Source organism: Cucumis melo, chromosome 2, assembly GCF_025177605.1.
Source record: "Cucumis melo cultivar AY chromosome 2, USDA_Cmelo_AY_1.0, whole genome shotgun sequence".
Lineage (NCBI taxonomy): Eukaryota > Viridiplantae > Streptophyta > Magnoliopsida > Cucurbitales > Cucurbitaceae > Cucumis > Cucumis melo.
The window spans coordinates 1,154,290-1,432,745 of record NC_066858.1 but is presented as its reverse complement, the minus strand read 5'-3'; the positions used below and the strand labels follow the sequence as shown (position 1 = coordinate 1,432,745).

The 278,456-nt window shown below is 32.7% G+C and overlaps 33 protein-coding genes, 2 long non-coding RNA genes and 6 other non-coding genes across 83 annotated transcripts; 18 read left to right on the top strand and 23 right to left on the bottom strand.

Annotated features, from left to right (window-relative positions):
• Window positions 1-1,587: 1,587 nt before the first annotated feature.
• On the bottom strand, window positions 1,588-4,458 carry LOC103492252 (probable transcription factor At3g04930). The gene has a single exon (XM_051081312.1). It carries the CDS (start codon window positions 3,029-3,031, stop codon window positions 1,820-1,822), a length of 1,212 nt encoding a protein of 403 aa, XP_050937269.1. The 5' UTR covers window positions 3,032-4,458; the 3' UTR covers window positions 1,588-1,819.
• A 1,326-nt stretch (window positions 4,459-5,784) lies between these two features.
• LOC103492253 (U1 spliceosomal RNA) lies at window positions 5,785-5,948 on the bottom strand. Its single transcript, XR_538231.3, has one exon. It is a non-coding gene; the product is annotated as a U1 spliceosomal RNA (small nuclear RNA).
• Window positions 5,949-7,441: 1,493 nt separating this feature from the next.
• Window positions 7,442-15,632, bottom strand: LOC103492251 (cysteine synthase-like). Of its 5 annotated transcripts, none has more exons than XM_051081308.1 (11): window positions 15,487-15,632; window positions 14,219-14,369; window positions 14,008-14,117; window positions 13,382-13,439; window positions 12,155-12,418; window positions 11,744-11,881; window positions 11,595-11,646; window positions 9,272-9,351; window positions 8,779-8,838; window positions 8,477-8,557; window positions 7,442-7,930 (listed from the first exon to the last, which is right to left on the bottom strand). In XM_051081308.1, exons 2-11 carry the CDS (start codon window positions 14,255-14,257, stop codon window positions 7,841-7,843), a joined length of 972 nt encoding a protein of 323 aa, XP_050937265.1. In that variant the 5' UTR covers window positions 14,258-14,369; window positions 15,487-15,632; the 3' UTR covers window positions 7,442-7,840. The 5 variants fall into 5 exon arrangements, with proteins under 5 accessions (XP_050937265.1, XP_050937266.1, XP_008450770.2 ...); XM_051081309.1 differs by having other exon boundaries at window positions 14,219-14,357; window positions 15,487-15,591; XM_008452548.3 differs by lacking the exon at window positions 15,487-15,632 and having other exon boundaries at window positions 14,219-14,476.
• On the bottom strand, window positions 15,266-20,933 carry LOC103492249 (cysteine synthase-like). Of its 9 annotated transcripts, none has more exons than XM_051081301.1 (11): window positions 20,364-20,554; window positions 20,156-20,265; window positions 19,360-19,417; window positions 18,435-18,698; window positions 18,049-18,186; window positions 17,848-17,899; window positions 17,425-17,504; window positions 16,676-16,735; window positions 16,383-16,463; window positions 15,753-15,850; window positions 15,266-15,589 (listed from the first exon to the last, which is right to left on the bottom strand). In XM_051081301.1, exons 1-10 carry the CDS (start codon window positions 20,487-20,489, stop codon window positions 15,761-15,763), a joined length of 1,059 nt encoding a protein of 352 aa, XP_050937258.1. In that variant the 5' UTR covers window positions 20,490-20,554; the 3' UTR covers window positions 15,266-15,589; window positions 15,753-15,760. The 9 variants fall into 9 exon arrangements, 7 of the variants coding, with proteins under 7 accessions (XP_050937258.1, XP_050937259.1, XP_050937260.1 ...); XM_051081302.1 differs by adding an exon at window positions 20,830-20,927 and having other exon boundaries at window positions 15,311-15,850; window positions 20,364-20,432; XM_051081303.1 differs by adding an exon at window positions 20,915-20,927 and having other exon boundaries at window positions 15,311-15,850; window positions 20,364-20,432.
• Window positions 20,934-26,108: 5,175 nt separating this feature from the next.
• On the bottom strand, window positions 26,109-30,894 carry LOC103492248 (cysteine synthase-like). Of its 4 annotated transcripts, none has more exons than XM_008452544.3 (11): window positions 30,711-30,894; window positions 29,714-29,769; window positions 29,464-29,573; window positions 29,169-29,226; window positions 28,719-28,982; window positions 28,501-28,638; window positions 27,977-28,028; window positions 27,622-27,701; window positions 26,833-26,892; window positions 26,643-26,723; window positions 26,109-26,313 (listed from the first exon to the last, which is right to left on the bottom strand). In XM_008452544.3, the coding sequence occupies exons 2-11, from the start codon at window positions 29,753-29,755 to the stop codon at window positions 26,224-26,226; spliced, it is 975 nt and encodes a 324-aa protein (XP_008450766.2). In that variant the 5' UTR covers window positions 29,756-29,769; window positions 30,711-30,894; the 3' UTR covers window positions 26,109-26,223. The 4 variants fall into 4 exon arrangements, with proteins under 4 accessions (XP_008450766.2, XP_050937264.1, XP_050937263.1 ...); XM_051081307.1 differs by having other exon boundaries at window positions 30,664-30,720; XM_051081306.1 differs by lacking the exon at window positions 30,711-30,894 and adding an exon at window positions 30,548-30,640.
• Window positions 30,895-31,663: 769 nt separating this feature from the next.
• On the top strand, window positions 31,664-38,604 carry LOC103492247 (cysteine synthase-like). 6 transcript variants are annotated; one of them, XM_008452541.3, is made up of 12 exons: window positions 31,665-31,897; window positions 32,020-32,065; window positions 33,014-33,072; window positions 33,200-33,309; window positions 33,412-33,469; window positions 33,987-34,250; window positions 34,355-34,492; window positions 35,012-35,063; window positions 37,122-37,201; window positions 37,929-37,988; window positions 38,085-38,165; window positions 38,267-38,604. In XM_008452541.3, the coding sequence occupies exons 3-12, from the start codon at window positions 33,034-33,036 to the stop codon at window positions 38,354-38,356; spliced, it is 972 nt and encodes a 323-aa protein (XP_008450763.1). In that variant the 5' UTR covers window positions 31,665-31,897; window positions 32,020-32,065; window positions 33,014-33,033; the 3' UTR covers window positions 38,357-38,604. The 6 variants fall into 6 exon arrangements, with proteins under 6 accessions (XP_050937256.1, XP_008450763.1, XP_008450762.1 ...); XM_008452540.3 differs by having other exon boundaries at window positions 32,020-32,116; XM_008452539.3 differs by having other exon boundaries at window positions 31,666-31,897; window positions 33,005-33,072.
• A 1,428-nt stretch (window positions 38,605-40,032) lies between these two features.
• Window positions 40,033-41,802, top strand: LOC103492246 (late embryogenesis abundant protein 47). Its single transcript, XM_008452536.3, has 3 exons — window positions 40,033-40,432; window positions 41,035-41,334; window positions 41,478-41,802. Exons 1-3 carry the CDS (start codon window positions 40,115-40,117, stop codon window positions 41,646-41,648), a joined length of 789 nt encoding a protein of 262 aa, XP_008450758.2. The 5' UTR covers window positions 40,033-40,114; the 3' UTR covers window positions 41,649-41,802.
• Window positions 41,803-43,183: 1,381 nt separating this feature from the next.
• Window positions 43,184-80,606, bottom strand: LOC103492245 (uncharacterized). Of its 4 annotated transcripts, none has more exons than XM_051081296.1 (44): window positions 80,331-80,605; window positions 79,671-79,856; window positions 75,393-75,482; window positions 74,933-75,006; window positions 74,140-74,295; window positions 73,528-73,648; window positions 72,125-72,180; window positions 70,406-70,460; window positions 70,248-70,304; window positions 70,037-70,138; window positions 68,523-68,603; window positions 68,369-68,421; window positions 64,812-64,881; window positions 61,755-61,818; window positions 59,863-60,011; window positions 59,626-59,753; window positions 59,489-59,546; window positions 58,243-58,340; window positions 57,270-57,354; window positions 57,051-57,116; window positions 56,927-56,986; window positions 55,440-55,526; window positions 55,068-55,254; window positions 54,134-54,177; window positions 53,928-54,059; window positions 53,700-53,831; window positions 53,562-53,614; window positions 53,430-53,478; window positions 51,867-51,925; window positions 51,203-51,354; window positions 50,948-51,117; window positions 50,697-50,825; window positions 50,530-50,615; window positions 50,293-50,408; window positions 50,039-50,151; window positions 49,779-49,902; window positions 49,145-49,266; window positions 47,345-47,528; window positions 47,039-47,264; window positions 45,572-45,893; window positions 44,870-45,009; window positions 44,385-44,509; window positions 44,064-44,265; window positions 43,184-43,490 (listed from the first exon to the last, which is right to left on the bottom strand). In XM_051081296.1, the coding sequence occupies exons 1-44, from the start codon at window positions 80,433-80,435 to the stop codon at window positions 43,403-43,405; spliced, it is 4,956 nt and encodes a 1,651-aa protein (XP_050937253.1). In that variant the 5' UTR covers window positions 80,436-80,605; the 3' UTR covers window positions 43,184-43,402. The 4 variants fall into 4 exon arrangements, with proteins under 4 accessions (XP_050937253.1, XP_008450757.2, XP_050937254.1 ...); XM_008452535.3 differs by having other exon boundaries at window positions 53,928-54,056; window positions 80,331-80,604; XM_051081297.1 differs by lacking the exons at window positions 79,671-79,856; window positions 80,331-80,605 and adding an exon at window positions 78,035-78,111.
• Window positions 80,607-83,162: 2,556 nt separating this feature from the next.
• Window positions 83,163-93,962, top strand: LOC103492243 (serine/threonine-protein kinase EDR1). The gene is made up of 14 exons (XM_008452534.3): window positions 83,163-83,894; window positions 85,575-85,988; window positions 86,398-86,501; window positions 88,232-88,500; window positions 88,581-89,375; window positions 89,550-89,590; window positions 90,157-90,225; window positions 90,747-90,847; window positions 91,017-91,095; window positions 91,178-91,276; window positions 92,609-92,677; window positions 92,779-92,828; window positions 93,235-93,411; window positions 93,517-93,962. The coding sequence occupies exons 1-14, from the start codon at window positions 83,460-83,462 to the stop codon at window positions 93,650-93,652; spliced, it is 2,838 nt and encodes a 945-aa protein (XP_008450756.2). The 5' UTR covers window positions 83,163-83,459; the 3' UTR covers window positions 93,653-93,962.
• Window positions 93,963-94,562: 600 nt separating this feature from the next.
• LOC103492242 (cytochrome P450 CYP72A219-like) lies at window positions 94,563-99,380 on the bottom strand. 2 transcript variants are annotated; one of them, XM_008452532.3, is made up of 5 exons: window positions 98,804-99,380; window positions 97,691-97,908; window positions 96,614-96,858; window positions 95,734-96,121; window positions 94,563-95,198 (listed from the first exon to the last, which is right to left on the bottom strand). In XM_008452532.3, exons 1-5 carry the CDS (start codon window positions 99,075-99,077, stop codon window positions 94,770-94,772), a joined length of 1,554 nt encoding a protein of 517 aa, XP_008450754.2. In that variant the 5' UTR covers window positions 99,078-99,380; the 3' UTR covers window positions 94,563-94,769. The 2 variants fall into 2 exon arrangements, with proteins under 2 accessions (XP_008450754.2, XP_050937252.1); XM_051081295.1 differs by lacking the exon at window positions 97,691-97,908 and having other exon boundaries at window positions 98,804-99,202.
• A 2,454-nt stretch (window positions 99,381-101,834) lies between these two features.
• LOC127148182 (uncharacterized) lies at window positions 101,835-106,356 on the top strand. Its single transcript, XR_007818942.1, has 2 exons — window positions 101,835-102,229; window positions 103,993-106,356. It is a non-coding gene; the product is annotated as an uncharacterized LOC127148182 (long non-coding RNA).
• On the top strand, window positions 102,031-102,194 carry LOC127148352 (U1 spliceosomal RNA). The gene has a single exon (XR_007819227.1). It is a non-coding gene; the product is annotated as a U1 spliceosomal RNA (small nuclear RNA).
• LOC103492239 (U1 spliceosomal RNA) lies at window positions 104,119-104,282 on the top strand. Its single transcript, XR_538228.3, has one exon. It is a non-coding gene; the product is annotated as a U1 spliceosomal RNA (small nuclear RNA).
• On the top strand, window positions 106,193-106,356 carry LOC127148332 (U1 spliceosomal RNA). The gene has a single exon (XR_007819208.1). It is a non-coding gene; the product is annotated as a U1 spliceosomal RNA (small nuclear RNA).
• A 919-nt stretch (window positions 106,357-107,275) lies between these two features.
• On the bottom strand, window positions 107,276-108,266 carry LOC103492240 (uncharacterized). Its single transcript, XM_008452530.3, has one exon. It carries the CDS (start codon window positions 107,946-107,948, stop codon window positions 107,427-107,429), a length of 522 nt encoding a protein of 173 aa, XP_008450752.2. The 5' UTR covers window positions 107,949-108,266; the 3' UTR covers window positions 107,276-107,426.
• Window positions 108,044-108,209, bottom strand: LOC127148324 (U1 spliceosomal RNA). The gene has a single exon (XR_007819203.1). It is a non-coding gene; the product is annotated as a U1 spliceosomal RNA (small nuclear RNA).
• Window positions 108,267-110,721: 2,455 nt separating the features above from the next.
• Window positions 110,722-113,869, bottom strand: LOC103492241 (asparagine--tRNA ligase, cytoplasmic 1-like). The gene is made up of 6 exons (XM_008452531.3): window positions 113,167-113,869; window positions 112,403-112,993; window positions 111,547-111,803; window positions 111,328-111,457; window positions 111,175-111,233; window positions 110,722-111,078 (listed from the first exon to the last, which is right to left on the bottom strand). The coding sequence occupies exons 1-6, from the start codon at window positions 113,662-113,664 to the stop codon at window positions 110,895-110,897; spliced, it is 1,719 nt and encodes a 572-aa protein (XP_008450753.2). The 5' UTR covers window positions 113,665-113,869; the 3' UTR covers window positions 110,722-110,894.
• A 768-nt stretch (window positions 113,870-114,637) lies between these two features.
• LOC127148322 (U1 spliceosomal RNA) lies at window positions 114,638-114,800 on the bottom strand. The gene has a single exon (XR_007819201.1). It is a non-coding gene; the product is annotated as a U1 spliceosomal RNA (small nuclear RNA).
• A 993-nt stretch (window positions 114,801-115,793) lies between these two features.
• On the bottom strand, window positions 115,794-116,871 carry LOC103492238 (putative defensin-like protein 184). Its single transcript, XM_017045476.2, has 2 exons — window positions 116,742-116,871; window positions 115,794-116,020 (listed from the first exon to the last, which is right to left on the bottom strand). Exons 1-2 carry the CDS (start codon window positions 116,830-116,832, stop codon window positions 115,869-115,871), a joined length of 243 nt encoding a protein of 80 aa, XP_016900965.1. The 5' UTR covers window positions 116,833-116,871; the 3' UTR covers window positions 115,794-115,868.
• A 1,037-nt stretch (window positions 116,872-117,908) lies between these two features.
• Window positions 117,909-122,592, bottom strand: LOC103492237 (uncharacterized). Its single transcript, XM_008452529.3, has 5 exons — window positions 122,216-122,592; window positions 121,945-122,093; window positions 119,263-119,424; window positions 118,837-118,952; window positions 117,909-118,224 (listed from the first exon to the last, which is right to left on the bottom strand). Exons 1-5 carry the CDS (start codon window positions 122,463-122,465, stop codon window positions 118,197-118,199), a joined length of 705 nt encoding a protein of 234 aa, XP_008450751.1. The 5' UTR covers window positions 122,466-122,592; the 3' UTR covers window positions 117,909-118,196.
• Window positions 122,593-127,403: 4,811 nt separating this feature from the next.
• On the top strand, window positions 127,404-131,620 carry LOC103492236 (kinesin-like protein KIN-14U). Its single transcript, XM_008452528.3, has 10 exons — window positions 127,404-128,325; window positions 128,411-128,494; window positions 128,580-128,741; window positions 128,830-128,936; window positions 129,020-129,195; window positions 129,281-129,445; window positions 129,537-129,755; window positions 129,873-129,910; window positions 130,166-130,293; window positions 130,620-131,620. Exons 1-10 carry the CDS (start codon window positions 128,151-128,153, stop codon window positions 131,253-131,255), a joined length of 1,890 nt encoding a protein of 629 aa, XP_008450750.1. The 5' UTR covers window positions 127,404-128,150; the 3' UTR covers window positions 131,256-131,620.
• Window positions 131,621-133,508: 1,888 nt separating this feature from the next.
• Window positions 133,509-148,260, top strand: LOC103492235 (RNA cytidine acetyltransferase 1-like). Of its 2 annotated transcripts, none has more exons than XM_008452527.3 (27): window positions 133,509-133,624; window positions 134,177-134,289; window positions 134,374-134,465; window positions 137,351-137,522; window positions 137,616-137,738; window positions 137,872-138,045; window positions 139,270-139,374; window positions 139,457-139,590; window positions 139,703-139,796; window positions 140,839-140,937; window positions 141,633-141,769; window positions 141,890-141,987; window positions 143,586-143,709; window positions 143,794-143,881; window positions 143,970-144,069; window positions 144,148-144,200; window positions 144,535-144,711; window positions 144,890-144,927; window positions 145,853-145,943; window positions 146,120-146,299; window positions 146,389-146,497; window positions 146,584-146,653; window positions 146,729-146,867; window positions 147,066-147,194; window positions 147,311-147,436; window positions 147,520-147,585; window positions 147,854-148,260. In XM_008452527.3, exons 2-27 carry the CDS (start codon window positions 134,185-134,187, stop codon window positions 148,052-148,054), a joined length of 3,024 nt encoding a protein of 1,007 aa, XP_008450749.1. In that variant the 5' UTR covers window positions 133,509-133,624; window positions 134,177-134,184; the 3' UTR covers window positions 148,055-148,260. The 2 variants fall into 2 exon arrangements, with proteins under 2 accessions (XP_008450749.1, XP_016900953.1); XM_017045464.2 differs by having other exon boundaries at window positions 133,514-133,629.
• Window positions 148,261-150,210: 1,950 nt separating this feature from the next.
• On the bottom strand, window positions 150,211-157,853 carry LOC103492234 (transcription factor UNE12-like). Of its 2 annotated transcripts, none has more exons than XM_008452525.3 (7): window positions 157,348-157,853; window positions 156,203-156,304; window positions 153,491-153,610; window positions 152,351-152,416; window positions 152,140-152,205; window positions 151,682-151,759; window positions 150,211-150,683 (listed from the first exon to the last, which is right to left on the bottom strand). In XM_008452525.3, the coding sequence occupies exons 1-7, from the start codon at window positions 157,642-157,644 to the stop codon at window positions 150,456-150,458; spliced, it is 957 nt and encodes a 318-aa protein (XP_008450747.1). In that variant the 5' UTR covers window positions 157,645-157,853; the 3' UTR covers window positions 150,211-150,455. The 2 variants fall into 2 exon arrangements, with proteins under 2 accessions (XP_008450747.1, XP_008450748.1); XM_008452526.3 differs by having other exon boundaries at window positions 153,491-153,595.
• Window positions 157,854-162,453: 4,600 nt separating this feature from the next.
• On the bottom strand, window positions 162,454-165,878 carry LOC103492233 (sec-independent protein translocase protein TATA, chloroplastic). The gene is made up of 2 exons (XM_008452522.3): window positions 165,178-165,878; window positions 162,454-162,700 (listed from the first exon to the last, which is right to left on the bottom strand). The coding sequence occupies exons 1-2, from the start codon at window positions 165,517-165,519 to the stop codon at window positions 162,566-162,568; spliced, it is 477 nt and encodes a 158-aa protein (XP_008450744.2). The 5' UTR covers window positions 165,520-165,878; the 3' UTR covers window positions 162,454-162,565.
• Window positions 165,879-166,992: 1,114 nt separating this feature from the next.
• LOC103492230 (pentatricopeptide repeat-containing protein At3g18970) lies at window positions 166,993-170,959 on the top strand. 3 transcript variants are annotated; one of them, XR_007818937.1, is made up of 3 exons: window positions 166,993-168,477; window positions 169,501-169,919; window positions 170,568-170,959. XR_007818937.1 is itself a non-coding variant. In XM_008452519.3 (2 exons), the coding sequence occupies exon 1, from the start codon at window positions 166,993-166,995 to the stop codon at window positions 168,475-168,477; it is 1,485 nt and encodes a 494-aa protein (XP_008450741.1). In that variant the 3' UTR covers window positions 169,501-170,959. The 3 variants fall into 3 exon arrangements, 1 of the variants encoding a protein (XP_008450741.1); XR_007818936.1 differs by having other exon boundaries at window positions 170,562-170,959; XM_008452519.3 differs by having other exon boundaries at window positions 169,501-170,959.
• On the bottom strand, window positions 168,909-173,956 carry LOC103492232 (light-inducible protein CPRF2-like). 2 transcript variants are annotated; one of them, XM_008452521.3, is made up of 7 exons: window positions 173,519-173,928; window positions 171,682-171,784; window positions 170,543-170,702; window positions 170,119-170,194; window positions 169,899-170,024; window positions 169,445-169,787; window positions 168,909-169,088 (listed from the first exon to the last, which is right to left on the bottom strand). In XM_008452521.3, the coding sequence occupies exons 1-6, from the start codon at window positions 173,882-173,884 to the stop codon at window positions 169,467-169,469; spliced, it is 1,152 nt and encodes a 383-aa protein (XP_008450743.2). In that variant the 5' UTR covers window positions 173,885-173,928; the 3' UTR covers window positions 168,909-169,088; window positions 169,445-169,466. The 2 variants fall into 2 exon arrangements, with proteins under 2 accessions (XP_008450743.2, XP_008450742.2); XM_008452520.3 differs by lacking the exon at window positions 168,909-169,088 and having other exon boundaries at window positions 169,330-169,787; window positions 173,519-173,956.
• Window positions 173,957-180,992: 7,036 nt separating this feature from the next.
• On the top strand, window positions 180,993-183,053 carry LOC103492229 (pentatricopeptide repeat-containing protein DOT4, chloroplastic-like). Its single transcript, XM_008452518.3, has one exon. The coding sequence runs from the start codon at window positions 180,993-180,995 to the stop codon at window positions 183,051-183,053; it is 2,061 nt and encodes a 686-aa protein (XP_008450740.2).
• Window positions 183,054-184,251: 1,198 nt separating this feature from the next.
• Window positions 184,252-193,474, top strand: LOC103492228 (probable serine/threonine-protein kinase At1g54610). Its single transcript, XM_008452517.3, has 8 exons — window positions 184,252-184,699; window positions 184,882-185,327; window positions 185,477-185,761; window positions 185,858-186,175; window positions 187,190-187,417; window positions 191,221-191,321; window positions 192,608-192,716; window positions 192,836-193,474. The coding sequence occupies exons 2-8, from the start codon at window positions 184,950-184,952 to the stop codon at window positions 193,109-193,111; spliced, it is 1,695 nt and encodes a 564-aa protein (XP_008450739.2). The 5' UTR covers window positions 184,252-184,699; window positions 184,882-184,949; the 3' UTR covers window positions 193,112-193,474.
• A 10,064-nt stretch (window positions 193,475-203,538) lies between these two features.
• On the top strand, window positions 203,539-209,450 carry LOC103492225 (sodium/hydrogen exchanger 2). Its single transcript, XM_008452513.3, has 15 exons — window positions 203,539-204,137; window positions 204,431-204,756; window positions 204,894-205,012; window positions 205,466-205,563; window positions 205,881-205,940; window positions 206,033-206,079; window positions 206,168-206,362; window positions 206,469-206,515; window positions 207,157-207,223; window positions 207,316-207,416; window positions 207,497-207,598; window positions 207,803-207,941; window positions 208,018-208,080; window positions 208,398-208,481; window positions 208,746-209,450. Exons 2-15 carry the CDS (start codon window positions 204,583-204,585, stop codon window positions 209,061-209,063), a joined length of 1,614 nt encoding a protein of 537 aa, XP_008450735.2. The 5' UTR covers window positions 203,539-204,137; window positions 204,431-204,582; the 3' UTR covers window positions 209,064-209,450.
• Window positions 209,451-211,737: 2,287 nt separating this feature from the next.
• Window positions 211,738-214,859, bottom strand: LOC103492226 (superoxide dismutase [Cu-Zn]). 8 transcript variants are annotated; one of them, XM_008452514.3, is made up of 8 exons: window positions 214,708-214,859; window positions 213,918-214,005; window positions 213,737-213,838; window positions 213,512-213,607; window positions 213,233-213,264; window positions 213,072-213,147; window positions 212,077-212,130; window positions 211,738-211,959 (listed from the first exon to the last, which is right to left on the bottom strand). In XM_008452514.3, exons 2-8 carry the CDS (start codon window positions 213,991-213,993, stop codon window positions 211,937-211,939), a joined length of 459 nt encoding a protein of 152 aa, XP_008450736.1. In that variant the 5' UTR covers window positions 213,994-214,005; window positions 214,708-214,859; the 3' UTR covers window positions 211,738-211,936. The 8 variants fall into 8 exon arrangements, with proteins under 8 accessions (XP_008450736.1, XP_008450737.1, XP_050937248.1 ...); XM_008452515.3 differs by having other exon boundaries at window positions 213,918-213,998; window positions 214,708-214,830; XM_051081291.1 differs by having other exon boundaries at window positions 213,918-214,013; window positions 214,718-214,830.
• Window positions 214,860-216,084: 1,225 nt separating this feature from the next.
• On the top strand, window positions 216,085-217,983 carry LOC103492227 (40S ribosomal protein S25-2-like). 2 transcript variants are annotated; one of them, XM_017045442.2, is made up of 4 exons: window positions 216,085-216,232; window positions 216,321-216,395; window positions 216,770-216,904; window positions 217,715-217,983. In XM_017045442.2, exons 1-4 carry the CDS (start codon window positions 216,230-216,232, stop codon window positions 217,826-217,828), a joined length of 327 nt encoding a protein of 108 aa, XP_016900931.1. In that variant the 5' UTR covers window positions 216,085-216,229; the 3' UTR covers window positions 217,829-217,983. The 2 variants fall into 2 exon arrangements, with proteins under 2 accessions (XP_016900931.1, XP_050937245.1); XM_051081288.1 differs by having other exon boundaries at window positions 216,111-216,232; window positions 216,773-216,904.
• An 843-nt stretch (window positions 217,984-218,826) lies between these two features.
• On the top strand, window positions 218,827-223,439 carry LOC103492224 (protein CANDIDATE G-PROTEIN COUPLED RECEPTOR 2). Its single transcript, XM_008452512.2, has 6 exons — window positions 218,827-219,288; window positions 220,852-221,043; window positions 221,816-221,978; window positions 222,063-222,165; window positions 222,877-222,958; window positions 223,069-223,439. The coding sequence occupies exons 1-6, from the start codon at window positions 218,986-218,988 to the stop codon at window positions 223,144-223,146; spliced, it is 921 nt and encodes a 306-aa protein (XP_008450734.1). The 5' UTR covers window positions 218,827-218,985; the 3' UTR covers window positions 223,147-223,439.
• An 830-nt stretch (window positions 223,440-224,269) lies between these two features.
• On the bottom strand, window positions 224,270-233,826 carry LOC103492223 (vesicle-associated protein 1-3-like). Its single transcript, XM_008452510.3, has 6 exons — window positions 233,715-233,826; window positions 232,015-232,085; window positions 231,703-231,784; window positions 231,442-231,566; window positions 225,018-225,200; window positions 224,270-224,571 (listed from the first exon to the last, which is right to left on the bottom strand). The coding sequence occupies exons 1-6, from the start codon at window positions 233,761-233,763 to the stop codon at window positions 224,473-224,475; spliced, it is 609 nt and encodes a 202-aa protein (XP_008450732.2). The 5' UTR covers window positions 233,764-233,826; the 3' UTR covers window positions 224,270-224,472.
• On the bottom strand, window positions 226,028-230,984 carry LOC103504286 (uncharacterized). Of its 2 annotated transcripts, XR_007818934.1 has the most exons (10): window positions 230,781-230,984; window positions 230,551-230,628; window positions 230,329-230,453; window positions 230,169-230,231; window positions 229,949-230,038; window positions 228,796-228,989; window positions 228,204-228,373; window positions 227,051-227,699; window positions 226,631-226,808; window positions 226,028-226,208 (listed from the first exon to the last, which is right to left on the bottom strand). It is a non-coding gene; the product is annotated as an uncharacterized LOC103504286 (long non-coding RNA). The 2 variants fall into 2 exon arrangements; XR_007818933.1 differs by lacking the exons at window positions 227,051-227,699; window positions 230,551-230,628.
• A 12,457-nt stretch (window positions 233,827-246,283) lies between the features above and the next one.
• On the bottom strand, window positions 246,284-251,175 carry LOC103492221 (vesicle-associated protein 1-3-like). Its single transcript, XM_008452507.3, has 9 exons — window positions 250,845-251,175; window positions 250,469-250,570; window positions 249,603-249,673; window positions 249,368-249,449; window positions 248,505-248,620; window positions 248,265-248,426; window positions 247,814-247,978; window positions 247,606-247,683; window positions 246,284-246,677 (listed from the first exon to the last, which is right to left on the bottom strand). Exons 2-9 carry the CDS (start codon window positions 250,515-250,517, stop codon window positions 246,570-246,572), a joined length of 831 nt encoding a protein of 276 aa, XP_008450729.2. The 5' UTR covers window positions 250,518-250,570; window positions 250,845-251,175; the 3' UTR covers window positions 246,284-246,569.
• Window positions 251,176-252,620: 1,445 nt separating this feature from the next.
• On the top strand, window positions 252,621-256,219 carry LOC103492220 (uncharacterized). 2 transcript variants are annotated; one of them, XM_008452506.3, is made up of 4 exons: window positions 252,621-252,978; window positions 255,212-255,329; window positions 255,435-255,651; window positions 255,747-256,219. In XM_008452506.3, the coding sequence occupies exons 1-4, from the start codon at window positions 252,827-252,829 to the stop codon at window positions 255,773-255,775; spliced, it is 516 nt and encodes a 171-aa protein (XP_008450728.1). In that variant the 5' UTR covers window positions 252,621-252,826; the 3' UTR covers window positions 255,776-256,219. The 2 variants fall into 2 exon arrangements, with proteins under 2 accessions (XP_008450728.1, XP_008450727.1); XM_008452505.3 differs by having other exon boundaries at window positions 252,652-252,978; window positions 255,200-255,329.
• A 1,012-nt stretch (window positions 256,220-257,231) lies between these two features.
• On the bottom strand, window positions 257,232-260,361 carry LOC103492219 (uncharacterized). 2 transcript variants are annotated; one of them, XM_008452502.3, is made up of 7 exons: window positions 260,154-260,361; window positions 259,484-259,548; window positions 259,031-259,144; window positions 258,659-258,937; window positions 258,463-258,576; window positions 257,497-257,569; window positions 257,232-257,394 (listed from the first exon to the last, which is right to left on the bottom strand). In XM_008452502.3, the coding sequence occupies exons 2-7, from the start codon at window positions 259,544-259,546 to the stop codon at window positions 257,357-257,359; spliced, it is 681 nt and encodes a 226-aa protein (XP_008450724.1). In that variant the 5' UTR covers window positions 259,547-259,548; window positions 260,154-260,361; the 3' UTR covers window positions 257,232-257,356. The 2 variants fall into 2 exon arrangements, with proteins under 2 accessions (XP_008450724.1, XP_008450726.1); XM_008452504.3 differs by lacking the exon at window positions 260,154-260,361 and having other exon boundaries at window positions 258,659-258,933; window positions 259,484-259,519.
• A 1,462-nt stretch (window positions 260,362-261,823) lies between these two features.
• LOC103492216 (uncharacterized) lies at window positions 261,824-267,655 on the top strand. Its single transcript, XM_008452496.3, has 3 exons — window positions 261,824-262,068; window positions 264,134-264,276; window positions 264,405-267,655. The coding sequence occupies exon 3, from the start codon at window positions 264,523-264,525 to the stop codon at window positions 267,058-267,060; it is 2,538 nt and encodes an 845-aa protein (XP_008450718.2). The 5' UTR covers window positions 261,824-262,068; window positions 264,134-264,276; window positions 264,405-264,522; the 3' UTR covers window positions 267,061-267,655.
• A 1,163-nt stretch (window positions 267,656-268,818) lies between these two features.
• On the bottom strand, window positions 268,819-271,650 carry LOC103492217 (uncharacterized). 2 transcript variants are annotated; one of them, XM_008452500.2, is made up of 8 exons: window positions 271,512-271,650; window positions 271,233-271,433; window positions 270,803-271,021; window positions 270,190-270,276; window positions 269,950-270,096; window positions 269,835-269,861; window positions 269,396-269,491; window positions 268,819-269,110 (listed from the first exon to the last, which is right to left on the bottom strand). In XM_008452500.2, the coding sequence occupies exons 1-8, from the start codon at window positions 271,599-271,601 to the stop codon at window positions 268,910-268,912; spliced, it is 1,068 nt and encodes a 355-aa protein (XP_008450722.2). In that variant the 5' UTR covers window positions 271,602-271,650; the 3' UTR covers window positions 268,819-268,909. The 2 variants fall into 2 exon arrangements, with proteins under 2 accessions (XP_008450722.2, XP_008450721.2); XM_008452499.2 differs by having other exon boundaries at window positions 271,233-271,601.
• Window positions 271,651-271,677: 27 nt separating this feature from the next.
• LOC103492218 (uncharacterized) lies at window positions 271,678-275,403 on the top strand. 2 transcript variants are annotated; one of them, XM_008452501.3, is made up of 8 exons: window positions 271,678-271,896; window positions 272,007-272,135; window positions 272,233-272,322; window positions 272,418-272,558; window positions 273,583-273,639; window positions 273,735-273,761; window positions 274,779-274,874; window positions 275,021-275,403. In XM_008452501.3, the coding sequence occupies exons 1-8, from the start codon at window positions 271,678-271,680 to the stop codon at window positions 275,219-275,221; spliced, it is 960 nt and encodes a 319-aa protein (XP_008450723.2). In that variant the 3' UTR covers window positions 275,222-275,403. The 2 variants fall into 2 exon arrangements, with proteins under 2 accessions (XP_008450723.2, XP_050937244.1); XM_051081287.1 differs by lacking the exon at window positions 273,583-273,639.
• An 883-nt stretch (window positions 275,404-276,286) lies between these two features.
• LOC103492215 (F-box protein At3g07870-like) lies at window positions 276,287-277,767 on the bottom strand. The gene has a single exon (XM_008452495.3). The coding sequence runs from the start codon at window positions 277,533-277,535 to the stop codon at window positions 276,384-276,386; it is 1,152 nt and encodes a 383-aa protein (XP_008450717.1). The 5' UTR covers window positions 277,536-277,767; the 3' UTR covers window positions 276,287-276,383.
• Between the last annotated feature and the right edge of the window lie 689 nt (window positions 277,768-278,456).

The following is a 278,456-nucleotide window of genomic DNA, read 5'->3' as shown; positions in this document are numbered from 1 at the left end:
AACAATCCATATGTCCTACCAATTCCCACCCTAAACTCAATAGCAAATAAAACACCTATGGCTATTTCAAACTTCAATTACTTCCTCTATCTATGATCGTACTAAAAAAACAAAGAACAAAAATTTTTTAGTCTCAAGATTTTCGGTGTAAATTGTAATTTCCAAAACATTACAATTTGAGTTTTGTTTCAATTGTAAAAATCACTCATAAATTTGGGTGGAAGTTAGTAATTATATCCTTAATTTTTTGAATTGAGCCATCTACTAAGTGTTAAATCGGATTAAATTGGACCTTTAGACCTACGTAATGGTAAGAATGGTAACATTTTTATAAGCTTGAAGGTTCGATTCTTATAAATTTCGACTCTCAATACCCTAATTTTAACAACCGAGAGATTGAGAATGTAAACGCAAGTGCATGTACCACCATACTTCAAAGATGGTTTTTGCAATTTACCCTTAATAACAATGTCATGTTCTGAATGTCTATTAATTTACAAGAATTATAGTTTTAATTTAATGGAAAAACAAAGTTTTTTATTCTTTTTTATATGTGAATGTTCAAACTACATCGACTAATCTCACACAACAACCTCTATCCCTACAATATTTGGACTATGAACAGAACAAGAAGAGGGAGTCTGGCAATCTGAATATTATAAGCATGAACTAAGAACAGAACAAGAAGATGGAGTCTGGCAATCTGAATATTATAATGATTCGTTCAAATATGTTAAGGTCATGATGATAATGGCTGCATATGAACTATCAACAAATGGTATAATTAACATGTCAGCACAGCAATCCTCAAAATTCTAGAAATCCAAATTTTATCATTCAACAAAGCCCAAATAAAAATGAAAAATATGCTAAAACTATTATTATTCATTCCTTGAAAATCTTGGCAGCATCTTCTTATATTGTCATTCAGATATAGTTTTAAGCATCTTATAAAGATTAATAAAAAAAGAGAGAATATTTGCTTTAACTTCTGACTTTCTAGAAGTCTCTTTCACACTGTGGTTTCTCAAAAAATATGTAATCAGATAACTTTTAAGAATCAAAACTAATATAAAACTATTCACAAACTTCAAAAACAAAACAAACAAAGCTGAACTGCTTAATAACCCCATAGGAAACTTAATTTTTATCAATTGAAAACCAGAAATCTTTCACCCACACATTTGTAATAACTGATATCAGATATGAGGGAGAAAAAAACAGTTCATATTGTATTGAAAGACTTGAAATTCGAGTTCTTTCATTATGTTTTGTCCTCAGTCACTCACGTACAATATGAACTGCTGAAGCTAACCATGTTTTGCTAAGTTTTTATGGTTGGGTCACCATAAGGGAGGTGTTCCTAAACTTGAGGCGCTATCATAGATAGAAATTTAAACATCACCCAAAAGGAAAAATGGGTATGAAAGGGAGGATTTTCCTTTGTTTTCAGGATCATAAACCATTATCAGAGATCATAAGAACACATAATAGAACATATACTATCAGAACCTGCAGTTACATTCATCAATGGAAGCAAATTGATGAACCAAACTATGTTGAAGAATGAAGATAAAAAGATGATGATGGTGGCAATGATTTAATGGATTTCATGAGTCAAAAAACTATGTTATATCAACACATTGTAAATGAGTGGTTTTATTATAAATTCATTTTTACAATTATTCTACCAAATTAACCAAAGGATGCCACTAAGTACACTATCAACCGCAGATCAAACATTTATCAAGAACTAAAAAGGAGAAAGAGAAAAGAGAAAGCCAAAGCACTTACAAATAATACCCAATTCTTCAAAGTTTCAAACTTTCCTCAAATCTTCTAATGCCGTCTTAATTTGTTCCTGAACCAACTCCAACCTCTTTGAATAAACCTCCAGTTCCAAAATCTGCTGCTTCCTCCACCTCTCATCCGCCATTTCTAATCCACCACTGAAATTCATGGAAGCTCCACTGAAGTTCAATGGAATTGGATGCAAAGCTAATCCACTAAACCCTCTGCCTCCACAGAGCCCACCTCCCATGGAAGTGTTCAACAATTCCTTAAACAATGGCGACAAGCAGCTCTTCACCGTCTCCTCGATCAAGCCAGCTACCGCTACGTTATTGACATTTTCGTTGTTGTTGGCGTTGTTGTTGGCGTTGCTGTTGTTGTGGTGGTGGTGGTAGATACTATTCTTCTCTTTATTCAAATTCTCATGGGAAGAACGAGGCGCTTCCATTCTAATTCCCGATCCAGGCCTTGAACGCTTCCGGGATTTCGGAGTAGGCGTCGGTTTCTTCTCTGCACAATTCGCCATCATTTCTTCGTTTCTATGATCCATGTAGCTAGCATAAGGAGTGGGAGCAGGCTCATCGTCATCCAAAGCGTTGTCGTCAACACCAATTCGGCCAGTATTACTCCAGATCTTGCGAGAGATCTCAAACGTAGCTTGATCGTGAGGGCTTTTAAAATTAAAGTCCTTACCAGAGCTAATCTTACCAATAACGTTACGATATTTCTTCTTCAACCTCCGAAGCTTCTCCACAAGCTGATTCTTGTTAAAATCCAACTGTAATTTAGACTTGATCTGGTCATAAAACAACGCGGTATCATTCTGATGATGATGAGTCGTACCACGCTGCATCGTATAATCTAAAAACCCTTGCAACAGCTCGATCTCATCCTCATCGGTCCAAAGACGTTGAAACAACTTCCTGGACTCATCCAAAGGCTTCTTCTCTCCCTGTAAGGTCAAAGGCTCCGCGGTAGCAGTTTCGAGACGCTGGCGAATCAGATCGGCTGAGGAGATTGAAACGATCGAAGGAGGAGGAACAACGGAGACAGCCGGGGGAGTGGCGATGGTGACGGTAGCGGAGACGGAAGGGACAGGAAGGGCGCCCGCGGAGGAAGTCGAAGGAGAAGGTTCGTCGTTCAATTCTTCCTCTTCCTCGTCGTCGTCGTCGTCGTCGAGAGATTCCTCGTCGTCTTCGAGGTCTTCGTCGGGGAAAACGGCGTCGTTGCGAGGATCCATGGAGGAGAGAGAAAAAGGGAGAAGAGAAAAAGAAAGAGAGAGAGAGAGAGAGAGATGGTGGGTTTGTTTTTGTTTGGTATTTGGGTTCACGAGGTTTTGGTTTGGTGTTATTTTTGTTGCGATGGCGTGTGAGAGAGAGGGTGGGTTCGATGGACTTCAAGGCCCCCTAACTTTCTAACCCCCACGCGCTTATCTTGTGATTCCTATTCATTTTACCGTAACCTTACAACAATCTTCATCGGTTTGTTGTGCATTTCGGACGTCATTTATCAATTCATGACGCTTATGTTATTTTAGGGTAATCCTAAGAGATCAATGTAAATAAATAATAAAAATAACTGAATCCTATCCGATTCTTTCTGGTGTTGTTTATTTGTGTTCTGACATATGAAGGTCCACGTCTAGTTTTGTAATGAAATATAATGCAATCTGAGAGTTATTGTTATCGTTAATGTTATGATAAGTACAAACATTATTATTGCTGTTTACATCTTTTCTATACCATCGTTATCGTCATCCGCTTGACCCTTAAATGAAGAGGTAGAGGTAGAAGTACCATTAATAGTAAATTTGAAAAAATTCATAATTTTAAGTAAATTCGATGAAAAGACGTCTAAACAATTACATTTGGGATTAAAACTTATTACAATTAATCTATCAATTCACCAATTTTCATTTTCATTCAGGTTTGGCCAATGTGATCCAAATTGTGTTTGGTACATTGTGATTATTTTTTCCTTGAAATATTTTAATTGTTGTTTTTACGTGTGAGATAAAAGTGAAATGCATAAAAATGAGTGATGTCCGAAATGCATCTAAATACCAATCTTGTTTGTTTATGTCAAAGTAACGGTAAATTTGTAATCTAGTAAAGACACTTAAGAAAAACACAAGAAGAATCAAGATACTAGTGTGGCATTTACACTATGTTTCCAATGTTTTTGTTGCTATGAGAGTTTTAGGGTGAAGACGAACACTTACTTTAACCTATTGTGACGTTTTCATATAAGAGTTATGAAGTTATATTAAATTGCTTCTGGAGGTGAATGAGTTAGGAATGAATTTAGTATGTTTTGTTAGGTATTGACTGAGGAGAAGGTTAGTTTGGACTTTTGATTAGAACTCTTTTCTTTTGTAGTAGGGCCTATGATGCATTTAGCATGTGTTTATTGGTGGAGGAAACTTGTGAAAGGTTGTAACCAAAGTGAATACATTTATAATATGAATTAAGTTACTTCTCCTACTACTCATGGTCGTACAATCGTTTACCCTCTCTTTATAAGTGCCCATTAAGTGACCTTAGAGCTACAAACCATTAAGTTCAAGTTCCAAAGTGAGTTGGCAAAGTAAAAATGAAGTTAAAGGCCAAATGTCCAAGTTCATATGTCTTACCGATTCTCACCCTTACTCGCCTGTTGTAAACGGTTAGCAAGATTGGGACATTTCAACAAAAAAAAAAAAAGAGTCGATGTATTTCTCTAATTTTTAAAAGACAAATAACAACATTAAATATTAAGTTGGGAATAAATTGATAATTTTGAAACTGAAATAATTAGACATCCCGAACGTGTGTGAAAAAACAAAAAGATATCACTGTTTTTACTCACTAAGTCAGCTTTTACTCAATAAGTCATAAACAATTTATAAGAAGGTTAATGTAAGAGAGATGGGAGATAGTGAACACAGAGAGTTACTATCCCACAAACCTTTTCCTAATTTTAATGGTTGATTGGGTATTAGGATAGAAGAAATGCACCAAGATAGATATTGGACGGCACCCATACAACCATTACTCGTATCATTTGGATGTCAATATATAATGCCATGTTTATTCCAGGACATAGATTTAAGGGTAAATTGCAAAAATCACCCAAATATCTTTAAACTTTCTAAACTAAAAATTAAATCCCAAATTTAAAAATTAGACTATCAAACTTATTTAAGTTTTTGCACTTTGGAAAATATGGATCCCTATTATATGATCAAAGCCCACACAACCTCATCCAGAAGAATATAAAAGCTTGCACAGCTACTTGATATATCAAATCTTTCACGTTTTCTACTTCACCTACTATATAGGTTCGAAGAAATCCCTCTCAGTTAAGTATCATATCAGAAATAATGACAATATGACAGCAACTTGACACGACTAGATTATGCATATAGACCCTCTGTAGCCTCAAAAGCTAAAAGAAAAATATTATGCTGACGAATTTCGATAAGAGGATTTAGATACAGCCCTCTATGACAGCAACTTGACGCTTTATCAAAGGGGAGAAAAGTAACAGATATCACACCCGAAGATACAGCCAAAACTCTCCATTAAGGAGCCACAAATTTAGTCCCTTAAACTTATGAATCAGCCTCAGAGCCCCAAATTAAGAGCTTCCTTTAACACATTAATGGAACTACATCAAACGAAAAACAATAAAAATCAAAAGAAAGTTCAATTCCAACTTATCAAACATCCCTGTATTTCGTAGTACTGTTTCTTTATCATGTTTCCTCCAAAGTGAATTGACTTAATGTGACGCTACTAGTTCAAAGTGATCTCACTAATACTTAAAACATACATATCTTCATTTCATCGCGCATTGTATTAACCCCATCTCACACATTTCATCAAGCAATGCCAACCAAGTAAACACCAAAGAGACAGATTAAATAGATAGATTCAACTTTAAGAAAGATAAATAGGATTTGAGATAGAGAAATACCTAGGAAGAGAAGTGTTGAAAAACTGGTCGAATTGGGAAGGGGCCGCGCGAACGCAGGCCCCCACTACCACAAATTATGACGTAGGCTCTGCCACTTTGGGCAGACCTTAGGCGGGCACCCCTCCGGTATGTGCAATGGAGGTCACCAACCTAGGCCATGGATCTTCCTGATCGCCCATTGACCCCGTCCAGGTAAGTATGTTTAACCGAGCTGCTGGCATCGCTTTTATATCTCACCCCCGCACCTGCCTTCCCAGGTTTCCCGATATGGGACAAATGTCAATTGTGCTAAAAGTAGGGTATTAAATTAGATGTTAATTTTTGTGAAATCTTTAATTATTTTAGCTCATTCAAAAAATATATAATATTATTATTTTATTTTATTTTTTCAATAATACTTTATTATATTTTGTAAATATTTTTGATTTATTTTGTTATATTTAAAAATATTCTTATTTCAGAACCGAAACGTTGACTATTTGTTACGTTTTTTATTATTTTACATTCATCATTTTTTTATTATTTGCTATAATGTTCACTATTTCTTTATTAAAAGTAAAATAATTTACATTTCAAATATACATTATTATAACCAAAACCAAAACTATCTGTATCTCAAATACAAACTATTATAAACTCAATCCTAACAATCTAGGACTATAATAATTAACTCTTTATCCTAAATGTCCTTTAGAATTAATAATGATGATATAAAAATTACTTATAAAAAATTAAATATTAAATAAATTTTGAGTGAGGTGTGTTTTAGGGTAATTTTGACTCTGAAAAGAAATGATTTTTAGAGAATATAAAATCACTTTAAAGATGTACATATTTTCAATCATTCAAACTAAATTTGATAATATGAAGTTGTGAACGAGTTATACGTTTTTTGGGATTGCTTTTAAAAAAAGTTTGAATTTTAGGACAAAATGAGTACGAAAATTTAAAAAAATACCCTTACATGAAGATTTTCTTTAATTTTTTTTTTCTCTCCAAAAAACATAAAGAAACTTTCTTTTCCTACATTTTCCCACCTTTTTTCTTATCTTTCTCTTCTCTTTCATCTTCCTCTAACTTCTTTTCTCTCTAAGGTCTCTTTCCATTTTTTAGAATTATGTTCTTTCGGTGAAATGTTTAAACCTTAATATATAACTTAAAATCAATTTTATAATTGTTTTAAACAATTTCACCTGATCTTCTAAATATAAAATTAAACAACTCTAGACCACTTAGAACAATTATAAAATTGATTTTGAATTATACATTTACATGTACCCAATTTGTCATAAAACTTTTTTAAAAAGCAATCTAAAATACATACAACCCATTCAAATTTGATCTATATTGTTAGTAATTCTCCAACTTCAACGAATGAATATGATCGTACTTAACTATTATATATAACTCTCAAAACGATATTTATCATTTTTTAGAGAATCAACTATATAACCACGATAATAAATCAATATATTAACGCCAAAATATATATTTTGAAAATTCTTCAATGATATGATCACTCACTCTTGTGACTGTTTCGTACCCATCTCAAATCCATTTAAAATGAATAAAGTTTTTGTTGATTTCACCCGCAAATTTGACTTCCTCTCGTAGGCTTTTTCTCCATTCCAAAATTACCTATACATAAATGTCTCGATAGTTCAAATATTTATAACAATACTTTAATAGTTACTTCCTTGAAAAGCTACAGATTAAACACATTGTTGATTGACAAACGAATTAATTACACACTCAAATAAAACGTTTATACTGATCACTCAAATAACTAAGAGTGAGCATGATAGACTGAAAAATCGAGCTGACCGACCAAAACCGACAAAAAAGGTGGTCCATCGGAGATAAGGACAAATTATGTCGGTATTGGTTTGGAAAAAACCCAAACTAACAACATTTTTTTAAACTTTCAAAGGTTTAAATCGACATAAACTAACCGATCGACTCCTTCGGTCTATTGGTTTGAACATTTACTAAACCGATCACAGTCGATTTGGTTGAAAAACTGACTCAGACCAACCTATGCTCACTCTTACAAATGAAATTTTCAGCCAAATAAAATTTTGAACTCATGATTTCATAGAGAAGTCATGTTTTTCGCTTCATCCCTGATGGAATCAAAAAGTGCAGTAGATAGATATCGTTCGCCACAACTTGGAAAGATGACCTACAAATGGACGACCAAATCAAAAGATAGTTCAAATATGTTTTTCTCATGTAAAGAAAACTTGTTTCCTTCATTTTCAATCCCAAATCAAAATTGAGTAAATTTACAAAATCAAACATACAACAAATAATAAAGAATAATTCGAAATCAATATAAAACTGTTTTTTTTAATCCTAGATTTATCTTATTTACAAATGAAAGTAAAGATATCGCTTACCATCATGGTTTAAAATATTGGTGTCCATAGAAAGACCAAAATTTAAATTCTACGAAAATTTCAATGGAAACATTAAAAAGAAATGTTGATTTCGATAGATATTTTTTAAGAGAAAAAACTATAAAATATAATTTAAAAAAAAAATCATTTAGTAAATAGAAACATTTTATTATTTTCAAATGAGCAAAACATGTCTACGTATTTTCATTAGTGATATTATTTTGATGAGAATATCGATTGATCCTTCGTGTTGATATCGAATCCGCGGAAATGTGAAAATATATATATAAAAATTTGATATCTCAATGAAAATTTAATACTATGCTTACTACGATAAGTTTTCCTTTACTCTCTGGCCTCTTGGCAACCTTAATTGCTGCAGCAGCGGCAGCACCCGATGAAAACCCCACCTACGTCGGAAGGATAAAAGAGGCATCAAATGTCAAACAATGAAAACAGATATATAGTAATTAATCTATTGTCGTACTTTATCACAGTCTATCATAAATAAATTGTAATTTTGTTATATTTGACGGTTTTCATTTTAGAAACCATTTCCTTAAAAATAAATATTTATTATCACAAAAATACATAAAATTAATAAGGTTTATCATAGATTGAGTAAACATACAAGGAGGCCTTCTTTTAAGGCAAGAAGCTTTGCAGTTTCAATTGCTTCCTCACTTGAAACCTGAAAACATCCAAACCCATTTCTATCTCAAACAAATTAAATAAGGATTTAGTGATGATATATTAGAAGAGGTTGTAGGAAAACAAAACCGGCCGTTTAAAATGTTCGAGATGTTTGTACTATCTTTTAAGTAATTATATGGTATCATGGTTTGACAACCATTTGAATTTTGATATTAGAAAGCATACCCTTTGACCTCTAACTAGTCCGCTTAAATTGTGAAAACAAGCATAGTTCAATTCGCATACAAGTATGTTAATGTAATAATCACGAGGTATGTAGTTCGAGTACATGACCTATCTCCAACTATACTATAAATAAATAAATAATCCGCTTTAGCTCTAGAAAACTCTATCTCATTTCAAATCTTTAATTGGTTAAGAGATTATAAACTTTGACCGTAAATACTACTACAATATATCATTAGATTAACCTGAATAATTTCATCGTAGACATTGACATCAAGAACTCGAGGAATGAAGCCACCCCCAATTCCTTGAATGAGATGTTTTCCTGTAGTCATAAAAAAATGGAGTTATTTTCAAATATAATAAAATGAACTAAAATTTTTACAAATTGAAGTGTAGATAGATGTGATATTTTATTATATTTATAAATATTTTAAAAAAATTTGTCCATAATTTCATACCTAACCAAATAAATGAACAAACACATATTTTTATAAAACAAAAATAGTCAAACAATATAAATATTAATTAGGATTTAATTTAATAAATGACTTCTCGTTTGATACAGTTATGATAAGCTCTGTAGCCACCTAATTTTGTCTTAGTTTGACTATTTTTAAATTTTTTTTTATTAAACCAACTTTTGTAAAAAAATATTTAACTATTTTTAAAATTTTGTGGATGGTTTCATTACAGTAACTATATATATATAAATCTCTAGCCTTCATAGCCACCACTTCCTTCACCCTCTTAGGAAAAACAAAAAGATTTATAATATTCATTTTGTTTTTCTTCTAGCAACTCCCTAAATCTCCACATTTATCACCAAAACACTCTACAACGTCCATAGTTCAACACACAAAAAAACTGTAACTCAGTTGGAGGTGTATGGTAAGGTTTTAGTCCAAATGATCACACTTCAAACAACACGTGAGTTTGGTATGTTGAGATTTCAACATACCAAACTTTTCTTTCTTTTCTTTTTTTTTTTTTGCTTCTTCATTTTATTATTTTGTATATTTCTCTTCGGGCTTCTTTTCTTTTCTTTTTATACCTATGGTTCTATTTATTTTTCTTTAAGCTTCCATAAAAAAATGCAAAAAAAAAAAAAAAAAAAAAAACCAAATGATCAATGTTCTCGTTCTTATTTCTCTACTTTTCTTTCTCTTATAATTATTTCTTTATTATCTTGTTAGCTTTTCTTTTATATGTATATTTTTTTATTTTTATATATTGCTTCTCATCTTGTTGTTTATTTTTTTATTATTTCTTTTCCTTTGTTAATTTGTTCTTAAAATTTTATTATTTACATATTTATCTTTATTTTTTTACAATTAGCATTTTTATTTATTTAACTTTTTTTTTCATAGCATTGATCATTGTTTCTTTATTATTTTCTCATCTTTTATATGTCATTTTAAGTTGTACTTTTTTCCCTTCTCTTGTGATGATCAATTTGATATGGTATTGCTAATAGTTGTTTAAATTTGTTAATATTTTAAATTAGTTTGTTAAGAAAAGATCGAAGTTAGTAAATTTGGGACTTCGATTTTTTAGAATTATTGAGACGAAGAAATTAATTTTTTGGAGTCCAAGTCGATCTCCAATATGTTTTTATTAAAATCTCAATATGTTATTTTATATTTGTTTGATTTGTTATAATATTACTCTTATTTTTTCTTATCTAATTTTATTATTATGTCTCGTTTTTATTTTCATTTAAAATTTATAATTCTTTCTAATTAAAAATTTCAATGTTTTAAAATCCAACTAATTTAAAATTTTCTAAATTTTAAAACTGTTCACAAAAACTCTTTCTTAAAATCATTTAGAAATTTTTTCTTTAAAGTTATAATTTTTTATATTTTTTTAAACATTCAAAATTTAATATATGATTTCATAAGGTTCCTAATGAATCTTTTCTAACTACTTATATTTCATAGTATTTTTTAGGTGACGGATAACATATTTGGAAGTTCAAGATTTAATCAATTTTAACTAATGTTTTTTAAAAAAACATCTCTTATTGAATGACAGTTTCTACCACGGATTTTGAGAAATTGTAAAAATCTCACGTTCTTAAGATGGGAAAATTTTATTGAATATAGTCTAATTGATAGAATGTTTTCTACTTATTTTATGAGATCATTGCATCAAATATTAAATCAATGAGGACTAAAATAAAATAAGACATTGTTTTTAAATGAAATTAAAGAATATTTTCAAATTCAAGATTTGAAATTTAATCACCTTTTTCTAAATGGGTGTTGTGGGGTTTGTAACCTTCTTCATACATCAATAAATCCTGAACTCAATTTTAGTTTTCATGGACCATTTTTTATGATTTTATTTAAAAGTTATTTACTTTATTTTGGTGTCTAAATCACACCATAAAAGAAAATTGACGTCGACTCATTTTCTATTTTATTTTAAAACTAATTCTTTTAAGGATGTCGACTGCTCCGCGTCGTATCAGGCTCTTGGCGACGATAGGAATGCTATTAGAAAATAATGATAGTATTAAGGGGAATATTAGCAATTAAAAGAAGTTTTAAAATGGGAATTCACCAGGTTGTCCTCCACTTAGCACTGCACTCTCTACTGGCTCCACTCCATAAACCTACAAATTTACATATAGGATTATTGTCCAATTTGATAACCATTTTTTCATCTTTGAATTCAGTTTTCAAAGAAAATAAAAACCCTAACAAGAAGACCTTAATATCAGGGTTCTTTTCCTTGAGAAAACTCCCTGCACCAGTTATGGTTCCTCCACTTCCAATCCCCATGACCAAACCATCAACCTTTCCTCCACAATCTTTCCATATCTCTGGCCCAGTAGTTTCGTAATGAATCTGAACAACAAAAGAAGAACGAGCTCAAGTTGTTTTTTTTACTATAACAAATTTAAGTATATAAGAATACTCTCTCCATCACTCGTAGACTTGAAAATTTGAAAGAAAACCCAACAAATTTAGTGTTTGTAACCAGAAGTGAAATGACATTATAGAGGTTTCTAGCTTTCATACCATGTTAAGGCAGTGATTGATCCAAGTGCGCTTAAGGAAATATAATACAAAGAGCTAAATATCTTTTCATGAGATCACAAACCAAAACAAAAAACAAACCTTTGGGTTGGTAGGATTTTCACATTGGTTAAAAAAATAGCAATTGGGAGTGACTTTCATTATCTCCTCAACTTTCTTTTGAAGCACTCCAAGCTCTGTTGTTGGAGGGGTGATATGGAGCTCAGCTCCTAAAGCTAAAAGCAAAATTCTTCTTTCAACACTATATGAAGATGGCATTACTGCTATAAATTTATAGCCCTTCACTGCTGCTATGCTTGCCATTGCAATCCCTAGGTTACCGCTCGTAATCTCGATCAACACGGTCTTTTTCCATAACAAAAAGTATATATGTATAGTAAGACTAAATATATTGTTATGGAATTGAAAAATAAAGAAATAAAAAACGTGAACAATATTGAGAATTGATCAATAGATTTATATGTAGTTCACTAACAGTGTTAGGTATATTTCCCATGCAATGTCTATCCATTTAATATTGTTATACACCATGTAACAATACAGCATGTGTTGTGATGAAATTAAATATATGACTTCAAGTCCATATATTTTAGTTATCAAATTAAAGTGACTATAGTTCAATTAGCATATAACGTATGTTATTGACTCCTTCAAATCACCTCTCATGCATTCTCTATAATACTCTTAACAACTTAGTTTATAAGGGTTAAATTGTAAAAAATTCCTTGAACTAATAAGGTTAGTTTCAAATTCAATGATACGACCAAATTTTGAAAGTTTCATTTCTTCTTTTGAAGTTTTAAGTATTTTTTTCCCTTTGAAAACAAATATTATGTGTGTCCGTTTGTGTGTTGCTCAAGTGATCAAATCTAAAGACATAAAGTAAGTAAATCTGGAGTTTAGGTTGGCGAAAGAACAAAAAGTTGGAGGTATGGGTTGAAAAGAGGGAGAACGGTGTAGTTCACAAATGAAATGTACTGTATTTTCTTTTTTAAAGAAATAATACTTAGGTGTATCACATAACTACACTCAGGTTCGTACATCTTAAAAAAATTCAATCTTAAAAAAAATTTCAATTATAGTTTGTCACTGACAAATTCTTCTTCTTACATTTTTTTTATAAATATTTTAGCTATTTTTCTTTTGTATGTAGTGACAAATGATCTCATGAGATCGATGCATAGAAATAGGTGCAGATATATATCGAGTATTGCTCTTTAATTTTTTTTCCCTGTATGATATGTTTATAAACTTTTTCTCTTCTCTAATGATATAGAAAGAAATGGAAGCATTTGTTTGTTAATATACCTTTCCTGGTGTAATCATCCCCTTGTCCTCTGCATCTTGAATCAAACCGTATGCTGTCCTACACAGGCCAAAACTTATAATACACTTAATTCATATCTAAAAAACCCCCTCATATATATACTTTAATGCAAAATCACATTATTAATTAATATTAGGTTCTATTTGCTAACGTTTTTCTTAATTCTTTGGAGATTTTTGTACAATTAATCCAAATCTTTGTTATACTGAAACAACAAAAACTAACATTTTGCTTTGCTTATAGTTACGTCACAAAACACTTAGATCATACACTACTTTCTCCCTCATATATCACTTTCTCCCTCATTAAGGCAAATCTTCATGCTCTCGACAAATAGTTCAAAGTTGCCTAGAAAGCACGAGTGCGAGGGTTTTGTTAGAAACGGTAATAAACAATCGGATGATGGTCTAAATTAGCATCAAATATATTTTTAAATCATCAATTTGCCCAAAAGCTAAAACGAAAGTAAATTTGAGAAAGAAACACATGAGCGAGGGACAAAAGAAAGTAGAGATTCCAATCATGTGATGATATAAGCAAAAGATTAGTTTATTTAAGCTTTTTTACTTCTCGAAAACGAATGTCATTAAAAAAAAAAGACACTAACCTGTCTTTGACACTAGAGCATGGCTGCATTGTCTCTAATTTAGCAGCAATATGACCAAAACAACCCTCAACCACTCTATTTAGATACACCATTGGAGTATTACCAATTAACTACAAAAACATATTATTATATATCCAATCAGCCAGCAAAGATTCAGGGACACAATAATAAAATATTGAAAATATATATAATTAATAACAACTCAACTAACCTCAGTTATATCTTTCTTGATTCCACTCTTCTCTGCCATTCTCAACTTTGTTCTTTTTCCAACATTATTAATCTGAAAATCAATAATTTATATCCCATCCTCCCATCTGTCTTCTCAAACTCTCCGATATGGGACAACTCTGTCAATTGTACTAAAAGTAGGATATCAAATTAGATATTATTCTTTGTGAACGAACAAACACATGTACATGAACTAAAATATTTACGACAAATAGCAAAATTTTAAATTCTATCAATAACAAATACAGATAACCTATCAATACGACTGATATAAACATTATCAATGTCTATGTGTATGTATATGTATATGTGCATGTATGCATGTATTATTTTATTTTATTCAAGTTAGGGTTTAGAAATTATGAAGTTAAAATCACTAGTATATGTTTTTAATCATTCAAGACTAAATTAGATGATGTGAAATTGAAATTTAAAAGTGTAAATTAGTTAAACAATTAAACTAACATAACTAAGTTAAAAAGAAAAGTTTTTGAAATCACTCCCAAATAATAATTCTCAATCTTAAGTTGGACTATTTATAATAATTATGTATAAGTTTACAAATTTTATTAGAAAATATTGTAGTTTTAAAAAAAAATTGTTGAAGGAATGAACAACTTCGATCTTCAAATTTTATATTTTGAAGCAAGTTTTGTTTTTTTTTAAAAACGTAAAGTTAAAGTCTAACCAAAGAGATTGTAACTTCAACAAAGGAAATGATCATACTTAAGTACTATATATATATATAACTCTCAAAATGATATTTATCATATTTTTGGGTAAATCAACTATATATAATCACAAGAATAAATCAATATATTAACACCAAAATATATATTTTGAAAATTCTTCAATGATATGATCACTCTTTGAGCCTGTTTCGAACCTATTTCGAATCCATTCAAAATGAACCAAATTTTTGTTGATTTCACACCATCAAATTTCACTTCCTCGTTTAGGCTTTTTCTCCATTCCAAAATTTCCAATAACATGAACATCTCCATAGTTCAAATATTTATAACAATACTTTAAATAAAAAGTTACTTTCTTGAAAAGCTAAGAGTCAAACACATTGTTGAATAAAAAAACAAGTTATTTACGCACTCAAATAAAAAAGTTTATATTGATCACCCAAATGACTAGGGAGGTGAGCATGATACACCGAATAATTAAGTTGACCGACCAAAATTGATCAAATCAAAGGTGGTCCATCAGAGATAAGGAGAGGTTTCGAAAGTTTAAACCAACCGATCGACTTTGATCCTTTGTGGTCAAAATTGACTTGAACATTTACTGAACAGATCATAGTCAATTGGTCAAAAAACTGACTCCGACCAACCATTGCTCACTCCTACAAACGACGAATGACAATATCGACGATTCATTTGTAAGTAATCATAGCACAATGTTGTACTCATTTTATACTTCTCAATATATATATATATGTATAAGTTATATTCGTTATAGTTTCTTAAAATCTCAAAAGTTATTTTCAGCCAAATAAGAATTCGAACTCATGAGTTCATAGATAAGTCATGTTTTCCGCTTCATGCCTGATGGAATCAAAAAGTGTAGTAGATAGATATCGCTCGCCACAACTTGGGAAGATGACCTACAAATGAACGATCAAATCAAAAAGATAGTTCAAATATGTTTTACATTTCATAGCATTGAGTTATAAACACAATTATTTTAGATTTCAAGTTCTTCAAAGATGTTGTGTAAAGAAAACTTGTTACCTTCATTTTCAATCCCAAATCAAAATCGAGTAAATTTGTTTTTTTTTATCTTCTTGATTCTTATTTAAAAACAAAAATAAAGATATCATTTACTACCATGGTTTAAGGTATTGATGTGGATAGAAATACCACAGTCTATAAATTCTATGAAAATTCGATGGAAACATCCAAAGAATATTGATTTCAATGGATATTTTTGAAAAACTATAAAATAAAAAATTAAGATAAATAAATTTAAATTAGTAAAGAAACATTTCATCATTTTGAAAAAAAGGAAAACATGTCTACGTATTTTTATTAGTGATATTATTTTGATGAGAATATCGATTCATCCTTCATGTTGATGTCAAATTCGCGGAAATGTAAAAATATCGATATGTCAATGAAAATTTATACTCTACTTACCACAATAAGTTTTCCTTTACTCTCTGGCCTCTTAGCGACCTTAATTGCTGCAGCAGCAGTAGCACCCGATGAAATCCCCACCTACAAAGAGATAAAAGGGGTAGCAAATTTCAAATAATAATAATGGACACATATAATAATCTATTGTCGTAGTTTTTCGTGGTCTATCATATAGACTGTAATTTTATTATATTTGATGGTTTTTTTTTTATTAAAAACCGTTTCCTTGAAAATAAATATTTATCACAAAAATACATAAAATAAGGTCTCTCATAGATTGAGAGTAAACATACAAGGAGGCCTTCTTTTAGGGCAAGAAGCTTTGCAGTTTCAATTGCTTCCTCACTTGAGACCTGAAAACATCCAAACCCATTTCTATCTCAAACAAATTAAATAAGGATTTAGTGATGATATATTAGAAGAGGTCGTAGAAAAACAAAACCAACCGTTTAAGACGTTCAAGACGTTCGAGACGTTTGAACTATCTTTTAGGTAATTATATGGTATCATTGTTTGGCAACCATTTGAATTTTAGTTATTGTCTATTGAGAACTAAGCCTAATGAGAGTAACTCTCCCACCTTTAAATTTTTTGTTTTGTTATTAGTTTTTTTACGTATTATTTTCAAGTACCCAAGTTAAGTTCTATAGGTTTTTAAAATGTAGTTTTTTTTTTGAGGAATGTGGCTAAGCTAAAAAACCATAATTTTCAAAAACCAAAAACTAAGGTCGTATTTTGCTTCGCAAACCCATGCATGCATTATAAGACACACAATATATTAGAAAGCATACCCTTTGACATCTAACTAATCCACTTAAATTGTAAAAACAAGCGTAATTTAATTGACATACAAATGTGTTAATATAATAATCACGAGGTATGTGTTTTGAGACACTTATTTCCAACTATACTATAAATACATAATTAAATAACCCGCTTTAGCTCTAGAAAGCTTTATCTCACACATGCCAAATTCTTCAATCGGTTAAGAGATTATAAACTTTGACCATAAATACTACTACATTATATCATAGAGATTAACCTGAATAATTTCATCATAGACATTGACATCAAGAACTCGAGGGATGAAGCCAGTTCCAATTCCTTGAATGAGATGTTTTCCTGTAATCGTAAAAAAATGGAACTATTTTCAAATATAACAAAATAAACGAAAACATTTACAAATCGCAATCCATCGTAGATAAACGATGATATTTTGTTATATTTATAAATATTTTAAAAAGATTTGTCATTTAAAATAAGTAATGTTATACCCTAACCAAATAAATGAACAAACACACCTTTTTATCAAATAAAATAGTCAAACAATATAAATATTAATTAGGATTTAATTTAATAAATGACTTTTTATTTAATATTATTATGATAGGAATGCTATTAAAAAGCAATTATAGTATTAAAGGGCATATTAGCAATTAAAAGAAGTTTTAAAATGGGAACTCACCAGGTTGTCCTCCACTTAGCACTGCACTCTCTACTGGCTCCACTCCATAAACCTACAAATTTACATATAGGATTATTTGGTGTTGTTCTCTTTGTATATATCATATTATCGAATGATCCGCTTTTAAGTTCAATTTGATAACCATTTCGTCATTTAATTCAAGTGATTCCAAAGAAAAGAAAGAAAACCTAACAAGAAGACCTTAATATTAGGGTTCTGTTCCTTGAGAAAACTCCCTGCACCAGTTATGGTTCCTCCGGTTCCAATCCCCATGACCAAACCATCAACTTTTCCTCCACAATCTTTCCATATCTCTGGCCCAGTAGTTTCGTAATGAATCTAATTAAACAACAAAAGAAAAACGATATTAAACTACTTGAAATTAAACAAAATGTTGACTCAAAAGCTTAATTATATCAATAACGATGACTTGAAAATTCGAAAGAATACCCAACAAATTAGTATATTCATCAAAAGGAAATGACATTAATAGAGGTTTCTAGCTTTAATATCATGTTAAGGAAATATAATTATACAAAGAGCTAAATATGTTTTCATGAGATCACAAACCAAAACAAATAACAAACCTTTGGGTTGGAAGGATTTTCACATTGGTTAAGAAAATAGCAATTGGGATTGACTTTCATTATCTCCTCAACTTTCTTTCGAAGCACTCCAAGCTCTTTTGTTGGAGGGGTGATATGGAGCTCAGCTCCTAAAGCTAAAAGCAAAATTCTTCTTTCAACACTATATGAAGCGGGCATTACTGCTATAAATTTATAGCCCTTTACTGCTGCTATGCTTGCCAATGCAATCCCCAGGTTACCGCTCGTAATCTCGATCAACACAGTCTTTTTTCATAACAAGAAGTACATACGTATAAGTAAGACATATTTGTTATGGAATCACAAAATAAAGAAAACAAAAAACGTGAACAAGAAAGAGAATCGACCCATTGATTTATACGTGGTTCACTAACAATACGTTAAATTACGTTAAGGATATATTAAAGAGAAAATAGTATATTGCGAATCAAGAGGTGCCCCATGTCTATCCATCTAATATTGTTATACACTATGCAACAATTCCATTTAATATTGTTATACACTATGCAACAATATAGCATGTGTTGTGATTCACTTCAAGTATAGTGAAATTAGCATATAACATATGTTATTTGACTATTTCAAACCACTTCTCAGTCTGTATTATACTCTTTAACAATTTAGTTTAAAATTGTAGAAAAATTTCCTTGAACTAACAAGGTTAGTTTTTCAAAGTCAAGTATAGATGTATCATCACATGACAAATTCTTCTTAAGTTTTTCTTAAAATATTTTTACTATTCTTTGTATGTAGTGACGAATGACCATGATATCGATGCACAGAAATAGGTGCAGAGATATACATCCAAGTATTGCTCTTTAATTTTTTTTTTCTATATGATATGTTTATAAACTTTTTCTTCTCTAATGATATAGAAAGAAATGGAAGCATTTGTTTGTTAATATACCTTTCCTGGTGTAATCAGCCCCTTGTCCTCTGCATCTTGAATCAAACCGTACGCTGTCCTACACCCAAAACTTAATTATAATACACTTCATATGATCTAATAAAACCCCTCATATATATACTTTAATGTAAAATCACACTATTAATTAATATTAGGTTCTATTTGATAACGTTTTTCTTAATTCTTTGGAGATTTTTGCACAATTAATCCAATCTTCGTTATACTGAAACAACAAAAACTAACATTTTGCTTATAGTTACGTCACAAAGCACTTCGATCATGCTTACTACTTTCTCCCTCCCCTCTCTCACTCTCATATATCTATGCACTACTATTTCTCTTTCTCCACTTCAAACACTGGAAGAATTAAAGCAAATCTTCATGTTTTGCTCTCCTTAATTCAAATCCTCGTGTTCTCGAAAAATACTTGAAAGTTGCCTAGAAAGCACGAGTGCGAGGGTTTTGTTAGAATGAGTGATAAGCAATCGGCCAATGACCTAATGCATGAGCGTGAGCAGTTGTTTTGAAGCAGAGAGATATTTAAATCATCAATTTACATACCCAAAAGCTAAAGCTACTAAGTGAAGGCAAATTTAAATATCTAACAGTTGATGAGCAGATGAAAGGTGACCATAAACCCGTGTGAGAGAGGTAGGGGGGGAATCAAGAAGACGTGTAAGGGAGAGAGAGAAAAAAAAAACACAAGTATGAGAGACAAAAGAAAGTAGAGATCGCAGTCATGGCGACGGAAGCAAAAGATCAGTTATCCAGTTTACTAAAAAAAGGACTCTCTAACCTGTCTTTAACACTAGAACATGGCTGCATCGTCTCCAATTTAGCAGCAATATGACCAAAACAACCATCAACCACTTTATTTAGATACACCATTGGAGTATTACCTATCAACTGCAATAATAATAATAATAACATTCCCAAAATGTCCAATTAGTCAGCAAAAATTCAAGAACACAACAATCAAATATTGAAAAAAAAAAAAAGTTAACCTCAGTTATATCTTTCTTGATTCCACTCTTCTCTTCCATTCTGAACTTTGTTCTTTCCAATATTATTATCTGAAAACCAAAAATAAAAGGGGTATAAAAATAAATAAGAAATATATGGAGGACCATTAATCAATACAATTAAAAACTTTTTTTTTCTTCTTCTTCATTTTGAAATAATTATATCTCTAATTAAAGCCAAAGGTGAATCTATCAATTAACAATTAATAATCTAGAGATGTCAAAACCTAAACTTTTCCTCTGATCTATAAATTAACAGAAGCAATAATGGTTGTTTAATTACAACTAATTAAGAAAGCTATTAAAACAAAGTTAGCAAGCAAATCCATCCAAAGATTTAATTTAAAATAGAAGCATAATCTAAAGTAAACATTGGAAATTAGTAGATGAGATAGCAAAGAATGTAAATATCAAATAGGTAAACTAAATAAATAATAAAATAAACAACCCAAAATTCCAAAATTGGTTGATGCAGCAAAAAACAATAAGAAAAAAAAAAATTAAATGAGGCACTGAATAGGAAATCAAAATACTCCAGATCGAGAAATCCCTTAAACAAAAAATAACCCAACCTTGAAAAAGATAAGATGAGATTTAAGATTCCCTAATCCACAATACAGCCAAAGCTTTTTATGGCTGATCAGTTGGGTGGATAATTGTAATGGGTTATACCTTTATTAGTCACACAGTTGCAAATATTGTAATAAAACTCGAGGTATTAGCAGATGCAACACAATGTAAAAAATAGTATACGCGACAAAATTTAGGTTATTCGTGAGAGTGAAGTTTATCTACTAGTGATATTTATCACTCGTAAAAGTTTGTCCGGATTGCAGATATTATTTCGTGTGTAGTTATTAAATATCTAAGAGTTGAGTATCTGAATTTTAAATGTCTAAGATGATTAATATTTGAAATTTAGAAGTATGTGTTTACTTTATCGATCAAAATTAAATAATCTATAGTATATATAAAAGTGTTAATAGGAAGAAATCTTTTCTTTTCATTTTGTCCTTTTTCATAGTTTGCTTTTTTATTTACTATGTTGGTTTTATTGTAATTTGATTTTTCTAATTATTATGGGTTTTCAATGAATAAAACTACCATTTATCAATTAACGGTTACATCCCTCGTTATCTCTCAATTAATTAAATTCATTAATTTCTTTTTAATGCTTTAAAACTCTCTTCATACAAAATTAAGCTCGGTTTTAAAGTTATATAAATTTCTCTTCTTTCCTTCTATCACTTACACATTCTCCCTGGTGACTCATGTTTAGACTCCCAACCATTATCTCTCTCACGAGCAATAAAATAAATTCATATATAAGAGAATTTTAGTTGTTTCTGAGTATTATATTTTGGATTGAAGAGACTTCTTTATCCATTATTTTTTATTTTATTTATGTCATTTCATCCTTTATTCTTCTGTTTTCTTTATTTTCTTTTCTTTTCTTTCTTTAATTTATTTTTAATGAAGAAAAGAGTATGGTTTGTTATATTATGGTTAATCACTAATTTCTCCTTTTTTTTTTTTTTTTTTTATATATTGTATTTATATAGCTATGTATTTGTAAACTTGGAACTTTTATATTCTCTAGCTAAGATATAGTTGTCTAATATGGTCACCTCCTCATCATTGGTAGATTTGGATTTAATAATCTGTTATGCATATATATAAGCTAAAGATATCTTTTATAATTAGTTTTAGATTGTTGCGCTATAAATTTATTAATTTTGTATTGATTCAGTAACAAATTTAGTACCTACAATTTAGATATGGTTTATAAAATGTTAGTTTGAAAATATTTTAAAATTGATCTTGTGATTTTATCAGACAAAGATTGTCGATGGTTACAAAGGAAATAACACAAATTTTCCAAACAAAAAAATAAGGAGATGTTTCATTCAATCTACTTCATACAAAAAAAATTAAAATAACATGAAAATGTTTAATTTCTAAGTTATGTATAATTTAAAATTTTAAAATAGATATTTTGGTTTGTAATTAAATTTTCTTTTATTTTATATAAATTTATTATATAATTACAAATATTTTACTTCAACGATTAATAATATTTGATATTGATAAAAGTATTTGTTGAATATTTTTAACGAATATAAATTTATTATCATATTGATAAAAGTGTTTGTTGAAATTTATTAAGCTTAAATAATATATCTATATTTAATACTTAATTAGAAATTAATAGTAATAAATAACTGATATTAATTTATCAATTAATTACGTTTTATTATCCCCTGTGCATAAAAATATCACAATCTTGCAGATATTAAAAACCCACATCACATATTATTTTAAAATTCCATTAATATAATAACGCTATTGGTTTTAAAAAATGAAATTCTGTCGAACAAATAACTAAATAAGAACGTTAAGGATGTCTTTTAAAAACTATAACAAAGTCGTAAAATATTTATATTATATAGAACAATTTTGAAAACGGTAAAAAGCCACAGACCTACAATGAAAAATATAAAAAATGATTCAATCAACAACTAATAATATATTTGATTTGATTTTTCTGGTACGTACACGATCGTTTAGATTTTGCTATTATTTGGTATACAATTGTTTGATTTGACTACATGATGGTTTAGATTTAGGTAGCCAAATAAAAACATTTTTTTAAGATTCTTTGATACAATATCGTAGATAGCCAAATCTAAATGATTTTTTTTTTCAAGATTGTTTGCTATACGATCGTTTAGATTTTGTTATATGAGTGTTTAAATTTGGTTACACGATCATTTAATTTTGATAAATGATTTTTTTTAAGAATTCTTTGATATGTTTAGATTTGGCTTTTTGGTACACGATCGATTAGGTTTGGAGTCAAATCTCAACAACGTTTTTTTTTTTCAGGATTTTTTATATTTGGTACATGATCTTAAACCAAATAACAGTTTGAGTAAAAAAAAAATTGTAGAAGAAGGGAAGAAAGACGATGGAAAGAAAAAAACCGAGGAAGAGATCAAGAAATAAATACGATGAAAAGAAAGGACAAACCTAGAATATTTTAAAAAAGGGTCTTCATGAGTTTTTTTCATTTTGTTACATGAACCGTAAATATTTTGACGGTTTGTTATATTTATGAAAATTTACTCTACCTAAAATCTCATTGAAAATCCTATGGAACAAATGAGGCTTAAGAGTCTATTACTATTATATTTTGTTATATTTCGTAATTCTTTAAAAAATGTTACTAAATCATATTTTGGTCCATAAACTTTGTGTTTTATTATATTTTTAGTTCATGAACTTTCCAAAACGTCTGTTTTAGTCCCTGAGTTTTTAAATAGAGCATGTTTTGGTCCTTGCCATCCATTAAGAGTCCGTTAACTCTAACAAAATGATGAGATTTCTTCACTATTTTATTTTTCAAAGGTAGATGATAAGTTGATGTTTAATTGGAGAACTTTAAAAGTTTATTTTGTCTTCAAAATTTTGATCATCACTATTTTGACGCATTGTCATTCTATACCACTTTTTCAACTTATATGCTAGATGCAATTTATCTACATATAAATTTGTTAATGTGCCTCAAGTTTGGCATATTTTGTGGTTCATTGGCGTGTTTTTTTTTTCTTTTCCTCCCAATTCTTTCTTCTTCCTTTTTTTTTTTTCTTTTTGGGTTTTGTGATTCATTATATGAATATTTATATATGCAATTCCATAGAGTTTATTTTAAACAGGTATTGTACATATTTTATTTTTCTAGCTTATTTTACCTTGTGATGGATGTTAACACCAATCTATCATTTCTATTTCATTTTTTATTCTATTCAATGTCATTCTTCTGATTTGCTGGAAAAAAAAAAAAGATGGAGAGATTTAAGTTTTTTTGGAGGAAAAAACAAAATTAATTTTTAATTTTGGTTTTATTTGTTTTGAGGTGTGATGTTGGCATAAAAGATTTAGAAAATAATTAAACTAATAAAATTTATGAATTGTATAACAATTTATTTAATATGTTGAATCTAGAACCTAATAATCCAAATGTAGAAGACACATCATTGTTCCGTTAAAGAATTTATAAAATTCTAGTGGTAGAGACCAAAGTAAACTTCTTTTAAAAGTTTAGACACGTTTATGACCAAAATAAGATCTTAACCTAAATTTAATTATTAAAATTAAAATCATTACTCATTGCAGCTCTCTCTTTTTCTTTAATTATTAAATTTAAAGGCATTACTAGTCATTGTAAGTGTATAACAAATTTTTTTTAAAGAATTAACTTTTCAAATTTGATCAAAATTTGATCATATCTGTAATTCTTTTACATTGATATATTTATTAATATTTTGAATCTAATTGTTATGCTAACAATTACCCTTCATCTACTTATGATGTGCCCTAATAGATTATTTTGAACAATTGTAACGAGTAACAATTTTAGGGATAACTACGGATATGTGTATGGTCTATCATTGACAGACCATGAAAGTTTATTAGTCATAGTCCAATTGTATGACAATATTTTTAAAAAATTGTAAATATAGCAAAATCGATCGATGACAGATTTTTATCATTGATAGATGCTATGATTTATCATTGACAGACAATCGTTGACATGACCTATCATTTATAGACTATTAGAGTCAATCAACAACTATCCCAGTTAAACTTTACTATATTTATAATTTTTTAAAATATTATTTTATATGTTAATAATTTTAATTGATGGTTATATTTGCAAAATAAGACAATCCCAAAGCATAGACACTAAACCTTCTTCTTCCTCCTCTTTTTTTTTTTTAATTATTTATTGTTATATGCCAATTTTAGAGAAGAAATCAAATGTTTAAATTAATTATTTATTGTAAACAGACACCTACAAAACTACAAAAAATTTCGAGTTCAAATCTTCGATCCCAAAACTTTTATATTAAACGAATTAATTATTTATCTTTTCTAAAAACAAGTATTTATTTATTTACCCAGGTTTCTTTCTTACTTAACTTTTGATTTATTTATTTCAAAACACTTTGTCGATTTATGAAAGATAAGTGACAAATCAAAAAATTTTGTCGATGACACTATGCAATTCGCACAAAGTTGAGAGAGTTTGAGTCCCCTCTAGACCTCCACTAAAATCGTTGATACATGTGATTGTTCTTGTCGTTTAAAGGCATGTTTGAAAACGATTTCAAAAATTTTTAAATCAACTTTATCATTTTAAAGATCATTATAAACACTTTAAATGATTCAAAATGGATTTTGTTGAAACAATTTTTTTAAAAAATAATAAAATCAAATATTAAATTGCGAAGTAAAATCGATCCTAACAATTTTAAAATTACTCCCCAAACATACACGAAGATTGGTGAGTAGATATTGCATAATAACACTGCAATAATGGTCTTATTTTGGCCTCGTTAGAGAATCCCATGCAATGCTACATAAATCCCAATGGAAAATCGATAAATGGCTGGTTGAAGACGATGAAAGGAAGTTTAGACTAAAGTTAAGAATGGAAGAAAAATGATAAATCCTACGTTTGGGAAGATCGCCTACAAGCTCGAGTTATCGGTTGAAGTGTCGATTCATCCTGTTTTTCATGTCTCCAATCTGAAGCAGGTGTTGAGCAACACCATACCAGCCATTAAACCTCGACCACAATCATGTAAGACAGAAGTTTCTAATCATGAACTTTCCATATCCCTTCTAGTTTTCGCAGTCAAACAAAAATTAAAAAGTAAGACATTTGTCTAAACAATTTACCTTTTTAATCGTTCTTATCATTCTTTTCCTTCAACAACATATTTGAATTTCAAGATTGAATTGATTTAAGAACGTGTGAAATTTCGAATGAATCAACTTATACATAAGTCATATTTTCTGCTTCATGCCTGATTGAATCAAAAAGTTTCGTTGACAGATATCGCTCGCCGGAGCTTGGGAAGACGACCTAAAGATGAATCATGAAATCCACAAGAAAAAAAAGGGTCAGCCTCAACTATACAAGCTAAAGTCATTGTCACATAATAAACTTTACCACAAAATTTTGATAGGATTTTCATGGTAGGGACCAAATTGTTAAATGATAGTACTTAATTCCATAGAAATAGAAGAGTATCTTCTTAATCTAATCTATCTTTATGTGGTACTTATTCTCATTCAATTTGCTTGTTTGGATTGACTTTCTAAGTGTTTATAAACACATTTCTTTACACTTATAAACACTTAGAAAGTTAAACGTTTGATCTTATTTGTAAAGGAAGGTAACGTATGACTTACAACAATAAGTTTTCCTTCGCTCTCTTGTCTCTTTGCAACCTTTATTGCAGCTGCTGCTGCTGCACCTGAAGAAATCCCCACCTTCAAAAGGCAAAAAAGAGTTATAAACTTTAAGCCAAAAAATAAAAATGTCTATATTTTTCACAAAAATACATAAAATGAAGTCCTCATATAGATTTAAGTAACATACGAGGAGCCCTTCCTTTAGTGCAAGAAGCTTTGCAGTTTCAATTGCTTCCTCACTTGAGACCTGAAAACATCCGAATCCATTTCTATCTCAAGTAAATAAGGATTTTTTTACTGCCTACTGTGATGCTATATTAGAAGAGCACATAGAAAAACAACACCGCTTAACAGGTTCGAGACGTTTGAACTACTCTCTTACAAGAATACTTAAAATTGTAAAGCGAATCACGAGTTTAGGAAGGACAAAACATTTTTAAGTGTCACGTTATTTGATATTAGTTGTGAAAGGGTTGGAAGCTGAGGATAAGGTAGTGGATAAGACATTTATCATCCATATAAAAGTCTACGGTTAAATCTCATATCTTGAATCAAAAAAGAAGTTAGTGAAGAGATTTGAATGTTAACTTATAATTGTTAAGTTAGTGGGAATATGACCATTTGGCACCAATAAATAGTATCAAAGTGGAAGTTACTTACAAAAATTACAATCAATGTGTAAGATCGAACTTACGTTGAGAGTCAACTCAAGGGTTAAACGCATATGAGGAGGAAGATGTAGAGAGTATATATAGATTCTACTTCAAACAATTGTTTTATAAGTTTGATAGAAAACCTCATCTCTTTAAACGTTTCAATTGGTTAAGACATCACCTTGAGTGGAGAAAACGAAGCTTCATCTTCTATGACAATATTTGAATGAAAATATATATGACAACGTAACAAGTTATTTTAAAAAAGTACTATATCATATCATTATTACGAACTTCTTTGGACAAGCATGTTCAAGGCTCACCTGAATAATTTCATCATAAACTTTGAGATCAAGAACAGCAGGGATGAAGCCAGCCCCAATTCCTTGAATGAGATGCTTGCCTAAAGTTATAAAAATGACAGTATACAAACTTTTGTTACAAATCTCATTTGGTACCTTTAATAAAAGTGGCAAATGTGCATACATGGCAACATTACATAATAGCAAATCTTGCGCAACCTAAAACTATTTTGCAAGTATGACACGATTCAAATTTTTATCGATACCTATCACTGTCTATAAAAACAGTAAAAATGTGAATCTACAAAACATCTATGCAATAATTCCAAAAAGATTTGGAACGCCCAAAGAAAAGAAGTTTGAAATGGGAACTGACCAGGTTGTTCTCCACTTAGCACAGCGCTCTCGGCTGGTTCCACTGCATAAACCTACCAATTTACAAAAGATCACGATTATCCATCAATTGCCCATTTGGTAATGACCCCTTCAGCGTTGTTTGATTCCGTTTACATTTTGAAAATTGTGTTTGTTTTCTCACAATTCATTGCAATGTTTTTCATCTTTCCTCAAGAAACATCAAATGACTTCCCTCTGGGATTCATTTGATAATTATTCGGGTTGCGAAAATCATGTTAGTTTTCTCACTATTCTTCACAATCATTTTCATCCATCCCAAAGAAATATCAGCCAAACTTGAGACACAATAACAAGTTCATTAAAAACCAACTTTTTAGATTTCAAAACTGGCTTGGAGTTTAAATAAGTAAATTAAGAACAAAAGAAAGAAACTCTTAGATAAAAGTAGTGTATATAAAACTTAAGTTTCAATAATTCAAAGGCTATCAAATCAGGCTCTAGTGTCTAGTTTTCGTTTCCGAGGAAAAAAATTAACAACGTAACCTTAATGTCTGGGTTCTGTTCCTTGAGAAAATTCCCTGCACCAGTAATTGTCCCTCCAGTTCCAATCCCTACGACCAAAGCATCGACTTTTCCTCCTGAGTCTTTCCATATCTCTGGCCCAGTGGTTTCATAATGAATCTAAAGAACAAAAATGGATGCAAAATGAATCAAAACAGATTTATATATCTTTTTGAGATCTCAAACCAAACAAAACAAACCTTTGGATTTGATGGATTTTCAAATTGCTTCAGAAAATAGCTATTGGGTGTGACTTCCATTATCTCGTCAACCTTCTTTAGCAGCCCTTCAAGCCCTGCTGCAGGGTCTGTGATGTGCAGCTCAGCTCCGAAAGCTAGAAGCAGCATTCGTCTTTCGAGACTATATGAAGCTGGCATAACTACAATAAGTTTATAGCCCTTCACTGCTGCAATGCTTGCCAGTGCAATGCCCGTGTTACCGCTTGTAACCTCGATTAAGACAGTCTTTTTCCCAAAAGAAATATGTATATATGAGACGGATCAGGCAGATGATAAAGTATATGACTTCAAGTTTAGAAATTTGGTTTACAAGGCATTATAATTACATCAAGCACAAAAATTTATTGCCAATTCAAGTGGTAGCCTAATTTCTTCAAATGATGACGACAGAAATGAAGCATTTCTCACTACCTTCCCTGGTGTAATCAGGCCCTTATCCTCTGCATCTTCAATCATACTCAGCCCGATCCTACATCGAAAATTTGTATACTTCATATCTCAGAAACCCCTCATATTCTAATGCAAAATTTCATAGATATTTGGTTCCATTCGATAACGTTTTGGTTTCCTAAAAAATTAAGCTTATAATTTCTAGTAATGCTTGTGTTTTCTTGCTTTAATCTCTCTTGAAAGCAGCAATGAAATGGAGACCACAAACGTTACAGTATGAGAATTTAATTTTTATTAAACAAAAAAGGGTTCTGACCTGTCTTTGACGCTAGAACAGGGCTCCATTGTCTCTAATTTAGCAGCGATACGAGCAAAACAACCATCAGCCACTTTACTTAGATATACCATTGGAGTATTACCTACTAACTGCAAGAATCCCAACCATACTCAGAAGAACAAAAGATAAAGAGGAACTGTCCAAGTGAGCAAAATACAAGAAGTCAAGAACAAGAATGTAAATTGAAGTTTGAAACTAAGTTAACCAACTCATAGAAAGAGAAAATTACTTCAGTGACATCTTTCTTGATTCCACCCTTGATCTCTTCCATGCTTTCAGTTTGTTCTTCAAATTTGATGCAAATCAACAAGTAAATAGGGTTACAAAAATACAAAGAAGAAAACTATGGGGGACCATTCAAACATCAGCCATCAATACAAGGATACTTTTTTCTTCATATACAAATAATACCTCAAAGAGCAAGGTCCAGCAATTAATAATCCAAATGTCAAGAACTAAAATTTCCCCATAATCTTTAAATTATAGCAATTTGCAAGTACAAAGGTATTAAATTTAGATTGACAGAAAAAGCAGTTCAAAGTTTCAATTATGTCCATAAACATTAAAACGTGTTTCTATTTTGCATTCGCTTTTAATACTTTCATTTGTTTCCACACAACATACGAGAGTGGAGAATATTTGAATATTTGACCTCTTAGTCCTCTTGGTCGAAAAGATATGTCATTACTCGTTGACGCTGTATCCCTTTTTATTACCATGACATAGCCCATTAGATGGATTTTAGCTCAATTCTCATGCAGTATAAGAACAAGATAAGACCAATAAATACACTAATGGACACACCATGTAGATATAAAAAAATATCATTAACAAGAAAAACCAAACAGAAGCATAATTTTATGTCCAAAGATGGAAGTAAAATTTCTTTTAAGTTGAAATGACAAAATAGATGAAACCCACAAAATGCAGAGACAAAAGTAACAATCCATCCAAGAAATTATTGGCAAACACAACAAAAATTTGTCTAGAATCAAGTAGAGGAAGGGACACTTGAGATGAGATAACAACGAGCTTCAACATCAAATAGGTAAGTAGCTATTACCACCGATTTCAGTTAGAAATGAACATAGAAAATGGAAGAAAAAGAAAACAATCCAACTTCAACTTTTAGATATATATATATATATTTTTTAAAAAAAAAAAACAAAAAAAACATACAAAAAGAGGGAAAAAAGAACTCTGAAGAAGATCAGAAAGAAACAAACCTTGATATCAACAAAACCCCACGAGAGTTTAGCTCAAAAACCCTTCAGAAAAGGTGTTATGTGGACAGTGGAGCTTGAAATGATGATAATATCTTTTGCCTTTTAATTTTTTTTTTGAGGGTGAAGTGATTCATATTCTTGCAATGTGTGGAAAATTGACAGGCAGCCCCCTTGGTTTTGGCTTTATTCATTTTCTCTTGGGCAATACTAATACTGCGATAAAATTCTGCTTTTTTATTTGGAGGATTTCTTGAGAAATGCCAAGTGTCACAATGTGAACTGATTTCGTTATCCACAAGCATTACCGAAATTGTTGATTTTTTTGAAGTTCATATCTTGTCATTAGAGCTTGTGTGATCCCACGTGGTGATCTTTGTATTATATATACTTTTAGGAATGATTGCAAATCTAATAAATATATAACTTTAGGATCTAATTGATTATGTAAGAATAGCTGTCTATCAGTCAACCCTGTTTTGGACAGATTTTGTTATATCTACCTTACACATAATTATTGATTTTGAAAGCTAACCTATTGCTATTAGTAAATTTAATATATTTAAACTTCTATGAAAAATGATTGTTATTATTATTTAATCAATTTCAATAAATTTTTTTTGGCTGTGGTATTAAATTTAAATTTAAGATAAAAATACATAGATTAAAACTAAAAATTTAAAGAACATTTTTCAAATATAAGTAAATGAATTAAAATATTTATGAATGTAGTACCACGTAGAAATATATTAAAAGACTGTATACACTTAGAAGAAATGTTTGAAGAGTTAGGAATGTAATTAGAATTAAAATTAAATAATGCAAAGGTGAATTTTAAACTTTGGATTATGATAACATAATATTTAAATTTGTTATATTGTGTGTTTTGATATGACGTGAAATCTTTATTATTTAAACACATCTTTTTAGCTTTGGCGTGTTTCTTGTCCCTTTTTTAGCCTTTTTTCGGTAAACACAAACGGACCCAAATGAATTTAGCTATGAAGATTCTCAATAATCATTTTGTGGTTTGAATATGATAAGTTTAGTGAACAAGCTCGCCACATAAATCCCTTGCCCTTATACCCAAATGATTTTTTCTCTCTTGATTAGTACAATGGCGCAAGAAATGACGCCGCAACCATTGAAATCCAACAATTATTCTCCTGCTATGACTTCAACTTCCATTGGTGAGCTTCTACCTAACCCAATTCGTTGACTAAGCTCCTACCCCATTTTCCTATGTTGTATTATTATTATATACACATTTCCACAAGCTTTACCTTTTTTTTTTTTTTTTTCTCTCTTGCAGTGGTTTTATTGATTGAGATCAATTTCATTGACTGATAACTCTGGAGGTAGTTGAGTTAGCTTTGGCCGTTACTCTTCTTTCTTTTGTTCCATTTTGGGTATGCTGCTTTGTTTTTGTTTTTTTTTGGTTAAAATTTTGATGTTGTTGGATTTCTGTTGATATGAGTTTATGAAGTTTTGTTTTTCCATGGTTTGGACTATTTGTCTTCAGGGTTTTTGATTTCTCTGTTTCTTTGTATGATTTTGTCTGGATCATCAATGATGATGATTTCAGATGGTGGTTTCAAATTTTTTTTTTTTAGCTATTTGGTGGTCGAGAATGTATTGTGTTGACTTCATCAACTCGAAAAATGTTTGCTCCCCTTTTGTTGCTGCCCATATCGTTTATATGCCACTTTGTTCTTTATTATTTCACGGGAACTTTCTATGTTTTTGTTAATTTTCCCATTTGGAGCTTCCTAGTTTGTTATCCAACTTTTTGTTAATTTTCCCATTGCTCAAGGCTTTCCCCACATATCCTTGGAAATTCTTCACCTTACGTCAAAGCCTACCTCCAAATTGTTGGAAGGCTTTGCCTCACTTAAAGTCAACTCCAGTTTCCGAGTTCCTACCATCTTGGAGGTTCTTTGGAGTTTTGTTATCCTCACAATTATATGTATTTTTGCTTTATGAGTGTCGAAGGCATCTCGTTGGTGGATGACCGCTATGGTTGAGTTTGGAGTCTTGTTATCTTCACCTAATGTTTGAGTTCTAGGAGGATGACCGCTACCACTTGAACTCATTTCTTCCAAGTTCCTTGCCATTTACATTGTTCCTTTTTCATCACCAGGCCAACCAAATTTATTTATTTAGTTTTTGGTTAAATTAACCATATAAGAAAATTGTAGGTAGTGGATCTTACTTCTATGTGATTTTGTGTGAGTTTTTACTGTGCTTTTTGTTTTGTTCTGATTTTCTACCTAGCTTTTCACTTGTTTCGCATGTAGTTTATGCAGAAAGGAACTTAATCATACTCATGGAGGACAAGTGTGCAATCAAGGCTGATGCCACTGAAGTAATATCTACTTCCTTGGCTGCTTATGCTTTAGACTTCCTCTTCGGCTCTTCTTTTTTCTTGATTCACTCCCTTTAGACTACCTTTCTTCTTTCCCTTCTCATGATGGATGGTTATTGGCCTGCAGCTAATAGGCAATACCCCTATGGTCTATCTCAACAAAATTGTAGACAATTGCTATGCAAAGATTGCTGCCAAACTAGAGTCAATGGAGCCTTGTTCGAGTGTGAAAGACCGGTAAATAGATTATCCATTATTAAAGTGAATTCATTAAAGAAAAATTAGTAATAATTAAAGTGAAATCATATTCTGTTTTCTTTTTATATCTCTGGATTGCAGGATTGGTCTCAGTATGATAGAAGACGCAGAGGAGAAGGGTTTGATAACACCAGGGAAGGTAATTAATAGTGTACCGCGTGCAAATGTAGATCATTCAATTTTTAATCTTTCAATCTGCAAGTAATGGAGACTTAAGAACTTGAAACTACACAGTAGGCATCAAAATGCAAGACATGTTGTATATATAGAAACAAAGTCATGGGTGTAAGGTAGGATGTATTCTTTTATGGATCGCTTTGGTCTGGGGCTACTTAAGGCAATTTGAGACCTTAGGCAAAATTTACATGAAATCTTTTTCATTGTTCTGAAGTATAAACTGTGTATATCAAACACCATTATCTTCAGCTGGTTACAGTTTTGGTTGGAGATTAGCAAAGTTTCTTGACTTAGCCAGGTCTGCGTTTGAAAGCTGTACTTGCATCCTGTGTCAATGGCATTACAAATTTGAGTGAAAATTGCAAATCAGTTGGATTAGATATGTTGATCAATACTAGGAATCTACAAGATTTCCCGTTCTGTTTTCAAAAGCTTGAGATTATGGAAACTGAATCTTTGTTTGTGTGTGGGGTCAAAAGAGTATTCTCATTGAGGTCACAGCAGGAAACACCGGCATTGGACTGGCATGGGTTGCAGCAATCAAGGGCTATAAACTAATTCTCATAATGCCAGCTTTCTTCAGCGTGGAAAGAAGAATTCTAGCACTTGCTTTTGGAGCTGAGTTACGTATCCCCGACCCGGAAATGAGTGGTGAGGAAATTCTAAAGATGGCTGACGAACTTGAAAAATCCACACCCAATGGATATTTTCTGAGGCAATTTGACAACCCTGCCAATACAAAGGTAATTTGATATATCCTTCCATCAGATTTCATGGTTGCTCCTGTATCAGTCTTTGATCAGTTGAAAATATAATAGTTTAGTTATTTTTTTCCTAATTTCATTAGATTCACTATGAAACAACTGGGGTGGAGATATGGAAAGATTCAGATGGTAAAGTTGACGCTCTGGTAGCTGGGATTGGGACTGGGGGAACAATAACTGGTGCAGGGAAGTTCCTTAAGGAGCAGAACCCAAAAATCAAGGTTGCTCTTTATAGTTTGTGATTACAGTGAGTTTGGGATGCCTTTTAAGATAGTAGAAATTTTAAGTGGAAAACGTTCTTTCATAAATACTTTCAAGAATGAGTTTCAGATAATTTTTGTAGTACAGAAAGGACTTTAAGTTCCTCTTTTACTCCATCAAAAGCACTTTTCTAAATTCAATAATGTTTGGTTAAATAATTAGAAGTGATTTTGAAAATTTTATACATTTTACCTCATCAATGAAATGTTTTGTGTTTTCAAGAATATATATAATAACATTTAAAGTGCTTGAGAAGCACTAAGTGATTTGTTTTTAAGTGCACATAGAAAAGGTGCTTCTATTAACCAAATATTTCTTTTCAAAACGGTGCAAACTGACTATAGTGTTCTTAGAATTTTCAAAATCACTCTTGGTTAAGTAACCATGAAAATTTTGAAGGTTCATTTAATTAACAAAAAAAAAAAATCTATTTACTCCTCCTAAACTTATCGTAAAAGTCAAAGGTGTTACAAATGTAGGTATATGGAGTAGAACCAGTTGAAAGTGCAGTGTTAAGTGGAGGAAAACACGGTGAGTTCGTTGCTACAGGCTCTCCATGTCCTTTTTCTTCACTTCTTTAAATTTTGGGTTAATTAGTTTACAAATTCTATGGATAGATCAATGAATTTCTGCAAAGATGATTTCGGTATATAAAACACTTCCACATAGACTATAAACTTGGTTGTATTTGTAAGTGGCCTTTTTTTCTTTTTTTGTAGAAAATCATTCAATCAAATTACAAGAACCATCTCCAACTGTATACGAGAGAATTTAAGCTATAATTTCTAGGTGGATAATTTGTACATCAATATAAAGCCAACAATCTTACAAAAGTAAGATCAAACGAAGCTTTAAAAGAAGTCTGTCTTGAAATATTTTCCCTTTTTTTCCGTTCCATAGAACCTAGATGAAGGCTCTGTTAAAGTGGAGCCACAAAATCTTCTTTGCCTTCTTGAAAGAATGGCCATGAGGATTAACAGCCAAGCAGCAACATTGTTGTAGAGAACTACTTGGCCAACCAAAAGGGGTAGCAAATTGTAAGCATTGTAAGGGTGCAGTGGATGAAAATGTGACTCAGATTTTTGTAGGGTTCCCCGCTTAAGAACTCACCTTCGAAAACACATGAATAGAACCATAAACACAAACAGAGCAAGAACGTCGTTGTTGATATTCTATCAATCGTTGTAAATTAACCAAAGGACGATGATTGCCAAAAACAAAAAAGGACGAAATGAGAGAGTTAGGAACCTCTCCTATGAAGACACTCGACTAAAACAACCCACCAAAAACCATCAGATCCTTTCTCCTCCCTACATGCTAAATCTTAAATCACCGATTGACCCAAAAGCTTAAACCAAGGGTGAAGGCAAATTTAATTATATATCATCTAACACTTCTCCTCGTGAGCTCAAAATATGAATAAGGTCCAACAAGTGGGATTGAGTATTAATTGGAGAGAAAACAACAATGTAGGAGTTTGAATACAAAATCTCCTGAAACAACCTGCTCTAGTACCATCTTAAATCATCGATTGACCAAGAAGTTTAAACCGATGAGTGAAACAAATTTAATTATATATCATCTAACACTAAAAGTAAATTTATCTTTTTCTGATTTCAGACATGACTTATACATAACTAAAAAAAATATTTAACCTATTATTTCGAAAAATAATAAATTCAATTCAATTCAATTATAGATTGAATCCTTATACATTGATGGATCCTGAAGTCTTGGTATGACAACTTCATCCTTTAGTTATAGGGAACTAAACCTTTTTATATCTTTCAAGATGTCAAATATCATTAATTCACTTAACTTTGCACATTTCTAGTGATTTTATTTTGTTTCCAGGTTAAAGAAATGTGTCCCCTACATGTATGTGCCCTACATTTTTAGAATAGACGTGTTGTGTATCGTGTCATGTCTCGTGTTCATGCTTCTTATAAAACATTACTTCAGAACAAAGGGCATAAATAAAAACTAATTCCGAAATAATACAACTTTCTAGAAAGATTAACAAGCATAAAGGATAGTGAAAGAGACACCATCTTTGAACCAAAAGTGTTTTGGATATATATATGTTGCAAGAAACTTCTTATTAACTGTTGGATTTCTTGTACATTTTTCCTTATTGATCGATGGTCTTCCGTCCAAATCGGATCTTGTACAGTTTTTTTCCTAGATGCAAGTTGGTATTTGAGCATAAAGTCCTAATATCAATGTGAAGTTGTTTCTTGTTCAAAATAAACTAGTTTTTGGGTTGGGGGTAGTGATTAAACATGTTATGTTACTATATGAGAACTCATGTTCAAACTCTTGTTGTGCTATTATTATTGTTGTTGCTGAATATTATTTTATTATGAATTCATTGTCTAGTGTCTGCTCGCTGGTTCTCATGTGAATATCGACAGTGTCGATGATGGTAATGAAAATGTTAGGCTCACCCTCAAAGGTTTTGAGTATAGTGTCAATTGAAACAAATGCATTCCATCTTAAGATGTTTTGAGGAAAACTGTTTTGCTGTTTCTATATTTCATTGGCCTCATCGAGTGCTGACCATTGACATGCTCTTCCATTGCATTGAAGGCCGCCATCTCATACAAGGGATTGGTGCTGGTATCATCCCTTCAATTCTGGACGTTGAGTTACTCGACGAGGTTATTCAAGTAAGTCATAGAACTGACTAGCAGTGGCTAGAACTAATCTTGATGAGCAGTTAAATTTTATTCTTAGCAGCCACTCATTTTCATCATTTTGAGTTACATACTGTAGTATACCCCATTCTGATTTGTTTAACCATAGGTTACAATCTGAACATCTTCATAAAACTTGTATTTTAATCCCAAAACAAAACACACACACACATATATATTTATTTATTTATAAAACTTGTAAAGCCCCAAATTATACTAGAAAATGATCATTATAGCACATCGAAGGAAGTACATATGATCTTGTTAGGACATTTCATGAAGTTCTTGGCATTTTCCTGAATTGTATAAATACTCTCTTTACTGATTCTATGGGTTAGAGTTCTTCTCATCGAGAAAAAGTTGGAACCGTTGTCGTCTAAGTTAAACTCAGACTCATGGCAACAATTTTTTTCCTGAAAATGGCATATGCATATTTATGTTTTTTGGTTTTAAAAATTTTATATGTTCCATTTAATTCATTCAACTTTCTTACGTTTACTTCATTTTAACTTTTAAATACTCTTAGCAACATTCATTTTAGCTTTTGCCATTAATTATTAAAACATTTGAATACATTTTAAAATTTATCGCCTGGCCTACTTACTAATAAGTTTGAATACATTACCTGTAACTTTTCTCACTGGGCACTTGAATTTTTCCTACAACTTCTAACCTTAATTTACTTTTTGTGTTGTGTAAGATATCAAGCGAGGAAGCGATTGAAACTGCAAGGCTACTTGCTCTAAAAGAAGGCCTTCTGGTATCCTAACATTTCTTTTCGGATCATCCGAACTATTTTGACTACTTGTAGAAAAATCAAATGCTTTGCCAAAAGTGACTTCAGCTACCTATGTAGGTGGGAATTTCATCCGGTGCTGCAGCAGCAGCTGCGATCAAGGTCGCAAAACGACCCGAGAATGAAGGAAAACTCATTGCTGTAAGTCTATGTTATCATCCCATATTAAGAATGGTTCTCAGTTCAAGGTCCAATCTTCATAGAAATTTCTTCACTTTGACTTATCAAATGGGCACTTCCAGGTGGTCTTTCCGAGCTTCGGTGAGCGGTATCTATCGACTTCACTCTTCGACTCAGCCAGGCAAGAGGCATTAAACATGGCGTACAGTTGAAGAGACAAATAAATCAGGAAACTGATTATTAATTTCCTCTCTAGATTTGAGAGTAGAATAAGTTGAGAATCTAAGCTTCCTGTTTAGAGACGAGCCCACTTGTGGAAAATGTGGAAAATGTAAATGACAAATATGCAATCAAAACATGTTATGTACATTTAATACAGCAGGTTCTTGCAGGATTCTGGAAGAACAAAATGTTATTCGAGGATATTAAGAGGTCTAAGTCCAAAGGCCTACTTTTTCAACTTGTGTTCTTTACTTGGGAAAAGTCTTGAAGAGTTCTATTTTTAGTTGGAATTCATTCTGAATCGGTTCCTGGTGACTTAGGACTTTGAAAACTTCCTGAATTTTCTTTTTCTGACTTTTTAAAAAAGAAAAAAAAAATGGTTCTACGGATATCAATTGATTCTACCTCATGAACATCCTTTGTTAGAGCTAACGTGAAACTTTGATCTCCCATTACCAATACTCATGCATCTGCATAATGAACCTTAACCTACAATTTGACACCAGATAACATTGAAAATCCAAACCTTTTGATATCACTTTACTTTTTTGTGTGCATATAACAATATGAATAATATCATCGAGAACATTTGAGAACACCTAACCTACATGTGAGAACTTGAGCTCAACGACTTTATGTTATCTTTTTAAGATAATATTTGTACTCACTCTATATTTCTTGAATGAATACCTCTTTAGGATGGGAACAAATTAGATTTCTTATGGAAATGGCACCCCATCCACAAAATCCAACGAACCATATTTTGTGGAAAGAAATTGAACTTGAACAAATTTACGAAAGAGAGAAAGTTTTATGAAATGATATGCTTGTGAAAAGTTGTTCTAAAGTGCAATTTGAAAAATAGATACATTTATGGGTCTATTCATGACCATCCGAACAGACGTGACTCTTCTTCAAGTTGGTTATTTTTTAAAAGATGTATTTATACATGAAACAATACAACTCTACCGGAATAGTCAACTGCTATTTTTCTCCAACACATACACCGATACATTCCACATGTGGAAGTGTAATATGATTTTATGTTTTTAAATTAGTATCTGAATAATTGAGTGTTAAAAATTTGGAAAGATAAAATAACTCTTCATCCCAAACAGCATATTTACTAACTTGAGGCTATAAAACAATTTACAATTCTACACCTCAAGACATTCTAACTTTCCATACTTTAATTTAAAAGTCCATTCAATGCCTTAAATAGCCCTTAGGTTTTGAGATTGGATACATAAATTAGTCTTTAAATCTCATAATGATACAACTTTTTAAAATTTGAGTTTGGTGTTAATTTAGTGCAGTAGTTTCAAGATTTACACTAAAATTATATCTCATTTTCAAACATGGGCATTAATTGATGTGTAAATTTAGTATATTAATTTAAACAGAGTAGATCATTCATTCATGAGTACTACTAAAATATATTTTCAAAAGTTTGCACAAAAACTAATAACAAACACATGCATGCATGGTTGGTTTGGGACAGGCTCCACCAATTTTAGCCACAAAAGCACTTTCAAAATAGTAACCACTCACTACTCTGCCACGTATCATTTCTCTATTCCACGTGTCAACCACTGGATGTCCCTCATATATCCACGTATGTATAAAAGCCACACCCCATCAAAAGCCTTTCTATTTCCTACAAACAAATAACTATCCACAGCAAGAAAAAAACTTAAGTACATTATTATTATTATTATTATTATTACTATTTTGGGAACATCATCGACATGAGCCAACAGCAGCCCCGGAGACCCGCCTGCTGTGATCAGCCGGAGGAGCCGATCAAGTACGGTGACGTTTTCCCTCATGTTGAGGGCGACCTTGCTCACAAACCGGTGACGCCGGAGGATGCTGCGGCTCTTCAGGCCGCCGAGACTGCCCTACTCGGGAAGACGCTGCATGGCGGTGCCGCTGCCGCGATACAATCTGCTGCTGCAAAAAATGAGAGGGCTGGCCTTGTTGATCGCGGCAACGACGTTGGTGATATCGTTGCTGACGACGTAAGCATGAACGCGAAGAGGGTTACAAATTTAGTTGGTGCACAGGTATTGTTGTTATTGTTGTTGGAAATTACATAAATGACATATAATGAACATGCATGCGTTTGTTTGGTTGATGTGATTAAATATTATTCAACTATAGTTATATGTATGTGTGTGTATGTATAATATATGTATCTCCAACTTTGTTGGATGTTCGAATTTTCACTTTCATGAGATAAAAGTAATCAATAATAATAGATTATTTCCCATATCTCCAACTTTTTTGGATGTTTGAAAATGTCATCTTGCTAAATATTTCCCATATGTTATAATCAGCTTTTTAATGTTCTTAAACAATAACATTGTTTTGGATTCGACTTATCGATCACTGTGGAAAATTTTGTTTTTCTAGCCCTCTAAGGATAAGAAGATTGAAGGCATTTAAAAGATATAAAAACAAAGAGGATAGTCAAAATTTCTTAGCCTTCTAATATATAGTATAGATTATTTTCGGGTACAATCGATGAGGATATTTGATTTGAACCTCTTAACTTAGAAGAGCTGCGCTCTAATTTTCATTGAGCTATATTCTCATCTAGCTTAAAAGTATTATAATATTATGATTTATGTGAAAATTTGGGTCTTTTCGAATGAATGAATGGAAGGTTGTGACGGAATTACATAGCGAGAGGGTTCCTATCGGACCATTGTCGACATTGAATCCTCACAAAGAGGGAGGAGGAGGAATAACGATCGGCGAAGCATTGGAAGCAACCGCCTTAGCAGTGGGGGAGAAGCCAGTGGAATGGAGTGATGCCGCTGCAATCCAAGCGGCAGAGGTGAGGGCAACTGGGCGAATGAATATAGCTCCGGGAGGGATTGCTGCCACTGCGCAGTCGGCCGCAACTATGAATGCTCGAATAACACAAGATGAGGACAAGACCAAACTGGCCGACGTTCTGAAGGTACATACAATTCCAATTTTACTTCTTTGTGTTATTTACTTTGTTTGAACTTAGGATTTAGAGTAAGGTTAATTTGGAGGATTCAAGTATATAGTTTGAATCGATCACTACAATGTTTTGATTTGTTTATTGGCATGCATTAGGATGCTCGATCAAGGTTGTCGGCGGATAGACCGGCAACCCGACGAGACGCAGAGGGGGTGGCCGGAGCTGAGATGCGAAATGACCCTTCTCTCACTACACATCCCACCGGCGTTGCCGCGTCCATTGCCGCCGCCGCGAGGCTCAACCAGAGCAACCATAGTAATAAGTAGAGTCAATTCCTTTTGTTTTTATGTGTGGATATGAATCTGTTTTTGATCCTTTCTTTTCCCTTCCAAGACAGTGAGTTGGATGTCTGTCCTCTTAGTTAATCACTATTTTATTTTATTTACTATTTTATTAATGTTTGGATGTTTGTTTAATTTTGATTCTATGTTCTAAATTTATGTTGAAATATTCTTCTCCAATTCAATTTTGGGTAAGGGAGGAAAGGTTATTAATTTGTCTTCTAATCTTCAAATGTAATTTCCTTTTTGCTTCTCTTGGGTTTCGTTGCAGAAATGAATACATTAGAATAGGGTAGGGGTAGGATAATTCAAGTGAGAATTGTAAATTTTAAAATTGTGCAAAATGTGTCGATATTTACAAAATTGCAAATTTCAAAGTTGAGAAATGTCTCCAATGTTCGTTAAGTCTTTAAAAACATGTAAGAAAATAAAACGTGTACGTTTCTTCGAGGTGTATTATACTTGTAATTTTATATATATATATATAACATTATACTTGTTTAAATAATGTTGATACTTGAGATATTACTTCTAGCTTTTCTCTCGACACTATTATTATATTACAATGTATTACAGTTGTATTACTAATGTTGTAGTATACTAGTTATGTTTCTAATATTAGCACACCAGTAATCTACGAACTCATGATATATATATAATATATGTATAACTCAATCATATACCCAAGCGAGTATTGTGGGAATAATAAGTCCGAACTTCTATACTAGTTGTCAATTTTAAGTTAGGATCAACGAAGAAAATAAAATGAAATCAATCAATTTGAGTAAGGTCAATAAAGAAAGAAAAACGAAATCTGAAAGAGAAGATTTCGAAATTAATTTCTAAACTGAGAAGAACATTAGAAGTAATAGAGATATCAACTAAAATAAACAGATAACATTTGATAAAGTTAAAACTAAAAGAAAAATTGATATTATTTCAAAAGTTTTAAAATAACAGTAAAGAGTTTAAATTGGTCCAATACTAAATCATCTGAAAGCTCTTTAAAGAAAAACAGTGAAATGTAATACAGAAATTTCCACGATTTTGTTTACTACTCCTTATCGATGATTCCAACTAAAGAGCTTGGAATAACTTTGTTAACAAAAACTTTTGGCATGTTAAAAACGGAATTTAAAGCTTTTTTTTCTTTAAAGGAAAGTGATTATGAGAATGATATTATGTTGAGAGATAACATAATGATACTTGGTATAACTTGAAGGATGTTAAAGAGTAAGGAGATGCTAAAAGATTATTGAATCTGCAATACATTGTCCAATCGAACCCTATCATCAGTTGAACAAAACTTCCCAACAAGTATAGACAACAAGAAGAAAACCGTCCACTGCTTATTTCAGAGTCTTATATATATATATATATATATATATATATATATATATATATATATCTTTCGGAAGTAATAAGTTGTGCACATATATGATGGGTGTCAGATTTGTGATAATAACAGTAACGAAAGAAAAATGTTTATACGAAGTGAAGAACCAAATCTACTTGGGAGGTACGAGAAAAATAAAATAAATATTACACTTTTAAGCCTAAAAACAAAAAGTTACATAAATAACATCAATAAAAACTAAAGTAATGAAAAAGAGAAATATATGCTTGAACAAGGTGTGTATAATTGGAATCACAATAGCATTTTACATAAACACTCATCATAGCAAAAGCTACTCTAAGAATAGTATGAAGAACAAGAACAAAAATAATTCATTGACAACTCAATTGGCTAAGCTAACCTTATCCAGAGTCAATTCCGTGGTGATGAGTTTAAGAAGTACTTGGACCAATTCCCTCACCCTTGCTTCTCTGTACACCAATCAATAAATAAAATTTTAAGAATAAAAAATAAGTTATTAACATCATCCATGCATATTCACTGTAGCATTTCCCATTTCATGGAGAAAAAAACAAACAGACATCTACTTCACATTGAATCCAAAGTAGCTTGACATTGAAATGCAAATAAAAGCTTAAATTTCAATATTTCATAAAAATCTGTACTTCCGATAATCAATTTAAACAAATTTTCTTCTGCTTCCTATGATCCTCTTTCATTAACTACAACACTATCCACCACTAATTTTATATACATATATCCCAACTGGAACGTGTACTGTCAAAGGGTTGCTTGCTCTTTTCTTATGGCAGGGCATAAGATAGTTAAAGACTCCGTTCTTGTCATTTCTAATATCGAGCATCTACTGGACACGCATTGTAATATAGTTAACCAAGTCCAAAACCATGATATCAGGTTTCAAGTTTAAACTTATTGAAACTGCCAAACGACTTCTCTCCTTGACTATGGACTCTTAATCTTAAACAATATTAAAACTGGATGGTGATTATTGCTTCTTTCAATACATGTCTATTTTCGTTTACCTTGAGATGACAAGCTCACAGAAGGAAGGAAATAAAATGAGTAGGTGAGGACGCCGATCATGATTCTCCTTGTTCGAGACAATATTTAAATGCGAAGGCAAAGGAAGAACTGAGGCAGTATCACAGTGGATTTTGAGACGGGCTAGTTCTTGAAGGACATAAATAATTTCATCGAGCCTTGCTGCAGGCAATGGACGTTCACCTGTTTGTAAGAGTAAAATTCAGGAGAAATAGTGAAGAGTAGCTCAATACTCACCAAGAGAATAAAAAGATATTCATTTTAATTTATTCCCGATGACAGAGGTAAACAAAATTACACACCTAGGTAATTCTCATCGATCAGGAACCTGTTCAAGATGGATTGGCACCTTGTCACGAGTAACAAGATTGAGATTTTGCTCACTTCACATCTTGTCGAACTCCATTTATCATCTTCATTGTCGAAGCTGATAAAGATGAAAAATATTAGTTTGTAACTGAGGAAACATGAGATTAGAGGACTAGAATGCATTATCCTCCTCCTGAAACATATGAATGCATCTTTATGCTTCTGCAATGATTTATCAATAAAGAAAATGGTTGCTGAATGGTTGCAGATCACATTTAGAAATATACTGAACTTGCTTTTGAAACCATGTCCTTTTCTAATCAGACATCAATCATGCAGATCCCAGCATGTTGTTTTGCCCATGGCAGTTTCACAGACAAGATAATTAGATCATAAGACTATCCACACAAAAAGACCATCTTCATATAAAAGTTAAAAAACCAAAATCTGACATAAGCCGATGATTTTTATAGAATACCTGCTCAAAGAAAACAACTTCTGCAAACAGGTCAAGGAAAATCTGCTACAGTGAATGGGCATCAGCTCTACCGTCTCAACAGGCAATGAGCAAGTTCTTGATGCACATCGGTCCAATGTGGAAACTAATCTTTGGATAACCTATGAATTATGATGTTGGAAGGTATTAGAAAATTAGAAAATTATAAAGAAATGAGCAACTGCCATGGTTGCTTTACGAGATGATATTGTACATAAATTCAGTGACTAACAAATGACGTGAAAGTTCTCATATCTGATGAGAAACTCTTTATTAACTTTGAACGATGCATAGTTAAACTCCTACCAAAAAAAACTAAATGAATAAATAAAATCTAGTAGAGAAAAAGATGGTCTATCAACCAATGAATCAAAATGAAATGTTAAGAAAAATGTGCAGGAACCAATGTGCTGATGAAAAAAAACCTAAAACTAGAAATGATAGATGTCGGCTACGAGGTTGATTGCGTTAATGTTAACAAGGAAATCATCATGGGCGAGCATTCAAAATAATGTGTGTGCAGGCATTGCAGTAAAATTCATGTTAATTAGCAAAAGAAACAGCTCCGAATTATTTTATTGCCTTTTCTGTTGGAGTTGGGCAAAATATCCAATGTCAATGCGCATAAAAAGTAAACTGATAAGATTGCACTATTCTAGAACCAAGGCAGTTCGAGAAAATTACATCATGAGGTGCATCAAGTGGTGATTTAAGAATCTTGTCACCCAGAATGTTCAAGAGAGTCATCTCAAGACTTTCATTAGCTTCCATTGACCCAGGTGGAAGTGAACTGGATATAGCTCGTCCACAATATCCCACAAGGAAAATTTCATAAACATCTGCAACTTCCTTCCATATTCGAGTTCTTGCTGGTTTGCTAGTACATGTCTCTGGTAGAACATTCGTAGTTAAGTTTTGCACGTCATCAGAAAGTATTTGATTAAAACCTTCGACAGCCAATCTCCAAAGTGCACCATCGGGGTGCTCTCTTCTTGTTGTCATACACCTAAAAGAAAAAGTTTTCTGTTGCTCATCATTGTAAAGACATGTATCACGAACTAACATAAAAAGGGAAAATACCTTTTCACTCCCAAGGTTTTGGGTCAAATATTATTGTAAAGAAATATATAATTTTAGATCAACGAATAGACATTAATTAATTTAAACTAATTATGATGTGAAATTGTAAAATTAATTTTAATGGTAGTGAAAAATAGTAAATTTTAATTAATTATAAATCTTTTAATTCCTTTTTAAGTGAATCAATTTAGACCCTCTGTTTGAATTCCATTTTGAAGTCATTCATAAATGGCTTTTATGAGTGTATAAGACTTTTTAAATGCAAGAATTAACCCAACATTAGAGTTTTTTCTTTTGAAGTCTGTCAGACCGCCTTGTGGCCATCCCAGCAGGTTAGAGACTGTCAAGAACAATCCTCTACAGCTGCAGGACCAAGACCCATCAGCAGTTAATCAGCAGTAGTTCATCCACCAGACTTTGGTTCTTGTCTCCTTAGAACTCAAAGGACAGTTGTACAACACGAAAGTCTGGATAGATCTTGTTCAAGTAAGGTTGTCCTAATATTAGAGAAATGGTTAGAATCAAATGGATGGTAGAGGTTTCTCATTCATGTGAGTAACGTTCCATCTTCTTGTTTTCTTCTATTTGCTTTACTTATTTAGGAAGAATTATGTGATAATATTTATTGTTACTGAAAATGTTTTGGAAGAAGAATAGTTATAGCATGAGGATTTTGAGCTGGTTTTAAATGAAATCTAATAGTAAGTAATTACAAACCACTATCAGAGGGTCTGAATTGATTTAGTTATAAAAGGTTAGCTTTATATTGATACAATTATTGGTTTAAGGTTTTAATTGATACAACCTTCAAAGTTTAGAGGTATAAATTGATTTTTTTCATAAAGTATGTTTTTTCGAATATTTTGGAGTTGGACAGAGCATTACATGATTAATACAAGTTTGGTGACAGGCCATCGATTTCAGTCCCATGTCCATGTTTCTTCATTCTCTACATGGGTTACTTAACACATTCACAGAATGGACTCAACTATCTTCCAGCAGACTCTCTTACCTACATTCTACCAGGTCACATTTTCAAGAAGTTGAGTGAAAGAATGTAAAAATCTGTACCTTCCAAGACTCTGGATAATTTCGGGGCATATAATACATTTTTCAACCATTGGTGCATGAAGAAAAAGCTCAACCAAAGCAGGAACAAGCTTTTCTGCAAACAGAACATTTTGAATGCCAACTGGTGCAACTGCTGATCCTGGAGTCACAGACTGAGAAGCTTCATGGTTTGAGGTCGCAGAAGCAGCTCTAGAATGCCTTTCGTTCCTTAGCCTCCCCTGATTTGCTGAAATAAATACAAGTACACACAACTTATAAGAGGTCATGGAAAAACCTAGGTATTGCACCACACAAATTTAAATATACCTTGAACAAGATAACTAGTGCTTGTTTGATCAGCATCATTTTCATGTATTGATGGAGATTCTGATCTTGGAAGATATTGCAAGAATTCACGCAGTAGAATCAGCCACATGGAAGAGATAGCATTAGTTGGACGTAAAAGTGGTAATATCTCCAGGATTGTTCGTAGCTCAGGGGGGACATGTCCCTAGAGAAAAAGACATCAGCATTTTTAAGGAAATCAACAAATTGCTATCATATTCTTTACATCCTGTAGAAACTTTTCACGAGTACAACAGAAAATTAGCCCAGATGGTTACAACTACGAGGGTCACTTTCATGTAAAGGGAGAGTACAAAATTTGCATTATAATCAACAACATGCAATTTATAACACTAATCTGGAACTATTTACTTAAATTTTCGCCCCTTTAAGGCTTGGGAATTCATTATTTGGATGCTTAAACAGTGAATGTGATAAGTAGTCATCATAATCATCTAATTTTGCTTCTTTAACTGGTTCATTCCATTCCTCTAAACCAAGGTTTCTTCCTAAATGGTAACAAGGAAGTGAAAACTTGAATCAAACAATACGTCACAGTTTCACTTTTGATACTAAATCAAACTCCACCCCATCTAATTGGGCTGAATATAAAATCCCAAAATGTAGAAGTGCCAGTTAGCATTTTTGTTTTCTTTTTTTCTTTTTCTATTTTAAAGTATCCATACCATAAGTGTCCAGATCGGATTGTGTGCAAATTCTAATTGAACAGCCTATTTGACCATACAACATTCAAACTTCAAGGAAACTGATCTGATATTAAATGCTAGGTAAGTGGCTAACACAAGCTTACTTACGTTGTATGATCAAGTGAGTTGTCTCATGAGATTATTCAAGGACCTAACTTGGTTGAACAATGTGCTAGGCCCCAATCCTATTTAAGTATAATAGGAGAAGTAAGAAAAAACATGAAACCAATGAGGAAGAAACACGTGGGAATGGGGAGCATAACCATGAAACCAACCAGGAGAATACACGTGGTAGAAGGGAGGAAAGCAAGGAGATCGGGGACCAACAGGAGGGGCCCACAGTTAGTAGTGGGTAATTAAAAGGGGCAGAGAAGAACAGATGAGGTACGGATATTTTGGGGGTAAAAAGGAGAGAGGCTGCAGGCTCCTTTGAGGAGGAGAGAGCAGAGTCCAGGTTCTTTTGTTCTTGTTTTACGTTTTAGTGTTTGGCTGTGTTCTTGAGAATTTCCAGTTTGTTGTGTGTTTTGAAATTCCAGTTATATTGTATTTTGTTCATTGTGGTTAAGGCTTCAGTGAGAAGTTATCTATTATTATACTGAAGTGTTCGGTAGTTTTGGGCTGTACTTATTTGCCGAAAGTAATAGAACAGTAAGGTACTTGTTGGTATCCTAACACAATGATAATGTTATAAGTGCCTGTTGAAAGAGATTTTGTTTTGGAGCTAAAGTTCAGTATCGGCACTTTGGTTGGACAATGATAATGTAATTTCCTTCCTTTTATTTCTAGAATGATTAACTTTAATATTCCCATTCGTCCATATGCTAATCTCTAGCTCCAAAACATAGAATCTCATCTGACATAATCTTAATCCTCATGTCTCAAACTGAATCATGATGTTTCCAAGCAATATCACTAAATTCTTCACTTCAGCAATCAAGTTCAGGATAATATACACTTACCCAATCCCCAAAATTGAGAGTGATAAAACATATGAACGAATTGTAAAAACAAAAAATAACTTAAACAAAGTGTTCTTTAAATCAAACAAGAAAGAAATAGGGTAAAATAAACTTACAAATTCAGTTTCGAAGTTCTCGTTAGTGATTATTGCTTGCTTAATGGCCAAATCAACAACTGAGAGCAATTGTGTGTACATCTGGTTGTCAAACATCATTTGTGCTTGCACATATAGTTCTCCTGCAAGCAGTTTAACAAAGATTGACATGTTAACGATAAATAGACAAAACTATATAATCTCCCTGTTCTTATTCTGAATCTTACAAGTGACATGATAGTGTCAGCTTCCATATCTGATTAACAATTTGCTAGACCACCAATAATCCATCAATATAGTAGGAGAGGTAAGAAAGTAATTGTGGAAGGTAGTTAGTACAGAGGAGTGAGGAGTATGAAAGGAGATTTGTAATTCGGGAGTGGGGACCATGAGGTGGCAGAGGAAATATTGAAGGGGAAGTCGAGGATATCAGTAGGTAGGGAGTTTGTTATTTTCCATTTTTTTGCTTGGTAGAATTTTATCATAGAGAGAAAGGAGTATATTGCTTTAAGGAAAGTTTTCTATTCAATAATACCGATATTGTAAGGAAGTTCCTTACTCAAGTTTAGGGATTATTTCAAACACTTTAAGTCAATAGAAGATATGCATATATGTAAAATATAGTTTTAGATATACATCACAAGTAAATCATTACCAAGACCATGCAGTATTTCCTGCTTCACTTTGCTAGCAGCATTACCACTGTAGTGTGGTGACTTTTGAAGAATAAGCTCATACACATTAAGTACTGAAACAAGGTAAGTCATTGGCAAGTTTCCCTGTTCCACAAGTTAAAAATTAAAGATGATTCAGGCCACATGTTATCATTTATTTGGAGAGTATGAATTTTGTTATCAGTATATTCCAACGGAAACATGCATATGAAAGAAAATTTCTCCGATCGATGGTGATTACCTTGGGAGAATGAGAAACAACTGTTGTCTGTAGACAATTTATTGCTGCAAGTGCTACCTCTTTACTGCCATTTAGAATACTATTCTTCACAAAAAGAATCAAAGATTCCCATCCTGCAGTATGAGAAGCAGGAAACATTGTTATAAACAACCAGCGAAAAGTAACTAAAGATGTATTAAACAATATGACAGATGCACAAACAAGCAAATAAGAAAAATTATGCAGTCAAGCAAAAGCATTCACCATTGACCTACCAGACCAAAAGTTTGTTAAGCTTCTAAGGAATGGGAAAAAAGACCGCAAAATACGTGCTATTCCAGAAAGCACCAGAACCAGCGTTTCGTCCCACTGTTTTTGAGCAGTATTACGACTGCAAACACATGTAGTGTGAGAAACTAACATACAATAGTTTCATCTTATTTAGAATCAGTCAAGTAACGAAATAGAACACAAGTGACTATATTTTGGCAAGGATCAAGATTAGTACGGACGAGTGATGTATAAGCATATGAACCGCCTTTCCACCATGAGTTCCCAGTTCTTTCCCTTGCCATTCATCTTTGGATGAGGTTGCAGCCTTCAAAACAAGGAGTTCAAAGGCCATCAGCAGAAAAATAAGCAAACGGTAAGAGTAGTTATCTTATCACATCAAAGTTACCATGTGGGAAGCATGATCTAAGATGGGAAAAACGTAATCCCAAAGACATGTCCCCCAAACGTTTTCTGAAAGCTTTTGACCGTGACTTCCAAGACTCTGGAAGAGTGTCCTGATAGCTGAATTTCGAACCTGGAGGCATATAAATGTGCTGATATTGAACTTAAAATTCATAGGAATAATAGTTAATTCTACATATCATCGAGATTGACAAAATGAAGACCGTGGGGGCATATATTCCCATATTATTTTACCTCAGGTCTATCATCAGCTCCAAGCTTGTGAAGCAATGAGAAAACAGAAAACAGCAACTTGTTGCTGTCAACCATCTTTGTGAACGGAGAGGTATCAGCATGACTGGACACCTCAACCATCTGTTCTTCAAACCTTTCAACATTAACTTCTTTTGGGGCAAAAGCCACCTCTGTTTTTCAGATCATTTTAGTAACAGAAAAGGTTAGCACTTCAAACAGCTAATGACAGAAGCTAGAAACCGTTTATGTATTTACCAGGGAAGCTATTTGCATCCTTCTCGCCCACATGATCATGTAGAAGCCTCTTCACAATAAAATCAGTTATAGTCCACAAAAGTCCTATCGCTGTTAAGCTTATATTTAACTCTGTTTTTTGAGCACTGTATGCTCCCGTCACATCAACACATCTGCAATATCCAAATTGATACCCAAGTAAGATTGTCTGAGACTACAACGAAATGTATAATCATGATGCTAGTAGCTGAAGTTTTGGCTTTTGTTTTTATGCATATCAAGATCAACTAGAGGAGATAGCTCCTGCGTAAAATTGGTCCTTATGGACAAACACCAGCAATTATTCCAATTAAGCCAGTGGATTTCAGATTTGCTTTACTTCAAAAGGAACAAGGATGCTAAATATTCTTAAATCTACACTCGGGATGAATAGGAAGGAAAAGGCTAATAAAGCATCTTGATGCTAGAAATAATTACTGTATAACAAGGCAGAGAATCATCATAAAACCGAGCACAAATACATGTCAAAATTTAGAACTTTAAAGCACCATTCTTTGAAGAAAGTCATAATTGTGAAAACTATAATTGATGAGCACATGTGAAGAGTGTTGCACACATAATATAATCCTTAGAGAAGAGAACAGAGTGAAATAAGGAAACTGTTTAATGGTAGAATCCCTCTTACACGTGGAGGCATTCTTGTGGTATGCTGGAAAGTCCATCGTTCAAGATCACACGTAGACTCTAAAAGAAAACACAAAAATTCTATTATTTTATGAATCACACAAAACTACTATTATCCACATGAAAAAAACCTCAAACAAGCAACTTGCCAGAAATAAAAATAAGAAATTGGAAGATAACTACAGTCTGTAATAGCAGATGGGCATGGACTACACCTTCCAATGCACCAGATGGACACAGACATGGATTTGGTATAGAAACAATAATAGCAGATAATGCAAATGATAGTAATGCATCAAATGCAAATATAATTGCCTAAAGTGAAACTAAAGAATACAGGAAAAACAAATCATCATCAAATTCTCAACAACGAAATTTTTGTTTCAGCAATCTAATCAAGGTTCAGAGTTTTTTTGGTTTCATACCTCACTTACCAGGTGCTCTTGGACAGTCTGGTTATTGGTCTACTAGATCTTGGATTTTTTATATGGTTTTCATTTATGTGAGGCCATTTATCTGCCCTAAGCCTATATGTTCTTACTAGTTTGTACAAATATGATGAGGAGGCTAAGGAGGTGTCGACCTAGTTGAGATGACTAGATGCGTCTAATGATCCCTAAGTTTTTTTGCTGATTGTATAATTCTCTTGTACTTTGAGCTTTTGTTTCATTATTATCATTAATAAAAGAGACTTGTTCCCTTTTCAAAGAAAAAAAAGGAATGAGTAACCTTTTGAGTGAGCACTTTTACAGTCTTTAAGGATTTCCTTGGCAGTCATCTCTTTCGTTCAAGCATATTTCCTTCCCCTTTTAAGTTTTCATTAAAAAGAAAAGAAGGAAAAAAAAAGAAAAGAGAAGAAAAAGATACAAAACTTTTCATTGATAAAATAAAAAGATAATAGTGCTCAAAGAAGAAATTCAAACAAAGAATTATAATTTATTTCCTAGGCAATTTTAATGTTGGCTCAACTCTTGGAGAAAGTATGATACCTTGAGCTCAGGTCAAGTTCTCCTTCAGTAAATTTTAGGCCACGTTTCTAATTGTTAGATATTATATTAAATTTACTTTCACCTACTAGCTTAAAACTTTTGGGGCAATTGGTGATTTAAAATGGTATTAGAACTTGAACCACCTAGTCCGATACCATCTTCTTCTCCAATCTTGTATCACTATTACGAAAAAAATAAACCGTAACATTTTTGTGGATTCTTGAGCGTTGTACTAAGAATCAAATCCAGATAAATATCCAATGACATGGAAGAAATTGTGGATGAGTTGCATGAAACAACAACGTTCTCCAAAATCAACTTGAACTTAAGGTATCTAAATACTTGTATCGTACACATGCAAGATATTGACAACTGAACAGAAAAGGCATTTCGATCCATTTTTATTGATAAGTAATTTCATTTATGTGAATAAAATTACAAAAGAAAAGGCAAAGTATTAAAATTATACAAAAGATTTCTATCATGAACTGGATAGTAGAATTTGGAAGCGACAGATTGATCTGTAAAATATTGAGGATCTGTTCTCAATAGTTATCATTGAATCATTTCCTAACCTGAAAACCAAGAGCAACAAGGTCTTTCTCAGAAGCATCTGCAACAGACCTTTAAAAACAAGCAGTTAGAGAAGGTCAGCCAAATATGAGAGCACGAAGCTTAGGCAATTAAAATAATCGGCGGTAACTAACCTTAACAGCTCGAGAATATTTGGCCAGCTGTAGCGTAACTTTTCTCCATGTCTCTGAGATTTTCAAATAAAATATTATGATCTAGGAAGACATTAATACACAAGAGAGATTTTATAAAACTTTAGTGGCATAAGTTACCTCTAAAACATGCAGAAGGATCTTTAAAGATCCTGAGCAAACATCAATGCTTTGAGAAGAAGAATATAAATACTGCAGAGGAGATATAACAGAACACTCCAGTGACCGCAGCTTTTCAACCCTGTCTTCAATCTAAAACAGACGCCCAAATGGACCAAAATCAAAATCAGTTTTCTCTCTCGCTTTCAATATGATACAGACAAGAACCAGGATGAGAATTATGACCACCTTCAAAGAGGTATGTTGATTAGGCAAGGTGAAATCAAGAAACGGCTCTGAACCTAAAACTGAGCAGATTGATTGGTCCAAAGCATCAAGTGCTATATTGCGTACATGCTGATTGGAGTTATTGGCAAGCTGCTAACCATTCTAGAAAAGTGTTAAAAATGGAACTAATGCAAAAATGGGAATCAAAGAAAGCGTAATGTTGTTACCTCAACAAAATGGTCAACAATTTGATCCCATAGTGGTTCAACCCCTATTGTAAAACAAACAGAAGATTCATTATGTTAAAAGCTCTACTTACTATTTAAATTTTCCACAAGATAATTATTTAAAATTTTAGACAATTTTAAATTACAAATTATTTGTTTGCCAAAATAATCATTCCCAATTGGCATAATGCTTGGTACTATCAACCTCGAAGAAGAAGGTTTAATTATTAATACCCTCATCCCACAATCTGATGAAAAAAACTAAAATAAAAAATAAAATTTATTCACCATAAATTGTTACAAAAATAAATTTGAATCAATTAAAAGTTTGTTCTAGTTTAAATACAAAAAAATATATAAAGATGATATAAAAGAGAAAGTGACGCAAAAAGAACAATATATAGATTACATAATAGTGGAATTTTTTTATTACACCATAGAGATAATTGAGAAGTAATTTTATGTAAATTAATAAATAGTCAGTTCTAACTTCTACTGAAAACTCTAAAACATTAGAATGAGTTATCAACATAGAATATAGAAATACATATAATAACTCTCACATAACAAGTGAAGCCATAACCAATTAACCAGATACAAAAATAAATAATTTACTACAACTTCAATGATCACGTAAACATACAGCATGCATTCATGTAAATTGGAGGAAACTGTTGTAATCATTGGTAAACTGTATAACTGAAATTTAAAGAAAGAACGGAACCAATATTTTTAAGGATGTGGTATGAAAATTCACAATGGCATTAATAAAGCCACAGCTCCTATTTCAAACGTATGTTTTAACCTGAGTTTAGTATGCAAACTAACGTATTTGAGGCAGTCGACAAATTTTTACTAAATGAACATGAGATTGATCGTGGACAAACATCTTAAAAAACAATTAATCAACAGAAAACCCAATGATCTGACGTACTGTGAAGATTATTGACAAGGATACATATCATCCTTTCCACAGAAAAATTGATGCTGCCAATTTTCTGGCTTGAAGCTAATCCAAAACCACTTGAACCACTGGTCAGATATTGGTGAGAAAGCTGACATAATGCTGAAAGAAGGGAATTCACCGCAGATATGTGCATCAGTGCTGAGCTCTCAAATAGCTTCAAATAAAAGGACAGATGTCAATTAGGAGAAGCATACAATAAAACCCGCATTAAGTGAGCTGGTTTGGAAACAATTCTCTCAAAGTTACTTTCTTTTCAAGAAATGCTTTGATTTCATTGTTTCTTCTTGTTCCACGAAACTCATGAAAAGCAGCATTACTTTATTTTTACTAAGAACTTACCTGAGAATTTAAAGAAGAAAGAATGTGAAAGTCACTGTATTGGCCAGATGATTCCCTTGTAAGCTTTGGGACAGTAGTTGATACCTCCTATAAACATAAAAGGAAATAAATAGGCTAAAAGTAGTAAACGGATCAATACAGACTGCTGAACTAGTATTTCCACTGCATGAATGAACAGCAGGTCGAGAAAGACAGTCAGTATATGAAGACGGGGCCACCTAGTTTCATTCAAAAACATGTTTAGTAATTGGTTTTAAAGAGCAGTACACTTCGACATTCTCTTTACTTCCTACACATTAGCAATGACATTTCAATAAAATTCGTATGGGTCTTTCACTTGAATTATTGGTTTAATATGTGCCTTCGCATGTGTTTTGGTACAAATGATTAGTTAATCAAATTAGTTATCATAACTGTCTAATGATGATGATGGGAGAGGTGTACTGTTAGAATTGCCTAATGAAACTTTGAGGCAGCTAAACCAAAATTATCAACCCAAGGAAGACACTTATTGTGAAAGAGCCTCTCCAGAACCAAAACTCAGATGGAAGAGATTTTAACTAAATTAGCTCGCATTTCTAATCAATTTTATTTCCTCAGACAAGTATAATGCCTTAATTAGTTGGCATTGAAGCAACCATTATCCCCAACTAGATAGGATGACTAGATTTTCAGGAGTGATACATTAAGTATTCAATAGTTAAAAATCTCTCCATAGAATAAAGAGCGTGTTAATGTTGAAAGAATTTTTGGCCATTGAGGGAGACACAAAGCAAAAAGGTGGCCTTCTAACACAAAGAAATTATTTCATATCTTTTTTTCTTTAAGAAACAAAGGTAATATATTCATCAGAAGAGCCAAAAGAACAGCCTAAGAGCAGGGGTAGAGGGAACTCCCTCCCACAAACTAAACAAGAAGAGCTCTCCAATTATTAACAATCATAAGAAGGCCATAATTACAAAAGCCATACTTACAAAGCAATCACTTCATATCCATACATAGTAAGGGAGAAACCTTACACAAAGCCATCCTTTCCAAGCTAAGGGTGGAAAGGAGTTGACACATTTTTTAGAATTCTACTCTTAGACCTTATGCTAGATATGATTTTGCTCAATTAAAGTCCTCTCCATACAAAAAAAAATTGCAAAAATTTCAATTCAGATATTTATTGCAGCTGGATGGCTTCTATTGAGCCTTTATAATCTTAGTAGTTTGTGTTTTTCAGTCTACAGCTATGTTTTTAACATTTTATGTTTTTCATTTTCTTTGTGTTTTGACTTTTTCCTTCATCCTTCTTTTGGGATCTTATATCTTTGAGTCCTAGTCTTTTTTCATTCTCTTAATGGACAGTGTTGTTTTTTGTTAAAAAAAATTGTTGTGTAACCTATAAATTGATCCTGTTCCAATAAAATCATCAAGCCTCAACTCATTTCATGGGGAAAAAACTAGATACTCGGTCTCAATCATACATTTAAAATGAAAAATACCTGAGTCATGGCATGTGGCGAATGTATTGCTCGATCTAGAGCCGCAAGAGTATCCAAGACCTAAAATTAACACTTATTATCACAATATTTATCTAATTACAAGAAGTGAAAAGAGTTGACGTACCAACACCCAAGATGGGCCCAACACATTGTGCAATCGGTGAGCAATATTGAAGAGAGTCCTCAAGGCCTGAATTGCAAAACTATGAGAATCAACTAAATTATCACTATCTGATTGCACTAAGAGATTCAGTATGGGAGGCATGATTTAATTACAACTGAAATTTTTTTTTGAAAAAAGGTATTCTATGAGAACAAATGAATGTGGAAAGTCGACATAAACCTGCACATTCTTGGGTGTAAGGACAACAGTATCCCTTTGATCAATGAACGGCTCCACTCGTTTTGAATTAGGAGACTGTAGGATGCTGCAAAAAAAATGGTTTTAGCAAGTAACACTTTCAAATGAGAATAGTTCGGTCATTGAAATCAAAGGTCAAGGATTCTTGAGGGTGTGCATGTGCATCAGTCCATCTGTACGTACTCATATGCAGGAAGATATATATAGTAAAGAGCCACCTTAGTTTTGAAGTACAAAATAATTGTAAAATAATGCTCAATCAGGTCAAACTGAAAAACCTCGTGTACAATTATGCAAAAATACCTGTATTTAATAGCCACTATGGCTACATTAAGTGCTTACATATTCTTTTGGGAAAGCAAAGATGATACATAATGTACATGCTCATCATATTGGTACGGTTTAATTGCAGCAATTTAATAAATTTAAGGGTATGCTCAAGTTGAAAAATAGAGCCACAAGTCCAATAACTAGCCACTATAGTTCAGTGGTAATTTTTCATTTTCCCTTCTTTAATTATTATTGTTATTATGCATTCAACAAATCTAATCAATATATCAATTTCTTAAGATTATAATCATGCATCCCTCTCTGTTATAATACCAACCTTAAATTCGACCTTGATCTCAACCCTAACCTTGATTTCATTCTTCCTTTTTTTTATATAAGAACAGAGGAGCACATTAGAAAATACAACCAATGGGCCGTGGTTAGAGAAAACCCCCATGCAGCAGGCTAACAAAAGGGACATATCAAATATAACCTATTAGAACAAATTAATAGGGAAACATCCTCCTTTAAACTTCAATCATGATCTCAACCATGTTACTGTTGTTATTAGGAACAGAGGTGCTTTCAGTTTCAAAATATCAAATATATGCCAGTCATCATGTGGAGTACGGGAAAACTGAAAGAAAATTAAAATTGTAACATTGGTTTATATAGAACTAAATACCTCTTTTTTTCCACTTCACTCGGAAAATTAATTGTAAACTTGCAAAGGGAGGCAAGAAATGAATTTAATGGTTCAACAGCATGGAGAACTCCGCATGCCTGTGATCCACATGACATAAGTAGAGTGCATAAAACATATTCTTCATTAAAAGTTTCTCATTGGTTAGGGAGCTGAATTTTTTTTTTACAAAACAACTTACAATGAAAAAAAAATTAAGAATACAAGGGCATCCAAAAAGACAAATCCTCAAAAGGATGTAGAACTTTAGATATGCTATTTTGTATGTATTTTGTAACATTGGACCTGATGAGGATGCTAAGGGGGTGTCAACCTAGTTTAGATGCCTAAGTGTACCTCCTAATCTGCTAAATTTGTACGTTGTTTCTTGAGATTGTCTCTTTTCATTAATCCAATCAAAAGTGTGTTTCCTTTTCCAAAAAAAAAAAAAAGCCCTACTAAAATAAGGGGTTCCAATTGAGCAAAATAGAACATACATAATAATTAGAAAAGCTCTTCGACTTCGAAGCAAAAATAGAAACATGAAATCTAAAGAGGAACCAACCATCCGAAGGGTCCCTTTCAAAACCTCTAAGCATTCAACTATTCTGTTCATTAGGGAGCTGAATTACTCTCTATAAGCAATGCTTTACTTTCTGATTATGTATTCTTTGTCTAGCTTCAACGGTTATTGGGCATTACAGATTTATTTCTAGGTTTATTGTGCCTGCTCTCCTTAAGGTGCTTGGTTTTTCATTGTTTTATTTCATTTAATGTATCTTTGGGCATTCCTTACTTTTTGGTTTGGTTGCTAGTTCTTTTCACTCCTTACGGAAGTTTCTTCTTCGAACTTTTTCTTTGATTTCATCTTTGATGAAAAGTTACTACTTGTTAAAGAAACATCATCACTGAGAGTTATCGCATAAAACCATAAAAACAAAGAACAAATATCATTTTCTAGGCATCCTATTGAGTTCAGCTGCACTCAATTTTAGGTACGTTCCACCTTTCTGTGTATCACAGTATCAGGAAGAAAAGTTGACTAAATGGAGGTATGGTAGCTAAGTAATTTTTTATTACGTGAGTCTCCACTCAATTTTACAAAATCATTGATCATTTAAGGTTCTTCATAAAATGAATGTCAATAATAGTTTTTGACAGTTGACACTTTAAAAGAAAACTAACCAATGGTTTTCTCACAACAAAATCCTCAAGGAAAACACCATCACGATAAGATAACAGGAATCACCTGAGTGAAAGCTTGATATCCTTTCAATATCTCCAAGATAATAGCCTCTCCCTGTGATCTTTCATCAGAAGCTTAATTCAAGTTCCGCACCAGTTATGAACATGCTATACAGAAGGAGAGAAAAAGAATTAACGTACCTAGTAAGAATAAGGGACAATGCATCAAGTATTGTCAGCCACAAAGAATCAACCATAGAAATGCAGACACTTGCTATTCTTCCATTACACTTTCCTGGTGGTTCATAATCAAACCTTGGGGATTCAAGCTGTATATCAAAAGAACACAACATACAATTAGCCCATCTCATATAGCATCTCAACAAAATACACGGTTGTGTGAAGTATATCAGAACGGTAAAATGAAAACCAAGATACCTCCCCAAGGTCAACTGCTTCATCGGTTAAAGTAGCCACAGTAAAAACAACACCTAATAGGCCCTCGACAGCCAATGTTATTGCATGCGCTTCACTAGCAACTAAAACAGTGGCATTTGAAGCATCACCATCAAGACTCCACTCAACTCCTGTAGGAAATGTGTCTTTATTCCTTGAGTTTAAGTATAGAAAGAAACAAAATTTTAAAAAATAATAAATAAAATAAATAAAAACCAGTTGTTTTGACAACAACTTCATTCTCGGTGACTGACCCATTTTAATTTAACCTTGTAACAGACAAGGTCAGTATTGTCTATAATATTAAACTGGTAGAGTTTCGACAGACATTTTCTTTAATAAGACAACATTTTTCTGATACATGAAAAGGAAGAAAAGATTTAAGGATACACCCTGTCTAAGGGGGAGGAAAAGAAAAAAGATAAACGCCAAAAACCAAAACCTAAATCCAAAGGTATAAGTCAGCCAACCAATCAACCACCAGGGAAAAATACAAGGACTAAAGCAAGCTTCCTACGAGCAATCAAACTTAAGAAAGAAAATAAAATACAGAATTGAAGGAACCACAAAAGAACAACAAGCCAAAATAAAACAGACAGAGCAAAATAAAAATCCCACAGCTGACTAGAACACCAAAGCCCAAAAAAGCAAACCGGCGAAGAACAAGAAAACAAGACAAGCCACAGCCAAAAGGCCTTAAAACAAGAGAGCATCCTCCAACAGAAATTCATCAAAAACCAAGGAAATTAATTCTTTTACATGAAGAATCAGCTTAAAGATCTTCCAACGACAACCAAATTAGAATCTGCAATAATATCTGTGTCATTGAGAAAGTAACATTAAAAGCACTGCCACGTAACAAGCTTCTATATTATTAATAAACTCAAAGTACAAGAGAGTTATATATTGAGAATAATAGAGAAGCCTAGAAATGGGGGAGAGAGAGGATCAGTAGGTGCATCCGGATATCTCAACTAGGTTGACACCCCACAGCACCCTTATCATATCCAAAATACAAGAACAATACTAAGGTCATGAAAAGACCAAAGTAAACACCCAAGCGAGAAATGACTTGATTAACTATTCTATTCTAAGTCTCACTTCAATCGAATAGAAGCCAAATCGTTTCCTGTGATTCAAAAGAAAAGAAGGAAGCAGACCAAGGATAATAGAAATCATACATAAAAGATAGACCTGAAGGCCCTACAAATGCTACAGGATGTTTGTTGGAACTCGAACTCAGAATGAAGCCTCTGTAGTTTAGATTCTATGCTTTAACTGAGTTTTCAATACTTGCCCCGTGTTTGTAAAAGTAAAGTAACTAAATATCCTGACCTTCCAATTTAATCTCTAAACAGATTCCACAGATAATATGTAAAGGCCATTCAGCATTCTTGTTCTGATTGAAAACGCTAAATAGCAGGCACGGATGGCAAATTAAGGTATAGCAGTAGACTACAATTTGAGCCATTCTGATCTATTATGACCAAGCAAATCCATATATATAAAAGAATTTTAAATCCTTCACAAAATACTAGCTAGAGTAAGAAAGTGTAATCTCTTTTTTATACATCTGTGAACCTTGAGTGTCTGGGCCAACATACGTGCATCTCGACTAATCTAACAGGACAACTGGCCTAACCTTACAACATTTGGATGTCAAGAAAACTCGTAAAAAGTTAATTTCTAAGTAGATGTCCATCATGGATTGAACTCATGACCTCTTAGTTAGTTATAGAGACTATGTCTCCTTTTTTTACCTCTAGGTCATGTATCCTTCTTTTACCACTAAGTGTAATCTCCAAATCATTGAGTTCCTATAGAAAGAGGATAGTTTAATTTAATAAGACAAGTTAAATAAAGAGCATAGTTACCTTTGGCCTTGCTACTAAACATCCCTGCGACAGCTGCCAGGTTTTCTTCACTCGTCTCATGGACCTACAATATTTATATCTTTAGATTAGTATTTAGTTTGACACTTTTGTCTTTTTATCAACGTGTAATATTGTTTGTGCTGCAGTGGGAAGCGATATTATTACTATCAAGTACAACAAGTTTGCAGATGAAGTAATCATTAGCCATGATAGTTTGTCGAACTTAGTTTGCTTGACCAATTTCTTTAAGGTCTTTTTTTTAAAAAAAAAGGGAAACACACTTTTCATTGAAATAAGAAAAGAGACGTCTCAAAGTACAAAGTACAAGATAAATCAACAGGTGCACGTGGGCATCTCAACTAGGTTGACACCTCCTTAGCTCCTTCACCATGTCCAAAATATAGTGTCAAGTATAGAAAATATATGGAACTTCAATGCCCGGATATCTAGAGCTATTACAAGTGCATAAACAAGTACAAAGTCTTAAACAAAGGTCTAAGTAAAATAAAGGCCCTGATTGTAGTACATCGTGACTGCAAAACAAGGCTGAGAAACCCAGACTGGAAGATGCATCTTAAAAAAGTTAAGAAGATGAAAGCCTTTTTCATAGTGAGAAATATTTCTTTGGTGTGAATCTGATGTAATGTTTAGGGGTTGTGACTTCTTTTTCTTGTTATGTTAGTTTATTTGAGCTTTTTAATAAGAATCCAAACTCGCAAGTCCTTTTGTATCTCAGAGCACTGATTTCTTTCCATTCCCTTAATGAAAAGTTCCAAATCTTTTTCTTAAAAAATAAAAATTAAGACTGGTTTGAGTGTTGTTGGAGCTCCATCTTTAGATGCTAGATCTACCCCATATTGAAATTTAAAAAAGGATAAACTAATGACTTAAAAAAACGATCCTGCACTGCCTTCAATTTGCAGATGAAACACTGCTGTTTTGTAAGTATGATGAAGGAATGCTACTGAAATTAAAGGATGCTATTGCTTTATTTGAATAGTGCTCAGGTCAGCAAGTAAATTGGGAAAAATTAGCACTTCATGGTGTCAATGAAGGTGACCAGAACTTGCAGTCTATGACAGAAAAGTTAAGTTGTAAAGCAGCCTTTTTTTTCCGTTTATTTACCTAGGCTTACTGTTGGGGGATTACCCAAGGCAAGTGTCTTTCTGGCAACCAATGATCGACAAAATTCACAAGAAGCTTGGTTTAACCTATCCAGAAGAGGGAGAACTACTCTTTGCAATGTTGTGCTTGCTAATCTTCCCACTTACTACATGTCAGTTTTCACAGTGCCTGACAAAGCAGTATCTTCCATTGATAGAATCATAAGGAATTTTGATGTAACAAGGTAATCGATTTTATCTAATTAGCCAATTAACCCTTAGCCTTCTTAAATTTCCTTTGGGAAGGACACATGGGGAGTAAGCTCAACCATTTGGTGCAATGGGACAAAGTACCCGCTCTTAGAAAGATGGAGGTCTTGGAGTGGGCGGCCTTAAGAAAAGGAATCTGGCCCTCCTTGCAAAATGGGGTTGGAGTTTTTCAAAGGAAGAGGGTTAGTTATGGAGACAAATTGTTAGAAGCATTCACAGGCAAGAGACTTTTGATTGGCACAAGAAGGAAAAGTCGGGAAATAGTTTGAGAGGTCCTTGGATTTCCATTTCTAGAAGCAGGAGGAAATTGGGTTCATTGGCCACATTCAAGCTTGGAAATGGGTCAGGGTGAATTTGGCCTTTTTTGATGTTTGATCTTTAATGCTAGTCTCTTTTTGTGGATATGATGAGGGCGCTATGCGGGTGTCAATCTAGTTGAGATGTCCGAGTGCGCCTACTGATCCTCAATCTCTTCATTTGTGTGCTCTTTGTATATCGCTCATGTACATTGAGCATTAGTCTCGTTTTATTAATAAAATTTGAAACTCGTCTCCTTTTAAAAAAAAAAAAACAACGATCTTCCTTTAGTTTGCATAAAGGATTAAAATGATTAAAGACACCAACAAGAGGCATGAAAAACAATTGCAACCAAAATTTTTTTTTGAAACGGAAACAAGCATCTTTATTAATCATAATGAGACTAAAGCTCAAAGTACAAGAGTATTATACTAAGAGCAAAAAAAACCAAAGGGAAAATACAAGCTAAAACTTAAACAAAGGCTATACTCGAGTAACATAAACATGATGGAATTCTAAAAACGAACCCGAGCAGAAAATAACAAGCTAATCAAAGCCACTCAAAGACGATACATCAGTAGAAAGCTAAATACAAAGAAAAACTTAAACTCTCTCAAAATTACCAAAAGTTGATCAGACTTCCTCTCTTTTCCACTGAAAATTCATTCATTTCTTTTGATCCAAGATTCCCATAGAATCATGAAGTACCCATTAACAAAAATCTCTTATTTTCCCCCTTCCAACTATGGGTACACAAAATCTTTTTATGTTATGCAGAAACATCCAAATATATGTATTGGTGCTATAGGGGTATCAACCTAGTTGAGATGTCCGAGTGCGTCTTTTGATCTCCCCAGCTTCCCTCTTTTAGGCTTCTTTATTACTCTCATTGTATGATTCTCTTGTACTCTGAATTTAACTCTTAATAAAGAAGTTCTTCTCCGTTTCAAAAAAAACATCCAAATATATGTACCACAGATTAGTGACAGCCAGACAAAAGAGAAAGAAGTGAGGAAGTTCTTCAAAAAAAAATGTCCGGGGACTCAATCTCCCAAAGGATTTGAAGAAACTAAAAAGAGAACCAATAGGACTAAAAGCTAAAACCTTAGGAACAGGAAAAGCTAACAAAAGAAAAACAGATGCAAGAAAGAAAATGTTCAAAGCAAAAAATACAAGGACGCCAAATGGTGGAGCCAGTGTCCTCTTGTTCATTCCTTTTCTCCTCACAACCAATCTCAATTTTTTATTTCATCCCTGTACTTTTACCTTTTCCCCTTTTACTAATTTATCACAGATACAAAGCTACAAGTGCAATCATACCAGCACTAATGCACAGACACAAAGCTACCTCAGAAGGTGATAATGGTCAGGCAATTTTAATAAATACCTGTACATTGGACACAACTCTAGCAAGGGATTTAACGATGCCTTCAACAACATTTGTGTTTTTTGGATGCCTGCAAGACCAATGAAAGTCAGAAAATTTGCTCTAAAAATAAAAAGTGCCAAGTATGTAACAACCAAATCATCGCAATTCCTTTCACATTTAAAAAATTAGAAAATGTTGCCTAAAGGGCCTTGGTAATATATTGACGAAGTAAAAGTCCACGTTTATAACAATATCAGTCACAATGTCAGTAGGGGCAACAAAACTCAAATTATAACGGATTCATGGTTGGACAATTTGATTTTTAAGAATGAACTTCCGTCCTTATTTCCTTTTTCGCTTAAAAAGGATTCTTCCATTGCGAAACTATGGAAAACAAAGTTCTTTCACCACAGTCAAGAGTCACAGACAATTTAAAGAGGTCTACGTGGACCATTATCCCCTAGTTGCTTTATTTTATGCAAGAGAACCTTCATGGTTCTATACTCATATTTTCTTTTCTTTTAGGTTGGAGTGCGTCCTTAGCCTTTTCTTTTTTTTTTTTCTTTTTTTTTGAAAAGGAAAAGAGATTTGTCATTGCTTTTTTTTTAAATCGAAAGTGGAAACAATTCTCTTCATTACTAAAATTATAAGAGACTGATACTTAAAGTACAATAGAGTTATACAAAAAACATATAGCGAAAAGGCCTAAGATCCTCTGATCCTCTCTCTCCCTCATTTCTAGGCTTCTCTATTATTCTCATCATGGGTTTGAATCCTATTCAGAGGTCCACTAGAGATCAGAAATTGTTGAAGAAAGAACAAGATGTTTCTTTTGTCCCTTCCAGGCGATCGGAAAATAAAGAAATAGTTAATATATTCAAGATAATTACGTATTTACAAAATACCGTCTCAATTCATCCTATTTCATCAGATCCGGGATGTGATATGGTTCCGAAGGATGAACTGGATATGGACAGTTCCAATAAGATTTCATTCTTGAACAAAAATCCATTTATTTATTTATTTCATCTATTCCATGACCGGAACAGGAGGGGATACACGTTACACCACGATTTTGAATCAGAAGAGAGATTTCAAGAAATGGCAGATCTATTCACTCTATCAATAACCGAGCCGGATCTGGTGTATCATAAGGGATTTGCCTTTTCTATTGATTCCTACGGATTGGATCAAAAACAATTCTTGAAATAACTCTTTCATACTTTGAGTTCATTAATAATATAGAAGCTTGTCTCCTTTCAAAAAAAAAAGGGAGTACGAGTACCCTTTACGGAACTCAAACTATGCGAAATTATGTCTAAGGTACAATTACAAAAAAAAATTCGAGATTGAGACCCAAAAAGAACATAAAAACGAACAAGGGACCAAACATCTGAGGGATCCCTATCCACTCACCAAAACACTACTATTTTGCTCACTCCAACAAACCCACAAAATCGAGCACACCCCCACACACCATAGACAATGGCCTTTTTATTCAAAAGGCAGATTGAGTAGGAACTCCTCGATCATATGTCTAACGCCTCTATGACAAAATACATTATCCCAAAAGTCTAGATAAAAGAAGCCCAAACATGGTGTGCATAATCACAACACCAGAAAATATGGTTCAGAGCTTCCTCTGCCTCCCGACACAAAAAACAATAAAAAGGCCCATCCAATGATGGCAACTTCCTCACAAGCCTATCCAGCGTGTTCACACGACCGTGAAGAACCTTTCAAGTAAAGAATCTAACCTTCCTACGTATCTTAACCCTCTAAAGAATCAAGAAGACAAACACCCCCACGAGAGAAGGATCAACCAAACAATGAACGAAAGACTTACGCAAGAACCCATTCAAAGGATTAGGACTCCAAATCAGACATCCTTTCTCCGTCTTCTAGAAGAGTGACTCTCAAGAAGCGAAAAATGAGTAGCCACTCCAACGCTTCCCTGCTAGAAAGAGGACAACAGAAACTGAAAAGAGAGAACAAGAGCTCCCAAACAACACAAGCAAATCAGCGACAAAATGATTCTTTAAGGAAGATAAATGATACGAACGAGGAAGCAAAGCACAAAAAGGTCTCTCCCCACCCAAGGTCTTCCCAAAATACGTCTCTCCCCTCCCCCACTAGCCACCACTAACCACACATCGGACCAAATGAACAAAAGAAGACAACTCTTTCGAAATGTCTTTCCATAATTTCAAATAAGTGTCTTCAACCCCAAAAGACAACCACTCAAAAGCATGGGGGTTGTGCATACTAGCAATGATCCTACACCACAGAGTATTAGGCAAAAGGAAAAAACAACACAACCCCTTGACTAACCTCTTTATTACACACCCTTCTTCGACAAATTCATTTTTTTTAGTTAGAGACAAACCTCTTTATTTATTATTAATAAATTAGACTTAAGCTCAAAGTACAAGAGTATTGTATTAACAACAAGAGAATAGAGAAGAATTTAATCAACAACTACAACAAAGACTTAAGCTCAAAGCCTCTTTTTGTTTTTATGTTTTGTATGGACAGATTATTATTATTAATTTTGGCCTTGTATTGTATTGGTGGCTTTTTTGTTTCTTCTTGTATTGAAAATAGGAGCCTAGTATAAAGGTTTCTATTTTCGCTTCATAGATACGATAAACGCGCTAAGGGGGTGTCAACCTAGTTGCGATGTCTGGGTGCGCCTACTAATCTCCCATTGCTCTTTGTATAAACCGCATATACATTGAACTTTTGTTTCTCTATTTTTCAATATTAATAATAGTGAGACTTGTTTTCTTTTCAAAAAAAGAAGATGAAGGGTTGAGATGACTTTGCTGAGAATCTGCGGCTAACATGGGAAGTAAAATATCTTCTTTAGAAAAATACCAGCCGAAGTAATCTGAGAGTTAAACTTCTTGTTCAAAGGATTGGTGGAGAGTGGATCGTCAAAAGGAGGGCTACTGACTAGTTGAAGTGACTTTCTAGCCGTAAAAGAGGGCACAGCCGAAATTTTCTCTTTCTTCGTTAAAAGATCCTCTTCATTTGCAAAGAGAATTGGATCTAACATTTTCCTTTTGCTAGCCCTTCAAGAGGAGTTACGATATATCAATTGCCTTACAAGAGGATTGTCTCTCTCCCAAAGTTCAACAATGGAAACTCTCACCAAAATCATCCATACCCTCCAAGGACCATAGCTCCCTTTAGTTATAGCCAACTGCCAAGACACCATGTGTATAAATCTCTTATAGTTTGAGTTCTTATTAATAAGGAAGTTTTTGTCTCCGTTCCAGAAAAAAAAATTAACTATAATGTCTCTTACTAATCTGACGCATATATCCATAACTAGTGGATATAACGATGTTTTACAATATTTTCCATGAGAACCATATAAAACTTTATAGTTATATTACTATGTAGCATTTTCAAGTTTTAATTTTAAAAAAAAAAATTGAAACGAAGCCTTTCATTAAATAATGGAAAGAGTTTAATGATCAAAATACAAAGACTTTAAATTTCATGAACATGTATTTACTATATTGTACTTAAGTACAATATATAAAATAAGCCAGAGTTAGTAAGCTTACATATCAAAGTTCTGGAAAAGAACCTGCAAAGTTCTAGCCTCCATGCAAAAACCCTATTAAGATTGACAAGTTTGAATTATTAGGAACTTCAACCCGATATATAAGACAGAATTCAAACTACAAATTCACATATGATCTACTTAATCATAGTTACCCTCAAATTTTCAAGAACAAGAATCCTATGCCACAATGGCAAATCAAGAAAAGTAACCTTCAATAGCATACTGAGGAAAACCTGCATACGGTAAAAAGGAAAACTATAGTTATACAGTAGATTCAGATTCTGTCCAAGTATAAGTTCAATGTAGAATAATGGAGAAGCAGTATGTTGCTTATCTACAACAGAAGTGACAAAAATATTCTTTTCAAAAAAGGAAGTGACAAAAATATAGGCACCAAAAAAAAATAGTTAGATACGAAAATTATAGTTGGCATACGGTTGGCAAGACTTGTAGTAGTTTGTGAAGCCCTTGGATCAGAATAACTAAAACCTGGTTAGTGACATTCAAGCTTGGCCTAGTATTATAATTGCATTTTGGTATTATCTTTGGGTTGGCCTGGTTCCTTTTAAGTCTTTGTTGTTACCTGGTCGTTTGGGCTTGCTCTCCTTCCATCAGGGATGATGTCGGACCACTAGGACCGGCTATCCTCTTCAGGTCTATTGTTGTCTGTCGTTTATCAAAAGATGAAGAGATCATTGATTTTCAAATTTTGATTGACAAGGGTTTGAGAGAACCTTGATCCACATTTGTGGTCAATAGAAGTTTCAAGGGTTCTCTCAGCCAAATCACTTGCAAACCATTTGTCCCCTTCTTCCCCTTTAGATAAATTGTTTTTTCAAGGCTTTATGGAAGACAGAGCCCAAGGCGCATCAGTACCTTTGTTTGCATTATGATCTTTGGCCACTTAAATTGTTCTTCGGTGACATAGCAAAGGAAGCTTCCACCACATTGTTTGTCTCCTTCCATTTGCCCTTTTTGTGAGGCAGAAGGAGATTTCTTTGATTATTTTTATGCTGCAAGCTACTGCCTGCAAGTGGCAGTTGTTCTTCTACTTCAAAGTTGCATTTCTGTTTGGTAATAACTTCCGAGACAATGATTGGCAGATTCTTATTTGACCAGCCTTAAAAGTGGGCCCCCGGTTGGCTTTGGGCTAATGCGGTCGAGGTGTTGCATGTGGAACGCTAGTTTGAAAGAAATCAAAGGGTTTTTCAAGATAAATAACTTGGTTGGAACGGCTCAAAGTAGCTCAATTCAATGTGTCTTCTCTGCACTCTTTCTAAATCTTTTGAAAACTTCTCCACTCAAAATATATGTTTGAATTAGAATGCTTTTACTTTTCCAGCTTAACGTAGTTTTTACAATTGTACTATTCTCTTTAATATGTTCAGTTAGTGCAACTCGTAATCCTTAGGCTCCTTTTGTTTCACTATCTTTATTAAACGTTGAACATTAGTCTCATTTCATTATGTCAATGAAAAAGTTGGTTTCCAACTAAAAAGAAATAAGTAGTTAATCGGAAAATCAGACACATATGAAGCATTCAAGTCTTGTTATTGAAATCGATGAACTAATTAAGGATGTTAAACAATACCAAGACCACAATTCATAAAGTTCATGATCCAAATTTTTATGTCACAATTAAAAAGTTTATTCCCATAGAACAGACCTCACATTCAGTGATGAGGGATGTACTATATAGTCTGATAATATGAGCAACTGACCGCAAGACTAGGCGTCGAAAGTAAGGCTCCCCTGCCTCCCCTTCAAGCTAACATGACATGAAAGTGAGACAAAAGGAAGCCAATTGTTACCAAGATCTCAACAAGAATGGCTACCAAAATTAAAGCTTTATTTAACAAATTTTCCAAATTAATCACCTCAGCATTTGTACGAAGTGATGTCATGAGAAGAGAACATATCTGATGGCGCAAAACCTGTATGGTTTTTAAGTAATCCTTTCAGATTTAGATCTTTCATTAGAAAATCACAGATAAATGCAAAAGGGAAGTTTTCTAAGATAAGCTATAGTAATCACCTGTTCATATGGAACTAATATCCTAAAAACAGCAACATAATTTGACAAAATGAACCTACAAGCAACAAATAAAAATTAAGAAAAAGAACATGAAGAAATGAAGTTCATTAAATTAATGAAAAGTGGCAGTGCGACTCCATGTACGAGTATATTGCCAGACTCCTTACACAAAGACCTATAAAAATGCAACAGAATAAAAGAAAAGAATTAAACTTTGATTTTTTTCTTTTTGAAACGGAGATAAACTTCTTTATTAATAATTGAACTCAGAGTACAAGAGAATTATCTAAACAAAAAGAATTAAACTTTGATTTTCATGAGGCAAGGAACAAATCTTTTCTTAAAGTGGAGGAAACAACTCTTGCTAAATAACGTATTCCTGAACCCTCCAAGATCCATTTCCTAAAAATCATCATTAAACCCAACTTGAGCAACTGATGATGCAGCCAGTAGACGATTTTTTTCCCTTTTTTTGGAAATAATCCCACACTTTTCAATAAGAAAACAAAAGAGACTAACGCTCCAAAATACAAAGAAAAGAAAACTACTTACAAAAGTACAGAAGAAACTATAATGGTAACCAGAGAATATTTCAGAAACTATAGTGGTAACAAGAAAAAGTTGAGCATTAGTCATTTCGTTATTTTAATTCAAAAAAAAACCATTTCAATGAAAAGTTATGTTTCTGTTTCATAAAAAACAAGAAAAGAAACAATAAATCTCTCCCAACTCCACTAAACCAGTGAAGCTTCTGAAAGAGACCACCGTGATGAGGTCACTAAATAAGCTATATAAAACCACAAAATGTGAACGAGAAGAACCCTGAAAAGTATACATTGATTTTGTTCCATCTGTAACTCGAAAAGGATGCTTTTGACTGGATTAGTTCACAATAAACTAGTGGCGGATCAAGAAATTTTGTTGCCGGGAGGTTTTACAATTCAATAAAAATAATCTAGAAAACATATGTAAGAAGTGGGGCTTGAAACTAGGTCTACAGATAACAGTTTTACCACTGCGCTAGCTATTGTTCTTGGTATTATTTCAGTTTTATATATATATTATGTAAGGAACATAAAGTTGAGGGGAACTCGGGCCCCCAAGCCTATAGTAAATCCGTCAGTGCAATAAATATATATATGAACTCAACAAAGGATCGCATATAAGTGAATTAAAATCAAATATATCATCATTTTTCAATAATCTTCTAAATAAAGTTGATGAAGTATTGTTCAATAAAATTGTTATTGAATAAAAAGCTTTGCTTATGAAGAACTTATAATCCAATAAACAAGGCTTCTTGACTATAGTATGAGCACTTGAACTTTATGTAGAGACATAAACATGGATCAAGTTTGAGTAATAGCCTAAATCGTCTATGGTATAGAAATAAGGTTGGATCCCTTATTTTGGGATATTATGGATACAACCCACTTTGTAGTTAATACAAGTGGAGTGATCACAAAATGCTTATGTAGAGACATGTAAGTGGGGGCCTTGAGGGAGAATTTTGACCTTCAAAGGCAAGTGTTCAAAATCTTAATTTTTTTCCCAATTTTTCCCAACATGCTTAATCGTCAAAATTCATGAAATCTAGAGTGTTTTAGTTCGATTATCTTCTGCTAGCATGTTTATTTAACTTTCATGATATTGTGGAAACGTATCTTAATTTTGACACGGTGGTTAAAGTATATAAAACCTTCTAAGAAGAGAGCTTACTCTAGTATATCAAGAGCAAAGGTTCGTTGGGAAGAAATCGAGCGTAACCAAGTGGCCTGTAGAAGAAGATCAGAGTCATTTACCAAGATAATGGAGGGAAAAAAACAAAACAAAACATAACCAAAAAAATAAAACTACTTAATCAAAATCTCCCATTGCAGACAATAGAAAAAATATAAAATACTAGAAAGAAAATTTTAGGGATGCAGACTATCAGAAGTAGTTTTAGCATGACACAAAAATCCCAAAGGTGTGCAAGAACTATTTTGGGGTGTTTGATCCACCAACTTTTTCTTTTGAAATTAAATAACTCAACTTCAATAGTGTTTACTTTTCAAGTTTCTACATTTATCGAGGAACTCTATTTGCCCCTCTTTCTATGTTTAGTACATTTATCAAGAAACTTTAGTAAACAACTTTATGCCACAAACAAAAATTTCTAACTTATTGCATTGTCATAACACAAATGTCTAACTTATTCCATTGTCCTGACACAAATTTCTAACTCCAAACTTCATAACTAAACTCAGAGCCCTAAAAGACCCCTTAATTCACAATTTAATAGCTAAACTCGTTTAGGGGGTTTGGGCCCCAATAGCTAATCACTCCCTTGTGGGTTTCTTTCAGCTGTATCTGATTTATTTTGCTTATTTCGCTTCACTATACTCCAAACATTAGCCTTTTTTCATTTCTTCGATGGAACTTTTTGTTTCTGTCACAAAAAAAATCTCCCTCATGTTGTTCGTGTCCATTAAGACATTAGTCTATTTTCATTACATCAATAAAAAAGATTGTAACTTTTATTTTAGATTTAAAAATATATAAAATAATCTTTTTTTTTTTTAACGAAGACAAGCCTCTTAAACTGTTATTAATAAAAGAGCCTTAAGCTCAAAGTACAAGAGTATTACTAAGAGCAAGAGAAAAGAGAAAATTCAGTCTACAGCTACAACAAAAGCTAAAAAACAAATTCCAAATAGAAGAGATCAAGCTAAACAAAACCATATCCAAAGAAATCTGAATACAAAGCATAATGCAAAATCCTCTCATAAAGAACTAATTTGAAACTAAAAACTTGCAAGAAGATGCAACCGGCTTCCTTGAAACTGCCTAGCCAAATTAATCCAAAATCCAGAGGAAGCTCGAAAAAGTCTTCCACTATTCAGCATCAGCGTGAAGGATCTACTTGTAATAATAATAATAAGGGTGTTGTTTTTTAAAATGAACCAAAATATTTACATATATAACAAAATATCTGGTATACTACTATCATCTATCACTAGTACACAGTGACTTTATGTTATATTTGTAAATATTTTTCAACAGTTTTGTCATTTAAAACAATCATCCTAATAATATATCGGAGGGAGAGAAAAAACTAATAGCTTAAAGTAAGTACATACAGATCCACCTGCGGCAAGAGCTGTCAGATCTTCAAGCAATTTTAGGCCAAGCCTCCCAGCTCTAGTCAAGTTCTCTCGCTTCAACAATTGCCCTCCAGAAAGAGACCCATTTTTCAGTGTCCTGTTCATGCCCGGATTAATGGAATAAAGTAGTTCAAGTCATAACACTATGCTTATGGTACGTAATAACAGTTTTCTGCTTTTTTTAATGGAAAACAAATCTAGTAATTAACGGAGAATACAGAAGAAATAGGGCATAATACAGAACATAAAAAAGATGGTTGTTTTATCTGGCTGTGGTTTTTGTAAGCCCTATTTCATTTACTTTTCTTGAAAGCACGATATTTCATCCAAAATAAATAAATTGGACAATCAGATATCCTCCCCACAGGACCAAATATGAGACTAAAGGAAGACAAAAAGGTTATGTTTGCTTTCAATAAAAATGTTAAATAAACATGGGTTGCAGAAAAAGCGGACTTTGATAAGCACACACTAAATAGTATTCAAATAGCACAACAAAATATTAACTATCCACAGAAAGATGTGAACTGAGAGTAAGAGTAAAGTAATCATTATTAATGTCAATCAAATGATAAGTCGCAAGCATACTCTGAGCTATTGATGTTACGGTCAACATCAGAAATAACCATACTGGTTCGAGAGTTTTGACTTCCAGTACCAAACTTTCCAGCCGGAAGTGACTCGCCCAAAATTACATGATCAAATATCAGAGCTACAGCTTGCCTAAAGGTAGCCGCTGCAGTACTGCATAGCACACTCAAATGAAATAGGTTTTTTTAGATAAAGTGGAAGATAAGCAAGTAGCTGGTGAACAATAATGGAGAAGAAATCAATTTATACCCCAAACCAATAATTGTGTCGATTTAAACCTTAAACTCCGATAGTTGAATCAATTTAGAACTCTCCATTAGTGATTTTAGCTGTTGTAACTATTTTCACTTAATTCCACTTAAAATCACCTAAATAAAATTGTTCTTCTCCCAAAATTCTAGCAAAGTGGTAAGAAAATTATCATGTAATTCTACCTAAATAAGTAGAGAAAAGTAGAGAAAGGCAAGGAGAAGAAATTTCATTCATATTAATGCAAAATTGTTACTATCTTATTCTAACACTTCTCTCTAATATTATGTCCTTCCATGCATTTAAAGAACTCCTATACAAGTGTGAAGTTTTTGCAGTAATGGTCTTAAAATGACATCAAAACAGAGGGTCCAAATTGACTCGCTATAACAATTAAGGATTTAATTGATACAATTATTAGTTAAAAATCGTAAGCAATACAACCTCAAATTTTAGAGGTATAAACTGATTATTCTTCAAAATAATAAAACTAGAAAAGGATTTGACAAGTCTAAAATCAATAGAGTAAATGGGGACATACTTCCGCACACTGTCAGACGATCTGCTGTTTTCTAAAAGCCGAATACAGATACCAAGAGCTTGAGCCATATTTTCCTGCAATTATAAAATTGAAAACTTATGGATAACAATATAAAGTGTTGGGTTTCAATTTATCCTGCAAATAGAGAAATCCAACGGATTCCATTTTCAGGAAAATAGGGGTATATCAAATTCCCTGATAACCTATGGATTGATGAATGATAAAAGATCACAAAGTTTTCCAGAATTCCAACAAAGTCACGATATAAAGGAAGAACAAGCATATGAAACACACACATTGATCCTCCCCAAGTTCAGCTTCTTGCCATAAAATAATATCTCATCAACAAAAAGTGAACAAGAGAAGTGTTGTTCAACCTGTCTGTTTTCATGTATGAATGATGTACTATTTCTTGCAAGATGGCATCTTATGGAGACAAAGTTTTCTAAGTGCTCATTACCTCACTTTCAGGATGTAAACGAGATTGAAAAATTATTAGTATAGTTTGAAGTGTCTTTAACTGAACAGTCTCATCCGATACTTCAGCATGCTGCAGTATAAAAAAAAGTTATATCAGAACAATGTGAAAATCCACTTACGTGTTTGACCCGAATGTCAAAGGCAGTAATCAGGATCAAACTCATATTACTCAAAGCTATTCCTTTTCTCCATAAGAAACATACTATGATTTCATATTTTCATTGATGAGATGAAATGGTTCTTTTTTATGTTCATTCATGCATTTAAAGAAGTCTTAACAAGTGCGAAGATTATCCAACTTTTGAGAAAAACAACTTTCTTTTTTTTATATAGAAATAACAACTTTCATCGAGAAAAAAATGAAAGAAAACAAGGACGTACAAAAAAAAACCACAAAAACGCTCCGACTAAAGAAAGGGGACCAGCTGAGTAAAATGTTAACAATGGAATAATTACAAGAGGGTCTTTGAAATCGAAGCCCAACGGGAAACATGAAATCTAAACAAAGATCAAACCTCACTATGATCCCTTTCCCTACCACTAAACACCTGTTCGTTTCACTCCCCCAATGATGGAGGAGGAACTCCTTGATCGTCAAACAAACGCCCCGATGGCTTGCATGGCTAACACCTAACTCACGTAGAAAAAAAGCTCCACATAGCCCGCACATACTAACAATCCCAAAAAAGAAGATCAAGGTTTCCTTCCACCTTACAACAAAGCATACAGGAAAAAGGCCCAACAAGTGAAGTCCTCCTCCTAACAAGCCTATTAACAGTGTTAACTAAACCAAGAAAAACTTGCTAGATGAAGAACTGGACTTTCTTAGGAACCTTGGTCCTCCAAACCACATTAAAAACGGACTCCCATAAGGGAAGGGATCCAACAACAGACTGAAAAAGACTTACACTTACACCCCTGACTCGGATTGAGACTCTAAACACAAATGTCCCTCCTCCCCTCCCTAAAATTGCACCCTTGACCAAAGAAAGAAGAGAGTCAACCTTCGTCATTTCCCTATTAGTCAAATTACGGCGGAACCTGAAAGAGAAGGACGTACACTTACACCCCTGACTCGAATTGGGACTCTAAACACAAATGTCCCTCCTCCCCTCCCTAAAATTGCACCCTTGACCAAAGAAAGAAGAGAGTCAACCTTCGTCATTTCCCTATTAGTCAAATTACGGCGGAACCTGAAAGAGAAGGACGTAGAATTATCGGACCTAACCAAAAGATCTGATATCATACAATTTTTGGAAGAGGATAAATGATAAAGATGCAAAAAAGAAGAACAAAGGGAAGACTTCCTCAACCACTAATCCTTCCAAAAATACGTATCCTTACTCTCCCCAACAAAGCAACGAGTAAACTGGAAAAAAAGAATTAGAAGCTCAAAAGAGATATCTTTCCAAGGATTACAATGTGTGCTTTTAACCCCTTTGTCGTCCATTCAAAAGGATGGGTTCCATGCTTGTTCACAATAATCCTATGCCATAAAGAATCAAACACAAAAGAAACGCGCCAAAGCCACTTGGCCAACAAGGCTTTGTTGCGGAATGTTAGATTACCAATCTCTAAACCCCCTAACTCACAAAGTGCACCCCACTTCCCGGTTGACCAAATGGGGTCCATGACCTTCCTCCACCCCTTCCCACAGAAAATCTATCATGTATTTTATCCAAGCTCTTGCACACCAAGCTAAGGGCCCTAAAGAGAGAGAAAAAGTACATCGAGATCCCACTTAGCAGCGACCTAATCAGGGTTAATCTGTCAGCTTTTGAAAAGAACCCTTTCTTCCACACTGTCAATCTCTTACAAATTTTCTCACAGACAAGATCCCAAAAGGTCAAAGCTCTCGAATTTCCACCTGAGGGAAGCCCGACATACGATAAAGGGAAAGAGCCAACCTCGCAATCAAACACCTCAACCCACCTCTGCAACTTAACATGATCAATGTTAATTCCAAAAATAGTATATCTACTCCTATTGATTTTTAACCCAAACAAATCTTCAAAGAAAACCACCATATGGTTGAGAATGAGGAAGGAATCCTTTTTTTCATAACAAAATAACATTGTATCATTCGTGAATTGAAGATGTGATAGGGCGACTTCATTCCTTCCAACCCTAAAAGGATCGATAATATTTCCTTCCACCCCTTTATAAATGATCCGACTTAAACATCCACCACCGGTAAGAACAAGGAAGGAGACAGAGGATCCCTTTGTCTAAACCTCTTATGGCTTGAATCGACCCTCTGGCCATTGATGAGGATAGAATACTTCACATTCCTCATGCAACCAAAACTTTTTTCATCAAAATTCTATCCAAAAAAACCTCAATCCACATGGTCATACACCTTTTCTTTTTTTCTTTTTTTTTTTCAAATGGAGACATGTCTCTTTATTTATTGTTAATAAATGAGACTTGACTCAAAGTACAAGAGTATTACACTAAGAGCAAGAGAAATAAAGAAGGATTCAGTCAACGACTACAACATAAGCTAAAATTAGGCAACAAACGAGATGGAAACCTAGAATACGAATTCCAACATAAAATAATCAAGCTAAACAAAACAACAATCTTAGAAAGCTAAATACAAAGCAAGCTTAAGCAACACACCTTCTTTTTTCCTCGATCTATACTCCTCAATGGCTTCATTAGCTAATAAGAGCTTGATCCAAAATCAACCTTCCCGCCACAAAGGCTCCCTAAGCCTGACATAACTTTCCTTAATCGATTAGCAAGAACCTTAGCCAAAATCTTATAAACACTAGTAATAAGACTAATAGGCCAAAATTCCTTAACCCTATTAGCATTATCCTTTTTAGAAATCAAGCAAACGAAGGTTTTCCACCAATGAACTATTTAAAATACCCCTTTCATAAAATTCCTCAAACACTCCCTCCAAATCTCCTTTGACAAGATTCCAATTGTCCGAAAAGAAAGCCATAGAAAAGCCATAAGTGCTTGGAGATTTATTCCTATTGCAACTGAAAACAACCTTTTTAAACATTAAAGGAGGATAGCCCTCCCATCTTCCTTGAACTGGTACAATCCACCAAGCAAAAATATTAGCTTGGTATGAAGGATGATCCAGCCACGTATTCTCCAACCGGAAAGGATATAGACCCTAGTTCGGAGGACCCGAAGATAAAAAGATAGGTATGCTTTGAAGCAATTCGAGACCCTCTTGACTATCAGGGGATTCCAAACCTCTCAATCCAGGCCTCCGATAAGAGAAACTTGTCGATCCTCATTCCTGCCCTAAAGTTAGCCAAGTAAACTTACCCCCACCTAAAGGAGGATCAAATAAACTACTAATCGTCAATGAAGTTATTAAATATTCTCATGGATCTAGTCATTATCCCCCGAAATCCTTCTCGTCAGGGGAACAGACAACATTGAAGTCTCCCGCCAAACACCATCTTGGGCCACAATAATCAAAAAAATCCCCCAGCTCCTCCCAAAAGAACCTCCTTCCTCCATTCTCTTAGTATCCTCCTCTATCCCTACTGATAGTTCACTATAACACCACCATCATTGTCATCTAAAGGCTAAAAAATGTTATGTTGACGTACAACAAAAAGGTCTCGTTGACGTAGGTATTTTTCTCGTAAGCCTATCCAAAGTGTTCGCGAGACAAGTAAGACTTGCTAGGTAAAGAACTTGACTTTTTTAGGGATCTTAATCCTCCAAAGCACAATAACAACTAACTCACTAACAGGAGACAGATCCAACAACAGCTTTAAAAGAACTTACAAGAAAAACCCTCGTTGGGATCAAGATTCCAAACATGAACATCGACATCCTTCTTCCAAGCCTAAAATTGAACTCATCAAGTGAAGATCGGATTTCTGGCTAATTTTGTTTCAATTGGGTGAGAACTGGAACCCACTAGTGCAAAGAGAGTCTCTCCAACCAAACAGCATCCCACTTCCCACAACTAGAACTTGCTAGAGCAAAAAAGACAACTTTTTGGGTGGCAGAAGGGTAGTAAAAAACTTATGTTTCAATTGACATTAGTTAACTATAGATTTAGATTTTATTATCAAACACCATAAGCTAACTGTAATTAGCTTAACATAACAAAAATAGTTGATCGACTCAAATTAAAGTTTCAGTAATGAAAATCACAATAACCAGTATATAGTCCTTAGAGTAACAAAAGTAATCGATGAAAATAATTCCCTTAAGCTTATAATTTTCCTAACAATATAAAAAAAGCAGCAAACCATGACTACTATTAAAAACTTACATCTTTCAGCGTAAGAAGTATTTCTTTCAAGGCATTAGGACTAACTGCATCATGTGATATGAGCTTTTGTAGAGATGAAAGCCCGATTACACTCAACTTAATAGTTTTGGCTTCGCAGGCCAGCAGAAAAATTCGCAATATGTCTTCATTTTCTGCTATGTCACTTGGACATGACATTGTTCGAAGCTGCAAACCCAAAAATGAAGATAATTATCAAAATGCCTGTCATTCCTAGTACTCTGTGCGATTAAATTCATAACAACCTAAAGCATTGATAATAAATTATGTCGTATAGCATCCATGCTTCCTCGAATGATGCTAACAAGTTGCAACAATAACCATCCATCCAGGAAATTCAACACTCTTTACTTGTTTACTTGTAGATAGATTGAAGAACATGTCCATTTCTCATAAAAATAGCCCCGCACCCACGCCCACACACACAGAACAAAATGTTATCGGAACAAGAAATTCAACACTCTTTACTTATTTCGATTACTTTATTTACTACGCATACTCAAACCAGAAATTAAACTCCAACGGCTTCCAATCAGCTATTAAAATTGAATAATCAAAATATACAAATACAACTATTCCGAAGCCAATTAATAAAAACGCACATAGTCCACACTTGGTATAAGATGAAGCATGAAGTTGGACCTTTAAAATAGCGTGTTCAGCTCCATCTTTAACGGCCGGATGACGGCGGCGAGCTTCAACAGACAGCGCACGAAGATCGGATTCCAGTACAGCCATGAAAGCCATGTCAAAAGCTATGGAATTTGAATTTGTCAATGAAAAAATGCAGGCTGTAGCATTTTAAAGAAAATGGTGGGAGATCAGAGGTTGTTTGAGATCAGATGAAATAATTCGCGCGCGAGAGATGGAGAGGATGTTAGATCTCTGTCAAGAAATGGAAGGAGTGAACCGTGGAAGACGAAGAAACACTGTTGGGGAGAGAGAACTTTTGCATTTGGGCTTCGTGCGTGTCGATGCAAGGGGCGGGCCCAAAGCCCATACGTGTGACTTTCTTTTTTGGAAAACTGTACCTAAAAAGTTATAGATATAACGATTATATTCAAAATAACTAAGTATATAGTTATATTTAAAAAAAATAATAAATATAATAATAAATATAGTAAAATCTAGGATAAGAGTTTATCACGACCATATAGCAAATATTGGTCTAATAAACTATAAGAGTCTATCAACGATAGAAATTTATCATTGATAGACTTTACTATATTTGTAATTTTTTAAAAATACCGTTACATACTTCATAATTATTCTAAAAATTATTACTCATTATAACTACCTTAAAAATTACCGTGAGTGAGAAATGTAATAAATAATTTAGAAAAGTATCTTCTTTTTCATAATTTCTATTTGGAAATTAATGTACGTAGAAAAAAATTGGTATTCTATATGTGACCATGATTGATATTGATAGAAATATGTCTATCAATGATAAAAGTATATTGATGTCTATTGTTAATAATTTATAAACTTTTGTTATATTTCGTAAATATTTTAGTTAATTTTTCTATAGGTAAAAATACTTTTTTTTTCGTTCTTTAAATTTTAAAATGCAGTGGTTTTAATATTCAACTTTTTCACTCGGTTTCAAATCAGTTCTAAATTCCCAAAATATCATACTTTAATAATTCAACTGTGGGTTTTGTTAGTTCCAAGATTTCTATTTTAACCTTATTTTTGCATCATTTTTAAAAAAGGGTTGGTTTTCAATTTTAATTTCCCTATATTTACCATTATCAAAATATCCTTGTTTCTAAATTAATTATGGTTTTGGAACAACTACAACGGTATGAATATTAAACATAAAATGCAGCGACAAAATTATAGAACAACTACATGTTCACAAGAACAGCAATTAGAAAACAACAGCTTCAAACATAACCTACGATACACGAGCTTGTAAAAAAAAGGGTTGGGTTGTCGATTTAAGACATTTTTTTGCAATTGTTCATGATGCATCCATAATAAAACAACCTAATATCTCGTATGTCTTAATCATATATGCATTGGAAGTCCATCGAAATATTCACATCCTTCTAATTATACTCGCAAACATAACAAAAGATGGTCAGGAAAAAAAACATGAAGATAGAGATCATATAAGTATGTTTTTCATCTCTCTCGTATGAACAACGAAGATAGACTTCATGCTAATGGAATCCAAACTTGTCTTTGGACTCTTGATTCGTACTCTTTCAAATGTGCAACAATTTTGTCTATATACGTGTTAAACTTGCTAAGCATGCATCCATATGTATAAATTACATGTACATAAATAAAATCTAAGCATATTTCATGTAATTCATAACTACTAAACTTTGGTCAATTTCACTCAACCAAAACGACAAGAAGGAGAGAATGGTACATATGAATATCATAATTTCGTGTCAAGGGTCCATAGCTTAGTGGTACAATATTTGACTGCATAATATCATAATTTTGTGTGACATATGCATGTATAATCCCCACTTAAGTTATAAACTACAGTCACACTAAACATGCTCATAATCAATAGATCACACGAAAAGTCATACTTAAACAATATACATCTCACATACATTCCATCTAGCAAGCCAAGAAGACATTATCGACCAACTTGAGCTCTACACATACAGGGCGTTTGATTCAAGGAGTGAAGAATGAATAGTTAACATGCGCGGAGTTATGAACTCTACTAATTGTTTGATTTAAAAAGTTTGTGAGTCCTACGTCTAAAAACACAACAATTTTTATACCTCATCAACTCTTTACACTGTGGTCCAATGGTTCATAGCTCAACACGTTACCCTAAGCATATTATGATAGTAGTGTCACTTGTGCTACTAACAAACCATAATCTAATTAATCCATCATGTCTTTTATTTTCCAATATATGATCAACAATTAATCCAAGATAAAACATTAATCTTTGTCGAGAACAAGTGAAAAGACCAAAAAACTCGTAATTTCTTATAAGATACACGAACTACATTTTTCATTATCAATTGATTTTGAGATATAATATTGTACAATCAAAATCCATAAAATTCAAACATATCTACCGCCTTAAATTATCACATGTCGATAAAAAAACTTAAAGCAACAAATAAAAAACGAATTTAATTATATATCATCCACAGTCGAAGTACAAGTTTAAAAGAAAGTAAACACAATTTAAATTAAAAAAAAACTATATTTTATGATGTTTTCTCTTGGAAAAAGAGGATTGAATGGTTTTGCTTAAAAAGGCAGATTATATCGAATTTAGTGCTGAGTTGGCGGGTTGTGATTGGGCAGTAACGGTCAGTGAGGGGAACAGTCAGCGTAGATCCGTTGATTAGTCGAATGTAAGAAATTGTTACTATTTACCGAATTCGGCCACTTCATCTGTAGACACACACACCAACACGTATACAGAAACTCACTACCCCCACATTGACGGATATAAAGACGAATGTGTGCAAAAAGACACAACGTAGGTGCGTAATTTTTTCTTCACGCGTTAATTCATTTTCCCTCCCAAGTTCCAACCATTCTCTCTTGACCGTCGTAACCAAGAAAAGCAACAGCAGATAGAGAGAGAGAGAGAGAGAGAGAACAATCGAGCAGGAAACAAGACAGAGTTTAGAATCGAGTTTTGAGGATCAAGGAGGAAGAATCGGTGGTTTTAGAGAGAGGAGTTTGAAGCTGGTGGAGCTGTAGAGTGATTGAAAGTGGCTGAGGAAGTGAAGGGAAGTGAAGGAAAGTGCAAGAAAGAGAGATTGAAGAAGAGGGATGAAACACATTTTCAAGAAGTTTCATATAGGAAGCAATCACGAGCCGAATCGGTCCAACGAGAATCCGTCGCCTGTAGCAGCAGCGTCGTCTTCACCATGTGTTTCTGATAATCGTCCTGCAACTGCTCTGGGTCAGACTTCCGGTAACTCTCCCCCCAGTCCTTCATCGTCGCCGTCGCTGGCAACAACTTCTCCAGGGGGTGGAAGTGTAACCCAGGTTTCGGTGCCCAATCGGTCTGATTACTTTTCTTCAGAGGAGGAGTTTCAGGTTCAGCTTGCCCTAGCTATTAGCGCATCGAATTCGGACTTCCGGGATGATCCGGAGAAGGATCAAATTCGAGCTGCGACACTTTTGAGCTTGGGAAATCATCGGATTGATTCTACTTCCAGGGACCAGGGAGATGCTGCCGAGGTGCTCTCGAGACAATATTGGGTGAGATTTTTGCTTTCTGCCTTTCTGGGGAGTTCGTTTTTACCAAATTTTGAGTATTAGCATATTAAACAAAACCAATGAGATCAAGATTCAAGGTCTGTGCTGCTATAAGATAATAGTTACATCTCTGATCTCATTGCATTACGCAACCAACACCTATGTCCAAGTGCGCGAAAGTTGTCATTTATAGTCGTACTTGGGCACTGTGTTAATTATTAATTTTACATTATAAGCATGCCGACTGGACGAGAATTCAGGATATCTTTTCTTGCTTCCCCTACATTTGCATCGTGTCTGGGATAGTTCATTTGTCAGAAATAGATTTACTACGACTAGCATTTCCAGTGGTTTAGACTAACTACGTCAATAACTGAAATTGAAAAACTATCATGAACACAAGACCATCAGGCACCTGCATAATCTCAGAGTTGATCGGTTCATGGGAAAAAAATCACGACCCCCTTTGTAAATAAATATCTAAGAGAAGTTCAAAAGAAACATATTTGAAACAAGAAGTGTAGAATTAATTGCCAGTTACTTATGTTTAAGAAAACTAGTTGCTTGTTATGTTTGCAACACTTTCCAGTCAACCCAGAAGGCAATTGCTGCATCAATATATTGTAAAGTAACATTGGTTCACTGGTAGTAAGTGTGGTCCTCGTCCCTTTGAGTGGTTGGGAGTGGGGTTGAAGATAAGTACTTGAATCCATGGAAGGATATCTCTGTTAAGTCCCCCCTTTTCTCCCATTCCGTATGCTGTGTTTTGGAGATGGTAAAGAAACTTATTTTTGGGAAGATTAGTGGAACTATGCTCCTATACTCTACGTTTCCTCGTTTATATCTTTTGTCCATTCTCAATGATTGTTTGAACTCTGATTCTTTGGTTTATGTTGTTTTGATCCCTTAGAGGTTTCTTCTTGCAAATCTTTCTTTTGTCACCTTTCTGATCTTTCTCACATTGGCGTGTATGTCTTTGATATCTTGGAGAGGATTAATTCCAAAGAAATTCAAGTTCTTTACCTGGGAAGTTTTATTGGGTCGTGTTAACTCAATGGATTGACTCTTGAGGATGTTGCCTTTTTTAGTGGGTCATTTTTGTTGTATTCTTTGTCAGAATGAAGAAGAAGACCTGGATCACCTACTTTGGGCTATCAATTTGCAAGATTCGTGTGGAACTGTTTCTTTTCGTAGTTTGGGGTTGTGCATGCTCACTAGAGGGGTATCAACAAAATGATCGAGGAGTTTCTTAATCTGCTTGCTAACTAGAAATGTTGGTTCTTGTGGCTTGATGGGTGCATGCTTTGTTATGAGATATTTGGGGAGAAATAATATAGGTTTTAGGGTGTGGAGAGGGACTCTTGTGATATTTGGGTCTTGGTGGATTTTCAGGTTTCTATTTGGGCTTTGATTTCAATGACCTTTTGTTTGTATTTGGTAAGAAACATTTTGCATGGTCGGAGCCTTTTTCTTAAGAGTTTTTTGAGGGCTGTTACTTCTGTTCTTTCCTTCTTTTCCCAATGAAAGCAATTGTTTCAATAAAAGACATTGGTGGATCTGGAATTGCCACTGCCTTGTTAGACATTTTCTTTTTCTCGTTGCATTGATATTCTTTATACTTGCTACACTACATTGTAGGAATATTAGATCTTTAACTAATATTATTTTTTGTTGCATTTTAAGGAATACAATCTGCTTGACTATGAAGAAAAAGTGGCCAATGGGTTTTATGATGTCCTTTCTACGGATTCAGCAGTCCAAGGAAAAATTCCATCGCTATCTGATATTGAAGCAAGCTTTGGTAGTTCTGGCTTTGAAGTTGTGATGGTCAATATGACTGTTGATCCTGCACTAGAAGAGCTAGTGCAAATTGCTCAATGTATTGCAGATTGCCCTGGGACTGAGGTCAGGGTTTTGGTTCAGAGGCTTGCCGAGCTTGTTATGGGACATATGGGGGGACCTGTAAAGGACCCCCATTTTATGCTAGCCAGGTGGATGGAAAGAAGCACAGAGTTAAGGACTTCTCTTCACACCAGTGTATTGCCTATCGGTTCCATTAATATTGGCCTCTCAAGACATCGTGCATTGCTTTTCAAGGTTGGTAGTTGCAAATGTCTCTTAAATATCTGTAATATCATGCAACCTCATTTTTATTGAAGATTAAGATGTAGCACTATGCGTGGTCAGGACTCATGATGGCTTATATTAGAGCTTTCCCATGTGAAATAGCTTGTTCAGGGTAATAAAGCATGTGGTTACACTGCCAATATGAATAACTTGATAAAGTTCAGTTTTCTTTTTAACATTACACCCTTTAAATAGAGGCCCTAGAACCCCAATAAGGTTTCAGGAAAATAAAAACTATAAAATTGTCTGGATTTGACAAATTCCAGCAACACTGTTTTTAGTGATACGTTGTTGTATTACTTTATCTAAACCTTTATTATTATTAAACAAAAGCTTAACTGACTTTATAAGAACATATCACCTTCTTCTCTGGATATAGGTGTTAGCTGACAGTATCAAGATGCCTTGTAGGCTTGTTAAAGGTAGTCACTATACTGGTGTTGAAGAAGATGCTGTCAACATTATAAAATTGGAGGATGAAAGGTATATCCTTGTTTTCTTTTGTAAACCTTTAGATGCTTGGGGTCTTCCCTTATTTCATTTATACAATTAAATGTTTCTTATCTTAAAAAGGGTATATCCTTGTTCTGTTTCATTTATTCATTGACTAATGGTGAAATTGAATTTAAATAACTGGGTAAAAGAATCATACATAAGAGATTCTATTTTGTTTGGGTAAGATAGTTAGGTGTACACCGTTATTGAAGCTTTCTTAGATAATCTGTTCCACTTGACACTTTCACAGTTTGTTTTGTTTATGTTAGTGCATATAATTAAATTTGTCTTCAACCACCGGCTTAAACTTTGGGGTGAATTGACGTTTTAATATGGTATCAGAGGAGGTGGTCTAGGAAGGTTCTATGTTTATGCCCCTGCATTGTTGTTTCCTTCCCAATTAAAAAATTGATTTCCACTTGTTGGGCATTCAAATACTTCAAGCCCACAAGTGAGGGGAGTGTTAGTGCATATAATTAAATTTGTCTTTAACCACTAGCTTAAGTTTTTGGGTGAATTGGTGGTTTAGTAGTTTTTATTTTACTTTATTCAAATTAATGTGTCACAAGTAAACATACCTAGTCTGAAGCATCTCCTGTGTTTCCTAAAAGATCTTCCTGTTTCATTATTTACAAAGCTACTTTATTATGGGTTAATGCCATCAACGCGTTGCTTGCTGGACTATGGTTTGAAAGGAACTTAAGGGTGTCCCATGATAAATTCCTTTGGTGATCAGATCTGAAATTGCAAGGATCAATACCTCTAAAGAAAGGATTTAGATCAGTTTCCAAGGATCAATCGCAAGTCTTCCAGGGCACAGGATTGTATTTTTAATCAAGTTTGAATTCTTGGTGTTTTCCTTTCCATTCATTTTTTTAAGCAATTTGTGATCAATATTTTAGATGTTATGGGGCTCCTTTGTTACAATTTTTTTTTTCATTTTGCATTGTATTTATTTCTTCTTGTTTTGCTTGGGATTTAGAGGGTTCTGTCCTGCTCATTGTAATTTCTTTATGTTCTCTCTTGTCTCGGATTATGTGGTATTTGTTCTTTTACTCCTTTTTGCTCTTGGTATACCTCTCTTGTACTTTGAGGATTAGTCTCTTTTATTTATATTAATAAAGATGCTTGTTTCCATTTCAAAGAAAAGACTTCATTGATATAATGAAATGAGACTAGTGTTCAATGTACAAAAGAGGATGCAAAATAAACCTTTACTTAGTGGTCATATCGATTTTATAGTTGGTCTTTCCAAGCTTTTTGGAATATTTTCATCTAACGTAGTTGGGGGGCATTTGTCTCTTCGGTTCAAGGTAAGTTCTCTCTGTTATCTCTTCTCTCGTTTCCCCTTAGAGAGAGATTAGTGGTTATCAATGAAAAGTTTTTTGTGGGCTTCGTTTTTTATGCCCTTGTATTCTTTTATTTCTTCCCCAATGGAATTATTAAGAAATTTTATTTTGTACATGGAACCAAACTTTTCATTGAAAGGAAATTTGCCAAGAAATTTTATTATAATCAATTGGGAAGCTTCTTTAACTCTGTTGTAGTTATTGGGGTTTCTTTCCCCTTTGGAATTTCGGTGGTTCAATTAAACAACACCTTGTTTCTTATTCATGGGAACTAAAAATGAAAATGATCTAATACCAGGCTAAAAGGCCCATTGTTATCCACACTTCAACCAGAATCAATTTATATGAATGTTTAGTTCCTGCTTTCAGGGAGTTTTTGGTTGATCTAATGGGAGCTCCTGGAACACTTCTACCAGCAGACACTGTTAATGCAAAGGACACTACTAACTTTAAGCCTTACAACCCTAAAGTAAGCAGAATTCCTTCTCTTCATCACTCCAATGATGTTGGAATTTCTTCTGCGAGGCCAACATTGGGACATGAGGAAGGCAGCAGTCAGAACTTTGGAGCAGAGGCCATCTCACTGATTGATGGGAAACTGAGCTATGGAAGGACAGAGTCTGTGCCATCAAGCTCAGGTGTGTAGGATGTAATTTAAATTATTTCTGCAGTACCTGCTAGAATAACTCCAGATTAATAGAAAATCTTTCCTTGTTAGGTACTGGGACTTCTCGACACAAAGGGGCCCATTTTGGTGACGGTAATGTTCGACTGAATGTCAATGTAGTTCCATTTGGTCAAAGTTCCGAGGATTCCAAAAATCTTTTTGCCGATCTTAATCCTTTCCAAATAAGAGGAACTGGAAAAAGTTTCATGCCTAACAAGTTCTCAGATAATAAAAGTGAGGAGCTCCAGAAACCTACTATTGGGCATCCTCCTGTACCATTATGGAAAAATCGGGTTGCTTTTAATGCAGTTCCCAATAAAAATGAGTATGATTATATGGAGGGCCGTTTTCCAAGAATTAGCCGTGCACCTAATGATCACAATATGGCATTATCTTCTTCCAACTCGACTGTCTCTGAAAATGTTAAACCTGGAGGTTCAGGAACATCTAATGATTTGATTGCATCGGTTAGAAGTGCTGAAGTTGGAAGTTCTTCATCAAATATGAACACACAGCTGGCATCTTCAATGATTGAGCCTAATATTTTGCCCTTGATTGACGAACAGAACAGAAAGTCCAATGGAGAACGTTCTGGAAATACAGACATGGAGGACGAAAAGGTAGATGCTGTTGATGGACGAGACAATTTAATCAGATTTGATAACCGTAGAAAGTTCACATACGATAGATCTGTTGGAACCAATTTGATATTGAAGGATCCGGGAAGTCCTAGCCCGTTGGTCAATCCAAGTTCAAATAGGTTTGAGCAAGTTTATGACGATGTGGACGTAGGTCAATGTGAAATCCAATGGGAGGACCTCGTTATTGGTGAAAGGATCGGACTAGGTACGCTATAGCTGATATGAAACAAAATATTTATTACTTCAGTGGTTGCTCCATGGTCAAACTTATTTCCAAATTGCTCTCTCGTGTAATGTTTAAACCTTTGAAATAGTTTACCATTACTTCCCTGGAAATCTTCAGTTTTGCTTATTTTAATTTCACGTTTTCTATATATAGGTTCATATGGAGAAGTCTACCATGCTGATTGGAATGACACCGTGAGTTATATTAATTCTATTTCTATGTTATTGCATTTTGTAGCCAGTCTTCCAATATAAAACTTAGCACATTTATTTTTTCATTTCTTTAGGTTCAATAACTTGTCTGATCCAAGTTGATTCTGGTAACTCCATAGTGTCGGGTTATGATAAATGCCTGACTTATTATGTTGAAATTATCAACTACCATTAAATCTAAATGCTTGACATTGTTAAAGTTTGAACATAGAACCTCTAGCTTTGATCAGTTGTTACCGTGTTCCAGTTATTTAGAAATTTAATTTCAAGCTGTTAACTATATGAACAACAGGGTTTTCGACGTTTTTAACCTCTCTGTTCTCTCTGTGTCTTGCTTGCTTGGTCAGCAAAAAAAAAAATTGTTTGTCTTCCCGCTCTCCATCACACCTCAATATCTAACAAATCTTAATAATTAAATTCTTCCTTACTTTCTCTTTGGTCCTTGACTCCTTAAAAAATTGCACATTTGTATTTAAATAATATCACACTTTATTACGTTTCTAGCCCTAACATCCTGATGGTACTGATGGTAATTGACGGATTTGCAGGAGGTTGCTGTGAAGAAGTTCTTAGACCAGGATTTTTCTGGTGCTGCTTTAGCTGAGTTCAAAAGAGAAGTAAGTGGAGCAGTTACTTCCAAACAAACAATAATTTGTTTTTAGATGAAAATATTAAACTTATCTTTACTCCTCAACTTAAACTTTTGGTTAAATTGGTGATTTAACATGGTATTAGAGCAAGTATTCCAAGGAGATTCTGTGTTCAAACCTATGTTATGTTATTTCCTCCTCAATTAATATTGATTTCCACTCGTTGGATCTTCTTCATTTTTCAAGCCCACAAATGAGGGAGATAGTTAGGTGATATAATATTAAATTTATCTTGACTCATCAGCTTAAGTTTTTAGGTCAATCGGTGATTTAACAAGACAAAAGGGTTAAAATATGAAATTTTTCATGAAGTTTGGTGTTGCTTCATATGGTCAATTTGTTTTCTTGTAACTTGAGAAATGCAACTTAATGAACGATAGTTATTATGAAAAAGTAGTTAGCCGGATATTATACTTGCATCTTGTTTGAGTTTATATCTTCAATCAACTATCTTTGACAGTAGACTCCATTATCTCTTGTGATGTAAGGTATTGATAATGCGGCAGCTGCGTCATCCGAACATTGTTCTTTTTATGGGTGCTGTCACTCGTCCTCCCAACCTTTCCATTGTTACTGAGTTTCTTCCGAGGTATGAGTTCAATTTTGCTCAAGTTTCTCAATAGGTAAATTATCACTCCTCCCTCGCCCGTAAGAGGGAACATTATAATGAATTAAAATGGAAGAAGAAGAAGTTTAGACTATACATTCTTTTGTCTGTTTTTCCTTACTGAAGTTTTCTTGATGCAATCGAACTCCAGAGGAAGCTTGTACCGGATCATTCACCGTCCAAATTGTCAAATTGATGAAAAGCGCAGAATAAAAATGGCCCTGGATGTGGTATATGACTAATTTTGAATATCTTATTCAACTAATGCATTCGATAAAAATATCATCTTCTGAATTCATTACACAATTGCAGGCAAGGGGCATGAATTGCTTGCATACAAGTAATCCAACAATTGTTCACCGAGATCTGAAGTCACCAAATCTTTTGGTTGATAAGAACTGGAATGTGAAGGTATGACAAGTCTCCTACTGCTGAAGCTTTTTGTCTATGATTATATTAATTACTACTTTTGTGACTTATTCACCAAGTTCCGAAGTCACCTGAAAATTGTCCTCTAAAATGAATAAACGAATGTCATTAAGGTCATGGAATGTGCTGAAGACTACAGGGAGATTAAAAAAGAAAAAAGAAAATAAGGGTACAGTCAAGGGGCACCCAACTTTTGGTTAATCAAGAAAAAGTACCAACAAAAAATGTTTAGAAAGGTGAAGTTAAAGAGAGGCGATAAAGTGATCCGGCCAAAACTACTTCCCAGAATCCATCAGTTACAAAATTATTTGTTTATTTATTTTGAATAGATATTCTAAAAGTAACTAAAAGATCAAACAGTTTATTTATTTTGAATAGGTATTCTAAAAATAACTAAAATATCAAACAGCCAAAGTAAATGATATTTGTTTTGAAGTGGTAGATTCGAAACGATAACCTCTGTTACTGTTAACTCTTAATCATTGAGACATGGTGAGATATCCATGAACGAGAAAAATGGAACCAGACCTTCCCAAATCTTGAAAGGTTCTCTTTTCCATCTCTTGCGGCCTTCTTCTTAGAAAGTTGTCGATTTCAGTGCTGTTTCTATGTCCCTTCCCTTTCACTTCCCTTGACCTATTAAAAATTCAGTTAATGTTGAAATTAACTGATCTGTGCCAGTCTTAAATGGTCTTCTTGGCTTTGTTGCTTTACATGTTGAAATTAACTGATCTCTGCCAGTCCACAATGCTGGCTTTCGGCTTAGTTAATCACCATCACATTGAAATATACTTTGAAAATATCTCAGCCAGTTAGCCTGTCTCTAATAATGTTTTTTTCTGAAGCTGCGGAATCCTGGGGGTGCGTCTGTTTCTACTTATGCTTTCTTTGGTTTGGTATTCTTGTTTTTGTATGGCTCGTCTACTCCCTCGTTCTTTCATTCTTAATACAGTTTTGTTTTTTTTTCCCTTCTAAAAAGAAAAAATAAATCTTCTTTACTCCATCCACACTCAGAAGAAGAAAAAATAAAATAAAATAAAATAAAAAGAAAATTTTCTGAAGATGAAGGCACATCGAGTACCAAACTTAAATTATGCCATGGGGCAAGAACGTGCGAATTTGCAGAGGAAGCTTGAGTTTGTCTTCTTCAGGTAGAAGAAAAAGCAAAACAAGCCATAGCCAGGTCACTTAACCAAGAATGTAGGCTGTTCAATCTATGGATGATATAGCCTTTAGATACTTATTACTTAAAAATAGAAGGAATGTTATAAATTGTAACAGCGTTTTCTCTGGTGTGATTTCTTCACTGTGTAGGTGTCAGATTTTGGGTTGTCACGCCTAAAGCACAATACATTTTTATCATCCAAATCAACTGGAGGAACGGTGAGAAGCTAAGAATGTTGATTTTTACTTAAATGTTTTCTTCAGATTTTACTGTAAACTGCAGTACATAACTGGTCTCCCGTTTGCTTTCTGTGTGTTAGCCTGAGTGGATGGCACCAGAAGTTCTTCGGAATGAGCCTTCAAATGAGAAGTAAGTTGGAGTTATGATAGTATTTCTTAAGTTTCATTTTCAGTACACGCTTGAGCATGGGATTTATGGTATATTATGCTCGATCCTTCTTTATTTCATTATAATATGGGATTTTAATTCTTAATTGAAACACTTTTGCTATTTTTCTTTTGGGGTTTCCTTAAAAGATAGTTGAAAACCTCTTTGTTCAATGAGGTTTCGGTGGGAAAACATGATTTTGATCATAATAGTTAATTTAAAATAATAATAATAAAAAAAACAATTTGTCAAGTTAAGAACCATCTATAAAATTCAATGGGAGAGGAAAAACATGCTCCCAAACCAAAATCCCGTGAAAAATGGCTAAAATGCAGAGATGAGTTGAAATTATCTCAGGACATGAACATATTGTTCTTCAAATGCACAGGTGCGATGTTTATAGCTTTGGAATCATTCTATGGGAACTTGCTACATTGAGACTGCCTTGGAGTGGGATGAATCCTATGCAAGTTGTTGGTGCTGTAGGTTTCCGTAATCTACGACTCGAAATACCCAAGGAAGTGGATCCCACGGTTGCTAGAATAATCAGGGAATGCTGGCAAACGTAAGTTGTGTTTTTCATCACACTTTTCTATACATCCAAGTTATAATACTCATGCTCCTTTTGTTCTTACTGTCAACTGCTTTTCCATGCTATTATTATTGTCAGTGATCCAAACCTGCGCCCCTCATTCTCACAATTAGCCAACATTCTGAAGCCACTGCAGCGGCTCGTCCTGCCACCACATTCGGACCAGCCAAGTTCGTCAGTACTGCAAGAGATCTCTGTAAATTCTACACCTTAGATTGATATGGCTCATTTTTCTCAAGTGTGAATAAGGAAACTTCTTTTTGCTTTTTCCCTTGAGTGGGGCTGTATTGTATATTTTTGAAATGTAAAAACAAAGTATTTAAAGAAAAGAAAAAGAAGAAAAAAAGGTCGTAGAGGTACATAACATGGATAAAAATGTAACGCTGTTGCTACAAAAAGACGGTAGCTCCATATTTTGTTTTTGTACAGTCGCCTGCTATTGGTTTGTGCTCAAGAAATGAGGCTTTGTTCTCTTTCACCCTTCAATAATGAACATGAATCGAATGGAACTTTTTGTTTTGCAATTTGACCTCTTTGATTGCAACAATTTTCATTAGAAAAATCACGCTTTTGCTGATGCAAGCCTTTTGCATCGACAAAAATGGGGTTTCCCCAGCCCTAGGCTCAAGATTTGGTGCTTTATGACTGTGGCATAACATCATTTTTGTTTGTCTTAAATGCTTCTAAGAGTAAACTTTGTCTTTACAAACCTGTTCAAATCATTTCAACATGTCTTGTCTTCACTCATATGCTTCCAAAAATTTCTAGAAAGTTGTCCAACATAGATTGCTCCAAGCTAGGTAGAAATTTTGGAGTTAGTGTAAATGAAATGCACATCTTCTTAATATAACCGCAAATTTCTGTCTAAAAATACTTAAAAATGAATAGTGACTTTCAATTCTTTTAAATTTTTCTTAACCATATTTTTATGTTATTATGATCATTTTTATTTAGACGTGACATTGATTCATTCATGTACCTTTCTTGAACTTTGAGTTACATCGAAAGAAATATCATTCTCCGTAAAAGGATGTGTTAGAAGAAATATTATTGAAGTGAGTACAATATAGAAAATTCAAGCTACTAGGAAATGTTACAAAAGCATAAAAATGAGGCACAAAATATGTCAATAACAAACAATGTATTCATTTATAATATTGGCAGAGATGATTGTTGGTTTGGTAACAAATGTTGAGATTACACAAGCATGTAAAACTAATTCTTGATGATGATTTATTTGACAGAGAAGCATTAAGTCTACTATAACTTGTCCTTCCGACCCAAGGGGAGAAGTAACACAAGTTTGGATCTTTGATTATTCTTCTGACTAACTAAAGCTTATGTAGGATGATATGAGCTCCATGCTGAGGTTGAATAGTTAAAATGGATATAGGAGCATGAGTATAGGATGGAGAAAGCTCAAATGAGAAGTGTTGTAAAATGATGGACAATGCAATTTTGGCTTCAATCATAGCAAAATTTTGTCCAACACATATTCGAGGACCCCAACCGAAGGGGAAGAATGCGGTTTGGTTTTTGGTTGCTTTTGAAACTCCCTCAGCAAATCTTTCTGGATTAAATTCATCTGCATCTTCACCCCAAAGCTCTTTATCTCGATGGATAAGAATAATAGGGAAACTCAACGTCACTCCACTTGGAAATTTCAAATTTCCAAGCCTTGTTTCTTTTTTAACAAGATTACGACTAACAACACTTCCTGGTGGGTACAATCTCAAAACCTCGTTCAAAATCATAGTTACCTGACATTGTAAAAAGAAAACAAGTTATTAAGATGATATTAGGCAAGATTTGAAAATATAATGTTTAGGTATAAGGTTTAGATCACCAAGATTTAGAGTTCGAATGACTCTAGCATTCCCTTACAACCTGACAACACCATGCTTATTTATCTCGAAGAGATTTTAAAAGCAAACATAACCTCGTCCCCAGATCAATATATAGGTTCTTTCAACATATTTTCTAAGAAAATACTCAAGAAGGTCACCCAAACATAGAATTGGTGTAGTTAAGATCACCCAACTTTTGAGTTTTTATAATTGAGTCCTCGAAAAGAAAGAGCTCTATTTCTTTTCCTCCTCGCAAGAATCAAAACTATGTAAACACTTAGTTACAATTTATGTACACCCTTCAAATATTTTTTTATATGAGAGGAGACTCAAATCTCTAATCGTACTTATGTTCTCTTGATATCCATGATAGAAAATTTAAAGAAAACAAAACGAAATGATCAAAAACAGAAAATAAATATAAGAAGAGAATAGTCTGTCAACTCACAATTTTTAGTCGATTTAAACCATCAAAATCTGGTTTGTTGTTGCCAAAGACTTGTAGGACTTCAGCTCTTGCTCTATCTTGCCATTTTGTATATGAACCCAACAAAACCATGGTCCAAACTAATAGCACTGCAGTGGTTTCTTGGCCAGCAAAATAAAAAATCTTACATTCTTCAATCAAATCATTTATGCTCATTCCAATGTTCACATTTCCATGTTCTTTTATTTCATTGGAATTTGATTCTAAGAGAATGCCCAATAGATCATCACTATGCATCGTTTCACCTTCCTTCATTGTTCTTTGCCTTTTATCAATAATATTCATGAGTATAGTTTTTATTTCTTTAGTTATCTTTTTCATTCTATTGTTGGACTTTGTTGGTAGAAACCTGCAAGAGGATAATCATGAGATGAAATAGTTCTTATATTTAAGCAATAAGTGAATTATATATACACCGTCGAAACTATTTATTAATATATAGAAAATTTCAAATTCTATTAATGTTAAATACAAATAGATAGTAGTAGACTTTTATTAATGTTTATTAGTGATAAATCTGAATGAAGTATTATAGTTTTAACTATAAGATTAAAAGTTCTAATCTTTATTTCTAGATATAAATAACAACAATACACAAAGCAGTAATCAAGTAAATGTTTATAAGAAAAGTAAATCAGGAATCATCATCAAGAAAAAGTATAAACCATCAATGAAATCTGTCTAAATGTTACCACGTCCCAACAGCCTTTAAGACATTTTTAAAATTATCATAGAAAGTCATACATGTAATGTTAATCTTAAAGTTGGAAGTTCGATTCTCTCATCTCGCATATTATAAAAAGATTGACACATTTAAAAATAAATAACAATGCAAATTTACCTCCATCCGGGTAAGTAAACGGTATTACTAGCTTGAAGGACCAAACGAATCAATTCTTTGAAATGATTAAAAATAATTTTTCCTTCTTCGTAAGTACTTCCAAATGCTGTTCGAGAAATGACATCGGCCGTCAAGCTTTGTAAATAAGGCACCACATCCAATTCACAAGATCCATCTTTTGATGTCATTTTTTCCCATTTGCTAATCATCTCATTGCAACTCTCAAACATTGTTGGCACCATGTCCTACATGATGACTTAATTAAGAGCATATATATATATATATATATGATGATGATGATGATCATTATTTAATTTCAAATACATGACTTCATTTAATAATCAATTACATACATGAATAATTAGGTATACAGTGATGAATGTTTAGATATTTGGTAAACAGTCTCGTGTGAGGGCTTGCTACGTTTTTCAACAAGTGGTACCAAAGCTAAGATCAGATCAATGTCATCAAATATAGTAGAAAGAGTTTTAATTAATGGAGTATACAAATGAAAGTGAAGGTTTTAACAAATGTTGAGTCGAGAGAAAATTGGTGAAAATATGTATACACACTATTTTTAACTACAAATTTCTTTGTTTTGTTATATGTCTTTTAAAACTATTTTCAAAATCCAAAATCAAGTTTTAGAAAACTAAAAATCGTAGCTAACTAGTTTTTTTTTTTTTTTTAAAAAAAGTTTATTTTTGTTTTGAAGTTTAAAATAAGAATTCATATATACTATTGTTTTAAAAGGTAACAATCATATAGTTATAAACCTAGAAGAAACAAACATGAATTCAAAAGGACATAAAACTAAAATCAATATCATTGTCAAAATAAACCCAACTCAACTACTATGAACCCTGACATCAGATGTTCGATCCCCCACTTCATATATTGTAAAAAAAAACTTGAAATAAATTCTTATCAAATGATCACAAAATAAAGATAAGTACTTAACTGATTGCACTATCAATTTTCACACATATAGTAAAGGAGAAAAAAAAAAGGCAAAGGATAACATTATTCATCTTGAATTTGAAAGAGATGAGGGAAAAAAAAAAATATTAAATATACCTTCAACTTCTCAAAATGAAAGGCATGGTTGATTATTTTTCTATGTTTAACCCATTTTTCTCCTTCATGATTAATAAGTCCATCAAAAAGCAACCTAACAAGAGGGTTAGTGGTTGGCTTTTGAAAGTCATTGTACAGAGAAAGAGCAGCTTTCAATTGCTCAGGGTCCATGATCAACACTCTTGGATTTGGTCCAAGCCACATGAATGAATTCTTCCCTACATTGTTTATATATCCAAGTATAGTACACTTTATCAATTGCTACAAAATATAGTCAAACAAGGTTGCATTGAAACATATTCTTGTTTGAAAAGGTAACTGAAGAAAAGCTAAATTACAAAAGAAATAATGGAGAGCCTAACACAAGTGGGTATTAGAGCGTTGGGTGGCCCTAACCTAACTTATTATCTATGTTTGGTTGTGTGTTTTTGAGTGTTGGAACAAAAGAAATGGAGAGTCTTTAGAAGATATTAATCACGGTGTGAGAAATTATTCGATAATCTTTTGTTTATTTTGAGGGGATGTGATTGAAGTTCTACATTTGACTAGATATACGAGATGATTATGGATTTATAAGGCAAGTGGGTACTGTCAATATCCTTTATTTTTTTTCTTTAATACAACATACGAGATAGAGAATTGAACCTCTAGATCTGACTTTTTGAAACAAAAGTCATATTAATACCACTGAGTCAAGCTTATTTTGACATCGAATAATAAAGAATTGGAGCTTTGTTGAGTTCTTTTCTTTTTAGTTAAATTAGTTAACGTAAAAGACCTAGCAGAAGATAAAAACTTGAAGGCTATGGTCAAGAAGTTATAATTATCGTTTTTTAAAACTCGATTAGAATGAGATGTACATAAATTGATATAGAAGTTTATTGACGATTAAAAAAAACCCTAAACTATACAAACTATTTCTAAGAATAGTGCACGGTAATTTTATAAGTACACTCCTAAACTTTCAATAATAATAATTCAATCGCTTTAAAATTAGACTTTCCAAGTTTATAATAATTATAAAAATCGAATCATCAAACGTACGTACTCAAAACAATTAAAAAAAACGACATGGAGAGATGAAGATAAAAATGAAAAGAAATCGAAAATTACCATATTTTTTAATGGTATGATGCATGGATGGGATGACACGTGGAACAATATCATGCGAGAAGTTCATGGGTTTGGATTTAGCTTCTTCTTCCATGGCGACTACGTCGTTCAAGTCGCCGGAGTAAAGACGGTAAGGATTTCCAGCGAATCCTTGTTCTCTCAAGCACTTCTCGAGTTTCTTTGGCGTTAACCAAATCCAGTTCAAAAATCTCCATCCACATCTCAATAAGCACACCATAAACACAAACCAAATCATCGAATTTCTCAAGTCCATCTTTAGACAGAAAAAGAGAAGTATTGAGAGAGAGAGAGAGAGAGAGAGAGAGAGAGAGAGACAGATATAGAGTTTTGGAGGCAGCTGTACTTTATAACAAAGAGAGAAGAAGGAATATGGACAAAACTGAGAACAAACAAACTTAAATGATATCAATTTTAGAAATCAGTCTAATAGTAAAACTATCTCCGACGCTGCAAGTTCAAACTCCATTCTTTACATTATTTTCACTCATCTATAAAGCCCACGTAAATAAATTTTTGGGTTGGATCTTCCATTGATTAGAATTGATTGTGTTACCTAAACTTAACATGGTGCGTGATTTTGTTTTGATCGTATATATGTATAGATAGATTATTTCATACAACTTTACTTTTAATTGAATGATTGTTTTCGTATTTATGTTTATAAATTGTGTAAAATGTTATAACATAAACATATGATCTTTTTGGACCTACTCTGATATCATTTAAATTGCCAATTAACCTAAAAATTTATGTTTTTGAGTTGATGATGACTTAAGACGTGATTTGTTTGAGAACAAACTTAGGTACTCACATTTCATAAGGGTAAAAAGTATGTTTTTTTTTTCTTCTAAAAGATGTTCCATTGATACAAGTTTCTTGGTTTCTTTTTGTTATTTTGGTCACTTTCTTGAACTCTTTTTTTCTATTTGTTAGAATGTCTTGAATTTCGTTTCGTGGTACTACAAATAATTAAGCAAAAGGTCAACAAACTTTAATTTTAAAAATTAGGGTGTGTTTCATTTTGGGTCCTCTTTTTTTTTTTCGTCTTTCGTACAACTATCCCCTTGATCATTAATATTAACCAATTAAACTATATTTCGGTCAAGTTTGATTTTGATTTCATTTTTTATGGTTGGTGTTTTGAAATTAAGTTTATTCCTTCTGATCATTCTATTACTATTGTTCACATCATTTTTAAATATAAATATTAAATTGGCTTAATTTTTAAAAATATCGATCGTAAAACTTAAACACCAAAGCATAAAATTTAAAAATACCACGATTGTTAATATTGATTTAGTTTTCAAAAACTAAAAATTTAAAAAACAAAGGGACGTTATTAAATATATATAACATAAAAAACTAAAATATTCCTGGATAACTTTCCTATTCCACGTACAAATATTTCTATGGAAAAGAAAAGTTATATGTATGATAATTTTAATCGTTTCGTGCCTCAATTTTCTTGTCAACAAATGAGGCTAACAAACATTTATTCAATTTGCTTCAAATCGATTAAAACATGAAATCATTAACATCCAAACTTTTCTTTCCTTTATTACTTTTAAAACTATTCTATTTATTGTTAAACTACAAAAGGGGAAAAGAAACAAAGTTTGAGTGAACTATTTTGCTTGACAATTCAAGTAGACATTATCAATTATAGATTTTATTTCTTGTGTTTGGTAATTAATCATTGTTCTATTTATTGCACCAATGGTGAGAAAAGCAAGAAAATTGGGAGAAGTAGAGGTTGCGTGAATTATTTTGCTTGGCCATTGAATTAGACATTATCTACTTTCTTTGTGGTTGCAATTATTGAGAAAGTGATGGAAGAAAAGAAAACAAAAGTGGAAAATATTTCGGTCTAGTCTAAGTTGTAGTATGAGTTGCATCCATCTCTTGTGCGATTCCTTTTAGATTCGATGAAAAATTGTCATGCAGAAACTTAATACTTTTTTGTGTGTAGAGAAATAGAGAGGAACAATGATATAGACTTTATAAGTACAACTAAAAAATATTAATGTCTTATTAAGATCATAAGTTTAGGTATGAATCTGATGGAAGTGATGTGAGAAAAATTACTTTTCACTAGAAACTTTTTATTTCATGTTTGATCTTCTAATGTCTTGTTTCATTTAGTGCATTTTGGACTAAGTTGGTTCATAGTTGGGCCCTCGAGGCTATTCTCTGTGGTATTATCAAAGTTAATATGAAGTTTAATGGACGAGAATTTATATCTAAATGTAAATTTCAGCGATAAAAAAGGAGAAGAGAAATAGATTTAATCGTACTCGGTAACTCAGAACATTATAATCTATGATCAAAACTTCGAAAGCTTCACTTATCATACAACTATGACTATTTAGTTCAAACTCATATTTCTTCTTTTCAACTTTCCATTTTAGTCATTTGGTATATCGGTTTTACTAAGTTGATTGCTTGATGCTCCAATACTTTTATCATCCAACCTAAAATCTCAATAAATTATCATGACTACAAAGTTTTGAAAGCTCACTAACTCAATTCAATTCTCAATTGACTGCAAATATTCGAATTTGACACATGTGAAGATACTCACTAACTCAATTCTATAACCACAGTACCACATGACACATGTTAGGTACTACGTACAACAATAAACGTCAAAATCGATCTATAAATAACTATGATAATTGAACTCCAAAATATCGAAATATGTAATACATGTAAAAACTCATTTCATTTATCTCACACAAACAAATCAAGTTCAACAATCTCAACAATTTCAAAAATTAGAGACCAAATAAGAAAAAATGTTCATATAATTGAAACGAAAGGATTTATTATCCATAAATTATGGAAAATTATATTAAACTTTTTTTTAAACGACAATTTTTTCAATGACAATAATTGTCGAATCTATCATTTAAAGATTAATTTTGTTATAATTATAAATAAATTAACTTATTTTATTTTGCGATATTTAAAAACAAACTATCATATTATATCATCCACGTCGAAGTTATATTAAGCAAAAGTATCAAAGTAAGAAAATAACCCAAAACCTTACAAATCTGATATGGATTGAAAAACTAATATACTATAAGAGAGAGAAAAAAAAATCAAATGCATAAACCTCATGAGAAAGACCCACATCGGCTAAGTAAGCAGCAGGGGAACCTCAGATTGTACTATAAATAAACGACAACGGCTAACCTTGAAACATACTTACCTGGACGGGGTCTATGGGCGATCAAGAATATCCATGGCCTAGGTTGGTGACCTCCATTGCACGTACCGGAGGGGTGCCCGCCTAAGGTCTGCCCAAAGTGGCAGAGCCTACGTCATAATTTGTGGTAGCGGGGGCCTGCGTTCGCGCGGCCCCTTCCCAAAGCACCAAGTTTTAACTCTTTCTCATTCCAGGTACTAATAATTCTCCACACCGATTTATTTATCTAATTTTGCTTCTCGAGTGTAGTTTTGATTGCATAATATGTTTACTTGGTTTGTAAAACTTGAGCAATGCCTGTTTTGGTTGATGAATGTTTGAGCTACAATTTAAATACTAAATTCAAATTCAAATTGGTATGGATGGGGGGTGGTTCTTCGAAGATGGCTCACTGGGGTGGGTGCACTTTCATGTTTGTGGAGGGTAAATGGTTGGACTTAGCATTGTCTCTGTTTGTTTGATGATTGGCGGTTCAAGTAATTATGTTTATCTTTTTGTTAGTTTGTTTAGACTTTATAGGTCGTGAGATATGGAAATGAAGATATATATGTTCAAGTATGTGCTTTATAAGTTTGAAGTCTCTGAATCATGACGAAGGTCGTTAAGAGGAGGAAAAAATTGTTGCAATGGAGACAACGAGAGTTACGAAAAACAACAAGGAAGGGAAGAAACACATTTTGAAAAAAAAAAGCTTTAATCAACCAAGAAATCAACAAAATGAAGCGGAAATTGTTCTGCTACTATATCATTTGTTGAATAAAGGAGCTATGTATTCCAATAAGGAAAAAACTCCATCTTGATTTACAATGTAAGCCAACAGAAAATGACAAGATATTAGTGATAACAGAAAAAGCTAACATATAAGACTCTTATTACACACATGTTTGATGTGCTTTCTCTGTTTGAACTTGAGATGCCTTCTACCTCTCACCTCGTGTCTCTAGTCTCTGAACTTCATATTTTCCTTTTATAACAATGGCTTCTTAAGATTTGAAATTGTTTTGTCAATCTGAAACACATCGATGGAACTCAAGAACTGAGGCAGGGTTCTTTTTTTATGCTTGTCTTAGTTTTTTGTTCATTATCTGTTCCAGACTTGAACCTTCCTATTGTAGGTTTTGTTTGTTAGTTCTAAATTCTCGTCACATGTCTATAGTTCATCTATTTTTATGGATTTGACATATTCGATACTTTATGGAATCAACATTCTATATATTTAGTTGAAATCGACATTTTATATTTTTGTAAAATTGGAACCTTAAATTTCTGTCATTTTGGACTTGCTGTAATCCAACAAAATAAGAAAAATTTAGAATTGGTAGGTTAAATGAAGAATGAAGAGGTTTTTTTTGTATGGATGAGCAATTTTTGGAGGCGATCTGAATCTTAAAAAATAAATGGAAGTCAATATTTTGTTGACAGATGCCTCTTCCATCCTGAATATTGAAATAATTGGAGCCTGATGTTCATTTTAATCTTTGCTTTTGTAACGATAAATGATAATTACAAGCTAGGGCCCTTCTAACTATCTCGCAATAGGTTAGACATGTCCCTAACTATCTAACTAATTCACAATAGGTGAGACAGACACATCCCTAATGTGACGATACATTTCAAGCGGTGGTAGAATGAGTTTAAAAAATCTGTTTGGTTTGGGAAGATGGTCTTATTTCCCCCTTTTCTTATAATTGTACGGAGTTGTAAGAGATAAAAACGCCACTTATAATCAAAATGATTATAAGATTATACTTAAACTTTTCGCTCTTAAAATTAATCTAATATCATTTCATCTATGAAATTATTTGTTTTATTGTTTTTCAAGAACTTTTCTTTATTTGTTTTATTATATCTTTCATATATATATATATAAATGAATGATATAAATATATATGTAAAAAAATATCATTGCATAATGATTAACACTAAAATCCAAAAATCAATTTTAAATTTTTTTTAGCTCACGAGCATAAAATAACGGGTGATGACCAACGATGAGGCGATGATTGAGATTCCCACATCGGGGAAGCTATTGGTAGGGACCTCAGAGTGTACTATAAATACAAACGATGGCTATCATTTAAACATACTTACCTGGACGGGGTCAATGGGCGATCAAGAAGATCCATGGCCTAGGTTGGTGACCTCCATTGCACACACCGGAGGGGTGCCCGCCTAAGGTCTGCCCAAAGTGGCAGAGCCTACGTCATAATTTGTGGCAGCGGGGGCCTGCGTTCGCGCGGCCCCTTCCCAATTCTCCAGTTCCAACCTTTCTACCTTCCAGGTATTTCTTTCAATTGGAAAGTTGAGTTGTGTCGTCAATCTTCGTATGAATGAATCTATAATATGATGTAGCGTGTCTATGTTTATGAATGAATTTGAGCTATACATATTATGGATCACTGGGCCTCATGAAGTTGCTTTGGGATTAGAATTGAGAAGTAGATGGAAACATTAGTTATTGATGAATGGAAAATGTTAAGTAATTGTGGGCTGTTTGATTTCGGGGTCTTTATGGGTTGACATTTGATGGGTTGAAATGGAAGTTTAACATTTCCAAATTGCTGAATTTCTTAGAAATCAACTGAACCTGAAATTAGTAAGTCATATTCTGGATGTTTTGGTTTTGATGCAATTTTATTCATGTATTCTGAAGCTCGAAGTCCAAGTGAAATTACCATCAGATTCTTCTTTGTGGTTGTCAAATTTCATTCGGGATTGATTCTTAATTAAAGATGGAATCTATTTTCTTCAAAACCATATATAGCAGGTGAAGTGGAAAATACGAAGGACTTGATGTGGGGATTTTTAAAATTTTTTGATGTGAATGAAAATGTCTACTTTTACGAAAACGCCAATAGAAGTATCAAACGAGAACATAAATGGAAGTATCAACAAAATGTTCCAGCATTTAAAAAGTAAATCAGAATATGAACATTTAAAAAGCAAATCAGACTTTTTTTTCGTTAAGTTAGGGAACTTTAAAATATGAAGTTCACATCAAATTTACACCAAATTTGTTGCCAGGGTTCGTTTTTTATGTCCATAAACTTATAGGGTTCGTTTTTTATGTCCATAAACTTACTTTGCGACTCCTACAGTATCGTTGTTTTGTCCATTGAGTTTCAATGCTCTCAAGGGAAACCAAATCTATGCCTGTTTCCGAGTACTTGTATTCTAACATCAGGACCCTCTTCCTAGCACCAAGAAGCCACAACGATCTGATTAATAGTTTTTGCTTTCTCCTCTTCTTGGAAGATCTTCTTCTTTACATCCAATTTTAGGGCATCAATGCAATAATCTTTTACAAAGGTTCTATGACAGACTACAGAGTTTTTTTTTTTTTTCATTTCAATTACTACCAAAACGACTCCAAAGTTCTGTTACCAGCGTCCCCTTTTCACATCGCTGCGGAGACCCTCAGACAACTAACTGAGTGAAATCCAAAGAGGGATGAGCAAGAGAGAAAGAGAGAATGAAACTTAATGGGAATGGGACCAAGTTGTGAGAATGAAAAAGTACTAAAAAGTAGTGTATTGATGCAACCCTGTAACAATTCCAATGTTCGATTAGAAAAGATTAAATCTATCATAAGACGTTGTAAGTAACAAGAATGGGTTTAATATTTAATACCAAGGCAACTGACCTTTAAAGTGAAATACTTTTGATTAACATATTCTTTTGATAAACATTCTGACATATTTTCTTTATTCATGGATTTTTTTAATTTGCTATCTACTATTAGTGAAGATTTGAAAAATCGATAACAATGATTTGTGGAAGTGAGGTAACAAGTACGGGTTGAATGCGTAGAATTGAATAGTGTAAATGTGTAGAATTCAATAATGATCTATGATCAAGTTGGTATGGCTGGGTTGTCTAGCACTGAGTTATAGAACTTGTGGGCAAAACAATTTTCTCACACATCCAACCCAACCTATATCCTCAATAATTTTTTAACGCATATGTTTTTGTTTGTAATTTGAATAGAAATTCTAATCTTGAATGAAAATCAGAGAAGAGTAAGGAAACAAAACCAATAGTCTTTTAAAGATAGCAACGAAAGCCGAAAGGTTAGGGAGCAAGTCCCACATCGGAGAAACAAGAAAAAGGAACCTCACAAAGCGTTATAAATACAAGACAATGGCTTCCATTCCAACATACTTACCTGGACGGGGTCAATGGGCGATCAGAAAGGTCCATGGCCTAGGTTGGTGACCTCCATTGCACATACCGGAGGGGTGCCCGCCTAAGGTCTGCCCAAAGTGGCAGAGCCTACGTCATAATTTGTGGTAGTGGGGGCCTGCGTTCGCGCGGCCCCTTCCCGATTCTCCATTGTCAACTCTTCGATTTTCCGGATGTGTATAGCACTCTAAATTTTTTTCCTGTAGAAATATCAATGCCAACTAAAGATGGGGTTTACCTCTGAAGAACGGATGCTATTTAAGGCTGGAAAAATTCAGCAAAAATGAATAGGGTGCGGCAAACCCAAAGTCTCCGGTTTACATTTGCTTTGTCTCTGACTTTCTTGTTCTCTGCAAGGAAGGTGAAGTTGTAATTATGTTTGTCCTCAGCTGAACATGGGTTAGGGTGTAGAGTAGTTCTATATTTTCTAAAAGGTGACGTTTCATGTTGGGTTTCAAATAGTTCTTTATTTTCATAACCTTCTCAGAACAGCTAATTTTTTCTAAATGGTTTGACAAATTGAGCTTCAGAGAATCGAAATATCTTTTGAACAAAGAACTCAAATAACTCGCTTTGTGGAATGAGGATAGATTGATAGTTTCTATGTTCTGTTTTTCTTTTTCAACTCATATTTTGATAAGACCAAGCTTTTCTCTTGTTTTTAGGTTTTGGAAATTCAAGTGCTTGCTTAAGATATGGATAAGAGGCAAAAACCAAAAAAAAGGAAGTAAATGAAATCTTTTCCTATCTGAGGCTGATTTGTATTGTACGTACTTTTAGTTGATGTGATTCTATTCATGACTGTTTACATTCACGTCAGTCCTGAGACTCCGAGATTGATTAGAGATTTGAAAGGAACTCTCAATTAGCTTGCGAGCTTTACTTATATGATTAATAACTTCATTTTTGTGACAAAAAATTTTATGTCCAAACAAAAATATGGAAGTACTCTCGTTCAACCGTAAAGTCAAGTACAAAACTTCCCAAAAATGTTTGAATTCAATTTCACTTACGTAACAAAGACCGAGAGTGTACTCTCCTCCCTTTTGATCTGAAGGTTTACTGTAAAGTCAACTGATATTCGAACTTCAAATCAAATACAGTATTCTTCACAATTGCAAAGAGGTCATAAAGAGTGTATAACACAACGAAACAAAGTTGAAAAAGGGATCATAATTCGGAAAACCACTGGATCTTCCTCCTCATCATTTACAAATCAGATGACAAAAAGCTATAAACAAATAAATCCTTAAGTTCACCCTTAATATAACAATACTTCCTCAAAAGCCCCTCTTTCTGGAACCCAACTTTCTCAACAACTCTTTGAGACGCCCTATTCTCAATAAACACAAACGCCTGCAATCTCACCACCTCGGGGAACTTCTCAAACACTTGAGGAACAGCTATTTTCAACGCCTCCGTCACAATTCCTCGACCCCAATACTCCCTTGCCACAGCATATCCAACATCCGCCTTACACCGATCCTCGCCCGACCACGGATAAACCGAAACAAACCCAACCGACCGCCCATCGACACAAATCGACCTACGCCATGGATGCGGAATACAAACATCCCTAATGAAATCATGCGCCTGTTCCTTGGACGTAAAAACATTCCATCTTGTAGACTTCATGACTCGATCATCCCCTGCCCAAACCATGAAATCGTCAACATCAGAGAGCTGGAAAGGGCGTAATGTAATCCGAGAGACTTCCATGGACTTGGCCATTAGGGTGTTCGATGAAATTAGAGAGAACAGTGGGCGACCTTTACGATTAAAAAACGTGTAGGAGAGCGAAATGGTTTATAGAGATATAAAATTGGGAAGGGGCTGCGCGTTGACGCAAGCCCCAACTACCACAAATTATGACGTAGGCTCTGCCTGCAAAGGGCAGACCTTAGACGCGCACCCTTCCAAAGTGCAAGGGAAGTCACGATGTCTAGGCCATGGCTATTCCTGATCGGCCATCGACCCCGTCCAGGTATGTACCTTTCACACTACGACTTCATCTTTATTTTATACTAACCTTACTCCTTCATGGTTTTGGATTCTCCGATGTGGGACTTAAATAAATGGCTTACTCATCCATTTCACGCCGACCCTTATCTCTTTTTCTTCTTTTTTATGTCTCGTTGGGAACTTAATTTATTTTTATTAGGAAAATTGACCAAACTAAAAATTTGCAAAATGTTTATATTTTCTATTTTTTTATTTTTTTTAGTAGTTTTGTTTCCATGAAGTATATATAATTTGTCGATTTTTTTCTATTTAAAAATATTTTATTTATCATTTAATATTTATTTTAAGTGGACGTCGAGTTCTCAAATATATTTCTAGTCTTGGAATTCTAAGATTCGGTTAAAAAAGTTATTGAATAAATATATTTTTAGTATTGTTTTAGATATTTTTATCTTATATTATATTTGAATAAGAAAAATAAACCTCGAGAGAAATTATATTTTTGAAAATTATTTTTTGGATTATATAATCTAGATATCGTAAGTTTTGAAAACAATGATTTTGTTTTTGTTTCGTTGTATCTAAATTGTGAACTTGCAAAATTATCCGAAGGGAAAAAAATATTTAGAAAATACAATCATGTTGTGTAAAGCTTTGATCCAAGCTTCTAAATGTTTCAAAATTCATATTTAATAAGAAAACATTTAGTTTATTTTTAAATTATATTCTATTTTTTTTGTTGATTTTATTTATAAATTTTTAATTTCAGAAGATGTTACTTCAAAGAAGTAATAATAAATAAGATATTTGAACAAACTTGATAAACTCAAATATTCATGAGGGTAGTGGTGACAAATAGAAAGTTTAAGGGAGTAGTTGAACAAATAAATTTTATTTAGGTGTCGTTTTAACAAAAACTATTAGTCGGGTAGTTTATGCATAACCTTTTTTTAAGAAAAGAATTCCATTATTGGGGTTTAACATAAAATGCTTTTGAAAGTTACTAAAAAAGATAAATAAGTTACATGATTTTATTACCAAATATATTTGTTTGCTAATCCATCGCCAAAAAAAAAAAATAGTCTATTAATTAAGTTCAAAATATTGCTTAGCTTCATTGTTACTATCAGAAAGCCAAGTTCTTTGTTCAAATTAAGGATGTATATAAGTCGGGTTGGGTTGGGGGAAAATTATGGACAAATATAAAGTATCTAGGTTGGAAAAAAATAAATCGTGCAAAGGTTAATCCAACCTAACTCAACCCAACAATCTGGATTGGGTTGGCAGGTTGATTGTTTTCAATCATTACATAATTTATTTAGATAAATTTACATATTGTTTTTTAATTTATTATTCAACGTACAAGGTGATATACATATACATTAATATATATATGAGTTGGCCAAGTCAACCCCTTTACTTGCACAATCCAATAACTAGGTTGAACTTTTTTTTCTCCAATTTTATAATCCAACCCAACACAAAAATTAAACCAACTCAACCCAACACAAAAGTTAAACCAACCCAACCTTTATGGTTTGGATTGAATAGTTCGAAAATCTGAATTAGTCGGTTATCGTTTTTTTAAATATCCCTAGTTCAAATCTCTCCTTTTTTTATCGTACCCTAACAAAATTTAGCTCAGTAACATAATTTTATATTAAATTACAATTAATATTTATATGTTTCCATAAATAATAAATAAATATAGTAAAGACATATTAATAGGATAATCGTATTTTACCAATTTTGTTTCTTGCCAATTCAATGTGCTTTTAATGCAAATTAAGTGTGGCCATTAAATGCAAATTTTCAGCTACGCACTGATCAAAATAAATACAAACCAAAATTATATTTTTCCTTAAAAACAAAAACCCTAATTTCCTAAAAAGTAGTTTTCCTTTTTCCTTTTCTCGTCAAAGTTAAAAAACAAAGCAAAGAAAAAAATATAATGGGTTTGACTAGTTGGATTTAAATATGGAAAAAAATCACAACAAAAATTATGGAAAGTTGTTCCCTTTGAGGATAATTTATTAAATGGGTTCATATAATTTACTAACATTACAATTTTTCAAAAAAAAAAAAAGAAAAAAGAAAATTAACCAACTGAAGAAGAGGTCATAATATATTCCATTCAATAGTTTTCTGTAACATAAGAATAATGCAAAATTTTAATCTACGTTGCTAAAATACTATATATTATTCTCAATCTCTAAACGTTTAAACTATATATATACTCCAAAGAGAAGAAACGTCTAAACTAGAAATGAAACATTTATAGAAACAAAGACAAAATTTGAAGCATTAAAGCATAAATTATAGGCATTTAGTATAATCTTAGCTAAATTGAAATAAACCCACAATCCCAAAATTAATCACTAAATTCTATTGTAGTATTTAATGTTTTCTAATTTTAAGGAATTTGAAATTTAAAAAAAAAAAAAAAGGTACAAGCATAAGCATTTACAGTGTTCTCTTCACAAAGTAAAACCTGTTGGTACCAAAACATCTAAGAAATGAAACCAATTGAAGTCATTTCAGATGCAAAAAGTATTATGCTATATATAAAATAAACCCACCAATCCAAAATTTCTGAGAATAAATTAAAACCCAACAATTTGAAAGATAATTATAATACAAACAATCAAATCTTCTCATTCGAAGGTCTCTAGTTTCATCAGGTAGAAAGGGAACTTAAGATCTTGTGTTGTGTAATTATAGGTCTGCTCGTCCTGGATATCTGGGGAAGGGAATAACATCTCTGATGTTGTCAATGCCAGTGGCGAATAGGAGCATCCGCTCGAAGCCGAGACCAAAACCACAGTGCTTGACTGTCCCGTATCGTCTCAGATCAAGATACCATTCATACGGTTCAAGTGGTAGACCCATCTCCTTGATCCTGCAGGAAGTGAGAGTTTAAATTTCGTAGTTCAAAACAGAAATGAAGAGAACCAACCAACCAGAAAACAACTATGTATTGTTCTTCTTGTTCTACCTGTCACGAATAACCTCGTACCGCTCCTCCCTTTGGCTTCCACCAATCAATTCTCCAACCTTCAGCAGAGGAGAATTTTCAATTTTTACGAGCAGATCAAAATGTTGAAACAAATCAAAGAAATTAAGGAAATAGTGAAACCAAATAAACTACCTTAGGTACAAGAACATCCATTGCAGCTACCGTTTTCAAGTCGTCATTGAGTCTCATATAAAATGCTTTGATTCCTTTTGGATAGTTATAGACAATGACAGGCTTTCTAAATACAACCTCAGTCAAGTATCTGAGAAAGCAAGCAGCAAAAAGTAAGGAGATTAATCATCATTGTTCAAGTGGAATGTAAATGAAAAGAATAATAGGTAGTTCACAAACCTTTCATGCTCTGAAGCTAAATCAATTCCCCATTCCACTTTGTTCTCAAATTCCTTGCCCTTCTTTACGGCTTCCTCAAGTAGTTCAACTGCTTCTGTATAGGAGACTCGAACGAAAGGGGTTGAAGAGACCATTTTGAGACGATCGATACAAGTTCGGTCATACTTTTCAGCCATAAATTTCATGTCATCTAGGCAGTTGTCAAGTAACCATTGACACATAAATCTCACATAGGCTTCCGCACAATTCATATCGTCCTTCAACAATTGAAGAAACAGATCTCAGTTACAGTTAATTAAATTAAAATTCTAGAAGAAGAGAATACAATCAACCAAAGAGAATAAAACCCTATTTGCAGAGTTCTATTTTTTTTTCTCATTCCTCCCAGAATTTCCAAACCAAGCTCTCTTAATCATGGTTGATTGCCACTTTTCTTTGTAGTAAAGATGAAACAGAAAACATAAACCTAGCCTTCTAGCAGTTTCTTTTCAATTAAAGTTCATATGAAACACATATCAAGTAGAACCCAAACGAAAAAATAACAAGACCTTTTATTGTTTTTCGTTTTCACAACCGTGAGTAAGTGGCCTCTATGGCTTGAAATCATTTTTTTAATTCATTTTTTCTTTACAAATGATCACCAGGCGAACCAAAATCAATTCCGTATAGAAGTTAATTTGAAAACTAAAATACAAGATGAACTCGTCCTAGAACATAAAGCCCACACTACAAGATAAATGTCAGAGGTATTGTATCTTATGATGACGGCGGCGATTAATCTTCTAAGCAATTCCAACCGAGTATGCAGAATAAAAAATACAACTTATAATAAAATTTCAGCAAAGTAACAACAAACCTGCAAATCTGCAAATGCAATTTCAGGCTCAACCATCCAGAACTCTGCAAGATGTCTTGAAGTGTGAGAGTTTTCAGCACGGAAGGTTGGTCCAAAGGTGTATACACTACTTAGGGCACAGGCATAAGTTTCAACTTGCAGCTGACCCGAAACAGTCAAGAACGCTTGCCGAGCGAAAAAATCCTTAGTATAATCAACTTTCCCATCTTTCTCTGGAATGCCTGGTTTAAGCTTTGCTCTCTCTTCCAATCTAGCAACATTCTCCTTTGCTTTCTTCAGTTCCAAAACAGAAGCACCAATTTCCTCCTTGCTGGCTTTAGCAGCCTTCAGACTGGCAACAGCTTCTCCTTTCTCCTTGACAATATTCCTTGCTTCATCTACTTCTGCCTCCGATGGAGGTGGGTTTTTAATCAACTCCTTTTCTAACCTTTCAGCCTCACTCAATAGAGTGGTAACTTGAAACATTTCACCAGCACCTTCACAATCGCTTGTGGTAACAATTGGTGTGTGAATATAAAGAAATCCATGGTTGTTAAAAAATGTATGAGTGGCATACGCAAGTGCATTTCGAATTCTAGCAACTGCAGATATCTGTAATCATATAAGAAACATAAACTCGTGAACAAAAATTGTGCCTTTCCTGTTCAAATGCTAAGGTACAGAACAATATAAGAAATGAAATCGAAAAATATGAAAATACCCAATGGAGAGATTTGATTCAATTGCTAAATTCATTTTCGAGAGACGATAATGATTTCTTTTACCGTGTTAGTTCTTGGGCGGAGATGAACAACATCTCTGAGAAACTCGAGAGTGAGTTTCGTCTTCGGCAAAGGATACCGAGCGGGATCAACAGGACCGACATGAACGACACCATCAGCTCGAAGTTCAACTTTCTGGTGCTTACCCGGTGGAGGAAGCTTGAAGACGCCGTCAACAACAACGCAGGTTCCAGTGGGAACAATCTGGCCAAGATCCGCCACAGACGCTTCGATGATCACTTGAAGATTCTGTGGGCAAGAGCCGTCGTTCAACTCGAGAAAAGCAAAAGCGTCCTTATCAGCCTTTCTTCCAGTTTTGACCCAACCGCCGACGCGTACTTTCTGGCCGGCGAGGCCTGCGCCGCCGTCGGGCCGGGAGACAATTGTACGGATCGGAACGCGGTCGGAGAATTCAGCTTTGAGAGATTCGTAAGCGGAAGCATCGTTGTTCAAGGTGACGGCGGCGAGTTGGTCGGTGGGTGGCGCGGAATGCTCTGCCATTGGTCCGTTCCCGGTGAATGTCTCAACTACAGCAATTGAATTCTAAACCCTAATCCACGCTTGTATTTAAACTCTACGTACGGTTCACACCGGTTCGGTTTCTCAATTTGGTCCGTTTCGTTTTCTGTCCAAAGTTTTTATTTCCCTCTCTACAAGAAAAAACAATGGAAAAAAATGGTCCGTTATTTACAATTGTTGTACTTTTAATTTTAAGTATGATTTAATTTTAAGTATGATGAGAGAGATCGTGGATGTATTTGTAGTTTGTGTTTCTTATGAAATTTAGTGAACAAAATGTAAGCGTTTGAGGTGAGTAGTGAATATTAAATTTAACTAGATGAGTTATTATAGTCTACTCTACATTTTAGTCTAAAATAAATGTTATTTTGTGTAATATTATATTTAGCTTTTGGAATAGTAAAAACACGATAGAACTCTCTCACAAACACAAAAGACAATACGAACAATTTTCTCTTTTTACTTTATTTTTTGTGTGTGTTTTTTCTCGTCTCGTTTGTTCCTAAAACTTAAGTTCCCTCCTAATTTTGCTTTCTTGTTCCTAAAACTTAAGTTCCCTAATGTTCCTTTTTGGTGTATTTTCTCATTTTCTTGCATGCAAAAGGATTTGCAGAATTTGCATTCTTGTTCCTAAGACTTGCATCAACTTAAAGACTAATATATTTCATCAATAAATTTTATCTTAGTTTCAAACATGAGAATAAGTTTCAAAACAAATCCTAAATTTAATTAATTAATCAATAATTGAAAACTTAACTTCTTAATTTTTTTTTCAAAATTGGATCTCTAAATTTAATGTTAATTGTACAAATTTCCCTAACTTCCGCAGAAAGTTGCATTTTCAAGCTATGTCGAACTTTATGACGTTATTGACCCTTGAACAAAATTAGTGCAAGATTAAATTTTGATGGTCGTGCATTAACGTTTAATTAAATATTGGTTAGTTGAGGATTAGGCAGGGGCTGCGCGCACGCAAGCCCCCGCTGCCACAAATGATGATGTAGGCTCTGCCCATTTCGGACAGACCTTAAGCGCGCACCCTTCCCATGTGCAATGGAAGTCACGCGCCTAAGCCATGGCTATTTTTGATCGGCCACTGGCTCCATCCAGGTAAGTAATTTGCTTCATTTCGCCTCACCCCATTCTTATACTCACCCCATCCCTCCTATCTTGCAAGGTCTTCCGATGTGGGACTATAATCCCATATTATACCTCATTTAACCCATTGTTTTCTCCAAATGTGGATCATCGTGTATGTGTTTATTTGTGATTGGTTTTTTTAAACATTATCAATGTTTTGATTAGATGTTTTAACCTCTAACGTTATTATCGTATAATTATGTTTAATTGAGATGTAATCTGTTCGATAATGTATTTTAGTTTTCATATGTATTGTTTTTTAACAAATCACAAAATAAGTTAAATGAAAATGTTCTTAATTTTGAAATGTGGACCAATAACGATTAATGACTAAACACTCATAACTGCATTATGAACATGACTCTCGTGTTAGCATTATTCTACCTGATGTTACTAATGTTACTAATGTTACTTTCCTCTTACATAGGTCTACGCGTGAAGTTGTTTGACACAGAGGCAATATTTGTAAAGAAAAAAACATATAACCAACATTCAATTATCAACAAAAGAGATAAGTTATGCCAGCGGACAATGTGTACTTATGAAAAATGTAGTATTCTACTCTTGACACGACTAATAGTTATTGTCTATCCTCAACAAACATTATCCTAAATAATTGAAAAGTACTCGATGTATCCATGTGTTTATGCATTCCACCAAACTGTCCAACAATAATTTGACGCATGACAAATTCTTCTTATTTATTTTTTATAATATTTGATTTTTTTTTTTGTAAGTGATAAATCTGGAATGCATAGAGACAGGTGCTACTCGAAATTTACCTAAGTATTGTTCTAACTAACTTAACTTCTTAAAATGAAAAAAATAAAATTTAAAGACATCCTAAAAAGTAAATGAAGCTCAAAAATCAAAATCTAAATTTGTATGCACTAAAGTTGTTTATAATATAAAGTTTAGCAAATTAAAGGAACGAAGAAGGATTCCATCTAAGTCCTTGAGAAAAACAAATATAAGAACATAAATAGTAGTGTTTATTAAGTGGACTCCTCTTTAGGCCAAGAAAGTAAATACAAAAGATCAAATGTTTAACATTTATAGGCACAAAAGCATTGTTTAGGAACCGAAGGTGCAGTGTACAAATCACAAAGTCCCTTTCCATTGTGTTGATTCTTACAATCTTCCCAACACCTAATGTCCCCTTTGCAACTCCACACTCTATGACAATTCCTTGCTTGTGCTATATCATTACTCATACAACACACAAAAGAAAATCGGTTACATAAGTTTAAACAAAATGTTCCCGTTATCATACTTGCTTCATACCTTGAGAAAATGACAAAGAAATTATGAGAATTTTCTAAAACGATCTACTTGATATCTATATTCTGAATATCATTGTTTTTCTGATGTTTCAAAAGATCATAAGATATGATAATGGGATGTTGTAGAAAAAAACGTCTTGAACGTAGGTTTGTTTGTTTTTAAATATTATTATTCATAATAATTGTACTTTTGAAATGTTTAAGAACGATCATTGGAGTAATTTTATAAGAATTTTGAACTTAAGCTAAGACCTAGAACAATATTTATTCCAGCCCCGATTTTCATTACACGATCTTTGTCTAACATTCTAACTTTATAGTTCTACTCTAAAGAGCATTTATGAAACGTCAAAAATTATATATGACAACTTTTGAAGAACCAAGGAGCTAATAACAAAAACGACAATTGAATTTTTATTAGTTAGTGATGATTTTTCTTTATTCCATATTTTACCCATATAAAGTAAACATGAAGCATTCTTTTTTCTCTCTAATCAAATCAAGTGAGCAGTAATAAATTATAAAATTCTAAAAATAAGGTTTTAGAGTAAAAAGCTTCCAACCAAAATATATTAAAATAAAAACATTAAGACACTATGGAAATGATTTCAACAAAAGCAGGACGAAGTATATTACCATAGAAGAAGAAGAAGCTCATTAGCAAGCAAATGAAAAGAAGAAGTGTTGCCTTTTTTTGGAGCTCAACTCTAAGCAATTTTGAGGCCATTTTGGAAATGAAGAAAATATCTTTTGTGTGTGCCAAAGACAACAAACAATCTATTTATATATTTTTTTGGATCTTTTATTGCAAATGAAGAAAATTTTCATTAATTATTTGACGAGAGTATGTACTATATATTTGCTTAGAAAAAGTGGAGTGGTTCAACTTTCACTTAGTTCCTAAACCTAATCCCAATTTGCACCTTTAAAACAATCAAACATACCATAGTTTTTTTAGAATAATAATTAGGTGTAGTTTTCGTTTTTTCCACCACATTGTAGGATTTAATTGAGTACTTAGTGGACTATGTGGATATAGGCGTAATCACCGTTACACCCAAGTATTTTTTCTACATCAAGATTATTTTTCTTATTTTTTTAACCTTAAAGAAGAATCATTCTAAAAGACCTTATATATTTACTAGTCAACTACGTAGATATTTTTTTTATTCTTTGAAAAAAGTAAGCTTGCCTTTTTCCATTTTTCCACAACTATGGGACATTCTTTTCAAGAAAAAATGTTTCTTCATATTAAAAATGAATTATCTTAAGACTTGACTCATACATATAGATTGTTAAATGCATTAATGGTTTTCTAGTTTAAAAAATGTTTGGTGGAAAGACAATAATTAAGGCTCTCTCTAGTGAAGAGAGTGTAGATGTACAGAACTTGTTTAGATTCAATAATTAAAGAATTTTGTTAATGTGGGTTAATTAAGTGAAGATTAAACTATTAAAAAGTTGTTTGCCCTTATCCAAATCATAATTATTGGTGATTTGGTGTACTGTTACGTCTTGACAAATTGTAAGTGGTTGAAGCTTTATGTAATTGCTTTAGCTATTTGCTATTCCACTTCCCATTTCTATAAAATACATCCAATGCCATATACATAAAGACCCTGTTCTTCATAATCACACCAAACACATCAAAGATCACCATTTTAGAAAAGAAAACATAACCAACAAGTAACTACGATTTCAGTTGGTTCCCAGACTCTTGCCTCTTCTCACTTCAACAGTTCAAAAAGCAAGCACACCGATTGGTTCCTAGCCTAGCTCACTCGTAAAAATGTACCCAAGTAATTTCGTGTATTGTCTTCTCTTGTATTATTTCCAATGAATCTTTTCTGTTATTCATATTCCTTCTCTTTTACAGTACAAATGCACACTAGTTTGAAAATCTCATAACCTTGAAGAAGTTATGGAAGATCCCTTTATAATAAAGGGCGTGGATTTGATGCATTGAAAGAAGAAGACTCAACATATCATAATCCAGAAAACCAAATAAGATAAAATAGAATGACGAATAGAAAAAATTTCTCATACATTGTCAATCATTCATACAAAAAAAGGCACATGCAAGTTCTCTTCTTATACAGTTTGATCCTTCCCGCAGCACCTTCAAAACAACAAAAAGAATTGAACTAATCAAACATCTTTCAAGCGTAACGAGCTCTAGAGAATAAGACAACATGAAAGGGATAAGTTTCAATAAATCAAATTTTCAGTTAAACGAATGAGATGCTGGATGATGACGAAAAAGAGAACCTTTTCGACGTTTTGAAAATATTGTCTATCCGGCAAAGTCTTGGTGCAAATGTACACCTTCCTATAGTTCTCATAATCTTTCATATCTTTTGACCAATTAACTTTCGTAACTCTTTTGGTCTGAGCATATATTCTCTCTTTTGTAAATGTCATACATCAATAGAATTTGTTTCTTAAAAAAATAATAAATAAATGCCTAACGAAAAAGAATTAACATTCCTGAGATTAGTTAAGCATCAAACAACGAAACTTGCTTGTACTCTATCTAAAGCATAGCAACTCTTGGGGAATATTTCATAATTTACAAAGTTTTCTATTCGCTAACAGATTCTTCTTTCTGATTTGGTCTGTTTTTACCTACGAATAGAGGACTAATAGCAAGTTCAACAAAGAAATATTTTAGGTACTACTGCAATTCAGTGAATAATAAATGGAAAACTGGTACGTGTTCTAAATTAAATACCGTTTATATCTCTTCTTTGATCCGCAAGGACAGAGAGCATTCCGGCTTATCTGGCCACTCTTGGCCAAATTTGACCTAGCTAGATCCAATGGATTTGAACCCACCAGTTTCTGGACCTAATAAACACATGGTTTGTAGAAAATATGATTAGTTGAGCATTGTCACATTTGTGTAAGAAAGAAACAGATATTATATTTTATAAAACTATAAGAGTATACAAGAAGCAGAAGACAGGAGAAAAGAAGCTCCAAGCCCTTCTTCCCAGTCCTCACGATGGTAGAAAAGCAATAGGAACCGAGTCTTAGCCAGTAGTAAAGAAAAAAAATTGAATGAATCCATAAAATAATTAAAAAAATTTGGCTTCATAAAGTAATTGCGATAATGAACTTCATTCTTAACAACAGGGGACTACATTTAAATTTCTACCTCGGCAATGCTTGTTGGCAAAGGTTTTCCTTCTTCCTTTAGCTTCTCGATCTTCTTTTGTGCTTCTTTAGCCCACAAAAACTTTGACAACGCATTCTCAACATCAGCGATTGTGCAGTTACAATTTTTTGCTGCTTCTTGCTTTTGGCTGGTTTGGATGTTCTAAAGATCAGGAAGCCTAAGATCACAATCAGAGAACTTATCCAGAAATGTAAATTAATATTAATATGGGAACTGTTGGAAAGAAACAACGGTTAGAGAGTGCAGAATGCAGAACACATTTCTTTCTTTCTTTCTTTTTCATTTTCTTTAGAAGATAAAAGAACACTAAAAGGAACCGCTAGTTTTTTCTTAAACTCATATAGGAATGCTAGTAGGAAGGTAGGATAGAATTTGAGATGTTAGTAGGTATTACATTCAGTGTATGTTGGCGATTAGTTAAGGTGAATGAAAAGGGAGGGATGCAATATTTTGGTGAGTGAAACACAACTTCAGAGAGATCTCAAAAAGGGGAGGGTCCAAGTACCTCGAATTTTAGCCAAGTAATTACAAAAGAAATGTCGGAAAGAAGATACATTTTTCTTAGAAGATACAAATTCTAAAAGGAGTGAGATGGATCCAAGCAAAGAGAAAAACACATTTTTCCTCAAAGGAATGTAACCCTAGTCATCTCAAACAAAACAAAATAACCAAAGAGAAAAAAATGTTTTCAAAATTGCATCACATAGACCCTCAAACCCCTAACGAACCTCTATACGATTTTCTTTATATATATATATATATAATAAAAACTTGAATCCTATTGAAAGAAGGGGCCCACTATGCAAAAAAGAACATATAGAATAATTCAAAAGGTCCTCGAAAATCAAAACTTAAAGGGAAACAGGAAATCTAACAACGGACCAAACATCACCCGGGTCCCTTTCCAACCCTATAAACACTCTATCATTTCCCTCTCTCAAAGATCCCACAAAATAGCGCTCGCACACCCCAACAAGCCAAAGAAAACAGTTACTCTCTCATAAGGGCAAATGGAGGAGGAACTCCTAGATCATTTCATGATGAGCTAGCAAGAAATGAAACGGCTGAACAAAGTCACTAGACTCACTACAAATGCTCTTGTGAACTCACAACTCCAAAGGATACGATCCAAGTCATCATCTGCCTTCCAATAGAAATATTGGAAAGAGCACCAACATAAGATGAAATCTTCCTCGCGAGCCAATCAAGGTGTTAACTCTTCCGTGTAAAACTTGCAATGTAAAAAACTTAACCTTTGTAGGAATCTTAATCCTTTATAGACCTTTAAAACTGACTCGTCTAAGGGAGACGAATCAAGAAGGCAATGAAAGAAAGAGTTACACGAGAATCCCTTTGAAGGATTGAGACTCCACAACCTAACATCCTTTCTCCCTTATCTAAAGACAACCTCTTCAAGCAAGGTCAAACAACAGGTCACATCCCTCGCTTCCCTATCAAACAAAGAGCAATAAAAACCAAACAAAAAGGACAGGGAGCTCCTCGACCAAACTAAAAAATTGGACACCTAAAGAATTTTATAGGAGACGAGTGAAAGAGATGTGAAAACAATGCTCAGAAGGGTCTATCCCCTGCCCCCAGCTTTTCCCAAAAGTAAATATCCTTACCCTTTTAGACCACATGACAAACCAAATGAGAGAAAGAAGAGAGCTCCTTAGGAATATCCTTCCCTAAGTTTCAATATGTGCCTTTAACTCCATGTAGCAGCCATTCAAAAGAACGAGGCCCAGACTTGGTAGCCCTGATCCTATCCCAATTTCCCAGAGAGAAGAATTACTCATGGGAGAACCACCGCAACCATTTAGCTAACAAAGCTTTGTAATGGAACCTTAAATTCCCAATCTCTAGACCCCTCAAGGCAATCGACCTCTCAATGACCCCCACCTAGCCAAGTGCAATCCTTTTCTTTCTTCCTCCCCTTCCCACAAGTTACACCTACACATCAACTTTCTTATATATAGAAACATGAAACTTCACCAAAAAGTCTATGAAATTACAAAAGTCTTCGAAAATGAAGCAAAAAAGGAAACATGAAACTTCACCAAAGACCAGAGATCACTCAAGTCCTTTTCAACATCATCAGAAGCTTCTTATGGAACACTTGGATGGTGAGAAACCATCAAAGTTTTGGACTGGAAAGAAACTACGTTTACCTAATTATCCATATCTTTTTTTCCAGTGGCTTCTTGGTCTGTTTAACAATATGCTATGCAGTTTATTCTTTAACAGATACATGTTGCTAAACGGAGGTCTTTCTAGTAAACCACATTAGGCTGAGCGAAAGCTTTCATTCCCCTTTCCTACGTTCCATTTGGGTTTCATGGCAAAAAAAAAAAAAAAAAAAAAAGAGCAGAAAGTCGGTAAATCTTTTTTTTTTTTTTTTTTTTTTTTTGAGGTATCGGGAGCTTGAGAAAAGAAAAGTAGTATGTGCTAGAAAATTCAGAAAAGAGACCCCATTCAGATGTTTTTAATCCGCAAAATGAAAAAAAGAGGCAGGTGAAATTGATAAGCAGTAAAATAAGCAATCCAAAATTTTTCCTAAACTAAAGAAAATACTCCAAACATGGACTGCACGGTTACGTTACGATCAGACAGAATGACTTCCCCACAAAAACTCGAACAAAGTGAAGAAAAATAACCAACCTCTCCAGTGGCATCAAAACCTCCCAAATAGCGAATAATTGCTTCCTGCTTCTCAAAAGCATCTGCAAAAGTTGCTTCACTACTTCTTCCCACTATATATTGCTTGAATGCTCCCACTCTCCGGGCATTTTTCAACTCATCAGCAAACCCTAAGAAAAATAAATAGTTCTTAAAAAAATTGTTAAAAAAATGGCCAATCTGTCGCCATGTTTACGAATAAAATCGTGCAACTGAAGAAATGGAACGGCAAGCGATGGGAAATGAGGCGTACTGAGGAGAGTAAAGGACTCGGAGCTGATGTCAGTTCCTTCCGTAGTAGTTTTCTTCCCAGTGATGACTCCCTTGATCTTGTCCATCCACGAACCATGAAGCTGAGTCGTGGAGAATATGGATCGGGATTGTAACAGAGTCAAATAACAGTTATGAGGATTGTGATCGGAAGAAGAGACGGGGAAAAACAAATTTGGGTTCCAAGTGGTTTTCTTGGACAATTTGATGAGAGCTCGAGAGGATGAACGCATGGTGGGAAAACAAAGGAGTTTTGAATATCGGCTTCTTCTCCTGGTTGATGTCTTAGGGTTTTAGTCTGTCCGGAGGTTTATGACGGCGAATATTCGGGCTGGGCCGGCGACCAATACACTTTTTCCTTTTGAGTGTTTTAATATTTACTCATTTAATTTAAAAATATATAAAAAAATAAAATAAAAATAAAATAAAATAAAAAAGAGAGAGAAATTCTCTCATTTGATAAAATATTTTAGTCATATAATAAAATTTTAGATTTTATCAATGATAAATATTGATTGAGACCGATAGGTAGTAATAGAAGTCTATCATTTTGTTTAGTAAATACTTTAATTTATTTTACGATATTTAAAAATGTCTCATTCAAAAGTTAATGATAATAACATAATTAACAAAAAAAAAATTATATACATTTAATAGTTTCTGTTATGTATACTATATAAAGATAATAAAGTTGAGAGGGGCTATATGAACCAATACTAAATTCGTCGGTAGTGTAATTACATATATTGATATAGTTTAATATCATATAACATTGGAGTTTTACGTAGTTCTTGTAAGATGGATATGTGTTTCATGTCTTCCGGTATTCAAATCTAATAATACAATTTGGTAAAATTTTGATCAATTTTATTATTAAGTTTTTGGGGTTTGAGAAAATTATCAAAATCAGAACATTCAGAAAAGTATTTACACTTCACATCAAATAGAGTATAATAAGTTTTATATTTTAGTTATATAGAGTATAAATATTTTGTCAATAGATACAAACAAACTCATATGTATATTTTTATTTTTCCTCGTTAGTTTTGTGAAAATCAAATGAGTCAAAAGAAGGGTGCTTTAATCGTGCAGCTTTGAACTTAATATTTCCCATGTCGTTTGAGCTATACACAACATTTCAATTGGAATTTTGTATCATGAAGGGAACAAATCAGTGAATATCTGTTGCACTGATGGTTGACATGAAAAAATTCAATAAGAGGGTTCGATTTTCCTCAAAGAAAAAAAGATATTTGCACTTCAACTAATTGATTGCTTATGTAGGTTTCTTGACATTTACTCGTATCTTTTCGATTTATTTTTAGATTCAAATTTTATATATCACGATAACTAGAACAATACCATATGTAATTTCTTTAACCATTTTTCGACTTGATTTTTTTTCGTGCATATATGTTATGTTTCTTTAATATCACATTATACTTAATAGTCGATCACTCAACATTTTAAAAAACGTAAAGTATAACGTTACTTGACATCAGCATTGAAAAACCTAAATTTAGAATCTATAAAAACTTCTCAATTCCAACAATGAAAAATTTCAACGAATCTAGAAATTTTAAAGTCAAATCAATCGAAAACATTAAAATAAAAAAAATTATAATTTTGTAAGGAAAAAATAAAGTCGTATTTAATTATCAACTACCCATAATAACAAATTTTCAATCACCAACGACAACAAAAAACATTCCGCCTATGCAATCACAATAACATGCTCTACAACATTATATCAACGTAAAAACGAAAAAAGAATTGATCCAACCCGACCCGATAACTTTTCCTACCTACGTAGGGATGCAAAAGCATAATATTCAACAAATAATGGTATTTTTTTCAAAGAGTTAGTGTTGGAAGGTTGTGTGTGTGTTGGGTGCAGCTTTGATAGGGAAGTGGAACCCACGTTTTGGAAATTCTCTCTCTCTCTTTTTGTATTATGAAATTCAGCATCTTTGCATGTGATGTGAATCCTTTTGTCAGTTTTTTACCCTCATAATTACCCCACCCTTCACCGTCAACGTAAAGTCTCCACCGTAAAATTGTTAGAATATTTTTTTTTATTTCAATATTATTTTACTTCTCTCTTATGTATAAAATACTCATTTTTATTTTTATATTTCGAATTTTGTTTATTTGATTTTTAAATTTCATGAACTCTCTCGACAAAAAATTATCTAGTACTATAATAACCACGTCTCTCTAAATATTATTTAAAAATTTCAAATTAGCTATAGTAAATATTATTTCAAAACTTTAAATGTGATACCAACATTTATCGTTCTTTTATTATTTACTATAGTATTCACTGTTTTATTATCAAACTAAAATATGCTACATACTGAATATATATTATTATAATCCAAACTAAAATAATTTACATAAAAAACAAAAATTATTATAATCAAACTATAATAATTCACTCAGTGCTCAAACGCTCATTTAAAGTATTGTTTTGATATTTATCTAAGGACAAATTGGATGTGGTAGTACTTTTATAGTAAATAATTAACTGTATAACAATACTTTCGAAAAATTGCAAATCAGTGAAATCTATTGATAGTGATAAACTTTTTCGACGATAAATATCTGTTAGCGATTGATTATGTTGTCTATATTATTGATGGGTTATACCACGAGAGTTGAATCTAAATTTCACTGTATTTACAAAAAAAAAAAAAACAAAAATGTTTTATCTTTAATTACTTTAGACGTGATTACTATATTTGCAAGTTTTTTTCTTTCAATAATGTTCGTTTCCATCTTTGTACTCTCATTTTTAGTTAATTTTAAATAAATACAAATAAACGTATCAAAATGGTTATTTTCAAATATATATAGTTGAAGACGAATATAATAACCAAATGAACTAAACCTAAAAGTATAGAATCATAAATTGTATGCTTTCCGTATGCACTCGAGTTGGAATCGTCCTACCTAATTATATAGTGCCACGTGTCCTCCTAAACACGTGGAAAGCCTACCTTTAGGGTTGTATGGTAAGGAAGCTATGAGCAGTGTAGAGAATCAACAAAGTAATTTATTTTGCTTGGAGTCAAAGTCCAGCAAAGATTAGATGTGATGACCAATCAATCTCTTCTTCCAAACCAACTCATTAACTACAATTCTCTTTTACTTTATACATTTAAAATTGTTTTAGATCTCATGAACTAAACAAGTTTTGAATAATATTTTTGTTCATTGAATTTCTAATATTTTTAAAATCATTTTGGATTTCAATGTAGTTTGTTTAAGTACACGCCTAGAAATAGGTGAAATAATCCCATCCAATTTGAATTGTAAATGGAAATCCACTTTTTGATGTATTGATAAAATAAAAATAGTAATTATTCTTCAAAATATCGTGTTTATTTATTTATTTTGAGTTCAATCATGAATCGAAAGGGAGGAATTGAGAGCTCTAATATCTTAATTAAATGTTACATCTTGACAAGTTCAATTATACTCAAACTTGTCAAAAATTAGTACTTAAAATGTCGTCAATATTCTATTCATCATACTCGCATCACCCTAAGTTCAGGAGCTCAAAATGAGCTTGAAACTATTCCGTTCTCTTTCTAAGAGCTTCTCTTAGACCTTACGTGACATTTTACGGCTTATCTAACCTTCGTGAAGTTGTTTAATGACTCAAGCTTATTGAGATAATTTGCTCGTTGGTTCAAAATTACTAATAGCATATATATTATTGATATCATTAATGGTACTAACGTTTTCCCTCCATATATTAATAATCAAAATATTAATGAAACTTTTAAAGATTATAGATATTTTTAAACAAAGTATACATAGTTTCTAATAACAATTAAGGATAAGTGTATTCTTTAATTTCTATTTTTGAAGTTTAAAAGTATTATCGAAATTTTGAGATATTTTCATTAGAAGGGAGAAAATTGAAAGGGTATTTTTCTTTTTCAAATATAATAAAATTACACAATATTTACACAAATAATAAAATATCACTCAAGTTAAAAAAAATGATTTACAAATATTTTGTATTTTTTTTTTTTTGGAAAATTTCTCCAAAAGAATTTGTGAGATGAGAAATTAAAAAAATTGGTAATAAATTATCAAGCAAATCCTATTCAAAAATTGCTTTAAGCAATAAAAAACATTGATTCAATATTATAATTATTTCACTTTTATGTAGTAGATTTACATGAAAGATGTTTGTCTCATGAATTGTGATAATGATTAAGCTTTCCTTCAATAAGAACTCTCTATTCATGATTAAGCTTTCCCATTTTCAGATATATTTATTTCAAATTTTGGTCAAATTAAAAAATAAAATAAAATAAAATAAATGAATATCTAAATTAAGTTTGTTTCTATAAATTTTGGATCCTTTTATATTGTATACACACTCATATTTAAACATTTATTTTTATAAAAAGTAATTAAAATACTTTGAATTTATTTTTACTAAAAATCATCTATTAAAGTGCCAAAAATACACCTATACTTAATTATGAAAAGGATCTTTCCTTTGAGATGTTATTTAATATAGTTAGTTATTGTTACATCATACCATGCTTGATATAATATATACATTTCAAATAATTTTAATATTATGATATAATATTTGAAACATTTTTAGTTATGTATATCTAATATTATGAAAATGAACACCCTAATTTACCGTATTGAATAATTGAATACTCGAATATACCAACGTGTTAATACGAACATAACTCTATTAACATAGACATTTACTATCGATCTCAAAATTTGAAGTCCTCAATTGTAAAGAAAAAAAAATCGACTTACTTATATCTTAATAGTTAAAATATTTTCCTTCCTTTTTTTTTTTTTAATATTATTTTCTTCTATTAACATTAATTTTTTTTATGGAAAAAACTCTTGAAGGGGAAGGAACAAAAAAGCATTATAACCGAAAAGGACATTATTTTACTTTATTTCACTTTTTGCCCATCAACTCTCTCTTCTTAAACACCAAAAAAACAAGAGTAAGTAAAATATTAATTATAATTATTACAAATTATTGATAATAATAATAAAAAACAAAACTTTACAGTTCAATACTTGAATGGATAGATCTTGACCAACTGAAAAGATTCTTTCAGACTCCAACAAAACAATTTTTTTTTGGTGGGGAGAAATTTAAGGAATAAAAATTATATTTTTTCTTGGTGGTCATTCTTGTCCCCCCAGATGTTAAGAAGTTTTCACACAACCTCTCAATCAAAGTTCTTGTGGAGTGTTCAATTATTGAAGCTTTTCAAAATTTCTCTCACCACCCACCTACTTTTTTTTTCTTCTAACTCCCTATATTTCTTAGTTTTTTTATAGTTATTTTGAAATTTTTGTTCTTGTTGATTCCATTCTTCTTCTTCTTCTTCTCTTTGATGGGTTTATTCTAGGGCTTTTCTTTTCTTCTCCCTTTTTCTCATTCTATTTGTACTTCTGTCCCAAACCCTTTTTAATCTTAGTTCTTCTAACCTTTTTTGATCTTGGGTTTTGTGAAGAACTGCCCCATTTCCTTGGATTTGAATCTATTTTCCCTTTTGCCCATTTTCACTTCACTTGCCTTTCCCTCTTTCCCTGTTTTTGGAGATTTTGTTGTGATGATTAATGTTTGTCTTTCTAGAGAATGAACTGTTCTCATTGTCATTTTCTTTTTTATTTGAAGAATCATTCTTGGTTTTAGTTCATTTCTGTTGATTTTTTCATTTCTCTGTTCTGTTTGGAAGGAAAGTTGGGTTGTCCTTTGTTTCTTGAATACTGCATTTCTCCATTAGAGGATCAGCTGTTCTTTTTGTTTTTGTTTTTTTTTTGCTGTTCTTCCCTTTTTTCTTTTCTTTCTTTCTTTAGTAATGTTCATTTGTGAAGAAAAAGAATAGATCTTATTGTGTTCTGCTACTGTCATGGAGTCAATGAAATCACTATCTCCTGTGGAATCAAACTTGGATTTCTCTAATGGAATCCGTTCAACTTCGATGTTGTCGGATTCACCCCCGCTCACAGCTGTTTATACAGATGTGGATATTGTACCTGAGCATAAAAATGCTGAGCTCCATCAATCAATGCTGAATCTAGAAGGTAAGTTTTTCTGTAAGAGAGTTATTGTAATTAATGTTTTGGTTATTCATTGTATAAATGGCTGGACTGATTTAATTATCTCCAGGTGAAATTGAACAATTGAGATTGAAGCTGAGGGCATCGGACGAGAAACGGAGAGAAGCTTTGAATAAGATTTTAGATATTAAAGGTAGTTAAGAAATTAATGTTGAACTCTAGAATGTAGTTGCTTGTTAGATCATGAACTTGAACATGGTAATTCAACTCTATTTCAGGCAGCATTCGTGTGTTTTGTCGAGTTCGCCCGTTCCTACTGACAGATCGGAGAAGAATTTGTGATCCCATTTTGGTGGAGCAAGATAAGGTCAGGGTTCGGTCGTCAGGAACTAAAAAGGAATTTGAATTTGATAAGATTTTCTCCAAAGAAACATCCCAAGGTTAGCTCTAATCTACCATTGATGTGTGTTTTGATTGAGTTTTGAATTGTAGTTAAAGTTAGATCTTTATTCTTGAAACACTGGGCAGAGGAAATCTACTCTGAGGTGGAACCAATAATCCAATCTGCTCTCGACGGTCGAAACGTATGTATAATAGCTTATGGTCAAACGGGTACCGGCAAGACATATACCATGGTCAGTAATGAAAGATTGCTATAATGTTGAGGAAATTCTATTGCTCTAGTGTTGGCAATTGATAAAACGTGACAATCGAACAGGATGGGAAAATGGAGCAGCCAGGTATAGTCCCCCGTGCTCTCGAGATGCTCTTTCATCAAACCTCCGTCGGTGCTTCATCTACTGTGACGTTTTCCATGAGTATGTTGGAGGTTTACATGGGTAGTCTTAGAGATCTTCTGGCCCCAAAAGCAGCCTCAAGAATGTATGAAAAATGGTAAATCCCAAGATTGATCCATATTGCATTCAACTGGTGACCCGATTATTGATTTGCTTACTATGATTGGCTAACTCTACTACAGCAATCTCAACATTCAAACAGATCAAAAAGGATTCGTTGAGATCGAGGGCCTAACAGAAGTCCCGATTCCTGACTTCGAGAAAGCCAGATGGTGGTATAATAAGGGAAGGCGGGTTCGATCTACTTCATGGACTAATGTGAATGAAACATCTAGCCGATCGCACTGGTGTGTTTCTCATCGAATCAGTACTCCCTAACTTGTTCCTGGATTATTTTGGCTTGATAGTTACATTATCTTCTTAGCTTCATATATCTAGCTTAACGAAGGTCACCATTTATCGCTGCGTGGATGCTTCGAAAGCTAAAACCGAAGTAAGCAAACTATGGATGGTGGATCTTGGGGGAAGTGAGAGATTGTTGAAAACTGGTGCGTGTGGTCTAACTCTCGACGAGGGAAGAGCGATAAATCTTTCACTTTCAGCTTTGGGTGATGTTATTGCAGCTCTAAGGAGAAAGAGAGGTCATGTACCTTACAGGCAAGTCTTGTGTTAGTGACATGAGTTTATCGTATTGTGTTCGGCAAATGTATGTGTCCCTTCAACCAATGAAACTTGTTTTTCTTCTGAGTTCTGTTTTTGTTACTTTGGTTGCAGAAATAGCAAGCTAACTCAAATACTCAAAGATTCCTTAGGTATCTTCTTTATGACATTGTTCCTTACATATTACTTCAGCTTGTGAAACTGTTGAAGGGAATAAAGGGAAAAGTTGAATCTTTTTATGATCTAATTATGAATCCATGATCTCAAACTAATTTAAAGTATCAAAAGAATCAAGATCATCCATTTTATTTTTAAATGAGTATACAAACACATTCTCCTTCTATGTGATTTTTGCCCAACCCTTTTTATATATATCCTCTCAAGTGACTTTTGAACGAATCGTATAGGTGATGGTTCAAAGGTGTTAATGCTTGTGCATTTAAGTCCATGTGAAGAAGATGTTGCAGAGACGATCTGCTCATTGAGTTTTGCGAAGAGAGCACGAGCAATCGAGACAAATCGAGAACTCCAGGAGGTATATTTTTAAATTTCTTAGACCCACTACTTTCACCCGTGAGCTTCTTTCTTTTGCTAAATAACCTTTTAAAAATTATTTTCAAAATAAAAACCAAAATCTGAAAACTATAAAAAGTAGTTTCTACCACCTGTTTGTGTATTTGGAATTTGGCTAAGAATGCAAACCTATTCTTAAGAGATGTGAAAACCATGAAATTGTGAAGAAACAATCACAGTTATAAAAATAGAAGATTTATATATATATCAAACGAGAGGCCTTAGTAATTTAAATGTGATTCTGCTTGGTATTATTGGAAAGTGAGTCCTTTCACCTTTTTCAATTAGGACTTGAAGAAGCAAAGAGAGAAAAGGATTGCAGAGTTGGATGAAAGCATGAAGGAAGCTCAAGAGGAATGCCAAAAAGTCAAGAACCAAATACAAAAGGCTGAGTTTCTATTATGCGAAAACAAGAAACTATTGTCTAGCGATCATCATCCACATGTCAATACTCCGGAAGCGAACCATATAGTGCCCGTGGAAGATCGGAAAGAAGTCACTAGCACTCCAAGAAAATCTAAAGTTCCAAGTAAAACTATCGTTTCCAATTCATTGCCTCGTTTCATGACTTCTACAATGGCGAGTCGCCAACGACAAAGTGCCGCAGAAAACAAAATAGTGACGGGGAGGGTGAAAAGTTTGAGATTTGGAGCAAGAAGCTCTGTCCAATTCTCGAGTTCCCAATCCATAAGCTACTCAGATTTTCGTATAAGAGCAAGCCTACAATTATCTAATAAGAAATCGCGGTACGTAGAACCCGACACCCTCTCAACTGAACCTCCTCAAGTCAATGGCTCAGAACCAAAAAAGGATCCATTGCCATTGTCACTGCCATTGCCACAAAGCAAATTGGTAACTTCATCTGATTCAAACTTGAGAGTTATGCTTTCTCGTCACCGAAGAAGGATGTCTGATCTAATCTAACCGTCAAAAGATTGGAAAGAAATTTGTTGGTATATGATTCTTATCAAGTTTTCCCCCCCTTTTTTTGGTTTGTGGTGATTTGGAGTGGTGGTTTCATTGGTGACTTGCTGTGTGAAAATAGAGTTAGCAAAAGAGAAAGAACATAAAAGGAAATAGATTTTAGGGAGGAGGTTTCTTAATTTGACTAATTGGGCCATTGGCTGTGTTTGGCTTTGGGGATCTGTTGATATTTTTACATGATCCTTGTGTATCTGGCCATTTGTTTAGGTTTGTTTTGGTTTGGTTAACTTTTTGTTAACATGATATTTGTAACCCATACAAGGATGATAACTTTCAAATACTTTTACTTGTATGCTTTGTTGGTATGATCAGTTTCCATAAGATTAGTATATTTCTTACCAATGTGTTTGGGCATACCTTATGGACTCTGAATAATCTTTTTACTATAAAATTTGGTTGTTTAGCTGAAGTTCGGTGAAAAAATTGAATCGAATGGTTTGGTTCGATTTTTCGTTTTCATAGGACACTCGAGACCTAAAAACATATTTATTATTATTGATAAAGTATATTCAGAACTGAAAGTTTATACATTTTCATTTCATTATAAAAACATCAAAGTTTATATGGTTGTAATATCATTGTTTGCAACTTCCAGGATTGGATATTGTGTTGGTTTATCATCCGGGAGGAACAAACCCAAAAGAAAATTGGTTATTTGGGAGTGTCCTGTGAAGGCTCACTTAATTGGTTCAAATTGAATGAAAAACTCAATTTTATCCAATTATTTGTTGGAAGATCACTGGTGAGATTTATTTGTTTATTTTCAAGTTTAATACTTAAATTAGTTAAAATGAATCACGTAAATCTAGGTATCGATTTTTTAATAATTTTCATTACAAGGAGATTTTGTGGATGGTCCAGTTACTTGTGGTATGATATGGAGACTTAACGAATATGATACATAAAATGTTGTTATTTATCAAAGTAATTAATTTTATTATGTTTACAAATCTCTTTTTTTAATTATGAATTATTCATGGTCTATTTAAATGCATTTTTTCTTTTTTGAAAAAAAATATATATACAGCCTGATTTGTTCACTCCTTGGTATACTTCAAAGATGATTTGGAGATTTTTTTTTCACTTCAGAGTGTGTGATTTGTGACTCCTCGATAGTTTATTTCCAATAATTAGGGTTTATTTTGGAATAACGTAATTTTAATTTTAGTTCATCTTAGTCGATGAAGTTTCAAAAAAGGGTCAAAATATACTAAACAAATATTTTTTTTATGAAGATAAAAAAATGGTTGAACTTTTTTAAACTACGAAAACTTTTAAAAGTATGGAAAACAAAATTAAATTAACCTAAATCCAACCTTTTGAAACTATAAAGATCATAATTTAGAAATGAAAATCATAATTTTAAAATTAGAAAGTGATATAATAAAGTATGTGTACGCACTCGTATTGTAAAGTTACATTTGATAAGTATTTGGGCTCTCTACACAAACACCTCCCACCTCTAAATTTCTTGGGCTTACATTTGAAAACTTATTCTTGAAATTTATAATTTGACTAAGAAATTTACAAATTTGATGGAAAATATGCTTAATTTTTAAAAACAAAAAACGAGACGAATCCATCAATTTTTTTGTCTTAGAAAACTTTAATTGTTATCTTATACTCCACCTTCCTACCACAAATTCTCATTTCGTCAATCAAATTTTTTTTTTAATTCTTAACCAACTATCAAAATATTAAAATAAAAAATGATATATATATCTATCTATACATTGCTCCTTAGCTTTCAAAAGGAAAAATTGTAAAAAATGACAAATTTGACAAAATATTTACAAAATATAGCAAAATTTTAAATTCGGTCAATAATAGACATCGATAGATAGTAATAGAAATATATCAATGTTTATTACTGATAGAATCTGAAATTTACGATAATGTTGTAAACATTTTAATTTATTTTACTATATTTAAATATAAATTATTAATTTCAAAAACATATTTTTTATTCTTGTATTTGAAAATCATAGTAACCAAGTATAAACTTCAAAAACACAAAATCAATAATAATGAAATCTTCATCAAAAGGGGCCTACTTGTTTTCATTTCATTGCATATCATATCATATAATATAATACAATACAATATAATACAATACAATATAATATAATACAATATAATATAATATAATATAATATAATATAATATATTTAAAATTTATTTCGTTAATGTTATATTTTGGGGGACAGTTGCACCCTAGCCCACACCGATTGGCCATCCTTTCCGGCGACTTAGTGTGTTTTTTTTTCCCTCTGTCCCACTTGACTTTGAGCATTGTTTTCCACATTCCGGTAAGGTTTGACCTTGACCTTCTCTTTTTCGGCTTTAGTTTAACTTTACTCACTCTCTAATGGCTTCGAATCCCCATGTTTAGACTCCTTAGAACTCGAACCAGCTGTGTTTACGACTAGAACATACCTCTGTAGTGCCTCCCTTTGTATGCAAGTTACGATTTAGAGACCGGGAATGTGTAACTTATTATTTGATTGGCACGTTGTAGCTAATTGAATCTTGTATGTCGTTGTCAGGGATGATAGCTTTTGGCCTTGGGATAATTATTTTAATGTCCACTTGTCCTCTATACAATATTTAATAATGTCCATAAAATGTTTGGTTTTGTTTTTATATTTCCGTTTTAATTTGTCCTTGTTTCTGATGGGGGAGACCACATTGGAAAGTTCAATCGTTTTCAACTACTTCTTGCCAATTGGACTTCACGAAAGGCTATCTCTCACTGTCAATTGATTTTGAGATAGAATTGATGTTATCTAAAACCAAACTGGAACTAAATAAATATGGTTTAAAGCTTTTGATTGTGATTTTGACTGTATCTTCCTTGTTAGGTTTAAACATGAGAAAGAAGGTTGATGATCGAATTCGCTCCATGATTCAAAATGGAGTGAAGATGAAATATCGTTCTTTTTTTGTTATAATTGGTGATAAGGGTCGTGATCAGGTTATTATCCTTATGTCTTTATTAGTGAAGTTATAGTCATAATTCTTAATATTTATATATTTTTAATTAAGGACTCTTTTTCAGGTGGTTAATCTACATTATTTGTTGAGTAAGGAACTAATGAAATCTAGCCCAACTGTCCTGTGGTGTTACAAGAACAAACTAGAGATTAGCAGGTTTTTTGAATTTTTATTTTGATGCCAATGGACAATTTTTGCACATAAATGAAATTTCCTGCAAATTCTTAGGTGTTTTGATTATAAATTTAGCCAGTAATAGTTGCACAAGAAGCTTGAAAAATAACACTTTAAGTTGTGTCATGTGTATACGTTTCCCTTAAAATGCTTTATGTTACGTAATTGTCGTTTGCAACTATATCAAGTAAATTTATGAGAAATCTTAATGTTCAAATTAATAACTTATTTGGATCGTTAATAACGTGAATAACGTCACAGTAAAAAGTGTATAAAGAGTGTAAGAGTGATGTAAAACCAAAGTTTAATCTTTTTGTTTGAATGAATCTTGCCTCTCAATGTGAGAGAAGATGTTTATTTATTGAGGAAAATATAATACAAGTTAGTTAGGTAGTAACTAACTAAGCGGTTGTAACTATTATAACAGAAAACTAAAAGTAGATTTAAGCTAGGACAATAGGTTTTAGCTATTAGGATTACATCATTTCACCTCATGAGCATCAAACTCGTCCTCGAGTTGGGCTTGCTATGTAAGTTGGAATCCATCAAGTGCATGGTGTATGATCAAACCAACCTCCTACGTTTTGAACAAAAATATTATGTTGTATGTCTCGCGTAGGTTTATGCAGTCTCCTACCCTTGGAACAATTGGGAAGTTTGTTTGCCACAATATCACCCTTCACATTTTCATATGATAAATCGCCAATTTTGATATAGTTTTTCATTAGTATTGAACTTATGGATATTTCCGTTATCAAGTATTGTACTACAGATGTTGCCTTCAAGTGTTGTTACACACCCACCTTTGGTCTCCTCAGACTAGGGAACAACTCACGAGTTAAACCCCTCTCAACAAGTGTATTATTGAATCTATTCTCCATTACCATTGTTACTGATAGTTCTGATATTTCAAAAGCATCAATATCAATCCTGCTTGGTCCATAAGATTTACTCTCTGACCTTAAGTTTCCCAATTGAAATCCCTTATTTTGTCTTCAAGGGTCTTGAAAAGGCTATGCCTTTACTGATGGGAGTTGTCGTTTTTAGGAGCAATTAGTACTCTTTGAAGTATACAAGACAATCTTTCCCCTTTATCAAGTTCTAGAATCTCTTCATCTTGATCATAATCTTCTTCTTGCTCTTTAACAAGGTCTTCATTTTCTTCTAGGATGGCTATAGTCTTTTTTTTAGGGAAAAAGTTAGAGAGATGGCCATTTGTCCACAAGGGAAGCATTTACTCAGATTAGGCCTTTGATACACGTCTCTTGGGAATTACTTGAATCTTCTTCCCATTTGGATCACTTGTCTTGTCTTTCTTTTGCTCTTTAGTGGACTGAGTAAGAGAAGAGTGTGCCGCGGTAGCTTTGTTGCTAGTATTGACATTCCATGGGCCTTTTCTTCTATTCTTTCTTGAGCTTAATTCATTAATCTCCTTTACAGATTCTGCATAAGTGATGGCATCAGAAAGGGTTAGAAAAGGTTGAAGTTTTACCTTGTCTTTGATATCAAACCTCAATCTTCCAACAAATTGAGCAATGAGGTGTTATTCATTCTCCATCAAATTCGTTCTAGCCCCTAATCCGTGGAATTCCTCTATGTAATCAGCTATAGTTCTTGTTCCTTGCCGGTAGTTTTGGTATTGGTTATAGCGGGTTTGTTCGTAGTTGGGTGGAAGGAAACGGGCTTGCATCAACTTCTTCATTTTCTCCCAAGAAGCAATAGGTCTTTTACTATTTCTCCTCCTATTGGCTTCAATTTGCTCCCACCAAGCTGAGGCTCTAGTTTTCAACTTCAAAGCCACTAAATGCACCTTCTTTGTCGATCAAGAAAAATCTCTATGTTTCTCTTACCATCGTAGCTAGGCAAGTCTATCTTCATTTTATATTCAGCCGGCTCCTTCTTCTATCACCGAAACGTGGCTGAAACCTTCTATTTTGGTCACTTACTGCCATTTCTTGAGGTTCATCATTAGTAGAGCTCCATTCTTGAGGTTCTTGGTAGTAATCTTGGATTCTTGGAGGGAGTTCTTGATAATCTTGAACCGGTCTTCTTCTTTCTTGCACTTCAAATATTCTTTCTTGAAGATTTCACCCACCTCTTTGAAGTCCAGCCCCTCGAAGACCTCACTGTCCTCATTCTTGAACAAATTCTTGACGTTCTTCATGTACAATTTGAGGAGGAGCTAAGGTTTCCAGCCACTGTAAAACTTCTTGAAGTGTTGCTTGCATTTCCTCCATTGAAGCCTCCAAGGACAGCAAGTGTTGTGAGGTGGTTCTCGGAGAGAGGACGGGAGCTACTCTTGGTTTTGAGCAGGATACTTTGCCGCTGCCGGATTTACTCGTCAGACAGTCATGGACCCAAGAGCTTTATGGTGCTCGGATACCAATTGGTGTAAACCCAAAGCCTAATCTTTTTTGTTTGAATGAATCTTGCCTCTCAATGTGAGAGAAGATGTTTATTTATTGAGGAAAATGTAATACAAGTTAGTTATGTAGTAGCTAACCAAGCAGTTGTAACTATTATAACAGAAAACTAAAACAGAAAATAATAAGACTGTAGATTTATAGGATGGTAGGTTTTAGCTATTTGGATTACATCAAAAAGTTGATGCGTGATCCCATTATTAACTATCGATGTTAGTCATATTAAGATTTTGAAATAAACGATAAGTTTTACACAACTGAATAGGTTTTTTGCAACTATTGGAGTAGGAGTCAAAACTAGAAAATCAACCTTGAAGATTGTCGAAGATTAGGGCTGAGACAACAACTATGTTTATAATATTTTTTTATTTCTTGTTATGAAACTTCTTGATATTATTGCTTATAGAAATTTTACTAATTAGGATAAATTTGTGTGGGTTACAGCCATAAAAGAAAAAGAGCGAAACAAGTAAAAAAGTTGATGCAAAGAGGACTTCTTGATCCTGAAAAAGTAGATCCATTTCTACTTTTCAGTGAAAGTGGAGGTTTGTCCTATTGTCAATACAAGGACTCTGATCGTATCCTTGGGAATACTTATGGGATGTGTGTTCTACAGGTTTGTGCCTCGATTCTTTTTTACTTGTTATTAGAATTATCTTATTTAGAACGCGTAATTATTCTCTTTGATTTACGTTGTTTTTTTTTGTAGGATTTTGAGGCTTTGACACCTAACATACTTGCTAGAACCATTGAGACCGTTGAAGGTGGTGGCTTAGTGGTTATGCTTCTTAACACGCTATCTTCACTTACAACACTTTGTACCATGGTTATGGTATGATCTAATCTCCTTTTACCTTTATACCAACTTATATCGGTATTTTTTTTTTTGGTCACTCAACTTTCTAAATTTTCATGCTCGTTTCTTGACTATGACTCATGAGAGTTCCTTGTGTTTTTTATTTTAGGATATTCACGAGCGTTATCGGACAGAGGCACATGCTGAGATTGTTTCTCGTTTTAATGAAAGATTCCTATTATCTCTTGCATCATGCAAAACATGCATGGTCATGGATGATGAACTCAATATTTTGCCTCTCTCTTCTCGTGTGAGGGCACTAACTTCCTCGTCTATTAATGAGGTTAGCCTATTTATATAAAGAATATCTTACTTTACCAGCCCATTAGCTTCTATTACTGTGAAGTGCATGAGATTTCTTTTATGGCTTTCATTAGTTAAAAGAGTCTCGTCTAAGATTTGTCTTCTGACAGTGAAGGCCCCTTGAAAACCAGTAATTATCTTCAAAGGGTTTTTAATAAGAAACGATCTCACTGATATATGAAATTTACAAAAGGGATGAATAATCCATGATGGTTATAAAAGGCTTTACTTTTTATATAGAAGGGAGGCGTGACTATATGGAGCAAAGATGGTAGATAATCTACACCAAGAGATAGTAACTAGTATAGTAGATAATGAGATCAATCAATACTTCTAAATTGTGCAGCTGTGCTGTTTTCCCCTAATAGCCCTTTGATTACACATTTTCCAAATGACTCAAAAGAAGGCCCTTGTTGAGGATATCCTTCACAGTTGCACAAAAGTTTTGAGAATCGTGTTCTAGTATTTACTAGCAAAGGAGCCATGAATGAAAATATGGTAGATTCAATTAGATAATGTCTACTTCGAGAGTTGTGTATGTGTAGTACCCCACATGTTAGCGAATAAGGATTTGGTAGTGAAAGAACTATTAAGCTGTGGCATCCACCATCTCCTGGAATTCCTTCGAAGTGAGAGAACTATCAGTGGAAGGTCTAGGGTAAGATCTGCCCATTCAATAGCCTCTCCATCCTTCAAGTTTGGGCCAAGCTTTAAATCCCAAAAAGAATTTTCAGTACACCACACCTCTTTGATTGTGGCCTTCTTGCAATGAGAAAGCCTGTATAAGTGAGGATAACGAGAGGCTAGTGGCAAAGTTGTGACCCATGGGTCTGTCCAAGTGAGCGTGTGGTGCTGCTCCATCTTTACTACGACTTTTCCAAGTTTATTACCAAGACCTTGACCATAATTTTATACACACAAGTAATTAAAGGAATGGATCTAAACTCTTCACTAGAAGTTTATACACACTAGTTATTAAAGTAATGGCCATAAAATAATTTTGTCACGCTGGATGAAAATTGATCGAGTATCAGAAAATTCTCTCTACTCTTCTTTTGCTTTTCATTAGAAGTGTGCATTTTTTGCTTATGCTGGACCAACCTTGATTTATTAGGTTATTTTCAATTCTTAGTTGGATGATTTTATATTTTTTAATATTATTTTCTATAACATAAGCTATATATTTTCTATTGGGGTTTGTCAGGAATGTAGGTCTGAAACGGATCAAGAATTGAAAAATCTAAAGGACCAATTGCACGATGTTTTCCCAATTGGTTCGTTGGTTAGGCTTTGCACAACATTAGACCAGGCAAGTAATGATTACATCTCTTTAACTGTTGGCCTTCCTGCTATTAAGAGTTTTTATTTAAAATTTTTTGTTTGATGATCAGGGAAAAGCAGTTTCAATTTTCCTTGATACTATCCTTGATAAAACACCTGATAGCATTGTTGCACTAATTGCTCCTAGAGGAAGAGGTAAATCTGCAGCACTTGGTATAGCAATAGTTGGAGCCATTGCATCCGGGTAAGTTAAGTTTAAGATTTTCACAATATTGTTTATTGTCCACAAGCTTACACTGTGTTGTTTTTTGGTCCATAAATGTATTGATTACTTTGGTTGTGACTTTGTTGTATAGGTACTCTAATATTTTTGTAACTGCTCCTACGCCGGAGAACTTGAAATCATTATTTGAGTTTATTTGCAAGGCACTAAAGACTCTTCAATATGAGGTATTGTGATCATAGAACTGTGTTAAATTGAATGATGCCAAATTTTCTTCTTCTTCTTTTTTCTTTTTAATATTACAAGTGAAATAGTCTTTTTTCTATCTCCCCTCCTATCAAAATGGATCTTTTCCCCCTAAAATTTCAAATTTGTGAATAGGGATTTTAGTGTACACAATAAAGTTTTTATAAACAATCCCATCTAATTCTATGGAATATTTGGTAAAAAGAAACATAAAACTATTTAGGGAAAAATACATTTTTGGTCTCTATGTTTTTTGTAATGTGCATTTGGTCCCTATGTTTTAAAAACTTTACCTTTGGTCCTTTTTAGGTTTCGAAGTTTTGAGAAATAGGTTTACAAGGTCCCTCACCCGGTCTTTCCATTCACTACGTAACAAAAAAATATGTTTATTATTTTAATGCGGACATGGAAATAATAAAATGTAACAAATAATAATAAAAAATCCCCTTTTTCTATAATTTCCATGTCAATGTTACACTAAGAACATATTATTCCATATCCATTACTATAGAAAACAAAAAAACTAATTTAGGGATCTTTTAAACCTATTTCTAAAACATAAAGACTAAAAAGATACATTTTGAAAACTCATGGACCAAACACAACTATTACCGAAAACATAAGGACCAAAATGATATGTTTCTCCAACTATTTAAAACCATTTTCTTAATAGTTTTTTAAACAAAGCTATCGTTTTTATTTTCATTCTGTCTATATGAGAAAACATGACCTAACGATGGATCAAACATTAAAATCATACGAAATAGTAGAAACTATTATTTGGAAGTTAGCTTAGAGGCTAAATTTCAATAAGTATATGCCATTTTTGTTCATTCCCCTGGGTAATGATTTAATATTCACTTTTAGCTACCATCAGTCATTTATAGAACAAATCATTAAGTTGAATAGGTAGGTCTTGTCAATCTTATTTTAGATATACATCCTCTTTTCGTAAAGAACTTTAACCCTAAGTTGTCGTAAAATGATCGGAAGATTTTATTGAAAGTTCCTCTATTTTATAAGGAACATTTGCATTACAATTTGGTGCGAAGTTCTAGCACAGAGACACGGAAGACAATTGTACAAGTAAACATCTACAAGCAACATCGGCAAACCATTCAGGTATTTTCTTTTTGTCCTTTTGCATGTTTGAACGAGGAAATTTACAGTTGAAATTCTTAATTGTTCACCCAAGCCCTGGGATAAAATATTTTCTTGGGTATTGTAGCTTTTTCTTTTTTCTTCTTTTTGATTGTTATTTATTTTTCTTATTGAGGGAGAATTACAGGAAAAGGAAATGTAATTAAACAATAGATAACTTCAAATAGAGGGTGTATACATTCTCTTGTTTATTATATTTATCATTTATCCAAAAACCTGGATTAAACTACTTATAAAGAGATGCAGATTGATGGTTGTTAATTCATTATCACATCGTTGGCTGGTATTTAGTTGATATAATTTTAAAAGAGAACCAAATGTGGTTTGTTGTTTGTGGGGATTAGTTGTGTTGTTAAGGCCTTGAAATCAACCAATTGATCATAAGACAATATTAATGAAGAACCAATCTTAAAAGCTTAAAAAGTGCATGCAACATTATATAATAAAAGAAAGCAAGAACTTGGTTTACACATAAATGTTAGTTACTACATTTATTAAACCACAAATTTTGGATTCTCCCTTATTTGGATTACTTACTTAGTTCCCAACAGAGGCTTATTTTCCATAAACAATATGAAATACATAAGTTTTGCCTTACTATGCATTGTTTTAAAATTGGATATTTTAGACAATATTTTATGTGAACACTGTTGCAGTATATTCTACCCAATGAGTATCAAAAGCTCTCCCAGGCTGAGCTACTAGTAATTGATGAAGCGGCTGCGATACCTCTGCCCGTCATCCGATCATTGCTAGGATCTCATATGGTTTTCTTATCTTCAACTGTAAATGGGTAATAGTATACATTTTACTATGTATTACTTGTATCTCAGCTTTTGGAATTTATCATTAGGAAGTTTGCGGAGCATATTTCTTAGTTACTAATTTGTTTCAATGCTTTATTATTGTATAGTTATGAAGGTACTGGCCGCTCTTTATCTTTAAAGCTTCTAAGGCATTTGGAAAAGAAAAATCAAATTGCAGAAGGCAATGACTCTGCTAGCCTTTCAGGTATCAGTTCATGGAAGATTTTGGCGCTTCTTAGTGCTTCAAAGATGTTTATTACCTCTTTCTTTATTTTTTATTTTTTGGTTTAATTTTTGTGTTACTTTTATTGTATTTCCCTTTGTTTTGGTATCTTGTATTTTTGAGCATTAGCCTCCTTTCACCTTCTAAAAAAGCCTCAAGCCTCTCCTCTTCATATGCGTTTTTACCTTCTTCATCTCAAGTGTCTTCAGCTAGTTCCGGTCCAAGAGGTACTTCCAAAAAGCATAAAAAATCAAAGAAGCCTCCCTTTAAGACGTTATCCAAGCATTTTATTAGAAGAAGTAGGCCAAAGGATCTCTTAAAAAGACACTTGTAGAGACGAAGATGTGTCATCTCAAATTCCTCAAAATTTTTATTTTTTATTGGTAAGACACTCAAGACCAAGCTTCTTCATCTTCAATTAGGGCAGATATGCTGAATTCAAAAAAAAAAGTTCCTCAAGGGCAAGTTTGATTTTTAGATCAAAGCCCCGATTCTTTGGAGGTTAGTTTTACACGAATCCGAGCTCCTTCTCTTTCAACCGGATCAGTCCCTTAGAGATCCAGCTTTCCACATTTTAAATATTCTGTCCTTTCCCTACCTTCCTCAAAAGTAAAATTGTTATGAGGCTCCCTTGCCAATCTCGGAGCCCTCCATCTAAAAAGAAATGTGGTTCGGATTTTGACTCTCCTTTTAGTGGGAGCAGTGTCAAAGATGATCATAAGGGGAAGCTAAATGAATTAAAAGACCTTTCTTTGAAGGACCCCTTAGAAATTGATCTCAACGACTTGTTTCAGGATGAAGAAGATTTGAATGATGGAAACCAGACCTCTGGAAACCCCTCTCAACCTAAGCCCATTTAAAGTCAATAGTAGAAAAATGCAAATTACTTTTCGTTTAAGATCTTATTTCAGCCACCTTTTGGTCCAATAATTGGGTACTTTGTAAGGTTTGAAGGCTGCAGATAAAGTGTTGGGATTCAAGTCTCTTAAACTTAATTCAGAAATAGTTTTCTCATATTCAAGAAAGAGCAAAAAAATTTTAATTGATGCTGTTAGCTTAAAAGTTTTAGCTTTTTGGATGTTTTGTCTTCATCATCATGATTTTCTTGGTTTTCCCTTCTCCTTTCAAATTGAAGCATGTGGAATTCAAAATTTCAGTTTGACGAGGGCGCTTTTCATCCGAAGTGTTTATATTTTCTTTCTATTAAGCTTTTTACTAATGCCTTAACTCTATGTTGCTTTGGTTCTTTTGTTGTTTCTTCTTTGTGAGCGTTTGTTGGTCGTTTTCCCTTTTATATTGCCTGGGTTCATCTTTGTTTAGTTTTTTTGGATGACTTTGTCTTTTTCTGATTTTGATCTTAGTATAATACTTTTGTACTTTGAGCATTAGTTTCATTTATTGTTAATAAAGAGGCTTGTCTCCGTCTCAGAACAAGAAAAGTCTTGTTTCATTTCAAAAAATAGCTGACCTTTTTGGTTTTTAGCTTGTGGCGTGACATTCTAAAATAATCAGCTCATGCTTTGGTTCAATGTATTCTAGCTTGGAATTTTAGTGGCAATGCCTTTTGTTTCTGGCTGTAGGGAGAAAATTTTGTATGTTAGAATTGCAAGAACCTATTAGATATGCTTCTGGCGATCATTTGGAGAGTTGGCTTAATAGTTTACTTTGCTTGGATGTTACAAGTACCATGCCACCCATCTCGAGGTTAGCACAGATTTTTTGTTCTCTAATTTTGATGGCCAAGTAAATAGCTGGTTGTTATTCCTTATACTTTTTCCCCTTGCGTAGGCTTCCCCTACCTAGTGAGTGCAACTTATATTATGTGAATCGAGACACTCTCTTCTCCTTTCACAAAGATAGTGAAATTTTTCTTCAGGTTCTTTTCATTCTCCAATTTGGTCTTTAAGCCACCATAAGCTGTGTTAGGTTTTGATCTTAACTTGTTGTCTTATTTCTTTATTTAGCGGATGATGGCTCTTTATGTTGCATCTCACTACAAAAATTCTCCTAACGATCTTCAATTAATGGCTGATGCTCCAGCTCATCATCTCTTCGTGTTGTTAGGTATGTTCTTATATTTAGATATTGTGATTTTTACATTTTATTGGCATTTGAAAAGATTATTCTTAACTCTATTTGTAGGTCCTGTTGATGAGTTACAAAATGTTCTCCCAGATATCTTATGTGTTATACAGGTCAGTAAAAAATGTGTACCTTGTCCAAGCCAAACTTTAATATCTATAACATTAGTTCACAATTTCCTCCACATATCTCAAAATATGAATTAGACTCCCATCCTTCCATTCTTTTGTATTTGAGTATAATTATGTGTCATTGTTATAGTCAATTTTTTTCATATATGTTTGATTAGTTTTACAATACCATTTTTTGAAAGAGCAAAGTGCAGTCTTTCGTTCGTGTCTATTCAAATATTAATGAATGTGCCTGCAGTTAGTAGTTTGTGGTAGTTATTAGTTTCATGGATACAACTCCTTTTTAATATGTCAAGTATATTTGGATGTGTAACAGGTTTGTTTAGAAGGACAAATTTCTCGTAATTCTGCATTACAGAGCTTGCAAATGGGTCGTCAGCCACCTGGGGATCAAATTCCCTGGAAATTTTGTCAAGTATTTAGGGATACGGATTTTCCAAGTCTCTCAGGTGCACGTGTTGTAAGGATAGCCGTTCATCCTAGTGCTTTAAGGGTATGGATCTCATATTCTTCATTCTTGTATATTGTTTATTCATTGTAAGGATAGCTGTTCATCCGAGTGATTTTAAAGCCTTTTGTGAATTTTAATTCATCAGCAAATTGGCTATTATTAAAGAAAAAAGAAGAATACTTGTTTCTCAAATTAACAAATGTTACTGCGGTTTTTGTAGGAGGGATATGGGTCGACCGCTATGGAACTTTTGACAAGGTACTCTTTTCCTTTACTTTTCTTTCCTTCTCTAAAATTTTATTTCACATCTTAAAATTGGTCATTGGGTACGGTTATATATATGTTTATTTGAAATTATAACAAGCATTGGTTAATTGAAATGTAAAATACAGAAGCGGTTAACCAACATTAAAATTTTGAAAATAAACGGCTAACTGACGAAAGAGGATCATAAATGTCATTTAAAAAGATACATATATGAGAAGCTATAACATCTCAAAGGTTGGTCTTTCAACTTGCCCTAAATCATAAACACCCTCCTTATTTTGTCAATCCATATTTCTCAAAGGATTGGAGGAAAACAAAATAGTTGAAGGGCCTGATAGGCTGACATAATGAATCAGAGACATGAGGTTGTAAAAGAAATAATAATTGCATCATTTCTTAGCATCATTTCTTATGGCAATCCCGTGTCAATGCTAATCATGCCAATATTTAAGATAATTTTTCCTTGACCCCTAAGATAACCTTATATCCTTAGCACTTGGCAAACGCTATAAACTGAAATCAGGTTTTTTCCCTTAGAAAACGTAACTTTATTAAGAAGAGTTCATAATTGAGTTTGATGTCATCCTGTCAATTGGAATTAAGTTTTCAGACTCCTGGATTTTTCAGAGAAGTATTGGAAGGTTTGCTGAAAAGAAAATTATCTCCTCTCACTAAATTGTTTTTATTGAAAATTCCATTTGGAAAATGTTTATTCCATTTACTTGAAAAAGGAACTCTTTATAGTTGCTCTTGCTCAATGTTGGAATTGCAATGGCCAATCCTAGAATCTTCGTTTCCGCACATATTTCATAAAAGATTAGTGTATCTATGGTAGAGAAGTTGTACGTATTATATTCACTCATTCAGTACCTTGAAGTTTTTTTAACCGATTTCCGTCTTTCATTTTGTTGCACAGGTATTACGAAGGAAAATTAACAAAACTTAGTGAAAGAGAATGTGAGAATGTTTCAACCACCAATGAAAATGTTGTTGAGCATGCCAAAAAGGTTAGAATTTAAAAAATTGGATCAAAATCTCTAATTGTTTTTACCTCTTAAAATATATTTTTAATTGTGTCAACCTATTTTCTGGCTTGAAAGGTTATATTATATCTTTTTTTTTTCTTTTAATAACTTGAGTGAGTTTGTTCTTGTATTCATTAGTTTTGCGTTACAACTTGCAGGTGTCGTTACAAGAAGAAACTATAGTCCCTAAACAAAATCTTCCCCCACTGCTTATTCCTGTTTCAGAACGTTCACCTGAAAAAATCGACTACATTGGTGCTTCGTTTGGACTCACAACCGAGCTATTTGGCTTTTGGAAGAAACTTAAGTTTCTTCCATTTTACATTTCTCGAAATCCAGTTATAACTCTAATCTTTTCTTTCGATTCTTGTTGTCAGCATTATCTTTAATTTTCCCAATTTTAGTAATCAGTTTTTAATGCATGCAGAATGACATGACTGGCGAGTGTAGTTGTATGGTGCTCAGGCCATTGAACCTTGACCAAACAATAGATGACTGTTCTCAGCCTCATGGACTTACCACCGCTTTCTATAAACGTGAGTATCTTAGTCATAATTTGTATCATATGTTTTTTCTTGATTGGATATACTGTTAAAGGCATAATTATTTCAAAATGTTGTAGGGTTTAGAAGTAAGTTTATCCTTGATGTTCCTCATTTCTTTCGAGATATTGACTACAAGGTTGTTATGAGGTATGTATATTAGAAAATGTTTATTGTTACAATCTCTTGTATACTGAAATACTAATTGGACATTCAACTGTTTAGCATCTTGGATCCGAAGATTAGTTTCTCCGAATCTGAATTTGTGGCATCTCAAGAAAAGGAAAGCTCAAAGTCACTCATTGATCTTGCTAGTTTTAATGAATTGGAAGCATACGTAAATAATCAAATCGACTACAAAGAGGTGAGTTTCTTGTCACACACTTGAGTTTAGCTTTTAACTATCATTCTTGGATAACTTTTTCTTTGTAGATTAAAAACATTGAAAATTTTGCAAATTGAAAATATGTTATAGTTCTTTTCCACCTTTTTTTTCCTACGACTTGTGGTCTTATTGCTATAACAAAACAATACTGATCTCTTAGTTTCTTCACATTTGAAGGTTTTTCATGTTGCAACTATGCTTGCTCAAAGCTATTTTGATGGAAAACTAGGAGTCGCATTATCTGCAGTTGAAGCTTCTATATTATCATGCATTGGCTTGCAACTCAAAGATATAACAAGTCTTGAGGTCTCAAAGCTTCTAACTTTAATAATTGTTATATTTTGTTATGGGTTTGATGATTTGCTGGACAATACTGGTGATCTAAGTGGTTTATGTGTTGTGTGTTTTTACTATTTCAATAGGTCAATATGAAATTGGGAAGGACACATGTCTTGTCTAAATTTTACAAGTTGATGAAGAAGTTTTACCAGCATTTCAAGGACCTTCTAATGAAAGAGATGGGTACAAGCTTTCCTCAACAAAAGGAGGTAAGATTTAATTGTCTTGTGATATTGTTTAAAATAATTAATTGTCTAAAAAAAATATTTCATTTTCATCTTGAAATTATCAGGTAATATTAAAACCACATGAGATTTCAGTTGATGCTGACCTCTATGATGGAGCCAGACAAGTAAATGTGAGTACAATAACCTACCATGTTAATTGTTTTTAAATCCTTACAAAACTTTGGTTTTTTAATACGTTGAGTTTGGTCTCGAAACTTCTAAATTTGTTCTATTTTTACTGAAGTTGTTGCGATGTGTGTGTTTTCACTAGAAGTTTTTCTTGTTTATTGCTTGCGTCCAATCAATATACATCTTGAATGCAAGTGTAAATTGCTAGTGGGTACACTTCAAAGCTTTGCATTTATTTATTGATATATGTTCTATTTTGAAAAAAAAAAGGAGGATCTGAAAGCAATGGGAGTTGAAGATATAGAACTGCAGGAGTATGGGATTGAAAATAGAGAAGCTGAATTGAAGCAAGCCCTTCAACAATGCAGTTCGTTATCAAAAAGTGGTCTTATCAGTGTCAAATCATCTTATGCTCAACCCGGTAAGTTGGATATGAGCGTTACAAGTTCCAAGAGGAAAAGAAAACATTGATGTAGCCATTAATTTATGGCCTAATGTATATACAACCTGTAGATTTAGATTTTATTTTCCTCGTATTATTATTATTTTTTTAACTTTTACCCATCATCTTACTTTTAAGATGGGAATATCATATATGTTGCATCATTTCTAGGTGCATTCTTATACATTGATTAAACTCTTGTTAGTGATGAAGATTAGCTTTTACATTGATTAAACTCTCCTTCTGTCCATTATTTTTATACTGTCTATCTGCATTTTAATTTGTTTGATTCCAATTATTATTACATTTTGTTGGTCGAATAACCTTTCTTGAACATGATCCATTGTATAAATTGTACAAATGCGTCCTAGGGGTTTATAATTTATCCCTTGAGATTGTCTTGTGTCATTCGTGGTATTGAATGAAAGTGTTTTATTAGTGAAGTAAATTATGGATGTCTTCAAGAATGAATGAGTTTCTATGTTGTTGTCGTAATGTTATAGTATAGATGCATTCATATATTTAATAAACTGTGGTATATACTAATCAATAGTACTAGAGATGTCCATTTTTTTTCTTACAAAATGGGAAAGGAAATTTTATTTCGTATAGAACGAGTCGAATTTTTAAATGAGATCTATCCCTATCATTTTAATGTACTAATCCAATTTGAATATTTCAACCGTAGTCTACATATATTCGATTCATGAGTGTTTCTGATATTTCAATGAAATAAATTCGAATTTTAAATTTTGTACTCATTGAATTATTGTCTATTTGATTTTTTTTTTTACCTTGGACATAAAATTGATTCACAATTTTGTAATGGATTTGTCTATTTTAAAAAAAGGGCGAGAAAATTAAAATCAATATATATTTAAAACCTCTAAAGTTCAAAAATCTAATCAACAAAAGTAGAATTTATAATTTAACCAAATATATTTATATAATCCTAAAACTTTTGTTAGTAGTGTTGATGAAATGATAGAATTGTGGCCACACAAAGACCAAAAGAAAAAGTAACCCACCTTTCTTTGTTTCTTAAGAAAATACAATTTTCAATTACTATTGATGAAAAGCAAGACCATCTTTTTAGTATTGTCACCTTCCACTACTTACACACTTTCCCTTCTCTTAGCTTTCTATGTATTAATAATTGAGCAAATTTGACCAAAAGGGCTAAAATCACTCTCATAGAATACACTCTCACTTTGTTGTAAATGCCAACAAAACTTTCCAACAACAATGCTTTTCATTTTCAAGACACTCAACCATTATCTAATTCCAACTTGCTTTTATTACTTCTCCACTCCTCCCAAGAAAAAAAAAAGAATTAAAAAAGTACATTATTTACGATGCCCCATCTATCTCTTTCAATTGCCCCACATCCTCCACTCCCAAGTAAAGAAATGAAAGGAAAAAAGTGAAAGACTTTCCAATCTATAAATCAAGAGAAAATGAATTGACCTACCTTTTGAAATTGAGGATTTCTTTACCTTTTGTTGATGTCATATTTGGGTTAAATTACTAAAACGAAACCTCGCGCGTGCAGATTGGACCACTTGCTCTTTGTCTTTCTTTCTCTCATACATATCGATCTTCTCTTGCTCTACAACACAAAATTATCAAAAAAAAAAAAAAAAATACACTCATGTAAAAGAAGAAAACACAAGCTCAAAAAGAAGAAAACTGTAACACCCCATGTCCAAAATTTGAAATTCGAATCCCCGACATTTCCTGCATCCTGGCAACATCACCTTTCCTTCTAAAAGTTTTTCCCGCAAACTAACATGAGTCCTTTCAGTATATTTTGTCCACATTCACATATTCTATGTAGATTCTCAAAAAATCACCAAACATAGAATTGTTTCAAGCTAAATGCTTAACTTTTGAGTTTCTACGATCGAACCACAAAAAAAGGAGATACATTTTGTTGGTATATGTATTAATATTTAGTTCTTTTAAGTTTTTCTTAACCTGAAGAAGAAACAAAACAACAAAGAGGAACTAGAGGGAAATTAAGCGTATCTTGGTAAATTCCGTTGATGACGATATAAGCAAGAGAACAAAATTGAGGTGGAGACCATTTTTGACTGAGTTTGGACCTTCTATTAAATGTTCCCCTTAAACTATTTCGGTCCTTTACCGCTAAACTCAACCATTGAAACAACAAGTGAGACACCAATTGAGCTTTTGAAAATCACTTTCCCCAAACTTGAGCTTGGCAAAGAAGAAGCACTTCAAGTACAATTTTCAAGCTTAAAACAGTTGCATTTACTTGAATATGCCTCATAAAATCAAGAAAAATTAGAAAGACTAGATTATATTATACTGATTAATTCATAATTAAGAAAAGATAGAGCAAATTAGCACGATTGTCGAGTATGAGATTGGAGCACGTGCTACTTGCAACATCACCGGGGCCATGATCTAGGGAGTGTTCATTTCTGGCTTGACTAAGATTTGTGGATCTGCTTGGTGTGTCCTGAAAATTGCTGAGGCTAATGAGATGGGCATGATGCATAGAGCTTTAGATTGTAGGAACTGCATGGCAGCTCCCACATCTTCTTCCATTAATTTGGCTACTTGTTGCTCTGTGCCATCACTTGACCACTTTTCCCATGCTTGCTGATTGTTACCACTCTCAATGCCTTCTCCCTGAAAATACATAAACTCGAATGAGAGTGGCAAACAAAGCGATGGAAAAATGTTGATAACATGAAATAAATGATTAGACAAACATATAACTTGTTATGGAAGAAAAAAAGAAAAAAACGTAAACAATAGAGAATTGACATGAAAATTTACGTAGTTCACTAGCAGTGTGTTAGCTACGTTTACGAATAGAGAGAGAAAGCAGCTAATTGTTAAAGACAAAATATCATATAATAGAATGGTAGAGTTAGAGAGTTTAAGTGTATTTTTCTAATCCATGGGGCCAAAATTGTATACAATGTATGTCATACAACAACTTAGGCTTTGGGGAAACATTGCCTCCAAACCACCACTAGGTAACATACTCTCATGCTTAATCGTTTGGCGCTAGATAATGGATCCAAGAAATTTCAACATAACCTATTAGCTTAAATTTTTGGGCTTAATAATATTTTAATGTAACAAGATGGGGGGCTTTGTGTTCAACAACTCTAATAATGTCATTTAATGGTCACTTTTTCAAACAGTTGCTAATCTAAAAGGATACAAGTGAAGAGTGTTAAATAGTATGCATAGAAAATTAATGGGAAATGCAAAAGAATATGTATAAAAGATAAGACAACCATATAACCAAAAACTTAATTTTTTTATAGTTTAGTGGTACTTTAGTGGGATAACAAAATAAGAAGTTTTATGTTTAAATTCTTGTAGTGTCGTTTTCATAGCCACTTTCTTGTAAAAAGGAGAAATGTAGAAAAATATGTTTAAAGTTATTAGATAATCAAATGACAATCAATTAAGCATTTGAGTTAGTGGTAGTTTAACATGATAACAAAACATGAAAATAAGGCTGTGTCATAGGGGTAGGAAAAGTGTAAAATAATAGTGAGTTGAAGTTGACTTTTGATCAAAGTCGTAATTTTCAAGTGAAGTTTAAGAAAATGTATAGTATTTGTAAAAGATTATCGATCAAGTAACTAAGAAGCATAGTTTTTTAGTACCTCGACTGATGATAGCGGCACATCGGCCACAAGTTGAGCCACCGCACCAGCCCCGCCTAGTCTACTCATGCTTAAAACCTATGACAACAATACACCAATTAATATGGAATAAGAGGTATCTAAGAAACAAATAAACAAATATCGAAATTAGGGCATACCCTAGCTAAATTTTTGTAAAAAATGGTTATTGTTCTAGAAAATAGTCACAAAAAACGTTAGAGAACTGTTTCACCAATCAAAAATAATTTCAAGTTTGATATTGTAATTAACACCAATAAAGAATGAGTTTAAGATCTTCAATAGTGTCATAAACACAAGGAATGAGAGCTGCATAGGAATATAATAGTCTTCATACTATGATTAAAAAGATGGAACTCAATACTTTCAGCTCAATGACAGAAATTCTACTGCAAAGATCTACAGAATCAAAAGCTTTTATAGGATTTTAATTTTAGTACCTTAACTTGAAGTCTAAGAAACTTTACGTAATCCACAATTTCATCGAGCATTGCCGCTCGATCAGTCTGCAAAAATTAATGAACCGGTTAAGGCTGAAACTCTATTGATTCATGTTTGGGAAATCAGAATAATGCAAACTTCAAGGAGAAGAGGTTCAGATAATTTGAAGTTCATAGATTACTAAAACTAGAGTATTTGAAAAGAACCAACCTTATTGCAACTAGGAACTAACTCTTGCAAGGCCTTCATTCTTTCTGCAATTCTTTCTCGACGCAACTGCATTCATGACAGACGAACAGATCTAAGATTTATAGAGACGAAGAAAACAAAAAAATAGACTAAAACTATTTTAGTTTGTTCTATTTCTAACAATTTCAAAATGAGCAATACTTGGGTGCAACCTAGGTTGTACCGTCTCCAAGCATCACATTTAATGACAAAATAGTTGAACTCAAGCATCACAAGTCGTCGCTCAATCAGTTAGTTTCAACCAAATAATAGTTTGTTTTGATTGACTTTCTAAGTGCTTAAAATTTAAAAACATTGCAAGTCCTTCTAGATACACGGTGATGCAATATTATATTACTATGCTATCAAATTGGGCGGCATATTATGTGTTCCTTCCAACTTTGCACTTAAACAATACAGTTTTCCTCAAATAGAAGGTAATTCACTCTTCAAGGGGGGGTTGATAATGGATATAAAGCCAAAATTTCTTCGTTTAGCATTTAATCTTCAAGACTTTCAACCTTGCTTGTGGCATGAAAAAGCTCGACGATTTTCCATGGAAATATCATCCTAATTTCTAGCTCATGGCTTTCTTTATTGCTATCCTACTATCTATAACCTTGCTAAGGGCTTCTCAAAAGCTTTCTAATTTTTCTGCATGGTCTTGGGAGAAGTCAAAAGGATTTTTTTTATTTTATTATTTTTTTTTTTTTTGCAAAAAAATCATCTCCCCCTTTAATAAGCATTTTAGTAGCCTGCCCCTCACTCATTAATATTTCCTCTTAAAGAGCTCGATTCACTCAGGTTAAGTCACTAGGAAAGATCTTCTATTTTCTAATGTTGAATCAATGAAACTGTGCAACCAAAGTTCCACATGGCTGTAAGGAAAGATCATGAATATATAATTAAGGGACAATATATAATTAAGGACCTATGATGAACTTAAAAAGATAGACTTCACTGAGACTCCTAAATACATACAAGTAATAAAAGATCACTGTCTCCTAGTATGGACCTAAAAAATACGTGGGCATCATAAACAAGTGATATTCTATGATAACAAAAATTAATCTTTTACAATCAACATTGTATTATTCTTAGAGTCCAAAGATGTGAGATTACCCTTTCTGCAATACTGTGAGGATCAGTCGCTTGCCCTCGTCTTGCTCGAACTCTAGGACGAACTTGAGGTGGTTGTGGTACAGCAGCAACCGTCCCAGTATTTGTCTGATTGTGAAAGGGCTGAACATAAGTATTCAAAGAAGATAAATCATCATATGTCAAAGTTAGATAATGCCAAATACCAAAATCCAACATCACGAGAAACTCTATATCTTAAAAAGTAGGAACAAAACTATAAGGAAAGAACAAACAACAAAATGTGTATGGTTCACTGACATGAAACTTGTACTATTGGCTTCAAAATTAAAGGTTCAATTCACCCACTTTAATCCTAACACACACAAAAGGAAAAGAAAGAGAAAAAAAAGCAAAATGTTCTTTCTTTTTGTCTTATTTTTATGGAGGCACTGCCAAAATATTTCAAGAGATTAACTAAAAAGAATATAATGAATAAATCAGGGAATTTCTTATTTGTCTTCTTCCATTTGTACGCACCACATTTTGCAAGTATTCCACTAAAATAATGAAAAATTAAAATTTAAGTTCTTCATTTGTTTATATATATATTGGCATCTAGCTAAAGATAGCCAGAAGGTTCCCAAAACCAACATATAATAATGGGACAAAAAGTAAAATATTATCATAAAATAAAATTTATACATATATTAAAAAAAAACACTGTTCTACTGACCACATTTAAATTTATAGTTCAACGAATAATAATTAAAAAATAAAAAATAAAAAAGGAATAAAATTATTGTGGGGCAACAGACCATATATTTTTCTTAATTAAAAATTAACATCTGTTAAAAACAGCACAAGCATAAAAATTAATTTAAAAGGAATAAAACATGGTTGCTTTTAGCCAATAAAACCCAGCCATGTGGATAAACACAAAGATCTTTAAAAAATCATACAAGGAACGTGTCTAACTGATGACGTAAGTGAGTGATCATGCTTAGGTTTTTCTAAAATCCAACGGCACATATCACTTGCACGTACGAAGGCATTCACACGTGTCTAAGATGTCGTGTTTGTCTTGTACTGTGAAATTATATCATAAATCAATAATTGAAAAAAGCAAGCACCACTCAAGACCTGACACGTGTGCCGCACTACTAAGTGAAAAAAAAAATTCAACTTTTAAAGGGCTCGTTTGGAAATAAAGATAGTATGAGGACTGTTTTGGCTAAAAGGAAAAAAAAAAAATTAGTCTTTTATTTAAAGAAAACGCGTTTTGTACTTCTTTTGAAATTTAGTACCAAAGCATCACATGTGATTTTTTCTTATTTTTTTGTGAAAAAAAAAACCCTTATTTACATTAAAAGAAAATCTAAATATACCCCAGCAAGTATAATTATTTGACTTATGCTAACATCAAAACAATAATAATAATTAATGAATAACAAATTTGTCTCACTGTGGTTTATATTTTCATTAATGAATTACGCATTAAGATAATGAGGTGACCAATCTATCGATTTGGCCATGGTAGGTTTCTTTCTAATATATATAAGACCGACAGTTGCAAAAATTGCAAACTGATACCAACCATCGTCCTCACTTCCCCCAAGGGGCTGGATGACGAGTTCAGTCATCTTGATTTTTCAGTCCTATAGTCACTAGTCATCTCCTTGTGATATCATTTTAAATTATCTATTGATTTAAAGGTCTGAATTGATGTATAATGGCAAATATAATTATATCAACACTTAAACAAAAATATTAAATAAAACTAGACAGCTTGAGATTGTAAGAAAAACAATGATGCACATAAAAATGGTTATTTATAAGTTAATAACTACTCTTGGTGTATATACTTAGATCAAACGTAAGGAATGTAACAGAAAAATGAGACCACCTTAAGAATGGCAATATGATAATATCTATGCTTCTGGATTTTTTATAAAAAAATTAGTAAACTATTATTATTATCATTTGAAAATATGCAAGTGAGGGAATTAAATTTCTAATAACAAAATTTTTAGTACAAATTTTATGTCAATTGAACTAATCTCCTTTATTAATTAGGAAGAAGAAAAATGTATATAAAAACTAGCGATAAAAGACAATTTTATTTCGGGAAGAAAATGCAGAAAAGTAAACTCCGGGGAATTTGAAAATTTGTAGATAATGATTTAAAATTCTAGAGGTAAATGTGAATTATATTTTTTAAAAACAAAATGATCATCAAATCTTTTTAAAGAAATATGAGTTTGTTTTACTCTAAAGTAAAATAAAAGTAAACTAGGGATTTTAAGTCTAACCATCTAATTTTTTAATTTTAGTTTTAAAAAATTAAGTTTATACACCTTATTCCATCACAAAATTTTGTTATTTTGTTACATCGTAGAATTAATTTCGTACGAGTTTTTTTGACATTCAAATATTTTAAGGTCAGATAAATTTACCTAAGTGAGATAAGTCGTAAACTGACCACCTAATAAATGCATTAACTTTGGGAAAAAACCGATCGTAATAAATAAGTAATGATTAATTTTGTTCTTCTTTTACTACAAATTTAAACATTTGATCTAGAGAGAAAGAGGTATGTATTAATTACTATTGACTTTAGTTATTCTCTTCAAGTGAAAAAGTTAAATATCAACATCAACCTACTTCCTTCCACCAATAACTTTTAAGTTACTTTATTTTCTTTAAAAAGAAAAAGAAAAGAATGAAGCGATAGGAGGGGCAAAAGTGTAATTTCACCTGGTGGAGATGCAACGGCGGCGGTGGTCGGAGTTGTTGAGTTTGCAAATGTCCAAAGGTCGGAAACAAGTTTGTCATATGCTGCATTGAAGAATCTCTCTCCTGTAAATGCAACACGAATGTGTCAAATGACGAAAATACCCTTGGGAATCATGCCAAAATACATTTTTTAAAAAAATAGTAGACAAAAAAAAAAAAAACAAATATATTAATATTGCAACTACACAGATGTCAGAATGGGAATAAATTTTTATATGGCATTCCAATATTCTCTATAGCCAAAATAGACTGCTCCTAACTCAAGAGAAGAACAAATAATTTCAATCATAACTTTTAAAAATTAAAAAAAATGAAAAAAGTTTATAGGATGTGATTCTGAAGCCAAAGATTTGACAGAAAAGGAGGAAAAAGAAAAAGAAAAGAAGAAAAATAATAATAAAGATTGAGATTCTGAGACAGCATTCTAATTCTATTCCTTCATGAAGAAAGAAAAAATCATTTGAGATTAATTTTTTTTTTCCATCCCTAAGGCTAACTTTCTATGAAAAATAGACAAAATTAAATAAGTAAGTTGATTAGTAGAAGAAGCTCTAACTTGCCCAAAATGGCAAAGTTTAGCCTCTTCTAATCTCAATTTTCCATCTCAAAATCATTCTCGAGTTATTTGAAAGTCTCATGTTAGAAGCAAAAACAGCTACAAAGGGTATCTACCGACTTCCGGTCAGAAGTTCGATCTTTTGTCCTATATTTGCAAAACTTTGACAATTCAACTAACATAACATAGTGTTTTTATTAGCTCACTAATTCGATTCTCTCATCCCACGTATAGTCAAAAAAATCTTGAACACTTCATATTCATATCATTGCTCATTGATTTTGTGAAACTTATTATCAAACTCAAAGTAACTCAATATATTATCTCAAATACAAGAAATCCACATTTTATGAAACTTGTCTTAAGGGGAAAAAAGTACAAACAGAAATGAAGATTTGAACAAAAAACAAATAGTCTATAAAGTAAAAACCTCATTTCCAAATAATGCGAAATCACAAAAAACAATTGAAGAAGTTATTAAAAAAGCATTAGGATTGAAATATTTATCAAACAAATGTAAAATCAAAGTGAGAGAGAAAGAGATTTTTACAGTGATTCCGGAAGAAGCAGTTGAAGAGGAAGAAGCATTATTATTAGAATTACTATTATGCCCTCCATCAACCTCTTCTCTAAATCTCTCTTGTCTCAAAAACCCCTGTTCTAAATTCAACCCTAACGGCATACCCATTCCTCCGCCGTTACCGCCGCCGCCACCACCGGACCCAAGTTGAAGTCCCATAGGCAAAGAAACCATGTCTCCGCCACCAGCGCCGCCGTAAGACGGTGGAACAGCAAGCATCTGTTCGAAAAAATCATCGCCCAACCCCTCAGAGGGGATTCCGGCCATGAAAATTGAAGAGATTAACAAAATGAAAGTGGGTTTTTTGTTTTTGGGGAAGAGAGAAGGTGTCGGAGAAATGGGTGGCAGAATCGGAAAGGCGATAATGGATGGGGAGAAGCGATTTTGAAGAAAGTTGTTCTTGAGGAGAGAAATTGTAATGGAAAATGGAGCTTTGGTGTTTGTGTGTTTTCTTTTTGGTTTCAGCTTTTTTTGGGTTTAATGACTTTTTTATATACGAAATTAAATAAATAAATATATGAAAAAGGCAATTGCATTTTTATTTTTATTTTTTAATTTTGAACCTTTGATTACTTTATGATTATTAATTATTGTTATTAATTATTATTAGTATTTTCCTAATGTAGGGATGAATTTAATGATAGAGAATTTTTTCTTTTAAGTATGTCGGTTGAGTTAAGTCATTGTTGAAATTCTTTAGTTGTTCATGCTGTCTGTTTTAAAATTTTGTATTTAAAAAATATTAGTAATAATCAATTTACTTTAGAATGGGAATATTTCGGTTCTTAAACTTTTATAAAAGTAACAATGTAATCTTTAGACTTTAGTTTATAACAATTTAGCATCTAAACTTTACTACGTAATAATTTTATATTTATATAAAAATTTGTAAGAATTTAGTCTTTGAATTTTATTACGTAAACACGTTAAAAATAAAATATTTACAACGGTAATTAGTTTTGTTTTTCTTAGTAGTTTTTTCATATAATATAAATTAATTTGTCGATTTTTGAAAAAAAAAAACTCCATTATAATAACAAAACTAACTTTTTTAAAAATTAAAATTATGTAACCAAGGTTGGAACAAAAATTCATATGATATTATTGGATGATATATCATAATCACATTTCATTTTTAGAGCTTTAAATTAGTTTTTTTAGTTAAAATTTTCAAATATATATATTATTTATTTATTTATTTAATGGGTCATTGTTAATATATTTTTTGATCTAATAAAACATATCCTCACCTCAATAAATACTTCAATAAATACTCAATATCAATATGATAACACACACATTCAAATTTGAAAGAGCCATAGTATTATTATTCAAATTAGTTTAACATTAAACAACAAACCAATTATGATGATGACATAAATAATTAGTTCTTTTCTTTTTCAAAATTGAAAGGTTAAATGAAATATTTTATAGGAATTAAAATAGGATTAATTTTAAAGTTTGACATAAAACAAAAGAATAGAATAATCCTCACCCCCAACTATAATTTGTTAAGGCTAAGAGCCATAATAATAGATAGTGGAATTAAACAAAAGGCAAAGGCAAAGGCAAAGGCAAACATGGGTTTTGTCTTTGTATGGAAAGCTTTCTCACCTCCATTTTCCCACCTTCATGTATAATGGTCTAAAATAATAATATTAAATCACCAACTTTTTATTTTATTTGTTTTGTTTTTTATAATTAAAAAAAATATTCACATACCGTTTCTTTCTATCTTTCTGTCGTACTTTTAACTTTAGTTCATTTTAGTTTTTGTACTTGAAAAATGTTCGATTTGACCTATTTGTTTTGAATTTTAGTTCATTTTAGTTAGTATACCTTAAAAAGTGACAACATTAGTTCTTGAGTTTTTTTTTCCTTTCTTTTGAAGGAAATAAATTCGTTACCTTTTGAAAGTTTAAGAGAATCAAAATGAATCAAAGTTGAAAGTACGAGAACTCAAATGAATATTTTGAAAGTAAAATGATCAAAATTGAACCAAAACACCAACATGAGCTCAGTTCAAGTAGTATTTCTATGTTTCCGAGGACAAGAAATCCCGAGTTCAAATCACCTTACTCCCAATGTTGATTTAAAAAAAAAACTGAAACCAAAGTTGAATGTATATGGATCAAAATGAACATTTTAAGAGCAAACATTTAAAAAGCCGAACAACCAAATTAATATTTATTTAAACTTAAAAGAAAGGTTCAATTATTTTTTTCAAAAGTTTTCTAAATTAAATTATATCCACTTATTTATGAAGAAAGGTAGAAGGAATACTTTTCATTCATCATCAATATCCCTTCTTCTTGTAAGCTATTGGAAAATTCAAGAGCTTATTGTCTTTTTCTATAAAGTTGAATGCTTAATGGTTCATGAAAGCTTAGATGATAATGTATCAATTTGGTGGCTTTTAAATTAAAGAAAAATTTAAAGTTTTGTTATTAAAAAAAATTAAATGAAAGTTTCTCTTAAATTCTCCTTTTCATTCTTATTTTAATTGTGAAATTTCCTAACCAAATCATATGAGTAATGTATGGTTGGAGTGCTCTTTAATTTTACCTTTATTTTAAAAGAAAGGTCAAGATAAAAGATATTTTGAGGATCAAACATACCATTTCTAAAAATGAACTCGGTAACGGATTGGTTTTTGAAAAATAAGTCTATTTCTTCTGAATTTCTTATTGTTGGTTTTATTTGAACTAAGTAAACGAGTTGGATTCTTAACAAATTTTTGTATAAAAAAATTATTATTTTTAGTTTTCAAAACGAGTTGGTTTTTGAAAACATTAGGAGAAAATAAATAAAAAAATAAGAAATTTAAAGGGTGGAATGAATTCTTTTACGTTTAATTTTAAAAAATGTAAAGTTAAAAACTAAATAGTTATCAAATCAGGTATGAGTTTTGTTGGTTTATCTTGAATGTACACATAAAGTTGTTTCCAAATGGATCGAATATAACCTACCATTTCTAAGGGGAAAATGAACCAAATTTCTGGTTTGGTCTCCGACCTTGGCCAATGCAAGTCTATTTTTTTTTCAAAAGGTCTGCTTTTCTTTAGCCATCAACTCATGCAACAATTGATGAACATCGACAAGCTTTGGGCAACGATAGAGGGGAAGACGAGAGGAGCAAAGGAGGGTGCCACGTTATTTGTCCCAATCCTATATACATACGACACTCATTAGCATTGCGAATGATCATTTGTAATCATGTTTCAAATTTTAGAAACCAAAAGGTCTTTCTTAAATTTTCAGAAATCGAACTCAAACATTTCATTCTATATATATACTCACAAACTCTAATAGTTAAGGTTTAGTTTGTTAATCATTTCATTTTTTGTTTTTTATTTTGAAAATCTAAATCTATTTCCTACTCATTTTTTACGATAATTTGCATCTTTCTTGAAGTATAAAGGTTAAATTCTTAATCAAATTTCAAAAAACAAAAACAAGCTTTTAAAAGTTACATTTTTTAGTTTCCAAATGCGGGTTTGCATCCATAGGTTAAAGGTGGATAGCAAAAGAAGAAATTTGAAAGTGTGAACAATGTCTATAAGTTTAATTTTAAAAAATAATAACAAAAAACAAAATAGTTACTATCTGGGATTAAATTATTTTCTTTTTTTTAAAGGAAAAAAATAGCATTACTCACCATGTCTTCTCTAAAGAAAAGATTCATTGAGGGACCTTTACGTAGATTCTTAACAAAATCTATGAAAGATCTTTTATCTTTTAATACTCATGAATACATAGAAATGTTCAAGGAACGTAACAATCCTTGTCAATTCTCTAAATTATATCCATATGTATTATTACTACTATATACTATAACCACTACAGATGGACTCCATGGTCAAATCGAGTAAGATGGAGTTAACTACCATGGCGACCACTGACTCGGTCGAAAATAGCTTTTGTCCCATAACAAATAATGTTATGCAATATATTTACCGTCTAGAATCAAAATGAGCATAACTCAATAACAATTGACATATTATTAGTACTGCATACTATAACCTCTACAAATCGACTCCATGTTCAAAATGAGCAAGATGCAAATGTGTTACCCTGGTGGTCGATAACTAAATGGAAATATAGTTTTAGTCTAATAACAAGTAATGTCGTATAATCCAATTACTCTTTCGAGTTATAATGAACATAACTCAACAGTAATTAATGTATCTACCTCCCACGGGTTAGAAGTTCAAATCAATTAAAAGAATGAAAAAAACCATCAACACAAGCCTACATCAACATGAGCATATTACAATAAGTTAGTGAAAGTTCAGTTTAATCTAACTTACTCTTTCCCAACTCACCCATTGTTTTTATTATATGAAATGAAAGACTTAAAGAAGAGTGCAAGGATATTTATGCCAAGCTACACATAGGATGGTTCAAACTAGTGGGCCACCTAGGAAGACCACAATCATCAACAAACTTTGGACCAAATTCTTTGCCCAACCAATAATAATTTCAAATGAGTACTTGTAATTGGAGGTTAAGAAAAGTTCATTATTATAAAACTGAAAGCATAAAAGAAGGATTTGTCACAATCATGAATCGATGGACCTATTATCATAAGCCCATAAAATCAGGCAACAGTTTAAATCAAAACAAATGTGCCTCACAGCTTTCAACTTTGAAATGAAATTGGTATTTTCCAAATCTTCAACCAAGTCAGGAATTCAAATCAATAACCAAATAATCTCCACCATCCAAAAAAGGATAGCTCAGAGATAGCAGAATTCAGACTTGGCATGAAAATTCTAAAAGCTAATAACCAGAGAGGAAGAGTTTTGAATTCAAGTATTCAACAAGCATATAAATTCTCTGTTGATAGTATCCTATGTAATATATTAGAACGTGCAGTAATGAAAAATGAAATTTGCATCGGTCGTGAAAAAGAGAAAAATGAAGGGTAAAAAGGATGTTGTAAAGGGAAGTTCAGATATTATGTTGTTGGTAGGGAGAGAAGTTGCCCTCTCAGATCGGCCTAGTTGAGGTTATAGCTTATATTTCCTTTTGATCTAATTAGAGTGGATTATGGTATCCATCAGAGTCCAGCACTGGAAAACTAATTTTCTTCATTAAGTGATCTTCAGATTCCAGTAACTGATTCTCATAATACATAAAACACAATGATAAATGTAGATGTGGAAATGATGGACTACCTACCGCTTCATACAGTCTCTTTTTGGTTTGATACCTTCAAATCTTGTCTCTTCTCTGCTTCCGTTGATGTAGGCTTTTCTACTGAAGTCTCTTCGGTTGGCTCAGGTTCTTTCTTCAGCTCGGACTCGAACTCCTTAGCTGCCTGCAATAATATTAGCAACATTATTCCTCCAACTACCAAAGTTGAAATATTGAAGCGTCGTTTTGCTGATTTTTCTAACAAATTGAGCAATTGAAGTTTTCCTAATACTTGACTCTATTGATGAAAAAAGACAGAAAACATGCTTCATCAACAAAATACTAGGTAGCTGTTTTAAGGGTGTATAATTGACGGAGTTGTTGATTTCTTAGAAATAGACCCATACATTAATTAATCATCTACAACGAACTATGAAGTATGAACTGAAGATTACTGTATCCTCATTCCACAATAACTTTCTCTAACTCAACACTAACAAATGTGACGGTCTTAGACTCTCAATTTATGTTTCAGAGTGCTTTTAAAGTAGTTTTAGCTACATTACTTTAAAATTGTTTAAAAGAAATCAGTTAAATGTTTAGTTCTACATTCTTAAAAGTACTTTGCATTCAGCCGTTTAGACTAAACACACTCTATAACAACCTACTTCAAGGTGCTTTGCTTTTTTCTAAGAACATTTTTACATGCTCCCAAGCATGATACTATTACGTAGGAGGTATTTTTTCTATGACAAAAGTGGCCGTCGCCAACTTATCAACTAGTTTAGATATTTACACTTGATTGAGAGATCAGAAGTTCAAATCTCTTACCCCAAGGCCCCAAACACTGTTCAATTAGAAAGATAAAAAAGTTTGTCATTCCTAAACATAGATGAATTAATGAAATTCACAATAACCTTTAGTCGGGCTCAAGCCCATTCTATATACTCTAGATTTGATGCTCCTCTTTTGTTAGTTGCGTTGTCTTTTTTATGTACTCCATTTCTTTTCTCTTTTTCAGTATTTTTTTTCATATTTTCATCCAGCTTGATTTCTCATCAAAGAAAATGGAAATTAACGAAGATTTTAAATTGTATTGAATACGATGGGAAATCATACCATAACAACAGCATAATCAAAGAACGTTAATGTTCATGTAGTAAGTACCACACATACTACCAGGCCTAGGTATATTCCGAAGATTCAAAAGATGGATCAAAAGTTTATCCAAATCGAACCTGGAGTAGAAGCCACGATAGCAAATGAATTCACCCGAATCCAGGAAGAGTTAGGCTAGAGATTGGAACAGTAAATAATGTGAAGATAAAAGGCGTAGCCTAGAAGGAAGGGGGAAACCAGAGATGCAGGTAGTTCAGGCTCCCTTGAACAGACACACACGAATAGAGGCAAACGACCGGCTAAAAGTGCAACTAAAGAGAAAAGGCATACCAATGAAACAGAGAACGCTCCTAGCAGTTGTGAGGTGCTGTTATTCAATATACAATTGAGGAAACCTGAGGTACTAATCTTTGAGGGGGAAGACGAGAAGACCCATTACCCATCAGGTAGCTACATCAAGTAAAGAGATATTTTGTCATGAACAAGCCGACGGAGAAGAATAGGCTTGACTTTACAGTTCTAAGTTTGGAGAGAGAAGCCCTCGAACGACATTAATGAGAAGACGCAGGGACTACGATCATGACTTGGGGGCATTCCATCCAAGGCATCTATTCCCTGAGGACAGGGATGGGGCCCCGCCCTATGAAGATCTCTACTGCCATTTGCAATACTAAAGAAAGGGTGAAGGTAGAAAAGGAATTTTCTCAAGATTAAGAGTTTGTTGACGTTTCTTAATTGGAGAATGCATATACCATTTTTCCACTCTGGAAATATCAGCAAAAGACTCCCGCGTAGTTTAAAGACAAAGGAAAAGGAAACAAGATTTCACGTCCATTAAAAACACCACCTACTAAGAATAAATGAATTGAAAAGCATTCGTAAAAACATAAGAAACAATATTCAACAGAGAGATGTCCAGTAAGGATCCTGGAAATATTACATATACCATTTAGTCTAACATGACTGATGACTAGATCGGATTATTCATGATCCAAAAGCAAAACATCCAAAACTTCGCAAAACTTCAATTAACAAAAGTACTTTCAGAATGCATTAGTTGAAGAAAACTACAACAAAGGATCAAGGACAAAGAACAGAACTCGCAAGGCTGGAAGATTTTACATATTAGAATGACGTAAAATTCTAAAATTTGAACTTTAATAAAGCTCATTCTCCCACACAGTCGCCCAGCCAGAAAAATAAATTCATAGACAGCTCAATCTTAGGGAATACTTTCAGTAATACTTTGGACAAAGCTAATAAATCGACAATTCAACTAATTCAAGATTGTTGCTTCTCGTGTAGCCACGAAAAGAAGGGTTAATTTTGCTAACTAGTTAGTCAAAATAAACCCAAAACAACAATTATCAATTACTTTTCTGTATTAGTGGACAAGCCAAGTGAAACTCAAACATCGCGCACACAATCCAAATTCAGTTAAAAAAAAAACTTCATTTCCCCGAATCCCCATTTCAAATCCCAAACAATTACACAATTCCAGAGCATCCAATCTGACCCAATCAACTAAAACCACAAACATACCTGTTGGAAGCTCTTGACTGTTTTCCCAATACTCTTCCCAACTTCAGGCAACTTCTTAGGCCCAAAAACCAAAGCTGCAACACCAGCGATTACAACAAGTTCAGGCACTCCAAGACCAAACAAAGCATTACAAGTGAGACCCTTATGAGTTGTTTTGGTGGTAGTTCTGAAGCTGGTCAAACGCAGTACCGAAGAATGGTTATGGTCACCGTTGGTGAAGAAACTGACGGTGGCATTGTTGGCGAAGAAGGCGGATTTAGAAGAGGAAAATGAAGGAGAAAGAGATGGAGGAAGCTTTGGAATGGAAGAAGTAAAGGATAGAGTTGGAGTTGAAATCACCATGGTCGCCTTCGTCGTTGAGGAGAAAAATCTTTGATTGGAAATTTGGGAATCTTTATCGGTTTAGGGAATGCTTCTCATCTCATTTTGATTAATTTTATTTGGGGGCTTTGAAATTTTTTGTATCAATCTTTTTCACGTGGGATTGGTATGAATTACAATAATCATCTTCATCTACGATTTGCGACTTTCAAGTCAATCCAAAGGTAAGAACTTTGATCATCTATTCATAATTTCTGTATTAAAATATTGGATTCTAATTATTAAAAGATTATTGTTTTACTTAAGAAGGTAAATTGTATCATAATTTTAGTCTCGAGCTTAGCCTTTGATATAACTTCATATATAAATTCTTATGATTTGATGACCTTCGCATATAGTCCATATGAATAAGATTGTTTTTTATGATTTTTTAAGACTAAAAAGATTACACTTCAAATTCATAGAGACTAAATTTGTAATTTAACTTCAAAATTTATATAATTATTATTTTATACTATTATATAATTTATAGTACATTACATATTTAAGAAAATGGATTGAGTTTGTAACCTAACATATTGAATTTCTAAATGTTTTATATGTATCTAATATAATTTTGCTAAAATTTAAATTTTGGATACAATAAAAAATATAAAAAAAATCGTTTTCAAAATTTGCAATGTTTGATCGTATAATCCAAAACAATTTTTAAGATTTGTCTCCAAAAACTACTAAATTCGAAGAATCTTAAAACATAAAACAGAATCTGAATTATCTACTAAACAAACCCTTGTTTATTTAGACGAGAAAAAAAAATGTAACAAACATACAAATTTATGGTTAACCTCGACACCTGAGGGCGAGGAATTGGGATTGACCTTAACTAGCCAACTACAAGACCCAACTCCCCACCTTAGCTAATCACGACATTGTCTTGATTTTGGTCTTGTTGAATAAATTCATCTTCTTGGTCCAAAATCATCCATGACGCATACTCCTCTCATTCATTATTCATTCGTCGTGTAGATCTCACGTAATTCTTAAATGTTAATTTTTTTTTTGACAAAAAACGAATAAAGGTAATATGAAAAATCTTTTCATACTACTACTAAAAAAATTATCGTAAAATCAAATATTTATGCATCCAAGTTGACAAAAATATTAGGCTTTTAATTTTTATGAAAATACCAGATAAAAATATGAATAAAATATAGATGTCAAAGAGAGTTGAACGGATGAGTATAACTACGAAGAAATTTCAATATCAATGTAGTATGATACGGACATTATTCTTACTAGTTAGTAGCACATCAACAACATAGGTGAGTATTAAAAACGTTTCTAAGTGTAATCATGAATTAATGTTAGAAGAATAAGACTCGGTGTGGAGAGTATGACTTAATGTAACCAAATTTATGTTTAGTGTATATCAAAGTATTTAAGACAATTTTGGATTTAACATAGAATTAGAAGCTTACTTAAGCAAATCAAAGAATGGAAACGAATGCAACCTCGCAAATGCACCTAGCCCCAAGACTGAGCTGCATCAACCACCTAAGTAACATAAGAATTTCTTCCCTTCAACTTCTACAAATTCATGCCCAATTCATAACCAATGGCTTCAAATCTCCCTCCCCTTACGCCAAACTAATCACCCATTTATGCAAGAAATCTTCCTCAGAATCCATCGCCCACGCCCATTTGATCTTCCGGCACCACCAACACTCTCCAAATCTTTTCCTCTTCAACACTCTCATAAGATGCGCTCCACCTCAATATTCCATCTCCATTTTCGCCAATTGGGTCTCCACCCCCCACTTCGAATTTGACGATTTCACTTTCATTTTCGTGCTTGGAGCTTGCGCGCGAGCCCCATCGGTGTCTACGTTAATGATCGGTAGGCAAATTCATACTCATATTCTTAAACGTGGGATTGTTTCGAACATTTGGGCGCAGACTACTATGATACATTTTTACTCGACTAATAAAGATGTGGGTAGTGCGCGGAAGGTGTTTGATGAAATGTCTGTGAGAAATAGTGTTACTTGGAATGCGATGATTGCAGGGTACTGCTCACAAAGTGGTAAGGTTTCTCAGAAATATGCCCGAGATGCGTTGGAATTGTTTCGGGGGATGTTGGTTGAATCAACGAATTTTGAGGTGAAACCAACGGATACTACAATGGTTTGCATTCTTTCAGCTGCATCTCATCTGGGTATGCTTGAAACCGGTGTCTGTGTTCATGCTTATATCAAGAAGACAATTGATTCCCCTGAAAAAGATGTGTTTATTGGCACTGGCTTGGTTAATATGTACTCAAAATGTGGGCTTCTTAGCAGTGCTTCGTCAGTTTTTAAGCAGATGAAGCAGAGAAACGTTTTGACATGGACATCCATGGCGACAGGACTGGCTGTTCATGGAAGGGGTAAAGAAGCATTGGAGCTATTGGATGCGATGGGAGCTCATGGTGTAAAGCCAAACGCAGTAACTTTCACAAGTTTGCTTTCTGCTTGCTGTCATGGAGGGCTTATTGAAGAGGGGCTCCATTTGTTTCGTGTCATGGAGAGGAAGTTTGGTGTTGTGCCTCAAATGCAGCATTATGGTTGCATTGTTGACCTTCTTGGGCGCTCTGGCCACTTGAGAGAGGCATATGAATTGATACTCGAAATGCCAATGGAACCTGATGGTGTTTTATGGAGGAGTTTGCTGAGTTCTTGTATGCTCCATGGTGATGTTGAAATGGGAGAGAGGGTGGGTAAGTTGCTTGTTGAGAGACAGGGAGGGGAGAGTTTTGATGACGAATGGTGTGTTGGAAGTGAGGACTTTGTAGCTTTGTCAAATGTTTATGCTTCTGCTGAAAGGTGGGACGATGTGGAGGCTTTAAGAGAGGAAATGAAGATCAAAGGGATTGAAAACAAAGCTGGGTTTAGTTCAGTACAAACTACGGGTTCTCAAGGCTTGGTGGAGACTTTATTATAGGTATTACACAATTAGTTTCAATTTATAAAACTGTTAATGTGGACGGTAGAAAGTTGTTTACGATATGTTGAATAGCATTTTTGTTTTCTGTTTCTAAATTTTTTATGACTATTTTTCTTTGTTCCTAATTTACTTATATCTGTATTTTAAAGAAAACATCATAGCCGAACTTTCAAAAGCATAACAAAAGCTGTTTTCGGAAACCTGTTTGCTTGGTGTTTGTAAGAAACCTATAGAAAGAAAATATAAGTATAATTAGAAAAAAAAAAAACTTAAATTATTAGTTCAGTCTTGCTTTCATATTTGTGTCTAATAGGTCCCTAGAACTTAAAAAATGTCAAATAGGTCCTTAAATTTTCAATTTTGTGTCTAATAGGTTCCTAACATTGTCAACATTATTTTTAACATGGGTGAATCTATTAGACATAAAATTGTCAAATAGAAAATTAAACTTTGAAATTTGTGTCTAATAAGTTCATGAGTTCAGAAAATGTTGAATGAGTCAGGGACTTACAAAATTGAAAGCTTCAGATGAAAGGAAAAAAGTAAATGGTAGGGACACCAGCACCTTTTGCCAATGCTCGATTTTTGACAGATTGAACTTTTTGACCCTGAAATGAAAGTTGAAAGACTAAAAATGCTATTGAACATATCATTTGAAAGCATTTTTAGAGGAAACAACTGGGCCTTCTCAGAAGTTGTTATAGCTTTTGAAACTGTGGAAAATATTTAATTCAATTTAAAATACTTTACTCTCTAAAAGGAGCTCATTTTATATTATGCTGTCAAAAAGCAACTTAAAAAATTGTAACATTTGGAAGTATTTTTGGAGGAAACACTGTGCCAAAGCGCTTAAATTGAAAAGGTAACACGCTATTCTTGAAATGTCACCTCATTCTTAAGAGTAAGTTTCATTTAAAATTGGAAAGCTGTTCGTTTAAAGAATATTGCAGGATATCTTTCATACATTTGGAACAAGATCACAACGGTTACTGCTGATCACCCTTTCCTGATGGATGACAGGTGCTTGAATTCCCTCGGATGCGCTTCTGAAGATGCTCCAAGCTTGCCACTCGCCGCAAGGAAGCTGTTCTTGCCATCTTGTTCCTCGGTACGGTTGCCATTTCCGGTGAATTCTTCTGAATATTTGCAGAAGAAATGTCTGCAATATGACTGTTATGTGCATCTGTTGAGATCTCTGAAGGGCTTCCCTCAAATGATTGGATGCTAATTGAGGATACTTCTGACATGGCATGGAACATAGATTTTGTACCAGTGATTCGCTTTACGGTTTCTTCAGCCATCTGTACCTGGAAATGGAATCTTGGCAATGTTATATCAAGAGAGAACAAACGAAGATCAGACTTTAGTTTTATGTTGCTGTTTCAACTCCCTCGAATCAAACTCAGCCATTGACTTACCTTAGCTCTCAAAGTTTCAAGGTCAGCTTTCAGAACTCTGTTATTAACCGCTGCTTCATTGTACTTTTGGCTTATATCACTGAAACGCTTCAGTAGTGTTGAATTTTCAAGTCTTAATTCAGCAACCTATAGACAATATGAATCGTGTTGACTTTTCACTGGTTGATAACAATAATATTATATACATATATTCTGAGACAAAGATTAGTTGTATGATCACCTTTGTCTCAAGCTCTGTCAAATGTGCTTGCTTTCTTTTTCTTGAGCGTCTAGCTGATTCTCTATTAGAAAGCATTCTGATGAAAACACTATGTTAGTATCTACATAACAATTTTTTTCTCAAAGCTTCTTTAGTCCCCACAACCACAACTATTATGTATATCTAGTCTTAAATCTCTGAACTTTGAATTATGTTCTTGTGTAGTCCTCACTGATAGCATTATCAAAGTCCATTGGGCAAGTGTGCTAATTTGTTACGATTCGGTTAACATGTGTCTAATAGGCACCATTGTCTTTTATTTACGTAACAAGGTTAATCTTAGAAAATTCATTGTTGAAACATTTTTAGTCTGGTAACGAAATAGGTGCCACCATCAAATTTATTGACTAAATTTATAATTTAACCCAAATGCTAGAAATGCTACCTTCTAATACGTTTAGCAGATGCAGGATCCATTTGCTCGTTCATATCATTTTCTCCTTCAACATCATCTTCTTCATCAGTTTGCTCTCTGGAGGATGATATGTTTGCTGAGCTGACTTGAATTCCATCCTTCTTTTGCACACAAGGTGAGCAAGAAATCCCTAAAGGTTCATTAATGTCATTATCTTGTGATCTTCATAATTTATATTAACCTCCTGAACTGAAAATAAATATAACTTTTTTCAGCCACCTATTATTGGATATTATTGTTCTTGTAAGTGTTGGACCAATAATTGATATTAAATTTCTAGGTAATAAGTTACCGAGATGTTCAAAAAGTACATTTTAATGTTCTTAAACTAGATTTCATTCCTATACTGTTATATTCAACAATGTGTCATGTTCTTTTTTTTAATCATTTATTCATGTTTTGTTGAAATAAATATTATCAAAATGGACATGTCCATGTCTCCAAACTATTTTAATTTTAAAAGCAACGTGTTGGCATAAGTAATAATTTAGAGGTTAAGGAGTTTCTATCTTTTCTAACCGAGTCAAACGTTAAAATATATACACCATGTTTATATTTACGTTCACTTGACATTAACTTGTAATATCGACATTGAAGTGTAGGTTCAATCCTCTAACTTTACATATTATTTAAAAATATTGTAGGTAACAATGTAATATTGAATTTCAATCAACATGTTGATATTTTTATGGTTCCATGGGTTTCAATATTGACATAAGAGGTGAGTCGATATTTTTTATATCGTAGAAAAAAACCACAAAACATAAAAATATAAACAATGAAATTTCACTAATGTAAATATAATATAAGTAATAATATACATTTCAATTTTGTTTAAAAATCATAAAAATGGCTATCTACTAATTGAAATTTATTTGTTGAATTTTTTTTTATATAAATTCTTCTCAAATCAAAATTAAAATATTTGACAAAATATTCACGCTTTCTATAAAAATTAAGTGTAATGGGTTTTGTTTTTTCGTGATTTTATTCTATGAAATGTAAATAATTTATCAATTTTTTTCTACTTTTGAAATTTATCAGCATTAACACAAGTAAAATTCAATATCAATATTTAGAAGGTTAGTTAACAATGGAATAGTGCAAACCTTTTGAAGGGGATTGGGATGGTAAGTGTGAGGCACTGGCTTGTGACTCATTTTGAGCTAAAGTGGAACTTGCACAAGAATCTTGATTCTTCCTAAAAGATCCCTGTTGTGACATGCATTCGTAAGAATCGATTATAATTGAACTAATATAGTGTTTGTACTATTAAATTCAAAATTAGAAGTTTGATCTTCGTATCATTAGTTAAATAAAATAAAGCTACTTTTTAACCAATATGTATGCATGTATAAGCACCGTTGTAATTTGAACTCGTCACTTGAATGAAGCATCAATACCAAGCAACAATCAAATGAGGATATTGAGTAAGTGTGTACTATTAGAAGGTAAGATAGGATTTTTCACTGCATCTACGATCAATCTAATATATTTAGTTATATTGGGTAATTATTTTGTTTTTTGTTTTCAAAGTTAAGTTTATTTTCTTACGATATTTTACCAATTTTTTAAGTAGAAGAGTTAAATTTTTACCAAAATTTCAAAACCACTCTTTGGTTTCCTAAACTTAAGTTTAGTTTTTGAAAACATTTGTAAAGAGTAGATAAAAACAAAAATTTAGAAGTGGAAATGAGGTCTATAAATCTACTTTTCAAAAACTAGAAAAATAAAAAGAAAAAATCGAAGGGTTACCGAACAATCTACCGAGAAACATCAAATACTCAATCTGATGATTAATTTGGCTTATTTGTTTTTCAATTTTTGTTCCATAGGGTCAAATTTAGAAAACAAAAACAAATCAATAAGATTTGATGCAATTTTTGGTATTTTAAATAAGTATAGTTTCTTGTTTGTGTTTTTTCCTTTTTCTCAAATGTGAATTTGAATTTTACACGTAAATGAGTAAAATATGTTAAAAAAAAAAAAAGGTAAAATGCATTATTAGTCCTTCGAATTTGAAGTTACGTCTATTTATTTCCCAAGTTTTAAAAGATACACTTTAGTCTCTAAGATTTATAAAATAGTTCTAAATAGTCTTTAATTTAACTTTAAACTAATGGAATGATGACTCGACCGTTAAATGCTAACATCGACAAATCCATTTGATTATTTGGCAAATAATTTAATATTAGAATGGTTTAAAACGTTAAAATCAAAAGCCATAAAATCAGTAATATTTCTTCTTCTACAATTCATGCACACCACAAATTATTAAGAAATGGTTTGGATTTTTACTTTCTTATCTCTGTCGTTCTAATCATTAATTTGAACTTAGGATTTCAATATACAAAGATTTTCTTAACCAACTTCGAAAAAAAGAAAAAAAAAATCATTGATGGAATTCATAAAATTTTGGAGAAGCCAAAGTTTCTTACTCTATCAAGCTTCCATCATTTGACAATCGGACGGTTAAAGCCAACCCAACAAACTGGAGGAATTGGTGGAGAATGATCATAGACCGGCAAATATTTGGAAGAAGAAATTGTTATCTTATAGATTATTAGTTTATTATGAATGTACATTAATTAATTCTCTAGAGTTTGGCTTCGAAGGTGGTCGTTGAAATTGATCGTTACCTAAATGGTTTGATCTTCATCGAAAGTAGTTGTGATGATTATTGCTATTGTAAAGCTACGGTAGTTGATTACAATGGTGGTTACCCAAGACGTCAATGGCGACTAGTAAGTGAAGTCGTTGGAAAAATGGTTGGAGAGGAAGTAAGCAAAGAGATGAAGTTTCTCGATGGATTATGTATGGCGGCGTTGGACAACCCCCACAACGAAAAAGAAAAAGAAACAGTGTTTGATCTTCATCGATCTTCATAAAATGAAGAACAAGATCAAACAAAAAGAGAGAGAGAGAGAGAGAGAAGAAAAATCTTACTCTACACAAAGCCACCGCCGCACACGCCAGATTCAGTTTACTTTTCAGAAACGCCCGATACTCCTCCGAATCTCCACCGCTACTTTTCATCCTTTCTTCCTCAATTTCACCATTATTCCGAATACTCTGTTTCTCCCAATTCCGCTTCAATTTCTCTCCAGATTCCTTAACTTCTACGGCGTTTGAAGGTGAAGCAGGAGGCGGAGAAATGGAGGAATCCGATACGGAGGCAGCTTCTTGAAGAAATCTCCGAAAAGACCACTCGGATGCGCTCCGGTTCAATTTAGATGATTCCTTCGGCGGGTCCGGCGAGGGCCAGAATTGGTCGGAGATTCCGTCGACGGAGAACAATACTCTGTCCATCATCTTTGAATATAACTTCTCAACCTGACATTTCCTTTCCCCTTTTTATTGGTTAAAAACTAAAATAACATTTTTATTTTTATATCTCTAATTTTTCTTTTCATTTTTTATTTTTAACTAATCTTAAATGATTTTGGTTAAATAATAACTTAATTTTAATCTTAAACCTAATATTGAACTTTATACCCCTATTTTATAAAATTATAAATATAACAAAATTCGTTTTCGTACATTTATATCACCGATAAACTCTATCGGTGATGATTAAAATTAAAAATTTTGAAAGCTGAAAAAATTATAGTTTTAATCTTCTTATTTTTCTTTTAATTTTGTTCTCTTTGATTTTTTTAGGTCAAAAATTAATTTACATTCTTCGATCATATTAATTTAGATCTGGAATAATAATTGTATCAATTTAAACTATAAATTTTCGAGTTACATCGATCTCAACTCCAAGCTATTAGTTGTATCTTATTCTCTGAATATTTACAAATGTACCAAATTAAATTTTGAACTTATATAAGTTTATCAATTTAACCCTCAACTTTCATAAGTGTATCCAAACAAAACATGATAAAGAGTTTAAATTGATACAATCATATAGGTTCGAGGTTTTAATTGACATACTTATAAAAGTTCAAGGTTTAAATTGCAACTACTAATTTAGAGTTTAATTCGATAAACTCCAAAAAAATTTTAGTTCATGTTAATACAATCTCCATAGGTTAGGGTGTAAATTGATATTTTTTATTATTATTTTAAATTTAGGAAAAATCTAGCTTTTTGAATAAAATTGAATATCATATTATCACAAGAAAAAAAAATTGAATATCAAATATCTAAATAAAATCAAATATCAAATATCAAATGTACGAGCGTGAAAGGTAAACTCTATTCAACTTTTACTCTGCTCAAATAATAAACTATTTGTATAAGTAAAATGAAGTTTAATTTAACGATAATTGATTTAATTTTTATTTTTAAAAGTTCGATCTTCCGATCGTATTTAGTTCTTAATTTTCTATTTTTGAAATCTCTATTTTTCATCACCCATTTCAAACTCAAAACAAAAAGATTAAATAGTAATCTAGTGATGTTAGTATTTTTGACTTTCAAAATTTTCAAAGAAAAAAAAAAAAGAATCATATAATTAAAAAGAAAGGAAAAACAAAGAATGACACGTAGGATCCACATTATCCAAGTTTATCAACATTGTCGAGTTGTTGCTTACTGTTTGTTGATAGGAAGAGAGGACTCTTTCCACAAACCCTTTTTCCTCCTCAAAAATATTCAAACCTTTCTTTCTCTCTCTCTCTATATATATATGATTGAATAAATATTTCAAACCAATAATTATATATATATTAATCAATTTACATAAGCTTTGTTTCTAATTTTTTAAAATTAAACTTATAATTTCTCTGTATTCTACTTCATATCAATGTTTTAAAAAATAAATCCAAAAGTGCTAAAGTATAAAAAGCATCCCATAAACTTTTGGGTAAAAAACACTCGTAAACTTTCAAAAGCTTAAAAAATTTTCTTAAACTTTTTTTTTAAATTAAAATCACTCTTATTAATCCAATTTTTATACAAATTTTCTTAGCTAAAAATAAAAACCAAAATTAGTTTAAATAATTCACGTTGAAAGGCTACAAATAGAAGTGTAAATTTGTGGTTGATTTTGCTATTTTTGATCATTTTTCTTATATGATGTAATAATATTATCTTAATGAAATTATCCGTGCTTAAAAAAAGAAAAAAAAAATCCAAAAATCTCTCATTTAGAATAAAGAAGAAAAAAAAATCCAGAAATCCAAAATGGTTTATATTTTTTAGATTAAAGAAAATTCCAACGGTTAAGAGCCAATTAGAATTTTCTACATATAAAAAAAAAAAAAAAAAAGGACAAAACTTCACAGAAATTTCTCATTTTTACTTTAAAAAATCTTTATTTTTTGCTGTAATTTATAAACTATATTTTTGTATGCTATAGATTGAATTTCTTTTAACATAAATCAATATAGTTCGAATTATCTTATTTCAGTCCATTTTATTTTTAACAAAATTTAAATTTAGTCCATATTATTACTTTTATTGACTTTTTTAAAAAATTATAATCTATTAACATTTTACAGTAGATTTTTGAAAATATATTTTTTTAGAAAAATTATTATTATTTAATTTTCTAAAATTTACTTTTGGAACATGAAATTAACTTTTTTTTTTTTTTAAATATAAATGATTAAAATTGAGTAATTAAAATTAAATAAAATGTAAGAATACACAAATCAAAATAATATAAAAGATATTTCTAAGACAAAATTCTAAAAAATATTTTAAAAAGATTTTAGATTCTATCGATCACGTTTTAGACATCAGTAGACACTAATAAACTTATATCGAAAATGACCTTACTTATTATTATTATCATTATAATATATATATATATACTTCTGATATTTTTTTGTCAAGTGGGTAATACATTTGAAGAGAAGCATAGGTTTGGAGACTCATATTTGTGGATAAACTTTGAAGCATGGGACCCACGCCACGTATTAATGTGGGGCCCGCAGATTTCTGGTCATTCCTCTTTTAAGGCATTTTAAAAAGTTGATTTTCTTTTTTCTTTTTTTTAATTTTGTCTTTTATATATATAAATTATTATTATTATTATTATTACGGATTTTTTCTGAAATATAAAAAATTGGTAGAATATTTATCCATCGGAGAACAAAACTGCTAAAACACAATATTTATTACACTTGATATTTGTTATGAAGTGTAAATATTTTATCAAATATTATATTTTTTAACGATTTTTTTTTATTATAATTATTATTTAGAAATTCAGATTAAAGAGTCAGTATTACTAGAAAGTTTTAACATTTAACAGTGAAGAATTTTCTATTTGATGAATATCATTTTTCGACGATTGAATTCCTACTGATAAAAAAAAGTCGAAAACACAACAAAAGCTTATTACATATTGTTTGTTTGTGCCTTAAAGAACTTCAAATGTACTAACAACTTTGCATAAATGGCATCCCACGTGGTCTCAAGGCAAGAGTGTAATTGTTTTTCCCTCTTTTAAAATATGTCAACTATTCTTTTGGTAACAAATCAAATAATCTAGGATCAACCACTAATGGTCGATGAAAAGATTATCACAATGTAAATAAGGACAAAATGGGAATTAATATAAATATATGCTAATTCACGACCCACCACATTAGAAAGTTAGGAAAGAAACACCGAATAATAATAATACCATTTTTCACCTAATTAACTACTAACAACACAATATAGTGTATTACTCTCATTTTTGTTAAAATATTATTTTGGTATTTATACTTTAAAGTTCGTTTAATTATAGTTCTTATCTATACTTTTAATCATTGGATTTTAGTTTTGCATTTTCAACAAATCTTAAATTTAGTCCTACCGTCAGTTTACCGATTTAATTTTTTTATTATCCATTAATATTTTTCTATAAAATTTGTTTGAAACTATATTCACATAAAAATATTATTAATATTATTTAACCAACTCTAGTATAACAAGGGATTAAGTTTAAGATTTAATAAATTAATTAAAATTCAACCAAGCTAGAATTATATTATCTAAATGTTAGAATGTGCTTTTTTAGTTATTTATCAAAATCTCAATACCAAATTAAAAAAAAAAAATCTTAATAATCTCATCATTTAATCAATTAAAAATTAGAGACTGAATTAATAAATAATTTGACACCATTCATTAGGTTTCCAACTGCCCTAAAATAAAAATAGAATTCACAAAAGATTGATTTTTTATTTATTTATTTATTTATCTTTTGCTCTTGATTGTATTTTATATTTGTTAAATAGTCAATCAAAGAGATAGGATCAAATAAAGCATTATCTATATTTTTTATTATATGACATCTAATCTTATCTTATTTCCCAAATAGCTTTATTATTATTGTTAATTGCATTTCTGATTTCTCCTACTAAATTAATCTCAAAGCATTCCCTAAAATTTCCAATTCTACCCTTACGTCCACAATTTTTTTTAAAGAAAATTATAAACCATTTATATATCTAATTACATTTTTATAAAAATAATAAATATTATCATCTAATAATATAATGTGCTTTATAATTTTTTTTTTTGGATATTATGACGAGAATATACGAATTTTCCTAGACTAGAGGGACCTTAAGAGTCGATTCTAATATAAATACGAAAATTTGAACTTCAAATCCAATATTAAATATCTTATAAATAGATTATTATGACCCAATTGAATGTAAGTCTAGTTAGTTTATTAATTTGTTTCACGTCCTTTTGACTTTTTTTTTTTATTATTATGAATGAGTTAAGCATCAAGAGTACGTAGTAACAAGCACCATCGAATACTAGCGTGCAAACATATGCTTCGTCATCCACCATCGATTGAATTTGAACTGAATTAGTGTCGTAAAATATATCGTCCTACGTACCTTAAGACATGTGTATCAAATTGATCTAGAAGGATTAGCAAAAGATTAGAGGCAAACATTAAAGAGATCATCAACCACAAAGATCACAAAACCAATTTGTATGATCGGTTTGACTAGCAACATGTGGCACCAGTGGTCTAGTGGTAGAATAGTACCCTGCCACGGTACAGACCCGGGTTCGATTCCCGGCTGGTGCATTCGTTTTTTGTCTATCCTTAGGGAGTTTTTTCGGGGACTCAATCCCTGAATGATGAATAAAGTAGGGGTGTAATTAGGTTGAGTTGAGAATAGGTTGTTGGGGTTGACGACCCATATTTTCAGGTTGTTTGGGTTGACAACCCAATTAATCCAAATTAAGTTTAGAACTAACCCATATTTTTTTGGGTTGGGTTAGGTTGTCATTGTTTTTTTTTTTAAATTCAATTCTAACATAAAAAAAAGTTCAAAATTGTTGTACATTCAAAATTTGAAACATCCATTAATTCAAAGTTTAAAACATATATATAAATAAATAAGTAAATATATATTAATTCGGGTTGGGTTGGGTTGACCCAAATTTATCAACCCGAGACCCAACCCAACCCACATTTTAAACTAACCCAACTCAACCCATATATATATGGGTTGAGTATTCTCGGTTGTCGAGTTATTCTTACACCCCTACCAAAGAGGGGATAGGGATGGGGAGTGTCAAAACATGAAATTTATTTAGGCTAAAAAGATGAACGAGATTGTAATCTATATAAATATATATATACAACAATACCAATAAAAAAAAAAAAAAAAAAAACATAGACCATAAAGATAGTAAAAAAAAACACATCGAGGAAATCTAGTTACACTATAATAAAGTTAAGCAACTAGAACGTTATATTTATATATTCAAAAAAGATATGATCTTTTTTTAGCTATACGAATACTTTAAGTTCTGTAAGAAAAGAATATCTTCCTATGGATGAATGCTTCATTTTGTTATATTGTATACTTTATAACACAATATACAATACATAATATATACGGTATATTTTGAAACAACAAATTGAGTTTATAATTTATTGTATTTCTAAATGTTTTAATATTTATTTAATACGACAATAAATTTTAAGTTTTAAAATTCAAAATATGGATACGAAGAAAGAAAAACACAAAAATATCCTTACATATTTACTAAATTATCAATCCAAATTTATCTATCGAATTGAGCTTATCTCATTTTAATTAATTGACCAATTTGAAATTTATAGTAAAATTTTGAAGTAAATTCATTTAAAATCTTATTGTAATTTCATATATATATATATAATCAACAAATAATAATAAAGGAAAACGATAACTATTTCCTAATCCGTTTATGAATGATAAATCTTTTATTTTCCTAAATCAAATTGGGTTCTCCCCTTAGCTTATAAATAAACCCAATGCTCCCTCCCAAGAATCACAACGATAATCTCTCATGGATTTTCCCACTTTTCATCAACTCAAGTTTCATGTTAAGCATGTAGGACCTTCCCATCATCGATTTCATTATCAAGTCTTGGAAATTCAAAGACGTTTTAGCCACTCTCTCATGTTCGATTTCCCCCATCGAACCATCCATCAAACGTCGTCGATTTCAATCGACAATTATGATAACTATTTCCCTCTCCCTCTCAACTTTTTCCATAACTACTATGAACCAAGTTCCTTCCCCTCCTATGTCGCCCAATTGCTTTCTTCTCTCGACATTAATTCCGTCAATTCCGAAGTTATTGCTAGGGAGATTGTCCTAATTGCCAACCACGTTGCCAAGGAAAACTCAAATGCAAGCTTTCACATTGTCGTCACCGTCGACTTCATCCAATTCACCTGGATGCATTCGTTATCACTTCTGACACAACAATCAACGAGAAATGAGGTGAGAATGGTGGGTTGGAAAGAGATTGAGAAAGATTTGGACGATTGTAGTATTTGTTTGGAGGAATTCTCTTGTAATAATAGGAAGACAGTGTTAAAGATTCCATGTGGACATGTGTATCATGAGTCGTGTATTTTAAAGTGGTTGGAGAATAGTCATTCTTGCCCCTTGTGTAGGAGGTTAATATTTTCCCGTTTTGAGAACTAGTTTGCATTTGATTACCAACGTAAACTCAGTTTAACTCACATTTATATGTTCTCAAGCACAAGAAGTAATGAGTTCTAATCTCCCACTGTGAGTAGTACTTAATGAGACAATATAAAAGAATCACATTTGAATTAATTTCTCATATTGTATGGGTTCATTTGCAAATAATGTTATTATGCTATTACAAATTTTAGATTCTCTCACTTTTTTTTTTTTAACCGAATCAAAATATTTGATGCAAACTTTCAAAGATAGATTAGTTTATTATGATATTCGATTTGTTTAGTACAATAGTTATTAAAATAAAGAATGGAACTTTCCGATCGTACTAATTATCAATGAACTAAGCTCAATTTGAGTTATGACGACAGAATTATTCAATTTTTTTTATATAATTTTAGAATCCCGACTCTTCGGTTTTAAATTCATTTGAAAATTCTAAACAAAACTAATTCAATCATCGCTTTGATCGTTTCCTCTTGGCTATGGCTTTTCTCCACAAGTCTCCTTCTTCTTCCTTCTTTTGATGCCGCCTTTCCTTCACTTTCCTTGTTTTCCTCTCAAAAGGTTCATTTCACACACCTCAAAATCCTCCCTACAAAATGCCCTCTTCAACCCACAACCCAATCTTCAACCATTTCTCTCATTTCTCCAAGAATGTCCCCATAACATTCTGTCGGTCAAATCCATACACGCCCAGATTATTATCACAAACGGCATATATGGGGACCAATTTTTGGTTGCAAAGCTTGTTGCGGCGTACTCGGGTTTGGGTTGTTTGGAAACTGCACGGAAAGTGTTTGATGAAATTCCTCAACCAAAAACTGTTCTTTGCAATGCCATGGTTAATGGGTATCTGCAAAATGAGCATTTTAATGACTGTATCGAGCTGCTTGAGATGATGAGTCGATGTCATTTGGAATTTGATAGTTATACTTGTAATTTTGCTCTTAAGGCATGCACGTTCTTATTGGATTATGAAATGGGGATGGAAGTGATTAGATTAGCTGTGTGTAAGGGGTTGGCTAGAGGTCGGTTTTTGGGAAGTTCTATTTTGAATTTTTTGGTGAAAACTGGTGATATTATGTGCGCACAATATTTTTTTCATCAAATGGACGAGAAAGATGTTGTTTGTTGGAATGTGATGATTGGTGGGTTTATGCAGGAAGGCTTGTTTCGTGAAGGCTATAATCTTTTTTTTGATATGCTTTATAATAAAATTGAGCCTAGTGCTGTGACCATGATAAGTTTGATTCAATCCTGTGGGGAGACGAGGAATTTAAAGTTTGGAAAATGTATGCATAGCTTTGTTCTTGGATTTGGAATGAGTAGTGATACAAGAGTGCTTACCACGTTGATTGATATGTATTGTAAATCAGGTGACGTCGAAAGTGCTCGATGGATTTTTGATAACATGCCCTCTAGGAATTTGGTTTCTTGGAATGTTATGATTTCGGGATACGTTCAAAATGGTTTGCTTGTTGAAACTTTACGTCTCTTTCAGAAGTTGATTATGGATGATGTGGGTTTCGATTCAGGTACCGTTGTTAGCCTCATCCAGCTTTGTTCTCGCACGGCTGATTTGGATGGTGGCAAGATTCTTCATGGTTGCATCTATCGAAGGGGACTTGATTTGAATTTGGTTTTATCTACTGCAATTGTTGATTTATATGCTAAATGTGGATCCCTGGCCTATGCATCTTCTGTTTTTGAAAGAATAAAAAATAAAAATGTGATTTCATGGACTGCCATGCTTGTGGGATTGGCACAGAATGGGCATGCTAGAGATGCTTTGAAGTTATTTGATCAGATGCAAAATGAAAGGGTTACTTTCAATGTTCTCACCTTAGTTAGTTTAGTCTATTGTTGCACACTCCTACGCTTGTTACGTGAAGGGAGAAGTGTACATGCTACCTTAACTCGATTTCATTTTGCTTCTGAAGTCGTCGTTATGACAGCCCTCATTGATATGTATGCAAAATGCAGCAAAATAAACTCAGCTGAGATGGTATTCAAGTATGGTCTTACGCCGAAGGATGTGATATTGTATAACTCTATGATTTCGGGCTATGGAATGCACGGTCTCGGGCATAAAGCACTGTGTGTCTACCATCGGATGAACCGAGAAGGACTTCAACCAAATGAGAGCACCTTTGTTTCTCTGCTATCCGCTTGTAGCCATTCAGGACTAGTGGAAGAGGGGATTGCCTTGTTTCAAAATATGGTGAAAGATCATAACACAACACCCACCGATAAACTTTACGCTTGTATTGTTGATCTTCTAAGTCGAGCAGGTCGCCTTCAGCAAGCTGAGGAATTAATCAATCAAATGCCTTTCACACCAACCAGTGGCATACTTGAAACTCTACTGAATGGATGTCTTCTGCACAATGACATTGAATTAGGGGTAAAACTTGCTGACAGATTACTCTCCTTAGAGTCTAGAAATCCGAGTATCTACATTACTTTGTCGAATATATATGCCAAAGCAAGTCGATGGGATTCGGTAAAGCACGTTCGAGGTCTCATGATGGAGCAAGAGATTAAAAAGATTCCAGGATGTAGCTCAATTGAAGTAAATATTTAGTCTCTATGTTTTGTGCAATTGGGAAGAATTTGCTGCCATGTACTGTCATCAAGCAAATGCTTGGGAGTTCTACATGGCCATCTGTTGTGTCGTATTTTGTTCATTACTAACTCTATACTGATTAACTTCTCATACTTAATTGATTTTTAAATTGTCGGAGGATTTATATCATTTTCAAACATGAAATTAATACTAATAGTCTTGTGAACTCATTGTTACATTACTTTTTTACATGATGTTAGTAATGGAAGCCCCAAAAAAGTAATTGGCTCAAACAAGGAGTCAAGTTCATAGCTTCATATTTTCTAACTTCTACTTCCTCATTCGACACTCTGTCTGATAAAGATTTCATATTCTTTCACGTTTTTATCTTCCTTTTCAACTGGAAAGTCAGTGAAATAATTGTCTCAAAACAATTTCAATAGTTAAGTGTTAAAATGAAAATTTGAATACAGTAAAGATATAATCAAAATTTACTCTAAAGTTTTGAGACATAACTGAAACATATTATAAAGATTCATAGACGTAATTAAAACTTGCTTGATGTCATTTTCAATCAATATAATGAAGGTAATGACTTGTAATTTGTAAAACAGAATGTTAAAAGAAAAATAACTTCCAAAAATGTTATAAAAACATCTCTAGTTGAGTCTTCTCATTTGGATTTTGCCAACAATACAACGTTTTCAAAATAGAAAAAAGCCAACATCTTAAACACAAATTTCACCTATAGTAACTTAAAGTCTGAAAGCTGAAAAAAGGTAGTAAATTTTTTTATTGTTTTCAAATTTAGGCATAAAAATCAAATTAAAGAAAAAATTATAACAAAAACTACAAGAAAACAAATATAATTTTTAAAAAACTAAACTTTAAAATACATATCAATAGCCTAAGTGAACATAGTTCAATTATCATAAATAACCAAAATGAACCAACTTGTTGATATTGTCTATAAATTCAATCTCTCACCTTTCCGTTGTATTAAAAGAACTAATAAAAAAGAGATGTATGTTCGAAAAAAAGTATCAAGTGTGTAAAATCGAGCGGGAGGTTATAGACATCATCCCCACTCTATCTATTGTAAAAAAAAAAAAGAAGTTCCAGACAGCTTACCAAATTGGGACTGTTAGAAATTAATTTTTCTGAAAAGATTACATGACACATATGAAGAAGGATTGATTCCAAAAGTGCAAAGTAAAGTTAAACTGTTGATATTTGAAGGGCAAGAAGAAGAACTCTAAACTAAGGAAAAAGGAAATAATATTAATAAAATGCAACATTTTGGAGCTTAAGGATCTCAAAGCTTTTTTCTTTCTCAATTGACAGTAGAGAGAGAATAGAGAGGGAGAGAGAGAGAAATTCCAGATTTGGATTTGAGGCTGACTTTCTGAATCGCGGAAGCAGATCTTCACTCTTCTTATTGGCTCTTTCAACTTACTTGTAGACAGCCCAACAGAGCCCACAACCACCACGACACTCAACCGCAAACAATCCTACAATTATGATGATGATTCATCACTTCAATTCATTCCCAACATTTCCCTCTTTTTCTGCTCCTTTTCCACTTTGATTTCGCCCCAATTTCCCTCTTTTGCTTTCCCTTCGATCGTTTTCTTTGATGGGTTTTTCTTGCTTCCTTGTTCTTGGTATGTTTTATGCTGATTTCGTGTTTTGTTTTGAGTTTTGAGTATTGGGTTTTTTGATTATCATATGGGATTCTTATGTCTGACTGATTTGTGGGGGCTTTGGTTTTGGTGGGTTTTTATTTTCTATTTTGTTAATTTACTTGGAATTTTTATGTCTACTGTTTTTTTTGCTCGATTTGTAGTGAGAAAATCTATGAGCGAACTGCTTCTGTTGGTTGCTATGGTGGGAGATGACGTTTAGAATTGAGAAATGGGGTGTTTGGTGAGCCGAGAGGCGTCTTCTAGAAGTGTAGAAGCCCCTGTAGATAAGGGGAAGAGGAATCAAATTACTGAGTCTCGTGTCCAAGGTGAGATTGTTCAGGAGAAAGAAGTAGAACGTGTGAGTGCTAATGTAGAGGAGCATGTAAACGTGAACAAGGAAGAGGAACAGAAGGCTGATGTGGTTCAGGATCGCCCACGAGCTGAACGGAGAAAGTCGAGGAAGGTTCCGAGGCCATCTAACTTGCCAAACCATTCCCAGGGAGAGCAAGTTGCTGCTGGATGGCCTTCCTGGCTCACAGCTGTTTGTGGAGAGGCTCTCAATGGTTGGATTCCTCGGAAGGCTGATACATTTGAAAAGATTGATAAGGTGGGGCACTCAACTAAGTAAGATTCGACGTAGTTTCAGTTTGATTTATTGTATAATAAGATTCTCCTGTAATTCATGCTTGTGCTTGTTCTTTAACTTTCTACACTTCACCAGCTTACATGCTTCTAACGTAATTGTTTTGGTGTTAGATTGGACAAGGAACGTATAGCAATGTGTATAAAGCTAAAGATATACTTACAGGTAAAATTGTTGCACTGAAGAAGGTTCGATTTGACAATCTGGAACCTGAAAGTGTGAAATTTATGGCTAGAGAGATTCTCATCCTTAGGAGATTAAATCATAACAATGTTGTGAAATTGGAAGGGTTGGTTACATCACGGATGTCATGTAGTTTATACTTGGTGTTTGAGTACATGGAACATGATTTAGCAGGTCTTGCTGCAAATCCATCGATCAAATTTACAGAATCTCAGGTTAGCATGTTGTGTCTTTCATTTTTTCATATCCTAACTGAATATTGAACAAAAATTGAACAATAATTCTTTTGGTGAAAACATGCCTATTTATAGGTTAAATGTTTCATGCAACAACTGCTATCTGGATTGGAGCACTGTCATAATCGCCGGGTGCTTCACCGTGACATTAAAGGATCTAATCTTCTCATTGATAGTGGAGGAGTGCTTAAGATTGCTGACTTTGGATTGGCTTCATTCTTTGATCCAAATCACAAGCATCCTATGACTAGTCGGGTGGTTACCTTATGGTATCGACCTCCTGAACTTCTTCTTGGAGCAACTGATTATGGAGTAGGTGTAGACCTCTGGAGTGCTGGGTGTATATTGGCAGAATTATTAGCTGGGAGGCCTATTATGCCCGGTCGTACAGAGGTAATTGCTTTCTTTCTGTAGGAGAATCATGATGGAAAAAGTTTATTTTAGCAGCTCCATTTTGATTAATTTAAACTAAAGAATCACAGGACTCGTAACAAAGATCGTTGGCAGCTCTATTATATTAACTCTCCAACTTTAGATAACTGAATGTCTGAAAAGTTCAAAACTAGCATAAATCAGAATTTAAAGGATGAAAGGTCACAGTTTAAAGATTGTGTTCTCCGTTCAACTACTGCTTTCCTAAGAGATTCACATTTACTAAATTACTACCTCTCTAACCACTATGAAGATGAAATAATTATGAATCACTTTTTACAATTGAAAACATGCAACAATTTTAGGAATTTATGCATCATACCATTACCTATTGTTTTGTTAGATTGTCTTTAGCACCATTATGACTTTCAATGACCCTGCAAAATTGCATTATGTCAAGGTGTTGAGAGCCTGAATTACTGTATTATCCCTTATGGATCATCATGGGAAAGCATGATGTAATATCAGGCAAAATATGAAAAGTTACTCCTTTCATGGGTCATTTTATCTCCAGTTTTCATTTTAGTGGTAGGAATCCTTCTCTGTTTGTGTACCTTGCTTTAAGGTGCATGATACCGTTACTATCACCATATTGGCTTGGTTTTAGTGATAGGGTCTCTTATATATTGCATGAGCCTTTCAGTGTTTTATTAGGTATTTTTTGTCAGATTGATGAATGTGGTTAGTCAACTTATCTTTTACTTACTATGTACATATTTCAATTTTAAAACAGCTATCATTTCTTTTCATAAGAGTTAAACGTTTCAAAATAGTTCAGGATCCTTGGCATGGTTTTAACTTTTAACTATAATTTTGGTTGTCCTCGTTTTCCTTAACTTAAATCTTTCTAGCCTTTTGGGGTATCCTCCTCTTTTAATGTCATACCATCTATGAAGTTGTTTCTTATATGCAAAAAAAAATCTTTCTAACCTTCTCTACTGGCTGTGCGTGCTAATCACACTTTTGCTCACCCAGGTAGAGCAACTACACAAGATATACAAGCTTTGTGGCTCCCCTTCAGATGAATATTGGAAAAGAGCAAAACTTCCAAATGCAACCTTATTTAAGCCCAGAGAACCTTATAAAAGATGTATAAAGGAGACATTTAAAGATTTTCCCCCGTCTTCTCTGCCCCTTATAGAAACGCTTCTTGCAATTGATCCAGCAGAACGAAAGACAGCAACAGATGCATTAAATAGCGAGGTGAGCTAAAAATTTATCAGAATACATCTCTCATTTCTGTTATGACTTTCACTTCTTTCAATAATCTGTTTCAAATTCTTTTTTGGATAAGAAATAATCTGTTTCAAATGATATGGTTCCGTTTATTATAGATCTCAATCTTCCACTCTATACCTACCAATCAGTCCGAATATTGTTGCTTCCTGTGCCTCTTCTGGTTTGGTTTTAATAGAGCAGTGTATTAAATCATTTTCTTTCATGTAGATGAAAGCCCTTTTCGTTCATTAAGTCAGCATATTAAGTCCTTTTATTATAAACATTAAGACAGGGTGTATAGTCCTTTTATTATAAACATTGAGACAGGGTACATAGTCCTTTTGTTTTTAACATTAAGATACATATCAAGTCCATAATTTTAAGTTATAAAATATTTCTATCTTTTCAAATGAAATTATATTTGTTGTGAATTTTTCATAGCTTATTAGATATATATATTCTTGTGTAAACAAACTTTTGACCAACTATAAAAAGCACACACGTGTCACATTCTATTTTTTTTTTTTTCATCATTTATTGCTGCATTCAAATCAAATATGAAGCTTTGTTGAATTCAATATACTTACCAGTCTAATTTTACTACCATTGTTTTATTTTGATAACCTAAATTATCAATAGCATGAAGAAGATTTTCTTTAATAGGATTCCTATTGGCTATTAATGAAGCGTGTTACCAGTATGTGCAGCCGATTTGCGTGTGCTTTCTGGTGTTCTTTGGGGTTTCTTTGGCTTGTAGCAAAGATTGTTAGATGATGATTAAGGAGGTTGTGTTGTTCCCTCCCTTTCCATACGGGCAGAGTTCTTTGGCAGACTTGTTTCTTTGTGGTGTTGTGGGTTATTTGGCTTTTAAAAACATTAGACCTTTTAGAGAGGCTGTGAGGACTTGGAAAAGTAAATAGGGATAACATTAGATACAACAACTCTTTACAGGCGTTTGCTTCAAAATCCTTTTGTAATTATTAGTTAGGTGTTTTCTTTTGGATTGGACCCCCCTTTTAGATCAATGCTCCTTTTGTGGGTTTTCTTTTCGTTATTCTTGTAATTACTATATAGGATATAGTTTGTATAGCTAGAGCCCATTATTTTAGTTGGGCCTCCTTTATGGGCTTGGTTTTTTGTATGCCCTTGTATTTTTCCAATCTTTTTCAATAAAAGTTTTGTTATAAAAAAAATTGCATTTTGTCCTCTTTTATCATCTTTCCATGTTGCTGATTTTATGTTACCTTTTGGGGAGCTTGCACCCTTTTTCGTTTGGTTTCCATTGCCTGTCCAATAGGGAATGTTAAGTTGAGGCAAAGGAGAAGGGATATCCATTTTTGGAGTCTTAACCTTTCTGGTGGGCTCTCTTGTGAATCTTTCTTTCATTACTTGTTGGATTCTTCCTTTTATAGAGTTGGGTTTTTCAGTTTTGGAAGGTGAAGTCCTGAAGAAGGTAAAGTTTTTGGGGTGTTTGATATTCAAGTAGGGTTTCATTTCATAGAGCTCTCAGTGATATGGTCATTGATCAAGGAGTTACTCCTCCATTCATTGTTTGAGGGAGGGGTTTTTTTATTGAGGGTGAGGAGGGGTTGAGACGGAACCTTTTAGTGTTTGGTCCCTCGTCAGTTTTAATGTTTTTCTCTGGGCGTTGGTGTCAGGTAATTTTTTAAAATTATTTGTTAGGTCAGAGACCCCTCTCTACCCTTTTGTGGGGTTTCTTTCCAAACGAAAAAAATATTTTTTTTATATCCTTGTATTCTTTCATTTTTTCTCGATTAAAGTTTATCTTTTATAGACGAACACACATTTGGATTAAGAGATCTTAACTCACATAGGCATTAGGCCAAGTGACCTTTTTTCTCATTTTCCTTTGTTCTGGTGGTGAGTATTCTTCTTACTAGTGAGAGGTTAATTTGAATGTCTTTTCATGCGAGGAGACTTGTTGTCCTTCTGACATATGGGACATATGGACACTATCTTTTTTAAGTTTTTTGAGGGAGGATTATTACATCCGTTCTTTAGTAGAGAAGACCGTGGCATGATGTTGGAACATAAAGCTCAAGCAATATTTTCCACGTCTGAGTTCGTCATCTATAGTCTTAGAGTCAACTGGGAGTAAGTGTTACTACAGTACTGAAAAGGGGGATGGACTTGTTTGGTGTGGGGTGTGATACCGTTCTCTTGTTAATGACTTGGTTAGATCTTCCTTTGGGTCATAAAATCCTAGACTAGTTGTTTTAGGATACTATTGCAGAATGGTACAAAACCAGCTTTCTTCTTGAAAGAGGGTTTTTTTTGGGTCAAATGAGCGAGGTTTTTTTAATTCAATCTACCCTTAGTGAACTGCTTTATTTATAACAATTATTCAGTCCTTGAGGTTTTGTTTGGTAAGCATCTAGGTGTACGAGTTTTCGAACTCAGAATTTTAACTTCTAAGGTATGAAGTTATGATTTATTTGATCATTTTCATTAGTTTTTTTTTTTTTTTTTTTTTTTTTACAGTAGCATTACATATTTTTAATTAATTTTTAAACTAAAATATTTGTTTTCCTTTTTTTTTCTTCTCTCTGTCTATTCATCTCCCTCTAATCCCCCGCTTTTCTTTCTTATCCTCCCACTGTCGGTTCCCTTCTTTCTCCTAAAAGAGGAAGAAGTGTGGCAACACAGTGTGGGGAGGAAGGTAAAGAGGAAGATGGAAGAGGAGAAAGAAGAGAGAGAAAAGAAAAAAGAGAAAAAATAATTGTTTTTCGAGCACTAGTCTCTTTCCATTTCATCAACAAAAATGTTGTTTCTGTTTATTTTCCCAAAAAAGAAAAAAAAAACACTAAGCAGGAGAAAGCCAAACATACACACACACACTTATAAAGGACAACATGACCAATATATTTACAATAATATAACCATAATAATATGGAATAGCTTATCATCCCACCAAATCTTCTACACTAGACTTTCCTTCCTCTGTTTTCTCTCTCCCTTACACGAGGTCTCACAAACCTCCAAATTGGATCCAAAGGCTCCACCTCAAATGTTGGCTCTGATACTTGAGCTTATCTTTTCGTCCCATCCACCATTCACTCTCACCAGATCTTAACCTGCTTTTCCCACATCCACCTTCGTTGAGGAACACACTGGCCAGCCATCCGATACTGTCAACCTTAGTGAAGAACCTTTTGTTGTTCACCAAGCCTTGGTCATTATCTCGCCTCTCCTAATTGATCATCACCCTTCTTTGATTGCTACCCTACCATTGACTCGCCTTCACCCCCTGGTTCCATATTTCCTTATCAGTTGTTGATTACCGCTTTATCAGTCTCATTCGATGTGCATATAAGATTATTGCTCGAGTCCAACTTGCTTTTGTTGCTAATATAAATTCTGGATGCCTCCTTGTGGAAAATGAGAGTGAGGGGTGGTTCTCAAATTAGATCTTGAAGAGGCTTTAAGTGCAGTTCTAGTCTCCTCTTGGGTCATACTGCTCGGTTGGGTAGTATTGCAACTCATTCGGTTGATGTCTCAACTTTTATCTGAACCACTTACTACTTGGTCCATAACCTGTCTGTTTTAGTTCGGTATTTCTTAACCATTACAAATCTGGTAGGTTTTTAATTCTTTGCAATGCAATCTTCTAAGCTTATTTTTGCTTCAACTTCTAAGGTAGTTCTAATCAGGGAAATTATAACCATTTGGATTATAACAGATTTTACATTCTCACTTTCTTTGACCACTATAATGGGCATTGTGTCACATTTCTGTATACCTTTTAAACTTTGTCCTTTGCAATTCAGTTCTTCATGACAGAACCTTTAGCCTGCAAACCCTCCAACCTCCCAAAATATCCTCCCAGTAAGGAGATGGATGCTAGAAGACGGGATGACGAAGCTCGGAGGTATGAATGCCTTAATTTCTGTTTGTGTTCAGTATATGCCTGGTTTATTTTGAGAGGCACTTAGACATTTGCGCAAGCTATTTTCACGAGGTTGTGATTGATTTCCAAACATATGTTTTTATCTGTTAAAATACTTGTTCATTAGAATACAATTGGCTCGTTGCAATGGTAATGGAGCTGAAGAGACCTGTCTTTTTCTGTTTTTAGTTTTGGTTAAATTTACAAGTATAATGCCTTAACTTTGAGGATTCTGTTTATTTACTTATTGAAGTTCTAAAGTTTTCTGTTATGTTTTTGAATTCTTAATTTTGATTTGTTACCGGTAAAGGAGCTGAAGATACCTGTTTTCTCTGTTTTAGTTTTGATTAAATTTACAAATATAATCTGAATTTTGAGAATTGTGTTTATTTAGTTTTGGAAGTTTAGAAGATCTATATTCTTGAAATTTTAATTTTCATTTCTAAATTTTTTTGATCACTGCACCTATACTTTGATGCTGACGTGGTGCTCATTAGTTAAGAGTTGGGGCAAGAGCTCCCGCTAAGAACAAAAGCAAGTGGGTTAAAAGATTTGGTTGGTTGGGTGGGCCATTTTAAAACTGAAAGCTCAAGTATTAAATTGATTTAACTATCAAATTTTAGAGATCCAAATTTGTACTTACTTTTTTTTTAAAAAAAGTGAAAGAGTTAACTCTCCCTCTCCCTCTCCCTCTCCCTCTAATACATAGCTGCTCACTGGGCAGATCAATTTTTTTTTTAAACTATGAGAACTTATTATAATTTGTATGCACATTAGGAAAAATAATTTAGAAAGGTGACTTAGAGCTAAGATCCATGGGAACCGAACTGATCATCAGATTTTTTTTTTCTTTGTAAATGGAATTAAACTAAACTCACCAAAATAGAGTTCAACCAAGGCAGTTTTGGTTTACAAATTTTGTCAAACTGTAATGTGGAAACCAACTTTTCCAAATGCCTTTACATTGGTGATGTGTTACATGAAGATATGTTGACGACCAGACAGTCCATTTTATAGTTTTAGGATTTTATCTATTGGTGCTGTTACCAAAATTAGGAAAAGGAAAACAAAAATGACGATTCCATTGCAGAAGAATGTGTCCTGGGTTGATTACTTGAGTGGCATTGTATATAGGAATAAGAGGTCTATTAATTTTTGTTTTGACAAAGTTTGGGTTGGCAGTTGTTATTATTCTTACTCCTCCGTGGACTTGCTTTGCGAGTCTTTTTGGTGTTTTCGGTGATCATCATTCTATATCCATTTTGCAGATTAAGAGCAGCTAGTAAAGCTCAAGGAGATGGAGCTAAGAAAACACGCACACGTGTTAGGGCTATTCCAGCTCCCGAAGCCAATGCCGAAATACAAACAAATATTGATGTAAATATTACTTTCCTAAGTTCAAGACCATAGACGACCAGCTATACACATAATTGAATATATCATTTTCATTAATTCATAAAGTGTTAAGCTGTTGAAATTGTTTTATCTTAAAACAGAGAAGGCGCTTAATTACACATGCTAATGCAAAGAGCAAAAGTGAAAAGTTCCCCCCACCGCACCAAGATGGAGCACTTGGCTTTACGCTAGGATATTCACGTCATATCGACCCAGCTGGTGTTCCTCCCGACATACCTTTTAGCTCGACGTTATTCACTTATTCTAAGGAACCAATCCAAGCCTGGTCTGGTCCACTAGTCCCCGGTGCTGGCACTGATGGTCCTCATAGACAGAAGAAGCATGCAGGAGGTAAAGGCAAGAAAATCATGGTCTAAAATTTTGATAAGATTGTGGTTGTACTGCCGGTTTGCTGATAGGTGTATCATCAAATTCTTCCCACGGTTCATCCAAATTGGTAATCAAATCAGCCTGGCCTGATCTCAGCTGAGAAGATCATGAATTGAGGTCGTGTAGCATTGATTTTTCGGTACTCATAGTCACGTTGACCAGATTTTTTCCCCTCGAAAAGGGTACGAAAATTTTATAGATAAGTTTGCTTTTGAAGTGATGAGGAATTTAACAAAGTTATGTATATGTTGATTTGTTTTATCCCAAATTTTCCTTGTTGAAGTTATAGTGAGACATTCTACAGAATAGTGACCAATAGAGTAAAAAATCATTCTTAAGTCTTTGAATAATCTGCTGCCCCCTACTAAGTTGCTGTTATGGTTTGGATTTTGAAAATTATGAAAACAAACATTTTGCACACATCACATTCGGTAAAATTTTCACTTACGATCATTGAATTTTATGATTTCCATTTTTTCCTATGCAACTATCAAAGTGCATTGTGATTTTCTTTGGAAAATTTCCTTGACCATTTGTGGCCATATGTTCTTCCCTATAAATAAGCACAAAGATCAACTCTTGATGTTTTCAAAATCTAGATCATTTGGCATCGGGATACATAGATTTGGATCATCCATATAATTTTTATTTTTCGTCGTCTAGTTTGTCTTTAGTATTAAGGTTAATTTGCACACCTCCATCGTTTACCGTTATCGTCATAAATTATTAGTCTTACATAAATGGCTATCATGAATACATTTTCAACTAGATACTTATTATGATATTTTATTTAAATTGTTTATTTAATATTTTAAAGTCAATCTATATATCGCATATGAAATAAAATTAAGATAATTTTTTTTTGCATATTGATATATGTGCTTAGTCAATCCTATTAAATTGTTTTGAGATCAAATATTTTTTTTCTCTTTTTTATTAAAAGAAATCATGCAAATATAATCTATTTTTTCTCTATAACATCACAATCTACAAATTTCTAAGTCAGTGGGAACTTTTTAGGTGACAATAAATTCATAGGCTAAATAATCGAAATCCTAAATCTTCGAAATCACACACTGAAAGGAAAAACTATGTGCCTTGATACATTGTTTACCGTGAACTACTCAGGCTAGAAAACATCGCTTTTAGTGTAACCAATGATCTCCTCGTTCTTTTTATAATTCTTTTACAATGTATAATTTGTCACTTCGCTAGGAACACTTGACACGTGTGTTTCTTCCATTGATTTAATTTTGACATTTTTATGGGTGATTTTAAAATAAATGGTATAATCAACATTAAATTGTAACAATAGCAACATGGCCAATAAATAATGTTTGGAAAAATACACTCTAGGCCCATTTTGGTTCAAGAGGATAGGGTTAGCAACTTAGCTCCAAAGGCCGGGGGCGAGCCTACCTGTGCCTTGGTCCGATGAAATAAATAATTATCCTAAAACAATTATGAAATCGTATCGGAATAATCTAGGTTAGTCACTTCTATAAATGCATCTACTCTAGGAAAAGTAAGTCCACGCTTCACTTGTTGTACTTATTCGTTTGTTCCCTGTTAGGTCCGTTAGCGGAGCATCACACAAGGGAACAACTTTTCTATTTTGTAGGTCACTTTCTTCTCAAATCAAATAAATTCACCATTATTATCACACGAGGGTCGTTTACATTTTACTCCGACATCAACAACCACCACCATAGTTCAATGTTGTCACCAAATTTCCTATTAAGGTTTTCAACAACAATACTAATAACTAATTGTGTGTGTGCATATTAAGCTAACAAAATATTAATTAATTAAATTCTACCAATTATTACCATATCAAATTGATGGACTAAACTCAAAATTTTAATTTTAACCATAAAATGGATGCATAATATTTCTCATTCTCTAAATAAAAACTTAAAGGGAATAAATACATTTCTTGTGCTTAATTAAGTCAACAACTCTATAGCTTTTTCTCTAAATAAAAAAAATGTAAAACACAATAACTATTTGATTTTCAAGAACACATATTTTAAAATTTTAAAATTTTTAAAAATTCCACTCAAATATTAAAAACAAAATACTTTAATTTTTCAAAATAGACTTTCATTTAAATCAATTTGACTAAGACCTAATAAGTGCTCTAAAAAAATGAAATAATTTAAGTCCAACTAATAAACCTTTTTTCTATTAAAAGAAACAAATAACAATAAAGTCAATTATCAAAAAGACCCAAATCTCATTCAAAAAATTGTGGATAAAATTAAAAAATATATATATGATTCTATATATTTTATAAAATACTTAATTTGAATAATGTGAGAGTTGATTATTGTTTTAAAATGTAATTAAGATTATTGTTGGAATTGTCACCATCTTAAAACGTGGCCAACTATTTATTTTAGAGCCAACCAAAAGCTTCATAAAACGTGGCCGACTACTTATTTTCATGGACCTATTACGTACAACTTAATTTCAACTTTGAAAAATATTTCCAAAAATAAATGTATGATTTCTTTTTAATTTCTCTACTATAGTATTGTTTTTTTTTAATATCTTTAATCGTTTAATTATAATGGGAGTACTTCTAGTAAATCTTAAATTTAATTCTTTGTCGAAGTTAATTTTGACTAAAATTGATTAATTAGTGATAATTACTTTCATGCAAACGAAATATAATATGTGAATGTGTTTTCAAATTTCATAATAATATAGATAACAAAAGGTTTTTTTTTTTGAAGAAATAATTTTAAAATACTAATGATTGGGATTAAATTTAAAATTTATCGAAAAGGTAGAAAATAAAATATATGAACCAAAGTAATTTTCTTTTTTATAATAGAATTCTTTTAATTTTTTTAAAGTATTAAATTTATTATCACTAAATCCTATCATAGGTTTTAAGGTTTTAGGTTTTGTTTTTAATGTTTTAAGAAAACAGACCATGTTTGAAACTAAAAGCAATAGATTTCAAAGATTTTATTTTTGTTTTAGAAATTTTACTATGAATTAATGTTAGAAAAGTTGAAGAAAATAATTATAAAGAAGAACATTTAGAAAATTGCTTAGTGCACACTATTTCATACAATGAATTCATTGTAAAAATAACATAATTGACAGAATATTGACATTTCATAGAAAAAATCAAATGTAATAAATTTTATCTTTTAGTGATTTTGTTCCGTGAAGTGTTTTCCTTTTAGCTATAAATGTAAATCAAAGAAAAAAAAAGTGAAAAATCGATTACAATTTTCAAAATCCAATACAAAATATTAGGTTTATCATTTTTGTTAGTTAATTTTATGTTTTTCATATCGAGTACTTAAATATGTATTTAGTAGATATTTCAGATTTTGTTTCTAAAAGTTGTTCCATGATCTTTTAATCCAAACCCTACAAAATTTTAAAATATCACTTTAATATACTTATTATATCAAAACTTTGAATTTTAAATTTTAAAATGCATAATTATATTAAGCATTTAGCAGTACAGTATGTCATGTTATAAATTCAATTTATCTATAAAGATGTGTTTTAAAATAATTTGTATACATTTATATACATTTTAAAGTTGTCTTCATGTGATAACATGAAGTATGATATTTAGGTGAGAAAAAAAATCCAAATGATATAACTATGAGTTGATAAGGAACATGAAATATATCATAAAGTATATATATATTCTAGAAATGAATTTTTGGAAATTGAAGCTTAGAGCTTATCCTCATGTGGCCTTTGGACATATATATGTCTTTTTTCTTGTTTTTTTCTTCTTCTTTTTTGAGATAAATAATATCAATAGCCAATTACAAAGGGACACAAAAAGATATATGGAATCTTCAAAGAAAAAAAACAAAAAGTACAGAGTGTGTGTGATGGAAAAAGAATAGAATACCATTTTTTTTTAGGGTATAATGATCGGACTACCTTAGTCTAAAATATAATAATACTTTGTGTTTGAGGTGTAAATTATTTTTGTTTAAACATAAAATAGTAAACATTGCAACATAATAAGAAGGACGGGAGAAAGCTAGTGAGTACTCTAATAAATAGTAAACGTTGTAGTAAAAAGAATTTTGAAATAGTATTTAACGATTATATACTCTATCGTAGGTTACAAATAGTTATACACGTCATTGATTAATTCTAGTTGATGACTCAAACGGTCTCAAGAATCAAATAATAGAAATTGACTCAAAACCTAAGGATAAAAAAGGTATAATATTCTGAAATTCGAGAACGCAAAACGAAAACTAAAACACTAATATTTCGCGGAGATTATTATGAAAGATTAAGAACATGTTTTGAAGTAGATTTGGAAACGTACGTAATATAAAAAATGATGTTGACCATTTTAATATAATTTTAATAAAATCAACTTCTTTTTTAACGTTGGAATTTTCCTTTAAATCGATCGATTTTGAACATGAACAAGGTTATTTCCAATTGTCTTAAATCAGTTCGAATCATGGTCTTTTGCTGATTTATCGTCAAAATAAATTTTAGTTCATGAAGTGATGGAAAGCCATCAAACAATGCCAAGTTGGGTGAAGATTATGTGGCCACATACACATTTACTTTATATATGCTTACAAATAATATCTACTCAATTCAACTGCCTATAGCTAACTAAGTATATATGATAATGACATATAGTCTTAGAAGAGGTAGGCTTTGTCATGTGAACCCTAACTCTTCTTTCACAAATCATTTTAAGAGAAGTGCTTTTGGGAAGATTTAGGTTTTAAATATATCTTTGAAAAGACTGCTTTTGAATAGTTGGTTTTAAGCCAAAGTGCTTTAATTACAATTATTAAGGAGTGATTTCGGATCGAAGTGTATGATAGACGTTGTTAAAGGAAAATTAGGGTTTATGAATCATTAGTATTTTTCATTTATGAATTTTCCTTTAGTGATTTTTTTGAGTTTTATATATATTTCTAGGTAAAACATCACTATATACTCTGAATTGTTATGGTTTATTCAATACTATAGAAATTTAACAGAATGAGAACGATAAGGAACGTCAAAGTCTTGCATGATACAAACCGGAATTGACAATTTATGACTAAAATGAAATGTAAAAAAAAAAAAAGGATGAACAACAATAGTAAGTATGCTCAACGACCTCGACTTGCCAAGCCTTATCGAAACGCTAGGGCTAAGCTCATACTTTATTCATTTTGGAACTTTAAAACGAATCGTCCATACATCTATTATTATTTCTTATTAGATCGTCTTAGAAATGAATTTCTAGGTTAAATACGAAATTAAAAGTTGAGAAAACTATTAAAACATTTCCAAAGTGTTTAGAAATCGAGTAAACGTAAAATTTAAACATAATAATAGATATGTTGTTGAAAACTAGTTAAAATCGAGATATTTTTCGAGTTTTATGAACTAAAGTTAAGATATATATACATTCATTTAATATCTATCAAAATTAAGCATTTCTATCATGGGGCCATCTCTCTTTCTATGTTGTTCTTTTCTTTTATGAGAATGATAGTGACCATTTGCACTTACTGAATTATTACTATTATTTTTTTATTTTTTTTTACTTACACAAATGCAATTTTTAAAGCTTTGGAAATGTTTGATAAATAACTTAACAATTAATTTCCAAAATTAGAAAGCAAAGGAAGTTGATTAATGAAAATTAAAGCTTTCAAACACACTACATTTTCTATATTATCATTTATTAATTTTTATTTTAATTAAAATATTGAATAGCTCTTTTTTTTTTTTTATCTTCCTATTTATTCTTTTAAAGGTCAAAATTTTATATTTTTATTTTTAAATTTAAAATTTAAATTTTCATTTAATTCCCGAGTTTTAAATTGTTTCGTTGAATTTTGTTTTAATCGATTTGGTTCTTAAATTTTAAGATTTATATTTTTATATTAATCAACTTAGACTTTTTTTTTCTTCATTTTCTTTCGTTTTATTATAATTGAATATCTTTGGAAAATAAATTATTTGAACTAAAATAATAGAAATGAATGAGAAAATAGGAATATTAGGAAGAAAAAGTTGGTGGGATAGCAATATGAGATATTTTGTTTTCCCCCTTCAATTATTGAAGAAAACACAACCTTACATTACATAAATGTCATCATGATCTATTTATCAATCATTAAGAGCCACTACTTGGGAATAAATAATCAATAGATCAAAATACAAAATCAAATTCCTACGTAACTTTGACTTGATATATATATATATATATATAGATATTTACTTAACAATCGTTAAAAATTATCGTTCAATATGTTAATGTTTTTATCGATATTTTTAGGTTTTCATGAGTTAGATATCAATGATATGAAAGACAATTCGATATTTTATTGTATCATAGAAAAAACTATAAAACACATGACACAAAGATATTTTTGTCGATATTTGGTAGATGTATATCAAATATAAATATGAATAATATACATGCTAATTTGTTTAAAAGTCATGAAATATTTATGCTTATGATTGTTTTTGGGTTAAAATGTTATTCGGTTCCTAAATTTTGTAGTTTGTTCCATTTTAGTCCCTAGCTAATCTTTTGAAAGTGTTTGTAATTTGGTCTTCGAACCTTTTGACAAAAGCTTACTTTGGTTCATGTCATTAGAATTACATCTAGCATATAAGTTGAGAAAGTGAAATAGAATGACAATGTGTCGAAACGTTGACTATCAAAATCTTGAAATCAAAATGACCTTTTGAGTTTTTCGATAAAACATAAATTTACCATCTAACCCCTAAATTATTATGAGTGATTATCTTACAGTCTAGTCATTCAAATATAAAAGTCACCTCATCTTAGAGAGTTAACGGAATCTTAATAACAGAAACCAAAATAAACTCTTTTTAAAAGTTCAGAGACCAAAACAGATGATTTTAAAAGTTCATGAATCAAAATAAAACACAAGATAGAAAATTTAGAGACCAAAATAAGATTTAACCTTGTTTTCATGATTGTTTTTATTCTATTAGAGAGATATTCACATTAATATTTATTTATCATAAAATAACATATATTTTATTGTTGAAAAATAGCAAAGGTTTTCTAAAAATTTAAAAAAATTAACAAACTATTTACCCGACAAAATTTATTAACACTCGATTTTTCTATAAAGTATAAATATGTTGTCAAATGCTCTATTTTTTACAATTTCTTAAATAGACAAATATATTAATTCAAAATAAATTTGAAATTTTAATTAAAAAAAAAAAGCTAATTAAATAGTCATACAGTAGGTAAATTTAAGACATTTCTCGACAAAAAAAAAATCCTACTAAACAAACACAAATGTTCCAAGTATATCAATAAGTGGTGTTTAACAAATGTTCTCAGTATACCAAGTCTATCAATGTTGATCGATATCTATATAAGTATTATAATATGAAATTTCTTGCTATATTTTATAGGTATTTTCGTCCATTTTGCAATTATTTGAAAATATCGATAAAAAAACAAAAACAAAATTAGTTTATAGAAAAAGGTGAAAAAGAAAAAGCACTTTGAAACTAAGGTCCGTGATTCCCCAACAAAATCAAAAATAAGTTTTGATGATACATCATTCATGTGATTCTCATCTATCTCTTTCTTTCTTCTTTCTTTTTTACTTTTCCTAATAATAATAATACCCATTAATTTCTTGCCAAGTGGACTCCATTTTCACCAAAAAAAGAAAGAAAAAAAAAAAAAGAAGAAGAAGAAAAACTTTTAATTTTGTTTTCTCCCCTAAATTGTTTTTACACAAATCCAATTTTGATGCTATTTGATTGAAACATTTTTAAATCATTTGTTTAGATCTTCATTCTTCAATTTAATATAAAATTTATACTCTCCCCTACCTAATCCGGTAATAATAATGATACTTACTTCTTGTCATCATCTCAATCTATGATTAGATCGAAATGTATGTAATTCGAACGTAGTTTTTTTTTTTTTTTCTGTCCTGTTTTGTAAGTATACATTTTTAGTATTAAATTTTCATTCATGGATCGATGTTTATCGACTTGACATTGTTATAGATGAGTAATTGATGCAAAATATAACCAATATAAATATGGTAAAATGGAACGGTTTTTGTTTTTTTTTTTTTATTATTATACAATGTGTATTTACTAATTTAAATTTCTTTTTATGATTTTTTATTTTAACATTACTTTTTCTAAAAAGTAAAGAAATTTAATGGTTCGGTCTTTGTCCTTTCAAAAATATTCACTAACATTGACATTTTATCGATATTTAGAACAATGGTTTTGTTGATATTTATCCTTCATTTTGATTTCAAAAAGTTGAAAATGACTTAAAAACCTACGACTTAGAAATCTAATAAATGATTTTAATTATTTTCGAAACAAGAAATTTTTTAGATGAATATATTTAAAATTTAATGTTTAGATGGTGAGTGAGAAGGACAAAATGTATTGAGAATTTACTAATATAAGCTTTTATCTACTAAATATGTTAATCGAAAAATTAGAAAATGATGAGATCAATTATGTAATTTATTTTGAATTCCTATGAAATTCTGCAAAATCCAACCATTTTCACCAAGAAAGTTTTTAAGTAAAAATATGACGTGAAATCATTTTGGATTTTAAAACCATTATCTTCCCTGCAATAACAAACAACCGAATTCATTTGAATTCCATTACGAATTGAAATTTCTCAATTTCAAACATAGAATTAAGGTTACACCTAATTTCATACTCACGAAAAGAAACTAAAAATAATACTTAAAGAAGAAAAAAAACAAAACTATTTTTTATCGAACGCCTTTCCAATTTGCACTTATCTTATCAGAAACACCCAAAATTTTTCTCTCGTAAAACTGAGGTTTGACCTTAAATATCTTCCGAAATATTTCATGAAAATTCATACCATATAGAATTACAAAAACTATTTAAATAACAATGGAAAAGGGAAAACTACATTGAAAATTCAAAGGAAAAAGAAAATTAATATTATAAATTATAAACCACAAAAGAATGAGTTATGATGAATTTGACAAGTAATAAGTTTAATAATCAAACTATAAGACATAGTGATGATTTTGACAACCTTTACTAAAATAAACAAAAATGAAAGAATTTTTCCTTATTTTTTATTTTTATATTTTATATATATATATATATATATATATATATTTGTGGGGAAAAATATAAATAATGAGATGGTTTTCGCTACGGTACGACGGGACCTACAATAACAAACGTGGGGAAGCAAAAAAGAAAGTACGACTGACTCTCTTGTTGGGACCCTTTTACATGTGATGTGATCACATTAATATGTAATGTATTCATTCAATCTAATCTACTTTATATATATTTTTCGATAAATTATGAAACACATCTCCGAAGTGCGTTGAAAGTTGCGATTATACTCTCGAACATTTATTTGTAACATCGTGGCTTTCAGATTTATATATAAATATATATATATATATAAGTGTATAATTGTAACTTTCTCATTCTTTAAGTTGGAGGTTCGATCTTTCACCCCACAATTGTTGTACTAAAAAGTATGCAGTAAGTTTGAGAATTCGATTTTTGTTATTTTGAGGTTGATTTCTTTGATTGACTTAATTTTTCTCATTTGAAAGTTAAAGATGTGATTGCGACTACTGCTAGTTTTCGAGAGTGATTTTTACAAATTGTTTTATATTTTTATGTTAAATTGTAAATTTAACCCTAAATTTTTAGAATTATATTTATTTGGTGTCTAAATTATTTAGTGTACAATTATTTTGTTTTTAACTTGAGTTGTGAAATTTTTATCTTTTAATTCATTTATATATTAGATAAAAATTTATAATTAATGTTATATTAGAGATATATGACTAAATTTGTAGTTTTAAAAGTTAAGAAATCAAATAAATCGTATAGTTAAATCTATAAGTAACATTTTTTTAGATCTATGACATGTGCGGTAGGAATATTTTAGATCGGATTAAAAAAAATTGTGTTAATAAGTCGTAGATTACGTTTAAAAGGAATCCTAATACTTTTTAAAATTCTATTAGAAAATCTTTAAAAACAAATTTATAATTTAACAAAATTTTATTTCAGTCGAAAGATTTATTCTCAAAATCACAAACTCAATAAATCTAGTATTATTAGATGTAATCGATAACATTTGAAAGGAATATTACATACAAAAATTAGTAGAATAACACGAGGAATTAAACATCCGATTTATAGAATAAAGATCATATTTCTACGTCGATACGATTGAACAAAAACTAACTCAAATTTGATAGATTAGATATCATAATCAAACGTTATACATGAGATGGTTGCAATATGATGTTGAATAGATATAAATACGAAAAAAATTGTATTATTCTACCATGAATGACGGTGTCCAATAATTTGTTTGAAATGTTGGATGGTATGATGAAGGGTGAAGATTGGAGATGTGTATTGTGTGTAGTTCATGTGAGATGTAGTATAAAAGAACTCATATGAGCCGTTTATGTCCCCTATCTCTCTCTCTTCCACTCTGTTCCTCCGCACCATACGCCTCTCTCTGCTTTCTCTCTCTAAAAATCTGTTTTTTGTTTCTGGTTTTTCTTTCTAATTCTTCTCATTTTCTCTAATCTTTCTAGAATTTTCATACCCAAAAGTTCTTTTTTTTTTTCTTCTTTTTTATCTCTCTCTCCGTTGATTTGATTTGAACATCAGTTGATTTTGGGCCACAATTTCACTTATTTCTCCGTGTTTATGTTTTCATGATTCATTTCCAATTCGTTAGTTTCTAATCTTTCCGTGTCCTTTGGGTTGAAGCTCTCGGGCTCTTGATTCTCTTCGAGACGCTTCGTCTTGATTGAATATAGGGGCTGGAAGCTTCCTGATTTCAAGAAATTCCAACTTGGGATTGGTTTTTTTTTTTTTTTTTTTTAATTTTCTGATGCTCTTTTGAATTTTGCCCATTGGGTTTCGTGGTCCTTTGAATTGAGGAAGATTCCTGAGCTTTGTTTGGTGAATGTTGTGTCGATTACAACTTTGTAGGTGAGTATTTGATTGTGATTTCTTTCTATCCATTTCAATGCATGAGAGTTTTTGTGTGTTCTTATTGGATTTCTTGTTGCTCAGAGAACAGAGCAAAGAGGAATAATAAAGGAAATTTGGTTGAATCGTTGAATTTTATGCAGTGGCAAGGATATCTGGTTTCTTAATTAGTTAATTTATATTTGGGGTTGCGTGATTTATCTTGGTTTAATAATTCATTGAATGTTTCAGTAGGATTTAATGTTCTTTTGATCCAATCTAAACAGTTTATTTTAAATGGTGTTGGAATGCAGGATTTCATTGTTTATGAGGATGAATAGTTGTTGAGATGGACAGTTCGGAGACCTAGATTCTGTATATTCTGTTGTATAAAGGAAGTGGGAATATTTTGGTTTTGGATTCTTTTTGTGGGACATACGATTCTTTCATCGAAGTGGCTGATAAAATGACTCCCATTTTGAGTTATGTTGTGTCTAAATGGCAAGCGTTGTCCACTTCTGATCATGCTTCTGTTGTTTCCATTAACTTGTTTGTGGCACTTCTCTGTGCTTGTATTGTCATTGGTCATCTTCTTGAGGAGACCCGGTGGATGAATGAGTCCATCACTGCACTCTTCATTGTGAGTTTGTTATTCTCATCTTATCTCTTTTGATCATAAAAAATCAAAAAGGAAAAAAAGGATAAATAGAAGATTAACTTTGCTATCATGGATCTTGATGGTGTTAGTTAAATTACCGTTTTACCTTTTTGTTTCAGGGTTTGTTTACTGGAGTTATCATTCTACTAGTTAGTGGTGGGAAAAGTTCGCATCTATTGCTCTTTAGTGAAGATACGTTCTTCATTTATCTTCTGCCACCTATTATATTCAACGCCGGGTAAAGTTTCTGGATCATCTGATTCGTGATGCCTGGAACAAATTTATACTAGTTATGGTCCTTCTATAAATCATAAGCAATGGGTGACTTTTTTTTCTTCATGCATAATTGTTGACCATGACCACAAGTACATTTGTTCTGTACTTGTTGCTGTATGCTGGTTTATTTAGAAAGAATTCAGATTGTAGAATTGAACTTGTCGTCATTTGTGCTGTGCATGGTAACCTAAAATTCCGATCCAGTATGTTGTCCTAGAAGTTTAAGTGAACATCTTCCATTGAGGTTGATTTAGATTTTAGCCAATTTTTATTGTTTTTCTTTTCTAATAGCCCTCTTTTGTAAAAAAAGCTCATCTAGCAACGGCGTTCTGGATAAAGGCTACTTTTAGTCTAGCATATCATACTACTCTGTCCCTGTGCTGTTGTCTTGGCTGATCTCCTCCTTCTGCATCAGGTTTCAGGTGAAAAAGAAGCAGTTCTTCGTTAACTTTATGACCATTATGATGTTTGGCGCAATTGGTACATTAGTCTCTTGTTTAATCATCTCGTTAGGTATATCTTCAGACTATACTTCTGTTTCTTATCTTATATTCTTCCATATTATGAATACTTAATTTTGGTAGTGACAGTTGAACAATGATGAGAAAATCTTTCTCATACTGTTCATTCATTGTCAATAATTTTCTGTAGTTAATTATCAATTATTTTTTGCTTGAGGCTGATGCTTAATACTACTCTGGAACCTTACAATTTCTCCGAAGTCTTGATGGTCTAAAATTTCCTTTTAAAAGAAAAGTTAAACAAAAGCAACCAGAAAATCTTCTTTTTCTGCTAATCGGTGCCTTATACAATTGTGGTGCCTGATACAGGAGCTTTTCAGTTCTTTAAGAAAATGGATGTTGGATCTCTAGATATTGCTGATATTTTAGGTACATCCTTATTTCTTACGTATCTCCTTTTCTGTCGTCTCTGTAGTTGATCTTTTCTCTTTTAACACTTATGCCTTAATATTCAACTGCAGCAATTGGAGCTATATTTGCCGCAACAGATTCTGTATGCACGTTGCAGGTGTGAGATGTAGCAATGATATACTTTGTTCATTTGTATTGAAGTCTAGCTGGGCATCTAAAGGAACTTTATACATTTGATGGTGCAGATATTAAACCAGGATGAAACCCCTCTACTTTACAGTCTAGTATTTGGGGAGGGTGTAGTGAATGACGCCACATCTGTGGTGCTTTTCAATGCAATTCAGAGCTTAGATCTCAGTAAAGTTGATGCAACAGTTGCTTTAAATTTTATTGGGAGCTTCTTTTATTTATTTTCAACAAGCACTTTACTCGGAGTATTTGTGAGTCCTCTCCCTCTTCATCAATCTCTCTCTACCGTTTTGTGTGGATGCAAGTAAACTGTTTGTTGTAATATTAACAACAAATCACATACATGTACGCTTACAGGTTGGCTTGCTGAGTGCATATGTAATCAAAAAGTTATATTTTGGCAGGTATATATCTTTTCGAACTAAGGTTTTTTAAATTATTCTTCATTTAGACTCTTTTTGACCATTCTTAATGCATGATTGGGTGACCAACAAGTAACAGGTGGCAGTGCAATAATTATTTGCGCTTTCATAATTCCTAATAATTGAAGATCCATTTTGTTATCAATAGTTTCAAGAATATTGACGATTAATGGTGTTTCTATGATTTTAATCTGTTATTGATGGTTGATTATGTACGATGACTCTCATAGATCTGAAAAGATACACCCTGGGAGTGGAAATGGCATGGGAGTTGTAGTAGTAGTTAACCTATGCTGGCAAAAGATATCCAGTTATGAAACCAAAGAATATTCATTGAAACCCTTCATCTAGTAGTGGCATGCATGCGGATAAGTCTTATACTGATTAAACATTACATTGGACATTGTTTCTGTAAACTCTTTCTATTATTATACCCAAATAAGAAAAAGAAAGAAACCCAAGCAACAATTTAGTATGCGGATTTCCCCTTATCTGTAATGATACAGCTTTCCGTTTCTTTTTGCTGCCACCCATGTGTTTGGGAAGTATTATTGTTTCTCGTTTCACAAGGAGTTTGATGGAATGAAGCAACTTTCATTGTTTAATGTACTGATAAAATTCAGGCACTCGACAGATCGTGAGGTCGCTCTTATGATACTCATGGCATATCTTTCTTATATGCTGGCTGAAGTAAGTATTTGGTATTACTAGATCGAACTCTACTTGCTTATATATACATTGTCAATAACCATCTTTGCTTTTACTTGGTGGATATTTTGCAGTTATTAGATTTGAGTGGCATTCTCACGGTGTTCTTTTGTGGAATTGTAATGTCACATTATACCTGGCATAATGTGACTGAGAGCTCAAGAGTTACCACCAAGTATGAAATTCTTCCAAACTTATGTAATTCTCTCAAAGTGATGCTTGTTAACTAAAGCATCTTTTTATCTGCTATAACAGGCATGCTTTTGCCACATTATCCTTCATTTCTGAGACATTTATCTTCGTCTATGTCGGCATGGATGCATTGGACATTGAAAAGTGGAGCTTTGTTAGTGATAGGTATGGCAAGTTTTCTTTTTCCTTACTTCAATCACGTGCAAAGTAGAGTATTCGAACTCTAGCCTCTTAGTCAAGGGAATAGCCTTAACAAATTGAGCTATGATCAGGTGGACGTATAACTTATAAGTTAGTCAACTGAATGCATCACATATTAACTATGCTTTGCTTGCTTTTCATTCACCGTCTTCTTATTTGATATTGCAGTCCGGGGACATCAGTTGCTGTGAGCGCAATATTACTAGGCCTTGTTATGGTTGGAAGAGCTGCTTTTGTTTTTCCATTGTCATTTATATCAAACTTAGCTAAAAAATCATCTGGCGAGAAAATTACCTTCCGGGAACAAGTATGCATGCTTTGACCTTGGTTTTACTTGGCGATTTTGTTCCTGCTTTTAAACCATCAACTTCTTGCTACTGTAGGTTATCATTTGGTGGGCTGGTCTCATGAGAGGGGCTGTCTCTATTGCTTTAGCTTATCATCAGGTAGTTTGTGGGCAACAATAAACTCTTGTGTTGCATTGTTCCAATTTATTGTTATGAAGATGTAATTCTGTGGTATGGATATCTGCATATTCTTGTACCATGGATGTTTGAGTTCCGAAAAGTCGAAAGAGCGAAAAAGCAGTTCTTGAAATTTTCTATCTGATTTCAAAATTTTTAATTTGTCTTCTTTTTTCTCAACTTTACAGTACTTTTTGATCCAGCTCGTATATCATTGTTTACTTAAAAGTACTTTTATGAAAAACCATTATTACTAAATCCATTGCTGGTGATTATTCTATGTTTCTTTGTAAATACAGTTCACTAGAGCTGGGCACACTCAACTTCGAGGGAATGCAATGATGATCACCAGTACCATCACTGTTGTCCTCTTGAGCACGATGGTAAGCAAGTGATTCAGGAGGTTTTGTGTTCAAATTTCTCAAATGTTATTTCTTCTACATATTTCAAGCCACAAGTGTTAGGATGATATTATATCAATTTTCCTTCACCTATTAACCCGAGTTTTTGGGTCAATCATTCTTTCTTTTTTCCTTTTTTCTTTTGTGTTTTGTATGATCGTTGAGCCCGAAGAATCTGTGTGTCGTTTTTCATGTTATATAGCTTTGTTCATGATTTTTCTTGTATATGGCGATGATTGTCAACAGGTGTTTGGATTATTGACCAAGCCTCTTATTAACTGTTTGATACCTCAACCAAAACACACCACCAGCATGCTATCGGACCCTGGGACTCCAAAGTCATTCTCGGTTCCACTACTCGGAAGTGCACAGGATTCAGAGCTGGATCTTGACAGTCCCCATGTTCCTCGTCCAAGCAGTATACGTGCACTCCTTGCGACTCCTACACACACCGTTCATCGCTACTGGCGAAAGTTCGACGATTCTTTCATGCGTCCAATGTTTGGGGGTCGGGGTTTTGTTCCCTTTGTTCCAGGATCACCGACCGAGAGGGGTCGGCACTGAGAACAAACCCCCCCGCTTAGGATGCTTCAAACAATGTAAGATATGTAAATCAAGATGGATAAATTACTTAGTCATGTCAAGTTTTCGAGCAGCGGACAAGGGCAGGCGTTGTGTATCGCATGTTTGCCAGGAATGGCGTGGAGCAGAGCTGTCGGAATTTGTTGATTCTCTCTTGCCTGTTTGCTGCCCTCTTATTTTTGGTACAAATCGTTATGGTTTGTTTTTTGTATTTGGTTGTGAGTTTTTATTTTGGTAATATGACAATGATAGTATAGTGCGAAGGACAATATGGAAATGGGTTAAATTTTTGTATTCTCATTCTTTTCTAAAAGAGAAAAATGTGTGAAGTTGGTTATTATAGGGTTGTCCCTTGTAGCCTTCTTATGACCTTGGTGCCTTTTTCTTTTATTTCATTTTTCTTTCTCACGGAAGCAAACTTTTCATTAACATAACAAGACAATGATCTAAGAGATAAATATTAGAATGCAAAGACACAAAGTGAACACATCGGGATGTTTCTTTAGCTTATCTACTAGATTATCATTCACAACATCTTTATCATATTTCATGCCTTTACCATCATATTCTACATCTCGATTGGATTGATACCTTTGTTATAAGATAGTCTACACCTTTAACATTTCGATTGGGTCAATACCTTTATTATAAGATAGTTTTTTCTTTCTGTTTTTGTTTTTAGGATTTATTCACCTGTAATATGTATAGATTTCAAAAACAGTTTTGGGAAATTGGAAATATATATAATTGAAGTGTCGGAATGGAGGGAAATTCAAATTTGTTTTTCAGATTTAATGATTCAGATTATGTTTTTAAAATCTATTGGTGGATTTCGTGGTCAGACAAATTTAAAATTATATTACATGAAGTTAAAAAATCAACCGAAATACACTGTTCCATGTTCTTAAATTGTCAAAAAAAGAAGAAAGAAAAGGAATAAATTCCAATTATCTGAGGTGCTTTGTAGTTTTCTTGGTTAGAATTATAAGAAAACTAACCTCCTTCATGACTTGAAATATCTGAAGTATTTGGCAAAAAAATTAAGAACAGAAAAATAAAATTCTATTTCAGTTTTGGATATTTAAATTTGTTATTAGAGCTGGTGAATTAAGAATTAAATATACTTTTTTAATGAAATATAATATTTATGAATCGATAATTATTGTAAAAAAAAATACTTGTGAGATATCTTTAAATTTTGTGATATACAAAAAAAAATTTAATAATTAAGAAGTTTAACTTCGTTTTTTTATCCAAAATTATATACTTTTTAATCCCTTTTAGAAGTTCAAAGGCATTTTAAACTTTTAAAAATTGAGAGATATTTAATATATTTTAACCTTATTTTGGATCGAATTAGATTAAATCCCTTATTTTTAAATTTTTGAATTTAGAATGCTTACCAAAAAATGTCATAGGATCTCCAACTCATTCACTATCACTATCAAACCTAAAACTCCAATGGTTTATAGTCTAACGGAGCTTTTCGAACATATTCTCAAGGGTTTTTCATTGGAGTATCTTAAACGGATTTTATAATGAGTTAAAATATTAAAAAAAAAAAAAAACTTCTATAACCACCTTTTTATAAACTAAATGTACATTTGAATTAGTGAAAAATGTTTCTTCGCTACCTTTACATGAGTAGGAAGTGTTTTAATCAAGGGAATTGGGCAAGCTAGTCCCCAATGCTTCGATCAAGTCTTAGAAGTGTGTTACTGTTTTGATCAAGGGAACAAGGTAGTATACCTCCAAGAAATTCCCCTCAAATATCACAACCAAAACCAAGAAAACAAATAAATCTGTATTTGCTTACTTGATGTGTGAAAATCTATTTGATGGTTAAACCAAACATAACAAAACTTTTCATTCGATTTTAATTAAAATGACGTGAAAAGTTGTAGTTTGGATCGAGTAGCAACCATCAAGAGCTAGGAAAAGTAATTAATTAGGATTGAGTAGCCAGCAGCATCGAAAGAATACCCATTATCCAAATTAGAAAACCCCAGCCAAAATATTCCTCTCATATCTATCTAGTTGAAAAGGCCATTAAAATTCCTTCTAATCTACGTTATTCTTCCTTCTTAAACCTTCTGTGCTAGTCTTCATGTTTTCAACCATTTGACCTTTGTTGATAACATTTTTCTATCACTTTTCTCCTTTAATATATTCCTTCAATTCCTATCAAATAAAACCAAACAAATCCCCCCTATTGGTGGACCTTCCAAAAAAGAAGGAATATGGAATATGGTTCTGCGCGGTCGGAATACGTACATTGGTCATCCAATTCAAGCTTTCCTTGACAGATGGTCTAACTTTCGTTCAAAATGAATGTCTAAACTTTAGTGACTAGAAGAAAGATTATACAGAGGATCAAAAGGCAGAGTAGATTTATCTTGTGTATTTTAAATGAAGTCCTTGTCAAATAAGGGTCTCTCCTAGCAACCACTGATAGAAACTGTTTACTTGTACCATATACTAAAAGGAATTGGAAATAAAATCAAAGAGAAACTAGCTTCTCACACAGCTAACTCTCATAGGGTCAACTAGTAGGTTTCCACTCTGAATGATTTTTCCTTTCGTGTAACCTGTGAGGCTTCTAGTTTAGATTATGTGTATGTGTGTGTGTGATTTGAAAAGAAAAAAAGAAACCGAATTTCCAGAAATATAATAATAAAACAGCAGACAAGTATGGATAAGTAAAAGATCTAATCGTCACAAAAAAAGTAAAAGAAAAAGAAAAAGTACAGTGCTGTGTTTTTATTCATTCACGCGAGTTTAGGAATATTCTTGGAAGCACTAGATAGCATTTGGGTTCAATGCTTCAATAGAAACGGCAACGAAGGCAACAAATCTTAACCTTGCAGACCAATAATGCCTGGAAATAAAAAGACAACAAATGCGATCAAGAAATATGGACAACGGCAGATAACTTTGAAAGGGAATTGTTGAATGGAAGAAAAAGTAATATTTCTTAGGAATTGAATTTGCATACCACAGGCTACTCTAGCACCAGCATTTCCTGTACTTAAGCTGAGTTCATGTCCACCTATATGTCAAAAATGACCACTGATGAGAATATGCATAAAAAGGTACAATCTCAGAATGCTTTAGGGCACTTTTAGCAAAAATACAATAATAAAATGTGTTTAATATTAAGAATAATTAATACTTTGCATTCTTAAAAACACATTTGGGTGCACCTGAATCAATCGACCACTCTACAAAAGCTTTCTCACAAAGCTCTTCTGGATGACATAACTTTTTTTCTGAAGCTACATAGTATTACTTCGAACTTGAAAATTTTGAGTGAAGAATACTTAAACTTAAACTTCCTATTACCTATCATATTAGCTTGAGATTTTAGACTCCAGTGATAGTTGAACATGGTTGTCAGTCCTAAATCTGATCCCTACCATGGTATTTCCCCCCTTTTAAAAATTGATAATTGCTTTTTCAAATTTCCAAACCCAACAACTGAAGAGTGAATATATATGAAAAATCTAATATTCACAAACTATCACCTCAACCTTATGCCAAATATTAGAAAGCATGGAACACCCAATATCTCCACAAAGGGAATACAACCTCAAGAAAGCATCTAAATGCAGTATTCTTATCTTAAAGTTGGTTCTGATATCCTATGTACTATCTATCAATAATCGTCAACCAACCAATCATCTTGTATGTTATGTGTGTTCTGATTGCCCCATTTAATCATTTTAACTCTGTTACATAATTACTCTAGCCATACTACCGTTCTACAAGCGTGTTCATAAGCACCATAGATGTAAAAAAAAAAAAAAAAAAAAAAGCAAAACAAGGGAGATTTTCACTACAAATTATTCCAAAAATAGACACTTCCCTGTTGTACAGCCTAGCTAATTGAGAGTTCTCTTTTGGGTTTGAATATGGTAGATATAGCCCAGAAATATACTATTTGTAAAAGCTCAAAGAACTATCAAGGTAGCAAATGGTTAGACAAATTACCCTTGCCAAGATCATCAGGGTCTCCATGAACCACAACCGCCCTTCCGATAATGGAGTCCTTTCCACAGAGAGAAATCTGCATATATGATCTAAAGCTCAGAAAAAGGAGTAAAACCCTTACTATTGGATGCCCTAACAAGATTAATTAAATAGGGGCAAACCTGGTTGTCAGTAATGGTGAAGTTAGCCGTGCCTGTACAAAATATTCAAAGTATTAGCATTTAACCACTAAATCAATAGAACAATGTTTGAATAAGGTATGAGATCCAGCATCAAATTGGGTAAATATAAAGGAAAAATCTAAAACAACACAAAATAGCATACTTTTATAAATATACCTTAAGCCATTATAATGTAAAAGATTCACTAAAAAGGAAATGGAACATAACACGCCAAGAATAAAACATATTCAACGAATTGTAAAAGAATGTGAAATATACCATCTTCACCAACGATAATGTTCCCTAAATCACCGGCATGGCGGTTCTCGTCCTCGGGAGCACCATGTTGCTTTCCAGCAGGGTTGAAATGTGGCCCTGTAAATATTTTGAGAAATTTTAATGTTAAGATAAATGAAAGGATCTATATTCAATTTTTTAACAAACATCAACGTTCCTTCAAAATAGAAAGGCCAAATGAAAGATCTTAGATGTCTAAAACGATACCAGTCGACATGCAGCCATTGGTTGTGTCACCTAAGGCGTGAACATGGAATCCATGAGGCCCGGGCTTGAGACCAGAAACATTGCCCGTAACAGTGGTTGGACCTGAAAACTCTTTGGACTAAGTACAAGACAGAAAAGAAATGAACATAAACCGTGTAGACGAAACCATTAACCAGATTACCATCTCCTTCTTGGGTAAAAAAGATAGTTCCACTCACACCCTCACTACTTCCAAGAACAGCCACAGCCTTTACCATCTTTCCTGTGATCTAACACACTTCAACATAATTAGAATAAAACTAACAAAAACATGAGATCAACAAATGAAAACAATGAATTAAGAATATGACACCATTAAATTACGATCTCCTTCACAACATCATTTTGGCAATTCATAACTTCAATTCATGTACAGAAATGACCAAAATAATTAGTCGAGCAATGTATTTTTACACAAGAAAAAAAAAAAAGAAAAAAGAAAAAAAAACCCTCTGTCATTGAGAGAAATGAAAGAATATACAAGGGAACACACAAGAAAACAAGCTCAACAAAAGAAATGAGTCTCATCTCACCCTAATTACAAAAAAGCATACCACTTCAAAGTAAAACGAAAAGACAAGACCGAGCTCAAAATTCTGCAAGGTGGGTATAAAATTAGACCGATTATTATGAGTACCCACAAGTTCAATACAATCTAAAATCAGTCAACGATATCGAATAATGAACAAAAACAACTAACACAGTCTTGATACGCATTGAACAGTACAAAACCCCACTAATAGAAGGCCGAATCACATCATCGGGAAGCATATAACCAATAATTTAAGCTGAATATATGTAAAATTTCGTACAAAATTTCGAGGAATACATCATTAGAAGGAACTAAAACAGCTAAACCCATATAAAATTAAAGAAAAACAATGGATGTGAAAGGCAAGAAACGATGGGAGAGAGAGAGAGAGAGAGCTGACCTCAGAACACCCCTTGGACAGAAGAAAGAGAAGGCAGGTGAGATTGAATGGGAACGAAGAGTCTAGAAATGAAGAAAGCTTAGGGATTTTGGAAATTTATATAGAGGACTCGTTGTGTTAATCCTTCAAATAGTGAATTAAATTTTGGTCGGTGTAGTTCGCTCCATTTTTCCGTTCTTTAGGGTACTTTCGTAATTTCAAAGAAGATCCATCGCACGTGAAGCACGTGGCCCCTCCATTTCCTTCTAATTTTTAAAAAAAAAATTGTAATTTGAGAAAAAGATATTATACATAAAATTAAAATGTGTATACACATCGAATATTTAAGTGTTAGAATAAACTTACTTATTTATAAAGTTGTGGTGAATTTATAAATGTTATTGACCTAAGTCCATTTTAATAGAGTTTTTTTTTTACATTGGATTTATCATTTAACCAAGTATGAGTAATATGTTTATTACATTTGTTTAACAAAATGTTCATTTATTTGATTTCTTTTATAGAATAATCCTATAATTAATCAAATAGTCGAATTATTTATCTTGTTAAATTGTTTTTGTTTTTGTTTTTTGTTTTTTTAATGTTTAATGTGTTCGGAGATTTACCTTATTTGTTATCTTTCAAATTAGATAATTTTTCGTCTAAGATTTTCTCTTAAAAATATTGTTTTTATATGGGGTTTTTAAAAAATATAATAAGCTGTCAAAATATTTATACTATATAAAACAATTTTGAAAATGGAAACATGTAAAATATTAAAATTACCTCAATCAACAAATGATAAATTGGTCACACACGCAATACATGATCGTGTGGATTTTGTTTACACGATATCGGGCATACTATGCTGCAAGATGTCTTGGGATGAAAGAATTTTTTCTTTAGTTATTGTATCTGGCCCCTAGTGGCATCGAGATAGCTCTGGGGAAGAATTATGCCTTTATTTTATTCAATTTCGAGCATGCATTATTCGAGATGCTTTGGGATGAAAAAATTATGCCTTTAGTTATTCGATCTTTAACCTTAATTGCACCGAGATGGTCTAGGATGAACGAACTATGTCTTTATTTTATTCAATCTTGGACATACATTGCCCCTAAATGTCCTGTGATGAAAGATTTTTGCCTTTACTTACGTGATCTCGAGCCTTAATTGCATCGAGATGGTTTGGGACTAATAAATCTAAAGAAAATATAAATCACAAGAACATATATTTTTTATAAAAAAATAATTGCGCATCATGAAATTTTCTTATTTTATTACACGGACCCTAAATATTTTTGGTTTGTTCGTAAATTAACATATTATTAAGGAGAATAAAGAATTGGGCCGACACAAGAAGCCCAGCAGAGATAAAATCCAAATTGGGCCAATATTCAGCCCATTTAGTAAATTTCGAAACCCTACTTTGAGGGTTTTTATTGACCTAAGTCTCAACCATCTCTGAATTCGTTCGGCGTTCCTCTCTTCTCTTCTGCATCTTCATCAGCACATCCAACTCCGGCGGTGCAACTTCGATTCCATGGTAAAACTCTTGTCTACTCTCTTCCTTTTTCGTGAATCGGAATCTTCAGTTCACTTACTTACTCTTCTCGATTTGATGATTGTGTTAGGCGCCAAAGAAGGATAAGGCTCCTCCACCGTCTTCCAAGCCTGCCAAATCTGGCGGAGGAAAGCAGAAGAAGAAGGTGACGTTCCCAACTATATTTAAATTCATAGCTGAACTTTGTTTTGAATTATGTTAAGATTTCGTTGTGTAATGCCGAGGTTACTTTTGGGAGTGTTATATCGTCTAGGCTGGAAGGGTTTTGAAAACATTTGTTATGTTGTTTGTTTTAGTTTGTCTATGATACTATGATGTCCTGTGTGAAATGGGTTTCTGCCCCTTTTACTAGAATTTGTTTGCTTTCAAGCTTTATGAGGATTAGGATGATAAATAAGAGGAAAATTTATGGACACCATGAACTACAATCGTTTGTTTTGGTTTCCTTTTCTTTTTTTATTAACTTTTAAGATAATGCAGTTTTCTTGTTTTTAATTCTGTTTGTTGTTCATACAACAGAAGTGGAGTAAGGGAAAGCAAAAGGAGAAGGTCAACAACATGGTTTTGTTCGATCAAGGAACTTATGACAAGCTTCTTGTTGAAGTTCCCAAGTACAAGCTTGTCACTCCTTCAATCTTGTCCGATAGGTTAAGGGTACGTTTTTCAGTATCTTCTTATCCATAATGTGGAATATGATTTCTGATTTTTTCTTGCTCGTAGATTTCATCACAGATTCACAATGGTTTCTTACAAGTTCACGATATGAACAATGTTCATACTTTTTCATTAAAAACTATGTTTAAAATGTTTGATTCATTCAGTACTACTCCTATCCAAACTTATGTTAGACATGGATTCTGTTGAGAAACATGAGATCCAAATTCATTTGGACAACATTAGGTTAGTATCAAATACCTAATCATCTATGATAACGAATACTGCATTCTTCCTACTCCAAATATCATTTCTCCAATTGTGAATATGAATTCTAGAATCAAACTCTATGAACCATCACATGAAGGATCTCCTAGTCTACTCTACTTGACACTTCTTTTATTTTTAAAAAAAGAAATATATGGATGTTCAACATATATCATTTTTATACCTACTGTCAGTTTCGAGTAAAGGGTCTGAGTTGTATGCCTCAGTCCCTTGGGCTTATTAGCATTGATGGGAAGAATCCCTGGATCCTAGACTCGGGGCTACAGATCACTTGACACCTACCATAAACTCAAAGTAAATGGGTCATGTGTCTTTTTAGTCTCTACTCACTATTCTATACATGTCTAACACATTTGTCTTACTAAGAAGTGTTCGATACATGTCCAATAAGTGGACCAAGTGTTGCGGCTGATAAGCATTAGACACGTTATTCAAACTCAAGTGTATGTTGTTTGGGAACATGATTTGATTGAACTGCAAGCTGTAAGTTGACAAATGATTTTATGGCATTTGAATTTTCAGATCAACGGATCTCTTGCAAGAAGAGCAATCAAGGATTTGATGGCCAGAGGTCTCATCAGAATGGTGTCTGCTCATGCCAGCCAGGAGATCTACACAAGGGCTACCAATACCTAATTTCCCTTTCATTTGTCTTTTGAGTTTGCCATGAATTAGCTTCTTTTGGTTTCAAAGTCTCAATTCACATGGATGCTATAATTTTGCAATTTTTGACGTGATATCTTTCTTGTTGATCACTATTTTTATATTTATCAAGTTTAGACTTCCGAAAATTTTGTTCAAATTCACATCTTTAAAGGCTTAATTTCATCTTTGTTGTGCAGTTTGGCTAACACCCAATAGAAACGCTTATCTTTGTCTTGCAGTTCGGCTAGCACCCAATAGAAAGACTTACAAATATTCTATAACGATTTCATTGTTTCTTGTTCTAAATTGAATTATTTTTCTCCGAAAAGGAAACTAAACCTAAATTCATATAATATAGTTAGAGCAAATATTAGACCATTATGAAGTGTTTAGGGGATTTTTATGTAATCCAAGTTCAAACGATGAAAATAGTGAATTTTATACTTCAAATGTTTACAATTAATTCGATTTAGAGGGAGATATATGGGTAAGCAAGGAGTATCATTTAGATTATAAAAGGATTAAGTTAGAAGAAGTTTCTTATTAGGTTATAGAAGGATTGACGAAGTCTTTGTTCCAACAAATTAACAATACAAGTTTTCTTTTTTCTCAAATATAGATATGTTTTGATTTTGAACGTACAAAAGAAAAACATAGAAATATTATGGATCTAAAAAGTTATTAGTTCGATTTAGTGATACATCCTTTTCCTTAAAATTAAAATACACATTATTTCCCATAAAATCAAAAGATGATCATTGGGCTCTATCAAAGTTGAGTTGATAGATAGAGTTAATGTGGATGAAACATGATTAAGCGAAAGAGGTTCGAGGGGTTGAGTAAATTGTACCGTGATCATGAAGGTCAAACCGTCTTAATTAATCATTGTAGGTTCGTAGAGAAAACGATCTTACTAATATTTTCTAATTTTGTCGCATCCGTGGATAGGAAAAGTAAATGTAATGATTATATATACTATAAGATGTATAGAAATGTTGGAGTTTAGAGGCATATTTGAACAACTTTCCGTGGGCGTGTGGTATATATAAACCCCACAAAAGGCGCTACCCTCAACGATCGATTCCGCTGGTGGAAAAAATTTTGCAATTCATTTCTTCACTTTCAAATATTGAATCGACGATCTTCTTATGGAAATTCGGAGAGATCAAGGTTCAGAACCGTTGCTCCCGATTCCTGTTTCCACCAGTTCGAATTCAACCCTAGACCATGGGGATTCTACTTCAAGTTCCTACAGTTGGCTTTTCCAGTGCCATGGATTTTGGTACAAACTGTTTCTGATTGTTCCTAGTCTTCTTTTCGTTCTCTACTTGGCATTTCGGGCCAAAAAGAGTTTGTCCAAGCTCTCCAATGGTCGTTCTTATATCATTGTTGCATATTATGGGACTCTTTGGATTGTCACCTTGCTTAACTTCGCTTGGTGCTTGTTTCAGGTTCGTTTCTTGAATAATTTTTTTAAATGCAAGTTGTTTGTCAGTGTTTTTTCTGTTTCTGGTCTTTCTTTTTCTTGGGGGTAGAAGATCTCTTTTAATGATTTTATATTGGCTTCTGTAATGGGTACTGGAGAGTTTTCTTCTTCTTTAGATGTATGTAGACAATTTGGAATTCGGCTCTGCAATTGCGTGCTTCATGTTTTTCACTGAGGAGAATAATTTGCTACTTTTGTGTGATGGTTTCTTTGAAGGAAAAGTTAAGGTTTTGTGGAAATACGTGGATGTAATGGTTTTCCGTGGGCTTTATTAGACGATATATTTGAAACTCACCCCCTTGAGGTAATTGCTTCAAATTGGAGTGGACGGATGGTTCTTTTCAATTCTCTTAGGATCGGCAAGTTAACTGTATTTTGGGGAAATGGGTATATCTTATGAAACTTATTGTATTATTTTGAGAATTTCAATTTCTTCAATCTTGATAGAATCCCAATTATAAATGTATATCTATAGAAAGCTAGCGAGAGGTGCTGAATATGCTAAAAAATGAGCTTGCAAATATGTGATTGCTGATAGTAGGAGGACCCATGGAAATATGTGTTAGTCAGCAGGGGTGCGTTGGTAGATTTTGTAGTAGATATGCATGCAAAGAGTGTAAAGGGAGCATCTTTTTGACAATCGATTAGTGGATTCTAGAGAGGTGGGTGCATGCAAAATCTCCCTTAGCTTGTAAGTTTGTAATACTCTATTATCGATATAGAACTAATTCCATTCTTGCCCACTTTTAATTTTGGGATGGGTGTCAGGCCTCTTTTGTATGTCAAACTAAAGCATTCAAGGTTTAGCATACAATAGAAAGCAAAGAAATATCTATTCTGGGACATTCATACTGCTTTGGGTTTGCATGTTGGTGTTGTGATCAGAATGTTCCAGGAAGGGCTCCTAATCCATCTTGAAAGTATAATATACATAAATATATATTTAGGTAGAAGCGTAATATGTGGTTTTGAAATGTTTGTCCATCATGAATTTATGCATACCGTTAGAAATTACTACATTTGTATCAGTTCATCTGGGTACTGGCATATAATTCTCTCTCTATCTCTCTCCAACATTTTAGTATGTAAGGATACATAATGATCCGAAAACGTTTCATTGTTCTGGTGCCTTTGGAACTTGCAATGTTATTATCTATATTATCCATCTATTATAGGATAGATGATATGATATATGGTAACTCTCAACCAATATGCCTTACCTCTTCTATATTTAGGGTTTACAATGTTATTGTCAACATTTTAGCATGAATCTGCCGCATCTTATTTTCTCTTGTTGCTTGATTCTTGTGTTGTGTTCTTCTCCTCTATCATACTATTATATACATTTTCGTGTGAGTCTCTGATTCTCTCTATGATGTAAGCTGTCTGGGAGCATAGTGTTTGTTATTACTGTGCCTAAACACTTAGGAGCCAGGTTCCAATATCACACACTGGATCTCAGTTGCCAATTAATTCAATACTGTGCTATGATTGGTCTCATAATTATTACTAACTTGGATTTTGACAGGGGTGGGAATGCAGCTCTGGAAAAGAATTAGCATGGAATGTCTTGTCCTTAGCCACGACATCTGGAATGCTATTCTTGGAAGTGAGTTTGTTGGCGTTTTTATTTCAAGGAAATAATGTGGGCAGTGTAGAAGCGCTTGCACGAACATTTATCGTGTCAGGAATTTTTGTTGGCCTGGACTTGGTTTTGAAGGTATATCTATGAAATTACTACCTAGATAAGTCGTTTTCAGGTTGCCTCTAGTCTGGCTCTGGAGAACATTATATTGAAAATAGAAAGTTCTATTTTTTACAAAGAAAATTGTGATATCGATTCTCTTCTTTTAACCATTGTTGGTAAAAATAGCAATAGATCGGTCCTTGTTAATTATGCTAAACTTTAACTTGTGTGGGATGTCTATTGAAAATCATGTTGTGTTTTAAATGAACACTTATCAAATATATTTACAATTTTCAAAATCATTTTTGATTATATAACTAAACACCATTAAAAATCTGAAAAAGCATCTTTATTTGGTTAATAGCATCTTTATTTGGTTAATAGCATCTTTCATTCACCATTCAAGAAGTTATCAACGTTGAAAGTCATGTTTTTTAAGTCAGATACATACGCTTAGTACGAATTCAAGCCCTAGGACCTACTAGAACAAGATCCATTCTATGTGTTATACTACTTTTTCCTGAAGTTCTAAAGTACGCATACAAATTGTAGTTTTGAGAGAAAGATAGGAACCAAGTTCGTAGTTTTTTGTAAAGCTTTAGTACAAGTGACTTTGTTTCTTCTTAAGTGAATTTTGGTTTGATTATGCTTTTTGAGATTTCATCACACACTTCTAACAATCTTAATTCACCTTTAATGTTTCGAGTACACAACTTTTTTGGGGTCTGTATAATGTGTTGAACAATTCTTCTTATGTTATTGATCGGTTCTTGCTTTGTTCTTTTGTTCATACCTCTTTTATTAGGCGATTTATTTGTTTGGGTTTGGAGTTCCATTGTTCGTATTAAGTGACGACAGTACACATGGAACAAAGTGGAACTTGTGGGTGCTCCACCGTCTGTTGATTACTGCAGCTTATGGTTTTATATTGTTCATGTACCATTCAAGCCATAGAGAGAAATTACCAGGTACAATATCTTTTATCTGTATATTCTTTAATGAGCTGTGTTATGTTGAAGTGAGCAATTACTCTTTTACCAATTCTTGTGCAGCAAGACCTGCTTTCTACAGATACGTAGTTATCATGGCCTCTTTGAACGCATTGGCACTGTTTGCTTGTGGGCTCGCTGGAAGTGGAGCTGGTTTTGGTTATTGGTAATCCTAAACTGCAAGGCTAAATCACCTTTTTTTTGTTTTTTTTTTTTTTTAATTTAATTTAATTTGGTCTCTACTATTTTTGTTAAATCTCCCTAAGTTGTTGGAACGATCGGATGCAAAAGTAACTTCTTAAAGCCAACCTCTGTGTTCTTAAATTAACTTCCACAATTTTGAAAAACCTTAGACGCAGTTTGGTAATGATAACTATTTGATTTTTTGTTTTTGAAAATTAAGCCTATTTTCACTCAATTTCTTACAATGGTGTGAATCTTTCTTAGTAATAGAGTTGAATTCTTAGCAAGATTTCCAAAACAAATAAAAGCTTTCAAAACTACTTTTTTTTAGTTTTCAACATTTGGTTTGTTTTCGAAAACAGTGATAAAATATAGATCACAAACCAAGAAGTTTAGAGGTAAAATGAACAATACCACATGTTTGTGTGTCACCTTGCGCATAACTCAGTTGTTTAACACATATAATCAATATATTAGAAGTTTGACACCCCTACATGTTGGCAATGGCAGAAATGTTAGGCGAGATTTAACCAAAATATTGGGATCTAAATTTAATATATTCACGTTAGAGGGACCAAATTGACATAAAAAAACAGAACCACAAGGACTCGATTGGTGATTTGACCACTCTTTAATATCTACTAAATTAGAGCTTGTTGCTTTAGATCTATATCATGTTTTGTTTCTGTCTCAGGTTGTATGGTGCCACTGTCGTCTGTTATCATGCCTTCTATCTTCCCCTTCTGTACGAAAATTTTCTTGCCGACTTCTTCCAGGTTGTTTCATCATATCATTCTACCTCTGTAGTCATTTCCTTTCGGAAGAATTGTTTATTTTTCGACCATATGGCTGTTTGTAATCTTGAGGTTCTTATCATTTTCTCCAGGAGGACGATTTGCATTTGGAGAATGTATACTATTCGGAGATGAAGGACGCTGGGTTTTTTGACACCGATTGGGAGTGAGGATGACGATTCCGAGGTTCGCTACTTATGTAAATTTACTCAAATATATGTTAATGGTAAAGCAAGATGCAGGTAAGAATCTGGAGTGAGATTAATGTCTAGTGATGAAGCTAATCTTCAATGTTCTATGAAATCCTGCCTCTTTCTTTACAAAGATGTGTGTGTTTGTGGTTTTATCTGAGAATTCTTTTATGCTAAATCTGTAAATAAACTAATGTTTGGTAGGAAAAGAAGTAAACAGGTGGAATTGGAATCTCAATATTTAGGTTAAATTTCCAATTTGGTTCATACGATATCATATAGTTTTCTACTTTTTAAAAGCTTCAATTTGGTTCTTTTTCTAGTAGGGTTGACTTTCAATTTGGTCAATTGTTTAAACGTCTTAGTTAAGTTTTTCATGATCTGGCCAATCCTATCAAAAAATTTCCTATTCTTTTGCAAGTTATTACTATATATTGAATACATGACACGATTTTTATAGTCTTCTTCAATAATTATTTTATTTTGGCTCGTGTTTTTGAAAATTAGGCTTACAAATACTACTTTCATTTAAATCGAAAAGAGCTAAATTTTAACAATAGTTTTGAAAACTTGTTTTTTTCCTAGAATTAAGAAAATAAACACTGTTTTTATAAATAAAAATTCTAATAGTTACTAAACGGGACTTTAGTTTAGTTTTTTTACAACTTTACCATAGTCATAATCTCTCTTTAAAAAGCATTTTTTAGGAAAATTTTAGAACTTTGTAAAAACGTTTTCAAATCCTTTTTAGTTATGGATATCATGTATATGAAAATGACTATTTAATCTAATTATGAATCTGTAACTTTAGAGGGAAGTTGCAGATAAATATGGATATCTAATTATGAGTTTGGTAATAGATGGAAAAGATTGAAGAACACTTTGAATGGTATGAGAGTACTACGAGAGTTGTATTTTCATTTGAGTGTAAGGGAAATACGATAATTAAATATTTTTTAAGAAGGGTTACAGTTGATTCCCATTGCAAACTATGTTAAATATTACCAAGCCTATCTTCCGATGCCTTGTCTCCCGATGTTTAAAAATGGCATTGAAAGATCTACGATATCTTGTAGTGTAAGCATGTATAGTTAACAACAAATGACTAGGAAGTTTCAAAGGATATTATTTACCATTCAAAATGTTCGTGACATTTACAGCAACCAACGAAGCTTATGTACTAACTTTGAGATTTATCTTCAACAACTTAAATTAAAACTGTGTGTGTGTGTATACATATATATAATTGGACATCTATAGACTAATAGCCTCATAATCATAAACTTGCATTAAGATGTGGTTCTTTCAAAGAATTGAACATGAAACCAAGCAATTCTTTTGTTGGGATTTCATCTTTTGAATTCTAGCTTTCTCCTCTTCTAGCTTTGAAATGGAAATTTCAGCCTGAGATGAAAGTACTTTGAAAAATTAAGACGATAACAAATAAGGCTTAATCTATATAATGAGAATGCAGTCCTTTTAGTTTATAATTATAATTTAGGGATCGTTTGCAGCACCGGTTATAACAATGACGTATATACAACTATTGATCGATAATAACTCACAACTCAGTTTAATATATTTCAAAACTCAATTTTTCTATATAGTATTTACTGTTTTTTCTCTCACGCTCTCTTTATTCTTTGTTAAAGTACTTAATTTACTAGCTATTAAATAAAAGTATGTCTCTGCACTGGACACCCTATAACCCGTTAACTCATATACTATAATAATGATTAACTCAATGCCCCGAATGCTCCGTTATAGTCACAATGATGAACTATTTTGTGAGATTTTATCAAATCGCATGAACTATAAGAAATACTATAAAGTTGTATGAAAGACGAAACCTCGTGGAGTTTTTGATCAAGTTGAGTGATCTTCAACTTCAACTCTTCTATTTGCTTATCTTTACTTTGGTTTGAAACTCCAACACTCAATGCTTCAATAGTTGAAGAAGCAGCTGATGCCTTAACAAGGATTGTACTCAATTTCCTTTCTTCTATATTGTTCTTGCTACCATTTTTCTCAAACTGAAGAAGACACAGTACAAGAAAGAAAAATGTTATTGTGAAAGCTGCTCCAACTAATTAATATTACTTGCACTACCTATTAAGGAATGTAATTAGTTTGATAATCTAATTTTTGATCATAGGTATAAAATCATGAACCCCTTAAGAAAATCTAACCAATCCCAATAAAGCCTCGATCATTTGATAACGTTCCCGCTTTCACTGCTTTTTTTTATCTAAAAACTAGAAGTATGAAAATATGTTTGGTAACTATTTACACTAGTAGAAAAAGGACCTACGATGACAGTTAAATGCTGTCATTAAAAGCTTTCGTGACAGTTTTTTGCAGTCATTGATGCGGCAGTCATAGAAAGTATTTTATGACAGTTCCCCAAAACTGTCACGAAATGTGGTTTTTCATGACATAGAATAACTGTCACGAATTCAATATCTTATGACAGATTATAACTGTCATTATTTATTTTCGATGACAGTTAATAACTATCATTGTTTATATTTTATGACATCAGATAACTGTCATTGTTTACATTTTATGACAGCGAATAACTATCATTGTTAATATTGTATGACAGATATTAAATGTCATTATTTATCTTTTATGACACTTATTAACTGTCATCATTTCAGTTTCCATGACATTAATTAATTGTCAATAAAACTTTTTTTATGACAATTTTTTTTTTACATTTAAATGTCTTAATTTTGTTTTTAGTCACTGTTTTGCTTGCACTATTTTTTTATTGAATCTTGTTTTTCATGTTACCCTACCATTACACAGACCAATACAATCACGTATGGAAAGAAACAGTGACGCTTTGATATAAAGAAACATACACTTTATAATATCGCTTTTAAGTGTTGGTACATATATGGTTTGTTACGAACAAGCTAGCTATTTAAATAAGTACATTTAAACCGGAAATTTTCCTACCAAACCTACAAAAATGCCTATACATCAATGAATTGCCACAAATATGGTTTCGCTGCTCCAATAGATTCGGACAAAACCTAGTAAGAAAATAAAATAAAACAAAATTAATTCAACAATACAACACATTCACTTCAGCAACACAATACACATTCATTTCAACAACACAGCACTTACACACTTCAACAATAGTAACTTCTAAGCTTGGCAATAAATTATTCTTTTCTATAATAGGTGTTGAAACTTAGCAACTCATATTTTATTTAATACCACTCCTTATTGCAAGAATAATTATGACTATCTTAAAGTTAAAAAGTTAATACTATTTCCATGGCTTGACATATCTTCAACAAGCAACCATTTTGAAAATTTTTCCTTCATCATCATAATCTCTATAACCCCATACACCATAAACAAATTAACATAGAAAGGTATACTATCATTCATAAGATTTAAAGACAAGTTAAATATAATAATTAATGCGAAAACATTTACTCATTACCTCAGATTTCTTAAGATCTAGTTAAAATCATTCAAAGAAGAAGAAACAATGGAGAGCAGGAAGAACTAGCTCGAAACTGGAGGTGGTGGCGACATTGGAACCACTTGATTCTCTTCACATTCCTCACATTTGGCAACAGTGGAGCAGGAAGAACTAGCTCGAAACCAAATTTTCAGTCCTATTACAAAAGAGAAGCTGTTATAGTCATGTTAATCTTTCATTAGTTATTTCCCAAGAACCTAAATCTATTTGAAAAGTCGATACCCGACCTAAAGTGTATGATTTGAATTCTCAAATAAACCATTTCTATCCTGAGAAACTACTAGAAAACCAATTCAAGAATTCAAGAATTCTCCTAAAAAATAAGTAAACAATTCAAGAATTCAAAATAAAATTGGCAAACTCACAGACGTCACTTACATAACAATTAATCTTACTTAAAAAAAACGACTCGCAACCTTGGAAACTACAAAATAAATTATAAATATACTCATCACTTGGTTGAGTTCAACCTGGAGCATAAATTAAAAATTACTACTTGGACTACTAAAGTATGTGTAGAGCTAGAAGATAGAAAAAGAAACAAAAGGCTTCGCCAATGAAAGTAGAAGAGAAATGAATCTTATAACCTAACTTCTACAGCAATTGAAGTTGTTTCTCAATTATCAAGCAAAAACTACAAAGGCAAGTGCGTACTGTATCAACTTTTCATGTTTTATCTGAAGAAGGAAGAGATAAGAAGAAAAAAGAAACAATGAAAACAGAACCTAACAAAGGAACAAAGCAGAAGAAAAGAACAGAAATATGGGAAAATAGTCCAAGAAGCTACAATAAAGACCTCAAATTGCTACAAATAACTTAAAAAGGGTCGTAAAAATGATTTTGAAAATGAGCACCAACAAGAAGCTTTGATCTTGATAATTTCCAAATGGCTCAACCATGAAGAAAGTTATTTTGCTTACTTGTACAAGTGAGGGCTTATAACCCAACTTCAAAGAAAACATATTTAAATCTTGAAAAAGACAGCAAAGAAAACCATAGCTCGCTTGGCATGTTTCTTCTTATATCACTGCTCATCGGCAAAAACTCAAACATCTTCAAACCATAAACTCGTTTCAAATGGAAATTTCAACATATCTATATAAAGAAAAACATCGAAAAGCTAATCGAAATCTCACAAATGTGCAAGAGCGAAACGCTCGAGGAAAAAAGTAAAACAAATGCATACAGAAGTTTCAGCACAAGAGATTACTCGCGAAAACGATAATGCATTTACACAAAAAGGCACATACACTATACAGTAACCACAAACATCCTGAACTCCGAATAATGAAGCAGAAAACCGTTATTCGAAGACTAAATCCTCAGAAAAACTTATATTCCCAACGTAACGCATCAGGAAACAACCAAACACAGAGATAGAGAGATTTAAGAATCATATCGAATATCGAAATCCTTCCAACAGAAACGAAAATCAAACTCATAACAATCACAGGAGCATAAAAAAAAACAACGCTGGAACATTGAGGAATTTAAAAAAAAAAAAGGCGAAAAGAGAGGGAAAGGATATTACATCAATCACGGTTTCGTGTGTTGTTGCTCTGACGGACTGGTACGTAGGTTCAGCATCTACACAAATAAAGCAAGAAGAAATGGAGAGAGAGTGGAAATGTGAGAGATCACGGATCCTTAGGATTGCGGACCACAGCACTGCATCCATGGTAATGAAGAAAACTGAGGAATCTGTGGTTCAGTGTCAAAGATTGAAAGAAAATTTGAAGAGAAGAAATGGAAGAAGGAAAGCTTACAGTGCGAGAGATGAAAGAAAGAAGAAGGAAAATTGGAGCGTACGTAGTTGAAATACTTTTGCCGGCTAAACAATCATCTATTTATTATGAGAGTTATTCTTCCCTTTCTAGAAATTAAAGCTTGGCAATAAGTTATTTTGCTTACTTGTTTCATCAACAGAAGCCAATAACAACAAATTTAATTGTACTTGATTGCAACTATTCAGAAAGCACACAAGCAAAGGTTCATATACAGGAAATATATCAGTAATACTCATCAACAAAGTCATTTCCTATTTCTTAATTAAGCAGGTTGCTCTATAATTTTGATAGATATTTGTGAAAAAAAGTTTTAATTATTGAACAAAAACTTTATACCTGGTAATCCTTTAAAAACTTCCCAATCCTCCCAAGTCAACGACTCCACTTTGTTTTCTTGAATTCTTAGCACTTCATGACGAACCATTGCGTAGGAAACATAGTTACGAATAATCAACAGTAACTTCATAAACCAAGCCTCTCGTAGGTCCATTAATTTGATAGGAGACCCAAAGGATCATCCCTCCTATCATCTACCATCAAATGAATAATAAACAAAGTTATACAAGATACAAATCAATGATGCCACTTTAAGAACTGAATTTATGAAAGAGTGATCAATTGACCATTTTGAAGTAATAAAGATACAACTGATGAAACTTAAAATAACATATGTAGGCATACAACTGAAAATGCTCTTTAATGCCCTATGTAAGCATAGTTGAACCATTATTAACAGTCTAATTAAAAACTGAAAAAAAAATTATTTTATATATCTTAAATTGGAATTTGGAGAGTCAGAATTAGCTTAGCAAAAAAGATTTTCCAAGCATAAGTAAAGAAAAAGAAAGTTATATACAAAATTGTAGAAAATAAACAAGAAAAAGAAAAAAAAAATCTGTTTTTTGGATAAATGAACTGTCATAGTAGACCCAATTTCTTGTAGTGACTTGTCTTCCTTAGTAACATAATGATGTCATAGAGCATTCAAAGCTTCATCTACTATATGTCATAGAGCATTCAAAGCTTCATCAAAATAACATTATAGCTACTTGACATTTGTTTTTCAAGCTCTTCACGGAAAATTTTGAGCTCTTTCTAGTTTACAACTCGTGTATTCCATATCAATTCAAGTAAATACAGATCATTATGCTTCCTCTCCAAAATCTTATCACAACACAATACAATAGCATTCAGAATACAAGTTCATTAAATAATGAACAAGGAGAGAAATGATTGAATGAGGCCACAGTGAGAGCTCAAAGTTTATCTTTCTAATTCGATAAATAGCATTTTGAAAATGAACTATTAGCCCTTCTTTTCTTTCCTTTCTTAGATCAGTTCAAGCTCTACATTAGTTGAGGTTTGTTTAACATAGATTATTGTCCAATAAATAGAACAATGTTGTTGAGGTTTGTGTTCATTATGAAGCTTTTATTTAGAGGTATGAAAATTAAAGAAACACACATAAATAGACATAAAAATTAAGAACCTTATTGTATACACAATCTTTGTTCTGAAACAAGCAACATCTGCTACTGCTGCAACATTGGCGTCACGGGGCTGGCCGTGATCTACCAATCTGTTATTCATTTTCAGTAGCAAAGTTAAAAAAATATAAGATTTCTCTTCACTCAAATGCTAGTTGAAAGGGAAAATTATCTTTGAAAGCTAAGTGTTTGTTTTTTCGACTCATCCTCCTGACTTTTTACCTTGGAGGCTCAAGCTCAGATAGTTCAAGCAGAGTTCCATTCTTTGTAGTGAAATAAACTCTCCTGATTTAGCAATAACAAAGAATTAAGTCTTATTTCATCATGAAAATTTAGACACGCAGACACGAAATAAGAAGAGAATGAAAAGAAAAAGCCTTACATTCCATCATGAGAAACAACACCAACCAATAGTTGGATTGAAGAGGCATGTTCTTCACTAGTTGTTTAATCAGTTGTTGGTATTAATTCATCCCAAATTGGTTAAGAACCATCATTGATCTGCAACTAAGAAAGAAAACGGAAATGACTTCATCACTATCAAGACCCAGTACTCTCTAAAGTTTTCATTCACTATTTTGCCAAAATTGATTCAAGTCTTTACGTCTTTCACTTTTTCCGACTTCTTGGTCTACTTGAAACCGTCATACTCTTTCTTCAATATGTTATTAATCTGTCCAACCTTGGTGCAATTCCCATTTCAACGTCAAATGGTGCGGTAAGCCCATACCTTTTGAGGGAGATGAACTATTCCCGGCAGCCATGAAAGAAAAAGCAAAAAAAAAAAAAAAATTCTTCGAGGATTCAAGAGAAGGGAGATGAACTAAGACTTACAGAGGGTAGCAGCAGCGTTGACGGAGAGGAGATGAGGCGTTCAAATCGAAACGGTAGCAGCTGCCGGTGACGTTGGAAGACGAAGAAGTTAAGGATAGCAGCAGCGGCCGGCGGCGTTCAGGGAGGAGACGGGAAGGGAGGAATTTTGCGTTTGAAGAAGAAAGGGATGGAGGGATTTTTGCGTGAGGAGATGAGGGTTTTGGTCCCTTTTCTTTCCTTTTTTTATTTTAAAATTAATTTTATTTTAATAAATTTAAATTAAAAAATATTTAATTAATTTTTTTAATACCTTTACATATTATGACAGTAAATAACTGTCATGTATTTGGAAAATCCGAAAACGCCGCCTTTTCCCTCCAAAAACGCGCTCTTTGACATTTAATGACAGTTATTTTTTTCCCTCCTTTCAATTTGGGATGGAACAACTGTCATAGTAGGTAGTTTTTCTTGTAGTGTTACGAGAACGTTTCTCAAACAATTGAGCACTAATTGATAACAATATATTCAAACTATCATCATCCCTAAACATTTGTAGGAAATTAAGTTTTATTCTCTTTAAGTAGCCTAGGGTATGCTCAAACAGAACAGTAGATGAGCTATAGATAATTCAAAATCACAGAAACTGTGAAGTACAACAAAGTTAATGCCAAAGCCCATTTACCAAGTTATAAGTGGAAGTCATATCTTCATGAAGATTTGCCTCAATGGGAACTATTGTGCTTTGGATTAAGAACTTGTCTTTGCATTTCATATCAGGTGGAGCCATTTTTTGTGCTTGCATGGTAACTATATACACATTAACATAAATTAATTTCATTTAAAGATCATGTCAAAACTTATAATTGTTATATTTTGTAGTTTTTTCGTTTTCGTAACAATTTCCATACATTAAAAGAAAATGTAATGTGAAAAGAGTTCATACATGTAACTTTGCAATTTGATAACGGGTTGATGATACCCTTATTTGGTCGTACACAATATTTCCGAGCATCTGTGGTTTTGACCTGAAAAGGATACTCATGTATTTGATATTATTCTTATCATGACGATATAATATATCATTAGTCATGTCAATTAATTTGATTTCTTGAAAAAATATCAATAGGGCAACCTTAGTATTTGCTTACAGAATGGGTTTAGGGTTTTGATTGATAAAATTAATTAGAAGTAAAAAGAAAAAAAAGATGAATGCCCAGTGTTAAATTGATACACTTACGAAAGTTCGACGTCATACCTTAAAAGCAACATAGTGGAGTTTATTATTTGTTAGTTGAATCGAGCACGAGCTTTGTTTCTGTACCTCAACTGGAGGAAAAATCAAAGCAAATATTAAAATTTTACTGCTATGAATGTTGAGATATATATGTATATTTTTCGTTAGATATTTGTTCTCGAGTTGGAAAGTAGCTATAAATAACTCAATCGATATATCGTTATGCATTCATAAGAGGTATGTGTGGTTCAAATTCTCACACCTACACACTAAAAAAGTTAGGTAAAAAGAAGTTATAACAGTAGTCGGGCATGGCGAGTTCTTGTCTAACATGCAACAACGTAACTATATGGATGATGAGCAACAAACCATAATGTGCCTAAGCTTGGTGTGACACTCCATTGAATGAGAGAGACAACATGTATTATATGGCATTTGCAGCATCTCAAGACTGATAAATAACTAACCATAAATGTTGGAATGGATAACGTTGAGACGCTATTGGATAGGGATGAGAATATCTCGACACTAAGATGACAATAGTAGTAACTAGAATACTTTATAGAGGCAATGTTAAGATGTTTCATTACAACTTAAGGCACCGCATATAGAGAGATTTGAGATGCTATAAGAGGTATTTGATGAATCATACGAGAATACGAAGTTAAACATCAGAGCAATCCTTCGCGGATCTAACTGAGGCCTTTATCTCGATTAACTTTGTTCAAAATGATACCGTGACATAAAATTAAGTACATAGAAGTATACTAAAAGTGTTGGAAGAATACGATCAAAGTTTCACCTCAATTAAGTAAATAGAGAATGATTATGAGTTTATAAGAAACGACAACTAATATATAATATGAGATCGTTTGGAGTGAAATCAAAAGCAAAAGTAACGAAAGTGTACGTATATGGAATTTTGTTGTTCCTGTATGTATTTTCGTGTTGCTGAGGGTGTCGTCTAGGCATCCTGTCATATGTTGCCTGTTGTGGGCTTTTAGCTTATGTTGATTCTGTTATTGATCATTTGGGGGTGGTTTAGGTGAAAGCTAAAGATGTTCGTGAGAGGCAGCATGGAGCATGGGGTCAGAGAGATGACTTCTTCCCTGTCCCCTAAATCCTCACTCTCCATTTCATTCCTGATCATCCCCAGTTGGGATGCTTCCTCATTTGTTTTTTTTCTCTCTTTCCAATTAACTTCGAACATATTCAGTATCTTAATATATTTATATATAATATAATAAATAAAAAAGGGAAGACTGTAATATATAAAACCCATACTTTTGAAGATTGTCAAATATACCAATAAGCTCATGGGGCATACAAAGTTCAAAGGTTATCTCAAATTTTCATAGTCAACGTAATCCTCTAAACCTAATTACAAACATTTATAAAGAAAAACGATCGACATAGCTACTATTTTCTTTAACAAAATACTAAAAAGATCAATGAGATCGGTAGGGTTCATCCAATCATCTTAACTAGTTTGACACGCGATCATACATACATAACACCTACTCGAACCTTAACTCTCATATATGGAGAAGTAAAAAGATAAACAAAAGATCCAATAAAAAGAAACATCATTTCGCTTTTGCTCAAGATATGAAGATAGAAAACAAGAAAGAAAAAAGCAAAAAAAAAAAAAAAATTCAGAGTTATATTGCTTTAAGAAGAAAAGTATTGATGAATGTTTTGTGTGGAAAGAGATCACTTACGAATAAACTTTAATTCCTGGGGATGAACTTCAAGAAGTTGCTTATCCATGAAGGCTTTCTCCTTCCCCAAATTGAAAAACAAGAAAAGATGAAAAATTAGAGAGAGACTTTGTTGAGGGTATTGACTATTGAAATTAGGAGTTTCTATCCAATCCATATATGAATAAACTAAGCTAATTAATTTTTGAATTATTCAAATTAAATTCATCATTTATTATTATTAAATACTTCTACACCCAAATAATTGTTGACATTTGTAAACTTTTTTTAATTAAATCACAGATTTAATTAGCTGTATTATCTTTTCATTATTATAACTTAGAAACATGTTAAAAAAAATTAAATTTAATGGTATATATATAAAAGGTTGAAGTGAGATTAGTACAACGATAAGTAATATGGTCTTTCATTCTAAAAAGGATTCGATTATTGTACTAATATTTGTATATATTAAACAAAACTTCGAGATTTAGTATATATCTTTGGAAGTTATGTTGAATTAATAGCTTAGGAAATATCTAAACTTAGATTAATTAGCTAATTAAAGTGTAGTATTAAAATTATATGTTTTAGAAAGATTAATTTAACAAACAAACAACAATGATTAATGTTGCTTTTTGTATTAGAAAAATAATTAATGTTGCTTTCATTCTTACAAACACAAAAGAAATTATTAATGTAATGTGTAAATTAAAAAAGTGAGGGTCTCTCTCTCTATACATTTCATTTTTAATTAAATCTCTTATTATTTTTTTTTTTATTTGTTGGTGTTTTCAAGAGTAAGACTTTATATGAATTTATGTATCCAATTTTAAATTTCAAACTAATAATTATATCAATTTAAACCCTAAGTTTTTATAATTTATGTCAATTTAAACCATCTATTGTGTTTTATTTGAATACCTTATGAAAGTGGAAGGTTTAAATTGATATATTTGTAAAAACTAGTTTAGAGTTTAAATTGATATCGACCAAAAAGTTTAGACTATAAATTAATATAATTATTTGTTCATAGTTTATGGTGTAAACTGATATTTCCGATCGTAAATAAAATAAAAATTAATTCAAAATGAGTGTATATAGGATTGTTCATGAGTTGAGTTGAGATATTTTCTTAACTTATTGGATTATTCGAATCGTAAAATTTTCTCCTTTTTTTTAATTAAATAATAAACTCGACCTAATTAATATTTGAATTAAGTTGGTTCGGTATATTCCAATATTTGTTTAGAAAGAAAAGTAAAATGTTTCATTGTAAAACATCCATGGATTTCCAAAAATAATAACAATAATTTCTTTCCAATTATTTCATAATTTTTTCTTTTCAATTTTCTCTCCCTTTAGATTTTTTTACTTGAGAATAAGAAGTTTAATTAATGTGTGTGAAAATTATTTTTCATTTAAAAGAAAATAAACAACGATTGTTTTAGTCTAATCTTACCTCAACACATAGGGTTGAATTGGTCCAAAAGTCTTTGGATATATACTACTTTTAAATATAGTAAAAACTAAAATATTAGTAAAATATTATCGTAGATTGTGATATTATTATTATATATAATGATAGTAGTCTATTTTAATTTATCGTAGATTGTGATATTTGCTATATTTGTAAATGTTTTTTTAAAAAATTTGTCATTTAAAATATTTTTTCTATATATAGGAATCTTTGTTTTCAAATTTTGGTTTTAATTTAAAAGCAATAATAAAATGGAGACGACAAAATCTATAATATCTATCGACTTAATTTTTAAAAACTAAAAATCAAATGGTCACTAAACAAGAGCTAAGAAAATTCGATCATAGCGGTTTAATTTATTTATTAAAAATTTCACATAATCTCTATATACCAAAATCAAGTAAAACGCAAGAGCTAAACTCAGTTTAATCAAACTAAATAAAGATGAATTTTTATTGAAATAATAAATTTTACCTCAAAATGCTCAACCTTAACATAAATTTCGAGCGTTTAAATTATTAATTTTAACATAGAGATGAAGATTAACATTATAATTAATCATTTTGATTATTCATTTCAACGACGATTGATACAACTAATTCTTTCATAGTTTCTTTAAGGGGTGACTAAGAGGGAGTTTGGACTCTCGGAATAGAATTGGAATACATTGAAATGCGTTAATTTGAAATAAATTCATATTTATGAATTGAGTGTTTCAAACACAAATTGTAGTATAAAACTCATTATTCTCATCAATTTTCAATAATCGAAGATTATTTATCATCGTTTTCACGTTTTACAAATTGACTTTATATTATTCATTGTTTAGGATAGAGCTGGAAGATAACATAATCATTAAAATGAGAATTTCATTCTCATTATGATATTGATATTTTATTATTACTGAGAGCACTAATGCATGAGAAACAAAGGTCACGTTTTACAATTGCATGCATACAATATGGAAACAAAGGTTACGTTGAAATCATATGTGATCAACAATAACAATGACAGACATTTTTATCAGTAAGTTGTTTGCAGAATCCACCTTTCTCACAACCAGCAATGCAATGAAGCCAACACTTTCCATCACTTGCATCGTCTACTCCTGGCTCGCATGATCCCAACTCAGGATGATTGTTGCAACACAATTGTGCATTCGTATTCTTGCTCCCTGCAGTCATTAACATATCCATTCATTTTAGGGTTACATTATTTTCAAACCTAGCTAGCTAGAATGATCTCGATAGACTAATATATGTGTATATTTATTTGTATCGTAATAGACACACATAGATCTATCACAGAGAAAAAGATTAAGTAAGGAGAGACCTGAATACAAGACGAGGAAGGTGATGAAGACCCAACCAAAAATTGCTCCTAGTTTTGCCATTTTTCTCTTTCAACTGTGTGTTATACAAAATTATAAACTTTGTTGGAATAATAATGTATATGGTAAATACGAAAGAAGATCATAAGGTCTCTATTTTTATAGGCACAATTATATGCAAAATGCATTAAATTATAATACATATTATATTTTTGTAAATAAATTAGAATATATATATTTTCCTTTAAAAGCTTGCATGCATTAAACATAGATTTGAAATTCTTTTGGGAATATATTCTCCAAATTATCAAAAGTTAAATGGGAAGTATCATATTAGAGGTTAGACTTAATACATCATTTCCATTTTTACATACGATCAAATTAAAGTAAGTGAAATTTTGAATTAGATTTGACTTAATAATTCCATATATATTATATATTCTTAAGTTGGTAACCTTGTGTTATATTATAATGTCATAATTTCATTTCCATTTCTATTAATTCCATTGCAATTTTGTATATAAATGGTAATATCATGCATACATATAAAGTAATTTCAAATCTCATAGAAGATACCATCTTAGATCATCCATCAACTCTAAAAATGTTAAGCTAGTTAAAAAGTGAAGACAAATTTAAATATAATATTGAACCATTTTATCATCCGATATATGAAATTATAGAAGAGTTGGATATATATATATATATATATATAAACACAACCTTAGTATAAATTCTTGTGTGTGCAACTAAAGTTGATTGATATTAGTATATATATATATTGACACATAAATATAACGTTACATTTCTTTCATATATTAGATATATATTTTCTAGAACCGATCAACAGAACATCGCTGAAAGAGAAATGCATATGGAAATTGCATATTATAATAAGAGGGTAATTATTGGTGAAGTTAATCAACAATAGCAATGGCAGACATGGCCATTTCTTCCAACATGCTTGCAAAATCCTCCCTTAGTACATCCAGAAATGCAGAAACTCCAACACTTTCCATTGCCTCCTGGACTGTCATCTACTCCAGGCTTACACCTCCCTAAACTTGGATGATTGTTGCAGCACATTTGAGCAGCATTTGCATTTAAACTTCCTGTAATCATCATAATAATATATATATAGTACCGCATAATTTTAATAGAATGAAATAAAAAAGGATATATACATGTTTGAATAAATATCTCTTGACGGTAAATAAGTCGTTGGGAGATTAGTCGTCCCATAGTTCGTTTGGTGGAAGTAACGCCCAACGGTTGACGTATTCTTGCGCACTTGTATAAGGCGTTGGGAATTTGTATTCCCCACGTACCGCCGGGAGTTTTTAGTATCTCCCGACGGCTTCCCTTGTACTATCGGGAAAATGCTTGTCGAAGGGTTTCCCCAACGACCATTCATTCGTTGGGACTTCATATGTCGACACTCTTTTGGGCATTTTTTTTGGTGATTTTGTACGTCAGAACATGTGCCTTTTTTTTTTTTTGTAATGACTCATGAATATGTAACTTTTATTTGTAAATTTCTTTTGATCCGAAATAAATTTTCAATATAGACTCAATTAGTTCTTTTATCAAAAGATATTTGCAAGATAACATGTTCGCACTTGAAATTAACAAATAGTAAAAGAAAAGAATTTCAATATTAAACTCAATTAAAGCGTAGAAAAGTTAAACCTGAATAAAAGATCAAAAAGGCAACGAGGACACAAGATATGACTCCAACTTTAGCCATATTGTTTTAGTGGAATGTAGAAATAATTGTTAACGTATATGATGAATTAACAATGGTTGATGGTGTGTGTTTTTATACTAAAATTTGTTTGTTGTACACATAACCAACTTTTTGTTATACGATAAACTACTTCCTTTGTGTTGTGGTCGTTGTTTGTTTTTTTTAGGTGGTTAATTATTTTGTTGTAATTACTAAAATTTGTTGTCAATGCCGATGTGTTTTAAAAGAATGAAATAAATATCCTTAGGGTTAAATTTAGACAGGACAAAATAAGCTAAAAGGCTAAGAAATGACGTTTTTAGATGTCAAATCGATAATTATTTATTTCACACTACTGTCACGTCTTAATTATTTGTTACCATTACCGTTATGAAAGTTGAGGGTTTAGATAATTGATATATTTGTGAAAGCAAGTTTAGGGTTTAAATTGATACCAACCCAAAAGTTTAGACTTTAAATTAATATAATTATTTGTAAATGATCTAATTAAATTGATATACAATCTCATAGTTCAAGATGTAAACTGATATTTGCAGTCTTAAATAAAATAAAAATTAATTCGAAATGAGCGTATATAAGATTTGTTCATGTGTTGAGTTGAGATATTTTTTAACTTATTGAATTATTCGAATCGTAAAATTTTCTCTTATTTTTTTATTAAACAATGAACTCAACCTAATTAATATTTGAATTAAGTTGGTTCGAATTATTAGATTTTTTGTTTAAAAAGAAAAGTAAAATGTTTCATATGTAAAACATCCATGAATTTCCAGAAAATAAGAAGAAGAAGAAGAATTTCTTTCCAATTTCATTTTTTTTTTCAATTTTCTTTCCCTTTCGAACTTTTTACTTGAGAATTAGAAGTTTAATTAATGTGTTTAAAATTATTTTTTTATTTAAAAGAAAATAAACAATGATTGTTTTAGTCTAATCTCACCTCAACGCATAGGGTTGAATCGGTCCAAACAAATAAAATCTTTCGATATATATTGTTTCTAAATATAATAAAATAAACCAAAATATTTATGAATCATTAGCAAAATATTATCGTCTGTCCATGATGCACCGTGATAGATCAAGATAGACTATATAAAGATAGTAGTCTATTTTAGATTGTGATATTTGCTATATTTATAAATATTTTTAAAATGTTTTGTTTTTTAAAATATTTTTTTCTATATGTGTGTCTATAAGCTTGATTTTTAAAAACAAAAATAAAAAAAATCCAAATGGCCGCTAGGAATCTTAGTTTTCAAATTTTGGTTTTAATTTAATTAAAAACAATATATTATAGAACGACGACGACAAAACATATAAACTAACATATTGAAGTAATGTTTGTCGACTTATTTTTCAAAAACTAAAAATAAAATAGTCACCAAACAAGAGCTAAGAAAACCCGACCATATTTGTTTAATTTATTCACTAATAATCTCCATATGCCAAAAACAAGTAAAACTCAAGAGTTAAACTCGATTTGATAAACTAAATAAAGATGAATTTTTATTAAAACAATAAATTCGAGCTCAAGATGTTCAACCAAACATAGTTTTTTTATTACATTACATTATATTCTATTTCAATGCAATTTCAGGGTCCAAATTATTCATTTTGACATAGAGAGGAAGATTAACATTATAATTAATCATTTTGATTATCCATTTCAACGAGGATTGATGCAACTTATTCTTTCATAATTTCGTTTAAGGGCCGCTAAGAGGTGTTTGAACCCTCCGAGTAGAATTGGAATCTATTGAAATGTGTTAATCGGATATAATTTAGATTTATGAATCGAGTGTTTCAAACACAAATCGTAATATAAAACTCATTATTCTAATCAAACATTAGTTTTCAATAGTTAAAAATTATTTTTCATCGTTTTCACGTTTTACGACCGGTGTTATATATATTATTCATTATTTAGGACGATAGAGATGGAAGATAACATAACCATTAAAATGGTCATTTCATTCTCATCATGTTACTGATATTTTATGATTATTGAGAGCATATTAATCTGTATGACATTATTGCATACAATATGGTGAAACAAAGGTTGAAATCATATGTAATCAACAATAACAATGACAGACGTTCTTATTACTAAGTTGTTTGCAGAATCCACCTTTCTCACAACCAGCAATGCAATGAAGCCAACACTTTCCATCACTTGCATCGTCTACTCCTGGCTCGCATGATCCCAACTCAGGATGATTGTTGCAACACAATTGTGCATTCGTATTCTTGCTCCCTGCATTCATTAACATATCCATTCATTTTAGGGTTACATTATTTTCAAACCTAGCTAGCTAGAATGATCTCGATAGACTAATATATGTATATATTTATTTGTATCGTAATAGACACACATAGTAGCCTATCATTGTCTATCTCAGAGAAAAAGATTAAGTAAGGAGAGACCTGAATACAAGACGAGGAAGGTGATGAAGATCCAACCAAAAATTGCTCCTGATTTTGCCATTTTTCTCTTTCAACTGTGTGTTATACAAAATTATAAACTTTGTTGGAATAATAATGTATATTGTAAATACAAAAGAAGATCATAAGGTCTCTATTTTTATAGGCACAATTATATGCAAAAATGCATTAAATTATAATACATATTATATTTTTGTAAATAAATTAGAATATATATATTTTCCTTTAAAAGCTTGCATGCATTAAACATAGATTTGAAATTCTTTTGGGAATATATTCTCCAAATTATCAAAATTTAAATGGGAAGTATCATATTAGAGGTTAGACTTATACATCGATCATTTCCATTTTTACGTACGATCAAATTAAATTAGATTTGACTTAATAATTCCATGTATTATATATTCTTAAGTTGGTAATTCCACTGCAATTTTGTATATAAATGGTAATATCATGCACATACATAAAGTAATTTCAAATCTTACCATCTTAGATCAACCATCAACTTTAAAAAAGTTAAGCTAGTTAAAAAGTGAAGATAAATTTAAATATATATATGAAATTATAGATCAAGATCAGTTGGATATACACAACCGTAGTATAAATTCTTGTGTGTGTGCAACGACTAAAGTTTATTGGTATTAGTATATATTGACACATAAATATAACGTCACATTTCTTTCATATTAGATATATGTTTTTTAGAACTGATCAACAGAACATTGTTGAAAGAGAAATGCATGGAAATTACATATTATAAGAGGGTAGATTAGTGGTGAAAGTAATCAACAATAGCAATGGCAGACATGGCCATTTCTTCCAACATGCTTGCAAAATCCTCCCTTAGTACATCCAGAAATGCAGAAACTCCAACACTTTCCATTGCCTCCTGGACTGTCATCTACTCCAGGCTTACACCTCCCTAAACTTGGATGATTGTTGCAGCACATTTGAGCAGCATTTGCATTTAAACTTCCTGTAATCATCGTAATAATATATATATAGTACCACCCAATTTTAATAGAATGAAATAAAAAAAGTATATACACATGTTTGAATAAATATCTCTTGATGGTAAATAAGTCGTCCCATAGTTCGTTTGATGGAGGTAACTCCCGACGGTGGTATTCTCGCCCACTTGTATAAGGCGTTGGGAATTCGTTTTCCCCCGTGTACTGTCGAGAGCTTTTAGTATCTCCCAACGGCTCCCCTTGTACCATCGGGAAATCGCTTCCCAAAGTGTTTTCCCCGACGAGCATTCATTTTCGTCGGAATCACTTCATATGTCGACACTCTTTTAGGCATTTTCCGACGATTTTGCACGTCAGATATGTGCCCTTTTTTTTTTTTGGTAATCACTCATGAATATGCTAACTTTTATTTGTAAATTTCTTTTGACCCGAAATAAAATTTATCGATATAGTCTCGATTAGTTCTTTTATCAAAAGATAAATTACAGGAAAATACATCACACCTGAAACAATTGTAAGAAAATCATTGATATCAAACTCAATTAAAGTAGAAAGGTTAAACGAACCTGAATAAAAGACGATCAGAAAGACAATGAGGACACAAGATATAACTCCAACTTTAGCCATTGTTTCAGTAGAATGTTGAAATAATTCTTAATGGTATAATGAATTTACAATGGTTGATGGGGTGTGTTTTTATACTTAAAATTTGTTTGTTGTACACAAAAACAAACTTTTGTTATATGATAGCTCACTACTTCCTTTTTGTCGTGGTTGTTATTTGTTTTTTTAGGTGGTTAATTATTTTGTTGTAATTACTAAAATTTGTCATCGCCGAAGTTGTTTTAAAAGAATTTAATAAATATTTTTAGCAGGTAATTAAATTTAGAAATGCGTGTAACGATCGACGTTTTTAGATAATCAATAATCATTTATTTCACACCAATGTTACCCTTATTTGTTACCGTTACCGTTATTATTATTGTTATTATATTGTTAAAACTTAAAAAATTCAATTTTGAAATCTTTATTGTTACCTTTATCGATACCGATCCGTTGATCCTCAGAGATAAAAATAACTACGATAACAGTAACAGTAAACACGATGAAAAAATACACTTACGTTTGCAATATAATCTAAGTTCATAAAATATTGATCCAGCAATAATGAAATTTTATTACCATTAGTTATACTTGGCATTGCATACATGAAAACAAAGGGTTGAAACGAAAGCAAATACATGAAAAGATCAGCAATAACAATGGCAGACATGTTTCCTCCCAACTCGTTTACAGAATCCACCCTTCTCACAACCACCAATGCAACGACGCCAACACCTTCCATCAGTTGCATCGTCTACTCCTGGCCAGCAAGCTCCCCACTCAGGATGATTGATGCAGCACAGTTGTGCATTTGTGTTCAAACTCCCTGTAATAGGTTACAATCCATTAATGTTAGAGAGAAATACCCATATGATCAGATATCAGTTTTAGAATGATGAAACATGTTTGTTAATTAGAGATCGTCACAGTTTTCGTAATTTTCTCGATCCTTTTTGTTTTAGCAGAAAATATCATGCAAGTGTTCAAACACATACTTTTACGACGATACGTTGAAATGTCTTAAATACAAAAGTTAAACCTGAATAGAAGGCAAGAAAGACGACGAGGACCCAAGAAATAACTCCCACTTTAACCATTGTTTTAGTAGAAAATATAGAAATAATTCTTAATATGTAATGAATTTATGATGGTCGATCTCTTTTTTGTTTGAAGCGTCTGATGAACGCCCAGCCCCAAACTTATCAACTCTTTTTGTGTATTCTACTTTGTGATTTTGATTACAATATTTCAATTCAATTTATATATTGAATTGGTATGAGCATAACTCATACCACAATTAAACACAATATTTTAAATCCTATATTTAATGAATGAGAAACGTTTACTAAATTAAATTTAACATTTTAACTCATACCCTTTAATTTTTTCAACTCTCATAAATTAATTCACATATAACTTATTTATTTAATTTTGATTTTTATGGTGGATTGTTTTTAGTTCTTTTTTTCCCGGGTGATTAATTATTTTGTTTGTAACTAAAGCGTTTTTCATCAACTAAAGTGTTTTTTAAAAAGCGTGAAATGAATCAACAATGTTAGGGTTAAATTTAGATCGGACAAAATTAAGCCAAAAACTAAAAGAAGTTTAATATAAATGTCGGACATTATTTTAGATGTCAAATCGATAATTATTTATTTCGCACCAATATCATGTCGAACGGAAGTTAAGTATATATAGATTAAAATCGAATCCGACGTGAAAAGATCAAAGTTGAACAACAATATATAGGGCTTGGAATTGAAAGATTGAAATTGTAACTTAATGCCTAAAAGTTCTCTAATTACATCAATAATCTCATTAATTTGAATCTCAGTACTGATCTTATTCATAATATCATTAATTCATTCTTATTGTAGAAAGCAATGCATTTGCATGCATGGCATTGCATGCAATACACACAGAAACAAAGGGGGGTGGTTGAAATGATGAAAAGCCAAAGTAGTACATGACGTACGAGAATCAGCAGTAACAATGACAGACATGTTTAAACCTAAGTTTTTTACAGAATCCACCTTTCTCACACCCAGCAATGCAATGAAGCCAACACTTCCCATCATAATCATCGTCTACTCCTGGCTTGCATGATCCCAACTCAGGATGATTGTTGCAACACAATTGTGCATTTGTATTCATACTCCCTGCCATTGCAATTGTGATAAACTATCGTTGTTAGATGATATATATATATACGTATGATGATTTAGAAGATTAATAATTTGAAGGTTGATGGAGAGGAGAGAATTAAGTTAGATGATCATCACCTGCATGTAGAACAAGGAAGGCAACAAAGACCCAACTGAGAATTGCTCCTAACTTTGCCATTTGGATATATAATTTGTATGTTATAATTTTGTTGATACAAATGAATATGATTTGGGTCTCTTTTTATAGGGATATAATATGATTATTTTTAATACAAATATTGCATATAAAATTCATATATATCTTGTGTAATAAATTAATTACAAGACTTCGTCCTTTAAAAGCTAAGTTTAATTAATTAATTTGGAATTTTAACTGGATTGTTTCTCTTTTGGAATTCTCACAATTTTTATAAGTAAATTAATCTAATGGAATTGTTAATCTTTGTGTTTTTCATTTCCATATCCATATTCTTATTTTTATTGCAAATTATGCATATATACATATCAAAGTAATTTATGAATTGGATTTGACATGAATTCCATATATCTATATATACTATCATACTATATTAAGGGGGGAGAGAGTGGATGAATGTGTTTAATTACATTTTTCTTAAATGACTATTTTGTCCTCCTTCTATTCTTAGAGCACGACTTTTCTAATTGGTGTATATTGAAACCAATATTAGAACAGTAGAGGTGAAACTTTATGTCGACGAAACATAACTCATTGAGTTGTTGTGGTTACCCATTAGATTCTTCAATTCAATCTTTGGAACAACGACTCTTTGAGTTTAAGTATAATTTGTTGATTGTTTTTGTATCAAAGGTTACGCATTCGTTCATGTATGGATGTATGATCTATATAAAAGGCAACATCTGTTGAATTAAGGTTGTCATTCATATCATCACTTTAACAAAAAAAAAAATAGATTTATTATATGGGAAAGAAGTAGTAAAACAAAGTCAAATAAATACATTTTATATCAACAAAAGGACTATTTTTGATGTAGTTGATGTTACATTTGGAATCATTGTATCCGTTACTAATATTATTAAATTGGTAACGGTTTGTCATAAGTTACAATTTTGTTTCCATTTTCAACAAGAAAGAAAAAATTGCACACACTGTAAACTACAATGCATCATATTGAATTATATGTCATATCTCTAAAAGAATATTTAAAATAGAAAATAAAAAAATGGTTATGTTACAAATTTGAGGCTTTGATTTTTAAAATATGATTTAAATTATGATAAATAAATTAGATTTGATATAGATGGTAAGAAATTTATAATATATAGTTATTTGTCGGTAAGGATAGGAAATAAAAAAAAATTATGTACATAAATAAGAATAACATTTCGATTAAATTTGCCATAATTTGATTAGAGATAAATAGAAGATGATGAAATATTTTTCGATCCTTTAATTTGTATATTAGTAAAATGAAAGAAAAATAATTCTATCAAAATTATAAACGTGAAATTTTAAGATTTATTCAACTCAGGTAGATTTTCACGAAAGTATATATCAATAGAAATGTCAATCGATGGATTTTTCTAGAAAAATTAAGAAAGCTTTCTTAAAATTGAAAGAAACCTAAAATAAGTTGAAACTAGTAGATAAATATTATTCGATGATTTTTAAACAAGTTAAGATATTTATTGTTTATATTACATTTAAAGGCGCGACAAATTGTTTGTTTTTGTATTTTTTATGTATCTTTCTCTAACACATTGAAAATGTCGATTTTCTCTTACATTTCAACACAAGTTTAAAGCTATGCTTCAAATAATGTTTAAATTTTCATATATCCATTATAGCATCTAGTTGAGAAGTAAAAACAGTAAATAACGGACAAAGATGTATACAACGGTATATTTGTAAATATTTCTCAATACAGACTTACGAGAGCGTCAATAACTTGCCACATAGACTATTCTCAACTTGGGAATAACGCTAATGACGAACTACTTAAGTTATGCTCAAATTTACAACAGAAGCGATATCCAACCAAGGAGAGAATAGAAGCTATACAATTATTCTAACTTCAAAGATATATATACTATATATACCAATCCCTCCTTTGACAATTTGTAAAAGATGGACACACATATAATGACACTAAAAATCTCTACTACCTCAAGAGGCGTCCTAGAAAAGTACATACAAGAGCCACCATGTAGAGATACAAAACAGGAAAGCCAACTTGAACTCTGTTGAGCTCTTTCTTCCTCAACTCTGACTGAAAATTTAGAAAATGCATAGACGTTAGGAATTTGAAATTCAAAAAACAAATCGTACAGTTCGACAAATTTGCAGCTGTAAAACTAGAACAGATAATCAGATTGCCAATCAGATGTCTAATTTAGCAAGAATCCAACAAAAAATGGCTCCAAAATCTCGACATGGATGAAACAAACTGTCCTCGATTTTACTATAGTATTTCATGGTTCAACTTCTAATTCAGTCTTTGAAGTTTTAAATGTTTCGGTTATGCATCTGAAATGGACTTTGAAACTGTTAGTTTATATTAATACCATTTGACTAAATGACAGGGAAAAAAGTGCGCATCTAGTTGAAGCAATGTAACATCAAATCCCTTTAATAGAGTATGACACTTGTTTTCTCCTATTATACAGTCCCTTAGTCCTTTGTGTACCATATTCTGCTATTGCAGCCAAAATTTTATCCACTAAACATCACTCATTCACTAAATTTGAAACCCCCGATCCGATTTCTTCAATAGAAGAACACTGAAAGAAGGTGTTGGGATACCTCTAACAAGAACCCTTTAGAAAAATAAAGAATACCGTGAACACTAAACAATAGAAATATGTATTTGCAATATCACTCAATAAACTGCAATATATCATAGTCTTCCGAGGGAGCTACTTTCTCCCAAATTCCCCGTTGGAAATTACTATCGAATTTTTCAAACCTTTTCTTTCAACCCCACTCCCTCTATTGATGACTAAAAGCCCTAACAAACTTACTAGTTATGCCCTTGCTAATGATAATACTAATAATTTTTATGTTTCCTAACTAGGGGTATAAACTTTCTTCAGATATACTTTCATGATAAAACATAGGCAAGAATAGACGGCATCAGTCTTATGATGGTGATAAGAACTATACGTTCAAGAAGGAAATAGAATGGTACAGAAAATTACGAAATTCTCCTGCAAGAATTTGGTTTCTTGGATGCTTATTTGCTTCTCCTCCTTTAACTTTGAAATGGCATTTTGAGCCTGTAAATAAAGTTTATCAATACACATTACCGTTTATCAGAACTTTCTCAGTTAATTAACAGTAAAAAGAGGTTTTTGGACAGTTTTTCCACTTCATAATAATGGAGCAATATTTGTATGGAAGACTGACCTGACAGAGCTTTAACTCAAGCTCACTGAGCTTTAACTTCAACTCCTCGAGATGCTTTATCATTTCTGCATTGTCCTCATTGCTATCTATGAAGTTGTTGGCCAAACTTGCTGGTTCTGGCTCCTTTTCAACGACATCTCTAGGCTCCGTCTTATTGTCAGGAACCTGGTCAATATGCAAGACAACCAAAATTTTGTGACTTCGACAAGCAAAGAAAAATGGTTATAGCTAGAGTGGAAGAGATATGCATATCATCACAGATTCAACAAAACATTTAGCTATTTTCATGAGGCAAATTTCTATGGTTGCACAATTTGCATGTTCTAAGCTTCCAATGTGTTCTCAGAAACACTCTCTGACGATTGCTTATCTCAGTATCCTAATCAACTTGAGATAAAAGTAAATGTATTTTAAATCAAGCATACAGAAAGGGCATGTGTTGAGAAAATACATGGTTTTTGTTTAAAGGTTCCTGGTCTACAATCTCCTCTACTGCTTTACATAGATTATTTGATGCTTCATCAACTGGGGTAAACACTGGAGAAATGGATGGGGTAACAAGGATTACACCCAACTTCTGTTCTTCTATGTACTTCCCACCTTCTTTCACAAACTGAAATTTAAGAAAAAAAAATGTTAAATTCCAAAACAAATAGCCAATTATGAATAAAATACTAGTAGAACCATTTACCAAGCTAGAGATTATATCCCCATCAGTTGTATCAGCAGGAACTACAGTGCTCTGGATTAAGAACTTGTCTTTGCATAGCATATCAGGTGGGGCCAGCTGTTGTCCTTGCATCCTAACTAAATTAAGAACCACATTACAAAATTTGGAAAGCAAGAAATGTTATAGGCAAGTGCAGGACATGAAAAGAAAGAGAGAAAGAGATAATGAAAGAATGAGAGCAATATGACAAGACTGAGGATAGCCCATGATTATTGCAAGCACTTGAGCCAATCATTGTGTAAGGTGTCGATCTTACTATATATTCATAAACAGAGGAAAGTTAACCCTTGAGGTGATAAAAAATCTCCCAGCCGATTAGAGAGGTTGAGTAATCTCTCCTTCCCTCCTCTCTTGCAACAGAAAATTCAAGCATAGAAAGAAACATTTCCTCTCGCCCGGACGTATACATAGCCCACATTTCTTAGTGGACACCTCTTCTGGCATTTCCTATTCTTCATTAAGTAACGAACTTGTAGAGAGTAATTTCCTCTTACTTCCCCTTCTAGAATATTGTTTCGTGATTGAAAGCCTCAGACATTGATGTTAAAATAAATAGATTAAGATAAGACAGGTTCACCAAATAGACTACAACATGAAATGGAAGCATAGAAAAAAATGATGATAAAGCTAATCAAGCAAAGGTGCTAGAAGCAGAAGAATGTAGCTACGAAGGGGCCTCATTAAAGCTATTTAAGATAAGAGATCACTCATGACTACAACTTATCAGCATCTAGAAATAAATATATCACCCATACATCCTCTCTTCCCCTCATGAAACAAACATGAGAGAAAATATAAAGCCTTAACTAGTCAAAAGTAAATACCCGTGAATCCACGAGTTGAGTTTGGCTCGATGATTCCAACCTTTGGTCGGACAAAGTACTTCTTTGGGGATGTGATCTTAACCTGAAAAAAGAATCTTTGTCCATTACCTTGCATGCAACAAAACATGCTATCTCAACATAATGAATCATAAATCAAATCAGTTTGATTTTTGTTTTTGAGAAGTACAAGAGAGAAAAAATGAAAAAAGGACAGAGGAAAATTGGTAACCCATACCTTAAAAGCAACATGGTCTACTGTCTTATTTGTTAGCTGAATTGAGCACAAGCTATCTTTATTTAGTTCAACTGGCGGCCATACAAGAAAACTATGAACAGTATTAGTTCTAATTTGGAAAAGGGAGTGAATGATAAATTGAAGTGGAAAATAAATCCAAAGTACACAATCTTCTAAGAGCAAATGAGAAAATACGTTCAGAAAAGCATATACGACACTTCATTTGAGGTACCTTAGCACATAAAATCCCTAGCAGACAATAAGAAAAGTATCATACATCAAACCTTCTGCTGGGGTTAACTTTAAGTTCTAAGAAACATTATTTTAATAAGCACTTCCAGGAAAAAGCACAAATGTGGAGTTTAATATCGTTTTTAGAAGAGTAAAAAGTACTTTTAACTAATTAAAAATCCTTCTGGCGACTGATCAAGTCAAAAGTGCTTTTAAAATTTTTTAAAATACAGAAAAGTTTGTTTGCTTCAAAAGTAAGCACTTAATTAGTGTTCATTATCAAAATTGTTTTTAAAAATGTGTTGCACCTAAAAGCATTAGGTCCAAAACACATTTCAAACCTAAATCAAAGTGCTCCACCAATTACTACTATTTAAGTATTTTTCAAAATTATATAAGCCATCTTTTCCTATCTATACAACATAAATGAAAGAATTAAAAAAAAAAAAGTATTAAAACAAAACCCAAACAAGTAAATCACTTTGCTTTTGCCACAAAAGATCAAACGGTTCATAGGAAGAAACGAGATCAGCAACTAATCTCCTAATGTCTCCACAGATAATCAATGAACAGCTCATTGAAAACAACAAAACGAAAGTCTAAAAGAGCGAAAATAATTCATTCTGTTGACTTACAAATGAACTTCAATTCCCGAGGATGAATTTCCAAAAGTCTCGTCTCCATATTTCACTTAAATTGAAAACTAATTCACTCAGGTATTTGACCAAACAGTTGTCCTGCACAATCGAATTACAAAAGAGAAGAAGAAAGATTAAAGCAGAGACTTTTGGGGATTAGTGCATAAAAGAAAAGACACAAATCAAACATAATCATAGAAACCCAGATTAAACAAAATAACAGAAGACATGAATCCATATACAAACAAAGAAAAACCCAATTAAATTATTCAAACCCATCCCAACGACTTCTACAATAAACAATCGCTAACATACAATACAGCTCTAATGTGTACAAAAACTCACAAATTACAAACAACAAGAAATTTCTCACAATGTTTATTTCAGTATTCTGACAACGATCACACAGTGAATTCGCCCAAAAGTTGAAGAAAAGAAGAAAGTGGGGGATTAGTAGATGAATTGGGTCAGCATCTCAAAACCCATATGAAGAAAACAGAGTACAGTGTACATAGCACAAAGTTATAGGAATATTCTGATTAACAAAAGAAAAAGAAAAAGCAGAGAACGGAGTTTCATCATAGAACCCAAAGGCGTAAAGGATTGGAATTGGGAATCAGAAACGAATACAGAAAAGTAGAGAAGGAATTAAAGCGATTAGCAAAAAGATTCTCTTTTTCCTTTGTTGAATTGATTGTGCATGTCAAGATGTAAATGGTAATCAGGACTTAGTTACTCGTCATAAAAGAGTTTATTATAAAACATGATTTGTTAATACTTCCAAAAGAGTGATGAAGGTAAGTTACAAGTGAAGTTTGGAAATCAAAGTTAGGACCAAAAGGTGTAGAGGTCAAACAATGATTTAGTCTTATGATGCCCCATTTTCATTTTCACTTTCATTTTGAACAAAAATTGTTACCTCTATTGGAATCGAGCTCCCATCACCACTTAGGTTGAACAACTCAATGAATGAGTACTCACTTAGGATTAACTTTGATCTTGAAAGAATGGGAGTCAATCGAAAAATGAAGTTTAGCAAACAACGAATGAGGTAAAGAAGTAGAAGAGAGTGATACATGTGTTTATTGGTTCAACCAAATCCACTATGTGAATCACAGATAATTTTTTATTTTAGCAAGTACTTTGCAATAAAAATCAAAATTAACTATGAAGAACATGAACTCTCGATCTTACTCTATCTTTTTTCACACCACAACTCCTTGCAAAATAGAGCTTATAAGTCACTCTTACTCAAGAATAGAATTAGTCAAATAAATGTAATAAGGCTCAAATGACTAACCATAATTAAGTTAACTCAAGATACTTAACTCTAGTGGATGAGAAGATGCTACTAAAAATATGGGAATCAACAACAGAAAAAAAGAAAAGATTACCTCTAACTCACAATATCCCACAATTAACTTAAATTAGCCAACCCTAGCTAATTTGCCTTAGAAAACGCTCGACCATGCCTGAATAGGAATTCATTGTCATGAAGTATGTCGAGTTGCATGAAAGTATCAATTTTCAGCAAGCTAATATTTCCCTCTTCAATTGCATTACATACCTAATGAAATCGAAGATCAATATGATTTGATTGATCATGAAAAGTAAGGTTCTTGGACAATGCATAAGTGTTCAAAAACGGTCACAAAAGGATTATAATATTCATGTCAAGATCGATATTAAGATTTCAATTTTATCAATATATCAAACGATATATAAATAAAAATATTGATATCAACATATATTTGTTTAAGTTACAAAATTTATAAAGTTCATTTAGATCACTAAATAATAATTTGTTTTTACTGGAGGTAATCATTTGATTTAGTAAAGTGTCAAACCGAGCTCGACATCGATGAGTAAGAGTCAATCAGTCAGTTTTTGTTGGGTCGATCAGGTCAGTTAAACATTTAAAGATACTTTTTGAAAAAAATTTCTTTGGAACTTTTTGATATCTATACCGACCGACCCCTCTTGTTTTTCGACCAACCAACTTCAATTTGATCGACCAACTTGATTTTTCGATTTATCATACTCACCCTAATTTTTACTCTCAAACTAATAATGGATTTTGTTATTAGTATTTATATACGTATTTGACTAAATAAATGACATTTTTTTTCGACATTCAAAGCATTTATTTAAATTTTGAGTCATGAAAAATGTGAAAATTTCGATTTTACGACATGTCGTCCTTTAGTAGTTGAATCTAGACTGAGGGCGGAATCAAGGCAGTGACTCGATCGATCTTCTCTCATTCTCCATCTTGTTCTTGATTTCCTTCCCAATTCTATCGAAGTGAGCTTCTTCAGCTTTCTACAATTCCACTTTGGTCGAAGGTAAAAACACATGGGGAGAGAGGTAGCAGAGAGTTGCGTTGACAGTCTATTGACGGAAATGGTTTCCACTTATTGCCATCGATTCTACGCCAATAAGCCGGAGCTAGCCGCCCGTCGGATCGAGGCAATTGGTTATCAGGTTGGCCATCAGCTCTCCGAACGGTATTCCTTCAACCCCACTTTCTACCCATCTTTTTTTGTTGCTTAGATTTTGATTTCCAATGTTGGCTAATGGATCTCTGATTCAGTTTCCTAATTCTTTCATACTTTTTTCTGTTTTACTGAATGTATATGTTGGGAGATTTATATTTGAGCTTGGGAAGAACAATAGTTGGGACTAGAATTGAGGGTTAGAAGTGTTTCACCAACACCCCACCACATAGGAAAAGGAATTTTGTGTAATTGAAAACATCTATTCTATAATGAAAGCAGGAGGACAAAAAGTTGAATTTTTCAGGATAATAAAATCATATATTGACATGGACTAGTTTTTGGGATATGACAGATACTCCATAACCAAAACAGTATACATGACAATGGCTAGGCTCTAGAGTTACTTCTGATCATCGTTTGCAGTGCTTAGACGGCCATTTTGAAATGGGTTCTAACCCCCCCTTCAGATTTGAGAATATGTGCATTTTTCGTCCCTCTTTTAGAGCCTAGCTTATTTTACCCTTCTAATGTGCCGCAGAGGTAGAGGTCTTAGGAAAATGGGAAGGTTATTGTTTTTGGGTAAGCCTCACAGTTTGAGAGAGTCCCTTAATTCGAAATCGTGAAGTTTTTGGAGACTTGAAAATCAAGAAACTAGATTAACTAAATTGTAATACCATGATGGGTTGATTGGAAGAGGTGCTTTGAACAGAGAGAGGGAAGGTTATCTCTGAAAGTTGAGTTTGAAGAGGTGATTAATTGTGAAACTATCTGCTGGAGGCAAAACGCTAAATGTACATAGGCTTTGGAGGGTAACAACACTGCTTACCTCCATAGGGTTGACCACACAGAAAGTAATTGTTTTCATAAATTAGTAAAAAAGAAATAGAAAGAGAAAAACCCACTGGTCTGCAAAGATGGGAAACTATACGATAAGGAGACTGAAACGGGAGTTCTCTCTTTTTTATCTTCTCTTCATGGTTTGACTGTGGATTATCTCACCTAAGCCTTTCCTTGAGGGGCTCTCCCATCTCAAATGAACCCCAGCCTGATGGTTTCACTATGGCGTTTTTCTAGATAACTGGGGCTTATGATCTTTGGAAAGTGACTTTTGAGTTATATAAGCGAGGAGTGGTGGATAAGTCAATGAACAAAACTTTTTTCTCCTGTTTCCTAAGAAGGAAGAAATGTGAAGGATCTAGGAGTTTAGACCCAAGAAATGTGAAGGTTTAGAAGTTTAGACCCATGAGCATTCTCGCTTGGGTATATAAAATTCTAGCACACTATTGCATTGTTATTAACTAGATATGTCTTCAATAAATGTATGACTCCTATTGTTCAAAAGGATGAAATTGATTGGTTGATTCAAGTGATGTTGCAGGGGTCTGGGATTGAACAATTGTGTACTAGATTGTTTTCAAGCCTATTTTATTGATTCAGAGAATACTTACGTTTGTTGTTGGTTATAAGCTTTAAATTGCGTAATGATTTCGAACAAATATCTCATTTGAGTAGTAGATGAGTTGCTAGATGAACTGTATGCTGGCAATATCTTTTCCAAAACCAAGAAGTGTACCCCGATTAAGCTCTTACTAGAGGATATCCATAGTAATGCCGTGAAGGTTGAGTTAATATTCCCTTAACTTTGCAGTCTGTAATGGATAATGTCATTTGGCCCTTCTTACACGTTGTCTTGTTCTGGTTTATAGTGTCAAGTTGAAGGATCATTTGAGCTTCTTGCAGTAGTCTTCAGTGCTTCGGGACCATCAGTTAGTTACTAAAAAGTGTCAGCTTGCATTATCCCACGTCCTGTAGTTAGCCATGTAGTGCTAGCTTAACCATTGAAGTTGCTTCTAATCCTTTATACAATTGCTGCAAAGGACCAATGGTATGTACCCCAATAGTTTGGAGTTATGTGGGTTCTAGGCCAGTATGATAACTATCAAATCTTTTGTCAATTGTGAAATTGGGGGTGGCCACGGGTGTAATGTTAATGCAAGAATCTTACCCGACAAGAGGTATATGGTATGTGGTATACTAGATGTGAAGATGAAAGGAGGGGTGTGCAGGAACTCTCTAATCTTTCCCCAGAGACGTTTGTTTCCCTGTTTAGCTAGTAAAATATTCTGCTGGGAGTCTCAATACATTATGACTTAGCTTCCATTTCCATTCCCGTTTTATGGCTTCTTATTCATGGTACTTGACAACTAAATACTGCAACTTTACTGTTAAGCTTTGTTTTCAGGTATACGATGGAGCGGCCTCGGTTCACTGATCATCTTGAAGCAATCAAATTTATCTGCAAGGACTTCTGGTCTGAACTCTTCAAAAAGCAAATAGACAACTTGAAAACAAATCATAGAGTAAGATCAGAAGTCAAACCTAGAAGCAGCCGTTCTTTTTCTTGTGTACTGTGCTTGATCCTTCATGAACTTGACCTAAATATGGAAATTTGTTTTGATTCTCAGGGCACCTTTGTCTTGCAAGATAATCGATTCCGCTGGCTTACTCGCATGTCGGTGGATCCTCAAAATGAATCACAAGATAATTCTGCAGATGGTGAAAACAAGGCAGCTCAAGCAACAAGCATGCATCTATATTTCCCATGCGGAATCATTAGAGGTGCTCTTTCAAATTTGGGAATTCCTTGTGCGGTTTCTGCTGATATTTCAAATCTTCCAGCATGTAAGTAATCAAACTTCAATCATAATCCCCACTTTGCTTCTTTGTTCCAGAACTGAGAAAATGACCTGTTGAAACCACTTTGTTTTATGAAATAGGTTCATTTGTTGTTCGTATAAAGGCCTGATGAGAAGTGTATCAAAAAGTAGAGATTTTATCTTTGGGATATGAAGACATGATAGATCCTTAACACCACTCTCCAGTTGCAATCCTTTCTGTCCTGTTTCCTTTTTTGCTTTCTCTATTCCTCTATCTTCTCCTAGTTCATGAAACTCTTAGCACAAAAATCTGTTGGACAAACGTTTGTGTATGTATGAAAGTCAATAGCGATTTCTTTTCAGAATTTCATGACTGTAGAGATAGTTGAGGTTTATTTTATATTTTACCATTTGGGAGGATTGATTCATATGCTATGAATCTGTAATGATCACCTATCTGGATTGTTAAGGTTCTATGGGTTTCGAGATGATTAAAATATTGTAGGGTTGATCATTCATGAGATTGTTGTAGACATGTGTAAACCTATCTAAACAGTTATGGAGACAAAAAAAAAATTACTTTTTATTTTTTATCATGAGTTTACACAAGATGCACATTTTTAGGCACCTCACTCTCATCATTGTCATTAGCTATCTCCAAATACAACTAAGTATTTTCTTTATATTGTTGTCCATTCTTATATTTTGTACATGGTATATATGCAAATATTGAAATGGTTAATGATATATAATTATATTTATCTTCAACCACTAGCTTAAAACTTTTTGGTGAATTAGTGGTTTAATAGAAATGAATATAGAAGCTGTCCACCAAATTAGTATGAAGCAGATGAAAGACATTGATTTGAGGTCATGCATCCTAGGTTTTACTGATTGCATTACTCTTAGTTATTGTACAATTAAATGTTGCAGAGTGAAGTAAGTTGTTTCTTGGAATTGGTCCATTTGATTATAATTTCAGTGAAAAGATGATGCCATTTTCCAATAAATGAAATTTTCACTGGGCAGTAGTATACCACATTGCAACTAGTCTTGTGCTGGTTATCGATGTCAATATTGACTAATGTTTATCAAAAGTTTAGTTGGAAACATTGGCAGGCATGCACGAGGGAGTAACATTTTGACAAAATATTTAATACATCACAACGTTATTGCTTCTCAATAACCATCGATTTGAAATACCTATAGAAATTCTCTTATAAATAATGATGCAAATTTCTTTTCCACAATCTTGGCAACTGAAAGTGTAAAGTAAGTTATAGACTTTTTTTTTGGTAATCTAAAGAAGTCTGTTTTTCTACCATCTATTTCCTATTGCTTAACCTTTTTATTAATGTTTTTTCATAAGATCAACAAACTTATAACACACTCATATTTTCGAGTGCAGTAGTTGAATATGCACAAAAATAAATAGGATATTGACAAGTTTAGGAACCGTTTGGCTCACCAATTTTCTAAATTTGTCTCGATAACTCAACTTCAATAATAAACACTACTGAACTCAGTAATTTGTTCTTTTCATTTTTTATACTTTTTTACATTGTACCAAAAAAAACTCTACTCTTCCCACAAAATTGCAATCACTAAAACAAAATTGTTGATTTGTTTTTAAGATTAAGATTAATTAAATACGTTGTTGAAGTTCAAATGAGTCTACTACACAAGAAGTCAAGTGATAATTCAACAAGACAGATTAAAAGTGAAATTACTTAACCAACCATGGTGCGTTTTCGGCCTCTCTGACGCACTGTACACAAATCAAAGTCAAAACAAAAGAAGCAATGAATCATATGGAACGAAATTGATATATAAGTAGAAACAAAATACACGAAAAGGACAGAATCAATACCTTGAGCCAATTTGTTCGAGGTTGACGACCATTGCTTCGAAGTCTTCCGGTATGAAGCAAGAATTAACTCCATCTATGAAAATGTAGAACCATTCAAAGCATATTCAATTTCAGTTTCAATTCAACTCGATTTGCCAATAAGTAGTCATAAGATTTCAAGGACAAAACATATATAGGAGGCATTTGAAGCAGTGAGTTGGATATTATGTAGTCTATGGTTGTTATAGTTTGAAGATGGTTAGATTTTAGTAAACAATAAAACAGAGGGATTTCAAATGGTATTGCTGTAGTTAATCGTATGTTATTGTAGTTCAACACACCAACTATTATAATCGGAGGCTCAATCCCTGCTCACTCCACCCGACTGAATTTGAGCACAAAAACGGCTCATAAATGTCCAATTAGAGGCGAAAACAATAAGCAGTTACCACACATTGCAATGTTTCTTCCTAACTAAATGCATTACCTCATCGACCCTCATTCCTCATGTGTTTCTTCATATGACTATGATGAGCATTTTCAAAGACCACTTAAGTCGTATGATTTAAGAGGGAAAGTTTATATATTAGTGTTTTTCCCATGTCCTTTTACCGAGAAATCAGGCTTTCATTACTCATTAGGAAAACAAGAAAGCCAACGAGTGGCTCTACAAAATAACAGCCCAAAGGAGATCTAAATCTAACTCAAAATAAAAAAAATAAAGAAAAAGACTCCCGTCCAAAACAAGCAAGGCCAAGCCTAACAAGTAATTATAAAAGCCAAAAGTGAGGTTTCAGACATAGCATGGGACTAGACCTCCTCTCAATGTCTTTCCAATTCCCCCATCCCCAAGATTTTATTACTTCTCTCAAGCCATATATATCCCCATAACACAACACAATAACCAGCACTCTAGAGGATACTGCCCTTATCCATGGAGGAGACAACAAATTTTGTTTACAACGAGGCCAAGGGAAACCAACTTACCAAATTCCCACATGAAGAATGCAATGATAGCAGCGCTCGTTCCAACACATATAGATCAACAGCTTTGTCTTCTGGAATAGTTGAAGTGAAGCTCAGACCAAAATCAATAAGAACCTGAAAAGACAGTTGCCCTTATGACGGAGATTAATTAAAACAACTCTCTTTGAACATTATAATAACTAAATATGTAACTCACAAGTTCATTGGTACCACTCCTGATCAACATGTTTGATGTGGTCAGGTCACCATGAATTAAACCACCATCATGTAACTTCCCAATTGCAACACCAATCTGCATTGCAATGTCACTCAACCGTTTTGAATCACCACCATTTGACCCAATTTCAAGCAATATATCTTTCACAGAAGAACCTTCCACATACTCAAATGTCAGGGTATATAATATCGGGTCAACAGCATACAACACTGGTGTAGCTACTCCAAGTCGCCTAGCTTTTGTCATGCACCTTGCTTCCTAACATGAAGTTCCAGTCAAATATATGCAAGAAAATCTTTTGGCTAGTTATTTCTTTAATACTAAAGAGTGTTTGATTAGAAGAAAACAAACTGCATTCAATCGCTTGAGTGTAAGCTTGGAATCCAGTAATGGATGTCTATATTTCTTTGAGAACCGTTCCTTAACAATCGATCTCCTTCCAACGAAAGTAGACTCGAACACTCTCTACAAGATGAGAACAAAAGAAAACTAATTTACGAAAACCACAAAAATACTATCAAAAGACTTGTCCAACTAAAATTCCAGGGATGAGTTCGATATGACTTTTGAAAAACAGAAGCACTTTTTAAACTACTCAAATTTGGCTAGTGAAAAGTAATTTAGAAAAATCCAAACCGCTTAATTAGTGCTTATTTCAAAAGTTTTCAAAGAGAATACACGCTAATCTCTTTTAAAAATCATCTCATACTCATTGAACATCAAAGCAAAATATTCCATTATCCATAACCATCCCAATTCCAAAAAACATCCCAGACCAAAGAACAACAAGAGATTATAACTCACAGCTTCAGCTCCTTGCTTAACTAAAATGAGCGTGCCATCATTACTATCCGTCTTTATCTCCATAACTACGGAACACAGCAGCAGAAACCGCTCAGTAAATAAAAAAAAAAATCATAACAATACAATTCATGTAAGAAACTTCCAAATTATTAATTCCATGACAACAATGTAGAAATACAACAACAGCCATAAACACGAAACCCATATTCTAAATTTAAGTTAATCTCAAGTTTCAACGTGTAAATGCACTGATAATTTCAACAGAACAGCGAACAAATTGAAGTAAGGAATAACAGAGAACAATAAAACTGCCATATACAAAGATTAGTGAAGAAACCCATAAACAAAATTATGCTTTATGAACAAAAACTCACTCCAAATTTGGAGAAAAAAATTGGGTCACCTCAAATTGATGAATTACAACTATATTGGCTTCCAGATATGCTGGAAAAAAATCGCCTCGAGAAATTATAATCGATATGAAACTAGAGAAGAAGTTGGAAAGAAATTGAAGAGTTGAGATGACAAAATGAAGTGAAATGGAAGGCGCGGGTACTCGCCGGTTAAAAGATAGATTTTTGCTTCCAATTCTAAAATCATATTTTAATTAAGGTAGAACTATATAGACAGAATTGAAACGAAGAGGAAGGAGAAGAAGGTAAGACCATACCGGGTGTATGAAATGGAAGAGAGAGAGAGAGAGAGGGAGGGAAAGTGCGGCGGGAAAAAGTGGATTACGTCTCTCCCCCACTCTTCTTCCAGTTTTTCTCTACGAAATTCGGGTTCTTGCTCTGTGCTTGTGTGCGTTTCGTGTGTCTCTTCCTTCTTCTTGTCTCTTCAACCTCAAAGTTTTGTTCTCTTCCTCATTTTTACACTCTCATTCTTTTAGGCCCAACCCAAATTTCCAGATCTTTATATTCTCATTGGGCCGGGCCCAATTTCTAAATTATTCGGAATAGTTGTAATTATATTTAAAATTATTTATATATCAATTATAGACGTAAATATTGTTCAACTGATAAACCACAAAAGTCTATCACGGATATATTTGCAATATTTGAATTTTTTTTAAATATTGTTGCATACTTAATAATTATTTTAAAAATTGCTATATGTCATAATTACTTATTTTTTCGGACTTTCTAACCTACATGGGATGGATTGTATCCTATCGATTGGACTTTCTACAAATATAGTATGATACTTATATGGGTAACATTTTTTATAAGTAATAATTATGTAGCAATATTTTAAAAAATTTACAAATATAGCTAAGTCTATCGACTTCTATCGCCGATAGACTCTTGTGATCTATAGATGATAAAATTTTATCTTTAATAGACTTTGACAGTTTCTGGTACTTTTACGGTTTTTTAAAAATGTTGTTATATATGTTACTTTTTTAATCTAATTGTTATATGTGCAACGATTAAGTAATTAGATTCAAAGTATTAACATATATAACAACATTTTAAAATAATTGTAAATATAGAAAACACCATGAGAGCTTATCAACATTCACCATTGATATACTTTACTATATATGCATTTATTTTAAAAGGTTTTTATACATTTTATTATTATGATATATTTTACTATATTTGCATTTTTTTTAAAAAGGGTTTATATACAGTTGATTATTATTCTTAGAGTTGTTACTTTGGAATGATCATTAAGTATCTAGTATGTTTATTTAAAAAATCAAATATAATAACTTTTATGGTTTATCGGTGATAGACCAATATTTGCATAGCTTGTGATAGACTTATGTTATTGATTGATTTTGACAAATTTTGCTATATTTACAATTTATTCTAAAATATTATTATATACTTGGATTATTTTGAATATAATTGTTACGGGTGTAAACGGGTTGGATTGGGTTGGAAGACATCTTAACCCAACCCTTGTTTTCAGGTTGGTTAGGTTATCAACTCGAATAACCAGAATTATGTTTCCAACTCAACCCAAAATAATCAACATTTGCATTATATTAATTTGAGTTGGGTTATATATATATATATATATATATATATATATATATTATATTAATTCAGGTTGGATTGAGTTGATCCAAAATTTTCAACCTCCAACCTGACACCCAACCCAGCAAAAAAAATTCAAAATTTTCAACTCAATCCACCCATATAACATGGGTTGGGTAGTTTAGGTTATTTGGTTACTAAAGTTATTTTATACTCCTAATTATCGTTATATTTGCAACTATCCGAAGAAAATTTCGAGATTGGGCTTGGGCCAAAGAATGAGAGTATAAAGATCTAGAAATTGGGGTTGGGCCTAAAGAACGAGAGTATAAAAATGTGGAAAAGAACAAAACTGAGGTTGAAGAGACAAGAAGAAGGAAGAGACACACAAAACGCACACAAGCACAGAGCAAGAACCCGAATTTCATAGAGAAAAACTGGAAGAAGAGTGGGGGAGAGACGATTATTTAAGTTCCCTCTAAAAATTTTTCACTTTTTCCCGCCGCACTTTCCCTCTCTCTCTCTCTCTCTCTCTTTCTCTCTCTCTCTCTCTCTCACTCTTCATGCCCTTGCACTTCCCTTTTCCATTTCATACACCCGGTATGTTCTTACCTTCTTCTCTTTCCTCTTCGTTTCAATTCTAGGGTTTTCCCTCTCATTTCCATGTAAACCCCCTTTCATCTTTCTTTCATTTCTTTCTGTTATCTATCGCCATTTGCAGTTTCTGTTTCTGGGTTGGTTTTATTTTTGTTTAATATCTTTGTTATTTCTTGTGGTTTTCTCACTTGGGGTTTTGTTTACTGCTTAATTTTGTAGATGTTGGATGTTGTATGTTGTATGTTGCATGTTTTGCTTGTTCTCAGATCGTGTCTTGGTTTAATTGCTATGGTTTTGGATGATCATCATATGACTTGCACACATATAGGCAGATCAGTTGGGGATTGATACCTAAGAATTTTACGATGCTGGGGCTGTGTGTAATTGTGCTTTTTTTACTTTTTTGAATTTTGACTGGCACACACCATTTGCTAGTACGTTAATAGTCTGATGGTTATTATTTTACAAAATTGATCTAGTGGATAGTGAGTTTCTTCATCGTAAAGGAAGTTGTTATTTTCTAAGCTGGCAAATGGTGTATCTACTAAAAGGGGAAAATAGTCAGTTTATACCTTCTAAACTTTGTGGGTTGAATCAATTAAAACCCTAAAGTTTTGAAAGGGGATCAATCGGTTTAGATTCTTTAATAGGATTTCATTTTAAAATCTTCATTGCATATTTTGTATACAAGAGTTTTTTTAATATAGGGATTTTGTTGTAATCAAATTGACGGTAGTTGTTTTCATTTATATGAGTTGGTTTCACGTCTCTCTCCTTCCTCTATTTTTATCATACTTATTTAGAAAGAATGGCACGAAATTTTTTTAGAGGCATTTTGGTACAGTTTTCGGAGGTCGATTGGCGAGAGTTTAAGGAAAATTTTTTCTCTATTGTATTCACTATTTTCAGAATGTAAAATGTATTGTTTAAACAACTTCAACGACGTGCAACTTACTTTAGAGGAAACTAGGGATTTGAATTTAAATTAAATAGAGAAAAAAGGACTTCTTAAACAAAGAATAATTGGTTTTTCACACCATTCTATTTGGTTTATGTATTTGAGCATTAAAATAAGGCTAATAGTGAGAAAGGTAAGAGTAAAGTGCTATTTAATGATGGTAGTTTCAAACTTTGAGTCCCTCTTGTAGAGTTTGATTACTTTTGTTGAATTATATATGTGCGAATGTGTACACCATGTACATTCTTTTCATTTTTCTCAATCAGAACTTGGATACTTATCATACAATAAGGTATATAAAATAATTTGGTGCACTTGTTGAAAGTGGGATTTTCAAAACACAGGACACACTGAAGTACAATAACCCTCTCCCTCTGGGGCTTAAGCACAAAGGTCCAAAAATCGCAAGGGCTTTCTTTTGTTTGAATGTAGAATGGAAGAATGTAGATAATTCTTTTTAATATGAAAGAAATATAGTATTATCAACTATGATTCATGAAATGTTATATGTATAAGAGTTTCCTTGAAGACAAGTGAAGTGTTTTTTTTTTTAAAGAAATTTGCTGATTTCTCAGGGAAGAAACACATAAGCCTTGAATTTATCCTTTATTTTCTCTTGCATACTTTCCCTCACTCACTTAAGTACTCACTTCTTTTTTCTTTGTATTGTTGTTCTTAGAGGGCTATTATTCCTTCTTTAAAATTTTTGATAATTTGTACGGATTCACTATTTTCTTATTCTTAGTTATAGCCAGAACGTCCTCACTTCATTCTCTTTAATTCTTAAGCTGGTAATGTTTTGTGTACTAGTTATTTTTTACTTATTTATCTTTATAAATAACCAAGCTTCCATTGGGAAAAAGAAAATAATTAATACAAGGGCATAGAAAAGAGAGCCTACAAAATAAAGAGTCCCACAAAATGAGACCAACTAAGAGCCTCCAATCAGAAGATGAAAAGGATAATGCTTATGATTGTTTGGGAGTTTGAATTTCGTTTTTTGCTTGTATTTCTATTTTCTCCTTCTTGCTCTTTTATTTTCCATTCATCTGCTAGTTCTGATATTTTTTTTCCCTTTTCTTGATATTGATATTTGAATTGTACTTGCAGACATTAATTTCAAGGATTAGGATTCTTTGCACTCCTGGATGTTGTAGCTTCAACCCCTTTGTTTAAGATGCGACGTTCATGCTCCATTTGCTTATTTAACTGACGTGCTTCAATTTATTTCAGCCTGTTCAATTGTTATGTTGGTAAGATTCTCCCTGTTCAAAGCTTGAATTTTTGTCTGCATTTCAAATCATGAAGTAGATATTACACCTTATTCTTAGAAAGTCCCAAAGTTTTCTTACTACAAGTGTACTTGCTTACGTTAATGCAGATTGAGACTATGGACTTTCGTTGCTGATGGACAGTCAGCAGCATGAGTAGAAAAATCCATTCTTCCTGTGTCTTCTGTGTTTGACATTTTAAGTGGTTGATGCTTGAACGTGGTAGTAATGGAGTGCAACAAGGAGGAGGCCATCAAGGCTATGAAAATTGCTGAAAAGAAGCTGGAAATCAGTGATTTTAATGGGGCAAGGAAGATGGCTCAGACAGCACAAAGACTCTTTCCTACGCTTGACAATATTACTCAATTGCTAACAGTATGTGAGATTCACTGCTCAGCACAGAATAGAATGTATGGAGCCGAAAATGATTGGTATGGGATTCTTCAAATTGAACAATCAGCAGACGAAACAATTATTAAAAAGCAATACAGGAAGCTTGCACTGTTACTCCACCCAGATAAGAACAAGTTTGCTGGTGCGGAAGCTGCTTTCAAACTTGTTGGTGAAGCCAACAGACTCCTTTCTGATCAGTCAAAACGAAAGTTATATGATTTGAAGTATGCAGCTGCAAGAAGAAATATTGCAGCTGCCAAGTCATCTCATGATCAGCAGAATGGATACACAGCTGTAAACAAGCAAGAGAGAGGAACTGCAAATGGTTACTCAAGTGGTTCTTTCTCACATTACCCTGGAGGGAGTTCTTTTAAGCCACCACAACCACCACCACAGCAGGCTTTTTGGACTTGCTGCCCATTTTGTAATGTGAGGTACCAGTACCTCAAATGTTATCTTAGTAAAATGTTGCGCTGCCAGAATTGTGGTAGAGGATTTATCTCGCATGATTTGAATAACCAAACTATGCCTCCAACATTTCACCAAATGCACGTTCCTCAGAAAAAAGTTGCTCCTGAATCAGGACCCTCAAAACCTGCTGCAGAAAATAAGCAAGGTTCTGATAAGAAATCCCAGGATAGATCTGCTGGGGTTGATTTGAATGCTAAAGCAGGAAAAAAACAGAAGGGGCAGGGAAGTAATGCTAAGCCCAAAGTAGATGCAGAGAAGACTGGGAAAGAAAAGGCCAAGTCTGATGCAGCTAGAAGCACGGAAAAAGTTGCTTCCAAGAGTCAAAATAGGAAGAGACAACGGAAATCTGCTACTGCACATGGTAACAATTTGGAATATGACGAAGTTGAAGATGACGATGTATCTGAGAAGGATGGCCTGAGTAGAGACAATAGTCAAAGGAGATCTACAAGGAACAAAAAACATGTTTCATACAGGAAATATTTAAGTGAAGATGATGACAGTTTACAGAGTCCAAAGAAGTCCAGTGGCACTGCATCTACGGACTTGAAAGAGGAGATGAAAGATGCAATTTTAAATGTTGAAACATCTGCCAAGGGCATCAAACAGGAAGTACTGCCTCCCCATCCACAAGACTCGCCCAACAGAAAACCCAAATGTGAGGAAGTAGTGAGAGAAGGGAAAAACAGGTCAGATAAAAACGATAAAAAATCCAAAACTGAGGTTGTTGATACAGAGGAAAATGGCGTGCAAGCAGTACATGTTTTGGTGTGTGCTGATCCTGAGTTTAGCGATTTTGATAAGGATAAAGGGACAGATTGTTTTGCAGTCAATCAGGTATGGGCTATTTATGATACTGTTGATGGCATGCCAAGATTTTATGCCCGCATTAGAAAGGTGTTCTCCCCTGAATTCAAGCTCCAGATTACCTGGTTTGAACCACATCCTGATGACAAAGATGAAATCAAATGGTGTGATGCAGAATTGCCGATAGCTTGTGGCAAATATACACTAGGAGGATCTGAGCTAACTGCTGATCTTCCCATGTTCTCTCATATGGTACATTGCCCCAAGCAGGGGGCATCAAAGAATTCTTACTTTATGTATCCTAGGAAAGGAGAAACTTGGGCTCTTTTCAAGGACTGGGATATTAGATGGAGCTTTGAACCTGAAAAACATGTAGCTTTTGAATATGAGTTTGTTGAGATCTTGTCAGATTATGTCGAAGGTGTCGGTATATCGGTTGCTTTCATGGACAAGGTCAAAGGTTTTGTCTGCTTGTTTCATACTACTGAGAAGCATAGGCAAAACTCCTTTAAGATTCCACCTAATGAGTTGTACAGATTTTCTCATCAAATTCCTTCGGTTAGAATGACAGGAAAGGAAAGAAAAGATGTTCCAAAAGGATCATTTGAATTAGATCCTGCTGCTCTTCCCCCTAATATTAATGAACATGTTGATCTTAATAATGTCAAAGAGGAGACTATCGATGCTCCTGCTGCTTCTGGAAGAACTGACCCATCTCATGGTTTTAAATCCCCTAAAGAGAAAGTGGAAGTGATTGATCTTGATAATAATGAGGCTGCAAAAATTCAGAAAAGTGACCTAAAGAAGAGTCATCCAAATAGTGAGGTCCCAACTACTCTACGAAAATCTCCAAGAAAGTTAAACCCAAACCCGACTGAAAACGACGCTCAGTTAGATAAGTTTGTGCCAGAAGATAATAGAAGTAGAGATGGAAGTCGAAATGGCCTATCAACACGCAAGGAAAGCAGTACTATTCATCAAAATGGAGGAACGAACACTCCAAAGAAACATGGTGAGAGTAGTGGTTTGAGAGGAACAACATGCCTTGGAATTAGAAAATCACCTAGAGATTTGAGCAAGAAAAATGCAGGTTAACGTATGGAAGATATGGAGAGCAGGCAATCTGAATCTTGGAAGTTGAAATCAAATTTTGGTTTACAGAATGGGAAGTATTCATCTCAGTGTAAAATGAGAACAGCCCCAGTTGATTTCTTATCTTTCTCTTTTCACTTTGTTCTAGAAAACTTTGGAGCGCTGTTCCATGCTCTTTTTCAGGAAGCCATCTATCTACAAGTTCCATAAAAGTTGCTAGCTGAGGGAAACTTTTTGTTCAACCTCTAATATTGGAGGTAGATGAAAGAGGTCGGTAGGCATCTTCTAGTAGATTAATGCTATGATCAAATGGGAAGCAAGAAGATGAATGAGGCTGTTTGGGAGCTTAATTTCTTGGTTCTAATTTGAAAATTGATCTGCAAAAGCAGAAATTGTAAATTTGATTTTCCAACATTTTAGTGTAGGAGTAGAGGAGTCATAGAGAGAATTTCATCTGCCCTGTTGGCATTTGGAAAAGGGTTACTATTTTGCTGATTCTGGATGAAAATGTTCATGTATGGAGAGGAGAGAAGATGGAGTGCCTTTTTACATGTAACCACTAAATTCACCTGAGTTCTGATCTTCCCATGTTTACCCACGTCTGTTTTACTTTTCTTTTTGTTTTTTGTTTTTTGTTTTCTTAAAGTTGCTTTCAGTTTGGACTTTCTTCAGAGTTCAGCATAACTTTCAAAAGATCAGCTAGAGTTTACAAATTGAACAAATTTAGACCGTGTTATCCTAGTTTGGGCATTCCCTAAAGTCTCTGACCTTTTTCATGCCATTATAGTTTTGGCATCTTATTAGGATTGTTTGATGTCCTTTTATTTGAAACGATGATTTCTAGATATTATTTTTTCCCCAACTTCGTGCTTCATGTTTAAGAGCTTTTGGAGAGTTGGTCGTGGTGGCATTTGGTTGCTTATCTTCTTCCTAAGAAAAAGGAAAGAAAGGAATTTATAGTTTGATCTAATACTTTGTTATTCATGTGGGAAAAATTATTTTATGTTCACTTCAAGTGAGTAATCGCATCAATTTAAATTTCAAAGTGGGGTTGAAAAGTAGAAAAAGATGTGTTTCAGATGTCTAGTGTTCATGATAGAGCCTTGCAAGTCATGTTTGGTGATGCTCTTCTCCTCGACTCTTTAAAGTTTGAATTCCAACATCTCCTAGAATTCCATCATTCAAAGAAGATGTCTTTTTTCCTCTATATTTTTTACAAAAATGTTGATCTTTTCTAAATAAAAAAGTATGCATTCTTGGTTAAATTTATAAAACACAGACAAGTTTTTAATAACTACTTTCTTATTCTTATTTTTAGTTTTCAAAATTTTGAAAACATGATCAGAAAATAAATAATAAACAAAGAAACTCTGAGGTGGAACATTAGTTTATAACCTTAATTTTAGAAGGCCAAAAACTAAATTCTAACACTATTCCGTGAAAAAGTGATGTGGCTTAACCTACGTAAGAAGAGCAGAAAAGTATTGATGGTAAGTCATTCGAGATCATAGCGGCATGATTATTTGAGGAAGTTGCAAGTATTTAGAGTTCTTTGTTCCATGCTCATGGATATTGGAGATGATGCATTGAAGTCATGTTTGCCATTTATCCCTATGTCCTTTTTAGTTGATCACTTAGATTGTTAAGCGTTAGTCGATTAAATCATGAGGATGTAAATCTTCTAGGCTTAATTCATTTGAACTAAGGCCAGAATGGAACATTTTACTATTTCAAACCCAATAATAATAATAATAGTAGTAGTAGTAGTAAGAGGGAACTTTTTTATTGGGATTCTTCAAAAATGGAAATGGGTGCATTTCGAAAATCAGTCCAAAACAAGTACTAAATTACGTCAAAGGTCAGGAAGATGAATACTATTCTCTATAACGTCAATACAATTTCCTACCGATTTTCCGGATGACATAGCATCAGCAAGCTTAGTTCTTGCACTTTCATGGCGTCGCAATATCAAAACAGTGTTTAAAACTGCCCATCTTACTTGAGAATCTGCCTTCTTTTGTGTAAACCCTAGCCCTTTCAACAACACATCCAACTGCATCCAACAAATTAACGTCAAACCAAAAGGCTTCGGTTTAGTTTGGTTCGGTTTTGGCTTTCGAACAGCCATTTTGTTGACCCAAGACTAAATATATGAAAGGTTTTTTCTTTATCTTTCTTCAAATAAAAAAAAAAATCACGAAATAAGAAACAATAACGTTACCTAACGTTTCTTTCTAAATCTACCTTTTTGATGACACCGATTTGATGATTCTTTTCGTTGGTGAAAACAACTAATAAAAGCCATTGAAATCCAACCGATAAATGATAGAAAACAAACCTTGTTGATATCGGCAAGACCTCCCTCAGCACATCCATATAGAAGATACTCGGTAGCCACCCCAGCAAGTGCTATGCATGAAAATCTGTTCAACATCTGATCAACAAACAAATAACACCAAAGATAATCTCCATAAGGAAAAAAAATCTCACTTTGGTACTTAAACTTATGAGTTTTATTCGATTTTCAGCTCTAAACAATCGAAACATTGTAATATTGTCCTTGCAGATAAGGGAGTTTCAGTATCTAATCAACTAATGGTTGGTAGTGGTCGTTGCTGGGGTCGTCAGAGTTGATCGTCGGCCACTTGTAGATTTCAATATTTTAATATCCACTCTTTACTAATGTTTTGTTTTCACAATTTGATCATAAAATTCAAAAAACAGAAAAATAAAAACACAAAAGAGAAAAGCAGGAAGGTTTTAAGTGGAAAATGTACCGTTGCCGAGACTTTTCCTGCATTGACCTGTGGGGAACAGGGAAGGTAGTTATTAACCAAAAGACAATGATCTCAAACTTCAACTAAAATTAGTTAACTATCAAATTAAACTTACTTCTTCAAGAAATTCAAAATCAACAAAAGCAGTGCCGGCCTGAAGATTGAGAGACCCTTCCTTTTGAAACGCTTCAAAACTTGACGTCGTGTAGCCTTTCGGAAGAACTCCGAGCAAGTAGGCAATCAAGAAATGCCCTGCTTCATGCTGTTAATTTTCATTGACTATTAGATCATGTTATCTTCAAATATATGAAGAAGGGATCATAAAATGCAGCAATAGATTGAGAGAGAATTTTACTTGAATAACTCTGTTGTGGTACTTCTTACTAAAAGTATGACCAATTGTATCAAGAACCAAACTTCCAACTCCCCCATTCAAAGCCACCTATGGCATAAAAGAAAAAGTCGAAACTTTATAACTTATTAGAGCATCATGCTTAGTAACTAAATTATCAAAGACACGGCCTAAAGTCTCTCATTAGTTAGATAAAAAGAATGACACTCAAGTCCAACTCCGTTTGTAAGGCCTTCAAATTTTAACTTCTAGTGAGTATACCAAAAACTCTTGATGCTTCTTGAGTTCGAGCCTTAGAACTTTATTTACAAGAACGTTTAGAGTTTCTTATGATGTCTTTTTCAGTGTCAACGTCTTTTTGCATCGATAGAGAGTAAAAACCTCGCCGTGATAAGGGACCAAAGCTTTGACTCACAGTTGTAAAAGAAAAAGGAAAAATCATAGATACACAGGTGAGTGGCGATATCTCAAATGAGGCATTCAAATATTACAAAAGCAAAGTCACAAACGTTTATTATGCACATACCATTTGTAGAGATATGTGGAGATTGACCGTCCCTAATAATTATATAACTATACTCAAAGCATAGTATAACAACAATCGTATGATACTTACCGAATCGAGGGTCCAAAGAAATAGAAATCCAAGAGAAAGGTAGAAGATTTGTTGGGTAGTAAATTCAAAGAGATTCCAAGCAGAAACAGCAAGCAAACCAGCAGCAAGTTGAATATATCTTTCAATTGAACCAAGAGTTGAATCCAACGGCGATAAAAGAGATGAAGTTTCAATTCCATTTAGCTTCAGCTCTTCCAATGTATAAAGTCTTTGAGGAATCTGCATAATAACATCTCTCCTTCAATATCATAATTAATCTTGCAAATGGAAGTGCTAACAGCTTGCGGTTTCCTGTAAGATTATGCTTTGTTTCTTCCCAATTTTGGAACTACAATCTCGTTGAAGCATTTCAACAAACAGATTGAAAGCAATCAAAACAACAAGAATGAAACTGCTAGCAATTCCGATCAAAATCTTTGTAATTACTGACCTGACGAGCGGCGCCGAAGCATCGAACGCCGTCGAGCTTCCCCTGAGATTCCTTGAGGAGGAAGAGAGCCGCTCGATCATCACCTTTGGCTAACTCTTTATCAATTTGCTCTAGCACTTGCCGCCGCCGGAGACCAACCTCCGATGAACAGTTCCAGATTCCGGCCGCTCGAAAACACGGACGGTAACGTAAAACTGCATACTGCATTGAAAAATTCCGATTCAAAGCAATCTCACGGGAAGGAGAATATATTGTAAGAAATTGCAAGAAATTTTCGACCTCACACTCACAGCTATGGATAATTCGTGAATGATTTGGAAATTCCAGTAGCTGAATATAAAAACGACGTCGTAAACTCTCGAAAATCATCTCGTGGTTGTGGATTAACCCTTCTTCTTCTTTTCTTTCTCGAGAAACGCCAAATGAGAGAGTTATGTGATGTGTGATGTTCCTCACTGCTGCTGTTTACGATTTCACTTTCGACCTAGAGTTTCACCGGAGGGTTCCGGTGACCGGATACGTCGTTTCTTCAGCGGAACGACGTCGTGCATTGAAGCTTGTGGATCGAGCACTCTCAAAGCGGCAATACAAATCAGCTGTTTCATTGGTTAAGCAATTGCAAGGAAAACCATATGGACTTCGTGGTTTTGGCGCTGCCAAACAGGTCATCTTACTCTCTTTCTCTTTGTATATTTCGAGTTGGAAAGATTCTTCTGCCAAAACATCCATTGATCAGTAACCCTTGTCTTTGAAATCTTGTTCAAAATGGTGTAGATAATCAAGAGGCGTTTAGAACTGGATGAATCTGAGGTCAATGGGATGGATATGTTATCCCTTCAACCATTAGTGGATTCGATTCTGGATTCAGTTCAACAATGTCTTCAGATATCTTTCCTTGAGGAGGTACATTCACTGTTTGAGATTTTCTCTACTTTTGATGTTATTGATGACAAATCCATTTGTGTTTCAAGAACAACATTCTCTGTTTGTTCTTATACAGATTCTCTCTGCTGAAAAGCCAGAGAGTTCAATGGCTGAAGGTAGACATTCTTCAAGATGTGAAGAACAAGAACACTTCATTTGTGCTCAAGTAAAGTGATCTAATTCTATAATTGTTGATTCATTCATGGTTGTTTCTACCATTGATACTGAGTTTGGGAGTTGGGATTATGCATGTTTTTGTAGCATGAAGCTGGGCATTTTCTTGTTGGATATTTGATGGGTGTTCTTCCAAAAGAATATCAAGTGCCAAGCGTTCAAGCTTTGAGCCAAAACAGATTTGCTGAAGGAAAAGTTTCATTTGTTGGCTTTGAATTTCTTGGGGAAGTAAGATCCTTTTTCACACTCTGCTGCTTATATCAGATACTTTCTTCAAGATTGAAATTTGGTTTCTTTCACGAAGTTGCTTGCATCTTTCTATCTATATTTGGTCTTCTACTTAATCAACTTCTTGTGTTTTGCCCAACTGTTTCAAGTTCGACAAAAAGAAGCACCCTTTCGAGAGAAAAGGACCGTCTAAAGAATAGTTACAAAAGATCTTTGAAAACAAAACTCATAAAGATACATGAAAATGGACATTAAACCAAATATCCAAATGACCCCTTTCCAAACCCCTAAACACCCTTCTCTTTCGCTCCCCCCACAAGACCCAGAAAATCGTGCTTCCTCTGCAAGCCATAAACAATCGACAACGTTAAGATAGATTATTAGAGGTGATCATCGGTTGGTAGAAGTCCATCTTTTTTTACAAAACCACCGACGAACCGACCATAGTCGGTTTAGTAAATGTCCAGACCGACCTTAACGTCGATGACTAAGGGTCGGTCAGCCAGTCGATTTTCGTTGGCTCGGATTGATTTAACACTTAGATAGACTTTTTGAAAATTATCGATTTGAAACTTTTCGAAACCGACATCGACCAACTAACTTTGATTTGCTTGAACGGTTCAGTTTTTCGATTTATCATGCTTATCTCGACCAGTTTTTGTTGGCTCTGATCGACTTAACACTTGGATAAACTTTTTGGAAATTATCGATTTGAAACTTTTTGAAACCAACATCGACTGGCCGACTTTGATTTGCTCGATCAGCTCGGTTTTTTTATTTATCGTGCTCATCCCTATAGATTATCGGTGTTTGTTTAGAACTGAATCTTGCAATTTCTTCTGCTCCTACACAATTGTTTAAATATAACACATTGCAAAAGACTCTACAGATATAACAAATTTTAGACACTAACTCTCATAATCTATTATTGATAAAGTTTATCACTGTGCGGAGTGTAAGGTGTAATCAACAACTATGGAAATTTATATGGATTTAGTTTTTACTTTTTATCCCTTAATGTCAGATTGATTCAGTAAAGATTTTGGGGCAAAATGCTGATATCAAAAAGTTTAATAAGAGAGTAAGATCTCTGTCTATTATATGATTTAATGTTATTTCTTGTTATTGTACGAACAATACCAAATTACCAAATTTAATCTATTCTGTATCATTCAGGCAAATAAAGGCACCATTTCCTCGAAGGTAACGTCTTCTATGACTTTCTCAATACAACTTCGATCCGAATTGTTTGCTAGAAAATTCGGATTCTATTTTATGTTTTCAAATTAACTCACTTCAGTGATCTAGATTTTATTTCTTAAAATTGTTTTCGAATTATGTGATCTAAACTGAGAAAATTTAGAAAACAATTTTTTTTTTTTAATTTTACATTTTAAAAAACAAATATGATAGAACCATTTAGAAATACGATATGTTATGCTATAAACTCTGTTTATTTTTTAATATAATATGTATTATTTAATATATTATATAATAATACAAAATAATAATAATAATAATAATATAGATTTTTAGGTTAAATCCTATGGTTTTAAAAAGATATAATTTAATCCTTTTGGTTTGACAAAATTTTTAAAAAAATAGTCTTGTTCATAAAACTATTTATAAAAGTTGTCAAATCATCAAGACTATATATCAAATTTTATCAAATTATAGGCCAAACTCTAACTTTCTCTAAATAATAAAGACTCAAATTGCAATTTAACCAAATTTTTAGATATAAATTATATCTTAAATAAATTAACAATAGCTTATTATTAACTAAATTTTAATGGATGAGTAAGACTAGTTAGTTTTATCATCTATAAATATCCTTAGTACAAAATAAATTTAAAAATTTATTTTAAACTAGAACCCAATTTTTTAATCCGTCACTAAATACATATATGAAAATATAAAATACAATCATGTTTTCATTGAATCTTTTGTTTTCTAATTTATGTTTTTAGATTTTCTACAAATAGGCGCTAAGCCATTGAAAGCAGGGATTAAAATATCGATATTGAGATATTAATTTTGCAAATATATCGATGGATATTTTAAAATATTGATATCAACAGATATTTACGAACGTCACAAAATTTATTTAGATTAATAATTAAGTTGAGTTATGAATATACCTATTAATATTTTTATTCAGACTAAAATATTTTTATTCGGACTAAATATTTAGATTTTGTTATTTTTCTTTTGCTCCAGACTTTGAACCAGTTTTCATGTGTAACATTGGGAGGTTTAGTGGCTGAACTTTTAGTTGCTGGGAATTCCGATGGACATCTAGCGGATATTCTTAAGGTATAAGGCAGATGGGTTTAATTTACCTCTTTTATTTGTTTAATTTTAGTCGTTTTGAAATAAATTGAAGTGTTTGAGGATGAAAGGTTTTGAAACACATGACAGTTCGGCTTTTCTTTTTCACTTTTTGATGTTATTTGCAACAGCTGTGGAGTGTTCTTACCTGGTTTGGCCTTCCAAAGTCTGAAGCTGATCTTCATTTAAGATGGGCTGCGACAAACACAGCATTCATAATGTCACGGCATTGTGAAACAAGATTGAGACTCGCAGAGGCCATGACGCTTGCAAAACCAATCGGCCTCTGTATTGACACCATTGAAAACTGTTTGGAGGGAGCAATAATATGAGGTGCATATATGGTTTTCTAGAATCAAATGTAGTTGAGTGAAGCAAAGATACGACGGATGCGCACAAAGTGGTTCAGACCATTCAGAAAAGATGCAGCAAGGTTGATAATTGATGATAAGCATTGTACTTTTAAGATTCAACCTGTGCTTATCATAGTAAATATACGTGAATTTTATTTGAATGGTAACGGCTCATATCCATATTTCTATCCTAATAACAATCTGATCATATTGTTATATTGATAAATGATAACAATAAGACAGTAGGGAAATTCTCTACCCAAAATCCTTTGCCAAACTTTTCACAAAAACCTAATCTCTTTCCATAAATTTGGGAACTTTGAAATTCAAAAGGAGAAAAAAAAAGTTCTCCTTAGATACCATGAATAATACAAAGACAACTTTATCATACATATACACGAGACCTTTGAGCAAGTCCTTTTTGTACATCTCATCATTGAATATTTATCCAAAAAAAAGTTGCATATCAAGAAAATGTAAGTCGACAACAAAACTAGAAATTCCTCCGTAGTTAAATCTTCTTCTAAATCAATTTTATCAAACAATCTCATTTGCTTAACTTGAATTCATAAAGGGGCTTCTGATTCTTTATATTCAAACCTCTCCTATCTCATTACTACTAGGTCCATGGAGCTGGACTAACCTATTCGAGAGCAAAGAGTTTCTAGTTTTTATGACTAACAATGATATAATTATTTGAATCTAAAAGAATAACATGCAAGCAACTAGCAATGATATAATTAATTATTTGAATCTAAAAGAATAAAATGGAGCTTTCGACCATTTTGGGCTGAGAGGATGGGTGTGGGGAAAGTAACAGCAATGCACAACCTGTGACCAAAATTCATTCAACGTGTTTGAACTATCTTCTCGGTTCCCAAAAAGAAAACCACTATTCCTCCTTCTCTTCCCTCTAATTCTGTGTGGTGTATCTCCCTACATCTTGGCCGATAGAGTTTGAAATAAAATCTCAAATTAGAACTAATGAGCAAAGTTTAAACCTTCTAGATTATGAAGTATATAACATATGGACTAAAATAAGACTGGAGAGAAAAAAAGATAAAATTCAAAGGTTCAAAACTACCAAAGAAAGTGCCATATATAAATACTCATTCCAAAAAACAAAACAAAAATCATTCATTCAACACTTCCCTGTCAAAGTGTTGTGAAGAGAATTGAAACTGAAGGACTCAATCTGATGAAACCACATGCCTTCCTTGATTTCAAAATCTTGATCGGTCAATATCTCCATCTGCTGAGTCTTGGGGTCATACACTATTAACAGGATTCCAGCACAAAGACACAAAATGCTCCCATCTTCACAAAATTTAACGAGTTGGAGATAATATCCTATAGGGTGATGACGATGGAGAGAATGAAGGATATTTTCTGGCAAAGCAAGAACGAACTCCTTGCTCCACGAAAAATCTTCTTTCATCTTCCACACATGGTAATCGAAATCCTCGCAACAAAGAGTTAGATACAGGGTTCCATTATAGACTCCAACGTAAGGTTCATCACCCCCAAAGGGAATAGAAATTTTTTTAAATTTCTCATCATTTAAATCCAAACGGTAAACAACTCCAGTATAATCACTTAATCCACCGTTAGGAAGCTGCTTCTGACTTCCAACCCAATAGAGACCTCCATTGAAGTAAACACCATGATATTCATTGAGAAAATTAGGCACTGAGCCAATAGGGGTCCATTCACAACTTGTACCAAATGCAAAAATGTCAACAATAAATTCATTATGTGCAAAGTGGGTTCTTGCTAATTTGTACTGATTTGTTTTAGGACTAAACCCTAGTCCATAACAGTAGTTTGGAACCTTATCTCCTTTCAATCTCAAGTTGGGATGTTTGAAGTACTCATTAGTAATGGGATTCAATACACAAACAACGTCACGTCTTTGTCCTCGCCTTCTTCTTTTAGTGATAAGAAGAGAAATGAGTCCGGAACAGGAATTAATAATTGTGATTCTAGAAGAAGCGGAGCAAAAATCAGGGTGAAAAGCGAATGAGGCAACAATACTCATTCCTTCCACATGTTGAGGATCGAATTCCACACAATGGAGATTGCGATGACGAGAGGAATAAAAACGGGCAAAGAAGAGATGGTAAATGGAGGTTGAAGGATCGAACTTACAAGATGAAATGAGGTTGTTCCATGTTCTAGAGACGAGCCTGCAAGTGGGTAAATTGAAGAAGGGGATTTTGGAGAAGATTTGCTGAAGAATATCGGGTGGAAGCTCGTAACTTTTGTTGATAATATTGGTCTTCGGCTTCTCCATTCTCGACCACAGGGAGAAACGCCGTCGATGAATCCAATTCCACCAAATGTGTCTGCTCGCCGCCTTAGGGAGAAATCTCCATATTTATACAACTCCTCTAGAAACTAGAGGACCCAACTGATGTGATCAACTTCCTCCAAAACCACACACCAAGCTCTCGATGTTAGGGTGGAGGGCAAGACTTGGCATGGGCTTGGGTTGGTTTTCAATTAAATTGCCAACTAAACCGATTAGGGTTAGGTTTAGTGAATCTTCAAACCAATTTTGATTGATTTGGTTGGCTGATTTTCTTGGTTTTATTATTTGATTTTATTAAAATTTGTCGCTTACTAAATTTCATGACTTCATTTCTATTGGTCGACTCGATTTTTGGTCAGTTGTATTCATCTAACCAATTTAGGCAAAACCAAGGTGTGAAAGAACAAAAAAGTGAATGAACGAGAGTGTAGATGAGAGCGAGAGAGGTTGTTGAAATGTTGAGAATATGACATTAGAAAAACTAAAATGACTCACCTCCTTAATCTTTGTAAGATATAGAGATGTCACACATCTCATTATCAGTTGATTTTGAGATGTATGGAACCTCTTATTATTAGATATGGCATCATATCCATACACAACTCAAACGAGTATTCGGTCCAATAAAAAAAAATAGAGATTCAACTAAGATTGGTGTGCCCAAATAAACACCATCTTGAGAGGGCATGTTGAGAAGTTGAGAATCTCACATTGGAACATAGTCATGCATCATTTAAAAATACACTTATAATTAGTATATGAATGAAAATGGTTACACATTGATTAAAAAATATGGTTGATATTTTCAAGATTGCATTAATATTGATGTTAAATCCCATTCCTCGGCTCATATTATGTGGAAATGCCAAGTTGCAAATGATATATGATTTCGGTTTCTTGATA

Bases quoted from the DNA above. Each gene is read 5' to 3' on its own strand.
- LOC103492229 (XM_008452518.3), top strand. From the start codon at position 180,993: ATGCCGCCTTTCCTTCACTTTCCTTGTTTTCCTCTCAAAAGGTTCATT.
- LOC103492246 (XM_008452536.3), top strand. From the start codon at position 40,115: ATGAGCCAACAGCAGCCCCGGAGACCCGCCTGCTGTGATCAGCCGGAG. The intron at 40,433-41,034 runs GTATTGTTGTTA...AATGAATGGAAG, and splicing joins CAAATTTAGTTGGTGCACAG to GTTGTGACGGAATTACATAG. The intron at 41,335-41,477 runs GTACATACAATT...GGCATGCATTAG, and splicing joins AACTGGCCGACGTTCTGAAG to GATGCTCGATCAAGGTTGTC.
- LOC103492219 (XM_008452502.3), bottom strand. From the start codon at position 259,546: ATGGAGATAAAGACGGATAGTAATGATGGCACGCTCATTTTAGTTAAG. The intron at 259,145-259,483 runs GTGAGTTATAAT...CTCATCTTGTAG, and splicing joins TTAAGCAAGGAGCTGAAGCT to AGAGTGTTCGAGTCTACTTT. The intron at 257,570-258,462 runs GTAAGTTGGTTT...ACATTTTCATAG, and splicing joins ATTCTTCATGTGGGAATTTG to ATGGAGTTAATTCTTGCTTC.
- LOC103492215 (XM_008452495.3), bottom strand. From the start codon at position 277,535: ATGGAGAAGCCGAAGACCAATATTATCAACAAAAGTTACGAGCTTCCA.
- LOC103492228 (XM_008452517.3), top strand. From the start codon at position 184,950: ATGGGGTGTTTGGTGAGCCGAGAGGCGTCTTCTAGAAGTGTAGAAGCC. The intron at 185,762-185,857 runs GTTAGCATGTTG...GCCTATTTATAG, and splicing joins TCAAATTTACAGAATCTCAG to GTTAAATGTTTCATGCAACA. The intron at 191,322-192,607 runs GTATGAATGCCT...TCCATTTTGCAG, and splicing joins CGGGATGACGAAGCTCGGAG to ATTAAGAGCAGCTAGTAAAG.
- LOC103492216 (XM_008452496.3), top strand. From the start codon at position 264,523: ATGGAGTGCAACAAGGAGGAGGCCATCAAGGCTATGAAAATTGCTGAA.
- LOC103492233 (XM_008452522.3), bottom strand. From the start codon at position 165,519: ATGGTGATTTCAACTCCAACTCTATCCTTTACTTCTTCCATTCCAAAG. The intron at 162,701-165,177 runs GTATGTTTGTGG...ATATTATTGCAG, and splicing joins CAGTCAAGAGCTTCCAACAG to GCAGCTAAGGAGTTCGAGTC.
- LOC103492230 (XM_008452519.3), top strand. From the start codon at position 166,993: ATGGAAACGAATGCAACCTCGCAAATGCACCTAGCCCCAAGACTGAGC.
- LOC103492241 (XM_008452531.3), bottom strand. From the start codon at position 113,664: ATGGCAGAGCATTCCGCGCCACCCACCGACCAACTCGCCGCCGTCACC. The intron at 112,994-113,166 runs GTAAAAGAAATC...ATATGATTACAG, and splicing joins TCCGCCCAAGAACTAACACG to ATATCTGCAGTTGCTAGAAT. The intron at 111,804-112,402 runs GTTTGTTGTTAC...CAATTGTTGAAG, and splicing joins TTGCATTTGCAGATTTGCAG to GACGATATGAATTGTGCGGA.
- LOC103492236 (XM_008452528.3), top strand. From the start codon at position 128,151: ATGGAGTCAATGAAATCACTATCTCCTGTGGAATCAAACTTGGATTTC. The intron at 128,495-128,579 runs GTAGTTAAGAAA...ACTCTATTTCAG, and splicing joins TAAGATTTTAGATATTAAAG to GCAGCATTCGTGTGTTTTGT. The intron at 130,294-130,619 runs GTATATTTTTAA...TTTTTCAATTAG, and splicing joins CAAATCGAGAACTCCAGGAG to GACTTGAAGAAGCAAAGAGA.
- LOC103492249 (XM_008452545.3), bottom strand. From the start codon at position 20,489: ATGGTCCTCCATATATTTCTTATTTATTTTTATACCCCTTTTATTTTT. The intron at 20,266-20,363 runs GTTAACTTTTTT...TTATTATTGCAG, and splicing joins TCAAGAAAGATATAACTGAG to TTGATAGGTAATACTCCAAT. The intron at 18,187-18,434 runs GTTTGTTATTTG...TTGTTTAATTAG, and splicing joins AAAATCCTTCCAACCCAAAG to ATTCATTACGAAACTACTGG.
- LOC103492245 (XM_051081296.1), bottom strand. From the start codon at position 80,435: ATGGCTTTCATGGCTGTACTGGAATCCGATCTTCGTGCGCTGTCTGTT. The intron at 59,547-59,625 runs GTACGTTAATTC...TTCTGATGAAAG, and splicing joins TTGTCCCTTATTCTTACTAG to ATCACAGGGAGAGGCTATTA. The intron at 57,117-57,269 runs GTTTATGTCGAC...TTTGCAATTCAG, and splicing joins TTACACCCAAGAATGTGCAG to GCCTTGAGGACTCTCTTCAA.
- LOC103492252 (XM_051081312.1), bottom strand. From the start codon at position 3,031: ATGGATCCTCGCAACGACGCCGTTTTCCCCGACGAAGACCTCGAAGAC.
- LOC103492224 (XM_008452512.2), top strand. From the start codon at position 218,986: ATGGAAATTCGGAGAGATCAAGGTTCAGAACCGTTGCTCCCGATTCCT. The intron at 219,289-220,851 runs GTTCGTTTCTTG...GGATTTTGACAG, and splicing joins TCGCTTGGTGCTTGTTTCAG to GGGTGGGAATGCAGCTCTGG. The intron at 221,044-221,815 runs GTATATCTATGA...CTCTTTTATTAG, and splicing joins GCCTGGACTTGGTTTTGAAG to GCGATTTATTTGTTTGGGTT.
- LOC103492243 (XM_008452534.3), top strand. From the start codon at position 83,460: ATGAAACACATTTTCAAGAAGTTTCATATAGGAAGCAATCACGAGCCG. The intron at 89,591-90,156 runs GTGAGTTATATT...ACGGATTTGCAG, and splicing joins ATGCTGATTGGAATGACACC to GAGGTTGCTGTGAAGAAGTT. The intron at 92,678-92,778 runs GTGAGAAGCTAA...TCTGTGTGTTAG, and splicing joins CCAAATCAACTGGAGGAACG to CCTGAGTGGATGGCACCAGA.
- LOC103492217 (XM_008452499.2), bottom strand. From the start codon at position 271,601: ATGATTTTCGAGAGTTTACGACGTCGTTTTTATATTCAGCTACTGGAA. The intron at 269,492-269,834 runs GTACATTTTCCA...TTTGTTGATCAG, and splicing joins CAGGAAAAGTCTCGGCAACG to ATGTTGAACAGATTTTCATG. The intron at 269,111-269,395 runs GTTTGTTTTCTA...TGTTGGATGCAG, and splicing joins GTCTTGCCGATATCAACAAG to TTGGATGTGTTGTTGAAAGG.
- LOC103492248 (XM_008452544.3), bottom strand. From the start codon at position 29,755: ATGGAAGAGATCAAGGGTGGAATCAAGAAAGATGTCACTGAA. The intron at 28,639-28,718 runs GTTTGTTTTGTT...TTTGTTCTTTAG, and splicing joins AAAATCCATCAAATCCAAAG to ATTCATTATGAAACCACTGG. The intron at 26,724-26,832 runs GTATGTTACTTA...TGCCTTTTGAAG, and splicing joins CACTAAAGGAAGGGCTCCTC to GTGGGGATTTCTTCAGGTGC.
- LOC103492237 (XM_008452529.3), bottom strand. From the start codon at position 122,465: ATGCGTTCATCCTCTCGAGCTCTCATCAAATTGTCCAAGAAAACCACT. The intron at 119,425-121,944 runs GTTGGTTATTTT...CCTGATCTTTAG, and splicing joins GTTTTGATGCCACTGGAGAG to AACATCCAAACCAGCCAAAA. The intron at 118,953-119,262 runs GTAGAAATTTAA...TGTGTTTATTAG, and splicing joins TGCCAACAAGCATTGCCGAG to GTCCAGAAACTGGTGGGTTC.
- LOC103492223 (XM_008452510.3), bottom strand. From the start codon at position 233,763: ATGGATAAGCAACTTCTTGAAGTTCATCCCCAGGAATTAAAGTTTATT. The intron at 231,567-231,702 runs GTATGAACTCTT...ATGTGTATATAG, and splicing joins ATCAAATTGCAAAGTTACAT to TTACCATGCAAGCACAAAAA. The intron at 224,572-225,017 runs GTTTCGTCTTTC...CTTTCATCTCAG, and splicing joins TTGATCAAAAACTCCACGAG to GCTGAAATTTCCATTTCAAA.
- LOC103492240 (XM_008452530.3), bottom strand. From the start codon at position 107,948: ATGGCCAAGTCCATGGAAGTCTCTCGGATTACATTACGCCCTTTCCAG.
- LOC103492238 (XM_017045476.2), bottom strand. From the start codon at position 116,832: ATGGCCTCAAAATTGCTTAGAGTTGAGCTCCAAAAAAAGGCAACACTT. The intron at 116,021-116,741 runs GTAATATACTTC...GTAATGATATAG, and splicing joins GAGCTTCTTCTTCTTCTATG to CACAAGCAAGGAATTGTCAT.
- LOC103492235 (XM_008452527.3), top strand. From the start codon at position 134,185: ATGAGAAAGAAGGTTGATGATCGAATTCGCTCCATGATTCAAAATGGA. The intron at 143,882-143,969 runs GTTCTTTTCATT...TTCTTTATTTAG, and splicing joins ATAGTGAAATTTTTCTTCAG to CGGATGATGGCTCTTTATGT. The intron at 144,928-145,852 runs GTACTCTTTTCC...TTTGTTGCACAG, and splicing joins GCTATGGAACTTTTGACAAG to GTATTACGAAGGAAAATTAA.
- LOC103492225 (XM_008452513.3), top strand. From the start codon at position 204,583: ATGACTCCCATTTTGAGTTATGTTGTGTCTAAATGGCAAGCGTTGTCC. The intron at 206,516-207,156 runs GTATATATCTTT...GATAAAATTCAG, and splicing joins AAAAAGTTATATTTTGGCAG to GCACTCGACAGATCGTGAGG. The intron at 207,599-207,802 runs GTATGGCAAGTT...TTGATATTGCAG, and splicing joins TGGAGCTTTGTTAGTGATAG to TCCGGGGACATCAGTTGCTG.
- LOC103492232 (XM_008452520.3), bottom strand. From the start codon at position 173,884: ATGATGGACAGAGTATTGTTCTCCGTCGACGGAATCTCCGACCAATTC. The intron at 171,785-173,518 runs GTAAGATTTTTC...ATGTCACAACAG, and splicing joins CGGCGGTGGCTTTGTGTAGA to GGATCTTTTAGGAAGAATCA. The intron at 169,788-169,898 runs GTAAGTCAATGG...TTCCATTTCCAG, and splicing joins TTGAAACTTTGAGAGCTAAG to GTACAGATGGCTGAAGAAAC.
- LOC103492242 (XM_008452532.3), bottom strand. From the start codon at position 99,077: ATGGACTTGAGAAATTCGATGATTTGGTTTGTGTTTATGGTGTGCTTA. The intron at 96,122-96,613 runs GTAAATTTGCAT...ATCCTCTTGCAG, and splicing joins GTTTACTTACCCGGATGGAG to GTTTCTACCAACAAAGTCCA. The intron at 95,199-95,733 runs GTGAGTTGACAG...TTACAATGTCAG, and splicing joins GTTTAAATCGACTAAAAATT to GTAACTATGATTTTGAACGA.
- LOC103492221 (XM_008452507.3), bottom strand. From the start codon at position 250,517: ATGGAGACGAGACTTTTGGAAATTCATCCTCGGGAATTGAAGTTCATT. The intron at 247,684-247,813 runs GTCAGTCTTCCA...CTTTATTTACAG, and splicing joins TTGAGTTAAAGCTCTGTCAG to GCTCAAAATGCCATTTCAAA. The intron at 246,678-247,605 runs GTAATTTTCTGT...CTAAATTTTCAG, and splicing joins AATTCTTGCAGGAGAATTTC to TCAGAGTTGAGGAAGAAAGA.
- LOC103492220 (XM_008452505.3), top strand. From the start codon at position 252,827: ATGGGGAGAGAGGTAGCAGAGAGTTGCGTTGACAGTCTATTGACGGAA. The intron at 252,979-255,199 runs GTATTCCTTCAA...TTTACTGTTAAG, and splicing joins GGCCATCAGCTCTCCGAACG to CTTTGTTTTCAGGTATACGA. The intron at 255,652-255,746 runs GTAAGTAATCAA...TTTATGAAATAG, and splicing joins TATTTCAAATCTTCCAGCAT to GTTCATTTGTTGTTCGTATA.
- LOC103492218 (XM_008452501.3), top strand. From the start codon at position 271,678: ATGTTCCTCACTGCTGCTGTTTACGATTTCACTTTCGACCTAGAGTTT. The intron at 271,897-272,006 runs GTCATCTTACTC...AAAATGGTGTAG, and splicing joins GTTTTGGCGCTGCCAAACAG to ATAATCAAGAGGCGTTTAGA. The intron at 273,762-274,778 runs GTAACGTCTTCT...CTTTTGCTCCAG, and splicing joins AAGGCACCATTTCCTCGAAG to ACTTTGAACCAGTTTTCATG.
- LOC103492234 (XM_008452525.3), bottom strand. From the start codon at position 157,644: ATGGCCGGAATCCCCTCTGAGGGGTTGGGCGATGATTTTTTCGAACAG. The intron at 156,305-157,347 runs GTAAAAATCTCT...TTGCATTTACAG, and splicing joins CTGCTTCTTCCGGAATCACT to GAGAGAGATTCTTCAATGCA. The intron at 152,206-152,350 runs GTTGGTTCTTTT...TAATTTTTGCAG, and splicing joins TAGTTCCTAGTTGCAATAAG to ACTGATCGAGCGGCAATGCT.
- LOC103492251 (XM_051081308.1), bottom strand. From the start codon at position 14,257: ATGGCAGAGAAGAGTGGAATCAAGAAAGATATAACTGAG. The intron at 14,118-14,218 runs GTTAGTTGAGTT...ATGTTTTTGTAG, and splicing joins TCAAGAAAGATATAACTGAG to TTAATTGGTAATACTCCAAT. The intron at 13,440-14,007 runs GTTAGTGTCTTT...TGGCCTGTGTAG, and splicing joins TGCTCTAGTGTCAAAGACAG to GACAGCATACGGTTTGATTC.
- LOC103492247 (XM_051081299.1), top strand. From the start codon at position 31,798: ATGATTTTTTCTCTCTTGATTAGTACAATGGCGCAAGAAATGACGCCG. The intron at 34,251-34,354 runs GTAATTTGATAT...TAATTTCATTAG, and splicing joins ACAACCCTGCCAATACAAAG to ATTCACTATGAAACAACTGG. The intron at 37,202-37,928 runs GTAAGTCATAGA...GTGTTGTGTAAG, and splicing joins TACTCGACGAGGTTATTCAA to ATATCAAGCGAGGAAGCGAT.
- LOC103492226 (XM_051081289.1), bottom strand. From the start codon at position 213,993: ATGGTAAAGGCTGTGGCTGTTCTTGGAAGTAGTGAGGGTGTGAGTGGA. The intron at 213,839-213,917 runs GTAATCTGGTTA...AAGAGTTTTCAG, and splicing joins TTTTACCCAAGAAGGAGATG to GTCCAACCACTGTTACGGGC. The intron at 213,265-213,511 runs GTATATTTCACA...TATTTTGTACAG, and splicing joins CATTATCGTTGGTGAAGATG to GCACGGCTAACTTCACCATT.
- LOC103492227 (XM_017045442.2), top strand. The intron at 216,396-216,769 runs GTGACGTTCCCA...TTCATACAACAG, and splicing joins GAGGAAAGCAGAAGAAGAAG to AAGTGGAGTAAGGGAAAGCA. The intron at 216,905-217,714 runs GTACGTTTTTCA...TTGAATTTTCAG, and splicing joins TCTTGTCCGATAGGTTAAGG to ATCAACGGATCTCTTGCAAG.